This window comes from Rhamphochromis longiceps, linkage group LG12 (assembly GCF_057381845.1).
Source record: "Rhamphochromis longiceps isolate RC_006_pf linkage group LG12, R_longiceps_female_GT1.1, whole genome shotgun sequence".
Lineage (NCBI taxonomy): Eukaryota > Metazoa > Chordata > Actinopteri > Cichliformes > Cichlidae > Rhamphochromis > Rhamphochromis longiceps.
The window spans coordinates 7,557,608-7,845,965 of NC_140568.1; the positions used below are offsets into that span (position 1 = coordinate 7,557,608).

General features: G+C 40.4%; 13 protein-coding genes and 1 pseudogene across 20 annotated transcripts; 10 read left to right on the forward strand and 4 right to left on the reverse strand.

Annotated features, from left to right (window-relative positions):
- Nucleotides 1-3,838: 3,838 nt before the first annotated feature.
- LOC146656768 (inositol polyphosphate-5-phosphatase A-like) lies at nucleotides 3,839-38,590 on the forward strand. Its single transcript, XM_085427059.1, has 8 exons — nucleotides 3,839-3,898; nucleotides 26,730-26,771; nucleotides 27,480-27,580; nucleotides 27,834-27,918; nucleotides 37,110-37,183; nucleotides 37,269-37,380; nucleotides 38,128-38,196; nucleotides 38,276-38,590. The coding sequence occupies exons 1-8, from the start codon at nucleotides 3,839-3,841 to the stop codon at nucleotides 38,318-38,320; spliced, it is 588 nt and encodes a 195-aa protein (XP_085283185.1). The 3' UTR covers nucleotides 38,321-38,590.
- LOC146656769 (uncharacterized) lies at nucleotides 11,947-13,867 on the forward strand. The gene is made up of 3 exons (XM_085425039.1): nucleotides 11,947-12,653; nucleotides 12,794-13,022; nucleotides 13,667-13,867. The coding sequence occupies exons 1-3, from the start codon at nucleotides 11,953-11,955 to the stop codon at nucleotides 13,865-13,867; spliced, it is 1,131 nt and encodes a 376-aa protein (XP_085281165.1). The 5' UTR covers nucleotides 11,947-11,952.
- LOC146656770 (uncharacterized) lies at nucleotides 15,157-18,037 on the forward strand. The gene is made up of 8 exons (XM_085425040.1): nucleotides 15,157-15,321; nucleotides 15,478-15,606; nucleotides 15,724-15,792; nucleotides 15,881-15,975; nucleotides 16,332-16,458; nucleotides 17,399-17,516; nucleotides 17,758-17,834; nucleotides 17,927-18,037. Exons 1-8 carry the CDS (start codon nucleotides 15,157-15,159, stop codon nucleotides 18,035-18,037), a joined length of 891 nt encoding a protein of 296 aa, XP_085281166.1.
- A 19,400-nt stretch (nucleotides 38,591-57,990) lies between the features above and the next one.
- LOC146656771 (E3 ubiquitin-protein ligase NEURL3-like) lies at nucleotides 57,991-60,323 on the forward strand. The gene is made up of 4 exons (XM_085426874.1): nucleotides 57,991-58,078; nucleotides 58,894-59,403; nucleotides 59,555-59,716; nucleotides 59,860-60,323. Exons 1-4 carry the CDS (start codon nucleotides 58,045-58,047, stop codon nucleotides 60,036-60,038), a joined length of 885 nt encoding a protein of 294 aa, XP_085283000.1. The 5' UTR covers nucleotides 57,991-58,044; the 3' UTR covers nucleotides 60,039-60,323.
- Nucleotides 60,324-66,727: 6,404 nt separating this feature from the next.
- On the forward strand, nucleotides 66,728-69,060 carry LOC146656772 (E3 ubiquitin-protein ligase NEURL3-like). The gene is made up of 4 exons (XM_085426885.1): nucleotides 66,728-66,815; nucleotides 67,631-68,140; nucleotides 68,292-68,453; nucleotides 68,597-69,060. Exons 1-4 carry the CDS (start codon nucleotides 66,782-66,784, stop codon nucleotides 68,773-68,775), a joined length of 885 nt encoding a protein of 294 aa, XP_085283011.1. The 5' UTR covers nucleotides 66,728-66,781; the 3' UTR covers nucleotides 68,776-69,060.
- Nucleotides 69,061-73,682: 4,622 nt separating this feature from the next.
- On the reverse strand, nucleotides 73,683-83,308 carry LOC146656773 (uncharacterized; annotated as a pseudogene).
- LOC146656774 (E3 ubiquitin-protein ligase NEURL3-like) lies at nucleotides 75,489-78,106 on the forward strand. Its single transcript, XM_085426841.1, has 4 exons — nucleotides 75,489-75,576; nucleotides 76,392-76,901; nucleotides 77,053-77,214; nucleotides 77,358-78,106. Exons 1-4 carry the CDS (start codon nucleotides 75,543-75,545, stop codon nucleotides 77,534-77,536), a joined length of 885 nt encoding a protein of 294 aa, XP_085282967.1. The 5' UTR covers nucleotides 75,489-75,542; the 3' UTR covers nucleotides 77,537-78,106.
- Nucleotides 83,309-94,823: 11,515 nt separating the features above from the next.
- On the forward strand, nucleotides 94,824-115,024 carry LOC146656775 (vinexin-like). Of its 6 annotated transcripts, none has more exons than XM_085424548.1 (21): nucleotides 94,824-94,931; nucleotides 102,665-102,737; nucleotides 103,442-103,630; nucleotides 103,817-103,889; nucleotides 104,219-104,352; nucleotides 104,465-104,528; nucleotides 105,308-105,346; nucleotides 105,434-105,521; nucleotides 106,569-106,677; nucleotides 108,286-108,339; nucleotides 108,487-108,594; nucleotides 109,192-109,247; nucleotides 110,445-110,515; nucleotides 111,088-111,149; nucleotides 111,286-111,332; nucleotides 111,445-111,559; nucleotides 111,642-111,767; nucleotides 111,915-112,016; nucleotides 112,600-112,694; nucleotides 112,797-112,903; nucleotides 113,421-115,024. In XM_085424548.1, the coding sequence occupies exons 2-21, from the start codon at nucleotides 102,726-102,728 to the stop codon at nucleotides 113,480-113,482; spliced, it is 1,713 nt and encodes a 570-aa protein (XP_085280674.1). In that variant the 5' UTR covers nucleotides 94,824-94,931; nucleotides 102,665-102,725; the 3' UTR covers nucleotides 113,483-115,024. The 6 variants fall into 6 exon arrangements, with proteins under 6 accessions (XP_085280674.1, XP_085280671.1, XP_085280669.1 ...); XM_085424545.1 differs by having other exon boundaries at nucleotides 111,091-111,149; nucleotides 111,915-112,466; nucleotides 113,421-115,023; XM_085424543.1 differs by having other exon boundaries at nucleotides 94,825-94,931; nucleotides 111,915-112,466; nucleotides 113,421-115,021.
- Nucleotides 115,025-116,594: 1,570 nt separating this feature from the next.
- Nucleotides 116,595-148,765, forward strand: LOC146656776 (PDZ and LIM domain protein 2-like). Of its 3 annotated transcripts, XM_085424551.1 has the most exons (12): nucleotides 116,595-116,903; nucleotides 121,986-122,049; nucleotides 122,470-122,543; nucleotides 123,501-123,632; nucleotides 125,489-125,640; nucleotides 128,202-128,265; nucleotides 128,698-128,849; nucleotides 129,927-129,990; nucleotides 140,497-140,609; nucleotides 145,630-145,778; nucleotides 146,432-146,543; nucleotides 147,538-148,765. In XM_085424551.1, exons 4-12 carry the CDS (start codon nucleotides 123,540-123,542, stop codon nucleotides 147,728-147,730), a joined length of 1,092 nt encoding a protein of 363 aa, XP_085280677.1. In that variant the 5' UTR covers nucleotides 116,595-116,903; nucleotides 121,986-122,049; nucleotides 122,470-122,543; nucleotides 123,501-123,539; the 3' UTR covers nucleotides 147,731-148,765. The 3 variants fall into 3 exon arrangements, with proteins under 3 accessions (XP_085280677.1, XP_085280678.1, XP_085280676.1); XM_085424552.1 differs by lacking the exon at nucleotides 122,470-122,543; XM_085424550.1 differs by lacking the exons at nucleotides 121,986-122,049; nucleotides 122,470-122,543.
- A 3,160-nt stretch (nucleotides 148,766-151,925) lies between these two features.
- Nucleotides 151,926-191,685, forward strand: LOC146656777 (adhesion G protein-coupled receptor A2-like). The gene is made up of 19 exons (XM_085424553.1): nucleotides 151,926-153,000; nucleotides 170,958-171,029; nucleotides 181,794-181,865; nucleotides 182,809-182,880; nucleotides 182,980-183,051; nucleotides 183,697-183,860; nucleotides 184,264-184,477; nucleotides 184,649-184,813; nucleotides 184,916-185,114; nucleotides 185,219-185,368; nucleotides 185,451-185,612; nucleotides 185,868-186,068; nucleotides 186,230-186,419; nucleotides 187,055-187,263; nucleotides 187,341-187,465; nucleotides 187,549-187,672; nucleotides 187,752-187,900; nucleotides 188,479-188,568; nucleotides 188,705-191,685. The coding sequence occupies exons 1-19, from the start codon at nucleotides 152,711-152,713 to the stop codon at nucleotides 190,116-190,118; spliced, it is 4,134 nt and encodes a 1,377-aa protein (XP_085280679.1). The 5' UTR covers nucleotides 151,926-152,710; the 3' UTR covers nucleotides 190,119-191,685.
- A 636-nt stretch (nucleotides 191,686-192,321) lies between these two features.
- On the forward strand, nucleotides 192,322-206,367 carry LOC146656778 (uncharacterized). Its single transcript, XM_085424554.1, has 6 exons — nucleotides 192,322-193,066; nucleotides 200,197-200,633; nucleotides 200,744-201,644; nucleotides 202,575-204,227; nucleotides 204,610-204,706; nucleotides 205,143-206,367. Exons 1-6 carry the CDS (start codon nucleotides 192,717-192,719, stop codon nucleotides 205,344-205,346), a joined length of 3,642 nt encoding a protein of 1,213 aa, XP_085280680.1. The 5' UTR covers nucleotides 192,322-192,716; the 3' UTR covers nucleotides 205,347-206,367.
- A 2,038-nt stretch (nucleotides 206,368-208,405) lies between these two features.
- LOC146656779 (prolactin-releasing peptide receptor-like) lies at nucleotides 208,406-211,227 on the reverse strand. The gene is made up of 2 exons (XM_085426843.1): nucleotides 210,755-211,227; nucleotides 208,406-209,042 (listed from the first exon to the last, which is right to left on the reverse strand). The coding sequence occupies exons 1-2, from the start codon at nucleotides 211,213-211,215 to the stop codon at nucleotides 208,406-208,408; spliced, it is 1,098 nt and encodes a 365-aa protein (XP_085282969.1). The 5' UTR covers nucleotides 211,216-211,227.
- An 11,532-nt stretch (nucleotides 211,228-222,759) lies between these two features.
- On the reverse strand, nucleotides 222,760-229,494 carry LOC146656780 (aspartate aminotransferase, cytoplasmic-like). The gene is made up of 8 exons (XM_085426844.1): nucleotides 229,159-229,494; nucleotides 227,624-227,805; nucleotides 227,278-227,401; nucleotides 225,920-226,137; nucleotides 225,654-225,804; nucleotides 224,331-224,496; nucleotides 224,007-224,149; nucleotides 222,760-223,496 (listed from the first exon to the last, which is right to left on the reverse strand). The coding sequence occupies exons 1-8, from the start codon at nucleotides 229,331-229,333 to the stop codon at nucleotides 223,357-223,359; spliced, it is 1,299 nt and encodes a 432-aa protein (XP_085282970.1). The 5' UTR covers nucleotides 229,334-229,494; the 3' UTR covers nucleotides 222,760-223,356.
- A 2,594-nt stretch (nucleotides 229,495-232,088) lies between these two features.
- On the reverse strand, nucleotides 232,089-242,716 carry LOC146656781 (beta-1 adrenergic receptor-like). The gene is made up of 2 exons (XM_085424555.1): nucleotides 240,870-242,716; nucleotides 232,089-233,130 (listed from the first exon to the last, which is right to left on the reverse strand). Exons 1-2 carry the CDS (start codon nucleotides 242,162-242,164, stop codon nucleotides 233,103-233,105), a joined length of 1,323 nt encoding a protein of 440 aa, XP_085280681.1. The 5' UTR covers nucleotides 242,165-242,716; the 3' UTR covers nucleotides 232,089-233,102.
- Nucleotides 242,717-288,358: the final 45,642 nt, after the last annotated feature.

A 288,358-nucleotide genomic window follows, 5' to 3' on the forward strand; every position in this document is an offset into this window, starting at 1 on the left:
TGTTTTCCGTTTACATGGCATTCCCCAAGACATTGTGTCGGACCGAGGGCCCCAGTTTACTTCCCGGGTGTGGAAGGAGTTTTGTGCGGAACTGGGGGCCCAGGTCAGTTTGTCTTCTGGCTTTCACCCGCAGACAAATGGTCAGGCTGAGAGGGCAAATCAGGAACTGGAGGCTATGCTCCGCTGTGTCATCTCATCTAACCAGTCCACTTGGAGCGAGCAGTTGGCCTGGATTGAATATGCCCACAACGCCAGTACGTCAACCGCAACAGGAGTGTCACCTTTTGAAGCCTCCCTGGGTTATCTACCTCCGCTCCTGTCTATCATTGAGGGTGAGCTTGCCGTGCCATCTGTCCAACATCATATTCGTCGATGTCGGCGCGCCTGGAAGGCAACTAGGGCAGCCTTGCTTAGGACGGTGGAACGGAACAAGCATTTGGCGGACCGCCGCCACACCCTGGCGCCCGCTTACCAGGTTGGCCAGAGGGTATGGCTCTCAACCAGGTACATTCCCCTTCAGACTGAGTCCAAAAAGCTGGGTCCCCGCTTCGTCGGGCCTTTCCTTGTTCAGTCGGTCCTCAATCCGGTGACATTGAGGCTGTCTTTGCCCCGCAATATGCGGATTCATGATGTGTTTCATGTTTCTCAGATGAAACCAGTCCAGACCAGCCCGTTGTGCCCACCTGCTGGGTCCCCACCACCTGCCCGGATTATTGATGGCGCACCTGCATATTCCATAACGCGGATTATGGACGCTAGGTGCCGCGGTAGGGGCTTCCAATACTTGGTGGACTGGGAGGGGTATGGTCCGGAAGAGCGGACAACAAGCCTGTGGTACGTTGATTTGTCAGTTTCAAATCCTTGCAAACAACTTTATGTGGTGTATAAATTACATGTTATGTTATGACACCTCACATTATTGGAATAATGTAATGCTCAGTGTGGTTATGGAGGAGCTGCATTTGGTAAAAGATAGCTGTTTTGATTTGTTCTGTAAGGCGCATATAAAGGTTTCTGTGACATTCATATGTTGTTAGATCACCTCCAAATGATCTTGTTATTGAGTGATGGTTGGTTTATCACTGGTAAACCTATGAGCATCTGCTACATATTATTACTATAGAAGCTACATATGCTGCCACCGAGATCTCTTCTAGCAAGACAAAATAACAAGATTTTGCAATTGATAGCAGCAACGCTGTTGATCATTTATGACCACCTGCTTACCAGAATCACATTTATGTTGGTCCTCCCAATAGGAGGGAGACGATGCAGTACAGTTTCCCAATCGCAACCATAGGCGATCGCTTGAGGTAAGATAACACTCTACCAACCTGACACATTGAGTGTCTATGTGAAAATGGTAAAGGCCAACCTGAGACATTATGTAGAATACAGTGCTTTTATTTACAGTGAACAAATGACAACACGCAAATAATTCCCAGTGCGTGATCTCTTTGAGTGAGATTTTGTTTACTCAGTTTTAACTACATCCATTAATGTTTCTATGTGATGAATTGAGCAAACTGATGAAACCTCATAACATTGTTGTCCTGAGATGAAAAATCCAATTTTCCTTTGGTATATATATTTGCTATAGCTTTTTAAAAAGCAGTTAAGATGGCAGCCTATCTGCTTGTTACATGATGATGGACCTCCTGCTTTCATGCCCAAGCTCCTATGGTGTTCATTGAGACTCTTGTCTTTTTAAAGTGTTGTATTATTTTGTATCTGTTTTATTTAACATAAACAAGCCACTAAGAATAACCAGTGGTTGTTGTCAGTCTTCTTTTTCTTTGTTAGCATTGTTCATGTGCAGAATGCCTCTAAGATCAGTTTTTAAAACCTTATCATACATCTACCACCTATGGGCTCAAGGTTTGCCAGGCACCAAACATTTTAACCCATCAGAAAAGAATAACTCCCAGGCTGACTAAGATTTCAGTGGGGAGATGAAGATTAGGATCAGAAATTCATCCAAACCACACAGCAGCATATTAATGACTTGTGTTGTAGATAATCTGAGATGTTCTCTTTATTGAAGTTCAGTTGGTTTTCCACATCTTCTTTCTGCCATGTTTTTGCCTTTGCCATCAGAGACCCTCACATTTTGTTTGATAGTTTCATCTTTTGTTTTTAAGATTTTATAGTCATGTTTTTATGTTATGTTTCAGACTTGATTGCAGGATGTATCAGAGAGATATTGTAGATGAAAACTAAATTGTTCTAAAGCTAAAGAATGATTTGAATGATTGGTGATGAGAATACCTGAGAATCTTTTGCGTGACCTTTCATGCTTTCACACCCTCCACTGTGGTTTAATTAAAACAAATACGCAAAGGGGAGTGGGCCAAAATTCCTTCACAGTGATTTGAAAGAGACTACTAATCACAAACATGCAATTTATGCTCTGAAGAGTGGCACAACCAGTTATTAGGTTTAGTAAGCAATCAGTTTGTCACACAGAGACAGATAGGTTTGGGTAGCGTTTATCCCATCATTTATTAAATCACCATTTTAAAACTGCATTGTGTGTTTTGTCGTTATCCTTGTCCAATATTAAATATTTTTTGACAATCTGACACATGTAAGTGTGACAATTATGCAAAGAATAAACCAGGAAGGGGGCAAATATTTGCTGAGTTTCAGCACACAGTCAGATGTCATAAGCTCACTTTTAGTCTGATACCTGCTCATGATATGCGTCCAAATGACTAAAGCATTTATTCTTAAAAGTGTTGATAATTTTTATAGTGTATAGGGGGGAAAACAAAAGACAGACCTGTTTTAAAGTAGTTTGAATAAGAATTTTGAACGCATAAAAATATCAAAACATCTTGATCTTGTTGGTGTGTCAACTGATGAAAAAACAATCAAACAGAATTAGTTTTGAGATTATTGAAACCAATTGAAAAAAATGTGGAAAACTTGACAGCTCAATTTTATTTATATAACGCCAAATCACAACAACAGTGACTTCAAGGAACATCTATCGACTCCAAATAAGTCTTTTATAGCTTCTGGCTCCACTGGAAACTACGGATGGGGAAATGTTGTTATGCTGCTGTGGTGATGAAAAGATACTGGAGAAGGCGGGTTTTCTAAAGAAAAATGACTAAAGTGGAAGTCATGCATCTGTTGGCACAGGACTGCACATTACAGTGTAGTTAATGGTGATAGCAGCAGGGTATAATCACTGATCATACAGCTAAGGGGAAGTGAGATTAAGGCAAGATATACCTGTTATATAATTTTAATACACCCTGAAGAAAAGCAACCTGCCCCAAGTGAAAAGAAGTGCTACACAGGGAGAAGATGATTAAGTTCCTCTTTTGTGTCTTTTTGTGGTGCATAAATTACATGCTGCTTCTAACACCTCCCAAATCATTGTTGTAAAAATATAATGTTCAGTGTGGTTATGGAAGGGTTGCAGTTAGTAAAAGATAGCTGATTTGACATGTACATTAAGGCAAATATAAAAGTTCCTGGGACGCTCAAATGTTTTGAGATTATCTCCAAATTATCTTATTATTTAGTGATGGTTGGTTTATCACTGATAAACATATTCTATGGAAATAGAAAGAAAAAAGCTGCGATCTGACCAAATGGATAGAAGAGCATGTGGTCAGCCCATTAGAACACCGCCCACTTGCAGAAGGTTTCCCAGGGTTTGTCAGCAGCAGATGCCCAGTCCTGGCTGCTTATAAAGCTCTCTCTTTCTCAGACACACACCTTGATAAGCTCCTGCAGAGTTTCGTATCGCAGGGCTGCATGAACGTCAGTGGTGACGCTGCTGCTGCTACTACGAAGTTTCCTTGAAACTGCTTGCGTTGTTAACATGGAAACAGACACGGATGTGCTTCTTGTCACTGCAAACGTCGGCTCACTCTTTAATAATGTAAGTAGAATGGCATCACAATTAAAGTCACACTATAATGATGGTATAGTCACAGGATTATGTAAAAACTCTAATAGGCTCATGCATAAATAAGTAAGGCAGGGTATAGGGTATGAGGAAAGCTGGGGGGGGGGGTTAACATTGAATGGGCTCCATTGCATGGAAGAGGATTAAGGCCACTGGACGTCTTTTTGTTTGTTTTTCCAGAATTCCGAGGAAAAAGTTTAGAATCCTGAAAAAGTCTTCTCTTGTCTTATTCTGAAATCTTAGCAATGCCTTTCTTGCTGCAACTCTTCCAGTCAAACCTTCAACTCGAAGTCTTCTAATCACAGTTGAAACTAAGACTTGCTTACTCCGACCGCTATTAAGCTGCGCTTGAAGCTGTTGTCCTGTGAACCGCCTATCACGCAAGCTGGTAACTATCAGAAACATCCTCTGATTAAGCTGTGGCTTTTGATCAGCCAGACCTCTTCCTGTTAGAGTTTGTTTCTGAGTGCCTTTTGACGGTGAAGGAAACTGTACTGACACCTTGACTTTCTTTGTAATTTTTCTGTAGGTTTAGAATGTTATGATGGTCTGTCTCTCTTCCACACACTACATTCTGCAGTGCAGTACTGTTCAACTGATGGTCACGAGGGTGTGGTGCTCTGTGTTCTCTGCTCCCGTGTGTCCTCACACCCCGTGCTCTCTGTCTTCTTGTTTTCCCACGCTCCTTCTGGGGGAAATAACAGAGGCATCTGTCAGGACACTCAACTACAGAAAGCATACACTCACTAGCCGCAGCTCACTAGGAAAATTGACTTGGAGTCTCACGCAATGATCCAGCATCGGTGAGAGCTCAATCACACTCTTAAATAGCTCCCCTGACAAGGCTGATCAGCTGCAGGTGCGTGGCAATATCTTCAGGTGTGGCCAGTCATGCAAGCATGAAAACACAGGAACAGCAACACAGTGCAGCAAAAACGCATATTAATATTATATTTTAAAATTATTTTATAAAAATAATTTCATAATTATAATTTTATAATTTATAATTATTTTATAAAATAAATTAATTCCTTCTAACAGAACGCACACACACAGATATAGTCTTGTGAAAAAGAAAAGGCATTCTCTTTCAGTTCTAAGGTTTAATGTACTGAGTTATACATGTACATGTTATACATGTACATGTAAAACAACATGTTATTATTATGGGAAAATGTAAAAACAGTGTATCTAAAATTAAGTACACCCATATTGTAGGGGTGCAACGATATTCGTATCGATATTGAACCGTTCAATACAGTGCTTTCGGTTCGGTACGCATATGTATCGAACAATACAACATTTGTAATTTATTTTATCAACTTTCCTTCTGACGATGCTGTCTGTGTTGAGCGCTCAGTGAATCTGCGTTCGACTACTCCGCCTAGGCTGCACTGTCGAGCGCAGATCCACTGAGCGCTCAACACAGACAGCATCGTCAGAAGGAAGAGCGCAGGGCAAGCTAGCAAGACAGAAGTTAAGCTCTCCTTGCAACATGGCACTCCCCCACCCTCATTCAGATCTGGCGTTTGGAATTATTTTGGTTTTCATGTGACGTATGACCCTGAAGGTAAGCGAGTCATGGACTAAAGTAAAACAGTATGTTGGATGTGCCATGCAATGCTCAATTACATGGGTGGGAACTAGTGTGTTAGCGCAGTTAGCTCGTTAACGTGTTGGCCGTCTAGCCCCATGCACGGAGCGATTGGCGGTAGCTCATTAACGGAGATTTGCCGTGTTGTGGCATTAAGGTCATTTCAACGAGATTAACCTGAAAGCACTAGTGGGAACACAACGAATATGACTGCACATTTACGCCTACATCATCCTAGTGCAAAGACAAAAACAACAAGCATGCTACTAACTTTAGCCGAGTCATTTAGACAGCTGTTAGCACATGATTCTCCTTATGCTGCTGAGAATATAGCCCAGAAGAAGCGGATAGTATCGCTTTTATTTTGGAAAGAGACATTTCTCTGTAATAAACTCTCTTTTCCTAAGATGAGTGATTCCTCAATCAGATACAGGGCTCGCAATATCGCTAGCCCGACGTCCCACTGGTGTCAAGCCAGCCTCCAATTCGAGACTTGCAGTCAAGCCAGCCTCCAGTTGATTTTACGTTCCCTGTGTATTCAAAGTATTACGGGAATGGATGTGGAAACCAGATTTCAAAATAAAAGCCAACTTCGAGTGAATTAACAGATATGTTAAGAACATAATAACATATAATTTAGGCTTTTTTTTTTTTTTTTAGAAACTCTAATGTTACATCTACATGACACAGCCTTGTACCCTAATTGTGCCCTGTCAAGGCCATCTTATTTTGGATTTCAAAGTAAAAGCCCTGTGAATCTTCATTTTTGAACTACTCTTTCAATGAATTCATAATGCTCTTAAAAGCAAAAGTCGTATTTCCAAATACTATTTGAACTTTGTATCAACACTTTCCAACCGCAGTCTTTTTCACAGTAATACCATATCAAATAAATTCTTTCTGATTTTGCTTTTCATAGTAATGGCCCTTTGAAATTGCCGATATTTGACTTAATCTTCTAACGATTCAAAATGCTCTAAAATGGAAAATTCCTGTTTCCACAGGGTAATTCCACCTTAGATCAACAGTATACAACCCCACAGTGATACCATATCAATATCAAGTCATTCTGATTTTGCTTTCAAAAATAAAAGCCCTTTCAAATTGTCCATAATTGACCTAACTTTCAGTGATTTCAAAATGCTCTTAAATAGAATTTTGCTGTTTCCACAGGGTAATTCCACTCTGTATTTACAGTATACAGCCCCACAGTGATACCATATCAATATCAAGTCATTCTGATTTTGCTTTCCAAAATAAAAGCCTTTTCAAATTGTCCATAATTGACCTAACTTTCAGTGATTTCAAAATGCTCTAAAATGAAAAATTCTTGTTTCCACAGGGTAATTCCACCTTAGATCAACAGTATACAACCCCACAGTGACACCATATCAATATCAAGTCATTCTGATTATGCCTTCCAAAATAAAAGACTTTTCAAATTGTCCATAGTTGACCTACCTTTCAGTGATTTCAAAATGCTCTAAAATGGAAAATTCCTGTTTCCACAGGGTAATTCCACTTTAGATCAACAGTATACAACCCCACGGTGATACCATATCAATATCAAGTCATTCTGATTTTGTTTTCAAAAATAAAAGCCCTTTCAAATTGTCCACAATTGACCTAACTTTCAGTGATTTCAAAATGCTCTAAAATGGAAAATTCCTGTTTCCACAGGATAATTCCACTCTGTATTTACAGTATACAGCCCCACAGTGATACCATATCAATATCAAGTCATTCTGATTTTGCTTTCAAAAATAAAAGCCTTTTCAAATTGTCCATAATTGACCTAACTTTCAGTGATTTCAAAATGCTCTAAAATGAAAAATTCTTGTTTCCACAGGGTAATTCCACCTTAGATCAACAGTATACAACCCCACAGTGACACCATATCAATATCAAGTCATTCTGATTATGCCTTCCAAAATAAAAGACTTTTCAAATTGTCCATAATTGACCTAACTTTCAGTGATTTCAAAATGCTCTAAAATGAAAAATTCTTGTTTCCACAGGGTAATTCCACTTTAGATCAATGGTATACAACCTCACAGTGATACCATATCAATATCAAGTCATTCTGATTTTGCTTTCAAAAATAAAAGCCTTTTCAAATTGTCCATAATTGACCTAACTTTCAGTGATTTCAAAATGCTCTTAAATAGAATTTTGCTGTTTCCACAGGGTAATTCCACCTTATAATTATTCTGAAATGGTTTTTTTTTATTCTTTCTGTTACTCACATGTATGTTTTGATGTGCAATGGTGTTAGTTTGAATGACATCTCCAAGGCCCTTTAATTTATAATTCTCTTTTTGGTTTTTTCTTTTTACTTTGTTTGTCAAGTATTAACCACATTTAAAACACACAAAAAAAAGCCAGTAGTTAACTTTAAAATTAGTACAGAGGTGGACAATAAACTCAGCCGTGGTGTCTTTTGTCTTATGCAGTCAGAGAGATTATTGAATGTTTGGGTGGATGTAGTTTCCTCTGTGGTGGGTTACGATGTGCGCCCACCACCCAAGGCTCCGTGGGGCTTGGTGGTGGTGCTAATGTAGGCCCCCGTCCGGATGGGCCTCTGTGGCTTCCAGGGGTGACTACTTGGGTAAGCGGGGGACCTGGCCCCACGAGAGAGTACTTTGCCTTCACTTTCCTCCCCTCCTCATCCCCACTCCATCACACCGTCACACATGCAGGGCTTTGGCGTACAGTTGTTTCACTGAGGTGGGTGTGAGACATTCCTGCTGTGTCCCCTTCTGACCACCTGTACCTCAATTTTATTCCACAATCTATACATCAACATCACTTGTGCTGGGCATGCTGAATGGCGTCCAAGGGATGGTCTGTGTATTCAACCTCTCCTAAGTTGCCGGTGCCCACGTCTCAATTTTAAATACATGTAGATGGTAATGTTTGTTGGCAGGGGCTGTGCTGACACCAATATTTATTATCTACTGTTACTTATACTTATCTAGGTTGTGGATGTGATACTTGCTGTTGTGTACTGTGTTATATTTTTGCTTGTTTTCTTTTCTGCATTTTTCTTCCAGTAGGTAATCCAATGGAATTTACTGTCTTGTGTCACCGTCCCACATCCCCTCTGTTTTTTCCCGTCTTTTGAACGTCTCTTGTCTAACTCTTAATATTTCCTATCAACCAATTATGTTTATTCCTTTGATTTTTACTGCAAATTTAAATTTTACAATAAAATGTTTGATTAAATAGAGATATTTTAAATTTTTAATCAAGTGGAGCAATATTGCAAAGCCATAATGGTCCACTTGAAAAAAAACAAAATCTGTTGGAGAGCCTATACCGCACACTACTGGACATGCGAGCTTTGAGTGTCTGACTCTGTCGACATTCCAAAAACTAGAGGTGAAAACATGTCATTTTGAACATAACAGTCTTGTGCAGAAAAAATGCCGAAGAAGGAGAAGGGGTGAGTTCGTTTTTTACGTATAAACTTTAAATATTAACTTTTAAAATTTGCTAACTAAGTAGTTCATCTCCAATTACATGTAATTGAGTGATCAAGTCTTGTAGCCTAGCCTAAGATATTAGCTAGTTTATTTCTGATTGTAAAAATGTCTTTTTTCTTATGTGTAACACTTAATCTTACATTTATTTCACCATATTATTACTGGGGTTTTTTTCGATAACAGGCTTCGCTATGAGCAAAAACAAAAAAAGATTTGCGCACAGGACTCAGGGAAAGTTGTTAAATTAATTAACACGTGTTCTATAACAGGCACATCTGTTGCTAACAGGCTATGGCTTATAAAAAACCCTGCCTTCTTGGGACCTTTTTGTGCCACTTTTATGTTTTAAATGGCTGCCATTTCCACTGTGTTCAGTGGAATATAACCGAACTTGCCAAAAGATAGTTTTTTACTGTCAATTTTAATATTTCAGGGTGAATATCTTAAATCAATCTAAAATGGCTGAGCAGCAAAAATCCCCACACCCTCCTTCCTAGGGACCGTTTTGTGCCAATTTACTTCCATTATAAACGCTATTTTTCACGGCAAAATAATTACCGTTCAAGTGATCGTCATGATTTCATTTTAGGTTTCGTTTGGGACTAGGGGCCTTGAGTTGTAAATTTTTTATTTGTCCACCAAGTGGCGCCCTTGTTTCACATTTGACGTTTCACATTATATATGAATATATAAATTTTTTATAGCATTTTTTGGGGTGTGGCACTAAACGGTCCCCAGGGTGAAGGGTGTGAATTGAATTAAAAGAAGGCAGGAGGGAATTTTTTAACATCAAGTGCTGCACATTTTCTTCAGGGGCATTGCATTTCACAAAAACATGTTCAAATAGTACTTGAATAGAAACAAAGTTGATAGTTTTGTAATTAGTGGCACTGATTTAAAATTGTTCTCAATTCATTGAGAATATCATACATATTATTTATAAAATGTTATGATTTCATATTCATCAATGATATAAATGACAATGTAATGTTTTCTTTTTTACACTTAGAGTCTACTGCTTCAGCTTATTTGGGGTATGTGTTTTTTTCTTCTTTACTTTCATATACATTTTCCATGAAAAATAAAACTGAAAATGCTATATCTTCTGTTTTAGAACAAAAATAAACTGATCACAATCAATGAAATTATTGAAACTGTGGAACAGCTGAAAAAACATGGCATGCAACTGGAGGACCATGCACTTCATAAAGAAGGCCCCTGGGGTCAAGTTTGCCTGACACTTGGTATTCAGAATAATAAAAATAACCGCTACAGAATTTGTGATGCATTTCGTCAGGTTAGTTCTTTTCACTTATTTTTAAAAAAAATATATTGTATATATTACATATTCTATATTATTATATATATATATTATTTAGTTAAAATCAAATTTATTAAAAATGTATGCCTGTTCTCTACAGAACTTGTCTATACCAGTCGAAGGGGATTCAGATAATGGACAAAAGCCACCAGAGCAGGTTCCATACATAAAATTCTATGTGTTTGATATCAAATATGTTGGTATACCAAATTTTAGTCAATGTGTTACTGTTGAAATTATCCCTAAAATTAATATTGTTACGGGTAATGTCATTTTCAACAGGAAGAACTATCAGCTGCCGCTTCTCTGTCACCGGTCTTCTCCTTGCAGGAGGATGGACAGCTGTCTCCTGAGCAGGTCAGTCTGTCTGTACTATCATAAATTCTCTTCAACGCTTCCATGTCATTACACTAAAGTTACACCTCTCCACTCATGTAATAGCAACCAGAAGAACTATCAGCTGCCGCTTCTCTGTCACCGGTCTTCTCCTTGCAGGAGGATGGACAGCTGTCTCCTGAGCAGGTCAGTCTGTCTGTACTATCATAAATTCTCTTCAACGCTTCCTTGTCATTACACTAAAGTTACACCTCTCCACTCATGTAATAGCAACCAGAAGAACTATCAGCTGCCGCTTCTCTGTCACCGGTCTTCTCCTTGCAGGAGGATGGACAGCTGTCTCCTGAGCAGGTCAGTCTGTCTGTACTATCATAAATTCTCTTCAACGCTTCCTTGTCATTACACTAAAGTTACACCTCTCCACTCATGTAATAGCAACCAGAAGAACTATCAGCTGCCGCTTCTCTGTCACCGGTCTTCTCCTTGCAGGAGGATGGACAGCTGTCTCCTGAGCAGGTAAGTCATTAAAAATGCTTTCACATAAGTTATGATTGGTACTAGGATCATTGTTTAAATGACCACTTTATATTACATAAAAAATATTTTTTTTAAAAAAAATAAACAATTAAATAAAGAATTTTATCAAATGTTGTAACATTGAATGAAATTTATATTTCATGACACTTCTCAACATTAATGTTTGCTATATATTATGACATTACAAACACTGGTTGTTAATATACTTAAAATACACAAGTATTTCAAGTATATTTACTGATATTATAGTAGTTATGTAACATGGACAAAATGTTTTCTCACAAAATAATTTTTTCCTCTTTTTTAGCCTAACAGCAACTCATCTGATGATGGATTCATAAGAGTCAGGGTCCCACTTGCAACAAAAATTTTTTTCCTGAAAAGGAAAGAATGGACTAATATAAAAAATAAGAGATCCCAAAGAGGATACAAGGGACTACAGTGGACAAATCTGATTTCAGACGGAATACGGACTGTGTTTCCATATTGTTCCTTTGCCTTCAAAAGGCACAGAGTCAAGGCTTTGGACTCAGTAAGAAAGGGCCCTTTCTTCTGGTGTCTGGGTTACTGCAGTTTTGAGGATTGTCCAGTCACTGTCACTGTCACTGTAGATAATGAAGAAGATCTAAAGGCAAAAGTCAATTTTCAAGGTTTCGAGTGTGTGCACAACCACTATGAACTAAGAAGAAGACCTGTAAGAGCTCATAAGAGAGATAAAATTGGCCATGAATTGGAAAAACAATTACCTAGAGCCATGTATCTGGAAACAATGAGCAAAATGGATGATGATGTTGTGCAATCGGGGTGTAGAGATGAAGTTCCAACTCCTCAAGTGTTGAGAAACATAGCCTTGGAAATCAGAAAGAAAAGTCGTCTTCATCATAATGAGATTATGAGTCTCCAGTTAATGGTGGCAAACAAGAAGAACAACCCAGAGGATGTATTGCAGAAAGTAATGTTACATCCAAAAGGTGTTTTTTTATGGTCTTCCAGGAGTATTGAGATCTTCCAGAGCCGCTGTCGGGAGGACATCGTGTATTTGGATGCTACAGGAAGTATCATGAAAAAAAGAAAGGGTTCGCCTCCTTTCTATGTTTACGAACTTGTAGTAAGAAATCCACGGAAAACATCCTCCCCCCTACCAGTGGCTACATATTTAACCTGTGACCATACCACTGCCTCAGTCAAATATTTTTTGGAAGCATTTCTGACTGATGTTGCAAGGGCCTTTGGGCGCAAAGCCATGTGTTCACCTTTAATGCTTATGTGTGATGGATCTATGGTCCTAATGCAAGCTATCTGTTTAGCTTTTGCAAAAAAAAATCTCTCTGACACAATGAATCATTATTATAACATCGCTTCGGGGAAAGGAAACAAGGAAGACTTCGAGGTTCCAATTCTTCACAGATGCCTTAGTCATGTTATGAAGAATGCTAAGGAGATCTGTAAAAAGTAGTAAGTGTAGTCCTTTTAATACGGTATTCACTTGTTTGTTTTTTTATTATGACATGTGACATGGCATTTCATTTTTCAATTTGGGAAAACATTATTACTGTTTTGGAAACACTTAAAGACAATTTTTTCTTTAACTGCAGTGCACCAAAGAACTACCATCTTGCAATGCACACTTTTGGAGTGTTCACTACTGCGACTTCATTAAAAGACCTCACTGACATGGTGCAAAGTGCTGCAGTTGTTTTTGGGAGTCCATATAGTGGTGAGAATGTCGAAAAACATTTTCACAACCTTCAGTTGTTCATGCAGAAAGCCAATGTTGATGTTGATGGCAATGACAGAAACTCAAAAGCTGATGAGGACCTGAAGGTAAACCAAAGTCAATTTTTATTAAAACTAAAGGCTAAACTTTTGCCTCTTATATATCTTTTTAAATACTTTGGAATAGCATAATAATCACAAGTCACAAGTAATTTTAAATGTTTTATACAACATAATGTTGGGTTTTTAGATTATAGATATGAAAGATGAGTGTACACAATGTTCAAATCACATAATTATTCTGTTTTGTCTGTTGGCTAGGGAGTCAAGGGAAACAACCTCTTTGGGAGACATTTTAAGAAGCTCATTTCCAGCAAATATCTTCTTCCTTTTTCTGGATTATGGTCTGCAATAATGTTAGGTAAGCCATTTTAAAGTAAAAAAGTAATTAGTTTATAAAATGAAATTACACACATCAATATTATTCGAATCTTCAAAATCCAAAGGTGACCTTGGAAGACATGGCACTGGGAAAATGTATGAGCAGTACCACAACAAATACAATGCCTTAAGAAAGATCAAGAGACAAGTAAGACACCTGATTTTTAGTATATATACATATTTGTGTGGTGTGATTGAGAAACAGCGGGTCCAGAGGAGTCATCTGTATTGCAGATCATACAACATTGCACACAACAATGTGTATCTTTAAAAGAAATCACAATTAATGATTTCTTAATTTGATTTTTCAGAATATCACTGAGAATAATAAAACGCAGGGGATAATGGAGAAGAGCCAGTGGGATCTGAAACATATCCGTCTACGTTCGGGAAGGCTCACCAGGCTTGATGACTTTGTTGTCCAGTATCAAATCAGTCACACAGCGCTGCTGAAGGAGTACGAAGACTCAAAAAGAATGCTTCAAAGAAAGGTTTGCAAAATGACTGGCTGATGTCCATCAATGCTTTGCCGTTTCAAAATGGAACATTACAAAAAAGTGTTCTTGATGTGGTGGGATATTGAGGTGCCCCACATTGTGATGTTATAGCTTGTTTGCACCTGTGTGTCTTACTGGACATTTTTGTGTGTTTTGGTTTATTGTAAATTAAGGAAAATGTTGTCACAGCATTTCACTTGTAATTCCTAAACAATGTTCAATGACTCATATTTTTGGTTCAGAAATTTCGAGTGGACGAAGAAAAATGGAAGGAACGTCGCCAAAAAAAGAAGGGGAGATATGTAACAGTACTCCGCAAGCCATTTCCTTTCAAGAGATCTTCAAAGATGGTATAAAATGTTGCGCAAATTTATCTTTCATATATAAAGACCAATATTTTGCATAACATTTTTTGTATTTCTTGTACACAATATTTATATAGGTTGCTTCCTCTATGGCCCCGAGTTCCCCTGTGCAGACTGCTAAAGTTGAGGATGTTACCTTAGAAAATCCAGAATTACAGGTAGGTTTGACAACTGCTAACATAAAGGATTCATCAAAGTAATAGTTATGCCTTCTTTTTCCATAGAAGATCCTTTCCATGACACAGTAATCAGTCATGGACACGTGTATGAAGGTCAAATCTTATGTAGTTACATGTTGATATTCATGTTCAACTCATTCGATGTGAATATCCAGGATTTTGGTTGACTAGTTGTAACCTTAACTTAAGTGGGAGGCACCAAAATTAAAAATGAATGCAGTGATCACATGGTAAATTTTGGGAATAACTAAATAAATAAATATTTTTTCCTCAGTAGAAACTGAATGGGAAAAAGCATTCGGGAACATAGTTAGAGTATGGGAAAATTAACTTTGCAAGTGTTGCCATTACAGCTTTGAGTTTATATAGTTACCAATGCTCAAGGGTGGCTGTAGCTCAGGTGGTAGAGCAGGTCATCTACTGATTTGAAGTTTGTTGGTTTGATTACTGGCTTCTCCTAGTCTGCATACCAAAAATCCAAGATACTAACCATAAATTGCTCTCCAGTGCATCCATCGATTGTGTGTGAATGTTACTTAGAACACACTTAGAAAAATCTGCTTGGGTGAATGCACAAGTTGTGTAAATCGCTTTGAATGCTCAGAAGAGTAGAAAAGTGCTTTATAAGAACCAGTTCATTTACCATTCAAGACTTGGAGTGATACATTTTGAATGAATTTTACAAAGACATATTGTTAATAACAGTCCATAAACTTTTGTTAGAAATAACAAAATCATGTTCAATAGCTGGTAAGATCGTATGTTAAGTGTGTTTTTCTTGAATGAGGAGGTCCTGTCTTTGTGGAAGAAAAGAGACACAGAGTTTGTGGTTTCTGTGCTTCCCTCAACAAACCATGGTACGTCCATAATTATCCGGCACAGTGATCTGCGAACCCTTCGACCACACCTGTGGCTAACAGGCGAGGTATATCAATGATTAATTTAAGCACTCATAACCACAATAATTCGACTGTGTAATGTAATTAAATTAAAAGGACATTATCATGTAATTATTTATCATTAACACAATTTAAAGTATATAAATTACATAGCTTTGTGTTTATGAAAATTCTTTACGTAGGTAATTGAAGGGCTTTTTCATTGTCTGGCAAAAAAGGAGCAAAAAGGGATCTACATTATGAACCATTACACAGCGGGATTGATTCTGTTTGGTGATCGGACACAGCTTTCTCGCCAAAGCTTGCGGAACGTAAGATGACTGTCCAATGTCCATATAATTATGTCCAAATACATTTAGAAAGAATTACTGATTGAATGCTAATAGAATTCCACAAACTGTAAGAAATACATAAATGTTTTCTGACAGGTAAACTTCGATCAGTACCAGGCCATTGTCACGTTTGTTAACATTAAAAATGTACACTGGAAGTTTCTGGTAAGCAACAATATTATAACTTTAAAGTCTGTGTATTTTTTTAATGACGATATATTAATATTGTTTTAATGATTTATCTTTGCTACAGTTCATCAATGCAGTGAATCACACTGTTTATCTCCTTGATCCTTCCCCAAGTTCATCAGAGGAGGAAGACTCTAAACTCGCTGCACGTAAATTCAGGTACTTAGGCTTCAACACATTTTGTTATATGCAAATAGGCTTTACAAGTTAGTTTACTACAACTGCATTTTTGTAGAAGCTTTTTGTACCTGGCCCCACAATACGTGTTTCTCTGTTGGCATCCTCTTGGCCAGGTCTCATTTGCAAAATAAATCAGTACGGTTAAATAAAAATTATCAGGTGAACAAATTATTAAGACAATAATTCTGATGGCAAAAGAGCCAAAAGAGACAGGCCAAAAAATAAATCAATAAAAAATAAATAAAATTCTCTTTAATTCTGTAAAATATGTTTTTTTTTTAAATTAGGAAATATGACATATACCAAATTGTATAATGCTTTGTAATAATGTGCAGTGATTACTTAAAAATGAGGAGAACCTGCCACGCAAAAACAGAATGGGTGGACATTAAATGGAAGGGAGGTGTCTTGACCCATCCAGTGCAGAAGGATGGCTTCAGCTGTGGAGTATTGGTGGTGATGGTAAGTGATGATAATATACATTTGTATATAATTTCTTACTTGTTTGCCATACCATCATGCCATGTTCAGAAGAATATCCACATCCATAACAGTAGCTGTAATATATATGAATACATCTAATTCTAAATTTCACATGATACTGCACAAATTAAGTATATGGTTAATACTTTGGTGCCCTAAGTCATGCAGATTTTGGGACATACTCTTTTTAGGATTTGCAAATATTAAGGCTGCACAGCGATTGCAGATAGTACTTATACTTTAAAGAGAGCAAGTCACCGTCTGGAATTATTTCCTGTGTCATAATGGTGCATTATCAGTAATCTCATTCTCTCACTGAGCACGCTCTGGTGAATGGCTAGCACATCATGATGCAGGTGGTATGTATTGTCCAGCATTGTGGTTAACTTGGAAAACATCCACATCTCTGACAGCACCTTACGAGACTTATGGGACACCCTGTGGACTCACTTTATTGAGTCTCTGTGGCACTAGCATAACACAGGTTGCGACTCTCCACACCATTTTTATAGAATATACTGAGTATTGCCCAACAGATGTTAAAAGAAGTCAGCTGCCCACACATTGGAAGCAGACTATATCTAATAACTAGTAACTAGAGATGTTCCCTATTTCAGTTATTCATCAGCATCTAAGAATATACTGGCCCTCTGGCCCTTACTGTAGAGTGGAGTGTTATTTTTAACCCTGTCCATTTTGTTCTCTATGTTTACAAGGTATATCACATAGTTATTCATCCACGATGTCCATTTCAACAACTGAGTGTTAGAAGTTACCTGGTGTTCATAAAGACTTAAATCTATTTATTGCTCTTTGTTTTTCATACTGTTTATGCAAGATTATAAACATCAGAAATTTTATATTGAGCAGAATTGTGGGGTTTTTTTTCACAATTAAAATTTTGAGTATTTCTCGGTAGATGGCACGGGCAGTGATGAAAGTATTTCCAGATTTGCCCGTCATGAAATTTAAAACATCAAAAGAGAAAATGGCAGAGGAAAGAAAATTGATGGCTGTGGAGATACTACAAGCATCAGGTTGGTTTGGGGGTGAATAAGAGAGAAAATGTGTGTGTGTATATATATATATGTATTTGAATGTATATGTGTGTGTGTGTAGATTGAAATGTATTATTCTGTTAGTAGTATTATTATAGTGCACAATGGCACTTTATGCTGTGGTCTAATCGATAGAAATTTTTAAGTACACTGTTTAACATATGCATAAATTGGCCTTCAAACGAATGTCTATATAATGTGTTTTGATCCTGTATTTTAGTTTTTGACACTAACAGCAACTGTGCCATGTGTTCGCTGACCAAGCCACCTGGATCAGGACCTTCAATGATGAACTGGGTGAGTTGGAGGGAATTTGAATTTCTCAAAAATGTGTAAAAGACTTTGACTATAAATGGGTTTTTTTGCTTTGTCTGTTTAACTTTAAATAGATACAATGTGACGCCTGTCAAAGATGGTACCATGAACAGTGCCTTGACATGACCAACAATGACTTTCAAAAAGCAAAGGAAGAAGCGTGGAATTGTCTCCTGTGCTGTTAAACCACAGACTTATTGGATGCTTGTGTCAAAATATTTGAAGACGTACTCTGTTGTCTCCACCAAAGTGATAATTTGAGCAACATAATACGGTGAAACGTTTTCATACATATTTCATTCACATTTCCGTGATGTTCTCATTTACATTTAAAGCACATTTAATGTTATCATGACTGCACCTTTTGTAATTTACAATTTATTCTCCTTGTATCGAGCTGTTCCCTTTTTCTGGGTTTTGTTTTCCAAGATAAACAGATTTACCTATGTTACTTTTATGAAAATAGTTATATTTCATAACATTACAAATACAAAGAAAAGTTTGTGTCATTAATATGTAAAGAAAAGAAATCCACTTCAGTAAATTTTAATAAATAAAATCAGAATGACTTGATATTGATATGGTGTCACTGTGGGGTTGTATACTGTTGATCTAAGGTGGAATTACCCTGTGGAAACAAGAATTTTCCATTTTAGAGCATTTTGAATCGTTAGAAGATTAAGTCAAATATCGGCAATTTCAAAGGGCCATTACTATGAAAAGCAAAATCAGAATGACTTGATATTGATATGGTATCACCGTGGGGTTGTATACTGTTGATCTAAAGTGGAATTACCCTGTGGAAACAGGAATTTTCCATTTTAGAGCATTTTGAAATCACTGAAAGTTAGGTCAATTATGGACAATTTGAAAAGGCTTTTATTTTTGAAAGCAAAATCAGAATGACTTGATATTGATATGGTGTCACTGTGGGGTTGTATACTGTTGATCTAAAGTGGAATTACCCTGTGGAAACAAGAATTTTCCATTTTAGAGCATTTTGAATCGTTAGAAGATTAAGTCAAATATCGGCAATTTCAAAGGGCCATTACTATGAAAAGCAAAATCAGAATGACTTGATATTGATATGGTATCACCGTGGGGTTGTATACTGTTGATCTAAAGTGGAATTACCCTGTGGAAACAAGAATTTTTCATTTTAGAGCATTTTGAAATCACTGAAAGTTAGGTCAATTATGGACAATTTGAAAAGGCTTTTATTTTTGAAAGCAAAATCAGAATGACTTGATATTGATATGGTATCACTGTGGGGCTGTATACTGTAAATACAGAGTGGAATTATCCTGTGGAAACAGGAATTTTCCATTTTAGAGCATTTTGAAATCACTGAAAGTTAGGTCAATTGTGGACAATTTGAAAGGGCTTTTATTTTTGAAAACAAAATCAGAATGACTTGATATTGATATGGTATCACTGTGGGGTTGTATACTGTTGATCTAAGGTGGAATTACCCTGTGGAAACAAGAATTTTTCATTTTAGAGCATTTTGAATCGTTAGAAGATTAAGTCAAATATCGGCAATTTCAAAGGGCCATTACTATGAAAAGCAAAATCAGAATGACTTGATATTGATATGGTATCACCGTGGGGTTGTATACTGTTGATCTAAAGTGGAATTACCCTGTGGAAACAGGAATTTTCCATTTTAGAGCATTTTGAAATCACTGAAAGTTAGGTCAATTATGGACAATTTGAAAAGGCTTTTATTTTTGAAAGCAAAATCAGAATGACTTGATATTGATATGGTATCACCGTGGGGTTGTATACTGTTGATCTAAAGTGGAATTACCCTGTGGAAACAGGAATTTTCCATTTTAGAGCATTTTGAAATCACTGAAAGGTAGGTCAACTATGGACAATTTGAAAAGTCTTTTATTTTGGAAGGCATAATCAGAATGACTTGATATTGATATTGTGTCACTGTGGGGTTGTATACTGTTGATCTAAAGTGGAATTACCCTGTGGAAACAAGAATTTTCCATTTTAGAGCATTTTGAATCGTTAGAAGATTAAGTCAAATATCGGCAATTTCAAAGGGCCATTACTATGAAAAGCAAAATCAGAATGACTTGATATTGATATGGTATCACTGTGAGGTTGTATACTGTTGATCTAAAGTGGAATTACCCTGTGGAAACAGCAAAATTCTATTTAAGAGCATTTTGAAATCACTGAAAGTTAGGTCAATTATGGACAATTTGAAAGGGCTTTTATTTTTGAAAGCAAAATCAGAATGACTTGATATTGATATGGTATCACTGTGGGGTTGTATACTGTTGATCTAAGGTGGAATTACCCTGTGGAAACAGGAATTTTCCATTTTAGAGCATTTTGAATCGTTAGAAGATTAAGTCAAATATCGGCAATTTCAAAGGGCCATTACTATGAAAAGCAAAATCAGAAAGAATTTATTTGATATGGTATTACTGTGAAAAAGACTGCGGTTGGAAAGTGTTGATACAAAGTTCAAATAGTATTTGGAAATACGACTTTTGCTTTTAAGAGCATTATGAATTCATTGAAAGAGTAGTTCAAAAATGAAGATTCACAGGGCTTTTACTTTGAAATCCAAAATAAGATGGCCTTGATAGTGACAGGGCACAATTAGGGTACAAGGCTGTGTCATATAGATCTAACATTATTGTTTGTAAAAAAAAAAAAAAAAAGCCTAAATTATATGTTATTATGTTCTTAACATATCTGTTAATTCACTCGAAGTTGGCTTTTATTTTGAAATCCGGTTTCCACATCCATTCCCGTAATACTTTGAATACACAGGGAACGTAAAATCAACTGGAGGCTGGCTTGACTGCAAGTCTCGAATTGGAGGCTGGCTTGACACAAGTGACGTACTGGGGCTAGAGATTTTTTCAGTCGGGCTACCAGAATCTATCTCTTCCCTGCCCGTCGGGCTATTGTAGGAAGGAAAAATATATGTCAATGCTTTTGCATTCTTTCAGAAATGTAGCTGGGTAATTATGTCATTGGCATCGGTGAGCCACTCTCAATATGTGACATATTGAAATCGCGTTTGAATTTGCGCTTGTTTTTTGCTTTCACTTTGCAATCACGCGAACTGTGTATAGAGAGCGACAGCACTGATCTGTGAGTGATGATAATTTGTGCACCAATTCCTCTGACATCGTCTTATTAATCGTTAGCTTACTATGCAAACATGACAAGTGAAATCTCCCGCAGCAAGCTTAAACATGTGAGAGGTTGATCGCGCAGAGAATCGCTGAGCTTATGTGAGTGCGTGTGTAAAAGCAGCAGGATTTATATTTTAGTTCTGCTGAGCCAAATAAGACAGGTCAGGGTGAAGAAGTGACAGCCAAAGAAAAGCTTACCACAAAACGGAGAAGTTATGACAAATCAGACTATAAGGCAAAAAGAAAGTGCAGCTTTATGGTTTCATGGACAAAATAATTTCTATGGCTGCAATATGACGAGCTAAATAACCAGGGCTGCACATAAGTGGTCCGCAGGTGCGCATTCGCTGTCAAAATAAAAAACACGCACAAGGGTTAGGGTTAAATTTAAAAACTGTACTTTTGAGTTAAAATATATATTTATAATTTTAATAAATGACAAATTAAAAAGGCATGAACCTTTTTTTTGTATCGAAAAAATATCGAACCGTGACACCAAAGTATCGAACCGAACTGAACCGTGAATTTTGTGTATCGTTGCACCCCTACCATATTGCTTCCATACCAGGTAAGTAGCCGCCAGGTGCTGCTAATTAAGTGGGCGTGATTAACTGATCATCAGCAAGTGTGAGCACCTTTATGAAAAAGAAGTTTTTCTAGCATATGTTAACAAAGACAGAAAGACACCAGCCATGATCTTGAAATGAAACGCAATGAAATTGCAAATAAAAACCTAAGAACTACACATCAGATTCTACAAGTCTCAGTTAGAATGTTAAATGTTACAACTCATGACAGTATTTTGGCCAAAATAACATCTCTGATAGGCAGAGTCTCCCACCCCATGCATGTAAATGTTGGTGAACTGCAGAGCTCCTTCAGTGACGGACTGCTGGATCCTCGATGCATGAAGGAGCGTTTCCGCAGGTCCTTCCTCCCTGCAGCTGTCAGACTGTACAATCAGAACTGCTCCCAACAATCACAGATTTTACATCAGCGCTGTAACTTGCACTATTTTATCAACCGATTCACACTATAACCAGGGTTTTTCATTATTATTATTAGTCCTTTTACCTCCAGGTAAAAAATCTCATTGAGATTAAAAATCTCATTTTCAAGAGAGACCTGGCATCATGGCAAAAAAAGTCAAAATACACATACCACATAAGTATATAACAAGCCTCTTATCTGCATTTAATTTTATTTAATTTAACTTGGCAGCACAGCTTTGGTTTGCAAATTTGCATCTCATCAAATCACAAGATTTCTCAACCAATGTCCTTAAGAAAGACGAGACTAAGATGAAGATGTTTCACCATAATCCATAGTATCACATTTGACAATAACCAAACACAGCGTATCAGCAAAGACCTCATACAAGCCGTCAAGCACAGCACAGCAGCCAGAGGTTGTGGGGGCCTTGCAGTGATTGAGCCATGAACTCTACTGTATGCAAAAGTATTATACAGTCAAATATAAGGCCATCTGTCTGACAGCCCAGATTGTGTCGTGCTGCAGGGCAATGACCCCAAGCAAAGCAGCTCCACATTGATTTGAGAGAGTGATAAAGTCATATAGATAATGATTACTGCTAAGTTACTCCTGCATACTCCTACAAGACATCAGATCATTTAGTCTACTTAGTTTACCACACACTAGATCTGCATTTTGCTTTAGTTTTTGTTAAATAAATAATTCCACAGTGTAATATGTAATGTGCAGTTGTTTATGTGGGACGGTATTTAATAATTTTTGAACCTGCTAGGGGCAAGATAAACTATTTTTTATTATGTCCTAGTAAGTAAAAGCTTAAAACGGAGAGAGGGTGTTATTTATTTTACCATGACTGCAATATTTTTAGTCCTTTAGCTTTGAACATTTTAAATAGTTGAAGATTGGCTAACCTTTTTTCTTTAATTTGGTGTAGTTATGATATAAAGTGAGATGTTATAACTTTAAAATGTATTAATAAGTGGGCATGGAAATCATGGAGCAATGTAAAAAAACTGTGATATCAAAATACATTGTCCACAATAATACTGCTATCATGGCACTGTGACTCTGTGATAATTGAGACATTGCAATAGCAGTGATATATGATTATATCTGTGCAAGTGAGGGAGAAAATACCATTTGAAAGGAAAAAACATGAATTAAATATCTATTGTGTTGTCAAATTCAAATTTTATTTGTCACACACACACAACCATACACAGTATGACATGGGGGTGAAATGCTTGTAGCTGTACAATGCCCGACCATTAAATGACAGAAGAAAAGTTTTACAATATTTACAATTTACTACAAAAATTTACAAATTAACTTAGGAATTTACAGTAAAGAATGTGCAAATAGCAGAAGAGATTATAAAGATAAGGATTATAAATTATAGGAACTATAGGATTATAGGAAATGTGTGGTGGTGCGTGTGGTGACGTGTGTGAGAGTCCAGTCTTATAGTGACGTGTTTGGGAGAGTCCAGTCCTACACCTGGTTCAGGGCCCGAATAGCCTGGGGGAAGAAGCTCCTCCTCATTCTCTCTGTTTTGGCCTTAAGGGAGCGGAAGCGCTTCCCAGACCTCAACAGTGAGAAGAGTCCATTGTTGGGATGGGAGAGGTCCATCATAATCTTCCTAGCTTTGGACTTGCACCGCTTGGTGTAGATGGACAGCAGGTCAGGGAGCTCTGATTGAATGATGCGTTCTGCCGAGTGCACCACCCTTTGCAGATCTCGTCTGTCCTGCTTGGTGCTGTTCCCAAACCAGGTGCAGATGTTTGACGTCAGGACGCTCTCGATGGTGCAGGAGTAGAAGTTCTTGAGCACCTTCAGTGGCAGATGGAAGTCTCTAAGTCTTCTGAGGAAGAAGAGACGCTGACGGGCTTTCTTAACCAGGGTGTTGATGTGACAGGACCATGACAGGTCCTGAGTGATGTGGACACCCAGGTATCGGAAACTGTCCACTCTCTCCACTGGCGTGCCACTGATGATGAGGGGTTTGTAATTCCTCGCCTGCTTTGTAGTGAAGTCCACGATCAGCTCCTTAGTCTTGCTGATGTTTAGGAGGAGGTTATTCTCCTGGCACCAGGTCTCCAGGTTCCTAATCTCCTCCAGGTAGGCCGTCTCGATGTTGTCGGAGATCAGGCCCACAACAGCAGTGTCGTCAGCAAACTTGACAATGGAGGTGGTGTCGGATGTGGCTACACAATCATAAGTGTACAGTGAGTACAGCAGGGGGCTTAAAACACAGCCCTGAGGCACTCCAGTGCTGAGTGAGATGGAGGGGGAGACTTGTTTTCCTACCCTCACTGATTGGGGTCTGTCTGTGAGGAAGTTGAGGATCCACTGACACAGTGATGAGCTGAGTCCTAGATCCGTCAACTTGGTGAAAAGCTTAGAGGGAATTATTGTGTTGAATGCTGAACTGTAGTCCACGAACAGCATCCTAACATAATTCCCTCTGCCAGTGTCCAGGTGACTCAGGGATGTGTGGAGCAGGTGAGATATGGCATCGTCTGTGGAACGATTAGTCCGGTAAGCAAACTGAAGTGAGTCGATGGTGGGAGGAAGTGAAGAAGTGATGTGATCTCTCATCAGTCTTTCAAAACACTTCATCACAATTGAAGTCAGTGCTACTGGACGGTAGTCATTGTGGCAAGCGGGCTGTTGTTTCTTTGGAACAGGGATAATAATGGACCGTTTGAAGCACGTGGGAACCACAGCTTGGGCCAGGGAGAGGTTGAAGATCTCCGTGAACACCGGTGCTAGTTGATCAGCGCAGGCTCTAAGGACCCGGCCAGGGATTGCATCTGGTCCTGCTGCCTTCCTGGTGTTCACCCTCCTGAAGGTGTTCCTCACGGCATGCTCTGTGATGACGAATGCATTTTCTTCACTGGTGCACTCCGAGCGCGGGCAGCCGTTTGTTGTTTTAATTGCTGCGGCGTCGAAGCGAGCATAAAACGTGTTCAGCTCATCAGCCAGTGAAGCATCGGCATTCATCATTGAAGAAGCTGGTCGTTTATAGTCCGTTATAGTCCGCAGTCCTTTCCACAGGCTCCTAGAGTCGCACTGTCGTAGCTGTGACTCTAGTTTTTCCCCGTAGCTCCGCTTTGCCTTTCGGACCGCGCTGCGCACGTTGTAGGACGCAGCCTTGTATAGGTCCATATTACCGGAGACAAGCCCTTCATTGTAGGCAGCGGTGCGTGATCTCAGAGCGTCGCGGATGTTTTTATCCACCCACGGCTTCTGGTTGGGAAACGTTCGGATGATAGTTCTTTCTGCTGTGTCGTCCGCTAGTTTCCCGATAAATCCCACAACCACTTCCGTAAACATGTTGATGTCATCAGAGCTGCGCCGAAACATGTCCCAGTCTGCGTCATCCAGTGCGTCCTGCAGCGCGGCCACCGATTGGTCCGTCCAGCGAGCGACCTCCCTCCTGATTGGTGGTTGCTGCTTTAGCCTTTGTTTGTAAGCAGGTATGAGGAAGATGGCGGAATGGTCCGATTTTCCAAATGCTGGCAGGGGTTGAGCCTTGTAACAGTTCTTGAACGGGGTGTAGCAGTGGTCTAATGTCCTCGTGCCCCGGGTGGGGCAGTTGATGTGCTGGTGAAGGTTGTGAAATGTCCGTTTGAGATTCACTCTGTTAAAATCTCCCATAACAATGAGTGCGGCATCTCGGTGAAGTGTTTGTTGATGTGTGAGAGCCTCATGTAGCTCACATAAGGCAGTGTCCGAGTCCGCGTGAGGCGGAATGTAAACAGTGCAGGCAATGACCGCAGTGAATTCCCGAGGGAGATAGAAAGGGCGACACTTAACGATCAAAAGCTCCAGATTGGGCGAGCAAGAGCGTGTGAGTGGGGAGATGTTTGTGCTGTCGCACCATCTGTTGTTCACCATCAAACACACTCCACCACCTCTTTTCTTCCCCGACTCCATTGTCCTGTCCATGCGGTAAACCGAAAAGAACCCCGTCGGCTGTACGGCGTGGTCTGGTATCGCTGGGTTCAGCCAAGTCTCGGTAAAGCAGAGGAGGTTGCAGTCCCGAATGTCTCTCTGGAACTTGATTCTGGCTCTGAGGTCATCAAGCTTGTTCTCGATGGATTGAACATTGGCTAGCAGGATACTGGGCATGGGTGCGCGGTGTGCGCGAGCCCGTAGCCTGTTCCTGATGCCGGCTCTTTTACCTCGAGGCCGTCGCTTAGGGTCGCATCCTTTGTTCTCTCTCAGGATCTCCTTTGGCCAGGTTGGGTCCGGAGTTAAACATGGTGAAATGTTCGTGTACTGCAGACCAATAGAAACCAAAGTGTCTCTACTGTAGCGGATTTGTGTGTTTTGCATGATGCCCATGCAAGATTATCGCAGATATAGCAAAAAGTGACGAAAAACTGCAAAAAGTGGAGAAGTTAGGGCAGAGCATCCAGCACGGCAGCCGACCTCACCGGCGCCATTTTGTTATGAGTTTCTTTTTCTTCACTGCAAATTGGTTAACCTCTGCTGCCTTTAGCCTCACGATCTGTGAAATTTAAATAGGGACATCATGTTATCATAGATTAAAACGGGAAAGTAAATATTATCCATTTTTGACACCTACAAATAAATAATCTATGAAAAAAATTCTGATTTCCAGATGTACTGAAAAAAATGTGTGGATCTGAGCCCAAATTATCTGAGCCCATATATATATATGTTTGTTTGTTTTTACATTTCATAGGTCGGTGAAATTCAAAGTGAATGGTTAAAACAACTGTACAAGGTAAGCTTGAGCTTCTGCATGTTGCAATAATAATATTACAGTTTTCAGAATGTGATATTTCATGTTTTGTTTTGTTTTGTTTTGTTTTGTGGAGAGTATGGCCACTTCTAGGAAGCGAAACCTGTGTTGGTTCTGGCCACTGTTCTATTATACAGTTGTAATTACTGATAGCATATCTGCATTCAAACATCACTAAAGCATATGCTTTTTAAAAAGACCACTCGAGACAAGCTGAAAGGTCAAATATTTAAGATGTGGACATACTTCAACATACAAGAAAACATTCCACTTTAAAATTGAGAGAAAGTGGCCTCTTTTTGTACAAATGGTGTTCTTTACTAGTGAGGATAAAAAGGCAGGATGATTTCCTTTATTTTATCAAATAATCAGTAAGCAAAGCTAACTACAATGTTGCTGTTTTTATTTATTAACAGGAATGATATGTGATTACCTTTTTTATACTTTAACTGCTTAAGATAACTGAACCTCTCTTTTTTAAGTATAATTTGGGATATTTTAGTACGTTTGAGCTGCTCCTGCTCTATTTAACTTGGGCGGCATTGCAAACACAAAATTTCTTGTATCTGACGTTACAAATTAAAAGGCTTCCCTGGAGACGATCATCATTATTGACCTTCTACACCGCTCAGTGCTCTTTAGTGTAAGCATGTACGTTGCACTGAGACTTTTTGCTTTGCTGTATAACAGACTATCCAGAGCTACAAGCCACACTTCATTGCCCTGCACTTGCAGGAGGTGGGAGGAAAGGACTACATGTTAAACATGGGCCATGCAGAAAACTTGTTCTGGTAGGATTAATATGCTGATTATAATGCATTTTGCCATTTCCATTGATTCGTTGTTGTCAATTAAACAGTTCGTTATAATGTGTCAAAAAAATGAAAACCATCTACAGTTACAGTATATGTCATTTGAGAAGCGAGAACCAGTCAAGTCATTACATCTTTATTTAAAATCATAACATTAATTGATGGCTTTTAGATATGTATACAAAGAAACCTCCATTGCAGTGATCATACTTTTTTGCTCTGCTGTTACCAGGACCCTCGGTTCCAGTGAAGAAATGAAAGACTTTGACAGGTCTTGCATTTATGTGGACAACCAGTTCAAAGGAGATAGCTTCACGGTAAGAAAAACAAAAATGTCTCATACAGAGCAGTTGCTGTGTGATAACTGGATGCAGTCAATGTATTCTGCTGGGGAAAATCAGACGTTTCTGAGAGTGACGTCCCAGGGATCCCAGGGGCTATGTTGTCTGGGGGCTTTTGCCCCCTGGTAGGGTCTCCCATGGCAAATTGGTCCTGGGTGAGGGACCAGACAAAGAGCGATTCAGAAGATCCTTATGAAAAGAACATCGAGGGAACAGTTTACCCTGCCCGGGATAGGGTTACCGGGGCCCCGCCCTGGAGCCAGGCCCGGGGAGGGTGCCCGAGGGCGAGCGTCTGGTGGCCGGGCCTTAGTCCATGGGGCCCGGCCGGGCACAGCCCGAAGAGGTGACATGGGCCCATCCTCCCGCAGGCCCACCACCCGCAGGAGGCGCCATAGGGGTCGGGTGCATTGTGTGCCGGGTGGCGGCCAGGAGCGGAGGCCCTGGCGGACTGACCCCCGGCTGCCAAGACTGGCAATAGGGACATGGAATGTCACCTCTCCGGTGGGGAAGAAGTCTGAGTTAGTGCGTGAGGTTGAGAGGTACCGGCTAGATATAGTCGGGCTCACCTCTACGCATGGCTTGGGCTCTGGAACCAGTCTCCTGGAGAGGGGCTGGACTCTGTCTCAGTCTGGAGTTGCCCCTGGTGAGAGGCGGCGGGCTGGGGTGGGTATTCTAATATCCCCTCGGCTTGCTGCCGGTACGTTGGGGTTTATTTGACTGTTATTGGCCATAACGAACACCTTGTTCGAACATAAGAGTGTCCATAAGTGCACGTGGCACCAGGACGCTCTAGGCCATAGGTCGATGATCGATTTTGTAATCGTATCATCAGACCTGTGACCATATGTTCTGGACACTCGGGTAAAGAGAGGGGCTGAGCTGTCAACTGATCACCACCTGGTGGTGAGTTGGATCAGGTGGCGGGGGAGGACGCTGGACAGAGCTGGTGCACCTAAACGCGTAGTGAGGGTGTGCTGGGAACGTCTAGCAGAGGCCCCAGTCCGCGAGATCTTCAACACACACCTCCGGCAGAGCTTCAGCAGCATTCCGAGGGAGACTGGGGACATTGAGTCCGAATGGACCATGTTCAGCGTCTCCATTGCCGGAGCTGCTGCATTGAGCTGCGGCCGCAAGGTGGTTGGTGCCTGCCGTGGTGGTAATCCCCGAACCAAATGGTGGACACCAGAGGTGAAGGGAGCCACCAGGCTGAAGAAGGAGTACTATCGGGCTTGGTTAGCCTGTGGGACTCCGGAGGCAGCCGAGGTATCGACAGGCCAAGCGGAATGCGGCTCGGGCAGTGGCTGAAGCAAAAACTCGGGTGTGGGAGGAGTTCGGAGAGGCCATGGAAAAAGACTTTCGGACTGCCTCGAAGAGATTCTGGCAAACCGTCAGGCGTCTCAGGAGGGGAAAGCGGTGCTCTACCTGCACTGTGTATAGTGCTGGCGGAGCGCTGCTGACCTCGACTGAGAAAATTGTCAGGCGGTGGAAGGAATACTTCGAGGATCTCCTTAATCCCACTGACACGTCTTCCGAGGAGGAAGCAGAGTCTGGGGATGAGGGGAATGACCCGCCAATTTCCGGGGGCGAGGTCACTGAGGCAGTTAAACAACTCCTTGGTGGCAGAGCCCCGGGTGTTGGTGAGGTCCGCCCCGAGTTCCTGAAGGCTCTGGACGTTGTAGGGCTGTCCTGGTTGACACGCCTCTGCAATGTTACGTGGAGATCAGGGGCAGTACCTGTGGACTGGCAGACCGGGGTGGTGGTCCCCATCTTTAAGAAGGGGGACCGGAGGGTGTGTTCCAACTACAGGGGGATCACACTCCTCAGCCTCCCTGGGAAAGTCTATGCCAGGGTGCTGGAAAGGAGAGTTCGTCTGCTAGTCGAACCTCGGATACAGGAGGAACAATGCGGTTTTCGTCCTGGTCGTGGAACACTGGACCAGCTCTTTATCCTCTCGAGGATACTTGAGGGTGCATGGGAGTTTGCCCAACCAGTCTACATGTGTTTTGTGGACTTGGAGAAGGCATTTGACCGTGTCCCTCGGGGTGTCCTGTGGGAGGTGTTGCAGGAGTATGGGGTGTCTGGCCCATTGCTACGGGCCATTCGATCCCTATACATCTGTTCCAAGAGCTTGGTTCGCATTGCCGGCAATAAGTCGGACTCGTTCCCGGTGGGTGATGGGCTCCGTCAGGGCTTTGTCTCCGGTTCTGTTCATAATTTTTATGGACAGGATTTCTAGGCGCAGCCAAGTGGCGGAGGACTTTCACTTTGGTGGCCTCAGAATCTCATCTCTGATTTTTGCGGATGATGTGGTTCTATTGGCTTCATCGGGTGAGGGCCTCCAGCTCGCACTGGAACGGTTCGCAGCCGAGTGTGAAGCAGCGGGAATGAGGATCAGCACCTCCAAATCTGAGGCCATGGTTCTCAGCCGGAAAAGGGTGGAGTGCCCACTCTGGGTCGGGGATGAGTTCCTGCCCCAAGTGGAGGAGTTCAAGTATCTCGGGGTTTTGTTCGCGAGTGATGGGAGAAGGGAGCCGGAGATCGACAGACGGATTGGGGCTGCAGCTGCAGTAATGCAGACGCTGCACCGGTCCGTCGTGGTGAAGAGGGAGCTGAGTGTAAAAGCGAAGCTCTCAATTTACCGGTCGATCTACGTCCCTACCCTCACCTATGGCCACGAGCTGTGGGTAGTGACCAAAAGAACGAGATCGCGGATACAAGCGGCATCCGTTCGGCCATCCGGGAGGGGCTCAGAGTAGAGCCGCTGCTGCTCCACATCGAAAGGAGCCAGCTGAGGTGGTTCGGGCATCTGACAAGGATGCCCCCTGGGCGCCTCCTGGGTGAGGTGTTCCAGGCATGTCCCACCGGGAGGAGGCCCCGGGGCAGACCCAGGACACGCTGGAGAGATTATATCTCTCGGCTGGCCTGGGAAAGCCTTGGTGTTCCCCCGGATAAGCTGGAGGAGGTGGCTGGGGAGAGGGAGGTCTGGGCCTCTTTGCTTAGGCTGCTGCCCCCGCGGCCCGGCCTCGGATAAAGCGGATGAGGATGGATGGATAGATGTTTTTGGAATGACTTTCCCACCTTCCTAGCAAAAGAGAAAGAAAGGAAAAGCAACTCAAGACTTTTGCACAGTAGTGTTTTTTGGTTTTGTTTTTTTAAGTATTTTTAAGTTCGGCCTAATTATTTTATTAATAATAATCAAGTTGTTAAAGATAAGACCGAAGTAGCAAACGAATTCAATTCTTTTTTTGTAAATGTTGGACCTACCTTAGCAAATCTAATCAGGAAAAATGATGATCCAGGAGATGAGGAAGCCTGGATAGGTGATAATAGAATGGTTAATTCCATATTCTTAGCCGATACTACCATAAAAGAAATAGTAGCAATCGTAAAAAATTGTAAAAATAAAAAATCTACTGATTGTGAAGGTATAGACATGGTCATAATTAAAAAGACAATAGATTGTATAAGTACTCCTCTTTGTTATATTTTTAATCTTTCGCTACAGTCAGGAGTATTCCCTGACAGAATGAAAGTGGCAAAAGTAATACCATTATATAAATCAGGAGATAAGCATAGTTTTAACAATTATAGGCCAGTGTCTCTTTTATCACAGTTTTCAAAATTGCTAGAAAAACTCTTTGCACAAAGACTTGATAGTTTTATTGAAAAATATCAACTAATACATGAAAACCAATTTGGATTTCGTAAAAATAGGTCAACGGCATTAGCGTTGTTGACTTTTATTGAAGATATTTCATCTGCAACACATAATAATAAATACACAGTGGGAGTATTTGTTGATTTAAAAAAAGCTTTTGATACGATACAACATTCTATTTTGATTTCTAAATTGTATAACCATGGAGTGAGAGGAGTAGCATTGAATTGGTTAATGAGTTATTTAGAGAATAGGTTGCAATATGTTTATTATTTTGGCAATACTTCTGAAAGACTGAAGATTGTATGTGGTGTTCCTCAAGGTTCTATTTTGGGACCTAAACTCTTTAATTTATATATTAATGATATTTGTGACGTATCTAAAAGGTTAAATTCGATTTTATTTGCAGATGACACAAATTTTTATTGCTCTGGAGAGAATTTGAAAGACTTGGTTGAAATTATGACTTCTGAGATGTTAAGAATAAAAAAATGGTTTGATGTAAATAAATTATCTTTGAATCTGAAAAAAACGAAATATATGATATTTGGCAATCGTGTAAAGGAGGATAAAGTCATTATGTTTATAGAGGAAGAATTGATTGAAAGAGTTACTGAATTTCGTTTTTTGGGTGTAATAGTGGATGAGAATTTGACATGGAAATCTCATATTGAACATATTAGAAAGAAAATGGTCAAAAGTATTTATATTTTGGGTAGTATAAGAGATTTATTAAATTATAAAACAATGCGTATTTTATATTTTTCTTTGTTTTTTTCATATATCAACTATTGTGTTGAAGTTTGGGGGAATACATATGAGAATACCATAAAACCTTTAAACCTATTACAGAAGAAAGTTATACGAATAATTCATAATGTTAAATATAGAGAACATACAAACAAATTATTTATAGAATCAAAATTATTAAAATTAGGAGATTTAGTGAAATTACGGACATTATTAATTATGTTTAAGGCTAAAAATAATATTTTGCCTTTTAAGTTACAAAGAGTATTTTTGATGTGTTCAAGGGGAGAAGAGAATAGAAGGAAATTTTATTTTAAACATCAGTTAGCCAGGACTACACAAAGATTAATGAGCACAACGGTTAGGGGTATAAGACTGTGGAATTCACTTCATTATAATTTAAAGAATTGTATAAATCTACAATGTTTTAAAAAGTGTTATATGTTTAAAACGATAACTCAGTATGAAGAATGCGAATGAATGTGATGTTGGTTTGGGATTCGACCGGAGAGAAATGTCAATATTAGTTTGTTCCTGATTTTTGGTGCCCATCGGTGATATAAGTTCGATGGTAGATAGGGGGCAGGGTTTAATAAGAATATTTTCTTCTTCCTGCTCCTTTTCACACATGGTTGTTGTGTTTTGTTGATAGAAGATGTGGTTGTTTTGTTTGATTTGTAGTACCAAGTGTGAAATAAATAAAAAAAAATGAAATGAAATGAAAGTATTAACCCACACTCCTCCCAGGTGATACCCTCACACTGAACATTTGACAGTAGGGGTCAATGGCTGCATCTGCAGATTGAAGCTGTGTGAAGTCAAAAAAGGGGATACTCAGTGGCCAGGTGAGAGTAGAGACAGGACAAAGTCAATACATTTAAGTCTAGATTAAAACTAGGGCAGCTGTCTTCTAAGGCAGAAGACAGAATCTAGCTAAATCCAGTGGAGTGGTTTGGTTTAAACTAGATTAAAACCAACAATTATATATTTTAAAATAAAATAATTAAACATACTCACCGAAAATGGATTTAGCTACATTCTGGGCCGCGTTTCCGAATGCAGTAGGTAGCGAGCTGACTGGAGACCGTAACAGCCAATCAGAATTTTTGCATCAAGTCTGTGATTGGCAGGTTTTGTGGCACACTTACAGTATAACGGTGTACAGTGGTCCCTCGCGGTCCTGATTGGCTGTAGACCATTGTCAATCAATCTCGTGCCTCCTGTCTCCTGAATAGTACAGAATGCGTTCAGTTGTCCAATTTATATAAATATTCGATCGTTAGCGGTGTGACTCTGAAATGCTGTACTGTATGTTTGTACGTTTTCTCCCCAACAAACACCACAATGTCGACGAAACGTTTTGCACCGTCGTCAAAGGCACCTGCGGGTATCTTTGGTTTCATTCTGTGATACTGGACTTATTTTTCTACGAAGGTTTGAACTTTGAGAGTGTTTAAACAAGAGAGAAAAGTGTGAAAATGTTCATGCCTGTCTGAGAAAAATGTATTAAGTGTGTAGTCCGGGGTTTTACAGCCTTAAAACATCTATAATAACTGTAAAAAATAAAGTTGGCTACTTCGAGGATTTCATCTATTTCATAACTCCCGCGATAAACGAGGCACCACTCTATAGAGAGTTGAGCGCGCACGAAGCAGAGATGTGAGCATGAAGACCTAGGGCAGGTCCGCAGGTATCTGTCAGCACACAGCAGAGATCTGAACAAGAGCAAATGCCAACAACTGAGCGAGAGGGGCTGTTATTGTGTGTGCAATAATAACAAATAATAGCAAACACTGAAATACATTTCTTGCATGCAGAAATTAATTTTGTCCCCTCAAATTAAACTTTTCTTCGCTCAAAATAACCTTCTTCTCAAAATGCAACATTTGCGCATGCATTTCTTTTAACGTGCGATCAGAGAAGAGGCACAGAAATAAACAATACTTTGGGCTGATGTTAGCAAGTGTGCGTTCATAGAACCAGTAAGTCACGTTGGGAACCTATTTTTATTTCTGTTGCAGTTAATTTACCCATGTAGACACCCATTACTACTGCCTGTGTGACAGCTATGCTGTAGAAGTAAAGTAGATAGTAGCCTGACTTCACAGGGTATTTCTAAGTTGTTTTCTGTTGTTGTGGAGAGTAATTGTTCAGAAAGGTTTTACCTGATGCAGTTACTGTGCTAACATACGAACCTGTTCTTGCTAATAACCCCTGTGTAAACATAGCGGCATTTGATTGAGCAATTGTGTCCACTAGAGGGTGGTGTTGATTTAATCTAAATTGGCTATAAGCCATCCTGTCATGTCTTTATGATAATCTTTTCATGGTGTCTGTTTCTGTCCACGCTTAAATGGTGTTCTCTGTAGTGCTTAATGTGAGAGATGCTGAACCAGTGAAAGATGTTTATGTTATTGTACTAATTTAAGAACCACATCCGTACCAGCTAGAGCGTGTGTTCGATGCGGGCCAGTTTTAAATAAAGTTCTTCAGCACTGTGACATAATTCCCCGTCTCTGACCGGACCTTATTAACAGGGAACAGTACAGAATCACGTTTCAGAGATAGTGGACTAGTGTGTTCACATTCTGTTGTAACCCATAAACTGAACGGTAATGTAACGGCATCCATCTTTCACTTTCACAAAAGTAAAACATCACCACTTCCACCTATAGTTGGTTGTAATGGAGGTGGAGTAAAATGGATCCACTCTCCCTGCCCAGCGCGTACTCCCCATGCAAGGGAAGCAAATTCTGTCGGGGATACCTGCCTTGGCACAACACGTCCTTGCACAACAACCTTGTGTTGCAGCCAATGAAACAGACTCTTCCTCCTTTGCCCAGGTGTGCTGGGGCACAAGCGGTTAATACCTTTTAAATGGTTTTAATTTTCTGTCTTTATTGATTTTACATTGCACGATTAATCAGATAAGAGGAGCAGGGAGTTAGTACATTTAAAATTGTTAGCCCCACGTCAGGGATGATTGGGTACAAAAACAGACACGCACACTTCAGGGCCCTTTTGGAAATATTTTAGTATTATTATTGTTGTTGTTGTTGTTGTTATTTGCCTGTGCCATTTGTCACTTTAGCAATCAGAATTGTTTTCTTAAGGCCAGCCAAGAAAAACAGGGGAACGGGGGACAGTAAGAGAAGACACTGAGAGAATCCGTTGGATCACCTGTTAAAACAAGAAAAAAGAAAACAAACAAGAGAACAACACAATACAGAGATCAAAGCAACAACTAGATATGTATAAGTAACAGTAAATACTAAATATTGAATGTTATTGAGCAGCACGCAAGGCCAACAGCGCACAATATGCTTTAAGATAGCATACAAGGAAGATATAGTTTGTGTCTGTGAGCACCCGTGTGTACACCTGTGTGCATGAGCGCGTTTGCGTTCAAAAGGTTTCTCCATGTAACAATCTGCTAGAGGGTGTGGGAAGCCATAGCCCTGGCCCCAGAGCATGAAGCAGCCATGGAGAAGACCCAGGCCCCAGACATCCACAGGCCCTCCAGAGTGTGAAAGCCCAAGGAGGACCACTGGAGAGGCAAATGCACCACATTCCCAGAAAGAGCTGAGGAGAGCACCAGATGTGGGGTCACCCAGCAGCCACGGTGCAGATGCCACAGGTGGCTGCGGTGATGAGCCCACAGGCCATGCCGGCAGACAGTCATGCCAGAGCGGATCGAGCCCCAGTCCCTGAGGTCCGAGGGAACCCCACCCCCCAGATAGGGTCCGACCTGGCCAGGGGCGCCAGGCCTCACCAAGCAGCCAGTGGGAGTATGCGGGGTACATACCTGAGCGCTCAGCCCCAGACACTGAGAACCACCAAAGGTTCTGAGGGCTGAGGGCATCAGTTTGACATAGACAAACTGGCACACACAGACACAAGCATACATTCCCACCCTCATGCACATAAATACAAATACTCAGCACTCGCGCAACGTGGAGACAAACAGAAATGAACACTATACACCCTTTCACACTTCCCAAACATACTTTACACTCCGAGGTTCAGGTACCACCGCCCCCAGGGGGGCAATGAGCCCCCAGAGCCAGGAGATGTTACCCTTTTCCCTGGGGTGGAGGGACGGACTGCCCCCGGCCCGGCAGCTGCAGGGATGGCCCAGCGTCCCAGACCCCGACCAGACTGCCAACTCCTCCCAACCCCCTGCCCCGATCGTGTACAGAGAATGGGGGTGTGAAGACCCCACACCTTACTCAGCCCGCTCATATGTCTTGTTGATGTGTAATGTTCTAAAGTGCATTTAAAACACAGGAGTGGCATGGTGCTTCCTGCCAGGAAGCAGTAGGTGTCAGCAAAGCCCCTCCTGCCCCTCCTGGGGCATCGGCCCCAGGAAAGACTATTATTTAAAGTTTGCTGTGTTTTCGGAGAGTAACAATGCACTGTGTCATACATTCAAACTACAAAGCATACCAAATGTTCTTACTTTCTTTGAAGAAAGTACTGCCCCTGCCCCAGTCTAAGAACTGAGACTGAAGGAGTCACTTGGATGAGTGACGAAATGTTTCTCCCACAAAACGCTACGTCCAGATGAACAGAATCAACTTTTGGAGATCAGCAGGAATACTTCAAAGAAATGACAGCACAGTAAACACAAAAAGGGAGAAACATTAGTAGCAGTAACCCAAATTATCCCCAATGTTAAATCTGCACTCATCAATCATGCTTGTTTTTCATGTGTTGATGTTTGTAGTCATTTGTAACCATAGTGGCTTCTTTCCCTCAGCTTTTGAAGTATGACAAAGAAGTTGCAGCCTTCCATGTTGTTATTAGGGAAGAGGGTATCAAGTTTCCACCAAGGTCTGTAACTCTGCTACTTGCTGCAAATTTCTGCCATTTACTTTTCATGCTTTAAGAATTTGTTCCCCTCTTGTCTTGTGCTCAGCTACCCATACAGTGAAGAGCATGCTAAACCAACCCAGTACATGAACACTCGCTGTCCTGCCTGGTGTGATCGCATCCTTATGTCACATACAGCCCAAGATTTAATCCACAGGGTGAGTCTTTGCACAATCACATCATTTCATGATGACAAGAACACAATTTGATATAATACGTGAGTTAGCATGACGTGTTAAGGAAGCACTTTGGCAAGCTAGCCAGCCAACATTTCTAGTCAATGTGTTTTAGCAGTAGCATTAGTTAGCAACATTTTAAGGTTAACCAATTATGCTGCATGACTCTGACTCTGGTTAGTTCGTAAACCTTTGCTGATAGTGACGGGTTAATTTATCAGCCAGAGCAGTTCTAGGGGTTTAAAAAAATTAGCTAGCATTATCTATTTAAGATAGTGTTTCGCTACAATATGTAGCTTGCAGTTTGTCTGTTTTTGCAGGAAAGCTAATGTTAGCTAACAGATGGTGATACCTGTGTTTGCAAAAAGACTTCTTTTCCTGTAGAAGTCTGTGAGCCAAAGTCTGTAAAAGTCCTCCTGAGTTTTTGGGATTGTTCTGGATCATATTTTGAAATTGAGGATTAACTTTGGTGTAAAACTACATCTTCATTGCATAAGAAGTTGTTAATCACAAGTCATTAGACAACGGGCTTCGCATACTTTGGTACACGGTTTTACATTCGTGCACACATACTGTATAACCTTTAATATATAATGTGATGTAAATCCACTATGAACATAATCCAGCCCACACAAATGTGATACTCAAAATTTAACTTAATATAATTTAAGAAGAATCTGTTTGTTATGTTTACATATAAATGATCTTCAAGTTCATTCTTCTTTTCAGAGAGACGATGGTGAGAAGAGTGTTGTTTACAACACAATGGGTCCTAATGTCTGTATGGGAGATCATAAGGTAACAGATTACATAAGCAGTGTGTTGTGCACATCAGCCATGTGGACTGACTCTGATGTTTTTTGTTTTTCTTCTGTAGCCTGTGTTCTTGTCCTTCTCACTGAAGACAAATGACCACATCTGATACTTCTAAATGGTAAGAAGTTTCACTGAGTGTGTGTGTTCTGTACTGCATGTGCAAGTGCAGCTGAGTCGATGTGGTAATTCCAGTGAATGGATTCAGTGTGAGAGAGTGAGCGCAGTAATCTTTCTCTGGTCCCTGGAGAGCCATAACCCTACTGGCCCAGTGGAGTCGGGATATGAACTAAGAGTAATGCGTGCGGGACATAAGAGATCCTTTGTGCACATCGTAGTTGGAGTGCAGGCGATCTGCACTCTCGCTGATCTATGTCTATTGAATCCTCCTCACTGTCACTGTGGCTACACATTAGGTTTAATGCTGGCCTGCTTTTCATTAATTACCACATGGATGGCTGGCTGGAGACACATTCACATTGTGCGGGGCATTTTTACGGCCATTTTTATGGCCATGATTTTGTTTTGCTGCCATTTCAATTTATTTTTTTAAGGAAGAACTGCCTTTTCATGATTGTCCTTCTTCACAATGGGAGTGCTTGAAGAGGCTACAACTATCTTCTTTTGTGTTTTTGACATTTCAAGGCATATGAAAGGTTTGGCCTACTGCTATTATTTTTAGGCTACATTTTAGCTCTTGCAAGGTGTGTTCATAAACATGTTGTTTATGTAACCGTTGTTTTTTTGTGAAGTAATGCCTTGTGTCTTGTCTAGGCTTTGCTGCCTCCGTCCTGATTGGGTGCTGCTGCCTAAATCAAGTCGATCAGCAAAGCCCTGTATGTCTGGGGAGCTGTACTTCTGGCCATTTTGACTGCTCATACTCACTCATTGGGTTTTAGAGGCTTAAATGCCTTTGAGTTGTATTTTTAGCCACATGTGATTTTGTTTAGACTGTGTTTGTAGGGTAGAGCTGCCTTTAATTTGTTATCCCTAATTTTCTCCTGTTTATGTGGTGATTAGGTAGGTTATTTTTGTAGGGTGTATATTTTGTTTTATTTGGAATTAAGCAAGTTAACTTTTAATTTCTTTTTAGGGATGTTGTATTTGTAATATTGGCCTTAGCTTTCCTTAAACTTAAATGTCAATCTGAACCAAACCGAGATTTAAACTAGCAGAAAATAAACATTTAACAAAATCTTATTAAAAATTATTTTCTTGATATTTAATCTGTGTATTAATAAATATACTATAAACAATGTTAATGTAACTAAAATAGTTGGTGAAATGAAGGAATAAAAAACTAAAACTCACTTTTGAGAAGTACATGAAGTTTGATCCATGCTTAATAAACTTGAGCTTAAAGTGAACTCTCCAAGTTGCCTCATCAGAGAGTTGCAGTCAGCTTTGTTTGCTAAGCAGCTTCAAAAACTTATCTTGCAGGTGTGACTGACACAGTTATTGTGTATGCTCTTCATCAGTAACAAGCAGCTCATTTGCTGTGAAACATAAACTTTCTATTCTCCCTCTCTTATCTCCAGTGGTGCCACAGCCATAAAATATTTCTTAATGAACCGTTTAGAAAATCTTTCCCCCGACACACACACAAAGAGAAACAAAAACCCAAATGCTTCTAAAATGTGAAATTTTATTTGTATAGCCATTTCATTTAGTAAAATCAACTGCAAAAAAACAAAACAACTTTTTCTTGTTGCTTTTTATGCATCAAATGCTCTATAAAGACTTACCAGAGTTCTTGTTGTTGCTCTGCTTCACCATCTTGAAGAAATAAGTAATACTTCTCATATGCGTCTGGATAGAAGATGTGCTTGCGTCTGTTTGTTGGTATGAATGTCATGAAGTGACAAAATGGACTGGTTCCTATGTAGCGCTTTTATACTCTGAGCACTCAAAGTGCTTTACACAACTTGTACATTCACTTATTTGCATTAGCATCTGTTTCTATGCTTTTTCTAAGTGCTTTCTATCTAACATTCACATGCATTCATACTCTCCTGAATGCACCGGAGAGCAACATGGGATTTGGCAGACTGGAGCAGACTAGGATCAAACCACCAACCTTCCAGTTAGTAGGTGACCTGCTCTTCCACCTGAGCTACAGCCACCCCATTTCTTCTGTGCAGTGCGGAAGAGCATCAGTCAAGGTGGTGAGATGGACTCGTGCCCTTTGTGACTCTGGTAGTTCTTCTGAGGATACACTGCCATCTTGCCACACCTTCACCATCTGTGAGCACAAACTGCTGCTCTGCCAGCATGTAGAAAAATCACAGAAGTGAAAACCATTACTACTATTAGAGCTCAAGTTTGGATAGTTTAGCTCTAAACATGTCACACTAGCTCTTAATTTCAACAATCCATTGAACAGACAGGAGATTAGTGGACAGCTTGGCATTATATTTCACAATTATGGCCAATGAATTGTTGCATGATAGAGCATCTCTTAATTCTGAATGAATACAGTAAGGTATCACTTTCAATTCAGGTGTCAGAGTAATTTTTCAAAACTACATTTTTTTTCCTTTTCCCTTAACAAAAATACCCCACACTGTAAATATATAAAACTATTAATAATATATAAACTTTTTTTTTTTTTTGGATTTGTATATTTGTACATTTTATATTTTTTCTTAATACTCTTCATGTGTATAAAGTGCTGTAGAAACTGTGCACCTCACCTCCTTTCTTTTCCCACATGTTTGCACTGAGTAGGAGATTCTCTGTATCTCATTGTACATGTGTATAGTGACAACAAAAGGCATTCTATTCTCTATTCTATTACTGCCTGGCTAATAGTGACGAACTTCAGGGGAATTCATGATGACAGAAAGGTCGAAACACTGAAGTCTTTTCTTGTTTTTGTGACTTCAGCATGCTGGCAGACTTAAAGATTTGTAAGTGATACTTACAGGGTAGAAACTTCTTTTTCATCCATTTAATCAAATATTTTATGCCTAAGCTGTCTCAGTCCCTCTGTAGCATTCTGCAACTATGACTAACCTGAGGAGGCTTGGTTTTGGCTGCAGGTATCCCTGTACATCCTTCTCAACAGTACACATATAACGACTCAGTCACACTTCCTCAGCGTTGCTGTTATATCTTCACTCCGGGTTACTAGTATAACAATGATACTCGGACCACGACGTAACTTGCGGTATTTATTATAACGGAGCAACTTAACATGGAGCTAGCCCGAGCAACAGCCGAAAAGCATCATTTCCCATAATGCATCGGGGCAAGCCCACTACGGATCCTGTTATAACCCAAAATACACAACATCTCCTCCCCTCTTACAAAGGATGTACTATGAAATAAACAGGTGATCTACTCACAAACTTCAGTCTTCACTGGCACATGACAGTAATAGCCTCACAAACATTTCACCTCTTATTAACTGTAAGGTTACAACACCAACTCTTTTAATTGCTATCTTGGGGAGTGAGGGTGGACTACCTCAACCTCCCCCATGACCCATGGGGATTATTCTGCCCCGTTCATTTGGGTCAGGTGCCATCTAATAACTCAGACGAACAGGAGGCCGCCGCTCTCTATTGGGGTATCGGCGGTCTGTGGTAACGTCAGTCTGTGTGCTCTCTTGTGGAGCCTTTGTTCCTGACACCGAAGATGTCTCAGTCTCTCTTACAGTCTCCTTTACAGGTGGAACCACTGTTCCTGATGTGGTGGAGTTCTCTACTTGTGTGTGTGAAGGGGCTGACGAGTCGATGAGTGCATTTTCAAGATCTCCGCAAGACCCTTCTGCAGACACTGGTGCGGACCGGAGTAGCTGATCCACGTGTCTTCTCCAGACTCCATCGGCCACCTGAACTGTATATGAAACTGGACCAGTTTGAGCAATGACAGTTGCAGGAACCCACTTGTGTACTCCTCGGTAGTTCCTGGCCTGCACTGACTCGCCGGTGCTGAAGACTCTGCCCTTGACCTTTTGACCCCTGTACATGATTTGTTTCTCTTGTTGTTTTTGTACAGTGTCTTTCACAGTTGAGGGTTTCAAAAGATCAAAGGTAGTGCGCAGATCTCTTTTGAACATTGCGTTGGCAGGAGATGTCCTTGTGGTCGCATGTGGACTATTCCGGTAGTTAAGCAGAAACTTGTGCAGTCTCTGATGCAGTGTTCCTTGGCCTTGTGATGTTTTCAGTGCATGTTTCATTGTCTGAACAAACCTTTCTGCAAGACCATTCGTTGCAGGATGGTATGGAGCTGACGTAATGTGCTGCACTCCATTAGCCTGTAGGAAAGCCTCCATTTCCTGTGAAACCAGTTGAGGTCCATTGTCAGAGACTATCTGAGTAGGAGATCCAAACCTACTGCACATTTCTCCTAGAGCTTCTATGGTCTTTTCAGTGGTGGCTGATTTCATGATGGTCACTTCAGGCCATTTACTGTGTGCATCAACAGCTACAAGAAACATTTTGTCCTCGTATGGACCTGCAAAGTCAATGTGTACCCGATGCCATGGCTCCTGTGGGAACTCCCAGGGATGAAGAGGAGCAAGTGGTGGGTTGTTCCGGACCATCTGACACGAAGAGCAGTTCTTAGCAATCTCCTCGATCTGTTTGTCCATATTTGGCCACCAAAAATAGCTTCTCGCTATTTCCTTCATTCTCACTATTCCACTATGTCCTGCATGCAGTTGCTTCAACAGTTTTGGTCGCAGTGACATGGGAATGATGACTCTCCTCCCCCACAGCAAACATCCCGCCTGAACAGAAAGCTCCGCCCGCTTTCCCAGGAAAGCCTTCAGGTCTACACCCTTACTTGCAGGCAGACCCTTAATGATCCAGTCCAGCACTGCTGCCAACACAGGGTCATTTCTGGACGCCTTTTTCACCTGCACATCCGAAACAGGTGCTGTCTCTACCTCCCTGAAGTAGAGGATCTCAACTGTGTCAGAGACGGGTTTTTTAACAGGAAGGGGTAACCTGGACAACCCATCTGCATTGCAATGAGACTCCGATTTGCGATACTTGATGTCATAAGAATGTCCTGACAATATCAACGCCCACCTCTGGAGACGTGAAGCAGCAAGAGATGGAATCCCTGTATATGGGTCCCAGGATGGTTGTGAGAGGCCTATGGTCAGTAAACAGTGTAAACTTCCTACCGTACAGGTACTGGTGGAATTTCCGAACACCGAATACAATGCTCAGCGCCTTTCGTTCCAGCTGAGCATAGTTGGACTCTGCTGTGTTTAATGTCCTTGATGCGAATGCAATTGGCCTTTCTTCGCCATTTGGGAGAATGTGGGAAATCACTGCCCCCACCCCATAGGGAGAAGCATCACAAGCAAGCTGAACTGGGAACTTGGGATTGAAGTGGGTTAGCACCTCAGATGCAGTCAGTGAATCCTTTGCCTTTTGAAAGGCGTCTTGGCAGCTTGCTGTCCACTCCCATGCTTCTTCCTTGTGTAGCAGGTTGTGCAGTGGTTTCAGGAGAATCAGAATCAGAATCAGAATACTTTATTGATCCCTGGGGGAAATTATTTTTTGTTACAGTGCTCCATTTTAAACCAACATTAAGACAAGACAGACAATACGCTAACTAAGAATAGTACAATATATACATATATATACATACATACATACATAAGTCACTTATAAATAAATAGTTGGAAAAGAAACATGTGTAGTTGTAGCAGCAAACAGTGTGTTAAGTGGATGCGTTGTACAGGGAGATGGCCACAGGCAGGAATGATTTCCTGTGTCGTTCAGTGGTGCTTTTCAGTAATCTCAGTCTCTCACTGAACGTGCTCCTGTGACTGACCAACATGTCATGGAGTGGGTGGGAGGTGTTATCCAACATTGTCTTTATCTTGGACAGCATCCGCCTCTCCGACACCACCTTGAGGGAGTCCAGCTCCATCCCCACAACATTGCTGGCCTTACGGATCAGTTTATTAAGTCTGTTGGCATCTGCGACCCTCAGCCTGCTCCCCCAGCATGCAACAGCATAGAGGATCGCACTGGCCACAACAGACTCATAGAAAATCCTCAGCATTTTCTGGCAGATGTTGAAGGACCTCAGTCGCCTCAAAAAATAGAGACGACTCTGGCCCTTCCTGTAAAGTGCTGTGGTGTTTTTAGCCCAGTCCAGTTTATTGTCAATGTGAACTCCAAGGTATTTATAGTCCTCCACAATGTCAACACTGACCCCCTGGATTGAAACAGGGGTCAAGTGTTTCCTGGTCTTCCTGAAGTCCACGATCAGTTCCTTGGTCTTTGCCACGTTGAGCTGCAGATGATTCTGCTCACACCACGTGACAAAGGAGTCGACCACAGCCCGGTACTCTGTCTCATCATCCCTGCTGATGCATCCAACCACCGCAGAGTCATCAGAAAACTTCTGAAGATGGCAGGTCTCTGTGCAGTGGCTGAAGTCTGTGGTGTAGAGGGTGAAGAGGAAGGGGGAGAGGACAGTCCCCTGTGGTGCCCCTGTGTTGCTGATCACCTTGTCAGACACACACTGTGGAGTGATGCCAAGTTGGGTATGAACCGTCCGTAGTAGTTCAACAGCCCTAAGAAAGACTTTAACTGACTGACATTTCGTGGTGGGGGTGCATCCACGATTGCTGTGATCTTCGAAGGTGCAGTGTGAAGTCCATTTGCATCAATCACGTGCCCTAGATATTCCACAGATGACTGGAAAAAGTCACATTTCTCCTTACGGACTCTCAATCCGTATTCCTTCAGCCTCTGAAGGGTCGCATCCAAGTTGCGCAGATGCTCTTCATCATCTGCTCCTGTACACAGGATATCATCCAGATAGCATTGCACACCAGGTAATCCGCTCAGGATTTGATCAATCGCTCGTTGAAACAATGCTGGAGCTGATGTGATGCCAAAAGGCAACCTGCAAAATCTGAAAAGTCCCTTATGTGTGTTAATAGTCAACATGTCACGTGACTGCTCTTCAACATGCATTTGCAGGTAAGCTTGGTTGAGATCTATTTTGCTGAACTTTTGTCCTCCACTCAGACCAGCAAATAAGTCATCAATCAGTGGAAGGGGATACTGCTCTGCTGTTAATACAGGATTCACGGATACCTTGAAGTCTCCGCAGATCCGGATTCCGCCGTCCTTTTTGGGAACTGGAACGATGGGCGTGGCCCACTCGCTGGTCGTAACCGGCTCCAGAACACCATTCTTGACCAATGCGTCTAAATTAGACTCCACCTTGGGCCGAATGGCGTACGGCACAGGTCTAGCCTTCATAAAGACTGGCTTGGAGTCAGGCTTGAGATGCAGCTTCACTGTAATTTTTTTCATGCTGCCCAGCTCCTCACGAAAAACCTCCTGGTGTTTTCCCAGTATGGCCTGTAGCTGAGAGGAACCATGCGACAGCTTTCTCACCTCTTGCCAGTTGAGTCTGATTGTTTTGAGCCACACACGTCCCATTATAGCAGGGCAGTTCTTCTGCGTAACATACACAGGCAGCTTAGCAGTTTGGCCATTGTATTGAACAGTCACCTCTGCCATTCCTTTCATAGGCACTCGATGTCCAGTATATCCTTTAAATACTGTGTCGGAGGGTTTGAGTGGAAGGTGCTTCAGACATGTCCTATAGACATTATATGACACTAGTGATGCTTTTGACCCAGTGTCAATCTGCATTTTTACAACATGTCCCTCCAGTTTGGGCGTGACCCAAAAGCCGTCTGAGGTTTCGTCCACCTTCAGTATTCGCACAGTATTTATTGCAGACAACACTTCTTCATCTGAGGAGTCATTTGCTCTATCCTCATGAAGCTTAACTGTGTGAACATGTCTTTCTTTTTTGAATCTTGCAGTGCCTCTTTTATTCCCAGGCTTTGAGCCCTTATCCTTGCACCTTTTGTTCCTGCATGCCCGTGCTACATGACCTTTTTTTCCACAGTTGTTGCAATCCATTTCTTTGCACCAGCAATCACTAGCAAGGTGTCCTAACTTGCCACAGCGGAAGCATGGTCCCTGTGCATTTGCTTTACCATTGTCTAGTTTGTGTACTCTGTCTGTAGCATGTAGCGCATGGGCTTCTTTTGATGCCATTTCCATGGTCACACTGATATTAATTGCCTTCTCAAGAGTCAAATCACTTTCCGTGAGCAATTTCTTCTGTGCAGCTTCATTTCTTAAACCACACACGAGTCTGTCTCTTAATGTGTCATTTAAAACATCTTTAAACTCACAGTGTTCAGCTAATTTGCGTAACGATGCAACGAACATTGTGACAGACTCACCCTCTTCTTGGTTTCGCTTGTGAAACTTGAACCGTTCAGCGATCACGAGGGGCTTGGGCGAGAAGTGTTTGGTCAGTGTGTCCACGATCTCTGTGAAACTTTTACTGCCTGGCTTTGCTGGCTGTAGCAGGCTCCTTAGCAGGGTAAAAGTCTTTGGGCCTATCACACTCAGTGTACTGTACCACTGCACATGATTGAAATGACAATAAAGCAACTTGACTTGACTTCTTTTCCTGCAAAAAGACAGATCAGCGAAGCCCAGAGAACACAAGACACACAAGGTGCAACACTCAGACTCAAACAGCCTTCAGAAATGAAGGCACAGTGTTCGTCCAGTCATACTAGAAATGATTATGTATTAGAATAATAACTAAGAAACAAACTTTGAAGAAGAAAGAAGATGTGGATGGGCTGGTGTTCGCTGACTGGTCATTTCTGGTAGTCCGCTATCATTTCTGTAGTTTTGCTGATGTTGAGAGACAGGTTATTTTCCAGGCACCACTCGTACAGTGCCATCACCTCTTCTCTATAGGCCCTCTCATCGTTGTCTGCGATGAGGCCTATGATGGTTGTGTCATCTGAAAACTTGATAATGGTGTTGGACTTATGCTTAGCAACGCAGTCGTGTGTAAACAGGGAATAAAGGAGGGGGCTAAGCACACAAGCCTGTGGCGTTCCTGTGTTTAGGATGAGTGATGAGGTGGTGTGCTTACCAATTCTCACCATCACCAGCTTTTCTTTGCTCAAAATAAATTTCTCCTCAAAATGCAACACTTGCACCTGCATTTTTATTTTTTTATTTTTTTTTTTACGTGCGCTCAAAAGATTTTTTTAAGTGCACTCAGAATAGTGACACAAAAATAACGCTATAAATGGGGAACAGGTGGGAACACAGATGAGACAAATCAGACCTAACGAGACAAGGGCAAACAAAACCAGACGCACAGCACATAGGACAGGACTTTCACAATAAAACGGGAAACAGCATGGAACGCAGACATGACAACGCAAACTTGACAACATGGACAAGACGAAACTGAAAATGTTACGTCCAGATGAACAGAATCAACCTTTTGGGATTTTCTAACCCGGATGGTTAAGCATGTATAAGGATAAATACTCATATATAACTATTTCAGGGATCATCTAAACTCCAAGACATCAGGAATTATCACCCAATAAAAACTGCTGGCTGACTAACCGACAAACACAATGAATAGAACCTGATGTAAAGCTTTATATATGAATTATTTTCTTTTTGTTAAACATGTAAATGTGCAGAGTCTTTGACATCAAAGGTTGATGTAAATTTACTGATTTGATAAAAATAAAAGGTTCACTCTATTGTAATGTGTATGACTTAAACACTGAGTGCAAAATGTGCTGTTTAAAGCAGTTTTCTGTGAAAGTGTTTGATGGTTAAACTATGGCAACATTAATAAAATGTATTTTGTTGCTCTTAATATTATGAAACTTACTGCAAATAGCACTATTATTAAATCGATAATGGTAAAGAAAAGAAATACGTGACCTTCAAATATAAAAAGATTGTGTAGCTGAAAACAGACACTTGCAGAAGACTGAAAATGATAAAATCTGCAGCAGCTGCAAATGTGCAGCAGTTAAATATTAATCGTAGATGAAGGTCAAATCTTCATGTGGTTCTCAAAAGTGAAAGCAGAGTTTGCGGGTTTCAATATGACTTGTTTACAACTTTATCTACATTTATAGTTATATTGAATGCTTTATCTGAAATACTTTGTCATTAATATTAAAAAAAATAACAGACAAACACAATGAATAGCACCTGATGTAAAATTTTGTATATGAATTATTTTCTTTTTGTTAAACTTGTAAATCTGCAGAGTCTTTGAGATGAAAAGTTGATGTAAATTTACTGAACTGCATTTCTATATTATTAAAATATACTCAACCTGTTCTTGTTTCATAAAAATAAAAGATTCACTCTGTTGTAATGTGTATGTATCACGTCTGGTGTGGCAGACGTGTGGAGTTGTAGAAAGGACCCAAAAGGCGGCAGCTCTGGTGCAGGTGAGTATTTATTTACAGGAGTGGGTACAAACAGCAATGGTGGGTGAACATGAAACCGGAAACCTAAACTGGGTAAAACTAACAAAACAACCCAGAAACGAAGATGTAGGGAGGTCCAGGGAAATACATACAGAGAGACGCAGGGAGATCGAGGGGAAACAACACAGACGAACCAGCAACGAGGACGAGGTAACACACACTATAAACACACACGCCAGGAATCAGGAGAAGGGAAACAGGAGGGGAACACACCTGGAAGACATCACAGCTGACGAGGCAGGGGAAACGTAACCAGAACACACTGACATAAGACACAGACCTTCACAATAAAACAGGAACTTACAAAGCAAGGACACAGACTAAGAAACGCGGACTTAACACAGGAATACATGAGCAGAACCGAATAAACACTAAACAGAGGAAGAACAGAACCAAAATCGCAATAAGAGAAAACACAAAATGCTGGGTCAAAAGGACCCAGGATCATGACAGTATGAGTTAAATATTAATTGTAGATGAAGGTCAAACCTTCACGTGGTTCTCAAAAGTGAAAGAAGAGTTTGGTGGTTTCAATATGACTTGTTTACAACTTTATCTACATTTATAGTTATATTGAAATATTTATCTGAAAGACGTTATCATTTATATTAAAAAACAACCCTATGCCTTTTTTTCCCATTGTTAATGTGTAACTAAAGTAAGTCATTTGATGAGAGGGAGAGAGTCTCTCCAAACCTCTGCAGCCAGCAAACCCAGCTTAACTCTGATGGTCTCCCTCACTCATTTTCCCCCAGGATGAATGTGTCTGTTGATGATAATTTTGACTCTTGGTGGTGTGGTTAAATGAAAAGAACAAATTGGAACTAAAGGTTTAAATCTTTAGTTTAATATTATTCCCAGTCTTATGTTTAAATTAAAGGACAATGTTGACTAATTGTCTCCCAGTCAACCATACATGCATGATTTTTAGATATCATCTCCCAGTCAGCTATAAATCAGTGACTTTTCAATAGTGGACAGATGGGCTCTACCACTTTAATCTCCCAGTCAACTATAAAGCCACATTTCTTCAACTATATAAATCAATGGCATTTCTGTAGCACCTTATAACACGACGCAAGTAAGGGACGAGTACACTGTACTTACGTGTGTTTTGCAGCCAACAAGTCAGGTTTTTGCCAGAAACAATGAAACAAGTACACTTTAAGTACCCTTTACTTGCATACAAATTGCACACACAAGTAACCTTTACTTACATGCAATTTGCAAGAAACAAGTATCACTTTTTGCAAGAAATAATTAAACAAGTACTCTGTAAGTACCCTGTATTGGCATGCAATTTGCAGGCAACAAGGTGGAAGTACCCTGTACTTACATACAAGGTAGGGCTAGGTTTCACAATGAGCTCACCCGAAACCTCAGCTGATTTTGACATACACCTGTTTTCACACCTTGGCTCGTGTGATTAGGTAGAGGATCATTAGAGTGTCCATGTCCCTCTTGGGGGGACACTCCTACAGGGCTTAAGAATTTCAGAGTGATCTGTTATTATTAAGTAAAACATCACTGATGATAAATAAAATAAAATAAATAAAACAGAGAAAGTACTTTAAGGATTAGAGAATGACTGCCATGATAACGTTTATGTTTTAGAGGAAATGCTCAGCTTCCTATAAGATAAAGTGCACACGTAGTAATTGTGTGAGAGTCACACCTAAACAATGAGTCATCACAAGCCACCTAGTGGACATTGACCTTGAGAGTTTGCTTCAACTGATAAGGATGAAGTGCAAAGCTTCACATGTTTCTCAAAGGTGGAAGCATATAAGTTTGCTGATTATATTATGACTTTTTTACAAGTTTATCCGGGTTTACTGGTGTCTTTGTTACTACAGGTAAAGAAATAGTATATAAGTGGTTAATCAAACTTCAACAGCTTTATGGTGCAAAAGAAGCACAAGTGATCTCCAATCAGAAAACTTTGTCACATGTTTCTGAATTTTGTTCTCTGATTTTATATTGTTAACATGAAGAGAACTTTGAATATATTGTGACAATTTAAGTTTATGCAATGTGCAAAAAATGTTTTAGAGTTAGAACTGCATTTAATTACATTGTTTTATCAAATGTGTATGTATTCACTAATATCCCAAAAGGTTGATTCTCTTCATCTGGACATAGTGACGAAACGTTTCTCCCACTGAAAACGTTACGTCTATATGAACAGAATCAACCTTTTGGGATTTTCTTAGCTGGATGACTGAGCATGTATCAGGATCACTAATATATAACTATTTCAGGGATCATCTAAGCTCCAAGACATCAGCCAGGAATCATCACCAAATAAAAACTGCTGACTATTTAAAAATAAAAGATTCACTCTGTTGTAATGTGTATGAGTTAAATATTAATCGTAGATGAAGGTCAAACCTTCACGTGGTTCTCAAAAGTGAAAGCAGAGTTTGCGGGTTTCAATATGACTTGTTTACAACTTTATCTACATTTATAGTTATATTGAAATATTTATCTGAAAGACTTTATCATTTATATTAAAAAACAACCCTATGCCTTTTTTTCTATTGTTAATGTGTAACTAAAGTAACTTGTAATGTATAAACAAGTGCAAGAGAAATCTGCCAGAGATATAAAGATGCTGAATGCTTCAGGTCTAAACTTGTAAGTTTGTCTAACATACACAAAGCAAAGGTCACTATCACACTGTTCATAAAGTGCTGGGTTTGTCCATCTTCTACGGTGGAGGTCTGAAGATTTCCCTCTGAGGGAGCTGCTGGTGAAGATTCTGAGTCCTGCTTGATCCTTGCAATGAGCTTCAATCTCTCTGATCTTTCTGACAAGATGGGTGCTTCAGTGAGTAACAGAACACTTAAAACAGGACATGTTTGATGAAACCTCTGCAGCCAGCAAACCCAGCTTAACTCTGATGGTCTCCCTCACTCATTTTCCCCCAGGATGAATGTGTCTGTTGATGATAATTTTGACTCTGGGTGGTGTTGTTAAATGAAAAGAACAAATTGGAACTAAAGGTTTAAATCTTTAGTTTAATATTATTCCCAGTCTTATGTTTAAATCTCAAAGGACAACATTTAATGTTGACTAATACAGGATTGTCTCCCAGTCAACCATACATGCATGATTTTTAGATATCATCTCCCAGTCAGCTATAAATCAATGACTTTTCATTAGTGGACAGAGGGGCTCTATCACTTTAATCTCCCAATCAACTATAAAGCCACATTTCTTCAACTATATAAATCAATGGCATTTCTGTAGCACCTTATAACACGACACAAGTAAGGCACAAGTACAATGTACTTACGTGTGTTTTGCAGCCAACAAGTCAGGTTTTTGCCAGAAACAATGAAACAAGTACACTTTAAGTACCCTTTACTTGCATACAAATTGCAGGCAACAAGGTGGAAGCAATGTGTACTTACATACAATTTGCAAGAAACAATTCAGGTTTTTGCAAGAAATAATTAAACAAGTACACTATAAGTACCCTCTACTTGTATGCAATTTGAGGGCAACAAGACGCAAGTACCCTTTACTTGCATGCAAATCGCAGGCAACAAGGTTGAAATACCCTGTATTTGCATGCAATTTGGGGGCAACAACACACAAGTAACCTATACTTGCATACAAATTGCAGGCAACAAGGTGGAAGTACCCTGTACTTACATACAAGGTGATGCTGAGGGTTATGGAACAAAAAAGTTAAACCAGCAAAATAATTTCACCAGCACGAACCAATTGGCTGTCCTTTAAGACATTGGACGATCCAAATTAAGGCTTTTACTGGTGCGAACTGCAGCCCCATAACCATCAAGCGGCATACTCAAGGGCTTCAAAAAAAAAGGGCTTCAAAGGCCTTGTTTCCTTGAATGCCACAGAACACTGAAAAGTGGAAGAAAGTTTTATTCTCAGATGAAAAAAAAATTAACTGTGATTGTCCTGATGGTTTCCAACGTTACATGATGTTCCCAGAGATGTAAACATGCAGAACACTTTAGATCTACAACAGATAAAACTAAATTCTTTCAATAAGGCCACGTGGCACTATAAGATTAAAATGCCAGTTAATAACCCCCCCCCCACAAAAAAAAAAAAAAAGGATTACGTGCATTAATCTACTTTAATTATCAAAATTGTTTGTCTGCTCTCAAAGAAACAGGGGTTACACAGTACATAAGGAAACTGGTCACAACCAAACTCTCAAAATAATTCTGGGAAATCTCCTACATTGGGTTCGTTCCTCCGTCCCTGCCCTTTCATTTTTCCTGCGATTCTGGAAGTGTTTGTGTTTTCAAACCATATGCACTCCATGTCTTCAAGCACCCAGCAGTTCCCATGTCACACTCAAAAGTGGAACTCATTCAACAAGTATTAGTTACGTCTTTAAGATGGCAACGCAAACTAAGGAGAAGAGCTCTGGTAAATCTTAACAGAGAACTTGATATATAAGTTAAAATACTGCTTTATCTATCAGTCTGGTAAATCATTTATTATGCTAAAATCAACACATAACAGCTTTTTCAGTCTTTTTACAAGAATAAACAGTAATTTAGATTTTGTACATGTAGACAAGAATATTGATTATTTTTAAGGAATTTATAGCATATCATTATGAGACAGCTGTATTTTCTCTCAAAGGTTCAATTTTCTTAAGAATTTCAGAGTGATCTGTTGTTATTAAGTAAAACATCACTGATGATAAATAAAATAAAATAAATAAAACAGAGAAAGTACTTTAAGGATTAGCGAATGACCGCCACGATAAAGTTTATGTTTTAGAGGAAATGCTCAGCTTCCTATAAGATAAAGTGCACACATATTGTGTGAGAGTCACACCTAAACAATGAGTCATCACAAGCCACCTAGTGGACATTGATCTAGAGAGTTTTGTTGTGGATTTTTTATGATATTTGACATATATACCTGTATACACTGGACATATACTCGCAAATATACTATATATACCTACACTGGAGTGTTTTATATAATGTAATCATTATGATAATCCTCTAACATACATGTTCAAATCACAAGACCCACATATTTAGGTCAAATATTATCTATAGTTATATTAATGAAGTTTGTGCCACTTCTTGTATGAACACATGTTGATCAATGCTGTTTGAAAATGTAATAATTAGGATTGATTGTGTTATGGCCAATGGTGACAAGTCCAAACATAGAGTTATTTCAACTTGGCACTGCTAAATGTGCACCTGGGACTCTCTGCTCGTCTTCATTCTGTATCCAGCCCTTCCACAGCCTATATGGTAAACAAACCTGGCCCTGCCTAGGATGCACCTAGGATTCTGTTTTCTTGCCTCAGCCACCATAGGTGAAAAGTACCCTTTCTTATCATGGATAGTCGTGTACTTCTGACAAGCGAACCCGACAAAATTGCCAAAATGATTAACTGTTATCTGCCTTTTTGCAAACCTTCGAACTCACTTTGGCCATTAAACTGACAAAGTGACCCAATTATAAATGATGGATGCCAGGACTGGCACTCGAAAAGTTATGGTGCCAGAAAGTTGTGTAACCAAGTTTAAGATTAAACAAAAGAAACATGTATGATTAAAAACTGATTGGGGGAAAATATTGATAAACATATAATGATTGGGGTAATATGACATTTGTACAGTTGAAAGAATAAAATAAAAACTTAAGACTCACCAAGAAAGAACAAAGGATGAAAGGGTACCCAACAGCAGGAGGAGGGGTTCAGGACTGCTGTGTGTACTCAGAAGCTCTACACCCCGGGGTTTGCGTTGCTTCACATTGGTTCAATTTTTATTGGTCACTAACATATAACTATTTCAGGGACCATCTAACCTCCAAGACATCAGCCAGGAATCATCACCAAATAAAAACTGCTGACTATTTAAAAATAAAAGATTCACTCTGTTGTAATGTGTATGAGTTAAATATTAATCGTAGATGAAGGTCAAACCTTCACGTGGTTCTCAAAAGTGAAAGCAGAGTTTGCGGGTTTCAATATGACTTGTTTACAACTTTATCTACATCTATAGTTATATTGAAAGCTTTATCTGAAAGACTTTATCATTTATATAAAAAAAAAAACAACCCTAAGCAGTTTCTATTGTTAATGTGTAACTAAAGTAAACTGTACTGGTACAAATCATCAATTCAGGTTTGGGTTACTGATAGGTTTGTAGCTTGAACCTATTCGCTGGAACGTTGAAGACAATATAATTACACAGCAAGCAAGACACGAAGTAGGCAAAGTTCTTCATGTTTCTCGTGCATGGGAGAGAACCGGACAAACGCCGTTCCTTCGCTTGACCCCAGTTGCTCTCGTCCGCTCCCCCGTAACACTGGTCTTTTATTGAGGTTAAATGAATATGCATAGGTTCATTAACATATGACGTCTTCATACAAACAAAGAGTACCTTGCCTGCGTGTGTGTCTGTGTGTGTGTCTGTGTGTGTGTGTGTGTGTGGGGTGGGGGGGGGGGGGGGGGGGGGGGGCAGAGTGTGGCCCCATAAACAACTTCCCTAAACCTGCTGGTCTGGAAAATCCAACAGTTCATCTATATGTAAAAAAGCACTTAGACTAAAACAGATATAGCCACGTTTATCCTACCAAAAAATTCCAGGAATGCACACCAAGCCTTTGCAGCCTGCTAAAGATCACACATCCTATCACTACACAATTGATTATACACCTCTAAGCATATATGGTTGAATATTTCTAAGCATAAATGACAATCAACAATACAAAACCTAACAGTTACCAAAAAAAAGATGTTTGATGCTTCTTCAAACGTCCAATTCAGTCCATTTAGTTTTATTATTATTTATTTACATTGTTGTATTGTTTGCAGTTGTAAATGTCATAAACTGCATGCAGCAGGCAGGAAGGGAGGACCCAAATGCATTTGGGTGCATTAATGCAGACTCCAGGATGTGAAACATAAACTCAAAAAACAGCTTTATTGCTGAACAAGGAAAAACTAACTTAACTGAAGATACAAAATAAACTAGCAGTTTTAGCAGACAGAACACACAGTGTGGACTGAGGGAGACCGTGACGGTGGACAGAAGAAAATAAAGCTAAATATAACAGATCAGACAAGGTACCTTCACAATAGCAGAAGCAAAGCAAAACATGGCACACACAGATAGGAAACTACCAAAATAAAACAGGAAGCAATGGGAACACACGCACAGAGGTGCAGACAGACACAGAGACGTGACTGACTGGGGAAACATGGATAAACATGGCAGGCAGGTGAAAACAGAATGAAACACGAGGAGGAAACAAGACACAAGACAACGCAGACACAGAGAGAGACATCACAGACACAAGGGGAAAATACTAAACAGGGAATATAACTCACAATGGAAAACTAAAGACCACTAATGAACCAGAACATAATCTAATAATACAAACTACCACAGGAATACAAGAAAACACAAAATGCTGGCCTAAAAGGACCCAGAACCATGACAGTAAAATCTCAGTGAAATTAAAAACCTTATTCTCTATTGTCAGACTGTGACAAATTAATAACACTGGTGGTCAAAATAAAACAAAAATAGTTTGTAGTTTGATTTTGAAGGCCCAAATTTCCATCCTCAGCCCCACGGAGCTTTCCTATTGTTTGTTTGTTCGTTATTTCAAATAGTTTATTAAAGAGCTGGAAGACTGATTGGCTGTGACATGAAAATTAATGAAGATCAAGGCTAACTTTTGTATTCGGCTCTCGTGGTTTGATCTTCCTGATAGGTGTAGCACCTTTTCTTTAGTATGCAATGTTACCCCATATTTGTATAAAAAAACGTATTCTTTAACTTAGAGTTCAGTGAACAAACAACATGCAACAACAAATCAGCAGGTTTTAAACTTAGTCTTGTTCTGTGAGTAACTATTTGTATTTATAAAGAGGTGTGATTCATTTATTGGACATTTTTCAGATCCTAAAGGTTTTTTGTTTCTTGTGTTGTTCTTCTCATTTTGGATTATATATGACAAAAGCCTTACAGCCAGAGTGTCCAACCTTCCAGGCCTCGGGGGCCGTTGTCCTGCAGGTTTTAGATATCACCTTATGTCCACACACCTAAATCAAATGATGAGTTCATTAACTGTTGAGGAGGTCATTTAGCCATTTAAATCAGCTGTGTTGTGGATCAAGGACACGTCTAAGACCTGCAGGACACCGGCCCTCGAGGCCTGGAGTTGGACAATCCTGCCTTACGGTCATAAACTCTTTCCAAATTCACTTCTTCTCCTTAAGTTTATGATTATGTTTATGCTTTTTGCCATGGTTGTCCTGTTTTCACTCAGCTGATGTTTACTGCAGCACATTGAACTTACATCAACAGAAATCTAAACATAAAAAATTTTTTCATCCCACCCACTGCAGCAATGACAAAAGAAAGAAAACTAACCCTGAATTTTAAATCAAAGCTCATCTAGTGAACTGTTTCTGTCGGTAACTCATCTGACTAAGGCCAAACTTTAACCTGGTCTGCAAAAGTAAAAGCAAAAGAGTTTGGTACTTTCATTATGACTTGTGTACAGGTTAACTTAAAAGCTTTATCTGAGTCACTTTATAGTATAAAAAAAAGCTGCGCTGTTTTTCCTTTGTTAATGTGTAAAGGATTTCCTAATGCATGAACGAGTGTAACAAAGTTCTCAAAAATGCAGATAGATGCAGAGATTTACAACCGATAAAAGTCACTCCCAGAAAAGGTCAGGTTAACAAAGATTAAACTGACGGCAAAACAACAAAGAAGCCATCTCCTAAACCTTCAGCGTCATTAACTATTACACTACTGTTAATGTTCTAATATCTATCTAGATTGTGCATGAAAAGTGCATCACTCTTCTACAGTTCAATGTGTTTCGGTTTTATAGCCGTAAAATATCCATCAAAATAAAAACTAAAACCAAAGTAGAAGACTGACAAAGATACTCCAAAGCAAACCAAAAAACAGCAATATTTTTAATTAGCACCATCATCATCCAGTTCTTTTGTTTTTTCTTTGTTTTGTTATTCAAACAGAAAGTCTTTATTATGTCCCTGGAAGACTGTCTGGCTATTTTGAAGCATGCAGGTTGGTTTGGATTTAATTCCTGACAAGTGTAAAAAAAAAAAAAAAAAAAAAAAAAAAGCATTTTGGGCTGATATTTCACATGTATAAACAAAGCCTAACAATAGTACATATATGTACTATTGTTAGGCTTCTGTGCACAGATTCTATACTATAGTATAGAATCTGTGCACAGAAGATTAAAGCTCAATAAGACTGTTACTGTGAGTGTCCTGATGTCCTCACTCAGCTCAGACATTGAACTGTGAATGGAGGTTAATGACATCATCAGAATGTACAGTCACTTCCCCAGCCCCTCCTCTTTTCCTTTCCTGGTTATGCTGGGAGTGTTTGTGTTTTCAACCCACATGTGGAAACTATAAAGGAGCACACACACTATCATCCATCAGGACTCAGCTGACAAGTATTATTTACAACTTCAAAATGCCATGGTCACGCTCTATGAGGATTTTTAAATGTAAGTTACAGAGCTGCTTTATATATCAGTTTGGTAAATCAATAACTATTATACCCAAATCAACAAATGTCAGCTGTTTCTATATTGTTACTAGACTAAACAGTTATTTATATTATATGAAAACAAGCAACATAATTGACTTTGGAAATTATAGTGCATAAATATGAGAAACAGATGTTTTTCACTTGCAATTTTGAAGAATGTAAAATCTGCTGTTATCTATTGAAATAAATCCATGAAAACTGAATGAAAACAATAAAGAATATATGAAAAATGGCAAAGTACTGTAAGGATTAGCAAACGACTGCAAAAAAAATTCTTAATTATAAGCTGTGAATTAAATGCAAAAATCTTTAAAGATAAAGTTTATATTTTAGAGGAAATGCTTATTGCCAAAGATAAAGTGCAAACACAATAACTGTGTGAGACATAAACAATGAATAATCACAGGCCACCTAGTGGACATTGAATGCAACTTAGTTCACTTTATTTAATGATCAGGATGAAGTCCAAAGTGTCACATCATTCTCAAAAGTGAAAGCACAGGAGTTTGCAAATTTTATTACGACTTGTTTACAAGTTTATTAGCTTTTATTATTGCACTAAAATCTTTTTCAGAAACATCTTAAAGGTGTAAAATAAGCTCATGACAGAAAACCTTGTCACATTATTTTCAGTTATCTTTTATTAATAGTAAGTCAGACTACTAATTTTCCATTAAACCATTAAATGTATGCATGATATTTAAGCATCTCATCACATGCAAAGAAATATTTTTATATCAGCACTAATACGTTTTATTTAATTCTGTGTAGTTGGCAAGTCAGAGGTGTCACACAGATGCAGCTCACGCTGTGTCAGTCCTCTGTCCTTCGACAGTCAGGCTGTGGGAGAAAAGGTCCGCTTGAGTCATGGAGGTCGACTCGCAGAGAAGACTGATAACACCTTCAAGAATGGGCTGGTGTTCAGCAACCGTCCAGTGAAGATCCAGGAGAAGATTTGTCTGAGAATAGAGAAGGATTCATCCATCTGGGACGGGGCTCTGCGTGTGGGCTTTACCACTGTGCCACCCTCAACCAGATCTCTGCCTCTGCCCAGCATGTCCATCCCCAACCTCACTGACAAGTCCGGACACTGGGCTGTTCCATTGGATGAATCTGTCTGCCAAGCAGGTTCAGAGCTGGAGTTTTGGGTTTCTTCTCATGGCAGCATATACATAGGTGTCAACAACGAGGAGTACGAGCGACTACCAGGAGTGGACACTAAACAGCCGCTGTGGGCCATGATAGACATCTACGGGCAGACGCGCTCCATTTTGCTGCTGGGTAAGTTCACTAGAACCACGGTTATATTTGACCTACAGAATGTTTTTCCTGTTCTGTGAATGCAGAGCAATTCACATGCTCTGAGAGTTATAAATGTTGTCTGATTCATAGACTGAATGACTATTCAAATACTCCTTTCTCTTTGCTGAAGACTCCAAGAAAAACAAAAAGCTGCTTTACCGTAGAAGATCCTGTCCTGCACCTGAACCGCTCGCCTCACCTGATCCTGACAGTCACTTTCGTTCAGTTCCTGATGTTTCAGACTTCAGACGTGAGGACTGCATCTCCTGTCTTGACACAAAAATGCCAGAAGGTAAAGAGTCATTTCAAACATTTTTGGCTGTTTTCAGTTGCACATTTCTGACCAGAGAAGATAAAAGTGAAATCAGCTGTGATAGTGTGGTCTCATTTCCTGATGTCACATATGTAATTTGGATCTCTCTCTTTTTACAACAGATAACGTCTGTGTGGTGTGCATGGCGAAAGAGGCCAGAATCACACTGCCTTGTGGCCACCGATGTTTATGTAAAGACTGCAACTTCAGAGTCTGTGAGCAGTTTGGCACCTGTCCGCTGTGTCGACACACGATCAGCGCTCCATCAGTGGGGGAGCGGTGGTTTATAGAGGTCAGCTGATCTCTGAGACAACAGCCTGGAATTGTGACAGAAGAATAGCAGCAAGAGTGAAAAGGAACGTTTACAAGATGCTAGTGAAGGTCTGCTGATGTGGAGATGGTGGCACAGACAAACAGACAGGAGATGAAGGTCAAACCTTCACGTGGTTCTCAAAAGTGAAAGCAGAGTTTGCGGGTTTCAATATGACTTGTTTACAACTTTATCTACATTTATAGTTATATTGAAATATTTATCTGAAAGACTTTATCATTTATATTAAAAAAACAACCCTATGCCTTTTTTTCTATTGTTAATGTGTAACTAAAGTAACTTGTAATGTATAAACAAGTGCAAGAGAAATCTGCCAGAGATATAAAGATGCTGAATGCTTCAGGTCTAAACTTGTAAGTTTGTCTAACATACACAAAGCAAAGGTCACTATCACACTGTTCATAAAGTGCTGGGTTTGTCCATCTTCTACGGTGGAGGTCTGAAGATTTCCCTCTGAGGGAGCTGCTGGTGAAGATTCTGAGTCCTGCTTGATCCTTGCAATGAGCTTCAATCTCTCTGATCTTTCTGACAAGATGGGTGCTTCAGTGAGTAACAGAACACTTAAAACAGGACATGTTTGATGAAACCTCTGCAGCCAGCAAACCCAGCTTAACTCTGATGGTCTCCCTCACTCATTTTTCCCCAGGATGAATGTGTCTGTTGATGATAATTTTGACTCTGGGTGGTGTTGTTAAATGAAAAGAACAAATTGGAACTAAAGGTTTAAATCTTTAGTTTAATATTATTCCCAGTCTTATGTTTAAATCTCAAAGGACAACATTTAATGTTGACTAATACAGGATTGTCTCCCAGTCAACCATACATGCATGATTTTTAGATATCATCTCCCAGTCAGCTATAAATCAGTGACTTTTCAATAGTGGACAGAGGGGCTCTATCACTTTAATCTCCATTTGTTATGGAACAAAAAAGTTAAACCAGCAAAATAATTTCACCAGCACGAACCAATTGGCTGTCCTTTAAGACATTGGACGATCCAAATTAAGGCTTTTACTGGTGCGAACTGCAGCCCCATAACCATCAAGCGGCATACTCAAGGGCTTAAAAAAAAAAAAGGGCTTCAAAGGCCTTGTTTCCTTGAATGCCACAGAACACTGAAAAGTGGAAGAAAGTTTTATTCTCAGATGAAAAAAAAATTAACCGTGATTGTCCTGATGGTTTCCAACGTTACATGATGTTCCCAGAGATGTAAACATGCAGAACACTTTAGATCTACAACAGATAAAACTAAATTCTTTCAATAAGGCCACGTGGCACTATAAGATTAAAATGCCAGTTAATAACCCCCCCCCACAAAAAAAAAAAAAGGATTACGTGCATTAATCTACTTTAATTATCAAAATTGTTTGTCTGCTCTCAAAGAAACAGGGGTTACACAGTAAATAAGGAAACTGGTCACAACCAAACTCTCAAAATAATTCTGGGAAATCTCCTACATTGGGTTCGTTCCTCCGTCCCTGCCCTTTCATTTTTCCTGCGATTCTGGAAGTGTTTGTGTTTTCAAACCATATGCACTCCATGTCTTCAAGCACCCAGCAGTTCCCATGTCACACTCAAAAGTGGAACTCATTCAACAAGTATTAGTTACGTCTTTAAGATGGCAACGCAAACTAAGGAGAAGAGCTCTGGTAAATCTTAACAGAGAACTTGATATATAAGTTAAAATACTGCTTTATCTATCAGTCTGGTAAATCATTTATTATGCTAAAATCAACACATAACAGCTTTTTCAGTCTTTTTACAAGAATAAACAGTAATTTAGATTTTGTACATGTAGACAAGAATATTGATTATTTTTAAGGAATTTATAGCATATCATTATGAGACAGCTGTATTTTCTCTCAAAGGTTCAATTTTCTTAAGAATTTCAGAGTGATCTGTTGTTATTAAGTAAAACATCACTGATGATAAATAAAATAAAATAAATAAAACAGAGAAAGTACTTTAAGGATTAGCGAATGACCGCCACGATAAAGTTTATGTTTTAGAGGAAATGCTCAGCTTCCTATAAGATAAAGTGCACACATATTGTGTGAGAGTCACACCTAAACAATGAGTCATCACAAGCCACCTAGTGGACATTGATCTAGAGAGTTTTGTTGTGGATTTTTTATGATATTTGACATATATACCTGTATACACTGGACATATACTCGCAAATATACTATATATACCTACACTGGAGTGTTTTATATAATGTAATCATTATGATAATCCTCTAACATACATGTTCAAATCACAAGACCCACATATTTAGGTCAAATATTATCTATAGTTATATTAATGAAGTTTGTGCCACTTCTTGTATGAACACATGTTGATCAATGCTGTTTGAAAATGTAATAATTAGGATTGATTGTGTTATGGCCAATGGTGACAAGTCCAAACATAGAGTTATTTCAACTTGGCACTGCTAAATGTGCACCTGGGACTCTCTGCTCGTCTTCATTCTGTATCCAGCCCTTCCACAGCCTATATGGTAAACAAACCTGGCCCTGCCTAGGATGCACCTAGGATTCTGTTTTCTTGCCTCAGCCACCATAGGTGAAAAGTACCCTTTCTTATCATGGATAGTCGTGTACTTCTGACAAGCGAACCCGACAAAATTGCCAAAATGATTAACTGTTATCTGCCTTTTTGCAAACCTTCGAACTCACTTTGGCCATTAAACTGACAAAGTGACCCAATTATAAATGATGGATGCCAGGACTGGCACTCGAAAAGTTATGGTGCCAGAAAGTTGTGTAACCAAGTTTAAGATTAAACAAAAGAAACATGTATGATTAAAAACTGATTGGGGGAAAATATTGATAAACATATAATGATTGGGGTAATATGACATTTGTACAGTTGAAAGAATAAAATAAAAACTTAAGACTCACCAAGAAAGAACAAAGGATGAAAGGGTACCCAACAGCAGGAGGAGGGGTTCAGGACTGCTGTGTGTACTCAGAAGCTCTACACCCCGGGGTTTGCGTTGCTTCACATTGGTTCAATTTTTATTGGTCACTAACATATAACTATTTCAGGGACCATCTAACCTCCAAGACATCAGCCAGGAATCATCACCAAATAAAAACTGCTGACTATTTAAAAATAAAAGATTCACTCTGTTGTAATGTGTATGAGTTAAATATTAATCGTAGATGAAGGTCAAACCTTCACGTGGTTCTCAAAAGTGAAAGCAGAGTTTGCGGGTTTCAATATGACTTGTTTACAACTTTATCTACATTTATAGTTATATTGAAAGCTTTATCTGAAAGACTTTATCATTTATATAAAAAAAAAAACAACCCTAAGCAGTTTCTATTGTTAATGTGTAACTAAAGTAAACTGTACTGGTACAAATCATCAATTCAGGTTTGGGTTACTGATAGGTTTGTAGCTTGAACCTATTCGCTGGAACGTTGAAGACAATATAATTACACAGCAAGCAAGACACGAAGTAGGCAAAGTTCTTCATGTTTCTCGTGCATGGGAGAGAACCGGACAAACGCCGTTCCTTCGCTTGACCCCAGTTGCTCTCGTCCGCTCCCCCGTAACACTGGTCTTTTATTGAGGTTAAATGAATATGCATAGGTTCATTAACATATGACGTCTTCATACAAACAAAGAGTACCTTGCCTGCGTGTGTGTGTGTGTGTGTGTCTGTGTGTGTGTGTGTGTGTGTGTGTGGGGGGGGGGGCAGAGTGTGGCCCCATAAACAACTTCCCTAAACCTGCTGGTCTGGAAAATCCAACAGTTCATCTATATGTAAAAAAGCACTTAGACTAAAACAGATATAGCCACGTTTATCCTACCAAAAAATTCCAGGAATGCACACCAAGCCTTTGCAGCCTGCTAAAGATCACACATCCTATCACTACACAATTGATTATACACCTCTAAGCATATATGGTTGAATATTTCTAAGCATAAATGACAATCAACAATACAAAACCTAACAGTTACCAAAAAAAAGATGTTTGATGCTTCTTCAAACGTCCAATTCAGTCCATTTAGTTTTATTATTATTTATTTACATTGTTGTATTGTTTGCAGTTGTAAATGTCATAAACTGCATGCAGCAGGCAGGAAGGGAGGACCCAAATGCATTTGGGTGCATTAATGCAGACTCCAGGATGTGAAACATAAACTCAAAAAACAGCTTTATTGCTGAACAAGGAAAAACTAACTTAACTGAAGATACAAAATTAACTAGCAGTTTTAGCAGACAGAACACACAGTGTGGACTGAGGGAGACCGTGACGGTGGACAGAAGAAAATAAAGCTAAATATAACAGATCAGACAAGGTACCTTCACAATAGCAGAAGCAAAGCAAAACATGGCGCACACAGATAGGAAACTACCAAAATAAAACAGGAAGCAATGGGAACACACGCACAGAGGTGCAGACAGACACAGAGACGTGACTGACTGGGGAAACATGGATAAACATGGCAGGCAGGTGAAAACAGAATGAAACACGAGGAGGAAACAAGACACAAGACAACGCAGACACAGAGAGAGACATCACAGACACAAGGGGAAAATACTAAACAGGGAATATAACTCACAATGGAAAACTAAAGACCACTAATGAACCAGAACATAATCTAATAATACAAACTACCACAGGAATACAAGAAAACACAAAATGCTGGCCTAAAAGGACCCAGAACCATGACAGTAAAATCTCAGTGAAATTAAAAACCTTATTCTCTATTGTCAGACTGTGACAAATTAATAACACTGGTGGTCAAAATAAAACAAAAATAGTTTGTAGTTTGATTTTGAAGGCCCAAATTTCCATCCTCAGCCCCACGGAGCTTTCCTATTGTTTGTTTGTTCGTTATTTCAAATAGTTTATTAAAGAGCTGGAAGACTGATTGGCTGTGACATGAAAATTAATGAAGATCAAGGCTAACTTTTGTATTCGGCTCTCGTGGTTTGATCTTCCTGATAGGTGTAGCACCTTTTCTTTAGTATGCAATGTTACCCCATATTTGTATAAAAAAACGTATTCTTTAACTTAGAGTTCAGTGAACAAACAACATGCAACAACAAATCAGCAGGTTTTAAACTTAGTCTTGTTCTGTGAGTAACTATTTGTATTTATAAAGAGGTGTGATTCATTTATTGGACATTTTTCAGATCCTAAAGGTTTTTTGTTTCTTGTGTTGTTCTTCTCATTTTGGATTATATATGACAAAAGCCTTACAGCCAGAGTGTCCAACCTTCCAGGCCTCGGGGGCCGTTGTCCTGCAGGTTTTAGATATCACCTTATGTCCACACACCTAAATCAAATGATGAGTTCATTAACTGTTGAGGAGGTCATTTAGCCATTTAAATCAGCTGTGTTGTGGATCAAGGACACGTCTAAGACCTGCAGGACACCGGCCCTCGAGGCCTGGAGTTGGACAATCCTGCCTTACGGTCATAAACTCTTTCCAAATTCACTTCTTCTCCTTAAGTTTATGATTATGTTTATGCTTTTTGCCATGGTTGTCCTGTTTTCACTCAGCTGATGTTTACTGCAGCACATTGAACTTACATCAACAGAAATCTAAACATAAAAATTTTTTTCATCCCACCCACTGCAGCAATGACAAAAGAAAGAAAACTAACCCTGAATTTTAAATCAAAGCTCATCTAGTGAACTGTTTCTGTCGGTAACTCATCTGACTAAGGCCAAACTTTAACCTGGTCTGCAAAAGTAAAAGCAAAAGAGTTTGGTACTTTCATTATGACTTGTGTACAGGTTAACTTAAAAGCTTTATCTGAGTCACTTTATAGTATAAAAAAAAGCTGCGCTGTTTTTCCTTTGTTAATGTGTAAAGGATTTCCTAATGCATGAACGAGTGTAACAAAGTTCTCAAAAATGCAGATAGATGCAGAGATTTACAACCGATAAAAGTCACTCCCAGAAAAGGTCAGGTTAACAAAGATTAAACTGACAGCAAAACAACAAAGAAGCCATCTCCTAAACCTTCAGCGTCATTAACTATTACACTACTGTTAATGTTCTAATATCTATCTAGATTGTGCATGAAAAGTGCATCACTCTTCTACAGTTCAATGTGTTTCGGTTTTATAGCCGTAAAATATCCATCAAAATAAAAACTAAAACCAAAGTAGAAGACTGACAAAGATACTCCAAAGCAAACCAAAAAACAGCAATATTTTTAATTAGCACCATCATCATCCAGTTCTTTTGTTTTTTCTTTGTTTTGTTATTCAAACAGAAAGTCTTTATTATGTCCCTGGAAGACTGTCTGGCTATTTTGAAGCATGCAGGTTGGTTTGGATTTAATTCCTGACAAGTGTAAAAAAAAAAAAAAAAAAAAAAGCATTTTGGGCTGATATTTCACATGTATAAACAAAGCCTAACAATAGTACATATATGTACTATTGTTAGGCTTCTGTGCACAGATTCTATACTATAGTATAGAATCTGTGCACAGAAGATTAAAGCTCAATAAGACTGTTACTGTGAGTGTCCTGATGTCCTCACTCAGCTCAGACATTGAACTGTGAATGGAGGTTAATGACATCATCAGAATGTACAGTCACTTCCCCAGCCCCTCCTCTTTTCCTTTCCTGGTTATGCTGGGAGTGTTTGTGTTTTCAACCCACATGTGGAAACTATAAAGGAGCACACACACTATCATCCATCAGGACTCAGCTGACAAGTATTATTTACAACTTCAAAATGCCATGGTCACGCTCTATGAGGATTTTTAAATGTAAGTTACAGAGCTGCTTTATATATCAGTTTGGTAAATCAATAACTATTATACCCAAATCAACAAATGTCAGCTGTTTCTATATTGTTACTAGACTAAACAGTTATTTATATTATATGAAAACAAGCAACATAATTGACTTTGGAAATTATAGTGCATAAATATGAGAAACAGATGTTTTTCACTTGCAATTTTGAAGAATGTAAAATCTGCTGTTATCTATTGAAATAAATCCATGAAAACTGAATGAAAACAATAAAGAATATATGAAAAATGGCAAAGTACTGTAAGGATTAGCAAACGACTGCAAAAAAAATTCTTAATTATAAGCTGTGAATTAAATGCAAAAATCTTTAAAGATAAAGTTTATATTTTAGAGGAAATGCTTATTGCCAAAGATAAAGTGCAAACACAATAACTGTGTGAGACATAAACAATGAATAATCACAGGCCACCTAGTGGACATTGAATGCAACTTAGTTCACTTTATTTAATGATCAGGATGAAGTCCAAAGTGTCACATCATTCTCAAAAGTGAAAGCACAGGAGTTTGCAAATTTTATTACGACTTGTTTACAAGTTTATTAGCTTTTATTATTGCACTAAAATCTTTTTCAGAAACATCTTAAAGGTGTAAAATAAGCTCATGACAGAAAACCTTGTCACATTATTTTCAGTTATCTTTTATTAATAGTAAGTCAGACTACTAATTTTCCATTAAACCATTAAATGTATGCATGATATTTAAGCATCTGATCACATGCAAAGAAATATTTTTATATCAGCACTAATACGTTTTATTTAATTCTGTGTAGTTGGCAAGTCAGAGGTGTCACACAGATGCAGCTCACGCTGTGTCAGTCCTCTGTCCTTCGACAGTCAGGCTGTGGGAGAAAAGGTCCGCTTGAGTCATGGAGGTCGACTCGCAGAGAAGACTGATAACACCTTCAAGAATGGGCTGGTGTTCAGCAACCGTCCAGTGAAGATCCAGGAGAAGATTTGTCTGAGAATAGAGAAGGATTCATCCATCTGGGACGGGGCTCTGCGTGTGGGCTTTACCACTGTGCCACCCTCAACCAGATCTCTGCCTCTGCCCAGCATGTCCATCCCCAACCTCACTGACAAGTCCGGACACTGGGCTGTTCCATTGGATGAATCTGTCTGCCAAGCAGGTTCAGAGCTGGAGTTTTGGGTTTCTTCTCATGGCAGCATATACATAGGTGTCAACAACGAGGAGTACGAGCGACTACCAGGAGTGGACACTAAACAGCCGCTGTGGGCCATGATAGACATCTACGGGCAGACGCGCTCCATTTTGCTGCTGGGTAAGTTCACTAGAACCACGGTTATATTTGACCTACAGAATGTTTTTCCTGTTCTGTGAATGCAGAGCAATTCACATGCTCTGAGAGTTATAAATGTTGTCTGATTCATAGACTGAATGACTATTCAAATACTCCTTTCTCTTTGCTGAAGACTCCAAGAAAAACAAAAAGCTGCTTTACCGTAGAAGATCCTGTCCTGCACCTGAACCGCTCGCCTCACCTGATCCTGACAGTCACTTTCGTTCAGTTCCTGATGTTTCAGACTTCAGACGTGAGGACTGCATCTCCTGTCTTGACACAAAAATGCCAGAAGGTAAAGAGTCATTTCAAACATTTTTGGCTGTTTTCAGTTGCACATTTCTGACCAGAGAAGATAAAAGTGAAATCAGCTGTGATAGTGTGGTCTCATTTCCTGATGTCACATATGTAATTTGGATCTCTCTCTTTTTACAACAGATAACGTCTGTGTGGTGTGCATGGCGAAAGAGGCCAGAATCACACTGCCTTGTGGCCACCGATGTTTATGTAAAGACTGCAACTTCAGAGTCTGTGAGCAGTTTGGCACCTGTCCGCTGTGTCGACACACGATCAGCGCTCCATCAGTGGGGGAGCGGTGGTTTATAGAGGTCAGCTGATCTCTGAGACAACAGCCTGGAATTGTGACAGAAGAATAGCAGCAAGAGTGAAAAGGAACGTTTACAAGATGCTAGTGAAGGTCTGCTGATGTGGAGATGGTGGCACAGACAAACAGACAGGAGATGAAGGTCAAACCTTCACGTGGTTCTCAAAAGTGAAAGCAGAGTTTGCGGGTTTCAATATGACTTGTTTACAACTTTATCTACATTTATAGTTATATTGAAATATTTATCTGAAAGACTTTATCATTTATATTAAAAAAACAACCCTATGCCTTTTTTTCTATTGTTAATGTGTAACTAAAGTAACTTGTAATGTATAAACAAGTGCAAGAGAAATCTGCCAGAGATATAAAGATGCTGAATGCTTCAGGTCTAAACTTGTAAGTTTGTCTAACATACACAAAGCAAAGGTCACTATCACACTGTTCATAAAGTGCTGGGTTTGTCCATCTTCTACGGTGGAGGTCTGAAGATTTCCCTCTGAGGGAGCTGCTGGTGAAGATTCTGAGTCCTGCTTGATCCTTGCAATGAGCTTCAATCTCTCTGATCTTTCTGACAAGATGGGTGCTTCAGTGAGTAACAGAACACTTAAAACAGGACATGTTTGATGAAACCTCTGCAGCCAGCAAACCCAGCTTAACTCTGATGGTCTCCCTCACTCATTTTTCCCCAGGATGAATGTGTCTGTTGATGATAATTTTGACTCTGGGTGGTGTTGTTAAATGAAAAGAACAAATTGGAACTAAAGGTTTAAATCTTTAGTTTAATATTATTCCCAGTCTTATGTTTAAATCTCAAAGGACAACATTTAATGTTGACTAATACAGGATTGTCTCCCAGTCAACCATACATGCATGATTTTTAGATATCATCTCCCAGTCAGCTATAAATCAGTGACTTTTCAATAGTGGACAGAGGGGCTCTATCACTTTAATCTCCATTTGTTATGGAACAAAAAAGTTAAACCAGCAAAATAATTTCACCAGCACGAACCAATTGGCTGTCCTTTAAGACATTGGACGATCCAAATTAAGGCTTTTACTGGTGCGAACTGCAGCCCCATAACCATCAAGCGGCATACTCAAGGGCTTAAAAAAAAAAAAGGGCTTCAAAGGCCTTGTTTCCTTGAATGCCACAGAACACTGAAAAGTGGAAGAAAGTTTTATTCTCAGATGAAAAAAAAATTAACCGTGATTGTCCTGATGGTTTCCAACGTTACATGATGTTCCCAGAGATGTAAACATGCAGAACACTTTAGATCTACAACAGATAAAACTAAATTCTTTCAATAAGGCCACGTGGCACTATAAGATTAAAATGCCAGTTAATAACCCCCCCCCACAAAAAAAAAAAAAGGATTACGTGCATTAATCTACTTTAATTATCAAAATTGTTTGTCTGCTCTCAAAGAAACAGGGGTTACACAGTAAATAAGGAAACTGGTCACAACCAAACTCTCAAAATAATTCTGGGAAATCTCCTACATTGGGTTCGTTCCTCCGTCCCTGCCCTTTCATTTTTCCTGCGATTCTGGAAGTGTTTGTGTTTTCAAACCATATGCACTCCATGTCTTCAAGCACCCAGCAGTTCCCATGTCACACTCAAAAGTGGAACTCATTCAACAAGTATTAGTTACGTCTTTAAGATGGCAACGCAAACTAAGGAGAAGAGCTCTGGTAAATCTTAACAGAGAACTTGATATATAAGTTAAAATACTGCTTTATCTATCAGTCTGGTAAATCATTTATTATGCTAAAATCAACACATAACAGCTTTTTCAGTCTTTTTACAAGAATAAACAGTAATTTAGATTTTGTACATGTAGACAAGAATATTGATTATTTTTAAGGAATTTATAGCATATCATTATGAGACAGCTGTATTTTCTCTCAAAGGTTCAATTTTCTTAAGAATTTCAGAGTGATCTGTTGTTATTAAGTAAAACATCACTGATGATAAATAAAATAAAATAAATAAAACAGAGAAAGTACTTTAAGGATTAGCGAATGACCGCCACGATAAAGTTTATGTTTTAGAGGAAATGCTCAGCTTCCTATAAGATAAAGTGCACACATATTGTGTGAGAGTCACACCTAAACAATGAGTCATCACAAGCCACCTAGTGGACATTGATCTAGAGAGTTTTGTTGTGGATTTTTTATGATATTTGACATATATACCTGTATACACTGGACATATACTCGCAAATATACTATATATACCTACACTGGAGTGTTTTATATAATGTAATCATTATGATAATCCTCTAACATACATGTTCAAATCACAAGACCCACATATTTAGGTCAAATATTATCTATAGTTATATTAATGAAGTTTGTGCCACTTCTTGTATGAACACATGTTGATCAATGCTGTTTGAAAATGTAATAATTAGGATTGATTGTGTTATGGCCAATGGTGACAAGTCCAAACATAGAGTTATTTCAACTTGGCACTGCTAAATGTGCACCTGGGACTCTCTGCTCGTCTTCATTCTGTATCCAGCCCTTCCACAGCCTATATGGTAAACAAACCTGGCCCTGCCTAGGATGCACCTAGGATTCTGTTTTCTTGCCTCAGCCACCATAGGTGAAAAGTACCCTTTCTTATCATGGATAGTCGTGTACTTCTGACAAGCGAACCCGACAAAATTGCCAAAATGATTAACTGTTATCTGCCTTTTTGCAAACCTTCGAACTCACTTTGGCCATTAAACTGACAAAGTGACCCAATTATAAATGATGGATGCCAGGACTGGCACTCGAAAAGTTATGGTGCCAGAAAGTTGTGTAACCAAGTTTAAGATTAAACAAAAGAAACATGTATGATTAAAAACTGATTGGGGGAAAATATTGATAAACATATAATGATTGGGGTAATATGACATTTGTACAGTTGAAAGAATAAAATAAAAACTTAAGACTCACCAAGAAAGAACAAAGGATGAAAGGGTACCCAACAGCAGGAGGAGGGGTTCAGGACTGCTGTGTGTACTCAGAAGCTCTACACCCCGGGGTTTGCGTTGCTTCACATTGGTTCAATTTTTATTGGTCACTAACATATAACTATTTCAGGGACCATCTAACCTCCAAGACATCAGCCAGGAATCATCACCAAATAAAAACTGCTGACTATTTAAAAATAAAAGATTCACTCTGTTGTAATGTGTATGAGTTAAATATTAATCGTAGATGAAGGTCAAACCTTCACGTGGTTCTCAAAAGTGAAAGCAGAGTTTGCGGGTTTCAATATGACTTGTTTACAACTTTATCTACATTTATAGTTATATTGAAAGCTTTATCTGAAAGACTTTATCATTTATATAAAAAAAAAAACAACCCTAAGCAGTTTCTATTGTTAATGTGTAACTAAAGTAAACTGTACTGGTACAAATCATCAATTCAGGTTTGGGTTACTGATAGGTTTGTAGCTTGAACCTATTCGCTGGAACGTTGAAGACAATATAATTACACAGCAAGCAAGACACGAAGTAGGCAAAGTTCTTCATGTTTCTCGTGCATGGGAGAGAACCGGACAAACGCCGTTCCTTCGCTTGACCCCAGTTGCTCTCGTCCGCTCCCCCGTAACACTGGTCTTTTATTGAGGTTAAATGAATATGCATAGGTTCATTAACATATGACGTCTTCATACAAACAAAGAGTACCTTGCCTGCGTGTGTGTGTGTGTGTGTGTCTGTGTGTGTGTGTGTGTGTGTGTGTGTGGGGGGGGGGGGGGGGGGGGGGGGGGGGGGGGGCAGAGTGTGGCCCCATAAACAACTTCCCTAAACCTGCTGGTCTGGAAAATCCAACAGTTCATCTATATGTAAAAAAGCACTTAGACTAAAACAGATATAGCCACGTTTATCCTACCAAAAAATTCCAGGAATGCACACCAAGCCTTTGCAGCCTGCTAAAGATCACACATCCTATCACTACACAATTGATTATACACCTCTAAGCATATATGGTTGAATATTTCTAAGCATAAATGACAATCAACAATACAAAACCTAACAGTTACCAAAAAAAAGATGTTTGATGCTTCTTCAAACGTCCAATTCAGTCCATTTAGTTTTATTATTATTTATTTACATTGTTGTATTGTTTGCAGTTGTAAATGTCATAAACTGCATGCAGCAGGCAGGAAGGGAGGACCCAAATGCATTTGGGTGCATTAATGCAGACTCCAGGATGTGAAACATAAACTCAAAAAACAGCTTTATTGCTGAACAAGGAAAAACTAACTTAACTGAAGATACAAAATTAACTAGCAGTTTTAGCAGACAGAACACACAGTGTGGACTGAGGGAGACCGTGACGGTGGACAGAAGAAAATAAAGCTAAATATAACAGATCAGACAAGGTACCTTCACAATAGCAGAAGCAAAGCAAAACATGGCGCACACAGATAGGAAACTACCAAAATAAAACAGGAAGCAATGGGAACACACGCACAGAGGTGCAGACAGACACAGAGACGTGACTGACTGGGGAAACATGGATAAACATGGCAGGCAGGTGAAAACAGAATGAAACACGAGGAGGAAACAAGACACAAGACAACGCAGACACAGAGAGAGACATCACAGACACAAGGGGAAAATACTAAACAGGGAATATAACTCACAATGGAAAACTAAAGACCACTAATGAACCAGAACATAATCTAATAATACAAACTACCACAGGAATACAAGAAAACACAAAATGCTGGCCTAAAAGGACCCAGAACCATGACAGTAAAATCTCAGTGAAATTAAAAACCTTATTCTCTATTGTCAGACTGTGACAAATTAATAACACTGGTGGTCAAAATAAAACAAAAATAGTTTGTAGTTTGATTTTGAAGGCCCAAATTTCCATCCTCAGCCCCACGGAGCTTTCCTATTGTTTGTTTGTTCGTTATTTCAAATAGTTTATTAAAGAGCTGGAAGACTGATTGGCTGTGACATGAAAATTAATGAAGATCAAGGCTAACTTTTGTATTCGGCTCTCGTGGTTTGATCTTCCTGATAGGTGTAGCACCTTTTCTTTAGTATGCAATGTTACCCCATATTTGTATAAAAAAACGTATTCTTTAACTTAGAGTTCAGTGAACAAACAACATGCAACAACAAATCAGCAGGTTTTAAACTTAGTCTTGTTCTGTGAGTAACTATTTGTATTTATAAAGAGGTGTGATTCATTTATTGGACATTTTTCAGATCCTAAAGGTTTTTTGTTTCTTGTGTTGTTCTTCTCATTTTGGATTATATATGACAAAAGCCTTACAGCCAGAGTGTCCAACCTTCCAGGCCTCGGGGGCCGTTGTCCTGCAGGTTTTAGATATCACCTTATGTCCACACACCTAAATCAAATGATGAGTTCATTAACTGTTGAGGAGGTCATTTAGCCATTTAAATCAGCTGTGTTGTGGATCAAGGACACGTCTAAGACCTGCAGGACACCGGCCCTCGAGGCCTGGAGTTGGACAATCCTGCCTTACGGTCATAAACTCTTTCCAAATTCACTTCTTCTCCTTAAGTTTATGATTATGTTTATGCTTTTTGCCATGGTTGTCCTGTTTTCACTCAGCTGATGTTTACTGCAGCACATTGAACTTACATCAACAGAAATCTAAACATAAAAATTTTTTTCATCCCACCCACTGCAGCAATGACAAAAGAAAGAAAACTAACCCTGAATTTTAAATCAAAGCTCATCTAGTGAACTGTTTCTGTCGGTAACTCATCTGACTAAGGCCAAACTTTAACCTGGTCTGCAAAAGTAAAAGCAAAAGAGTTTGGTACTTTCATTATGACTTGTGTACAGGTTAACTTAAAAGCTTTATCTGAGTCACTTTATAGTATAAAAAAAAGCTGCGCTGTTTTTCCTTTGTTAATGTGTAAAGGATTTCCTAATGCATGAACGAGTGTAACAAAGTTCTCAAAAATGCAGATAGATGCAGAGATTTACAACCGATAAAAGTCACTCCCAGAAAAGGTCAGGTTAACAAAGATTAAACTGACAGCAAAACAACAAAGAAGCCATCTCCTAAACCTTCAGCGTCATTAACTATTACACTACTGTTAATGTTCTAATATCTATCTAGATTGTGCATGAAAAGTGCATCACTCTTCTACAGTTCAATGTGTTTCGGTTTTATAGCCGTAAAATATCCATCAAAATAAAAACTAAAACCAAAGTAGAAGACTGACAAAGATACTCCAAAGCAAACCAAAAAACAGCAATATTTTTAATTAGCACCATCATCATCCAGTTCTTTTGTTTTTTCTTTGTTTTGTTATTCAAACAGAAAGTCTTTATTATGTCCCTGGAAGACTGTCTGGCTATTTTGAAGCATGCAGGTTGGTTTGGATTTAATTCCTGACAAGTGTAAAAAAAAAAAAAAAAAAAAAAGCATTTTGGGCTGATATTTCACATGTATAAACAAAGCCTAACAATAGTACATATATGTACTATTGTTAGGCTTCTGTGCACAGATTCTATACTATAGTATAGAATCTGTGCACAGAAGATTAAAGCTCAATAAGACTGTTACTGTGAGTGTCCTGATGTCCTCACTCAGCTCAGACATTGAACTGTGAATGGAGGTTAATGACATCATCAGAATGTACAGTCACTTCCCCAGCCCCTCCTCTTTTCCTTTCCTGGTTATGCTGGGAGTGTTTGTGTTTTCAACCCACATGTGGAAACTATAAAGGAGCACACACACTATCATCCATCAGGACTCAGCTGACAAGTATTATTTACAACTTCAAAATGCCATGGTCACGCTCTATGAGGATTTTTAAATGTAAGTTACAGAGCTGCTTTATATATCAGTTTGGTAAATCAATAACTATTATACCCAAATCAACAAATGTCAGCTGTTTCTATATTGTTACTAGACTAAACAGTTATTTATATTATATGAAAACAAGCAACATAATTGACTTTGGAAATTATAGTGCATAAATATGAGAAACAGATGTTTTTCACTTGCAATTTTGAAGAATGTAAAATCTGCTGTTATCTATTGAAATAAATCCATGAAAACTGAATGAAAACAATAAAGAATATATGAAAAATGGCAAAGTACTGTAAGGATTAGCAAACGACTGCAAAAAAAATTCTTAATTATAAGCTGTGAATTAAATGCAAAAATCTTTAAAGATAAAGTTTATATTTTAGAGGAAATGCTTATTGCCAAAGATAAAGTGCAAACACAATAACTGTGTGAGACATAAACAATGAATAATCACAGGCCACCTAGTGGACATTGAATGCAACTTAGTTCACTTTATTTAATGATCAGGATGAAGTCCAAAGTGTCACATCATTCTCAAAAGTGAAAGCACAGGAGTTTGCAAATTTTATTACGACTTGTTTACAAGTTTATTAGCTTTTATTATTGCACTAAAATCTTTTTCAGAAACATCTTAAAGGTGTAAAATAAGCTCATGACAGAAAACCTTGTCACATTATTTTCAGTTATCTTTTATTAATAGTAAGTCAGACTACTAATTTTCCATTAAACCATTAAATGTATGCATGATATTTAAGCATCTGATCACATGCAAAGAAATATTTTTATATCAGCACTAATACGTTTTATTTAATTCTGTGTAGTTGGCAAGTCAGAGGTGTCACACAGATGCAGCTCACGCTGTGTCAGTCCTCTGTCCTTCGACAGTCAGGCTGTGGGAGAAAAGGTCCGCTTGAGTCATGGAGGTCGACTCGCAGAGAAGACTGATAACACCTTCAAGAATGGGCTGGTGTTCAGCAACCGTCCAGTGAAGATCCAGGAGAAGATTTGTCTGAGAATAGAGAAGGATTCATCCATCTGGGACGGGGCTCTGCGTGTGGGCTTTACCACTGTGCCACCCTCAACCAGATCTCTGCCTCTGCCCAGCATGTCCATCCCCAACCTCACTGACAAGTCCGGACACTGGGCTGTTCCATTGGATGAATCTGTCTGCCAAGCAGGTTCAGAGCTGGAGTTTTGGGTTTCTTCTCATGGCAGCATATACATAGGTGTCAACAACGAGGAGTACGAGCGACTACCAGGAGTGGACACTAAACAGCCGCTGTGGGCCATGATAGACATCTACGGGCAGACGCGCTCCATTTTGCTGCTGGGTAAGTTCACTAGAACCACGGTTATATTTGACCTACAGAATGTTTTTCCTGTTCTGTGAATGCAGAGCAATTCACATGCTCTGAGAGTTATAAATGTTGTCTGATTCATAGACTGAATGACTATTCAAATACTCCTTTCTCTTTGCTGAAGACTCCAAGAAAAACAAAAAGCTGCTTTACCGTAGAAGATCCTGTCCTGCACCTGAACCGCTCGCCTCACCTGATCCTGACAGTCACTTTCGTTCAGTTCCTGATGTTTCAGACTTCAGACGTGAGGACTGCATCTCCTGTCTTGACACAAAAATGCCAGAAGGTAAAGAGTCATTTCAAACATTTTTGGCTGTTTTCAGTTGCACATTTCTGACCAGAGAAGATAAAAGTGAAATCAGCTGTGATAGTGTGGTCTCATTTCCTGATGTCACATATGTAATTGGGATCTCTCTCTTTTTACAACAGATAACGTCTGTGTGGTGTGCATGGCGAAAGAGGCCAGAATCACACTGCCTTGTGGCCACCGATGTTTATGTAAAGACTGCAACTTCAGAGTCTGTGAGCAGTTTGGCACCTGTCCGCTGTGTCGACACACGATCAGCGCTCCATCAGTGGGGGAGCGGTGGTTTATAGAGGTCAGCTGATCTCTGAGACAACAGCCTGGAATTGTGACAGAAGAATAGCAGCAAGAGTGAAAAGGAACGTTTACAAGATGCTAGTGAAGGTCTGCTGATGTGGAGATGGTGGCACAGACAAACAGACAGGAGGCCAAGTGTTGGCAGTATTGAAGATGCTAAGAATGTCTCCGTTAGTGACCATACGGGATAGGACTAGAAATGAGTACATTTAGAGGACAGCTCAGATTGAGTGGTTTGGAGACAACGTTAAAAAAGCAAGGCTAAGATGGTTTGTACTTATGCAGAAGAGTGATGGTGAATAAACTGGCCAAAGGATGTTGAAGATGGAGCTGTTAGACAGGAGGAAGAAAGCAAGACAGAAAAGGATGATAGGATGATCCACTGTGCCGACCCTGGAAGGGAACAACCAGAAGAAGAAGAAGAGGAAGAAAGAAACTTTACTAAAAGGTTGATGACACTGAACTGAAATATTTCTAAATTGAAATAATTGAAATAGTACATCTCTTTTTGTTTTATAAACAAAATGTATTTTTGTAATTTTTAAGTCATTGTGTGACTTAAACACTTAAACACAAAATGTGCTGTATGGTTTATTTTTCATTGTTATTGTAAATTGTAAAGCAATGTTGAATTTTTAAAAAAATACAAAATTCAACTGTGCCAGTATAAATAATCTGTAATATGTCATAATAAGCGCTTTTCTGTTATTTAACTGTATGTGTTTTTATGGAACTTACTGTAAACAAGAGTGATATTAAATGGACTGTGATGAAAGGGAACCTGTCGAGACCATGTTTGATTAAAGATGTCTCTACAATCAGGTATTTACTGATTATGGAGATATTAAGTGAAAAATCAAAGCAGGAGTTCAGGTAAGAACAGACTGTATTGCCAACCCAGGCCAGCCCACATACGTGTTGATGAAGCGGCCCCGATGGTCACAAACTGCCTGGAAGATGACTGATGGGATCAGTTTCCTGTTTCTGTAGCACTGACCATCAGGGCTGCTTGGAGACTTGATGCAGATGTGGCAGCTGTCGATTGCACCAACGGCTCTCAGAAAGTCTCTATGGCGTGCCAGCCATGCAAACCCACAGGACAATACCTCCAGCTCCTTGAGGGTCTTTGGGAGCAACATGATCTAGTGGCGAATGGCCACCACCCCCTCTGTGAGTCTATCAACAATGTAGTGAACAGTAGAATGAGGCATCCCGAACACTCTTGAGACCACCTGTAGGATGCTCCTCTTGCCAACCAGAAAAGAAACATCAGGGTCTCAATTGTGGCATCCAGGAGATTTAGCAACACTGCCATAGACTCCCTGCTTAGCCGAAAATCAAGCCTGGGATCCTCCTGGTTAAAAAAACGGTCCAGGACTGGTACACTCAGATTAATCCTGCAGTACAAGACTCTGGTCTGGTTAAGCAAAAGGTGGAGAACAACATAATCAGTTTTAGTAATAAGTTATGATTTAATTTATTTTAAGAGATCAAAGTATTATTTTCAATATTATCTCATCACTTTTGACGCAGAGAATGTATTTTATTGACTAATATTAGTAGTGTTAAGGTTCACAATTGAGGAGGGAGAGTACAAACCACTCTTGGTCCAGAAGCTCTTTGGTCAAACAATGATTTTAATGAACACACGTGTGGGAAGACACTCTGTACGCAGACAGCCAGTAGTCCTCGACTTAATCAAAGCATGAACAGATATTTTATAGCATCAGGGTTTGATTTACTGACGCCCCTTCATGCGTCACAGATACATTTTATACATAGATCAGATCAACACCAGAATGACTTTTCACCTAGAAGATCATCTTCTATTTTCATGGCTGGTACTTTCCGTTATCTTAAAGTGAATTGTTCCTCTTTCTTGTCGAGACATAACTAATCTCTCCTCTAAATAAGTCTACCTAATATGTGTATGTGTTGACCTCACATGCTCTTTGTGTCACCTCTTAACTGTCTGTGTCTCGTCCTCAAATGCTCTTTCTCAATTCACCTGTTGCACTTCTGACCTTTCACTAGACCAGAAGCTCACTGAGACTATGTGTATGTCTTCTACTAAATAAATGTTTTAACCAAGAACCTCTACTTAAAAGCTTAATATAAAATGATCTGATATATAAGTGTTTTGTAAGCATGTATTGCAATTCCTTCTATGGCTCCAAGTCACTTGCACAATAGATTGTCCGAACATCGCGCCGAACAAAGCTTCCGACCCCCAATTAATTGACCGAGCTCCAACTCTTTAATAAGCACAGATATGCATTGTGTATAAAATAGTCATAACTGCTTAAGGCCTTCTTAAAGCTATCTGTTCCTCTGTTACAGCAATGATCATTTTGAATAACCTAGTAATTCAAATGGCCTCGTCTGGCCTGCTCCTCAAAATAACTATCTGCTTTCACTTCTGCATACAACTTCCTGTCAGCCTGCAACTCAGTCTTTCTGAAAGAGACACTGTTCAACCCCTGAATGCAATATAAACTCCAGATTATATTATTAATGCAATGGTAATAATGATGATTATTTAACAATAGCAGTAAAATAATTTCCCTGCTCCACACTCCCTCTCTCGACCTCTGGAACACCAGAGGTCGCAATACATTGTGTCCTCGCTCAGACCCTCTCTGGTGGTTCAGCATGCCTCGAGTTCTCCAGGATCCTCGCCCCTCCTGTGGTCGCCGAGATCTTCTGCAAAGGAAACAAAACACCTTTTCCTGCATCTCCCTAACTTATCCTTTTTGGGACTCTGTAATCAAAAGCCTGATCCTAATTATGTTCTTAACTTATTGACTTGTATCTATGTATATTCTTCAACGTTACTCATCACTTTAAAACTCTTTAAGCCCTGCTTTTAGGTCCGGTTGCTCGCTCTATTTTTCCCTTATCTGATCATCAACATCCTGTGCACAAATTGTCGCTGCTGCAAGTTCCTCTACTCTAAAAGATCCAAAAGAAAACAACCACTTTAATCAATTAAGTTTAAGCATATAAGCAATTACTCCTGTATACATTTCATCATAGCTGAATGCTGCCTTGAAACAACTCCTATGTGTTAACACTAACTTCATTTTAAAACCTCCCATTTCCTATGTTATCACCTGTTTTTGGTATAGCCTTTTTATTTCATTTTGCTCCTTTTAATGTAACAATACCTCCTAATTCTAGTTTATCAGACTTAACCAAAATATATGCTTTCCTTCCTCTTTGGTCCTTCTTTAAGTTCAGTTAAAAGCTAAATGAATTTAAGGCCTTTTGCCTGGAATCAATACTGTCATGTGTGTTTCTTAACTCTGTGTTACCCCCTTGTGCCCCTCTGTCTATTTATGAGCTCTCGTCTCTCTTTGTGTTTATTCCATGTTTCCCCCAGCCTGTTATGTCTGTGTTCTCCCCGTGCTTTCTCTCCTCCTGTCTGAACCTCTGTGTACTTCCTGTTTTACTTTGACAGTCTCTCGTCAGTATGCGTAATGTTGTGTTCACTCCTGCCCTGTCTCGTTATGTTTATCAGTATCCCCTGTGTTCCCCACCTGTGTGTAATCTCCCTGTGTTCTCTGGGTGTATTTAAGTTGTGTCTTCTGTTATGGTAGTTACTGGTTCGTCTGTGTTGTTTCCCCTCGGTCTCCCTGCGTCTCTTGTGTATTTCCCCGGACCTCCCTGCATCCTCGTTTCTGGTTTGTGTTATTAGCTTACCCAGTTTAGGTTTCCGGTTTCTTGTTTTTCCACCAGTGCTGTTTTGTGCCCACCGTTGTAAATAAATATTCACCTGCACCAGAGCTGCCGCCTTTTGGGTCCTTTTCTACAACTCCACACGGCTTGGCCCGCAAACCGTGACAAGTTCACTTTAATCCTTTAACCTTAACTTAAAAATAACAGTTTCAGTTTTACCATATCCAAATGATCAAAAACCCAAAAGGTCCTGAAATGATCCTAAATTATTAAACAATTAAATTATTAAACCCTAAACCCCCCTTTATCTTGATACATTTCATGTGTCAAGATACTATACAAAACTTAAAAATGCTCAGTTTTCCCCACTCATGATCCAATCTATGTCATAAAAATAAACTTAAAACAGAACAGTTATCAGTCATGTGTTTCTTCAATTAATGGTAACTGAGTTACATCAAAAAAATATTTCCCCTTTAGCACTTGGCATTCTCCCAACAATATACTATAATCCCATAATCTAACCCCACTTAATAAAACAAAACAGAAATTTTCTCTGGTAAAAACAAATTATTTGTCCACATTTATTCATCCTCACATTCATTCACACATTCACTCCATATTTTTGCTAATAGTGGAGCTTCCCGCACGATCAGATACTCCACCCTCAGCAAAATGAGCTCAGTCATTTTTTATTTTCCATAGGAAAATATTTCTTTATGCTTTTGGACTGGATTGACTCGCATAAAATCCTTTTTACAGGGACTTACGACCTTGATCAGTCCCCACAGGTAGCTCTCCTCAGCCAATTGTAATCTGGAAAGCCCCCCCTTGTATTTGCTCTCCCCGAGAATTTTCAGCGCTGTTGCAGGCCTGCTTAAAACAGAAATGGAAAAAATAGAGCTGATTGTTAGCTCATAAAAACAAAACAAAATCACCCGACAGGTTTTCTTTAAGTGCACTGTTACAAAATAATGGGCCCAATTTTTAGACATGTCCATGTTTCCTAAAACTCCCTCTATTAAAAACAAAAACAACAACCCAAACCTAACTGACAAAATCAACCCATCACCACAACAACCTCAACAACCTTAAACGCACAAAAGTTTTGCCACCACATAATTTCGCCTCCTCAATACACCGAAAGTCTCATTAAAACCACACAATTTGCACACAAAAATCACCCCCTTATGCTCTTAAATTCAGCATAAGACCCCTTACGACATCATATAATCACTAAACTATAAATTCCCTACCCCAATCTGCACTTCTCGTCTGCCATGCTTCCTCTTCTGAAAGTCACTTCCTCAGTCACACACATACAGGAAGCTCCTATGTCACCACTCACTCCAGCTAATGTGCATACTGAGTCATCTCTCAAAAAGCTGTAACAACAGAAACATATGTTTAAACATTACCAACTCATTAAATTATTTTATTTCTTTCTACAGTGATCACTGGTTTTGATCACTTAGTACGAGAGAGCACTCCTAAGTCACTCTTTTTTAAAACTACTTTAATCACTTTTATTTTCATAACTCCCTTTGTCATATGCCTTCTTTTGAGTTATTCCTCAGCTTCAAACTCAAATGTATTTTATTAAACATTCACACCATTGTATCATTCATACAAAATAGCAAGCTGTTCTTCATTGCATATGTTTGTGTTCTTAGCCAGGTTTAATCAGTGTCTATGCATTAAACTCCATGAGCTTGTCTTGTCTTTATAAGGTTAATGCATTTTCTGTTTGTGTATGTGAATTTGCATATGTTGCTTTTGCAGTGTGTCAGACTCCTGCACAATTCTCCACTTAAGCCGTCAGTTTCTTTCCCAAATTTACAAACCCAAATTCTGATTTCCTACCTTAAATAGCAGCATTCCTTGTCCTCAGCCAGAAGGTAGGGCTCCACTTGCCACTTACCCCCTCTGCCTCAGCCCAGCGGCTTTACCCTTGAGGTCCCGTCTTCTTCACTTCATCTCACCCGTGAGTCTGAGCTCACCGGGACTGAGTGAGGCCGAGTAATCGTGGCTGTGCCTGCCTTAGGTTGTCCCAGGGTTTCGAGGTGGGATCTTACCCGTCATGGGCTATCCAGCCTTCCATACTCGCCTGATACGGGGCCCAAGTGGGCAGGGGAGGGAACACACTGGCTCTGGAAATTAAAGGAGTGTAAGCTGCTTCCTTCATTGCATCTTATATTAAACTATCTCACTTCTGACTCCTTCCTAGAATAATTTCACATATGGCACTTTGTGTATGTGTGTTTTCTATTCATTAATGTAATTGTCAGTTATTTTCTCTCTTCATTTTACTTTTTATCTGTTTGTTTGTAACGTTCTACTTTAGTTCTACTAAATCTTGACGTAAAAACAATACACCCTTATTTCACGCACACACTCTGCATTTTCACACTCACACACACACCGTCTAAAATAGCAGCAAGCAGTCAGTGCATTGCTGACTCGACACACAGAGATCTCTCACACCAAATTTTCTTATTCTATATTACAACGACGTCTTATATTTACAACCACTGTCAGATCTGTCAGCTTTAGCGCCTACACAATTTCGACAAATTTAAAATAACCGCCCAGCGGATAAACTCCCTGAGTTTTTTGCGACCAATTAACCAGTATCAAGACTTTAACTGTTTCTGGCCTCATCTCTAAAATCCCTAACTCAATTTAAAAGCGTCAACCAACCCAAACTTTGCCTGAAGCTCTATTTTTTGGCGTTTCCCAGCCAAGGCTTACCCTGAAGTTTTAAGTTAAAGTTACACGCCCGAAGTCCAACTTCTCCTGTCCAAAAAAGCCTTTTACTTCTACTTACTTCTGATTGGCTTTTACTATATATTAATATGCTTTTTTAAGGATCAAGACGTGGGTGTGTTTTTCCAGCTTTATTAACAGTTGTTTTTTCAGAGATCAGATGTCCTCACATCTTCAGCAGTAACGTTAATCTATATTGCACAGAGTGCATGTTTTGTATGATAAATTTTACCCATACCCTGCAGAATGAGAGACAGAGCAGCTGGGCTATGTAAAAAGTGTAAGGGGGCGTGTTCACGGTCACGTCCAGCGGGTGTGTGGGCAGAGACGCTCCACCACGAGTTACTACTGAGCAGACTCTGGCTCCAAAAGTGGAACATGGCAGCTCCCACAAGCGGGATATTTTGGCTTCATTTTTGCACAATGGGAGGAAGTGCTGTCGTGTCGTTCATCTTTTATACAGTAATTGGTTAGGACCAATCAGCAATCTTCTCCTTAAGAAATTTCAAAAATATACAAAACAATATATATAACTTCATAAGTCGACAAAAATAAAATCCAGAAAAATCATGTAGCTTTTCAGATTCATGATTCTTTCGGTTGCATCATAAAGATGTTTCAAGTTTATACACTTAACCTTAAGTTGAGGTCTTTCATGTCTCTTTAACAAAAAACAGAAACAAAATCCCTATTCAGAAATCTCTCTTCTATATGATGGTTTGTGTGTGTAAACGTGTATGCGTGTCTGTGTGTCCACACACAGCAAGCATTTGTTTGGCCAGCTGATATGGCGCCTCGAGCAAAAATCCTGGCCACGCCCCATCCCTTAAGATCCCGCTCCAAAGTCCTATTAATTTAGAAAGAAGACGCTGCATTGTTAAGTCAGAGGGAGATGGAGAATGAGCCTATTTCCAAAAAAAAGTGGAGTGTGTTCCTTTAAATACTATATATTGTTAAAAACTAAAACACACACACACAGACCTTTTGAAATGTATTTTGGTCTGAAACTAATAAAGATCACACTAAAGTGATGGTTCATCATAGAAAGGAAGGCCTTCTCTGAATGAGACAAACTCAGAATCTGTGTCTTTCTTTTCTTGTTTAGAGACTTCAGGAACTTCATTTTTTCCATATATGATGATGATGAATTATGATCACAGCTGGCTCACAGCTCAGTGGACATTTAGATGAGAAAATATACACTCAACAAAAATATAAACGCAACACCTTTGTTACTGCTCCCATTCCCCATGGGATGGACGTAGAGACCTAAAATTCATTCCAGATACACAATATAACCATCCCTCCCAAACAGTGGTCACAAATCAGTCCAAATGTGTGGTAGTGGGCACATCTGCTATATTGAGATAATCCATCCCACCTCACAGGTGTGCCACATCAGGATGCTGATCTGACATCATGAGTAGTGCACAGGTGTACCTCAGACTGCCCACAACAAAAGGCCACCCTGGAATGTGCAGTTTTGTCTCACAGCAAAATGCCACAGATGCCACAAGCAATGAGGGAGCGTGCAATTGGTATGCTGACAGCAGGAATGTCAACCAGATCTGTCGCCCGTGCATTGAATGTTCATTTCTCAACCATAAGCCGTCTCCACAGGCGTTTCAGAGACACAGAAGTTCAACTTAAAGCGCAGCTTTATTGCTGGAAACCCTCTTACTAACTAAAGGCATCAAAGACAAACAAAAATGCTGGTGGACTAAAACACTGAAGCAGAAAACACTGAACTGGAAACAAAACACTGAACTGGAACTGGAAACAAAACACTGGCAACACGGAGGCAAAACACACACAGCTTGTTGAGGGTACGACGCAACACTGACTCAGAGAAACACAGGGTCTAAATACACTGGGAAGTAACGAGGAGAATGAGACACAGAAGGAGAGCACAGCTGGGGGAAATTAGAACTGACAAGACAAGCAAAGCAGGACACATTCACATAAGTCACGGACCTTCAAAGTAAAACAGGAAGGATCACACAGAGACGCGAACTTGACACCGTGGAGACAGCAACTAAGAAACACAGAGACATAAACCATAAGGCAGAGGACTCTAAGAACCGATAGACACGGAGGGGAACTCAAACATGCAGACACAGACTTACAGAACAGAGGGGACACAGAGAAACGAGAAGGGCAAGGGATCGAAACTAGAAACCATCGAATAACTCACACCAAGTACAATAATACAAAAATCACAAAGAACTAAAACGCTGGGTCAGGAGACCCAGGACCCTGACACATTCATCTTAGCCAAACCCGTTCTCATTCCCGACGCGTAAAATACTGACGATTTGTCACGTCCCTTAACTTCTCATGCTGACGCTAAAGGTACCCTTCCACGTTTTTATGCGACGCTGTGGGTTGTCAATTCATTCCAATATGAACCCGCTCGCGGCGATCAGAGACGCTTCGAGCAGAGGCTCCAGCCATCCATTTACTCCAATAATAACCCCGTCACAGCGAAACATGAGGCTGTGAAGCACAATCTAACTGGAGAACCGGGGACCCTCTCCGCGAACGGGTTCCCCCCCCCCTAATTTAATGCTTTCTTTTAATGACATCAACATTTCTCAACAAAAACACATGAAAGTATCACTGATAATTCAACAATAAAATCGCTTCATGTTGTGGCCATCACACAGTGTTTTCCAGTGATTCACGAGCTGAAAGTGCGCAGATTTAACGTACATAATCCTTTGTTAGGTTTATTACTTTCATTTCACACGTAAAACACATTTATAGATTCATCCACCACTCCTGTTAGTTTTGGATGCGCTCGGCTCCAACCAATCAGACCAATTTATGCAGACGGCGCACTAATCCCGTAACTGCACACTACCCATAATCCTCAACCGCCGTTGCTATGGAAATGAAGATAACAACAGCTTGGTGCTACCCGTTATTCCTTTATTTACTCTAAAATAATAACCAGCGATAATACGAAAATAAACTGGCCCAGTGTTTAATTATGTAATTACAAATTGCAAATTTTATTCTTTTATTTTATTTTTTTACAAATTGCAATATTTATCTACAGCGCGCCTTTAGCGACATGTCAACAGATCTTAAGCAAGGCGATTGGATGGTTTTTTACTGCAATGCATCTTGGGAGTCATAGTAAATGTATCTTTCAACTCACGGTCCTGCAGCGAATTTTTCAACTCGACACGAGGCAGATCCTAGCTAAGTAAGTTGTGATAAACTGTGGGTAATTTGCATGTTAAACTGATATTAAACTTGAAATGTTTTCACAGAGCAGTCTGTGTACCAAGAGAACTACTTCTGCAAAAGTTTATTTAATTTTTTTTTGGTGATGTATTCTCATGTGTAAGACACTTGCTTGGCCACCCAGCTAATGTTAGTACTGCTCTATTTTAGCAATGTATCTTTTCTGTAATCAATTGAGTTTTTTTTAACCCTATTCACGTAATTAACTCAATATTAACGACTTTAATCTCGTAATTGATTTTTTTTCTAAATATGGTGTAATACTGCCTCGTAATATAAGTTATTTCTTTGGTCATGAATTATTTTTGTAGTCATTTAACCAAAACAGACCTGAAATGATCCCTACATGTTCCATTTTCATTTGCAGAAATGACAAAGCCAAAAACCAAACCATGCTCTTCCTGTCAGGCTCCAAACACCTGCAACAGGAAGACATGCAGTGGATGCCTGGGCAGCCTGAACGTAAAGGAGTGATTGAAAAAAAACAAGAACAGTTTAAAAACAGTAACTGGGCTGCCTCTGTTAAAAACAACAGAAATGCGAGCAGGATGGTTAATTCAGCCCAGTTGTCAGTAAGTTTAAAAGTTCTGATCTAATAAGTGGTTGGTCTGCTAGACAATTCTTTATTAATCACAGTTGTCAATGTTTTCTTGTATATCATGAAGTAAGAAACTAACAAGACATGTATATACACATAAAATATTAATTTATAAAAGAGCATAAATAAAAAAGTTATTCACATCAGAATAACACCATCGCACTAAAGACATCAAACTAGAAAAAACTTGTTAAAAACAATTTTTATTTAAGCTACTTCTGATTTTTAATTTAATCGGCTATTAACTTAGAGACAAAACAATTCAAGATGGATTTTATCATACATTTACAGGTTTGGTCACCATAAATACTTTTTAACTATCTACAACAATAAAACAACAAAGATGTGAAACTTAAAGGTTTGTTATACATCAATTTGCTTACATGAAAGACTGGCTGCATGTTTTTCTTTGTTGTTCTTGCAGGTTTCAAAACTACATGCCCTGGGCTACCAGCCAATTCTGTTTCTTGGACAGTTTGACCGTAAGTGCCGTATAGTAGGGGACGTGATCACTCAGATCTAACCAGCAGAAGGTGCTGCACGTGACATCCTCATGAAGATGAGGAAGCTTTATGAACACCTTCTGAGAAGTAAGATATGCTTTGTCCATTATCTGTAACCAGGTGTCCTTATCAGGTAGCCTATCCTAGCTGTCTTTGGGTGATACTCATGGTACACCCTAGATAAGAAGGCAGATCACCACGGGGTACACAGAGACAAACAAGATGGTGAGGATGAGGATAGTTAACAGTCACCAGCTATTCTATTCTATTCTACTCTACTCTGTTCTGTTCTATTCTATTATTCAGCCAAGGCTCAGACCAGTAACCTTCTTGCTGTGAGGTGACAGCTGCCCTACATGTCCTGTTGCTAATAGAGCAGGGCGATATGGCCAAAAATATTTATCACGATATATATTTGAAAATTTGCCATAACGATATAACTGACGATATAATTGATGCGAGACAAAATACAACTCCACAACATTACTAGCGCAAAAAGACAACCTTCCATTTATTTTCACTTAAACAAGAAGCTGGTTTTTATGTACATTAAAGCTTTATAAAAATGTAACAGTGCAAATGCAAATTCCTTGCTGAAAGTTTAACCAAAAGGCATTTCCAGTAGAAATGGGCTGACATATCCTGAGCATAACCATGTATAATATCCACTGAAGTTAAAAAGAGGTGCTTTGCAACATTAAACTGCAGTGTGCAGTGCGTATTTTTCGGACCATAAGGTGCACGGGATTATAAGGCACATTAAGCGAAACAAAGCAGTCAGATAAATCAAACTTTATTAAACTCATTCTTCTTGCTTCCTCCACTTCTGTACCATTGATTCATTAATGTTGAATTCTTTGGCAGCGGCTCTATTCCCATGTTGTTGCAGTATATTAATGACTAACCTTGTATTGTGGATGGATTATCTCAGTTGTTCTCCTAACTGAAGTTTGGTCCGTTTACAGCATCCTGCCATGCGATTGCATTTGTCTCTAACTATCAGGAACCTTCACGTTAACTTTTATAAGTGGAAAAGTGTTAGTGTTCGTCCTCCAGCTTCACTGTTTATGTTATGCTAACATAGCTGTGTCGCTAGCGATCACGTAGCACATCATTATATACCAGCTAGCTCAACTTCAGTAACCCTACAAACGTCACTGCTGTTTAGTTTCCTGTCTTCATTTATGTTGGAAGTGATAGCAGAGCTGTACGTTTGAATTTTTTCAGAAATCTCTCAGTCAGAACATGCTATATCATGCTTAGGTAACTAGCGAAACTAGCGAGCTAACTTCCGCTAGCTTCCTGCTAACTTCTAACTCCGTTAAATATAATAACTTTTGTTTTCATGGAGTTAAACTTTATAGTTACACCTGGTAAAGCAGCAATGCTGATCGTTTTATTAAAGATGAAAGAATTTAGACAGTTTTTAACTCTCAGTGATGCTGCAGTGTTGTTTGACCTGAAGCATACAGAGTTTAGGACCCAGATTACTCCCAGATTTAAGAGCATCTTAGTCTGACAAATACGACAATGCATGTTCTGCAAAAAAATGTGCTTTGTTGTGTATCTGACGGACAAACACCAAACCAGTTCCACATCACGGAAGTTGCACCATTTTTACAAACCAATTCTGGTTCATCTGTTTCACTCAACAATCGGCCATGTGCGTATGAAAACAAAGGCACTGTGCGTTTTACTCCCATTCTATCGCGATATTTCATTTTCCTATCGTTGCCTAACATTATACCGGTATTACCGTGAACGGTATAATATGGCCCAGCCCTAATAGCTAAACTAATTAGCCGGTTTCCATTAATACACCCGTCTCAAAACGCGCACTGCTGGTTTTACAAGGCTCTTTTCAGCCTAATGTAGCTAACGCTAATGCTAGAAACGAGCTAAAGCTAACATAAATTTATCATATGCGCCTTCACTGCCTGCAACACAATGCTGTCGATAAATAAACCAAGTTGGATTATTTTCTTACCGTAGTAACTGAAGACGAGCTGTGGCAGACGTTAAATTAAAAAAATGAGAAACAAGTCCACGAAAATGAAGATAGTGTGCTGCCGTAGTCCAAAGCAAAACTTGTGTGGAGCTGTACAGACGTTATCAGCGGTGGAGCCTGATGCAGTGCACTGATTGGCCCGTTTGAAATCAGGCGCCTTGATGTGAAACGGTGCTCTAAACTTCAGGGGAAAACGCCTGGTTTGGGGAGGAGGTTCTTTTAAAATCTTTTTTCTTCATATGATAATTAACTATGAATATGTCTGTGAAGGTTCTCAGTCATCCAGGTCATCGTAGTCAAAGGAGCTTGCAAAGAAAAGCGTCTGGACTTCTTTAAGTTGCTTGAAGAAGTGGATAAAAACATCAAGTTCACCAGGGAAGACACAAAGGACAACTGTCTGCCTTTCCTGGACTGCGCTGTGCACATTGAAGAGAACGGCAAACTCAACATCGAAGTTTACCGGAAGCCCACACACACGGACCAGTACCTCCTCTTTGACTCCCATCACCCTTTGGAACACAAACTTGGAGTAATTAGGACCCTACACCACCGGGCAGAACATGTTCCCTCTAAGCCTGAAGGGAAAAAGAAGGAACACACACATGTAAAGGAAGCACTCAAAACGTGCGGCTATCCTAAATGGGCGTTCTTAAAGTCAGCAAAGAGGCACAGAAAAGAAGACCAGACACCAGCGAGGGAGGATAAGAAGGACAGACGCAACAACATTGTCATCCCCTATGTAGCCGGTGTATCAGAGAAACTCAGGAGAGTTTTCTCCAAGCATGACATCCCAGTGTATTTCAGACCCAGCAACACGCTCAGACAGAAACTGGTTCACCCGAAAGACAAAACGCCAAAACACAAACTTAACAATGTGGTGTATGCTGTACAGTGCAGCGAGGAATGCTCAGACCTCTACATTGGAGAGACCAAACAGCCACTTCACAAGCGCATGGCACAACACAGAAGAGCCACCTCCACAGGACAAGACTCAGCAGTCCATCTGCATCTTAAGGATAAAGGACACTCTTTCGAGGATGCCAATGTTCACATTTTGGACAGAGAGGACAGATGGTTTGAAAGAGGAGTGAAAGAAGCCATCTATGTCCACTGTGAGCGACCATCTTTGAACAGAGGCGGGGGTTTACGACACCAACTCTCTGCCATCTATAATCCAGTTTTGAGATCTCTTCCCAGACGCCTTAACGCCCACTCACATCCTGGGCTATCTGACCTCAGGAATTCGCATGATAAGGTGGGGCCAGGTTTCACAATGAACTCACCCGAAACTCTGGCTGATTGGGACCCACGCCCAGTTTCCCACCTTGGCTCAGGCGATTAGAGGATCATCAGGGGGTCCTTTTGTCCCTCTGTGGGGGGTCACTCCCACTAGGTTTATATCTGGGACTCTCCACCATTTGACCTTAGAACTGAAGAAGCTTCTCGGATGAGAGGTGAAACGTCTTCAAGCAACTTAAAGAAGTCCAGACGCTTTTCTTTGCAAGCTCCTTTAAATAACTATGAATAAATAGAACAGACAACAGATTATTATTTTAACACTTTTGGGATTATATGAATTCACTAAATAATATAGTATGTCTATCAGAGATGGGCAGTAACGCGTTAACGCGTTACTGTAATCTGATTACTTTTTTCAAGTAACGAGTAAAGTAAGGGATTACTATTGCAAAATCGGTAATTAGATTACCGTTACTTTCCCGTAGGAACGCTGCGTTACTGCGTTACTAAAACCGTGATTTTTTTTTGCGAGAATGTCTCATGACAGTGACGTAAGCAAGTGCGACGTTGGTGACAGCAGCTGTGTGCAGATCAACAATGGATAATATATCGAGTGCGGGAGAGAGTATGAGCGTGCAGCGTTTAAAGTGTGGAAGTACTGACCTTACTTTGAGTTTGATTCCATAAAAAGTGACAAAAACATTAGCGTCCATCGTGCGTGGGAAGAAAACTTCTTTTTACAGCGAAAAAAACCCCTAAACTTCCGAGCAAGCACCGAGTAGCTACGACGTGATGGGAAACTCACAGAGACACTCGCGCGGATTCTTCAACTGACCGCAGCACACCTACACCAGGGTAACCCTCCGCCTACCCTGCTCCTGCTTTACAGGTGAAAATAGAGCAAAAGGACCGCTGAGTCTTTGACTTTATTTATTTTCTGCTGTGTTTTACTTGCATCTGTTTGAAAGAGTGAGTGAAAACACAAAAAATATTTTATTTTATGTGCTGGAATGTGTAGAAAATAGGTTTAAATGTTAAACTAATTTATTCAAGTCAGAGAATGTTGCATATAATTAAATGTTTTGCTTGATGCATAAAGTTAAAAGATTAAAACTGATAAAACAAGTTAAAAAAAGAGACTTTTCCATTTGATTACATTTTGTATGATGGATTATGTAGAAAAAGTAGAATTGGGCTGAAAGATCTATCACTTTATCACCTCTTCAGGTTGTAAATCGTGTTTTTAAAAAGTAACTAAGTAACTAAGTAACTAAGTAATTAATTACTTTTGAAAATAAGTAATCAGTAAAGTAACGGGATTACTTTTTGGGGGGAGTAATCAGTAATTAGTTACTGATTACTTTTTTCAAGTAACTTGACCAACACTGATGTCTATCATTAGCTGTAGGTCTCTCAAGTTGTTGTTAGCGTTTACATTTTAAACTCATGGTTTATTAGGTTCAACAGAATGTAGATTTAACAGCTACATCCCATATTCTTTACAAAAACTACATCCAAAAATTGCCCTAATACATTTCTAGTATAAAGATCTTGGGACATATGTACCTGTTATATTACAATTTGAGGAGGAATATGCTGTATTAAATATGCTATGAATCAAGAATGGATTTAATGTAAAGTGCTTTGGGCTTCTTGAAAACCGCTATCTAATCCATTATTATTATTATTATTATGTGAAATTAATGCAAAAATCACAAAGTCATATTACAGCATGTATCCATTACCAGCACAACCATGCTTACATTCAGCAATTAAAACCTGTATTTTTTTCAATAAATAAATGTAAAAAAAATTGTGTTTGCCTGTTCTAAACTTTATTGGAATCTTCTGTTAAAAAAACTATGCAAGAGTGATTTACAGTAGGTTTATGTATTTTTTTCAGAGAAAAAATGTACATTTACAGTTTTTCCACATTTCTTTATTTACGGCAATTTCACATCAAATCAACAGTTTTAAACTGTTTTATAGTTAACAGTTTTTTCCTGTCGTATTTTTACTGTCTTTCACTGTTAAATATACGGATCTTTTTTACAGTGTACGACGAATCCTGTAATAGACCCAACAGTTCCCCTCAGAGCCACAGAGGGACAGTGTGGTACTATCTTTCATGTTAAGGTGCTTTCCAATGCAAAGTCTGTCACAGTGACATTTTGGGGTGTTGCTTTTCAGACTGCAAAGAGGATCCAACAGAGAAGAGGGCATACATCATTTGACCACTGATGGAAAAAATAGCTTGCAAACTTGTACTAGTGTGTCTGGTGTTTCAGAGATGAACTTTATTAATCAAAAATGAGTTTTTCCTCTGTGAATAATAACCTGAAAACTTGGTTCTAGAAGAATAATTAATGGTCCCTGTGCAGCTGTTTGGTAACATGCTTGTCTTTTGTCTCTAACACAAGGGCAGACTCACAGAGGTGCGACCTTTGATTCCTGGTCTCACAGCCAGACTGTTAAATATTTATCTTGGATGGCAGGGCTGCGCTGCTTCTGGACTCAGGGTGAAAGAATCTAACAGATAAAACCCTCAAGAACTTAACAGAAGCTTAACATTTGTCCAGAAATGCAGCTGATCTTCATGATTACACTGTGGACTTTACAAGAATACAGCTTGAATACAAAGTCTTTCTCATATTGGGTGGCTGCATAGGGCCTGATACCGAGGATGGAAAAACTGACACTTATTTTGGGATTAGTCTTTGTGTCCTAGTCTGGGGCAAGTGTTTGCATATTTGGGGTTGTTAACGGGTATGAGTTCATGTGAAAGAAAAAAAGAAATACACTTTCCTGGATCCTATCTGCTATCTGGATGTCATAGAAAGTGCTAAAGACTGTCCTTTTTCTCTTTTTTAGATTGATATGAATGTGACACACACTAAAGGCTTAAGACAGTGAATAGACCAACGCCATTATAACACTAAGGCCTATTATTGAGATTGCTATAGAAATCCTCTTTCTTGGCATGTGCTGTCAAACACCGGAAGGTGGTTCTGCTGCGCCTGTATGGGAATTTCTATTATTTCCAGCTGTGGATGGAAACTATTACCAAGCCCCTTTTCCCCTGATGAGCGTTAAAGAGCATGCTCACACAAACACAAGAAACATGCACACACACACATATTACATGCGCACGCCTATGGACACCCAGTCAAACATTCAGACTCAGGCTGAATCATTCACAGAAGATAAAAGACACCCTGTTGGCTTTACAAAGAGAAAGAGGGAGGGAGAGTTTGAGAGAAAGAGCAGCAGCAGTAGTGCCCTCCTTCTTTTTCATTCACTTCCTCTCTCTCCTTGTGTGCTGCAGAGACTTCACCGCTCAGCCTGCACTCTACAGCCTGTAAGTACTGTACAACTTGTGCCTTGGCGTCTCACAGTGACGAGCGCAAAGGTTAGAGCTACAAGGATTTAAACGCTCAGAAAGAAGACTTAAGTTTTTTTTAGCCTCTGTCAGTTTTGACTTCAATTTTCATTTGAGACTCTAGCACAGATGTGATATTTGCTTCTTCTCGTCACTACTCAGTTCATCACTGGCACTGACAAACAACACAAAGCATTATTTTTTTCACTGGTCTGTTACTGCTGTGGGTTTATTTTCAGAATGTGTTTAAGTGACCTTAAGCAGCTGTCTGTGGTTCAAAAGATGGTTATCATCTGACCTTTATCCACACACCGACTACTATGGTGACTTTACATGTGTGGATATTTCAGTGTTTTCATGCTTGAAGTGCACTCTATCACTCTTTTGGAAACAGGCATTAAGACCTGCAAGGATTTATTTCTATACAAGACATGTTTAAAGTGTGATCCAGAGTCCTGGGACATGTACAGCTCAGAAAAAAAAATGTTGTTTACCGCTAAAATAAACTCTGATGCATTTTTGTTTGTTCTCAGTGACATTCCACATGGGCTACCTCAGCGCATAACCTGTTGTATGGCCGTCGTCCCTTATCAGTTGTCTATCATGGTGGCAATGTTTTTCTAAGCATCTTTCATTTGATTACAACAGTATCTGCTGTCTCCTGTCTCCTCAGAGGACAGAGAAGTTGATGCTTAAAAAAAAGGCTTGGGCCGTAGCCACCAAGTATTTTAAGGTTTTTAGATGATTAACTTCCTGAGATCTTTAGCTGTCATTGTTTTAATTAGCTTGTGCGGTAAAAGTCTGCTTGATTTCATCAGTAACAACGAAGGGCTGAAGTACAAGATCATCTGTGATCCTTCCTATGGTGATTATCTGGTTAAAAAATAAATAAAACAAAAACAAAAACATGGAGCTGACAATGAGTAAACCTTCATGTTTGCTTGGCAATAAGAGAGTAAGACAAACTGAGCAAGGATTTTAACTCAGAGACGTGCTGAGCACCACCGCGCCAAACCTGCTATTGCCTCTTGCGTGATTACCTCGTTTAGGGGCAGAGTGACAAAGTACCAGATTTGGTCACAGCAGGGTTAAAGTCTGTGCCAGCAGGACACAGATTATGAAGGAAGGCTCCTCTAGATCGCCCTGCACTGTCCGTTTAGGTTCAGCAGCTCAACTGGTTGGCGAAAACAACCCTGTGAAGCGTACAAGCTCAGTAAGTGGATATCTGCACCGAGCTTTGGTGTACCAAGCCAGACCGCTGAATTATTGAAAGAGCTGAGTGCTTCGATTTCAAGTTGAAACTGGCGAGCACATGCACAAAAACATACACTTTTAAACAAATGGGCAGACCGTTGGGTAGGCTCTGATAAATTTCCTTCTTTGTCCTGCTGGCTTTCAGTTTATTGCTGGAATAAAACATGGATTTAAAAGGAGGGATTGCATCTGTCAGCAGGTGATCGGATCACTCACCTGCAACACGGACATTGTAAATCAGTCTTCCTGCTGCATAATATGTGCCAAAGCCAGCCTGCCAGCACATTGGATTTCAGGTTTTACACCGTTTGTCTTTTTTGGCGAGAACTGTGGGCAAACTGGAAATCCTGGTTTCATTTGGGCAAGAACTGTGTGTTTATGTGTGTGTGTGGGTGTGAAAGACAGCGGGATTTAAGAATGTGTTTGTTCCTGTTTGACTGATCCCCTTCTTGCCTTTAAAAGGGCAAAACATATTTCAGTCTCTTGTTGTTTCATTTTTATCTTCACATCCAATAAAGTATCGCTATTGTGTGCGATCATGGGAGAAAAGTCAGCAGGACTTGTGCTGTCAGTGGTTGCCTATGTGGCATAGAGTAATGACTCTGAAACACTTCCAGAGCTACAGGAACAGAAAGAGCTCTTATTCTCCCTTCATGCCTTTGGCTAGCCAAAGACCTGGACTGTGTACACACACACGTTCACATAACACACACACACACAGACACACAAAAGGAGAGGAAGCCATGGGATAGATAAAGTTAGGAGGGGACATGATGGAGTCACTGGGTAGTGTCTGGGAGGTGGAGGTGATGAACTATTTTGGTTCTCCTTTGGTTAACCCTGTGCTGTGAAATATCACCTTATGACAACAATAGAGCTGCTTCACTGAAGGAGGTGCCCCAAACTGACAAGTCAAGTACGAGGGGGGCACTTTTTGAATATGGGGGGGTCAAAATGGGTTGCTATGGCAATGCCTGTCAACCGGAGAAGTCTTCAGTGGAGGCAGGGAGAGAGAGGACTGGAAAAGAGAGAGAGAGAGAGAGAGAGAGAGAGAGAGATTGTGTGTCCTGGCTAGTTTCATGAGTCAGAGAAAGTGGAGGGAAGGTCTGCAAGTGTGGTTTTCATGCACAGCTCATGCAGACAGAAAGAGGTGTGAGTGGGTAAGTACACCAAATGGGAGCACAAATATATGAAAACCAAATGCAGGGATTGACCTTAAGCATTGTGGCTGTCTGGAAACATGTGTAAGTTTTAAAACTGTGTTTTGTTTAAGGTTGAGTAACCTGTCTGACTGCTCAGGGATTACGTGCTGCTCTACAGGATTAATGTTGAGGTTTACAGTGTCTTAAAGCATGTTAACTCATGTAGTTAGTGTTGATACGGACAACAGGAGTGGGCTCCACTTGCATCTGAGCAAGTGGAGAAGAGAGCAGCTGGAGTCACAGCTGGAGCACTGAGGGAGAGAGGGAGAGTAAGAGAGAGCTCTGGCTGTGCGTATAGCAGAGAGAGAGAGACCTGGCATTGGGGATAGTGTTTCCCAACATGTCATCCCTTGTTGCTTTGCCCAGTGGGTAAGTGTACACTGGCAACTGTCAGGTGAGCTGAGAGGAAATAATTAGTTCTGTCAGGATTACTTTCCCATCTTGCAGCAGATATCAGGCCTAATGGCCCCAGGACCGTCCAGGCATCACTGTCGGGGTAATTTCCACAGTTGGCTTTGACTCCCTTTGTAATATTACTGAGGGTCTAGCTGCCAGCACTCATAACCACTGGCTGCACTCAGCTTTGAAGATGCAAGATGACAGGCATGAGGATTTGTGACATTTTTCTGCAGTTACTCTGCTCTGAGCTTTGTATTTTCTCATGCTTTGTCTGGTGTATCGAACACAAGCTCAAATAAGGAATCACTTTAAATGATGTGAAGCATGCTTTTTTTTTGTAAGAGCAAATCTGATAAAACGGAACCTACTCTGGCTGTGATTTACTGCCTTTGGGCTTCTCCTGGGAACGCATCGCCTCTCCATTGACAAGAAGTACACAGACTCCTCCTGCTGCTCAGACTGGACGAGCACCATACAAGGAGGTGAAATACTTCCCTCCTGATAAATGTGTGTATCCCCTCAATAACTGCATATCATAAACTTGCGGCCGCAGGACCTTGTATGGGCTGCGTCGGCACATCTGCGATGCTGCACACGGGAAGCAATGTTGTGCCATTGACCTCGCAGAGCTGACCTCTCGCATAGCTGCAGAGTGACTCACTTTATGTGTTTGGAAATAAAAGCCTGTTTTATTTACTCGACAAATGTGCTTGTAATTACCATCTCACCACTTTTTAAGGCAGCATTCTGTTGGTTTTTACGGCGCTCTTATGTAATTTACTGGGCAGCAGTAACACTGTGTACGTGCAGATGAGGTGATAAGACTTTACCCTTCAGAGCAGGTTAAAACAATATCCACACTCCTATACATGATTAGAATCTTTTTGCACATTTTAAGGATTTTATGGCATTCTAAGAGTGTTTAAGTCGACACGTTGTAGCCGGTTTTCTTACACAGCTTTTAGAACTTTTAATCAGACTCTTTGCAGCAGTTCACTCTTAAGGAGTAAATGATTAACTCTTTTGCTTCTGCTTACCGTGCTGCACAAAAGACTTGGGGGCTCATAAATGGTGATCAATTCACATGGCACTGTTTTGCTTTCTTTTAAGACCATCTTTCCTAATTTGCAAAAAAACAAAACAACCATCAAATCACGACTTTCCCAGTCGCAATCGCACAAGTTCATGGGTCAGCACTGCCGCAGTTATTCATCAGAGTATGTGCGGCCACCTTGACAGACTTGCTCCCACTGAGAACAATATAGGACGTGCTCTCTCTTTGTGCAGTGCAGATGGAGGTCATCATAGGTCAGAGTGTTCGCAAAAAGACCTGGCTGCAGCTCTCTATGGAAGATAGAGAGATTTAGGAAAAGGTTGACTTCTTGCCATCAGCTGGTGTGATTAGTGAGAGCTATGTGATCTTTGAAATGGGTTTACATTTTTTTTGTAGTCTGCAAAACTGCTACTATATTAGAAATGTTATTAACAGCTGTGGAAACCTCCTTTTGTGACTCAGAGGAATCACAGGGGTGTGGTGAAGTTCACTGACCTCGTAGCTGCTGACTGGTTCTGCTCTGCCTCAACAACTTCTGATAATAGCTTGGTTTGTCATCAACTCCCTTTGGACTAAAAGGAGAAGTAATCTTACAGCTTCACTAAAGTCACTTTTTAAAGTTAATTGTGATACAAATGTTTAATTTGATATTGCTGATAAAACTAAGTTGACGTCAGTTTTTTCAATCGAATATGTGGCTCAATTCTTTGAGACACCGGATGAGTGTCCTTGGGATCGATTCAGAGAATTTCATATGAAAATCCCCCGATTCTAATTCAGCCTGTCCTCAGTTACCCTCTTCTTTACTGAATGGAAAGCAAGAGAAAATAAGAAGTATTTTCAGCAAGCTGGAAGTATAAAATTCTGGTGTTGTGAAATCATGTCTAGAGCGGGGCATCCTCCTTTCATCTCAAGTGCACATGGGCCTTTTATGGCTCTGTTTTTCTTCCACCCCCAACCTGATCTAGGGGTGATAAAGGACCTCTCACCTAGCAGGGGGCTTTACTTGTAAATACGTCTGCTATGGCACTGATGCAATTTCACCATGACAGCATCACAGGTCTGCCTTTGAAAGCTTGTAGCAGCCTCCTATGTTGTGTCTCAGTAATTACATAAGAATGAACTGGGCGTTCAGATTAAATGTAGCCAGACTTCTGAACAGCGGTTTTCTTGCTACATATCAACTCAGAGTTTTCCTTATTAGGTAGGATTGTGTTTGGTGCTGTCAAACAGGGAATGCATGCAGTGCTGGAGAATTACTGGGTTGGATTTTGCTCTCCAGAGGAATGAGAGTCACTATTATGACATGAGCTTACTCATCAGGAAGCTACTTCGCTGAAGTAGGATATTTTAGCTCTTAGGCTTCTGAACAGAGGGAGACCTTATTATGCCTCTCTACTAGTATAGCACTGCTTGATTCAGTTCAGAATATTCCATATTTGTGTTATACTGGCCATTTAAGTGTACCCACCCAACGGTTCAGAGCCACCCTCCCTTTGAGGCCACCCTTGAAAGTTAGTTTGCTGCTATACTGACAGCCAGAGCTGTATGCCTCAAGACCATGTTAAAGATAACCACTCTCATTCACATGAAAGTGTGAATGAGAAAATGCAGTCTGAAGCCTGAGCCTTTGGCTAACAGGGATAGGTACATACACTGAGCTGGTTTGATCCCTTAAGGAGACACAAACGCCTTTAGGGGCTGTGTCAGCAAGGGTATCCAGAGTAAAGCCCTACCAAATAAAACATGCAGAGTTGCCTGCTGTTATGACCCCTTGTGAATAAGGAAGCAGCCAAAAGTAGCTACACTGGCCTAATTATTAGAGAATTTGGCAACAACAAGTACTCTTTAAAATGAGTTACAACTGTAAGAGTGTAACGTCTTCAGGGAATTCTTTGATGTTTGCAGATATTTGGAGGCTAGAAGAGATAATGCTGAGCTATCTTAAGGAGACTACAAAGACATATGACAAAATGCAGCTGTCACTGACTACTTTATGTGGAAACTGAAATGGCAGCAGTGACAGGAAAACTGTTTCGTCTTCCCAAGTTCTGCTGAAAATTACTCATCTATTATTCATCAGTGGCACAGCCCCTTACAGTGAGAGGCTTTATAGAGCCAGGGAGACCAGATGTAAACACAGAGCAGCGTGTCAAACACGCTGTAAATGAGACTTCATGTACGGAGCTTGTTTGCAGTGTTTCCTGCCGTAGGATGGATAATAATTTTGTTGTGATTGCTTTGGGTAATGATAGGTCATCGGTCATGCTTGAGCATTAATGGTATTGTTGAAGGCACAAACCTCGGGTTCCCATCTATTTTGTGTTATGTAACTGGGGTAATTGAGGGATGATGACTCAAATGAGTGACATTGTTGTCTGGAAACGGGAACATTTGCTATATCAGAGCACGGACTCTGTGCTGTCTCTTTCCCTTGTGCACAGAGACGCAGAGTGCTTATATTTCTTGGTCTTTACCACAATGATTATAGACTAATGTTCAGCTGCAAACGACACATGGAAAACTCATTAGTGCAAATTGTGCTGGGCAGCTTTCAGCCTGTAGTAGCCTGGTTTGTGCTTGGTCACGACTTTCTTGGCATGCTTCAAAGACATAGCTTTGGACTGCAAACTATCCTTAAATTAGCCTTATTGTTTCCTTCAAAAGTTACTACTATTTTCTGTGTTTTCATGGGTGTAGGGGGCGGTTTTCAAACTGCCTTTGTAATAGTTTGGGTTTCAGGAATTAGTGCTGAAGAGAAGGTGTGGTATGCATACGTACATGATGCGGACCATTTAATCTCTATAGGAGTCTGTCTCATTCAGGAGCAGAAATAGCCTTCCTCTTATTCTCAGCCTGCCTCTGATGTTGAGACAGCAGGCACAATCTGTTAGTCTGAGGTGCAGCTGATTTGAAACTGGTGTCTGCTTTCAGTAGCTGGCCCTTTCCCATCATCTAGCTGCTTCAAGTCCAGCTTATTACGACACTGGGAAGAGTGAGGCAGACGTGTGAGTCACACTCATTGTGTTTGGGTGGGTTTTTCCTTAGTAGTGGGAAAAAGTGGGTGACGTTCATTTTCCCTTTTTGGAAAGCTAGTGGGATGGGATAATGGAACAGCTGGACAGTCTGCCTAGATGTAAAATATGAACTTATGACTGGGGAGCTTTGTGCTACACCACACAAGACATGACCAACAAGGAGATAATTGGGGGACATCACCTGAAATAAAAAAGTAAACAATAATATCCTTCGATCTATGGATTCTCACAGATACACTGATGGGACACTTCTAGCAAAAACAGAAATATGATCCATGAAGGATATGAAAACCAAATCTATTTAAAGTTAGTTTTTAAAAGAAAGAAATCACAATTTTTGGCATACAGCAGAACTGTTGTTATGAGCCATTTCTGTGAAGATGAATCAGAATTTAACGTTACTTCTTATTTAACACTTTACCTTACACAGAAACATTAAAAGTCACATTTGAATAAAAAGAAGGCAGCTGGATAGGTGCTGTCAGGGGCGTGTCAGGAGGGGGCATTTGTCATTGGACAAAAATACTGTTACTCTTACAACACAAGGATGAGTTGAGAGCATGGATAGGATAAGTAGGAACACAATTTAGGAAGTACTTTACTAAAGTACAGGTTTAATGTACTTGTACTTTAAGTATTCCTGTGTTATGCTATTTTCTCCTTTAATTCCATTTTAATCCGGATACAATTACTATACTTTGTACTCCAGAGAATTTTAAAGCTTTACTTTCTTATTGATTTTTTTATGAATTTGTGTCTCTGCAGATGCTTTTGATGCCGTGCACAAGAACTTGATATCTGTCACACAAGAACCACAACAGATCTAATGCAGTCGCAGGTAAAGTCAATTGCAGCTATGCTAAATATTGACATTTTCAACTGTTTAGCAAATGCAGCTGTCTTGAATAAGCAAATATGAACAGGCGGGAGAAACACTCATTAGTGTGACGCAGATCAGTCCAGTGTAGTGTCACAGTCACCATGCCATTGGTGCAGATAAGAGTTCAACCATGAGGCAAAGGGGATTTCCCATGACCCCTAGGATGAAGGACCAAAGCACCTGATAAACAGGGTTGGAACAGAGGATCCAGCATGGTCTGGGGTATCACTATGGAGACCGTAAGACAATTGCTGCCACTGCTGGAGTTTTGGTTGACATCCTCGACCCCTTCCCAACCTCTCTGCCCTGACTCCACCCCCGGCTCAAGAACAGGGAGACCTGGTGAATGGGGAGTTAATGGGCTCATAATGACCCTCTCCTGTTTCAGTGCTGCCTTTCTGCAGCTGGAGCAAGAGAGACGACAAAGTGGGTGCAATACGACTTTTCCGCTGCTGGTGCTTTAAATAAATTTGGGGTCTTTTCATCAGAAGCTCTTCTGCTCAGGCCAGTTATTCGCTAGAGAATAGCTTGACCGCCAACAAGTTCACATGACCTTATATAAGCGAGTGCTGTTTACTCAGCGTCAATAGGAGAACATGACAGGAGCAAAGTTCACACACTGTTTTCGTTCATCCATATTTTTCATTTCCTCTCTGTTTTAGCAAAGCGTGGAAGTGGTTGCTGATCCAGATGGCACCCGGATAATCTACTCCGGGAAACCTGGAGTTTCTTCAGATCAGCAACTAATAACTTCTCCGGATCTGACCCTCAAAGTGATCATCTCTCCTGGACTACCCACTCCTCCCCTGAGCCCCTTCCATTCTGCAAGGCTGCCGTCTGGAGAAATGAAGGTATCTAACAATGCTGAGGCTGAGGGAGCGGTATTCAGGATGCAAGTGCTCCTCCTTGTGGAAAAACAAAGCATCACACGCTATATATACATCAATGTTTCGAAATCATCACTCCTGCAGGTTTGAGCTACATAACGCTCTGACGTTTGGCACAGGGCTGATTTCTACATCTCTGTCCTTTTCAAGGTGTCAGAACTAAATGGGGGGAGCCCAGCAACTCTCAGCTTTGGATCATACTATGGACCCTCGCAGTCAAATAGTAAGATTACAAAATTAAAGTAAAGAAGTTGTAGTTTGAAAAGGGAAGAATTTGTAACCTGGAAGGATTTAAAATGTGAATAACAAGAAAAAGAGTTACCACATGTGCTGAAAACAAAGATGAATCAAGTCACTGTGATTTATATGGTAATAAATGAAAGCAGGTGAAGAATAAAATGTTAAATTTGGTTGAAAAATCAGCCGGTGTGTAATACCCTTAACTTGATCTATGGGTTTCATATGATGTAGGAGGATTTATAAGCAGACAAATTCCTGTGTAATTAAGTGAAACAGCACAATAAAGGAAATGTTGTTACTGTGACAACTTAGGCGGACTGTCCAACGGCCTTCGGGGTTCTGCCACGTTACCACGCAGCACGGGCCCCACCAGGGAGGAAAGGCTCATCAAGTTCTCAGGAATTGGCCCAGTGGATGAGACTGGGATGCCCATTGCTTCAAGATCAGTAAGCCAGAGCTAGCACTGCTTTAATTCTACAATGCTAGTTACATAAGAAGTGTTGTTGTTTTTAGCCAAATCCTTTGACTTTCTGCGCCTCCTCTTTCTTTCAATACCAGAGTGTGAACAAACCCAAAGACTGGTACAAGAGCATGTTCAGGCAGATTCACAAGAAGCCAGAAGGTAAGGACACTCCCCCCTCTCCCTCACATACCCAGCTCCAGTGTGAATTCCTCTCGGTGTCCGTGTCAGGTACTGCTGAGGTGATCCAGCAAACAGATTACTGCGGGGGCAGAAAAAGGCATGATGAAAGAGCCCTAAGGTCTTATGTCTGTTCTGTTTATTAGCTTTGACAATAATCCAGCTTCTTATCTCAGCCCCTCCTAGATCAGGCTGGTTATTTGCAGTCTATTAAAGGTTTCATAATAGAAAAACATTCCCTGTGCGCACAGTAAAAAGTTCCCTCACAGCACTCGAGTGGATCCTTGCAAGTATTTTGGTTTAGACAAGCAGGTGCTTTGCTTTATCTAACAGTATTACAAAATGAAACCACTGAGTCCCAGCTATCAGTATCTCATCCGTATCTCAACGCATGAGATATAGTTTAAGAATGAAAACACTGGAACATCTGCATCCTTTACTTTATGCTTATTGACTCTTTTCTATTAAAGCCTTCCACTTCTATAATTGGACAGCTGCTTGTGTAGATTAAAGCTTTATGTACAGAACATATACAGCACATAATGGACTCTTTAGTACACTAGTACAATGTTTAGTTGCTTTAATTTAAATGAGATCTACTTTTTATGTGTGAAACATTTACTTATAAGTCTTAAATTAGTAAAGAACAACAAAACACTGCAAGTGAGCTGCAAGTAATTCTTAAACAAGCACATAAAAGAAATATGTTGGTGTGACATTCCTAATCACTTAGTCTAAGAAATAATTTCCTTGTTCACCAGAACCTGAGCTGGAGCCTTCAGAGAAGTGGTCAGCTGAAAGTAAGGAAATTCCCCAAATTCCACATTGTTGACTTGTTCGGTTATGTAATCAGTTTTTACTTAAGGCTGATGTGCACTGATCTGCAGGGATGCAGTTGTCTGCCAACACAGAAGAAGGTAATGAAGCAGACAAGAACCTCTTCAGACTAACACCTCATGGAGCTCTACCAGACTGGTGAGATTTGAGATAACTCCTTTGTGGTCACGGGATGACTTTTCATATCCCAACATGAAAAAAGACAGGAGCACCGAGAATAACAAACGTTTGCAACTTTGAGAAATTTAATCAAGCTTTTATATTCAGTGTAAGATGGATGTTTTAGACCTAAGAGTATGAACTTAGACAGAAGAGGGTCGAAAGCAGGATATCCAACACAGGTGCTTGCTGATTAGTGTTAACAATTAAATACAATAATACTAGAAATGCACTCATTTCCAGAACTCAACATTGTTACAATCAACCACACAGAAAGTCACATTATGCCAGATGCGTTCACTTAAAATGTTCTAAAAAGGCACAAACACTGCAAACAGGTCAAGAGGTCAAGTAAACTGACTCAGACCGTCCGAGTAATGATGAGCAGTAGATGGCTTATTGCCATCCACCTTTTTCTGAAAGCAGGCAATCCACTAAAGTGCTCATTCCTACCTATGAAGTTGGAAAGAAATTAGCTATAGAGATGAAAAACTTTTCAAATTTTTGAGACTTATGGATAGCAAAAAAGAAATGTTTTTAAGTGGCGGAAAAGAGCTTTCATAGAGGGGCTTCACATTATGCTGACAGGAAATGGAAAAAATGTGTATAAAAAAAAAAGTCAAATTCTCATTTTGAACTTATGCTTGAGATTAATGTTACTGTGCTTCTGCACCACATCCAGATCTATAACAGGTTAAAGTTTTAGATCAGATCAGTTTTAACATATTTTTATTGCATGAAGCACATCTAAGTTCCATATACTTATTTATAAATTAGTATTTGTTTATATCTTAATTAATAAATACTCATTTACAGCAATTTTCACATGAGATACAGACTGCTGCTGATGTCTTATGTGAATAGCTGTACCATCAAAAACTACAAAGCCAAGAGCGTATGGGAAAAAATGTGTGGGACGGACAAGTTTGGATTTGTTGTTACAGGCGCTTACAATGAAGTCACCATTAAACTGCTGTCCATGGTGTGTGTCTGTGTGTGTGTGTGGGTGTGGGTGTTATATTTCAGGAGCGAGGATGTAGATAGACTGTCAGACCCAGGAAAGCAGCACGCTCAACCAAAGAGCATATTCGACTTTGAGCCTGGAAAGAGCACCACCTCAGAAAGCCACAGTCAGGTACAAACTCACATGCTCTCATAGTTTAAAAGCAGGCTCTGATTCCTGCATTAAAAATGTTCCTTCATGATTCTCTAAGCTCCAGGTTGTTGTTTGTTCTTACGAATCGCATTCTTTCTACAGTCTTGCACTGTTTTCCCAGTGCAGAGCTCAAGAAGAGGTTGCTTACCTTTTCTGTAAGGATTACAGTCTAAGTCTTTGTATTCCATCTTCTCACGTGAGGTGTTTAAATAACTTGAGAGTGTGGTCAGTGTACGGTACCTACCACTTACCACCAGATGTACTCACTCCTTTTATTCAGAGGATCCAGTAGGCTCCCAGCATTCATTCATTTATCTTTTCAGTCAAAAAAAGACACTACCTATGTATTTATGTTGAGCCTTGAGGGGTTTTACACCTTAAGTCAGTGATTTACAGGCTGGTGAGGCTGACACTCTGAACTAAGAGCCATTGTAACTGAGTGTGCAGTGAGTACTAGACCGGTGTCTCTTTAGAGTTTCTATTTTGAATGCGTCTTGCAACAATGTCCCAGATCTGGTGCATATTGTGCCTTGTGTCTACACTTGTGAAGAAAAGAAATCTTTGTTTCCACTCCCCCACCGGAGCTGTGGGGTCTTGTGATGCGTATTATGGTCCTAACCTCTTGTGGTGTATAATGGCTCACAGCATGGAGACTTATTTCATTTCCTCTTTATGACACTGGCCAATGTTGAATCCCCTGGATAGTATTTACAAAACCAGCTCACAGACCATATCAGGTGTTGTGCTGCTTCACAGTGACATTACAGTTTGTGACTGTAGTGAGGATGACCGCCCCCCCAAAAGGAGGGGAGGACTTGGCATTCAGAAGGACATATTAAGCCAAGGTGCTACAAAAAAATAGAGCATTAGTCTGTGTTTCATACCAGCAGAGCCTTTTAAAGTAATGTTTCATAGAATCAGGGATGAAGGCAAAGAGGCATTAAAAGAGGGATTTCTGTGCTAGTTAAACCAAAAATGCAGATTTATGTCTCTTGGCAGCCAGCCTATTTCTGAAGAAGCTACAAGTGTTAGATTGTACACAACCTGGGCCTCAAAATCCAATAAAGAACAATATAAATTAGTGAAATATTTTACAACTAAGCAACCACAGAACTGAGACATCTCTGGGAATTACATGGGGCGTCTATATAGCTAGAGCCCAATCGATTTATCTGGGGCCGATATTATCAGCTGATATTAGTGGTTTGTCGGTTTATTGGTGTTGGCATTTATAACAGCCTGTAAATGAACATTTAAAAAGTAAAGAAATGCTGGGTGAAACGCCCGTCAGCCACGTTATAAGTGTTGATGTTGCATAGTTTGTCCACTGGAGGGCGCTCCTACTTGTTCTAACGGCACAAACACCGACAAGCTGATCCTGGCAGAGCAGAACGACTAAATAAATAATTACATATTATAGGGAAATCTGTTTATGCTTGGTGTGTGTGACAGAAAAAAATAACTGATATTGGAATATTGGATTTTTAAATCACCAAATATCAATATTGGTATTCCAGTATCAGTAAGGCTCTATTCATTAATATCATTTCATTTCAATTGTTTTCTTTTTTGTTTTTTTGTCCATAGTCACATCTATATGCACAGAAGCTACAAGAGAAACCCAAGTCTCCTTCAATAGAGGTGAGCTTCTTTTACAGTATTTATTTCTCTGTTCTAAGATGTCATCTGTTTAAAATGCGTAACAGGGGACATCATCAGCTCCAAACTTCAGACTCTGTATTAGTGTTTTAATCCTGCTATTCCACCTCCATAACTGTTCGGACTCAGGCCAGTCTGGTGTCTGAGCTGAGTCGATTTGAGGCTGAGCTGGACTCGGATATTCAAGGCCTGGAGCGGAGACTTTCCCAGAAGAAGCAGCATCGAGGCTGGGGTGAGGTACTGAGCCCCCTTCCTGACTCTCTCTGCTGAAGCATCCCACCCCCCGACACCACCAATTTAGTAGAATTGCCACTTCCCTACACTTCCAATGAAGGCTGTGCGCCAGTGAGATCCCTCTGCTTCCTTATCTGACATGTTTTCCTATGCGACCTGGATGATATAGTCTGCCTGTCTGCCTTTGCATTCGGATCAGTCTGCTTTGTAAATCGCCTGCTTGCAAGTTCCTCCACAGCGAATGTAGACCTGCCTGCTGAAAAAGAATTACAAAATCAAATTCTTCAGTACTCTTTGATTATTTTCTTCTGAACTCTCCTTGCAGTATCACAGCCAAGAATTGTCATGCTTTTTCCTGATTCCTGTGTGATTGAATCAGCCTCATAGTCTGCAATTTAACTGAAATCACAGGCGGCTCAGACAGATCATGAGAGGTGCTGCTTGTAGCCTAAGGAGGATAGGACCCAGGGGAATTCTTGCTCCTTTGGGAGTGGTCAGCACCTCGACTTTGTCTGAGTTGTTGTGAGATTTCCTCTGAGCTGTGAGATACAGAAGGCTTTAGGGGAAAATAACTGTGTTTACTGTTCACTCTGCTTGCAGGAGGCTAGAGGGAGGGATCCAGTAACTGCTCCAAAGAGTGGCGCTACTAGTTACAGGTCAGTCACTGGCATTGTTACACTTATAATATGTAGACAGAGTAAGGGATGTAATAATGATTACTCTGTATGATATGCAGCTGGATTTAAATTATATCTTTTTTGCTTTCTTACGAGCGATTCTCTATTTTTCCTTACTTTATATGTACCCATATTAACTGGCATAACCACGTATTATTATCCGTAGTTTTTAAGTAATTTAGATCATTTCTACCTCTGTCTGTATGCATTTCAGGTTGTTTGAGGAATTCTTATTTTGTGGCAATGTTTAAAAGTTTTCAAAGTGATTTTCATCTCCTGTGCACATTGTATCATAGTGGCATATGCAGGACAGGTTAATAGAAAATCCAGGGTCACTACATAACAGACCTCCTCTGAGAGCAACTCCCTGCCTCTTAATCCACTTTAATATTGCGTCATCTCTTAGTAGTAACAGCTCCTTTCTTCCTGCTGTATTAAGAAAACCAGCACTGTGATTTGACAGAAAAACCATTAACTTCGCATGGAACCTGCTGGTTTTTCAGGTGACTTTCTGTTAATTGAACAAGTCCAAGTACAGTATTTACCTTAAACAGCTGACGACATTCCACATTTCTTCCCGTGTGTGTAATGCATTCTTGGAGGATTCTCTCTGTTGTTTGCTAAGTTGAGTTCATTGGTTGTGAACTTTTTCAGTCTCAGGGGATTTGGCTTAGGACATAGGAAATTTAAAACACACAGCAGGGAAACTCTGTCAGCTCCTCACTGCTTCCTGTTATCTGGACACTTTGTTTAGCTGTGCGAGTCCAGCTGCAACCACTAAGATACAAGAACTGTGCTGTCTGCATATGCAAATCAGCTCATGAGGAATCCAAGCTGGAATCTTTCGGGTTTCGGATTCATTCCCAACCCAAATGCAAATTCAAATGCAAACACTCAGGATTGGGATTAATAAATGGTGTATAGGGGCTGTAAAGACAACTAAAGCCTCATACTTTACTGGAAGCAGATTTTCAAGTCAAGGAGTCTGCAAGCCCTTCCAGCCTTTCAGTTATATACAGGAAATGTGCAGGAAACTCACACACTCTCTCACACTCATACACACTCACACTCCCAGCTTTAACTTTGTGCCTTTTCTAAATGTTTGATATTAGAACTGAAAAGAGACATAAACTTTTCAGATTTAAATCAAGGTCACTATGTTCTCCACTTTTTCAGCAATTCATCAGCATCAAAGCAGCCTGTCCATCACTTTGTTGGCCCATCATCACCCTCTGTGCCCACATATGGTAAACACGGAGCAACACACATGCACACTGAGGCCTTCCCAGCATCTCTGCAATGTCGTCGATAGTGATTTATTACAAAACTCTCCTTAAGTTGATAACAATCAGCTTTTCCTCATTCGTTAATCCACTCTCACTCAAAGACACATGTGCTTTTAGAGAACAGGCCTCTCATTTAATCAATCCGCATGTAGTTGATGAAAGCCCTGAGTAATCTAATATTTGCTGTTAGTCTCATGGCTGTCTTTCATTGCTAACGTTGTCTCCTGCTATTTTACTTGTTAGCTGAAGCTAACAAGTTACCACAGAAAGTCTTTGTAGTTTTTTTTTCCTCATAAAGAAACAGCTGTGGATGGGTGGGGAGGAAGCCCTTAAAAGTAGGAAGTGAAACCCGGAAGACCTGATTAAAGATTAGCGCTATCCAATTGTTTTTCCTGGAAATTCAAAATCCCTTTTAACCCCATGTAGCTGTTATGATTATAATTGCTTTTACACAGCAACACATTCAAAAACAACAAGGGAACAAAGAAGTGCATGTATCAGACTTCACTTGCTTTCCCTACTTTGCTCCACAGTAGAACGTCTTTCGCCTGCAAATGAAACCATGGAGGTCCCACCTAAAAAAGAGGAGAAAAAGGTATGTTTCTACCACTTTATTGCTACGTAAAAAAGAAGACCGTAATAAATATATTTGCATTTTGATTTTATTTTGAAGGCTGGATTGTTTGCATGTGACAACTGCATTGTTCCCAAAACACTATTTGTTTCTCCAGATGAAAGCAGCACGAGCCAAGTTTGATTTCCAGGCTCAGTCACCCAAGTAAGTTACAGAAGGAACTGATATAATAAAGTTGTAATTTCTTCTCTGAATCTAAAGTTATAGGTGTATCAGAAACTGAGACGTTCCTTACTATCTTTTTTTCTTCCTTCAGGGAGCTCCCACTGCAGAAAGGCGACATTGTTTACATCCACAGGAAGGTAGATGCCAACTGGTTTGAAGGAGAGCATCATGGAAGAGCTGGTATTTTCCCCACAACATATGTGGAGGTAAACTTCTTCTTCTTCTGTGATGTGCTGATATTATGTATAATGGCATGAATTTGGCTAAAAACTCCAATGTCTTTCACAGGTTTTGCCTCCTACAGAAAAACCGACACCTATAAAGTCTCCCACTCTGCAGGTGCTGGAGTATGGGGAAGCTGTGGCTCTATTTAACTTCAATGCGGACCTACCTGTTGAACTTTCTTTCCGTAAAGTAAGTGGCTCATAATGCATCGCTTGTTTGAACTAAAGGTTAGAGCAGAAACAGAGCAAAAACATATTTCCATTTAGGTTTTCCGAATCAGTTCTTACTGTTTATGTCACCATTTAAAGCTTTTTTAACCTCGATTCTCTATTTTAGGGTGAGGTGATCAGCATAACCAGGCGAGTTGATGATCAGTGGTTGGAGGGCAGGATTCCAGGAACAAGTCGCAGCGGCATCTTCCCAGCCAATTACGTTCAGGTCAACAAGATGCCCCGCACCAAATACTCCATGGATGACTACTCACCGGGACCCATGTCACCAGTCTCTCCTGGACCCCAGAGTCCAGGACGTCCACTGCACTCACCTTCCCCACGGTCACCGCTGTCCCCTTTCACCTACACTTCCCTGAGCCCCAAACCTGACCACTCCCCCGTGAAACCGTCTTCACCTTCACTGCTCGGCAGCCCAGCTTCACAGTCACGCTCTCCCACTCAGACACCCGTGCCCAAAGAAATGGCTAATCGCTTGCACCACATCATTTCCAAACCGGTTTCACCCACCAACCACAACAATCACTGGGCTGGGACACCCTCAGCTAACCAGAGTGCCGCCGTTAAAACCATTTCACCCTCCACTCATTCATCAACGTCAGCACACAGAGCGGGAGCTCCCACAGCGAACACTCCCCGATACTCTGACCACTCGCAGGTCTGCTCTCACTGCCTTTCTGATAAAGTGACACATTGTACACACCCACAGTGTTATTGTTTGTGCTGACAGGAATGTTGTTCATTATTTGCCATTTCATAATGATGACATGAGGTTTTTTGTTTTTTCCTAGGGTGCAATACCTAATCAGGCTGCTCCACATGCCAACTCCCTGCCGCAAACGCAAGCACCAAACAGCCCCGGTTCACTGATGGTGCAACACCAACCGTACGTCATCAGATGTTTTTGTTTGTTCACATTGTTACAGTACAGAACAAGTGTTGCAGCTTTGGTGACTTTGTGGTTAAGGCTGCTTGCTCTCAATTTTAGGTATAAAGCTGTTTACAACTACAAACCACAGAATTCAGATGAGTTGGAGCTCAGAGAAGGAGACATTGTACAAGTGGTGGAGAAATGTGATGATGGCTGGTTTGTAGGTATGTGGTTTATATCTTTATATATAAGTGCTATTTTGAGTGCATCATACTGTGTATTGTAGAAACAAGACACTGAAGCAAGGCTTTATATAAAAATGGATGGAATAAAAAAAAGAAAGAAAAGGAATGTTTTGGATTTGGGCGACAACTTGAATGCATATCTTTATTCATGTATTCACAATGTAATACTTGTCAAACTAGTCAAGCGTCTACAATAGTTTTTGTCACCAGGAAACAAAAACACATTCTTTTAATTCAAGTTTGCCATTTGACATGTCACCCTTATTTAGATTGTCTGGGAATCACTACAGATATGTCTACAGTGTTAAAATGTACATAAGCAGACACGAGGATCCTTTTTTGTTAGCAATTTCAAAACATTCTGCAGTGTCAGTGCCCCATCTAGTGGACAAAATGATGTATTGCATATGTAACAGGCACAGTTAAACAGCAGAAGATCCCACAGATTCACAGTTTCTGTTTCATGAACACACCATATGTTCTGCCCCCTTTCTAGGTACGTCAGAACGGACTCGTGCTTTTGGGACTTTTCCTGGGAATTACGTGGCACCGGTTTGACTTCCTCACTTACTGCTTGCCCACATCCATCAGGGGTCATTAGAGGCCAACTAATAGTGCCAATATCCACCACACTCCCCAAGTGTTGATTAGTACAGCCTGCATGTTCATGATCTGAAAGGGAAATGATGTGATTTCTCACCTCACCTCCCTGCATGTTTCCATGTGTGTTGCACAGAGATTCAATGAGCATATTTTCAAGCACATCACTTCAGAAGATTGAATGAATGCAGATGACACTGTTTCAGATTGAAAGAATGGATTCTATTGTTCCGCGACTCTTTGCAGCTGCAGGACATTTGCATTTCTCCCCACTGAACAGCACTGTTTCTCCAGAGGTCCTCACAGTACGATACTGCATTCAGCTTTTCATCACCACAGTGCCATCACAAACCACTGAAGTTTCAGTGAAGACCAGAACCTTTTCTAGCTTTCATGGAATATTAATATTTCCTTCAAATATTTTCCCCAGATTTTCTTTCAGATCTCTGAACAGACCCGACGCAGTTTTGAGGAAACAACACGATAATCTGTAAATGGTGCTCAAAGTAAAGTGCAGTGAGGGCTCAGACATATCAACCTATTAATGCTGAAAAGTATAAAATGCATGTATTGGTCGCCTAAGCAAGTTATTGATTGTATAATGGATGGTATTTCTCATTTATAAGAAACAAAGTTAAACGGAAAATTTGAAAGTAAGGAGATGGAATGTGTTTGATGCTGTAAGAGAAGTATTTGCTTTGAAATTGAATGTACAAGATGAGCTGTGTCTGTAAGTCAAGACTAGACGATGGCTTCACAGCGATTGGCTGAATGATCTTTTAAGGTATCTGAATTTATTCTGAATGTGCCAAAGCTAACCTTTATTCACACGCCTGTGTTAACCTGCACATTCCCAGCTCACTTTATTCTTGCTACATTGTTCTACTACTGCTTCTACAGTGTTTTCCCAGCTTATGGGGGTAATTTTGATAACAGTATTCAGAAAATCACATATATTTGTGCCCATCCAACCTCAGAGTTTGTAATCCTAACTAAAACATCTTTATTCTAAAGTTATTTTGCAATTTTATAAGATACATTCATGATTTCACTGTAAAAAAAAATGTATATTTAGCACACACAAAATATGATTGTACAGACTGTAACCTGTTATCAAATGGAAAGCATAATATATATTTGTTTTTAAAAAAATATATTGCATATGTATGGTACGCAATTTTTAAAATAAATCTATTAAACATTACAGAGTGATAATGAAAGAAGCTTTTGTTCATGTGTTAATTTTGTGGAACAGTAATATTATTAGATATTATTAGAATAGCTAAACTAGATTACATATAAGGTGACCGGGACTGTGTTTTTAAATGTTTATGCAGGTTTTAATGACCCAATAACACAAACACATACATGGTTATCTTTCTCCATATGTGCAGCAGGAAGTGAACAAGCCCACGTGAAATGAACAGATATTAAACATATTAAATGTATTAAATAAGCTAAATAAATGGAATGATATCCTACTGACAAATTGATTGGTAGTTGTGTTGTTTCTCTTGTGTTGTTTCTCTTGTGTTTTACCTGCTATATTTCTGCAGGTATGTTTGAATTGTGTTTGTCAAAAAATATTATATCCTTTTTAACGATGTCTGAGTTGTAGACTGGGTACAGTAGTTCTTTGTTGGTACCATAAAGTGTTGTGCAAAAGTCTTTATCCAGCCCTCATTTCTTTATTTTGCTAGCAGAAAAGCAGAAATAGGTTCACTGCAATGAGCTGTGTTTGGCATCAATGTCATGCTAAAACATGAAGCTGCTGCCAATCAGATGCTTTCCATATGCTAGTGTATGGTGGATCAAAATCTGTCTGCATATTTCCAAATACATCATTGTATTAATTTTAACAAGATTTCCAACACAACTGGCTGGAATGCAGTCACGAACTATGACAGAGCCTCCACTATGTTTTACAGATGGCCGTAGAACCAGAAACTTCCAATTTGGATTCATAACTCCATAACACCTGTTGCAAATGATTTTCAGTCCAGTTCTTGTGTAATCAGTCCTCCACCCCCCCCCCCCCCCCCCGTTTCCATTAAGAATAGCTTCTTGACAGCCACTTATCCACTGAGACTATTTCTGATGAGTCTTCAGTGCACAGCAGATGGATCAACTGAAGTGCCAAATACATCTCACCGTGTCAGATCTTCACTTGGTTTTTTCCTTATTTCTAACATGACTTACAGATACTGTTCATCTGCTGTAGTGGTTTTTTTAGGCTGCCACCTGTCCAGTTTCCTCAGATTTTATTAAGGACATTGCACACCATGCTCAGATTTGCTAGGTTTTTGGCTATTAGCCCTTTCAGAATTGACCCATTAGTGCAAAAGTACAAATTTATGCCTGTCAAACTGTGTTATGTTTGGCAGTTTTCAAAGATTGGGCTAAAGAAATGGGAACGATGTGTTATTGCAACAAGTTGCCAGTAAAGTAAAACATACAGTTTAAAACTTTGCTAACTTGTCTGTTATGTGAAAAACGCAACACTCATCCCTTAAGGCAGGTGGGATTTTTTTTAATCCTTGGGTAAATCATAGGTCCGTTTTAAGTGCCTTAGATAAGTAAATTAAAAACAACTTTTTTCTTTAAAGTGGTCAGATACAAGGTATGGACTTAAAAACGTTAAAAAAAAAAAAAAAAACAATGTCCAATGAAAAAAACTGAAAAACTCTCAGAAAGCCTGGAGAACTAGTCAAAGTCTGGCTGCTTAGAAACAATGTATTAGGGGGGGGAAAGGATGGCTCGCGACTTTTGCACAGCGTGTCCCTCAACATTAAAGCAGTCCAAAGAAGCTGCTTGTGATTCTAAGTTTAACCGAAGCGACAGCCTCACCGCTAACGTGAACCAGCGACCTGTTCAGTCTCAGGTGAAAGCCATGACACTCAACTAGCTGCTTCGAGTGGGGGCGCGTGCCGTTGTGCTCTGCTCCGTCAGCAGGTGGCGCGTGAACACACACAGCGCAACCACCGTGTTTTGTTTCGGGTTTTTTTTTTTAAACAAATGATTCAATTATCATTGCGGTACACTCCTCTCGCCTGCTCCTCCTTGATGTGACACGCCCTGGGCCGGTAACCATGTCATCGTTTTTATTTTGGGAACGGCACATGGCTTCTCGAGCTCATACCATCACTGTTACAACTACGCGCGTCGTCACAAGTGGTGTTCACGCGTGCCATCCTCTCATCTGACTCAACACTCCAGAGACACAGACTCGGCGGGAGTAGCAGTGGAGCTTTTCTGTTTCATGTTTGCGATTTGGTGACTGGAGTGAGCTGTGACCTGTCTTGTTTTTTTTTTTTTTTCAATTTATTTTTTTTTCCAAACAGGTGGGAAAAGAACCTTAAAGCCCACTACATTCAGTTTGGTAAGTTGCTACAGCGACCTGAACAATTTAAACGGCTCTCAAGCCTTGTAGCTAATTAATTTCATTCACGCAGCTTAATTGTGACTCTCAATACTCCTATTTTTCGGAGGGGTGGTGGTGCAGTTTTTTCCCCTTCTGTTGCAGTGTTTGATTTATAAAACGTGACTCATTATGAGTCTAAATTTGTCATTAGGTATCTGTTGTATGGAAATATTAGAAAATATGAGGTAGAGCAACACACAGGGTTTATATGCAAAAGTATATTAAAGTTAAAAGTGCACGGTACCAACGTGTGAGCTGTTGTAAGTAATGATGCATGATCCGAGTGGAAATCAGTCTAACACAATAGATGAGCCTAAAGCCACAATGTGCATGTTTCCAGCACCTACTGTAGATTTTCCATCCCTCCTGAGTTCAGAGAAGCAGATTTTTTTTTTTTCTTTTCTTTTTTTCTTTTTCGCACATTAAGCAGTCATGCTGATTTGTGGAGAGGCTGAACCAGGTGCAACCTCAGGAAGCTCTAAGTCAGTATTTATGTCACATTAGCCGGCTGCTGGTGCTATTATCTTCCCTCTCACTTCACTTAAAGTGGTTTTAAAATGACCTGGCTGTGTGAGCGGATGAGAGGGTGAAACTGCTGAGGAGTGCAATCCAGAACAGTCACAGTGAAACAATCGTGTTTTCAAATCTCCATTGCCTGCTGTCTGTATACTTTAGCCTTTCTGATTGTGTCTGCTTGCCTTTCATGTGCCTGCTCTTTATACTTTTCCTCTCACTGTTTGTTTCCCGATGGTTTTGCTTTATTTGAGAGAACTCTCTGACAGGATAAAGCCATTCAGAAACCCAGAAACGGTCCACTGTAATTTTGTACCAAAGCAGCAGCTTTTTAAGAAAACACACAGAAAGGGCCAGGTCATTACTTCTAACTCGGAAAGATATGTTGTTTGTTTTTACGATCGCACTGAGGTTTTAACTGAGCCGAAGTAACGTTTTCTTCTTTTTTTCGCCTACTTTTAGTTTTAATCCTCCTGCCTTGCTGTAACTTTGATTTTTGTTCAACTCAGATGAACATGCATGCAGGAAGTCGTTTTTATCTTTGGTCTGAAAGATAAGTGTGGGTTGTTTTTTGTTGCAGAAGTTTGTTTTTCAGTTTTAACTGAGCCAGAGCCAGAGTGGTGGTTTAGACTGTTATTTATTTCACTTTACACCAAGATTTATGAGCCGCAGGATGTTCAGCTTTCTCAAAGGTTCTCAGTTGCCTCGGTACCTTTGGCATGCAAAGAGCACCACAGTTGTTGGTGTGAGGAGCCAGAAGGTGAAAGCAAAGGATGTGGTGAACCCGTTTGATTGCTGAAAATCTGCAAGTGAAAATGTAAAAATGCAAAGAGCAATAATGAAAAGGGACAAGTACAGCCAGTGTCACAGTATTCGTTTCAATTCTGTCAGCTGTATCAGTGCTGCCACAAAGTGATGAATGCACTTTGGTAAGTGGTGGATGTTATTAGATGCTACATTGCATTAAGCAACACTTTTAAGACCATAATAATGTGAGATCAAATCCACTAGCAGCATCCACCCTTGAAAGTTTTCTTATTGAAAAGGGAGTAAGGCATTTTTCAGGTGTGTTTCATTCCACAACTATTTTGGTGACACATCGTAGCCATATGCAACAATGCAGAAATTCACCAACCAACACCCCATTTGACATCACATGTTATTGTTTGATATTCTCTTCATCTCCTTAGTGATTGCTGGTATATATCTGACCATGATGTGCAGAATGTGCTGAATGCTACTGCTTTCGACTTATTGGAGGGAGAGGCTTGCCACTGCATTCTTTTCCTTTTTATTCAGTGGGTGTGTGTGTCCAGGTAGGTGCCAACCTGTCAGTGTACTTTGTGACACAGGTTGCAGACTGCATCGCTGACATGAGATTGTGGAAAGTTCACATTGGTGCACGGCGACCTGTGAGAGTTTTGACAAGTGTGTGATTCATACCAGGAATATTTCCCTGAAGCCACAGGAGTTCTTTTAAGAGAAAGCGTTCCTTCACATTAAAGAGCTTTCAGTTGAATGTGTGTGTCTGCTATGTTCATCAGCCATTGTTCATTTCACTCCAGTGGATTTTGGCACAGCTTTGACAGAAGAAAAACTGTCTCACTTAAGCACTCTAGTGATAAAAGAAAGTTATAGAGCCAAAGTAGGTGCTCAGTTTTGGCTGTCAGACATTTTACTGTACAGGGCTTTTAAGTTGGATCACCTAGTGGCATATAGTTTACACGAATATTCGATTTCCAGTGCTGTACATATGGTAACAACTTGTTTTTCCAAAATATTCATTCCTTGAAATAAATGAGGTGTTAGTTCTCAGCTTTGTTATGCAAAATGATGGTAACGGTTTCCTGTTTTGGTGTTCACAGTTTGCTCTGTCTGCTTTGATTTAATGAATATCAATGCATCTGTAAATATGACTACTGGTTCCCATGCCAGTGTCAAAATGGTGATCAAAGTTAATGACTCACCCTTGATGAGTCATTGTAATACCACACTAAGACACATGATTTCAGGCCTGTGTCAGCAGGTTTCATTCAGCCTAACTGCCCATAGCAACTTGTTGCTTACTAAATAGATTGCATATCAGTTGATGTTAATGTCTTTACACTGAAACCTGCATGTGCCTGATTTATCATCAGACACTGATAAAGAAAGCTACAGTCCTGCAAGACTTTGCTCTCAGAACATAAGCTCAGTGTGGCAAACATAAGCTACGTGTAACAGATTAGTTTCATGATGTATGTCATACAGTAACTAATATTTTATTTTTATAATGTAAAAAGCAGCTGTATCTATTGGTAATATCAGAAATGTTTTATACAAATGATACATTTTAAAACTACTTTACATTAAACCCTGAAGGCATTGCACAGGTACAGCCAATGAATCTTGACTCTGACATTATGAAAGGCCTATTCTGCCCCTTTGTACTGCTTGTAACCGTGTTTGCCTGTAGAGAGCACCACTCAGAGATTGCAAGTACCCAGAAGCCTTTAACATATAACTCCTAACATCAGTTTCCTAAAGTGCTACCTGATGATAGCCAGTTTTCTTGTTTTGTCTTAAACAACAATGTAAAACCTCAAGATGTCTGGTTTATTGCTGGATAGTGCAGCAATGTTTAGTAGCAGTTGTTAGACAAACTTTAAAGTACTTCTTGGGGGTAAGAACTGATCCTCTACACACTTTCAAATTCTTTTTCTTTTCATGTAATAATCTTAACCAAAACTTAAGTTAATGAACAAATCATTTAAGTGCTAAAAAAGTAGCAGAAATGATGACGGCTGCATTTAGGAATGTGAGGCAGAAAGAATTATGTGACCACACCATGTGGTTTGTTAATGTGAGGGGAAAAAGAAAAGGAATGTGAAGCATTCAGTAGGATATGGACAATACTTTGTGTTGCTACCTGTTTGCAGTGACAGAATGTGATTAATAAAACTTTGGGTTGTCGTTTATGTTGATGACTATGCTTGTTATCTACGAGTGGGACAGAATCCCACCAGTAACAGGCATCAATTTGTCAAACACCTGTTTAACAAAAAAGCTGTGATGAACATTTTAAACTGCTCTGAATACCCCTGGTCCACTCGATGATGCTGGTGTGCTCCATATGGAGCCTATAATGCTAAGTGGAAAATTGGTCTAAATGGCCAGTAATTTCATGAAACTAATCAGTTGTTAGCTGTATTGTTGCAGACTTTGAAGTGCCCTTCTTAAAACATAATTTTTACCAACATTGACTGTGACATTTGATAAAGTAGTGTTGTACTGGAATACAGTAATTCTTGCTGGGTGTATGCTGTGCAGTTTGAGTTTGTTCAGAAAATTATGTAGCCTGTAGTAAAAAGTAATCTGACTTGACGTCTCACTGCTTGTTGTAGCAACAGGCCGTACGCAGTTAAGTTGTAAACCTGTCTATTGTATTAATTGGAGGTGAGAGGGATCGCTTTCTATTCTCATGCACACTTCCAGCTCTTTGTGGCCGGTGCTGAACTACAAGCTATAGAAATAGCTTCATAACTAGAATTCTTTTCATTGTGTTGGGCGTATTGAATTGTGCTGCAAAAACTGGCCTGGCAGCAATAGCAGTGAGATGTCACCAGAAGAGAACTTACCTTTATGTGTGCTGGCACCTTCCCAGCAGTAATTTCATGGACTAGAGACATTTCATTAAACTGTGTTCAGCAACACAGCCTATTTAAAGCTCATCAGTCACCAATTAAACGCAGCACATGACGAGCGTGCCACTTATCTTCACCGCCACAATGTGTTGTCGTCCATCTCCACTGCCCCCAGACTTTCACCATACTTTCCCTTTCCACCACAAGCATTTTTATGATGCAAACAGTGAATGTTTACACAGAGAATTAGCAGGTTTCTCGGACGATAATGGCCTCTCTATAGGAGTAGTTGTAGAGACTTATGGAACTAATTGACACCCCCGGAGGCTGGGAAAGTTTTGGACAGCAGCTCTCTGTCATTATCACTACTGCACTTATTTCTGGCCACAGCAATTAAGAGATACTAATGATGGAGAGCCCGCTAATTGGCCCAGACTGTTAATGAGTAACTGGGTCTGCATTGCTTGTTCCAAACTCTTGTGGAATGTGCGTACCATGAAGTGGGCCAGTGTTTGGAGGGATTCAGGGGAGTAGCATGGCTGCTGTCCTAGATCCACTTTACTTGGTCTGTGATTTATGTTATTGTATTTTGCACAACTCTGTTGCTTGTGAAGCTCGCACACAAGAATTTCACTCGCATGTGCTGTACCAATGTACCTGCACATGTGATGTGACAATAAAAGTGATTTGATTTGATTTCTCATTGTCCTGCCTGTTTGTCATATTTTCACGATCTGTGATAAGTGCATTATGCAATCACTAGCAGTATTTGTTTACTTTTTTTTTTTATGGGGACCTTGAGTAACATCGCTTAAGATGAAAATTGACGTTGTTGGAAAATGTACGTCACAGGGTGTACAGTGTATAACGTACTATAGTTGGCTCATATCTGTTTTTTTTTTAGACCTTATCAGAAGATTTGCTGATACAGTCACAGTGTGCAATCAGAGGTGCTACAGACTGTGCAGGTCAGCATATTTCACACTCTGTCACTGAAAAGAATTACTGTGGTTAAAGAGTAAAAACATCCATAGTGTTATTATAGAAAAATGACAGTCAACAATAAAGTGTAATTTCTGTGTTTATTTCCAGAAGCTTTCTCTTAGACTGAGCCTTGTGTTATGAGTTGAGTAGCAGAGAATAGAAAAGAGATGCTACTTGGTGTTTATTTTTTCTGTTTGATCGCAGCGGTCTATACTTAAAATAGCTTATGTCATGAGCTGCGTGTAGAACTATATATTACTTGTTGCGCTAATGTCTTCACCGCTTTTTCTCTGTGAGATGAGTTTCAATGAGAAGCTGCAGCTGTGTGTGTGTTTTAGCAGTACGGGTGTTGATGCGTATATGACTGTAAGGGCTTATCTTTTCATCACATTATCACACTGCAGAGCTCTTTGTCTCCAGGTGAAGTCGTACTACAGACAGGCTTCAGTCCATTAGCAGAGCCTGAGAAAACCTGCAGGTGAATCACGTCTTACCAGTAACATCAGCACAAGAATTTTAATGCTTTAAAAGATATTCTGGGTTTATGCTCATGAATATTTCAGAAGTTGTGTAACTGATGATTAGTTAGTGCCAGGTTTTAATTACATTAGTGGAATCTACCCCAGTGTTTACTGAGATACATATTCACATATAAAAACTGTTGGTTTTACCTGCAATAACCAATTAACCAATAGTTGCTATTAGTTACCCTTTAATACTTTGCTGTTATCGTCTTGTCTCTTTGTCAAAGTACACAGAGATACAATGAGAAGAATTTTTGATAATGTGTTTATTGGGAAAAGTAAAGCAGTAAAAGCATTTTTTAAGATGTTCTTAGTTTCAGCAGACACTATTTAATCATGCTAATGGCTTTCTTTTGTTTAATACATAATATCACAAAACCAAAATAACTTCTGCATTAGAGTCCGTTATACAAGATTTTACTTTTATTTATATATATATATATATATATATATATATATATATATATATATATATATATATATAAATTAATTATACACACACTCTACTGTACTCTAGAAAATAGTCAGTAACAGTTAACTATGTACTCTTAGCACATTCCACTGTACACTGTGTTTCCTTAGTCTTCAAAGAGCACTTGGATTTAATGAAACTATTTAACTTAACAAACGCTTTAGAAATGTTGGTCATGTGAATTTGGTCTCAGATTCTTTCCATTCTTATTTGATGTGGTTGGATAATCTATGTCAGAGAGGACTTAGGCCAGTGAAAGAAGCTGTGCTGGAGATAAAGGCCATCTTGTGCAAATGATCGCTGTCCTCTCCTGTTGATTGTATTTTGAACCTGTCTCAGGCATGTGACTTGAGATCATTAAGGCATGCACATGTTTAGGTCTGACATTTCTTATACCTGATGTTGTTTCTTTTATTTGTTTTTGATTTTTTTCTCCCAGAGTTTGGACAAGAGTGAAAAAGAAAGATCCGATCTCGCCATGGCACTAACAGTGAACCTGATTGGCCCTTCACCATGGGGCTTCAGAATATATGGAGGACGAGATTTCAAGAAGGCCATAACTGTATCAAAGGTATTTGTTGACAGCAGTCCTGACGCTGAACCCTGTCACACCTTATAATACCATACCCATTTTTTTTTCAAAACACAGACTGGAATGCCATGTCATGCAGTCAACTTCCTACTTGCTACGCCTCTTTTCTTGTCTTTGTTTATGTCCGCTGCAACAGCATACCTATTTCCTTGACAACTGAACCCATTAGAATAGAATGGAAGTAGATTGCATTAGAAGGAAATCGCTGATTACAGTAGAAATGGAAGCTGAGGTGGGAGGTGAGAGGTTCCTGAGTTACAGCGACGTGTAAATGTGTGAGAATATGGATTGCCCTGTGAATCTGTGCACTTTAGCATGTGTGTTTTATTTTTACTGACAATATTTTCCCAGTTGGATGAAGTAGAAGAAGTGGAAACATTACTACTGTAAGCAGACATTCTGCAGTAAACACATCCAGGAAACTTGCTCAGACTAACTACATGCCAGAGACACCCTGTTCACCCGCACATCCTGGTGCTATATCACCATCTCAGCGTTTTTTTTTTTTTTTTTTTTTTTTTTTTTTTTTTTTGGTTTGTTTTTTGGCCCTGTTCACTGAGCCTCCCCGCAGTCCATAAAGGATAAGTTATGGCAGTGCCATGAAGAGGCATCCATGCTTCAAACAGCTGGAGTTTTAAGCTCCTTAAACTTCAAAAGCACTTTGTTTGGCCCCACTCAACAGCTTATGCTAGAAAAACTAGTCTTCTCATGAATAATGGGTCTGATTTTGTTAGTGCTATCCAGTAAACAACACCAGTGTTTACTTGTCTCAAATATCAAACGTATCCTGTGAAGTGACAAGAATTCCTTCTCAAACAACAACTTAATTACTGAAATTGGTTTGTAAAGTGTGTGTGAAACAGTTGGTCCCAAATCCCCAAGCAGAGATGTAGGTTTAACCCTCTGTAGTGGTTTGTGCTTGGCACAGAAATACCACGGATGCACTCTTTTTATTTCTGTTGGCCTGAAAGATAACGTGCCCTTGTTTTTCTTAAGCACAGATTTGGGAAAAGATCCCCCAGCTGATCTTAGTTTATGTGAAACCAGGCATGTCCTGATCAGAGAAGGCATGCAAAACTGTGGGTCACCACAGCAACCCTTAATTGCCTCTCAAGTTGGCCCACAGACATGGTACCTCTGCCTGGCTAAGTGGGCAAATGGCCTGTGACTGGCATTTACTCCACATACATTTGCCTCTAAAGAGGCAGCAGAGAGTGATAGGCTCTTTATTCATTTTGCTTTGCATTCTTTGTTTTATTGCCTCTCTCTGTTTTTAATTGTGAGGCAACACAGTTTGTGGCAAATGACATACTTTCTACTAAAGTTTAAGCTTCAGATTAAGTATGCCTGTGTGCTGGGTCACAGGGACCAAGCTGAGCGAGATCGTTTGGACCTTATATTTTGGCCCATTAGTGTGGAATTCCCTCTGATGTGGGGGCATGGTACTGACTCTGACACGTGGAGAGGCTGGTTGCAAAGGTCAGAGCAGTCAACCCATCGAGTACAGTCACACTAATGACTTCTCCCCAAGGGTGTCATGAATTCATCTGCTTGTGACCACTATTGGGAAATCCTGTGGTGTTTGTCGGCATTTACCGAGGGCTGACTTTTAGGAGAAGACATTTGGGTTAATTATGCAACAAAGTATGAAACAACTCTTCAGTGTCTTTTCTCGTTTATTCATTTGTTGTGCTGGAGGTCAGTCGATGTCAGGGTATACACACACTCATGGGATAAGTCAGAGATGTCTATGCTTGTTAGATAGCTTCCTAAAAAGTGTTGTTTTTAAGACCTGGGGCTAGGACTAAACTGGAGCTCATGCCTTTGTTCAACAGGTCAATGAGGGCGGCAAGGCAGAGCAGGCAGCCCTACAAGCCGGTGACATTATTTTGGAGATCAATGGAGAAAACACGGCTGATATGCTGAATGCAGAGGCCCAGACCAAGATCAAGAACTCCAAGACCTCTCTGCAGCTGGTGGTGGAGAGGTATGCTGACATGCAGATCTGAAGTAGGACTAACATTTGAGCTACAATGTCATTTTTTTTTTTGTGAATATGTCTTATAGACATAAAATAAACAAATACAGTGCCATGCAATGCAACAACATGCAGGCTGCATAGTCCCACATAGAGTATCTTTTACGTCTCTAATTTTCTCTGTTTGTGCCAAGACCACAGTCTCCCTAGCTTCCATCTTTCTTTACACCATTTTTAAGCACTGTACAAACAAAACAAGTGATTATAATCAGGGGAAATGCCAGCATGTATGAGAGCCACCCTACTCCCTTCCCTGGTCCTTCTTAATAAACTTTACTTTGAGATTTTCCTTGTTTGGATGACGGGAGTTGGGAACTAAGAAAAATCTTTCCCTTCAGTCGGAATTGCTCTTGGCTTGATTAAAGGTCCTCCCTGAGGTATTATTTGTTGTCACAGTTGCCTTCCAATCATTTTTTTTTTTTCATCTCTGTTATTACACGCACGCGCACGGGCGCGCTCGCACACACATCCTTTCTGGATGTCCTACGTCCATGTGAGTGAATTTTTCCCGTCTGACCTCATGTCTCCTGCCAAGCCAGAAACAACAGTAATTCTCCTTCGCTGCCCAAGACAGTGCCACTCTGTCTGTTAGCTGTCAGTGGTTACACCGAAGCTTCTGTTTTTAATTTTACTCATTTAGCACTTCAGATCTTTGACTTATGTTCAGATGAGCTCTCTTGAGGATGGTAATTGAGTGGCACAAGTCTTTAATGTTTAATGAGTTCTTTTCTTAGCTGAGAGCACTCTCCTTCCAGCAGTGATGTGGGTGCCCACTGAAGGAAGCTGGCATCAGTCTGTACTCAGAAGTTTTGTTTTTAGCTGTGCCTGATGTTTTAAACTGAGATAGTGGTTTATTGTTGGTCAGTTCAACATCAGATTAATCCCAGACATAGCTAACTGAATATGTTTTCAACTGAAGGAGTAGCTACCACATTTCAAATTTGATCCTTAAAACGTTATACATTGCTTTTTTTTCTTTTCTTTTTTTTCCTGCTGGATGATGTTGACCCTTTTCTTCATGGAGCTAGCTTTTAGCGCACCTTTTGCTTTATTGTGCAGTAGTTTTCTTCTAATTTCCTGCCTTTTTAAAGTAAAAATGATAAATAAGTAAATCCAGGTTGTATGCCGGATTTATATATTTATTAATTTTTTTTATAGAGAAAAGGGTAATGTGATATCAACAAACAAAAATCAGCTCTTGTTTATTGCCGGTTTCAATCCTTTTCAAATCTAGTTGTAGATGAAGTGTTTTTGGTTCATTTTCTCAGAGTGGTATTCCAAAAATTCACATTTTGAATTTCCAGATGTGAAGGCTATTATCAGTACGGGGTTTCAGATGCTGCTTTTGGGTCAGTTTTACATCTCTGTGGTTCAGAATCACACATTGTTACCACTAATAATTCTTCTGTAAATGAGACCTGTTAACCAAGAGCATTGGTTACAGCCTAAATACTCATCTGACTTCTTACCGTCCGTAGGCCACAGCTTCCTCTGATGTTTGATATACATGCTACAAAGTGGAAGTAATGAGTTTTTCAGGCGTACAATATTAATATCCTTCCTATGGGAAGAAATGTCTTACAGGGACTGGATCAGTTTTTGTCTTCTTGCCATCTCTTCTCCACACAGTATGTGGAGCCAGAGCCACTAGAGGTGTGTTTCTGGGTGATTTACCACAGGCATCCAGGCCTTCCTGTGTGCCTCATTAGCTCAAGCTCAAGCAAGAGGCAGGCAGCTTCTGGTCCTGCAGCCAGGGGGGCATTGTGTGTTTGCATTGGCGCTTCCACTACCCACATTTTCCCCTCCAGCTTCAGTGATAGACTTGCTCATAATGTATCTTCTGTTCAAGAAAGAAAAACAACAGTTGAAAAGCTGCAGAGAGATCAAGAGAATATTTTGTAAAGAAGGCTCTGCAGTAATCTTAAAGATTCATGACAACATAATGGTGGACACTTGGCAGGGCACTGACACTATTATTATTATTATTATTATTATTATTATTATTATTATTATTGTTATTTTTTAATAACTGATTATTTCGCATTGCTTTGGCTCTTTCTCGATCGAAATTGATTTTTTCTTTTCTCCATGTTTGTTAGAGAAAAGTCGGCAGTCCTATATAAAGTTGCATGATATCCCGTGTTGATGCTGTTCCTGTATCATTATAATAAAATTAGTCCGGGTCAGCATTGCAACAGACCATGGATGTCAATGCATTCGGTTAACAGGTAACCGATCAGGTGGCTGATGCTACAAACATGAGTAATCATAAAATAGTTATTATACTGGATAAATTAATCAAGAAAACACTGGAAACGTTTACATTTTGTAAGGGGGTTTTATGTAAACAAAGACATCTTTTCTTTTTTCCCCACTTTACAAAGTTAAGGCATCACAGTGTGTTTTTGGTCACTTGCAGTAAACCAGTATTATTATTATGATGCAGGAATGCAAGAGTTGATCAGATACACCTATAAAGTCATTTGATCTGCTGTTCTCTCTCTTTCAAGACCTGAAACTCCCGGCGTTGGACAAACCAACGGCACTCCTGAACAGCTCATTGGACGTTTCAAGGTCAGTGCTGAAGCTACGGAGTACTTCAACATATTTGATGTCCCGCACTGGACAGAATAATATCCATAATTGTCATGTTTTCTTTTTTTTCTGTATATTCAAGTCATGTTGGTTTGTTTGTAAAAATGTAAACGAATCTTGACAGTATACATGCATTACACATCTGTTTACAAGTCTGTTTTTCTGTCCACAAATAGCCGTAAAACCTTAAATCATTTTCAGTACTTGTATTTTACTGAGCTCACACCGGGTGTAAGAGTTCATCAAACAATATGTAGTGATAGATGACATGTTTTTGTGGTGACATTTCTCACAAGTACCTCTGTTGATCCTTTTACAGCTTGCATGGCCAAAACACAGGATTAAAGATCAAGTCATGTTCAGCTGAGTCTAATGTAGTAACATTTCTCTGATGTGATGTATTTTTTTTAGGAAACAGTAAAACTGAATCAAGATGAGAATCAAAACTATAGAGAGTACACCATCTCCAGCCCTGTGTCACGATCTCCAGGACCGTACTCAACAGATCGTCCTGCCAGCCCCGATACAAGGATGGAGATGGTGACACCAACCATCAACAAGAGGTAGTGCACTCATGCTTTTCAAATCACTGTGATACTTTATGTTTAAGCAAGTCCACTTTTCATACTTTTTGACATGCAAAGTTGTGTAGTTTAAAGAATTCTCTGCAGAGAAACATGAGTTACAGTTTTCTCCTGTAACATTAGAGACACAAAAAAGCATTTCCCTAAGCGTTAGCGGTCTAAAAAAGGAGATTTTTAGAGCTCCACATTTCAGGTGTATGTTTTTTTTTTGGGGTTTTTTTTTTTTTTTTTTTTTTGTTACTGTTTCTTTTTCTTTTTTTCTTTCCAAAAATCCAACCGTTCACTTCCTAAATAGGCTTGTATCTGGACAAAAAGTCTGCAGCAAGTGGTCTCTTGACCAAACAACAGGCAAGCCAATAGGTATGGGAATAACAGACAGAAAGTGGAGCCATGGGATTGTGCTGTAGTAACAAAGGATATGCACAGGATATCACATTCCTCCGTTTGCATTCACGTTAACAAAAGGCAGAATGTGGAACATTCACCGCGGTTTTGTCTGCACTCGGACGTTTGTTGAACAACCTTTAATAGGCCATATTTCAAACTAGATTTCCTCCCTTGCATGCACTGGTAAAGTTTCCTGCCCAGGACTTGATTTAAGTATTAATATAATTTTTTGTTTTTGTTTGTTTTGGGGGGGGTTGCCTCATAACCTATTAAATCTGTATTTTGTAATGCAGTCCTATTGATTTATTAAATAGAATAAACTCTTTGGCACAGTAACTTGTAATGTGTATAAGGAAATAAAGTGCATAGATCATTCACAACAGTCATAAAAAAAACCAATATAACCAGGGTGAGTTGATCATAGAGTTTGTGTTATTATTATGATATTATTAGCCTTTTTGAGGCAGCAGGAACTATGAAGCCACAATAATATCACAATAGTGTAATACATACTGAGATAATAAAGGTGCCACGTGCTACAGTAAAATATATGCAGTACAGAAGAATCTCTGACGACTGACGCGTGTCTCTGTGTGAATTGTGGCCAACCTAAAAGCATAAGTTCTTATGACTGATATCTTTTTTTCTTTTCTTGTCCATATGTTACAGTTTTCAGCTGCACTCAAGGTCACCAGAGGAGAGAAATACGAGATTGTCAGGACTCGTGTCACAGGTTGGTTGAAGTGTTTTTGTTGAAGGTTTTCAGCAGTCTGCCTTACACGTAGGAGTTATTGACTTTTGTTCAGTCATTCTTTTTTCTACCTTGCAAATAATGAAGCACAATTTCTGTAATAAAGAGCACTTAATTAGATGGAGACAGTGGTTGCTAAGTAACTTAAAATTACTGTCTTCAAAACACAGTTTGTGGGTGTCCTTTTTTGTTTTACGGTATTTGTGAGTCAGAATCATTATTTGCGTGTCCAGGCTTGAAAGCCATAGATTTTCCTGGACTGTCGTTCATCTGTAGCTGCAGTTTTAGGCTGCAGTTCACACAGACAGTACAGCTGAAGATTTTTGTCCACTGTGTATTACTGTGTGGAGAGTATTTATTTTGACTGGGCTAGTCCAGTCCGCTAGAATGACTTATCTGAAGCCTCAGCCTTCCCATTTGAATTGTTTGTTTCTGATGCCACAGAAGGTGCCCTTGAATAGGTTTGCGGACAGTGTACTGACTGTGCACTTAACAGTAAAGGCAGGAAACTGATAAGGTTTGGCATTTTTATAGCAGGGTGTGTACAAACTACAAAGGTCAGCGTTCAAAATATCTGGCATTAAGATGAACAACCGTCTGGAGCTGCTTCATTCAAAGCCTGGGCCAAGAAAAAAAGCTATTGCTTTCCTTCAGAACAATGGCCATAACCTTTAGTTGTCAAAAATGGAGACTTATTAATCTCAATAGGCTGCAAGATATGGAGAGACGTAAAACACAGACTTATCTGTAAGTATGCTGTGTCCATTCCCCGTTCCAGCAACAGAACCAAAACCGGGGGACTAGAGCGTCTGGAAAGACTTCCATGAAGTAAAGAGAGAAAATGTTGTGGGAAAGTTCATCATAAGCTATTTCAGCTATGCCTCCATACTTAGTTACATGCATGGGTCCCACTGAAGACGAAACATGTGAAATGACAGAACAGGAAAAAACATTCAAGACCTTTTGTAGTGCCACAAGGAATTCCATCCATTTTTATAACTCTGGACATTACATAACGTTAGATAAATATGCAGAGGTTTGAACTTCAAAACATTGGAGCATTCCTCCTGAGAGGCAGCTGCGTAAGGCAGTCCAGTTTAAAGGTTTTCCTTCAAGTTTTAGATTCTTTGTCACGTCCTTGAAGGCCGGTGGCTCATGTTGGGGTACTCTTGGTTGTTTAGACACCACGAGAACCACTCTAACTAATATTTAGCTAATATCAATTTAGTGTAACTAATTTTGACAACTGAATTCCACAGTTTGCTACAGTTAACTGATACGAGGTTAAAGCTTTATTAATTCCTAAAAAACACTGTAGGCCACTTTGACATATCAGTTCACTTTATTTTTAGGGGGGGCATTTACAACCATGTTCTGAAACTGACTGTGGAGTTCCACTGTGGTGACCTGAAAACCATGGTGCAGTAAACTGGAAGTTGGCTTGCCCAAAACACATTAGGAGCTGTATTGTGGCTCAAAGCTCCATTGGCAAGCTCTTAGGAATGAACACACGCCTGTTGGGACAGCCTCACATGTTTGTGGTATTCATGGAGTCGCCCGTTCTTCCATTCTTCTTAACATTTTTAAAAATCATAATTCCTCTTATTTTTCTTCATTTGGACTCTGTATTGTCTGACTTCCTCTTGGAGCCTTTTCTTGGTTATTTTTAACCATTTGTTGAGTATCTTTGAATTAAATCAGTCTCAGGAAAGAGTTTTGGGTTTTGGCTGACCCCAAGAGATTTCTATCCCGGTTTTAAAGTAGTGATGAGCCTCCCACTGCAGCGCTGAGATTAGTGAGTGGAGTTCTTTCAGAGTGCTCGATGGGGAGATGGCTTGGAAGAGTTCTGCCATGGGTACATTGTGCATTATGTTGCTTGCGCTGGCAGGAACTCAGCATCCCATTGAGCGCTGAGATGTGGAGCGTCTGTGCCAAGGGCCTCTGTCCTGACTGAGAGGTGCAGAGTGCTTCTGTATCAGGTGATCAACTTCACTGAAAAGCTCCTAAAAGGCTTTTCCACCCCTGATTTGGCTCCCTGAGTGCAGAGAGAGTGGGGTGCGCAACAGGATCCGCCATTTTCCAGGGTGTTGGATATCCTGAGAAAAAGCCTGTATACAATAGTGGCTGTGATGGCCTGGTGTTGCTTTTTCCCTTGTGTCACAAGGCATGCTGTTGTGTGATGAAACTCAAATGGATGGGGGCTGGGGTATGGGGTGGAGTTCAGTGGACACCAGAGAGCCTGCTGACACTCGCAGACTGTACTTAAGCCATGTCACTCTAAGGAGAAACTTTTCAACACACAGCCATGTCTTTTGATTGGAGTTTAGACCACCTGCGATACCAGACCGACCACATGTATGACAGAATCGAAAGATTTAAATGAATGTTTAACCCAGTAATACCAATTCTACCACATATCATACAGAAGTATTTGAGACCTCTACACAAGTGGGGATATATTTTTTTCCTGATACACTAGAATTATCTGCAAATTATTTCATGCTTCAGTCTTTATAAGGTTAAAAACAGACATTTTAGTATATTTATATTTACTATAGTGCTGTTTCTACCTCTACTTTTATACCAACTTGCCTTGTGGTGAATATGAACTATAGAGTTTATTTATCAGTGGCTCATATTTATCAATCAAGAATACTTCAGGACGTGGAGGGACTGGGAATTGAACTCTCAAATCATTGGCTATATTACAAACTGCTTTTGAAGTCACAGTCGTGACAAAAGAGCTAAATGCATGGTGCATCCTAGATTACTGGAATCTGGACATAAGCTTGTTTCTGAACTGCTCGGCCACTGTCATGATTCAGAGCATCTGTTTATATCATCATGAAGTGACCACAATGGGATCTCTGTTGCACTGAGCAGAGCCAAAACCAAACTGCTCTTCATGAGACATGACCCGTCGCTCGACCATTAAGACTAGGCTCCGTGTCTGGGTTTGCAGTTTCTGCACTTTGAGGTTCCTGAGGGTTGCCTTAGTGGGCTGTCCGATCCTGTGCTGGGACAGTGAGGTTGCTTTACAAATATCCTCAGTAGTGTAAGATCTCCAGCTACAGCCGGGCAACACAACATTTTGTGCCAGCGCTGGCCAAACTTTTCCTCTCGATTCTAAATTTGGTGCAGTGGCCTTGGCTGTATGACATGTCAAGGAGTTCTTTATCTAAAGAAGTAGCTGTCAATCCCCACATCCTCTATTTCATGCATTACTGTCCATTGTTCTCTTCACAGGAGGATAGCCGTCACAGAAGGAAGGCGGCCTTGTGCTTCGTTATTCTAAATTGAGGCCAAAACTGTGCTCATCAAATTGGAGCAGGAAAAATGACTTGGCATTCAAGAATGGAGTTTATTTTTAATGGTGTCAAAATATAAACCTTTATAGACACAGTTGGATGAAAATTGAAGTAATTAAAGTATCAAAGAGGCTGGGAACTTAAGGAAAATTCAGCTCAACAGAAATGGCCACTCCTTTTTACTAAATAGAAATATACATATTATATAGATGATGATGGCTTGGAATGATGCACTTTCTCAGATCTGATGTGAGTGGGCCTCTTGTTTGGTTTGGCATGCTGGTGCTGTGCTAAGCCAAGCCAGTGTCTGGGGAGCAGTGCTGGCTGCACGGTCATGGTGGAGGGATGTTTTCTTCTCTGCACAGTGAGCTCTGTGACTGGGCAGTGTGAGGCCCTTTCACGTGGACTCGTAGCCGTTAAGCTCGGGGTCCATTGTGGCCTCTCCGTGGGCAGCATGCCTCTCGTCATCCCCTCTGATTGATCAGCACAGCTGTTTTTCTTTCCCCTGGAATGGAAAAGCAAACTGGGACACTTTTGATTCCCTGAGCTTTGCAGGCCTCTGGGTGCACTCATGGGGATAGATGGCCCTGAAAGTTTTATGGAGAACTGTTGGCTGAGAGAGATGGACCTTTTTACAAGTTGTTGGTGTTTACGAAGGTGGTTGAGCATAATGTCAACATTCCTAAAGTTGTTGTCAAGGGAATGACATGAATAACTGCCCCTTGATATGTTCGTGCCAACAAAAATAGACATGTTAGCATATATTTTTGGAGTTTTACACAGTACAACACCCACATTTTAGTGTAGTGATTACCAGGGGTGGATTGGGTGATCGTGAATCATAACTGTTAGGCTGCAGAAATGACATGTGGAGAGTAACTCTTCTGCACTGACATACCATAAATGCTGACATGTTAGATTTATGGTCTATAGTCATTTGTGGACATTCCTGTTGAAATATATGTGGCAGTTTTCCATCGCTATACAGAGTACCGTACTCCAGTATTCAGTACAGTTGGTTTAAATCTGTGTGAAATGTGAGAGTGGAACATATTGTTGTGATGCTGTGAGACTACTTACAGTTAGAGCTCTGTTATCTTTGTGGGAGGAACTGTAAAAACACCAAAAAAACTACAAAAATGTCTTTATAAAAATTTGATCGTCAGTCTTGTTTACATTCAGCTCGTCTTGACTCTTACTGTAACCCCACCACACATTTTTTTTCTTTTTTGGCGCATGTGAAGAGAGTCATCTCGCCAACCATGAATTGGAAGTCCAGTGATTTTTAGTCCAACCATAATGAACTCCAGATGTCTAATGAGCTTGATATGCTGATTCAGTCAGAGCCTTGTGGGGAATTTTATAGGGATAAAAATGTGTTGCTCAAAGCACCCTTTGTGTATAAAACACTATGCAGACATATTATTGACCTATTCAGTTTTGGTAGCAGTGAGTCTCTCTCTCAGGCCACCTACACTAGAGATCTTACTTCATTACTTTTAGCTTCAGGAATCATTTGTTTATTAAACTAAAACTGCAGCACTTAATAACTGTTTCACGATCTGTTTCTGTCAAGCATGTTTTGCAGCACCCAGTATGCTCATCCATTCAGAGGTGTATCAGAATGCTGCTCATTCGATATCCAATGTTTCTTGGCAGTACTGTATGTTTAGAATCATCCTCTTATCTTGTTTTCTATGTTCTTCATTTAATCTTGTACAGTTTGATTGTGTGTGGCCATGGTAAAGGAGTAGAGAGTAGAGGAGCTATTAGGACCAAAGTCACAAAAATCTATTCCTTTGTTCAGTGTCACTGCTCTATATAAGCCTATTTTACAAATGTCTATGTATAAACCCTGAGAAAAATGAGCTTGACTTGTAAAGAATTGCATGCTGCAGCATAGACTGGAGTCCCGTAAGACTTTTGCATCAGTATTTTGGAAAAACAAAACAGAACACGAAGTTAGCATGCATTTAGATTAAAAAGAAAATTACCTTTAAGTCTTAATTGTCTTAGATTATATGCACAGGTATAGTCTCAGCACATTGTTTTAGTCATATCATTATTGGAACCAGGACTGTAGTCGGAGATGTAAGACCTTTCATAACGCAGGGGCAGTCGGACATGAGCCAATAAAAAAGGTAAAGAATGTTAATTACATGATTTTTTTTTTTTTTTTTTTGTTCCAAAAAGATGTCCTGTGTTTAACCATGTATTGTGTTTTATTTGTAACAGAATGTGTACACAGTAATGCACCATTGCTCAGACATAATTACAAGGCAGGGATCTATCAGTAACAGTGGATAACGAGTAGGTTACTCTTCGCCTCAGGCCTTTGCTCAGGACCTCCACCAGTGCCCACTGCTGGATAGGAAAAAACCTACACAGCTCTGATTATTACCAAGCCCAGAATGTCTGGTGTCCCCCGCCTCATTGTAGTGCAGCACTCATGTCTGAGGTGGAGACAGTGAATTAGCAGTTACAGCACTTTCTTACAGCAGCAACTGTCTTCCCAAAAGTAGCTCCTCTAGGCATCACTCCTATGTGCTGCTGGCCAGTGCCCTGTAATTGAAGCTGCAGGGTGGTAATGATGATGCACAGTGGCTTGGTTGGAGCCAGACTGAAGACTCCTCTGCTGGCACTGTCCCCAGTGTTTCCCATGGGTCTTTATCTGAAACAGCTGCCTTCACTTTATTTTGGCATTTTATGCTTGTTGTGTCTAAAATGGATAAACTCTTGATTGTGTTTAGAATGATTTTTTTTTCTTTTGTAACAGTTTTTATAATGCACTAAGGCTTTATCTCTAATATTGGTAAATTAATAAGTCCCATTTATAGTTGCCCACAGTTTTGTTTTGCAGAGATCAGCCACAACAGTAAAATCACCTGCCTTCTAGTGGGTTGATTACTGTTATGTGCCAAAGCAACGCTGATCACATATTAGGAGTATATAAAAGTCTTTCAAAGGTGTGTGTAGCCACTGCAGTGTCTCAGGCGTTTTTGGATTCTGCATTCTGAATCTTCAATTAGTGTTTTGGCTGCTGCTGTGTTTTTTGTTTTGTTTTCTTTTTTGGAGACAGACATTACCACCACACAGGCCAGGCCAAGGCCAACATACCAGTTGCCAACCATCTTGCCAGAGAAAAATATTTATTTTCTAGCTGGTGGGTTGCTGTAGGTTATTGGTAGTTACTGTGAAATGGATTTGTAAAGGCCTAGAGATCAGTCAGCGGCTAGAGAGAATTTTGTGTTCTTTGACCGGTTGGCAAGTCATTGTGGGAGGTTGCTGGCAAATGTTACAAACACCCACAAATTATTTGCCGATCAGTAAAACTGGTCAGTTAAAGTTGCGACTTTTGAAGTGTGGTGGTTGGGAAGAGGGAAAGAACAGTGTCCATTTCTGGTTTGCACCAAACTTCTTGTAGTTTCACTACAGCAAAAAACTACAGGCGGCCACAACATTTATTTTACCTGGTGACAGCCAGCAACCTATGTAGTGACATGAGGGTCATCAAGCCTGTGTGACTGAGGCCCAAGCTCTTAGCTAGTGCTATTAAGCTGGTTTAACTTTGGATGGGTACAATCCACAGATAGGAATAATCAGCATACATTTATAACTAACATTACTAATAAATATTTGCCAATGCACCCAGAAGTGTCTTTAAAAAAACACAATCGTGGATGCTGGCAGCAGATCTTTTGGGTCTTGTAGGTTGCCAGTTTGGCCCTTCATAGACTGGGTTGGATCAGGTGCACCTGTCAGAAGGGGACCAACAGATCTCCATCTGACCAAGGCTGGAGAACTTTTTTGTGTTGTGCATGTTCTGGTTGAGACCACTTGTGTCACTTAATAGTGTGTGGTTATGCTTTATGTGAAAGAACATTAAGGTGAATGGTACTTGCCAAGGTAACATCTACATGAATGTCAAGACTAAAGAATGTAGGTTTTAATACAATGTATACTTTGTAATATGTGAGTTTCTGGGGCACCAGTGTTTGTATTTTCACATGTTAAAATCAAGCTGAATCCCATAAATGTCGGGTCAGTTTTTGCTGACGCACAAGGGTCTTCTCTGTTTCTTTCCCCAAGCATGCTGGGATAGGCTCCAGCCCCCTCTCCCCTGCCATGGAAGATGTGAGTGTATAAAATGGATGAACGATGAAAATAAACAGCAGGTTTCAGCACAACCTTAAGTTGCCATGTTTTCCACAGTAAGACAGATGTGGCCCTCCGTCTTACTGCTGCAAAGGGCCTCATACATAAAGTTAGAGATTTTAAAATTAAGACATTTTAAATGCTGGAGTTTATTTTGTTTTGTGTTGGTATTGGCTGTTTGGGCATTATATTAAATATCATAGAACTTCAAGCATGAAAAATGGTTAACACTGAAATGGAAAAAGCACATAGAAAAACCCAAATTCTGAAACCTTGCATGTTACTTTGGCAAAAAACATTGTTTGTGTTGGACCAATGGGACGTGGATATCCAATCTGTTCTCCAGGCAGATTTTGTCTCTGTGCATTTGTATGTACAAACACACCATAATAAGCTAAACAGTATACCTAAAGAGGATATATAGTGCTCAATAGCTTGATATGTTATTTTAAATGCAGTACAGCATTCCAGCAACTTGCCCTAATGATCTTGGGATTGTTGACTATGAACTCCTGATTACAGTTCAGCGCAGCTTTAATCAGAGCTTCCTCTTCTTGCCAGCCACTGGAACCACAAAAAAATTGGCTGATGATATTCTCCGCTGGTCTCTTCCATCTGTGACCATTCTCTCATCCAAGAAAGAAAATAGGCTTTCCTCAGCTCACCCGTATTTCTTCTTGAGTTTTCTAGTACATGAAACATGGGGGTATTGTTGGCACTGTCATGATGCAGTTCCCCAAATGCACTGTAGAACTGAGATCACTGTGTGTAATGGTTCAAAGGCTTAAAATGCAACAGTGATGATCTGGAACAAAGTATATGCAGGAAGCATTGGTTAAGGCTTTGCTAGTCATGTAGCAGTTACCGCTATAAAATTCTGGCACTGGATTTCGCAGAATGGATTGTGGTGATGGGAGAGCTGCTCTGGTTGTGCAGACAAAGTTTTTTTTGAACTTTCTAAGGTCAAGCTCAGTCACAGCTGCATACTCCCTGTCACAGTGGAGCACATGTGTTTTTTCTTTATCCCTTTTGTTTTTCTTTACTTCATTGCATTCCTCTTGAGTCTCCGAGCCGAGCTGTGATTTTTATCCCTAAATTCTTATGATGTTGGAATGCATGAAGATCCACATTCAGTAGCTGGACACTTATGTAACATATATTTGGTTTGTATTAGAATAGATTCATCAGTACATACTGCTTGGCTTCACTAGGTCTTTAAGAAAGAATCTATACATATCCCTCCAGTACATTCCCTAAAGATTTGCTCAAATAAAGACAGCATGGATGTCTCTATTCGTGCATAGTGATAGTACGAAATATATGATGTTCTGAGCCTCTGCCTTTTGTGGTGGGTTTATCCTGGGAGGAATCATGGGGAGCCATCCCAGTGATCATTTCTGGTAAAGGCTTCCTGGCATCCGCCACTAATCTACCCACTCACTAAGGAAAAAGAGCAGGAAAATTGGACTCGATTGAGAACAGAGACATTGTTCAAAGAGTTTCTGAATTGGAAGCGGGTGCTGGCATTGGGCACACAAATCTTTGACTCCATCCATGCTATTTGTTCAGTACTGAGCTCTTGCATCAGCTCCAGCTTGACTTTCAGATGTGTGCTGGTTCAAAAGGTTGGGTGGAGACACTTTGCTGTGAAGCCCATGTAACACTTGTGCCAGCTGGTGACATTTGAGGGAGGAGAAAAAAAAAATCGGTGAGCTTTATTGCAAAAGCTGTACTCTTGGGTTGTCTGTGGGCTTTGCGATTTCTAGCACAAGATCTCCTGCACTGTGTGCACTGTGTGCAGGAGATGAAATGAAGTAACAGCTTTATTTCACAAGTAAACTTCAGTAGGAATATTGCAGCATATGTGATCAACAAGTATGACTGCTAATTATTCTGAGCTGTGCCAAGTAGTCATGAGGACTTAAAATACCAGTTTTGAAAAGACAGCAGTGAAATAACTGCCAGGTTTCTTTTTGCCACAGGTTGGCTAGTCCATTATCCTTGTTGAATGATATTCACCAGGAAATAGTCAGACCACATGTAACACATGTACTGCTCTAAATCATAATCAAGCTTTCAGCTTCCAAGTTCAGGATTGGGAAATATAATATGGCATTTTGATGATTCTGTCTTAACTCTGTACTGCATATTTCTTTTCCTGAGCTAAACTAACACGCTGAGGAATGAATTTCAGGAGTTTTTTTTCAACCCATACTGTTAGAGTAAAGATGGAAAAAATCTACCTTTAACTTAATGGTGGAACTGCTGGATCACCTGTAGGTACTTAGCGCCCTCTTCTGTCAAAAGTCAAATATTTTTCACTTGACTAAGATTTCTCAATTTCAGTATTTGTACTGTAAGTGTTCATTTTGACTGATTTGTGTGATGCTGCTGTTTAACTACAGTAACTACAGATGAATAATCATCAGGTTTGTAGAGCATCTGGAACCTATTACAGTACAAGCTGGCTCTGAGTTTCTCTTCAAACCAATTTTCCAGTTAGTACCAAACACCTGTTGCTACACCATCAGTCATCTATCAGCTGTGGGAGTGGAGCACACCTAAGACTGTGCATGATTATCAAGATGAAACAATGTTAATTCAGCTTGCTGAGATTGAAATGGATCAGCAGGAACAACCAGTAAAAGGAATGTCGGTGTGACTCAAGCTGTCAAAACCTTGACAGCACAGTGAATCACATTAAACAATGCAAGCATGTAGCTTATTTGGTACTTGAAGTTGAAACATTTGTCTAAAATCCGATGAAGGTTTCAATCGGATCTCGCCTGGTTTGATCTTGACTGAATGTGTCTTTCAAAAGATATAATTTTATTTCAGGTTTTCATATTTAGAGTTTCTGGAAATATGGACGAACTGCCTTCAATACCAAAACACTCCTTGGTGGAGAAGCTCTTCAGAATCTCACCCACTGAATTCCTGTCTCTGAATGGAGCAAAACACTTGGTGTGTCTCTTATGTTTAAATTGCATCATTTCATACATTTTTGCTCTCTCCTTCTCCACAGGACTTCTCGCCTTCAGACTACAGAAACAACTCTGTGTCCAACACAACTCCACAAGGACGCTTCTCACCCCAAAGTCCCACTGAGCGTGACGTACCAGTGTCGCCTCATCGCAGGTAAATGTTACACTTTTACTCCAACATAATTAAAACCTACTTTTGACTCCTATACACACACAGGATTACCACACCAAATGGATTGTTCTCTTTTTCTGAGAGCAAACCGGGACTCTTTCACTTCTTTAGGCTTAAAATTTAGGTGCACGCTCAAAGGAAAAACCCGACTTGGTTTACAGTGGCTGTGTTAAGCCGTGGTTGGCATTTTGTGGCCATAGTTGGGAGTTAACTTGGTCAACTTTGTGGGAACATTCTGTCTTTAAGTATGAAAATTATGTTAATCATGTGTTATGGCCTTCACAGTTCCCAACTTTTAATGCAGCTGGGAATCTCCTGGTTTTGTGTAAACAGTGCTTCCACCACATCCATAACCAAGATGTTCTGGAGGAACATGGAGGCAAAATATTTTACAACAGCAGTTGGTTGACGATGGCTTTTCCTTTGATTTGATTCTCTGGTTTTTCTTTCACATGATAGCTTGATATCCAACTACTCGAGGGCCCCTTTAGAGGACAATGCACAACAGAACCTAAAGCTTTAACATGTACTACAGCGTAAGTTTTTTTCCTGTCTAATTGGAGTATACACAGTTTCAATGCAGTAATTTAGTGCCACCTATAGGCCTGTAGAGGCTGCACCTGCACATTCCACCATCACCTGGTACCTCATTTATAACTGTAAAGCTGCAAATATGGCATGAAAGTGGGTACTTACAGACCATGCACACATGTATTTTGAAATTTTGGAAAACTACTAAAACGGGTGGTAATCATCGAACTTCTTTTATTATTAGATTTTTATAGAGAGATTTGTATTTACATTTGTGATCCTTCTCAAATTTTGTACTTTATCAAAGAAATAATTACACCCAAATTATAATAACAATTAAGGCTATTTGCATTACACTGTGTTAGTAGTAAGACACTTATTATTACCTCTACAGAAGTGAAAATAGTTTTATCTGGTTGCATCAGTGATCTCATCTTGAAAAATTCTTTCAGTTTCTCAGTTGTTTCCTCATTTTTAAAATCTCTGTCAAAATGCAGATTAGCTGAGAAATCTGCCAAACCAGTTCCTTCATTTAGAGTAAAACAGCCAGCTTGTGAATCTACTGATATTGTCCAGGTGGTTCTCGATGTTTACTGCTTTTTGCAGAAACATTTGGAGTCAAATGAACCTTTGGGAAACGGCTCATCACCTCCCTCAGCAACACTTTAGTTTCTTGTTTCCTGCCTCACCCTCTCTGATTAGGTGATGTAGCTGTAATTTGATTCTGTTCCCACTGTGCAGGTGCTGCCCTCCTAAGCATTGTTTGGAATATTTGTTGTCCCAGAAGAAATTGGTGTTTTCACTTCAGTCTCTCACACAATCCTTTCTGTCAGCACGCTCACGGTGGCTGTTTTTTCTTTCCCCTCCTCAGTGCACGATAGTTGACTTTGGACTTTAGACCCAAGTCCAGCTGGGCTAACCATAGCTAGTGATGTGTCAGCAGCTGTAGTCAGACCCTTCCCAAAAAAGATTGATTTTTGCTTCTCCCCCTAATTGGCCCCCAGTCTAGAGCTAGCACAGAAAGTCTCTCCCTGTTCTTTCCAGCCAATCACAGACTCTGTAACACCCATTTTCCCACCCCTTCATGATGCATGGCCAATGAGTTTCAGCTAAAGGCACACCTTTCAGTCACTCTTGCATTTTCTGTGCCGTCTGGTTTAGATAGAGGTGTGTGCTCTTCATCTGCTTGTGTGTCAATATTGTTTGTTCTTTTGTATGTTGGTATGTTTGCCGAGTTGCTCTAGCACTGTTAAAAGGACAAGGACTTTAGCTGGAGTTGTTCTTCCCCACTTTTTTCACTCTCTTTCTCTCTTTTTTTCTTTTTGAGGTGAGTCTCGTCATCTTATGTTTTGCTGTTTTTAATTCCTTCTCTCCATATGTTTTGACTTTGGTTTAGATGTTGTACTTCAAGGAAACCAGTTCATAAATATGGCTGGAATTTAGCTTTGTGATCTTAGATGTTTCGACTACATGCAGCTATGCCTTGGGTCTCATTGTTGCTCGCATGAGCCAAGTCTGGATACAGAAACCAGCAGCACATTTGTCTTGGCCACTGATATATACATGTGAGAACATTGGAAAGCGCAATTCCCAAGAGTTTTGTGGAATTAGATTTAAAAGTGATAGTTGTTTTAATGTGCTTGCACTAATAATCTGTGTGCTTGACTGCTTGTTCAGATGCATGTTATTTTCTCTGACCATAAGTCCTGTTATTTCTATTCTTTTACCTAGAATTTCCATTTGTTTTGAGATAGCATGTCATGAGGGATGGTGAGGGAAAGGAAAAGGGGAAATGGCTTGCTTAGGGTGGAGCTGAGCATGTGGAAAACTTGGAGAGGTCTGAGAGGTCTGTTTTCAATTTGAACCATGTTCAGTGATGCAGAAGAAAGGGTCTGAGCATTTGTTTCATTCACATACTTGTTGCTATGTCTGTTTGCCCTTGTTTGTTGCAGCCATGTTCACTAAGGGGGAAATGGGCTTTGCATACACAGAAATATATCTTATGAAAATTCTCTGAACATGTTCATTTAAAACCATTACTCATCTTTGCAGCTGGACAGTGAACCTGAACCTAAAACCCAAGAAACCAGGGCTGTTTCCTTTTTCAATGGCCACGTCTGTCTCTTTGCCTCAGCCCAATTCCAGTTTAACAAAGTTGTCTAGTCTCATAATTTGAATTATCAGTCACGCAAACTGATTTGTTTTTTAAAAGCAACACAGTCACAGATTTCTCATCTTGAATCTGCTTTAAACTCATAATAATTGAATGTATAGAGCCAGGCTACATGAAGTTAAAAATTGTTACAAATCTGCCAAAACCCAGCAACACGCTAACTGTAATGTTGTTGTACAAAAAAAATAAATAAAAAGGCTTTATAGGTTCACATCTGTATGTTAAATCACAACAGTGTTGAATGAAGTTGAGGGCTTTGTCTTCACACCACAGGTGTCAGTTAAAGCATAAATATCTCTGCAGTAGGTGACAACAGGTGGGACAGTCAGTCAGGTTGGGTTATTCTAGCTGACAAAACGGCTCCTATTTGAAGTAATCAAATCGCACCTAGTCTGAACAGTGTGTACCTGGCCGACTGGTTCCACATGACTGAAAACACTCCCTCCAGACAAACACACATACAGGAACAAAATTTTGTGTCTTACCAATGTTCTGCCAATCTACATTTTAGTACATGGGTTTCCTCAGCTCGGGTTGCTTGGAAGACGGAGCTTTTATCTGTTAAGTAATAATCATTCAGCTCACAGTGTCTAATACCCTTTGATGGAAGCTTCTTCTCCCCTCCTGCCCTTAACCTGAAGCTGAAATTGCAAAAATGCAGAGTTTGAAGTAATTTTCTATGGCTGTGTACCAGCGACAACAGTGGCTGGAGGCGTCATGTGTTTGAGTTGTCAGTCTGCATGTACGTGCAGGGATTCTCATGAACATGTGTCAGGTCACCTCGAGGGATTTTATAAAAATTTGGCACAGATTTGCAGTTGACCTCAGGGCCAGTGCAGCTTGTCGAAACACGTTTTTCACCACAACTCAAGAACTCATGGGCTAATTTCACAAGTTTCTAATGGGATAAAATGATGTGATGACATTTCATTTTGAAAAGGCCAAAGGTCACACCTTCACAAAAAGAGACACGCAACTGCGGGATCTCATGTTTCTTGGCTGTTGGAGAGGCTTTTGAATCAATTTTGTACTTGGTGATGTTATTTTGTGCTATAGATTATGTAATGCACAAGCCTCTCTTATTACTACTTTGTTAACCGGTTTTAACTAATCAGAAGTTTTCTAAAAAAAACAAAAAAACAAAGCCGCTTTTCGTTAAGCTCTTTATTTTATTTTATTTTTTCTTTAAGGATTTTAGATTTGAGATGTGGCTCTCTCAGTTAGCCTTTTGCCCTCCTTGTTTCTTCCTTGTAGCTGTTTGCTGAGTTAACAGCAAGACAGCAAAGTATGGTGTTACTGATGGAGCAGGTTGAGCATTAGTTTGATATTGTTTGAATTCTTGTACAGAGTTGCTATTAATGTAGAAATAAACATGCCATTTCATATAGAAATCATACCAGATCATACTTGTATGGCTTTTCTTGGCATCAACTAGTTATTTCCCAAGAACCTTCCTGAAATAACAGTAATCCCCTGATCAATAAATTCAACAGTTCCCACTGTAATATCATATTTTAAATTTTGATGAGAGGGGAGAATTCTCTGGTTTGGTCTGGGTGTTGTCTCTGCTATTGTACAATGTTGGAGCTGTTGAAGCAGTCATTGGAAGTACCTGCCAATATAGATTGATTTAGGAACAAATATGGCAGAAATCTCATAAATCAGATAAGTTGTTTTACCATTTTAGATTAGATAAAAGCGCTGTTCTGAGCAACAGCTAAAGAAGTTCAAACTTAGATGGGCCTCTTAGTTGGCTCTTTACAAACACACTTCTGGTGAATCTGCAAATGCATGTGATGAGTTGCAAATATGTGTGTGGAGAGAGTTACCCTTAACTCAAAGCTTTGATTTGCCCTGAGCTTATACTCACAGGCTCATGCGTCCTGCTCTGCCTGCACTCTGTCAGAGTGTAATACAGCAGACATTCATAATGAGCAGCACTCAGTTTCAGTTACTATTTAAAAAAAAAAAAAACAACAAAAAAACTTTTACATCTACATAGAGGAACCAACTGATATCCGATAAAGTTTGCCTTCTGCCTGCAAAACTGCAGCCAAAACACTCAACACAAACTTGTGCAAATTGCAACACGCCAAAGTGCAGCAAAAATCAAATGTACAAAAGAGAGCCGGAGAGGCCTGCTTTAAGTTATTATTGGTGACTTGGTTTTATGTCTATCTATTCAGTCATAATACAAACTTTAATGCTTTAATATCACCGTATCATACACATTTATATATTTTAAATCATATATAAATGAATAGATCCTATACTGATTATTATTGGTTTGTTTTACAGCAGTCCCAGTTCTGACTTTGCCATGCAGAGGTTCGACACAGACTCAGAGGTGTACAAGATGATCCAGGAGAACAGGGAGTCCCGCAATCCACCTCGTCAGTCCAACACCTTTAAAATGCTGCAAGAGGTCCTGGAGGCTGACGAAAAAGGTGAGACGCTCATTCATCCAAAGAGCATCCTTTATAGACAAAAGTGCACATTGTTTCATAAATATAAAAGTGTGTGTGTGTATGTTAGAACACACAAGAAAGTGGCAGTAGGTATTAGTTGAGCACAAAAGGGCTTTGTGACTGCAGAGATTTTATCCATGTGGACTGGCTGCTTTGAGACTTATTTTCTGCATCTGTCAGCTATATCAAGTACTTTATAATTCACTTCCTCTCTTGTTTCTGTTTGCTGCCCACATCTCCACCTTGAAACCATCCTTGACAAATGTGCATCATTCAGAACCATATGCACTTCCATATGTTTGTCATGAGGAGCACAACTCTGCAGTGTGTGGGTCATAAAAATGTTATCATGGAATACATCTGTCTGATTCCCCTTTGGCTTTGATCTTTGGCAGTGAAAATAAATCCAGATAGTGATAACATTCTTTCATGACGTGATAATGGCCAGTATTTGGAAATTTCATATAGCGTGTCCCATAGGCGACGACCTTGTGATGACAGTTACCGGAAACATAAACAAGCTGCACTGACAGAGGACAGTGAAGACAAACAGAGTGCTGATGTGTTGAGCAGTGAGACGCAGCGTGTCAAAACTTCATCATGAGCAACTCTGTGTGTGTGTTTTTCTCCAGAGGCAGCTCTGAGGTTTCCAGGAAATCTTTCACCAAATGCCCCCAAAGCAACCACATCAGTGGGAGGAACCAGCAAATACCACACCTGCGAGAGGTGTGGTACCAAAATTGTGTAAGTCTGTGGTCGCCTGCAGTTACATGCTTAATTGGATAACATAGCCGTTGATATAATAATATATTTGTGTCTCAGACTCAGAAGATTTGATGCTGGTTTGTTTTACTTATAAATCTGCAAATGATGCTACACAATTACAAAACCTTCACACTTGAGCTGTGGTACATGAGACTTCTAGACCTGCCAGCCCAACCAGATTGAGCTATTATGGACAAAAGGTGTTTGCCTTGGTGACGAGAGTCAGACTTCCGCTCCCCTCTTATGCGCACCACTCAGCCATTTATGGTAGAGTGACCGAAGAGAACGGGTTCCTCAACAAAAGACAGAAGACACTGTGCTTATAGTTCAAAAGCAAAATACTTGGGTCTTAATGAACAAAGATTTAAGTATTTGGCTGCAAATGGTAATATTTATCTGGAACTGGAAGACTAGTCAGGATAGAGAAGTGTGTACATGACAAATACAAAATCCTTTTCTGGAGGGAATTCTTATTTATTTTTATTTTTTTATTTATTTGAGGCTTCACGTGTTTATAGAATATAATACTATATATATAATATACTACTTAATCGTTATCAGATTATCATAAAGATGTATATGAGATCAGGATATGAGTTGCCGTGAAACTCGCACATCAAATCACTGATTTTAAATTATCTGACCTCCAATTTGAGTCATACTCTGAAGGCCATGAGCCTCTTAACATGACCAGAATAAACTGGTGAAACTGAAATATGTGAACGAATGCTTCTGGTTTACCTGGTGCACAACACTGCCATTGTGGTCTGCTGTGTAACGATTTGTGGGGGAAAAATAATAGACAAAATTTCAAATGGAGTCTGAAACATCAATTGTAGACAGTTCAAGCGGGTCTATTAACTGTTTTGTTTTAGCATGGTGATTATTTGTGCTGATTGTTGAAACTCATCATTTCACCGTTCGATCATCTAGTCTGTTTTCTTGGTGCCTGATTGCGCTCATCTCTCCGCAGCTCACAGGCCGTGCGCATCAACGACGATCGATTCCGCCACCCCGAGTGCTACACGTGCACAGATTGCGGTCTTAACCTGAGTATGCGAGGGCACTTTTGGATTGGAGATGTGATGTACTGTGAGAAGCACGCCAAAGAAAGGTACCAGGGCCCGGGCAGCTCCCCCCCAGCCACCGTGTCCCCTCACCACTGAGTCTGCCACTCCACCCCTGCCTCACTGTGGACACAGAGGGCTGCCTGTTTGGCTTAAATATCCACCTCATCTGACTGAGTTTTAGATCTTGGGAAGATACACGGAGGTGGAGATGAATCAACAATATGGTCGAGGATGCTCTTTTCTGATCACATTTAACCATACTTTGCAGTAATATAATACACTTTGTTGCCTTCTTTGTAAATGTATGAGAAATGGGGCTTTGTTTGTCTTTTCTTTTTCTTTTCTTTTTTTTTTAAATTAACCAGCCTCCGTGCCATCTTTAGGTTATTCTTAGGCCTAATGATTCACAGCTGCCATGGACTCAAGCCACATGACATTATGCTAAGGCCAGATTTACAAATCACCACTGCTTTGGACAAACTCAACAGGGCTGACTCTGAGGATCAGGATCTTCATTTAAATTTTCTGCTGACACAGTGGGATCAAAAGAAAACTTACACTGCATGCCTTTTTAAAAAATGTAATGTACACAGATAGTGCTGTGTGGGTGTGTATGTGTGCATACTTTCTCATGCAGGGGTGTGGCGGCTTCTTCAGGCGTTCCCTTCATCTGTGGGTGTGTGTGCACATGTGAGAGTGAGAGGCAGAAAGGAAGAAGGGAAAGGGTGTTCACACTGTTACAAACACAGGAGTTGCAAATTTAGTATCAGGCCAAAAACCCCTGAGTTTTTCTGTATTTCTTTTGTAATCTGAATTTATAAATAATGAGGGGATTTTTTTTTGTGGCTGTTTTTGTTACCTTTTGAGGGACTAGAGTTTCATTTAATATGCAAATATTTTTGATGTTTGTGATTGAAATGTATTCTATAATGTAGATCACTTAAAATGCATAATGTATGCACAGGACATATAGTGTGAAAAGAATCGATGATGCTACACTTACAGCAGTACTCAGAGATGCACTATAATGTTCACATTTCATGTGGCACTTAATAAATTCGCACAACCTGAAGCTTCCTCAGCGATAATAACTGTTTTGCAGTTGTGTGTACCAAAATGTGTATGTGTGTATGCAGTGTTTTCCTGATGTGTTATTGTTTCTTTAATGTAACTATGTCTGCCAACTTGAAACATTTATTCTTCCCATATTAACACCAGAAAGAGTTTCGCCAAAAGTAGCACAGAAAAGAGTTTAACTGCTGCTGTAAGCTGGTTCTTTACTGCACATTTTTGAATGTAGAACAAGGTCTGTGACATACACAAACTGCAAACATCTCTTTGTAGTAGAAGTTGTACAGATAGGTAGACAGTTTATTTAAATGCATTTTTGCATATTTATTATTCCACATATTATATCGCACACAATCTAGGGATTATGTTTGTCATTATATTTAATTGTTTTACTAGTGGCTCCATAGTGCAGTGCCAGTAAAAGCTCTGCAGTTCATCCCAGGAGGAGACACAAATCCCTTGGGGTGGTTTGTGTCAGAAGAGGCATCCAGATTAAAAATCTGCCAACATGCTTTGTGAATAGCAGACCAGGCAAAAAGGAAACTAGAACGGTAGTTTGGATGCTTTTATTTTCCCACAAGCTTATCTGCCATCCAGGTCTTGTAACTGAATGAGCATTACAAAGTTGTTGGGAGACCCACGTCTATGACAAGAGATGTCTGATATAATTATGCAGCACATGAGGAGGGAGAGTTATGACGTGCGTTGCCTTTGAGGCTGTGTAACAGCTATGTAATTCACGTTCCTGACCAAAAGACGGCAGTATTACTGCAGTTTCAGACTTGTTCTTTATGAACTTATGAAAGCGATAAAACTCAAATTACACATGGATTAAGATTTTTAAACTCAGTTATAAAATCTTTGCGCAGGATTAGAAACAAAATATGGACATGAGCTGATTCATTTCGTGGAGAAATCTGATGGTATGTTTATATAAACAAGTGGGGGGAAGCATAGGCGAGTGTACTATGATTTCGGTTACTAGGCAATTATAGAATTGATTTCTGCATTATTTGTGGATCATTATACAATGACTACAAAGATAAACCTCCTTTGCAGCATTATATTGGATTAAATTCTAAATTTACTTGAAAGACTTCGGATAAATGAGTGTTGACAGTACAGCACCACATCGTTTGATAACCCCTCAAAAATGTAGAAGTAAAGAGCTTAATGTTCTCATAAAGTGTTAAATAAAACCATTCACCCAGGAAATGTGCAGAAGTGGAGGAGTGACGAGTGCGCTGCGGATCTCACCACTAGATGTCACGAGCTCCTCGAGAAACACTCGGCAGCAGGTCGCCTGACGTCTGTTTCCCGGCTGGAAGTTTTCTTTTGTTCATCCATTGGCAGAAATCCGGACTTTTTGCCTGAAACTCAGCAGTCAGTGGGTCTGGTTTCTCTAATTGTGCTGAAAACCCCATTGTTTTACATGTTTATCTACCAGTGTGGGATTTGTAGAAGACGACCGACATACAAAACCATCTCTCAGCCTTTGTCACACATCCCCAAAAAGCTTGTATAACATCAGCCAAAATCGACACTGAGGCACAATCTCAACCCTATACGTTTTTTGGCTTTTTTAGCCTCCAACCTTCTCTGTTTTCCACCTTCGTGATGTTCTCCCCCTTTCTCAATAACTCCACCTGGAATGGAGTCCAGATGTGGAACAGGGAAGAAGGAGAGACTTGCTTGCTAAGCTATAAGGAGCAGGGGGAGAGCGTGTGGAGTACATGGAGAGAAAATGTTGGACCGACATTAAAGTTTGTCTGGATGCCATTAAGTACAATTTGATGTAATGTGCAGTTTGGGACGTGACATTTTAAAATGGAAACTGTGCTCTCCAGATGAGAGAGATCTGGGCCTTGTGGAGCTGGACGGGGGTGTTGTACTTGAAGCCTTATTTAACGGCTTGGATAAACAGCCCTCTGTTTCATTGCTGAACAGGCGCCCATCTACTCCTTGTGCTTTCTTTCAATAATTGCACCGGCTTTTTCAGCCCATTCCCGACGTAAAGTATCATATACAGGAATAACACACCAGGGGTCCACTGTGTGGTTCAGAGCACAGTGCGCTTTTATACTGCCAGGCTGCTTGCATGACTGAGGTGCCTGCAGTTTGGATATGTCGGTGAATAGTTGTCAAGCCCAATTGCATAAAATCCCGTTTCAAAAGCTTTCCTGCTTCACCTTCTCATATTTTGAAATGCTCTCCAGATTTGAATCGCCACGGTTTCCATCCTACTGAGCTTCTCGTATATCAAAAGGTATTTTTAAAACTGAAATATTGTATTTTGGGAAGTTTCCATACACGCAGGGAGAAAAAAAGAGCAGCAGAGCCAGAGGAAGGATTCTTTTACTTTTAGGGGAGAAATGTAATGTTTCTGTAAAATAAATAAATATATATATATTTCTATATATATATATATAGTTCTTTCAACAAAATATTTAATGTTTTTTATTATCTCAGAATAATTGAGGAAGAACATTCAGTGAAAATTTGATAGAATAGGACTGAAAAAAGCTTATCTGTATTGGAGCCCTGACAGCTTCTTTGTGCCAGCCACTCCAGTTTCAGCATTTATGAGAAGCCACGGAAACAAAAGAAAACATGCCATTAATCTAGAAGTTATCATCTACAATATGACACCCCATTCTCTACGTCTACATTTTAAAGATCAATAACTCTAATCATAACTCTTTCTGCAGCAACAATATCACATTTGCCGTAGCGTATCTGTAAAAGTCTTTGCTTCCTCTGCTTCCCGTCGATTGAATGAAAACTCTTTGATCTGCTCCAAAGGCACAATACAATGAAGGCTTTCCACATTCATTCATAATTTTAGTTTTAGGCTCCCGGTGCAGGCAGGCACTGAAATCAAGGCCTTTCAGACTTTTACACCCAGGCCGATCAACATTTTCAAAAGCAGTTTCCCTTTCTGATGAATTTATCATTGAACGTATTATTGTTGTAATGGGATAAAAGCCAAAAGTTGAGTTAATAACTAGGCCTAATTATTTCGATAATTATTTCAGTTTTGCTTATAGGGGAAATATTTGTGGGTTTTAGGCAAACTCATATCCATAATATTAAACCTAATGGGCCGTATGTTTTTTTTTCTTTTCTTTTTTTTTTGTGAAGGCGTGTAACGTGAGTCGTCGTTGCCCTGACCCCCTCCCCGGTCACATGTGGAACCTCCTCTCTGTCTCGCTCTGTGCAGATCCGGATGCGCTAGGACCGCGGGGACCAGGGCGCAGACGAAGACGGAATGGGCGCACTTGGGGTAGTAACCAAGTGATTTTTGAGTGTGACAGAGGCAAGCAAGCAAAACCGCTAGATTCTGGGAATTACACCGCAGCTCCGAGCTCACTTCTAAACGAACTAAAAGTTGCTGTTTTTTGTTTGTTTCTTTTTTCCAACAAGTTCAAACTGAATTCAAGTTGCGCATGAGAGTAAGCAACGGTGAGCTTAGGGATTGGAGGAAAACACTGAGGGAAACTTTCAAGAGATGCGAGCAAGTGAAAAAGAGAATTAATTTTTGTTCATATAAACGACAGCGTGGCTGTGGATGTGACTGCTCAGCCGTCAATCTCACCAACCCCTGGATTAAGTTCGCAGAAGGCGAGATAACGGTAATCTGGACACTCCCACTTCTCTAAAGGTAATTAACACAGCCATCAACTTTTTAGAGACATATTGGATCGCTTTTTTTCTAACTGTTGTGGACGTTTGGAGGGTGACACATCTCTTGGATTTATTAAAAGCGTTTGGACCAGAGGGAGTTGTGCGCCCGGGCTGCCATGACATAACGGGACACTTGGGGAAAAAATCAACGGCGCTGAATATTTCTGGAATGACCGGATGACGAGTGTCCATTGTTGAGCGGATCCTTTAACCTTGCCATTCATTCAAGGCCTGAAAGCTGATTTTATTATTGTTGTTGTTATTACAACTTTCTTCTCGCCCACATTACACCCACTGAAAGCTCCATGCTGCAGATATGGGATGATTGGAGGCTGGGGTGCAGCTGAGGTGAGATCCAGCCGAAGGACAATGTTTGCGCCCGGCGTTGGCATCCCTCTGCTGCCGGGGCGTCTGGTACTGATGCTGCTCCTGTTGCCGAGGCTCTACCAGGCTTGCCCGGGGCTGCTCGCCTCCACCAGTGGCTGCAGCTGCGCGGAAGAGCGCCCCAAACTGCACAGCGTCCAGGCTGTGGGGATCAGGGTCAGCTGCAGCAAGGGGGAGCTGACTGAACTTCCGGATCCCGGCTTGCTGCCCAACAGAACCGTCACTCTGTGAGTTGGAACACTTTGAGCATCACTGTAACATTCAAACTGACGAATTAACAGTGTATTATTATCATAAGGCTGGATTTTTGAAGGCTGGGCCTGACATACTGGTGTCACTGGTACAATTAGGCCTCATTTCTGTTCTCTGGTGTCACTCAGCTTTCATAATAGTATTTCTGAATGTCCCCTAAACATTTTGGAGGGGAAATATTATCCAATCTTTTTAAACAACTTGTTTCCATAGTTAAATTAAGTTGAAGTCACAGGATGTCCATGTTATAGGATTAGGGAAGTCACCTTTAGTTGTTCATTCTTAAAAAGTACTCCCAATGTGATTATCATCTAAGGCTTAAGTATTCTGGGAGCCACACACCGATGACCCCTTGACCTTAGTTTTACCTACATTAATGGCTTTCTGAGTTAATAAGACTTGTCAGGTTAGGCGCTTACATCTTGATTTACTTTAACTGCTGGGCTGAACGCTGCCATGCTGCAAACCATTAAAACAAACGTTGAGAGGGCATAGGGCTGACTGTAGCCATCATCTGGCCCTGCCTCTCTGACACAACTCTGTCGCTTTAAATTAGACTCAGCTAGACGCCCTGTCTTCAGCTCGCTCCTTCTTCTTCCACCGCCGCCGCCGCTCGTGCACATGGCCCAGCTGACTTGGCCTCGCAGAACTAGAATAAACAGAAACAAATTATAAGTATTTTATGTCTGAGTCTTTGCTTTACTGGTGGGCGGCTCCTTAAATGCCGCAACACCCTGCCTCACTATCTCCTTCTGTTGAAAAGGGAGGAAGAAAAAAAACATCTGGCGAGAGCTGGACAGCACTAATCCTGACCCAGAATAGTTGCATATTTGTAATTATAAAGCAGTTATTTGTGTGGTCTGTTTTGGACCAAACTTGAAAGCACTACCATCACTGGCCAAAGTACACTATTGCCCATGACTGATGGCCTACCGATCTATTAGTGACACATTTCTTTGGACAGTAACACACCACTTTCTTCACAGCTGCTCAGTCTTTTGAAGACATTGCTCATTCCCACAGTGTGTTAGTGTCTCTGTACTCTGACCCAGCGGGAGAAATGCTAAGTGCACATCGTCACAGGGGGAAAAACATGTTCAACTGCCCCACTGGAGAAAGCATATGAGGTAAAGTGAGGGGATTTATGCCCAGGAGAGCTAAAGCCAGCCAGCAGTCCATTTATAGGGCTTTATGTTTCTTGCTTATTAAAGGCAGGATAAACATCTGGGGAACACATTGCTGAAAAGCTGGAGGAGGTGAAATGGCTCGGGTGGCAGTGGTTGAGGTGACTTAAGATAATCTCCTATACCCACACCTAACTTTGGTTAAGATGTTTTGTGCATGCGCTTTGCATTCTGTGACACTTTTTTGATTAAGCTCTCTGCCAGGCGAAAACAATTCCGCTTGCAATCCACCATTTTCTCTATATCCCGGGAACGACGGTGTCTAGAAAGTTTGTTTTCCTGAGGATTCGGTGAGTCTTTTCAAGCGCCTGCGTTCCCACTGTTGCTCGTGACATTAGCTCCAGATGTGGAATGCGAGAAGTTGTGTGGGTATTCGTGTTATTCCTGACATTCCACAGACGCTCTGAAACTGCAGACAGTATCCCAGGTGCGGCATAGGAGCTTTTTCCATGCCCTACATCACTTTTCCTCCTCTCCAGAATCGGAGGGCTTGAGAGCCAGGCCCTGCTGCCCTCTCTCTGGGGCAGCCTGGAGGAATGCTCTCCTCCATGCTGAGCAGGCAAAGGCTGGAGGACACCAGGCCTTGGGCTTCCGGGGCTGGCTGCTACGTGTAATTCACAACAGCTGGCCCCTGTGAACATTCCAGCTGAGGCCCCTGAGCCTCATGGGAAAACCCGACGGCGATTTGTTTATTAAAACTATTAGCTGGCTGTTTGTTGCTCCTGCCATCCATAAAGGAGCAGCAAACAGTCCACCCCCCTGACCCCCCCAATATTATCACCTCCTCCTATGGCTCGTCAGTATCTCTGTTTGGAGTTTGTTTACACTGCAGTGTGTGTCACGTTTACACATCGCCGTTTCTTTAAACTTATGCTTATCAGTAGTTTAATGGTGTATAAATTTATTCTCAGCCTTCTCCATCGAGCTCCAGTCGTTTGTCCCACTTTCATTCGTTTCTCTTTATCTCCATCCCCCCTCCCCCCGCTCTCTATCATGAGTTCATCCACATGCAGTAACTCTCAACCTAAATATTTAGTCGTCTTGGTAGGAAACTGCCATGTCCAAACTTCTTCCAGATGTGAGCTTGAGCAGGCTTGTGTTTAGGCCTAATTATGCACGGCTGCAGAGGAGGTGGATCGCTGAGAGAGAGGAAGAGGAGTGGAAAGGGAAGAGAGGGTAAAACAGATAAGGGTGTGAAAGTGAAAAGTTCTGTTGAGGAGAAAGTGGGAAAAGACGGTGTAGGTTAAAAAGAGGCCGGAGCGAGGGAAGAAGGTCGAATACGAGGAGTAGAAGAAGTGGGACGAGGAAATCAAAGGGGAAAGAAAGAAAGCTGAGCAAGAAAAATGATGGAGAGAGGAGAAGTTTGGCAGGCAGTTCAGAGGGATGTGCCCCTGGAGACTGAAAACTCCCCATCCCCTGACTAACAGATCTTTAGCTCCAAGTTGAGACACAAGAGGAGGAGGCAGGGCTCCTAAATGCATCAACATAGCTTCACTTTTAATACATTACTTCGTGTCTCTAATATTTTGGATGTTACATTTGTCTTTGCCTGTTAGCGGAATTATGCAAAACTACAATTTTGGGTAACACCACTGCCGCTGAAGCAGCTGGTTGGAGCTGGAGTTAATTTTTAAACAATATGCCCAATATTCATAAGATCTATGATAAATCCATATGATATCAATTTTTTTGGTTTGTGTTTTAAGTTTGCTAAAATTTCACAGGCTCCGTTGTTTCCGATCTTCATCAGAACTGGACCAGATCATCTTCATACCAAGATATTATATGGATTTCTCATTTTCAAAAGCTTTTATTCATCATGGCAATGAAACTGTTGAAAAGGAAGTTAGGTCATATCTTGGCAACGCATTCAAGGACATACATGGACGCGGGACTTTGTTTTGACGAAGTGCAAACAGTCTTTCTTCATTTGCTGCAAAATCGAATAACTTTTGGTTACTTAAAAGAAATAATTCTCGTCTGTGATAATGCCAAGGGAGGTTCAAATCTGAGACATTTTCTAATGCAACTGGCATATTGTTTTTTATCAAGAGCAGATTGGATGTTTCTGTCATAATAATTCAGCTGGATGAACTGAGAGAACTCATCTGTGTCAAAAAAGACTGCAGATCTCTACAGCTTAGACACTGAAGGCACCAGCTTCTCTACACAGTCTTCTCCATGCCCCAAGCTTAGGTTATTTAGTTGTGCTTCACACCTGGCCAGTCAGAATGGTACAGGCCTTACTAGTACTGGTAAAAGTCAGAAAAGCTGTTTGGAAAATGGATTTAAAGGTGATGCATAAAAGTGAGGAGTGGAATACATTAGGGTAGCGCTAGACCCAGTGAGAGTGTTAATGCCAGGTCTGAACCTATTCAAGTACCAGTCATCAGTCATTATTGGACATGTTTGAATTAATAGGGCAGGACTGAGTCATTCAAACATCTGCTGGGGATGCCACATTGAACAAGGTGACATTGTTCACATGTCTGTTCCAGCCTAACGACCCCGACAGTAATTCATAGAAAGACGTAGGGACAACATGGGCACCAATGTTGGTATATCCCCAGTTTTATGCATCCCAAATAGCCTAAAAGAAAATGAGTGAATTGGCAGGAGGAAGGCTCAGTGACACAGGACGCTCCCAGTAAAGCTAAGAAGACTATACTGAGGCTATTGACAGAGGGAGGAACATCTGTACCTACTCTAAACGGCTTACATCTCTAACAGAAGCTGTCTCTTATGCCTCTATAGCAAAAGTTCATAGTTTCCATTCTCTCAACTGGTTTGGAGTGTAAACACACTTTTCTTACATACCTGTCAATACCAGGGACTAAACAGAACTGTTTCTGTCAGACTTCAGCCTGACAGCTATAGTATGTTTTTTAAGACTAATGTCGATATTTGATGATTTAAAAATCCAATATATCGGCCGATATTTTTTTTCTTTCAGACACCTGAAACGCAAAAAAACTTCCATTTGTTATGTGTAGGTATTTAGTGATTCTGCCTGACTCTGTTTTGTTTGTAGTTCCAAACACTTGTTGGCAAAAGGGATGTTGCAGAGTGCCCCCTGGTGGGCAAACTATGCAACTTCCTGGCTGAAGGGTGTTTCTGTTGTCTCTTCTTTACTTGTTTCATTTTCTGTCATTTGCTGTTATAAATGGCAATATCAATAGATCAGAAAATATTTAATAGTGGCCTAAAATTTTGGCCCGTTGATAAATTGGTCCAGCTGTAGAGTTCGAAATTCCAGTTAGCTAACTGTTTATGTATGCGATTGGAATAACAAATCTGGCATTTTTGTTAACCCCCCCTCCAAAAAAACCCATCCAGGTTGTTATTCCAATAATAATGTAATTTGATCTGAAAAGTGTGGATGCCAACTGTTGCATAATGAGCCCATTAATCACAATGATTGATGGGCTCATTACTAACAAGTTATTATAATTTTAATGGAATATCCACATACGCATAATTTCATCAACCCCTGTGTCCCAAAGCCAAATGTTGTTTATTATGTTGAAAGTTTAGCTCTGCTGACTAAAGAAGCTGTAATCTTTCGGTATCGGCTATTTCAGTGTTTTCAGCATCTTCAGACTTTCTTCGTAAACTGATCACAGAATTCTTGTTGTATGAAGTGAAGGCTGTTTCAGAAGATTTCATACTGTAGGTTCTACTACTGCATTAGGGAACAGGACAAAAATGGCTTTAATAATAATGAAAATGTGGGAGGCTGTGAAGCACAACTTAGCAGAAGGAAGAGTTCATTCAATCTTTCATCTGAAAAAGGATGTTTCACAGACAACCAGCTGGCAGACATATGCAAATATGCCAGTTTGGGGTATCTGTGTTGAAGCAAGCAATATATATGTATCATTAGCTAACTGGTATATGTATCCTACAGATTCATGCTATAGCCCTGAAACACCCAAAGAAAAATGAGTGCAGCGTGGGGGCAGCTGTCTTTGTTTTAGCGTTTTAATGAATAACAGACAAATGAAGAGAACGTACAGTGGCAGCTCATGTGCAAATGTGCTGGTGCTTCATAACTTGTGGTTTGTACCCAAGTCAAAGCTGTGCTCCTCCTTTGGCGTATTTTCTTGTCATCATTGTCAGTGACTGATGGCTGTGGCTCAGTGGATGCCAGCCTGAGCGAGTGGGCTCAGATACTCAGAGTGAGGGTCAGCAGCATGCCCATCCTTGGCGTGATCGTCCCCCCTCCCTCCCCATCCAAGACAGCTGCAGTTGCTCTCTCTGCGTGCTTGAACTTGAGCCCAGTATGTCAGTGTGGCTAAATGGCAGTCAAGGGTTTCAGATGAAAGTATTTCAGCCACGGCAACAATATTTTTTATCAGTGAGGATCATGGAAGTGAATGTCTGCCCATTTACTTCCTTCAGACAGTATGTTTTTGCATGATTTTTGCATTAAAACCAGCATCACTTGAGATGCAAACTTTATGTTCACATATACAGAGATAAACTAGTTTTTGCTCTTTAGTGTCACATTTTTTTTGTGTGACCTAGGTCACTTTGACATTATTTTTGTCCAGTGTCCTGCACAAACTTACGTTAGGTCATTCTTGCACAGCTAACAGACAACACATCAGCATAAAACAGTTGGCTCTCCCTTCCAACTTTTACCAGTTCAACTCTTAGCAAGAAAGCAGATAAAAGCTTGATTTTTGAGCTACTCCTACAACCACATTTTGTCTTCATCTCATGTAGATGGTGTGCTTGAGTGGCACTGCCAGCAAACACACCATCGACATGACCAACTCAGCTTATTCATTTGTTTTTTAAATTATTCATGAGAAAAAAAGAGAAAATGTCTAAAAGGTAGCTATTTGATGCTGATCATGACTCTGTCATGTTGAGAAACACAGTACCCGATTACAGCTTTCTAAAGCTTAATGACTCAAAGAGATTATTAATTCAATTTATTCAGATTTACAGTTTGAATACTGAATTGGCTCCAAGTGTGTGCTGATTATTATTATTAAAAAAACATCCACTTGTAGTACAAAACACTGCTGTCTGTGTGTTCTTTTCACCATGTTTGTTTAACTAACTTACGTATAGTTTCTCTATCAAATGTCCTCATGAGCAGTCTCTTAGTTTGTTCACAGCTGCTAGCAAAATGTACGGCACACGCCCTGTTACACTGTTGTGGTTGCTCCTTCTCCATTTGAACCAGCATAATTATTAGAATTTTACAGGATTTATATATTAAAATTCTTTCTATAATATTACTAGTGTTAGCAGTGGCTGAACTAATCCTGCATAATCTACACCTACAAGAATATGCTACACCAGCATCTAAGCAGTCTGCCTCTAAAAAGGAGTGATGGAGAAGCCTTTTTGTTAACCCCACATTCATCTGGTTTGAGTCTTTTCATTTTTGGCTCTGTTTATCTGCCCATCATGAAGCCCGATATCATTTGCTACATCTGCTACGCCCTCTGAGTGTCTATTTTTTCAAAGCCAGCTCACCTCAGTAGTATAATTGGCTGCCTACAGTATTAATCTGTGTGCCTTTAATCGCTGTGCTATCTTCTGAGTCACATCATCAGCCTCTCACTTGTGGCAAATGGGAGGCTGGATACCCAAGGGCCAGCAGATGTGTCGGTGGTTTATGATTGCTCTGTGAGTCAGTGTTTGTCAGATAGGAGCGTGACTACGAGACATCCCGAATGACATCTTATCATCAGGGAAAGTTCACGGAGAGAGAGAGAGAGAGGGAAAGAGAGAGCGTGCTGGCTGGGCATTCCTGAAGAGTTTATTTATGTGGGGAAAGGTGTTGAGACGAGGGGGAGCAGACTCCCCTCCACACATGTTAGGTGTGGCCGTGGTCAGCAATAAATCAAAAAAGCAAACAACGGCCTGACACTGGATACTCCGAGTTTTCTACTGCAGCTGCAGCACCTGCCAGTGCCACACAAGCCTTGTATTTTATTAAGTCCTTGCAGTTCAAGGTAACATAAGCAGAGAGGGAGTCTTCGCCGTCATACTGTGTGTACTGCAGCTGCCCGCCCGTTTGCTTGATGAATGTGCATTTCACTTATCACCTTGTTGTGTTTGTTGATTAAATGGCCCCGGTGTTCCAAAACTTGGCAAAAACAGCGGTGTGTTGTCATAGTAATCTCATACCCCCAAGTGGCTTTTTGTTATTTTAGTTTTTCCTTTCTCGCTGCTCTCTTCTTATCTTACTCCAAAAATGCCTGACTTTGGCTTTTCTTTGCCAGCGCTAACTTCCCGCTCCCTGTGTCTGACCACAGCGGCCCCCAAAGTTCCTGCTCCGGGTCGACAACACATGGGACGGAGATAATGGGTGTCTGTAGTGGGAATGCCTGTGGCTTGCGTGAGTGTATGTGTGTGTGTGCATGCATGTGTGTGTCTTTGAACTAATCTATGGCAATGCAGTGCAATCATCTTCTGAATTTCATATACTTTTATATTACTTAGAGTATACTAAGTAACTGTATCCATCAGTATGAATAATGTGCTTACACTTTCAGTTTTAGAGGGTGGGTTGACCAGGACAATTATACAGCAACTACAGAAAGTATCGAATGTGCAAGAACAGTAACGTGTCGAGCAAAGAGGCTGAACTTAGTGCTTCATGGCTTTGGACATGGCTAGTGCCATTTTATCACCAATCTGGATTTAAGCACAACAATTAAGAGCTAAAAGTCTGCATTAGTCTGTGTACTAACACTAAATGAACATATGGCAGAATTTAAAGTCAAGGAAAGCTTTTGGGTTTCCTTTTGTCAGTCATGTCAGTGTGCTTGAATGGAAACACATGCAGATAGGTTGCTCCTCTGAAAATGTTTTTAAATGCCACATTGTCACAAACAAATAAGCAGTTCAATCAGCAGCTTATCCACCGCTCTCTTACTGTGAATGAACTGCATATGGTAATCCTTCCTCTGGATAATTGTAGGGGTCTTTTATAAGCGCCTGTTGTTGTGATTTGGTGCCATATAAATACAATGAAATTGAATTAAACTGAATTTCAAAGTTCATCAGGTTGGAGGCTCTCATTAGCTTGCAGAAGCTCTCCATAGCAGAGTAAAGACTGCTGTCGACAGATGTTGGAGTTCACCAGACTGTATGATGATAGATGACAGATTGTAAATTTATAAATTACATGGCAAGTATAGGTGTAAACCTTTGCCAATCTGTCCTAGAGTGATTGCAGTCGATCTGAGTTGTATGGCAATTGTTGGGAGACAGCTTGCCTTCCACTGGGCGACCTGTGCAATCGCCATGTGGTAGAAGTGGATCACCCAGAAGTTGAGGGTGTTGCACGCACAAACTATGATTACCGATACAACCAGAGCTTATATTGTTCACTTGCACTCCCCTATCAGCAGCACAGGGATGGAAAACAAATAAATTGCTTTATATGTGGAAGGGGCTTTAGATGGAAAGATAAATACTGCAAGTAGTGGGAAATAACAACCCCAGCTTTGTCCCCGAGGTAACGTCATGTGACCACATTTTTTTTTCCTAAGAAACAAATTGTTAAATAAAAAAGAGATACTGATAGTGTGTTTTTGTATCTTTATCAACGGTACTCATGTATATAAAACCAACCAGCAGCTCATCTTCATCGTTACTCAAAACCATTGTATTATTGAGTAAGCTGTTACACGGAGCCACAACAAACTAAACATCTGTTGCTTGGATTGTTTTATCCTTTACACTGTCTATGAATACGATCTGGTTTAGAGCTACATTTAAAGTGACTGAACAAGTTGTGACATAAAGCAATAACCCTTGATTAAAATCTTCTTGATGGCTTAACCGCTGTTTAAAGATACAGTATGAATGTGTGTTCCTTCGGAAAGAATGGTGGTCTACCAGTTTTTATTACAGATGCCTTTTGATTATTTAATACACTGTGGTATCCTCTGGTGTTGAAACGTTGGTAAATCTGAATTGAGCCCTGACTGTCATTCGAGAAAGCATTACTGCTGCACAGAAATGAAAAAAGAAAAACAACCTTCTCACAGATTCCTCTAAAGGCACTCAGTATCTGGGGCAAAAAGATTTTAGCCAAGCCTTTGTAAACGCGGCCTGATTTCCCAGCAGTCTTTGCTGGGAATCAGAAAACAGAGGCTGGTTATGAAACAGAACAATGAGACAATGTTAACAGGCATACACCACATTCCACTCACTGTCTCAAATGGCTAAATTCACTAAATTGCCTCATTAAAAGTGTAAAAACACTTTAGACAGTGATTAAACTGACTATTGTGTTCCTGCACTCCAGCCATAAACTTTCCAGTTTGGTTTGTCTTGACGTGTCTTTGACTATAAATATTGCACTAATTTATTGCAGCCTCACAGTAAGGCGGTTTTATTTTAGCTTGTGTTCCCTGATTGTTAATATTTGTGGCAGCTACTTGTTTATGTCTTTGGAGTTCACTGGTTTCTCAGCTTTAATAAATTGTATATTGAAGCGCTTTTGGTAGACAGTTCCTGATAGCAGAACTCGATGAATTGTCTAATAAGACCAACTTGAAGTGGAGACCTTCCTCTCCAAATCGTGTATTGTGTGTGTGTGTGTGTGTGTGTGTGTGTGTGTGTGTGTGTGTGTGTGTGTGTGTGTGTGTGTGTGTGTGTGTGTGTCAGCCTGTGCGCACACATATGGGAAGGGCGTGCATGGCCACATCTCTCAAAATAGGCTCCAGTCCTCCCCTCTCTAATTAGAGACATTTAAAAAACCCAGATTTTAATTTTAGACTAGTAGTTTTTGGACCACTTATGCGCGCGCACACACACACATACCCATCGAGTTAAACATACACACTTTCCATATAAATAAATCTTATAGGTCACACACTAGTACATATAAATCTGTGCGCACGCACACAGACACACACACACACACACACACACACACACACACACACACACACACACACACACACACACACACACACACACACACACACACCACAAACCACAAAGCCTAACTGCTTGGCCCTGCATGTTAACCCAAGCACAATGCAGTACACTCTATAATAAGCGGTTCAGCATATCAGATGCAGGAGCACACTCCCCACGCTAGGCCTTGAGGGACATAAATATGATAACAAAACTGAGTAATGCAAGAAAATTATTGGCATAAATCATTAAATTCATCTATTTTGTCATATACACGAATGACAGGAATCTGTACCACTCCTTCATGTGGCTGCTCTCACCCTCTTCTCCCTGTTTGATGACTAAATTACTCAATGTGGGTCTGCAAAATGATTTCATAAAAAATATTTTTCATGCAATTACATGCAAGTGCCTTTCCATGACAGGCGGTAAATGGGGCTTGTAGCTTGGCAGCGTTCCCTGGTGGCTGCTGCGAGCCCACTGGTGGGTCAGGCACAATGGGCACATTCACATCTTGACATGCATTTGCTGTTTAAGTGCCTGTTGGGCTCAGGGGCATTTAGTCTTTCTGTTATATCTGGTGCCGCGACTTGCCTAGGACAGGCTCAGGGTGCAAGGGGCTCCCAGGACTGCTGGCTTAGGTGACTCTCTGTCTGAAAGGGTTAAGCTATTAGGAATAACCCATGTGCTGAATAGTCGGTGCGATCTGGAAGCCTCTTTTAAAGCACTTATTGTAACAAGGATGACACAACTGGCCTCCCACTCTGAGAGATCTCTCTGCTCTTATTCCTCCTCCCTCCACTTTCCTCCTCTGCTTTCTACAAAATGTGTCTGTTAGTAAGGAAGAGACTTAGAGGAGAGAGCTGGACTGCAATGGATTGCTGTAAAAAAAAAATACACAATTTTAGAGTAAGCAGGCTGTATTTCAAAAATACAGTAAAAAAAAATGTAAAAAGAATTACAGTATGGTCACTTTAAATTTTACAATAAAGTGCTGCCAACCCTGCTGCCAGTATTTTACTGTAAAATTTACAGGATTTTTCTTAAAGTTAGAGTTCTGATGCAGGCTGTGAACCATAACCACACATACTGTCAGCAGTCCTACAAATGAAAATGTGAATATTTTCACAGCATAGAATAAATAATTCCCTCAGAAAAAAATAATGCAGTTCACACATACTGATGCATTTCAATATCCCCTGAATTAACATTTACATCTCCTTAAACTGACACTAAACAAATAATCTACATTTACTTTAATACTTAATACTTATATAATTCCTCGCTGTTAACACACCTCATGAAATGTCATTACCCACAATTCTCAGCTGCTAATGAATGTCTTCACAGCTTATGTGTATATGTACAGGTGTATAAATGCTTATTATTGTCTGTCACTGCAGGTTTATTTTTTTTAAAAATCAATTCAAATAATTAATAATGACTGCTGTTTTTAATTGTATTGCCTACATTGTGTTCCACTTAAACAAACATCAGCAGTACTTCATGGCAATTCATTCATTTAGCAAATAGCTTTTTTATAGACGCACTCTTGCATTCTGCATGCAAGACTGGAAGATTAATTGCTGCTGTTAGTAAAAGTTTTCCAGATTGGCTTTCTCACATATCACAGCGCTGAATGTATAAATGGCAGCCCGCTTTAATTACGGCTCTAAGTTTGTCCAGACAGGAATCTCAGCTTAGCAAGTTGTGTATGTTTTTCTGTGGGTGTAAAAGTATCACAGTCATCACAGTCTGTCACTGAAACATTTTCTAAAAGTTTACAGCTCATCTCTTATGACACATCCGATGATGTTATCCTTTCTCGCTGGCGTGCCCGCAGCTGAAGGGTTCATTTTGATTCTCCTGGTTTGGGAGCTTAAATTGCAGTGTAATCCACTGCATGCTTCCATCATTTTTTTAAACCACTTATTTGGTTCAGGGTTGTGAGGGTGCTGGAGCATATCCCAGCTGACAGCGGGCGAGAGGTGGGGTACAACTTCCACAAGTTGCCAGCCCGTCATAGTAGCAGTGTAATGTAGATGGGTAATGGCGTCTGATTCATTAGAGCCCGTGTTTGGATGGAGTAAGTGGGATTGGGAAGCTAAATTAGGTAATGCACTTTCTAATCCATCTTTTGGTGTAACCGCAGTATTTTGTTGATCCACCCCGTCTGTCTGCATTACTCTGAGGGATATGTGTGTGATGTATATATGAAGAGAAGTGCTGCCATGTCCACTTAGTTCTCCTCTGTGAATGGCACATATTCTTGAAATGCACCTTTGGCTAGAAAAAGCTGCTCAAATGGAAAGCTAAAGGGGAAAATGCAGTAAAATAAATCAGCACTGGTTTTGCAGCTCAGCTATAAGACACAAATGAAAGAGCTCACACAAAGCTGGCCTCTTGTAATCTAAAAGTGGGTAATTGCACCACTTTCAGCAGAGTTCAGCTCCCTCACGGTTAAATTCTTATTAAATTTTATTTATGTGAAACAGACCAGCATGTGCATTATCAAATCGGCTAATTAAACCAGACTTAATTCAGTAACGATGCTCTGAGACTCTCATTTACAGTTAGTCTCATTATCTGGCTCCCATTGGTCTCTGAATTACGACCGGAGTTTTGCCATGTTACCAATCTCTTTCAAGGGTTCTTGTCTCTCACCCCGCGTGTGGTCCTCGAGCGTAAGAGACCAATCCAAAGTTAATTGATGTTTACACAGTGGTGCTTTGGGTTGTTTTTACTCTTTATTACGCTGAACCTGAGCACCTCCGTCTCTTTTGGCCTCGGAGTGCTAGATCGATCGCATCTTTCAAGCGCTCCCGTTGTTTCATCATTGGTGAGACTGCTGCAGCTTCAGGTGTTGTAAAGACTGGATCTGCTGAAGAAGAATGAATCTGTAGTCAGTATGAAAGAAAACCATACTATTATTCACAGAACGTGAAGTGTACTACATACATAATGAGCTCTAGGAGCTTAGCCTGGAGATGAATTCTTATTAAATATAAATCCTTGCTTAAGACTCTTTTTCTGCTTGTGGTTTGCTGTAGAAGCCTGCAGCTACACAGAGCTCACTGTCTGAGTCCAGCATGCCTAAATATTTAGGAGCCAATTGAAATCGGGGCTTTTTACTTAAGTACTGCTCATTTATGTTCGGGACTACATGCCAAACCAGGCTAGAGCATTTCCTGTGTATCCTTCCCCACCCAAAAAAATAAAGAAAAAGTTTAAAGTGCATTTGGCAAAGAAGCAGGATGAGAGGATGAAGGTGGGATGATACTGACACCAAAAAGCAAACAGGACATCCTGTTGTGTTTGAGTTTACAGCATTCTTGCTGTGGTTAGGACAGATAATAGAGGGATGTATCTTTTTTTTATCGCCTGTGTTCAACCAAACGACGGCCCAAAATCAGCTTTAGAAAGTATACAGAATACAGAAGACAAAGGTGCGTAAGCACCCGCACAGATCAGGCCTTATCCTCCAGGCTCAGGGCAGCGTGTTACCAATGAGACAGCTATGTAGTTAAGAGTTGGGGGGTGGGGAGTGGAAGTAAATCAAATACGATTTGTGACGTGCTGTCATTGCTTCCGTGTGGCCCTCAAAGGCTTTGTGGGTTTAGTAAGCAAATTGAGCAAACCAACAAAGTGAGTGGCATGATGCAGGGAGGAGCTGCTGTGGTCTGCTAGACAAGATGCTTTGTATAGTTCTACTTTTTTTACACACCATCATGCAGCATAAGAAGCCTGATCTAACACGGAGCTGTGGCAATGGAAGCTAAAAAGTCAAGTGTGATTCGATGCGTAAATTTACACATTTTTTGCCACTGAACTTCTGGAGAGAAGGTTTTTGCAGGTAGGGGATTTTTTGTTTTTGCATGATGTCAAAGATTTAAATAATACATAATTTGGCATTTTTAAAGATGTAATGTTTACAGAAATTTACTTGAGAATCGAGCTCACTTATTAAAAGGTTTTTTTTCTTAAGAATATTAGTTTACTTGATCTCTTTGGGGATAAGTTTGTGAAAAACCAAGAATACATCCATATGTGTTTTTATGTTTTATATTAAAGAAAACCGTGACGTCAAGTTGTTGCTATACATGTGGTGTTTAACCCTTCTGCTGAGTGAGAACTGCTAGAAGAGAAGCTGGTAACTCGGTTTGACCTGGTGCTTTTCATATGACCTCTTTCTTTTTGATCCTAATGTAAATGAATTATGCGAAATGGTTAAACAAGATCCCTGGGGCCTGACATGTGGCCCTGCTTTCCCTCTCTTTCTCTTTTTCCTTTGGTTGCATGAATTAGATGGATTCAATTAGCCCATCTAATTTAGGCCTCTGTGCTCTGAAAGGGTTAAGTGAATGAAAGATACCATACCGTAGTCTGGACTGAGTTAGCGCACTGACGTGCCATGCGAATAGGTCTTGAAAACAGAAGAAGATTAAATCAATCTGCCATCTGATCTGTCACTTACAGACAGATCTGGCAGAAATGTGCAGTTAAGCCTCAGTAGCAATACTGTGTACTGAGCAGACATTAGGCCTCCTAGTAGAAGCTGCTTATCTTCTTTGTTTGTAAAGCTCTGTTAACCTACAGTGATGAAGCGATGGACCCTCGTTTGCCTCAGCTGTCACCTGTGTCCGGACCCTGCTCCATCTGTCTGATGACTTTCCAGGAAGTGCTCTCTCTGCAACCCCTGACCTCTCAAACCGGGTTCTGAATAAACAGCTAATTGGCTGGGTTTCCTGTTTAGCCTGATGGGAGCGCTGACTATTTCTGTCTGTTTACAGAGTTCTGCTTCTCTCTCTTTCTCAGAGTTGTACTCTTTGTATTGTTTATAAAAGAACAATGCCCTCCACTACAACTGTGCTCCAAACATCAGGCTTTAGGGATTATACAGCAGTGTCTAGGCCACACAACTCCCCTGCGTTCCTGGAAATCTGCGCCTTTTGTTGCTTATGGGAGGAATTCGGTTAGCTCATTTTGTGTGCGCTGTTTATTTGCGAAAGTCAGCTTTCAAGTTTTAGCGAGATAATTGAAATACCGTGTGTGGAATGTGTGCTGGGTTTAGACCTGAATGCAACACACAAATAAATAAATCTGTGCAGGTTTGGAGAATGCATATTAACTCAGTGTGTGATTATATGAAAGGAGGTGTTTTGTTCCTGTAGGCTTGCAGCGATGTGCACATGTGGGCCTTCGGAGCACACCAGAAACAAATGTGCATTATTCCCTGACTAATAGTTTTCTGCTTAATAAGCAAAGTCCAAAAGGAACTATCTGTATCTCAGCTGTCTGTGTTGAATTAAATGGCTTGTTTCTTTGCCAGATGTGACTTTCTCCTCTCCTATCTGCACTGAATTATTCAGGCAGTTCCGGATCTTCTGTAACTTTCATCCTGGGCCTGCATCCATTTATAGGAGAGATTTTGTGCCCAAAAGTCGAGCAAGAGACCTCAAGGCCCAGGAGTCACGGGTTCAAATCCAGGCTACACCACAAGAGGATTGCTCTCGTCTAACATCCTCTCTCTGCCTTAATAATAATGATTTATTTTGAGGAGTTCAGTGGGAATTTGTGAACATGACATGTTTGTATTTTTTCCAAATCTTGGAAAGGGTTGGGGGGGGGGAGCTCAGATTTGGGATGACGTCAAAAATGGTGGGAGAGGCTTTACTTTCAGTATTCCAGTCGTTATCATTTTTAGTGTCTTGATTGCAGCACAGCTTGAAAATGTGTTTTCTTTGCTTTTGAAATTTTGCTGATAATTGTCGCAAGATATTGGCTGAAGAGTCCACGATGTAGCTGTAGCAAAAGATGATTTACTCCCTACGTTTCCATTTTGCAATGCTGGCTTTCGACACTTTTAACTGTTACAGGAGGGAAGAAGTGAGTCGGGCCAGCTCATGCTTGTATACTGAGATTGGACGATTAAATCCGGTCATTAAGCGGGCTGGAAGGCGCGGAGCTGAAGGCAGTGTTTTTATTGATGTGGCAGGAAACGGGGGGCTGTGCACTGCTGCTGTAAATCTAACGGACGCTTCACAGTGAGCTCCCTCTCTTAAAGCCGCACACACACAACTTCACTCTCTCAATTAAGAACACACTTAATGTCACAAACAGCCCATTAAAAGCTGTGTGGCAGGGGCAATAATGACGTGAGACTAAAGGGTGTGTTAATGATGGCAGCCTGTCTCCAGGGCAGGGTCCTGGCTGTACCCTGAGCCCACGCTGAGAAGGATATAGACAGGTGTCTGAATCCGAGTGATTATGGTTGTGTATTTTCTTGTTTAAGTTTAGTTTCTATTGTTTGAAAGTGTTATGATTTCATTAGTTTCAGTGTTTATTGTCGTCTTTTTAATTATAGTTGTTATACGGAGGGCATATATCAGAGGCAGTATTCAGGAAAATCAGTACAGGTAGTCCTCATTAGCTGTAATACATTTTTTACTAACAGATACTTAAACAAACAATATGTTCTCTAGATTTCTCTAATTTTAGTTAGTCTTAATTTTATTTTCAAAATTCTACTTTTTAGTTAATTTTTAGTTAACTATAACAACCTTGGTTAGCCGGGATAGGACCCCCCCCCCCCCCGGCGATCCTGATAAGGATAAGCAGAAGAGGATAGATGGATAGATGGATGGTGTAGCTCCATCATAATTGTGATTATGGTGACAGTAATGTGCTGCGTATGGAGAATAAAGTGCTATCAGTCTTGACCACTGGTGTTTTTGTGCACCAGTTCTCCACCCAGACCTCCTCTTGAACTTTTTGTGCACTATAAAAATGTCATTCTTCCTGAATTGGAAAAAATGGCGCTGTGACTGTAATTCAATACAGTAGCAGATTTGTTTCAACCCTTATCTGCTACAAAACTTTCATGGTGTTTTAAGTTAATAAATTCTCATGATGCGTTTCTCTTCCTTTCTCTGGCTAACACTCATTTATACAGGTTAGCTTTTCCTTAATTGCCTCTTTATTAATTGTCCTCTTTATTTTTGGACATAGTTTGCAACTATTTGCATGTATGTGTGTGATGAATGATCGTATGGTTGATTATGTGTCTGTATCTTCAGACATTATCTTTAATGTGTGGCTTTTATTCAAACTGTGAAGGACTCTGTGTTTTGACAAATGTCATACAAATAAAGTTGTTTTTATTAAAAAGTAACTATTTTGTTGTAGCTTTTTTTTCTCTATAAAGAAGACAATTAACTTGCTGCACTTTCCATGATCCATGCCTCAGACTAGAAATTTTCCCTATCATGCTTCTACTGTTGTGAATAAGCTAAGCCAACAGGCTTCTGCATGTAGTGTCCTATTTACTTAACTCTCACAAGTATATTGTCACTGAAACTAGGGGCAGAGTATAAGTCTATGCAACTTCTAAAGCAGCCTTGGCCTATTGCCTTATATTTTTGCATTTCCCTGTCAAACCGAGAGATCTCAGCCTCACTTCCACTCTGCCCTCTAGCATTTTGCTCTGTGCACTGATAAGAACTCCAAAGGCCAAGTGATTTGCCAGCGGGGAAAGAGCTAATTACCGTGGCATGTGCCGCCATTTGTTTGATATGGAAAGACATCCCTTTGATCTTAAAAAACAATAACTTATAAATGATTATCAAGATTGCAACCTCTGTCTTGATGCCCTTCTGTCTTATCATTTATTTGAAACATCTTTAGGTAATGCTAATGCTAATCTCTCATGTGACTGCAGCACTGAATGGACATTTTCTTTGGCTTTTTTCCTCCTCCTAATTTATGTTTCTATTCTATTTCTATTCCTCATGTTTTTTTTTCAACCTATTTTTAACAACCGTGTGATTTGTTTCCATTTTTTTTATTTACAGGATACTGAGCCACAACAAAATCCGAGTTCTGCGAAACGGATCCTTCCTTGGACTTTATGCCTTGGATAAATTGTGAGTATCCTTTTCTCATCGTCCTTTATTAAATACTGTGCTTCTGCGGGTGCTCTAATGTCATGTGTATTGTTTCCACTGGATTTATGTGTGAGCTGATTTCTGGCTTGTCTCTGGCCTGGGCCTTGTGGAGACATACAGACAAGGTATCAGAGAGATCTGAGCAGATCTGAGCAGCTATGGCCCATCTATCCGATCACGGGCTTCATTCCAGAAGGGAGGATGATACACTCAGACTGGCTATCACAGACTTATGTTGAAAACTTCACATAATTACACTTCACTCCTCCATTATCAGTAAAGCCCCACTCCACATGACAAGATAAGGGAGATCTCTGGCAGGAGCTGCATGTTGGCAGCTTTGCCTGTGGCTTGCAGACAGTCTGGCCCTCCTTAGCGGCATCGTAATCTCTCTATGAATGGGGTGTGAGACAAGTGAGAGATGAAATATTTTCTTACGAATTTGAGGCGATGCACAGCGCCACTGGTGACAAACGGGAAAGGAACTATAGTTGGAACTGCCAGTGGTGACACATGGCTATAATTGCACGGCCTGTAAGACGATCCACCACCTTGGTCCAGACCACGATATTACGAAAACAAATACAACCCTGTTTTCAAAAGAGCTGGGTTGCTTTGTGTATTGTAAATAAAAACAGACTGTAATCATTTCAAATAATTGAAATGACATATTCAATTGATAAAAGTACAAAGGCCAAACATATAATGTGTTTTTTGCTTTTTGGAAAAAATGTATATATTCATTTCAAACTTGTTGCCAGTAACATATTTGGAAAAACAAAAAGAAAGAAAAAGTTTGGCCATCGGTATGTTTACAGCTGTGCTGGCTTGAATCTTCTTTTAATCGTGTTTTATAAGCGTTTAGGAAACTGAGGAGGCCAACTGTTGTACATTAAGAAGCTAAATGTTTTCCCATACTTGCTTGACATGCAGGGCCTCCTTAGCTGTATGTTTCATTTCACAGTGTACCAAATGTTTCCAGAGGTTGACGGGCCTGGACTGCAGGCGGGCCAGTTAAAGCCCTGAGACTTGTCCTACACAGCCATGTTGTTGTAACACTCTCTGTCATATTTAGGTGGGAATATAAATTGATCAAAACCTGCATGCATCATTCAGAGCAAGTTATCCAGGCTGTGCACACTAATGCACAACAGCCATGCTTTCACACATGCTGGCTTTCCTTCTTCAAATTTCCAAATTTTGACTTTTCATACCACAGGGCAGAGTTTGAATGAGCTTGGGTCTACAGACGTTGACAGTGTTTCTGGTTCTTATACAAAAAATAAATCTTATAAATCATGTTGCCCAATGAATGAAATTAATTAGCACCTACACTCTACTATGCCAATCTCCCTGAATACTCTGATATTCTCACACTGTCCTTGAATCTAGTGTACGTTTCACAACAGATTCATTTTGGGTTTTTTTTTTACAGTGTGCTGTTTCACAGGGCATCCCAGTAAAGCTTTATGGCAACAACACATATGTTGCAGCTTCACTTCGCAAACTTGGATGCTGTAGTCTGGCAGACAGGCTTATATTGTTGGCGAGGGGGCTGGTGGGTATGTTGCAGAGATATTAGTTCCACATGGCACTTCGAGCTGCCACCCATGAAGCTAACGAGTTTCTCAAAAATGTTGAAAGAAAGAAAAATATGGTAATTTGTTGCAGTTGTTAGCTTGTTAGTACCTACCACTGAAGTTCAGAGCAGATGTGCCAGTCGAGAACAAAAGCTATATTTGCTCAAATTTATGTTTTTTTTTCTAAAGTCTGACACGAGAACACCATTGGTGAATAGTTTCAAGGCCAAGTTGTCAGTTCTCACCTCAGCAGTCTTGCACCGAGGACGCTGATAAAGCTGTTGACAGGAAGATCCTGAGGCTAATGCTACTTGGGCAGTAATGTATAGTAAATTAAAGCCTGATCTGTGGCTCAGAATGAGCTGATGTTGCATATTTTTGTTAGTGTGGAAAAGCCTTCCTGTAGCGCCATAGGGTCGGTGGGTCGGGTAATCTGAGCTCTCCCATGTACCTGGAGCAGTGATAAAAAACTAGCAGGAGGCAGCAGAGTGGAGGTTTAACTAAAAGAGGTTGGGAGAAAGACAAAAAACAGGCAGATAAACCCCTGGCTGTGCTCCACAGTGGGAGATGCAGGCGTCTGGCTGAGCACGAAATGTAAATCACACAGGCCTCATTTCACTCCTCCGCCTCCACCTCTGCTGGCTTGCTGACACACAGTGGTGGAGGTCCACTCACTCACTCTGACATCTTCAACCTTTAATTGAGCCTCGGGCAGCTTATAATCACATCTGAGCTCATGGGAAATTTGCTGTCTGTTGTGAAAAATGCCACACTGATGGAAGGGTTTGCAGGGATGAATTCAGATATGAGCTTAGAGTGTGAGTTTTGTCTGCGCTTGTGAGATTTTGGTTTTGTTTTGTCTCCTCGGTCCACCACGGCTCTTCGAGTCTTCTCATTGTTTCCAGTATGGCGTCAACATGTGCTTGTCATTTGGAGCAGTAGTGAGCAGTTACTCATATTATGTGACCAGCGGTGTAATCAAAGGCCAGCCCACTGGGGCTGAGTAAACACACATCAGGGAATTACACTGCATCTCTTCCCCTACGTGACAAGGATAAACACAGTCTGCGCCCCCTAACTGCACGCACACACACACACACACACACACACATTGGGACACATGTTGTTGTGAAACATACACACAGGGACACACACACACACACATTCTCGTTTTGATATCTTAGTGAGGACATCAAATTGATAGTGCTTTCACTAGCCCAGAGGTTTTAGATATCACCCTGGATCAACACAGCTGAATCAAATAATTAGTTCATTACCAAGCTTGAGAACTGTTGAGGAGGACATGTTGAGGAGGTACTTTAGACATTTAAATCGGCTGTGTTGGATCAAGGACACATCTAAAACTTGCAGGACACCGGCCCTTAAGGCCCAGAGTTGGAAACCTCTGCCCTAGCCGCTTACCCTAACCCTAACTAATCAAAATGAATACCTAACCCTAAGCCATAGCCTAAACCTAACCATAATCTAATTGTAACCCTGACACTAAATCCACATTTTAAGTCTCAAAAAGTCTTCAGTCTCGCAAGGACAGCCGCTTTTGTCCTCATAAGTGACTGTTGGTCCCCACAAGTATAGTAACATTCCAATTTTTGGTCCCCACAAAGATGTCTAAACAGGTACACACACACTCGCGCACACACTCTCACTCTTGGCTCATCGCTGCTGTGACTTCAGTGTATACAGTAACCCTTGAGTGTGCTTCCTAGTATGGGCACCCTCTCTTCTGGCCCAGTCTAACAGGTCTCAGCAGACACACACTCACTTCCACACGCTCACAGCATACTTCTATTCAGAGCTGAATGCAGTCTGATCTGCTGTTATTAAACGGAGAATTCAGCTCCAGAGTAGAACACCCTCCTCCAGGCCTGGACAAGGCCGTGCAGCAATCTACACAGTTAGCCCTTTCATTGGGACAAACCTCCTCAAAGCCACTATTGCCTTCATAACCTGCCAAGCCACCCAAGTGCAGAGGAGCAATTTAGGATTGTTTGTTTTTTGCCCTCTTACTAGACTACTGTGTTTTTGTAGGTCTTTTAAACAGGCTTGCCATCCAATGGCTACATTTGGATCTTGGAATACTTCATTTCTTTCCAGCTCTTTGGATGAACACACTGGTTAAATCATGCCTCGCCTCTGTGGCGGTGGTTGCTATGCGCAAAATAAGTCACTTTCATACACACCGTCAGACCTCTGCTCGTGTACTTGCGCACCTTTTGAGTACCTCTACCGCTATGCACACCCTTTCTGATGGAAGTTTTCACTGGCAACCCCACTAATGAGCCGGGACCTTTATGAGTTGTGGACAGATCCCAGCAGCCTGTCCTGCACTGATTTGAGGCAATGTAATGAGAATAATGAGCAACGAGGGCCGAGGCAGTCTGGCTCCTTTCCAAATGGGCCCCACTGCACCATGGGACACAGGACAGGCAGGCAGGGCACAAGGGGCCCTCATTACTAAGGCTTGTTACCCTACAGCGAGAGAGGGAGCAGGGAGGGAGAGCAGAGGGCAACGATGATGATGGATGAGGGAGCAGCAGGGTGTTTGTAGTGGACAGGTCTGAAAGGCAGGAGTGAGGCTTGTGGTTAGGAGGCTCTAGGTGTTGGCAGCGTGACCGTTTTTGTCAACAAGAGAGGCTGAGATGATCTCTACAGTGGGAATCTTTTAAACACTGCGCTTCTTTGGACTCATTGGAGTAAGCACATAAAACATCACATAAGACAACCAAACACTTCTTGTAGACTCAACTTAGTTTAAGTGTAGAAAATAAGGAGGTGCTTGAGATTTATGCTGATAATGCAACAAAATTAAGGGAAGCCTGAAATTAAACCTTGGGCTGGAACACTGTTTCTTAAAAATGTCTGCATGAGAAAACATGCACAGTTATAGTGTTATGATTATGTGCAGGCCTAGGCCAATTCATATATGTTTGGCTTGATAGTATCTGTTCCGCAAAAGCAGAGGCAGACCATTCATTCACTCTTTGCCTGAAATCTCTCTGAAACCAACCTTGAAATCGCCTCTGCCATTCTGAGCGGTAGGGGTTAGGACGGAGTCCAACTTAAACAACTTTACCATCTGACATGAGGGACGCGGAGCCAAGATGGCTAAAGATGGTATGGTGGTGAGAGAGAGGGAAAGGGTAGATGAAGAAGGGAGAGGGAGGGAGCGAGGGTGAGAAAGAAAGCACACTCCTGCAGTTTGTCTTGTATAAATCTGAGGCCGTTTTCCTTAGCAGGAGATTTCCACACAAGCTGAGCAAATTACCTTGATGAGTGGGAACAAAGAAGAGGTGTGCCACACTGTAACACTTAAAAACAGTGGCCAACGTGTAGGCATGGCGAAATGCCAAGGAGCCCCTCTGTCTAGACTGGCCTGACTAAAAGAAAGGCTCAGATTGTACCAGCCCACTCTGGAGAGCGCTAAGGACAGCTGCTGTGATTGCACAGGGGAGTCTTGTTTCCCCCTTCACGGAAAAATGAACATTTGTTTTGGTGCATTTTTCCCGCACATGCCACCGGGTGGCTCCCGGTTAGGCAACAGTCACCTAATGAGAGTGCATGACCCATTAAGGGGTGGAGTGGGTGAGGAAGGGGTTAAGCGTGGTGGAGAGTGGAAACACAAAGGGGGTGCTGCAGGAGTTGATAGACTCCAGATGTGTCTTTCAGATAAACTGGAGGAACGGGTGTGTTTGTATTGCAAGCTTAGCCCAGTCATGGCTCTGGGAGTTTATTGAAACAGCGAGTAAACCCCCTCATAAGCCCATTACCAAATCATATGCTTTATATGCCAGTAACTCACTCTCACACACTCTTTCGGCAAACTCGATATGGTTTCAAGGGCATTTTCCTCAGGAGGAACTTGAGCTTTCTCTAGACCTTCTTCCCCCCCCCCCCAGCTTCCTTTTCTGCTTTATTTTTGCATCTCCCTTCTCCGAGCCCACTCGGGCTCTTGCTGTTCCTCACCTTTTACACTCTCTGCATGCTGCAGTCCACCTACTGGCTGAAAATTCACTCGCGGACACGAGCCACTCTTTTCATTGACAACCTGAACAAAAGGCACTTGTCCCTGCTGATTTCTCAGCTGCAAATTGTTACAACTATATTTTTACTTAACTTTCTAATAAAGACTGAATGACCCAGATGAAATGAAAATAAAATGTTCTTAGCATTTTTTTCACTGTATGTTCAAATCTATCTGATCTGATCTGACTTTTATTGTTTTTGATTATTTGCATTCTGGTAGGTCTCGTGAAAATCTGCCAAAAATGGGCATGCCGCTCCTAAAGCCAGACCTGGAGTCAATCACGATCCGTGGTTTCAGAGTTTTCCTTGGCAGAATAATCTTCATCTCTTCTTGCTGCAGATTATAGGAACATATAACCAAGCTAGGAAATTTTACACTTCAAATAAAAGTGTGTTGCTATTTCTGCACATCCCACTAACAACAGTGCAGTTGGACCCACGGTTTATGTTATGGTCAGTCATGGGCAGAGCTGCGGGCCTCGTGTTTTTGAACCATAGTACGGTCCTGATGCTTGTTGTCCGAAATTGCAAGGAAATATTTTAAACATGTGTCCTGCAGCAGCGCTACTGACAGAAAATCATAGAAAATGTGTATTATGTGTGTAAAGTTTCTTGGCTGTGCTAGAATAAATGCTTTCCAGATGGCAAATAGCTGATCAGGTATATCCAATCTGAGAGGAACCAGAAAAAAATTAAATAAATAATCTAGGGACGGGGCAGCAAAGCAGGAAATTAGTAGAAAAACAAGAGCTCAGCAGATCCTGGTTTCCTGTTTTAGGGGGAAAGCAAGAGCACGTTGGGGTCGGTAGTTACAGAGCCCCATTGTGAGCAAGTGTGTTGTGGAGTAGGGGGGTGGGGTGTACAGGGACCATACGCAGGGCCGTATTTTTCTTCTTATTACTGAATCCTTTAACCCACCTGCCCCTCCCGACAAAGGAAAACTACCTAGTTAAAAAAAAAGAGAGGGAGAGAGAAAGGAAACTGTAAAAATAAACGAGCAAAGGCCTCTGCTAGACCCGCCAACCAGACAGGAAATGACACGCGGCACAAAAATGGTCTCCGCTGACCTCTTTCAGGAACCAAGGTGGCAGTTAACACCCCCTCGCTTTTTTTCCATCATACCTTCAGACATGTTTGTTTCTGTCTTTTTTCCTTTATTGAGTCGTATACAGAGAAAACTGCAATTAAAGTATAGAAATCACGCCGCAACCCACTGACTTTCCATTAAAAAAAAACTTTTAAAAAAAACTCCAGCAACAGGAAATTCTTAATTCCAGTCTGGTGATAATGAGTGGCCATTCCCCCGGCTTCCGTCATTTTCCCAGCTCCCTCCAGGGCTGGAGCCTAAACAATGTCAGCACTCCAGTTGCTGCTGCTGTGCTCCTGATAATGGAGCACTCCATGTCTGGAGCGCTTTACAGACCATGTCTTCATTATTACCCTCTCGCTGCCCTACAAGCACGTCGCTCCTCTCCAGTCTGCATGGGGCCCAGGCGCTCATCCCCTGTATCCAACAGAGCAATGACTCTTCAGAATGGCAGAGGACCAGTCCCATTGATCAGGAGGAGTTTTGGGGGGGGGGGGCATTCTTAATGGCTGCCTCTGGTGTTAGGCCCAGCGGCGGCAGACAATGGCCCCTTTTGGATTTGGGAGCGAGCTTGAGTTTGTCACCGTCTAATCATACGCGCCACATGTAGCGTAGGGGATGAAGCACTGCACTCAGAAGGTTACAAAGCATAACTCAAAAAGAAAGGTCGTAGTGACTGTAACAATGTGTCGCCATCAATCAGCTCATCGAGCTTTTGGAAGAAATAGATGCTGCTCCTGAGGAGGATGTTGAAAAACTAAAATAATAGCTACAATTTAAACTTTAGACGTTAAAATTGTTGATATTTTCATGGTCTGCAAGCATGAGGCTTTGAAGCATTCATTGTCTCTGCTGTTATCCTCTTCCTTGGTGACAGCTGTTTTCATCAGTGTCGAGGTCACTGAGCTGTGAAGCTGCTGTAAGATGGGGCGCTGGCTACTCCAGAGGGCACGCACACAAGTCATCGCCTGAGTGTGAAGCCTGCTACTCTATTTTCAATCTACTGTACTGAAGGTTTTAAATAGCGCTGGAAACAAATCGGACACTGTGAGCCAGTGGTAAGAGGCGGCTCCAGACATTCAGCTGGGATTGTGCCGGCGAAGTGCTTGGACAGTGCTTCAGTTCCTGTTTTCCTTCACGTTTACCAGCCTGGTGATAAGAGAAGGGATCAGAGGCAGCGGTGTGTTAATAATCAGGTCAGAGCCTTGAGCCAGACAGGAAATGCACATTGGCTTGATGCAGTTGGGATAAGATTCCTCTTGAGAAACATGAAATCCACATTGGCACAGTCACTATATAGTTCTGGCTTCATTCATTCGCTTGAATGATACATTTTGCTCCTGTGTTTAAGATTTAAGACTTCCAAACCAGCAAATCAGAGAAAATAAAAGTACTGACTTGATAAAGGAGAACTAAATTATTTTCACAAGGGTCAATTTCATAACTTTCCCACATATAGCATCTGTGTTTGAATCGAAATTTAACTACCTATCAAAAACAGCACCCAAATATTTACATATCAGTGCACTGCAGCGACCGGCTCACCTTTAATAGCACATGTTGCAGGGACAGAAGGAAGTGGCCTCCTCCAAAAATCAACAAACGCTTCTTTGGTTTGGTTTGGTATCCAGGCACAAATTTGAACTCAGTCTAATGTCCTGTGAGAACAGCACGGCTAACATGTTTGTGTACTTGTGTAAGTCTATTTGGATTTATGTCATGTTTGTGTCATTCTAGTATCATCTGTTGATTTTTGATTTTTTTTTAGGTGTTTTTTTCCACCAGACAATATAACAGAAGATAACACACCAGAAGAAATGAGTTAATTTAGTTGTTCTGTGCAGTACATTACATTTATTAAGAAGCTAATTAAAATTAGCCATTATATTTTTCTCGAGATCTTTAGTTTGCTGATCTGAGGAGATTTAAGCAGGAGATTTTTACAATATAAAGGAAAAGAAATAATGCACTGTCTTAATAATAAATGTGTTGTGTAGATCATATGAGCAGTGTTATAGTAAACATTACCTCCATCTGCAAGAAGGAGGTGACAAAAACAAGCATTTAAAGACAAGCCTTGAAACTGACACTTCTATCTAGCAACTGAATCCCAGCTTACAGCGACTCTGTGGCACTTTTGTGTTAGCATTTTAATCCAGCTGTAAGAGCACGTTTGGTAACACAGCAAAGTGTGTGGCTGTGCGCACGTGGAGCATGTGTGTGTCAAAGGGACAGACAGGGAGGGAGCGAGACAGATCTCAGGGAGAGGAAGTAGTGGGCAGTGCCGCGTCTTTCATCGCTGCACTAATGAGCCCCGTGACACACAGACTGGAAACAGCAGTATTGTTCTTCCCCTGCCTGGGTCAACAAATTCTATAAAGCTAATGTCCCCCAGAAACACATGTATATTCAGAGTGAGACGCAGTACCACAAAGATTGCTATTTTATATTGTGACAGACTCACAATATAGTCCGGAGACACACACAAACACACACACAGATACTGAAAAGTGTAGCTGTTCTCTGTCAAACACCCAGATTGCTCTTTGATTTGATTGGTGATATGCTTTTTTTTACTGCTTATTTAGAATCACAGAGGTGGAAATATCTCCGATTTTTAAAAAGCTGTGAAATTGTTGCAAATGTTCTGACTGACAAGCTGGCACAAACTCAAAGATCTGAACCGAGCAAACTTTAGCCTGTTGGTCTGGGGCCAGTTTTTTTTTTTTTTTTGCTCCATCGTTTCAACCAGTCTCCTGTTTCGAATCTAAATATGAGTGATGGCTTAGAAGGACCAATAGCAAAACCCCCTGATCTTTTTGAGCATGTCTCAGCCACACCGCAGTGTAATTTCTTTGCTCGAAGCATTTTCTACAACAATTTTCCCGCCGTAGCTTACCCAGAAAAGTTCATCTCTTGGAAAGCAGACAAAACAGTGGTTAAGAGACGCCTGAGGTGATGTGAAGCAGCGTGGTTGACAACCGCCGTGGAAGATAATGTTTTGTGGAAAACAAAAAGGACCAAAAGGTCCTCTGAGGTCTAACATAACATCGAAGTCTTTGTTAAAAAGAGAAATCGAGAAAAACGCAGCTGCTGCACTGATGCTCCTGTAAGGAAATCTGACTCTGCGACTGCTCTGATGAGAGCAGAACTATTTCATGCTATAGGAACGTGGATAACATGTGCTGTTCATAACCATCCGTCTCCCGACCTCATTTAGCCTTGCTATTCTCACCTGGCCAAAAAAAAGGTTCAAAATCTAATCTACAGCAGCTGATGTAGATGGGAGTATCTAGCTAAAGTCTTTAAGACTGGAGTGTGGGTGTAGAAGTGGAACAGGGTGGAGAAGTGCAGCGGATAGTATGAAATTAAATCTTCAAAGAAAATTATTATTTATGGTTTGAATTGGGTAAAGCTTATTGCGGGAAGGACAGTTTTGGAAAAAAAAGAATAAATAAATAAATAAATAACAGAACTTAGTGTTAATAGTTTCAGATTCCACAAGTGTTTTATGTGGTTGAATATCTCGCTAGTCTCAAGCCCAGGAGGCAGTTCGGATAATATTTCCTATTTGTTTGCACAAATATCCTGCTGTGGCTCGCTGGACGAGCCAGGTTTAGGATGTGTGTCCCTGCTCCCATTCATTTAAACCTAACAGCGTCTTCTTTCAATGGTAAATGGTGATACCATGCTTGTGACTATTACTACACAAAATCCCTTAAAATGCTGCTGTTATTTTTAAACTTTCTTCTCTGAAAGGGTTAATTAATCAAGCTAGAGCCTTACAACTTTGTGCCCCTTGAGGACTCATTTTATTACAATGACATACCGGGTTAGCTGCTTCCCTTGATCCAAGTTTATGCTAAGCTCAGTGAATTAGCTCCAGCTACATATTGATTACAAATATATGATTGCAGTACCAATCTAAACATTGCAACTCTCAGTGAGAATACAAAAATGAAAGTTTGCAGTCCTCTTGTTAATGTGTCAGTATAGTCCTTGCGTGCACCTAACATTTTCTCTTTCCCCCAGGGACCTCAAGCACAACTTAATCAGCACCATCATGCCTGGAGCCTTCCAAAGCCTCTCTGAGCTTCGGAAACTGTAAGTAGATATTAAGATGACCCACATTTCACTCGGGTTCACAACTCAATAAACACAGAGAGTTTAATCCTAAGGTTTAGCATAAGATGGACGGAGGTTAGTTTGTTGCCCAGATTGGCAGTAGTCAGGAGAAAACCCACATATATATTTTTTTGGAAGCTCACAGATGTCATATGTCATATCAGGTTCATGGTGTTATTGTCACCATAAAAGCTTCCTTTCCTAAATGTTTCTGCAGAGGGGACACTGGGATGTCATCTGTGAGCCCCGCTTCAAACCTCAGGGCTCCTCACACGCAATTGAATGTGACAAGGCGGCTGTTTGAGGCCGCTTGCTGCTCACTCATTGTGTTTTTGGACACCGAGGTCTGGTTGCAGCGTGGGTCCAAAGAGGCTCCTCGGCGCAGCGCCGCATGACTCCCTTTCCCTCCTCCCCCTTCTTGTGTTTTCCCTGCAAGGTCTGGGGCTTCTCAAAACAAACAGATAGAGATAAACACATGCTCTGGACAGCTCTCTGCTGGGTAGTGTCAGAGGTACAACAGAGCAGATCCCTCTCTGACTGCAGATATACATCACACTCAGAGGTGGACAGCAGAACTGGGGCCCTGCTTTTACCCCAATGATGATAAACTCGTACTTGGGTCCCTTTGTGTCCTGATAAGGAGAAGTAGCCAGAACAGTTGGAACCCTTCTTTAACTTCCCAAATATTAAAATATATAATGTTCTGACTACAGTTGAATACAGCTACTTAATTTTTAAAGACATGAAAGGAGATCCTATACAAGTTATTGCATATGTTTCTTAGACAAATGACATTTCACATCAGTAAAGCAATGCGGCCACTGAAAGAGTCAAGACACCACAATCTGGTGCTGAGTGATTGAGAAAAGGCCTCTTAATTTGAAAATAACTGACCACATTCTTTTGTCTTTTACACTTTTAGTGACCTTTCCAACAACCGCATTGGCTGCCTGACTGCAGACATGTTCCAGGGGCTGACCAATCTTACTAAACTGTAAGAGGCAGATGAATTGATTTGATTAAAAAAAGTCCTCTATGAGTTACAGCAAAGCTATGAAGTTACACTGTTCATATCTAATTTGTGTTCTGTTAGGAACCTCTCTGGCAACATCATATCAACCATGAATCCAGGGGTGTTTGAAGAGTTGCCGTCCCTCAAGCTAGTGTGAGTATTAAACTCTGTCGGCCTTTCGTTCCCCCGAGGTTACCCTCACGGCATACCAGTCCATAGTTTAACAAAATATTTTTGGACATCCTAGACAAAGATAACATTTATTTTCAATTAATATTTATTTTCCCGTGTGTATGCCAACCGTGTTTCACAGTGAAGCCTGTGTCAAAGCTCAAATAATCAAAGAGGATTTATTTGACATGTATTTATTTTAATTTGGATATTTTTGTCTATACTGTGCATGCTTTTTTTTAAAAAAAACTGAAAGCATATCATTTATGCTACCGTAAAGAAACATTGAAGTTTATCTACAAACATTTCAAAACTGAACCACAGACTGTATATAAAAGATGGACATGGGCATGAGATATTTGTGAAGTGGCTGTTTTTAACCCGTGTGTTTGTTATTTTGTCATCTTGTGTTTGTGGAGTCAAAATGGACCATATTAGGAGAAGAGAGTGAACTTGCTAGCTTAGCAAGCAAAGTGCAAAACACAGATATGGATACGTGCTAATTAGTGCTAACATTCAAATTAAATAGTATTAGAATAATGTTAGAATTTAACTCATCAAAATTGGAGCACAAAGTTCTTTGATGGTCTGTTAGTACTATTTACAATACATTGGTTCTCTCTTCAGGAACTTCAACTCAGACTACCTAACATGTGACTGCGAGCTGCAATGGGTCCCGAACTTCTTTCGCGGCAGTCCAGCACGGCTAGGGGAAGAAACCCTGTGTGCCTACCCCATGAGCCTGAGGGGAAAGCCCCTGCGTGGACTAAGGGAAGGCCATCTGAGCTGTGGTAAGAGCCTGGCAGCAGTGAGGCATATGAATGAGGCGGTTCACCACTTTATTTCAGAGAATGTTGCACTGTGAATGATAGCAACAGTTCACTCATTATGAAGTTCAAGCTCATCTCAGCTATTTCAAGGATTAACCGACCAAAAAAGGGTTGAACAAAATCAATCCCCGCTGCTCTGCGGGGGACATATTTCCAAAAGGCTCAGTGAGTTGTGTTGACAGCTAATCCTGTGGGTTGAATTTACCAATTGCTGCAGTCTGCATCCAGTCTGCTCTAGAACGGCAGACTCATAATAGCTTCTGTGGAAAAATGTAGCTGAGGCTTGGTAATGAGAGAGCAGCACAAGCAGTTCCGAGCGATGTGTAACCTTCACATCTGTATCTTTTCCCACCGTGTTGCTCAGATGGTCCTCTGGAGCTGCACACCATGTCACTGCTGCCGTCTCAGCGTCAGGTGGTCTTCAAAGGCGATCGGCTGCCCTTCCACTGCGCTGCTGCCTTGGTGGACAAGATGACCACTTTACACTGGCGTCACAATGGTCAGCCGGTGACCACTGATCCAGAAATGGGTGTCCAGCTGGAGAGCAGTGTCGTGCATGACTGCACCTTTATCACCAGGTGTGGTAAATAGAGCAACGCAGACAGAGTAGTAGTAGATCAGATGAGTTGTTTTCGTTTTAGTGCAAAGACAGTCCTGAGTAAAAAAAAAAAAAGGGAGAGGCTTTATTAGTTACAATACTATGTGTTAACGATGTGTTATAATGAGCTGTCGCTATCATCTTTATCCAGTGAGCTTATTCTATACGATGTGCATGTGGAGGCCAGTGGAGAGTGGGAGTGTGTGGTTTCTACTGGGAGGGGCAACAAGTCTCTCACCGTTGAGATAGTGGTACTGGAGAACAGTGCCTCCTTCTGTCCAGAAGATAAAGTTGTCAACAACCGCGGGGAGTTCAGGTCAGTTAAAGCTTTAAATATATCCTGTATATTATAATATGGAACATACGATATTAAAAAAAAGATTCAGCGTTGCCATTATTCTCTGGCATTTATCCACAGGTGGCCAAGAACTCTGGCAGGAATTACCTCCCACCAGTACTGCCTGCAGCTGCGTTACCCTTCCCTTTCTGTTGAGGGGGGCATGGAGCAGAAAAAAGCCTCTCGCTATTGTGACCGTACTGGAAAATGGGAGGATGGCGACTACTCAGACTGTCACTACACCAACGGCATCACACGTGTCTTGCATACCTTCATCCTGGTCAGTCGCAGCACTGTTACCGCCGTAGTATGTTGGTTCAATAAACATTCGCAGCATGACGTGACTCCTTATGTCCTCACCATATTTCCGCTCTTGCTTTTCAGAGGCCCATCAATGCATCCAATGTTGTCACAGTGGCACATCAAGTTCGCACATACACCCTGGAGGCTGCTGGTTTTACTGACTCGGTCGATGTACTGTACATGGCGCAAATTATGGAGAAGTTTATGGAATATGTGACACAGATAAAAGAGGTGAGGGCACTTTAAGTAAATGTAGTAATATATTCTCTAGAGTTCCTTATTAAATCTCCTTTTAAATTTCCCTGTGCTCCAGTTGTTGGCGGTGATGGTGGAGATGGGCAGTAACCTGATGCAGGTGGATGAACAGATTCTCGCTCTGGCCCAGAGAGAGAAGAGAGCCTGTAGTTCTATAGTCAACTCCCTTGAGACATTGGCTTGGTCTCAGCTACACAGTAATGCTAAAGAATTTTCCATGGTGGGAACTATTAACTGTTTTTTATATATTTATCATGTGATTTTCAACAGAGCATGCTTGCTGTGAAACCTGTGAAATCTTTCTATAGTTCATTCATGCAGTAGGAAATGCATGTGTGTGTGATTTAGAAGAGCGGTGCATGTCTTTAATCATATTTCTGTGTGAAATTGTCTGTGTAATGCAACAAAACCCATAGTAATGTTTAAATGAAAGTGTCAGGGTGTTTACCTTGCCTGGGTGACTTCATGTTTACAGATGTCTAAGAACATTGTGATGGAAGCCCATCTAATTCAACCTGCCCACTTCACTGGGATAACTTGTACTGCGCATCAGCAGCGTGAGGTGTCAGTGGGCAACCTGGGAATGGAAACGTCAGAGTCTGGCCATGAACAGCAGCTTCGCGTCCACTGTAGCACTGGTGCCCATAACACCTCTCTCAACAATTTTTTCCTAAAGGTGAGGCTTATGTATGCCTTCTTGCATCCGCCTGTTCTGTCTACTTCATTAATAACCACATCATATAGACACGGACAGTTTAGGTTTAATGAAGGATTTTGATACAATCAACATTTGCAGTTTGGCTTCTTGTGTGACTTACACCTTTTTTAATTCTCCAGAATTCTGTAGCCTTGGCCTCGGTGACTCTTCCAGCTAATCTGTTTGCTTCGGATGCTGCAGCAGACTGTAAACTGCAGTTTGTAGCCTTTCGAACAGGCAGCTTTTTTCCTTTGACTGGGAACTCGAGCACCACTACTGAACACTCCCGCAGACGCACTGTCAACAGCCCTGTAGTCTTTGTAGGCCTAGGTAAGGAAACCTTTAGTATATTAAAGAGACTCCTTTTATTTATTTATTTATTTATTTATGCATATTTAAAGTTAATGTTTTAAAGTTAAAATCATGGGTGTTTGGATGCTCTGTATGCTTAGGCATCATAATAAAACACATTAGTGTAATTCTTCTGCTCTGTGACAGCTACAAACATCATAATTATGCTTCAGGATGAACAAAGAACGAACCACTTTGCGCTTATTTGAATTAATTAAATATGAAAAATCCCTTGCAGTCAAATGGGACAGTTGCTTTCTTCACCAAACGTAACCCGGGTATAATTTTTACAGATCCGATACTGTGTGAAACTCAGTATAATGAAAGGCTACTTTGTCTGAACCACTGCACCAGAAAAACCTTGGGACTGTTCTTTGTTCGTTGCTTGTTTTTGCCTTGGCAGGTTTTTCTCTCTCTTTGCCAAGAGTCATTTTGCAAATTGTAGCGACCAATCATGAAATATAAACAAAGCCTTCAATCCATTTTTTTGCACTTATACCCCAGTTTATGTAATTGTTTTTACAAAAACAACCAGGTGGAAAGTAGAATGCATTGGGTATTCTATTCAGTAAACAGTAGGTTTTTAGTTATTTATTAATTTCATTCTGTGACAGATGGTTGCAGCATGCAGAACAATTCAGACCCCATCTGGGTGTCACTCCGCCACTTGTCTCCTGGTACCGATGCCGTGGCAGCCCATTGGAGCCTTAAGGGACCGGAGAAGCAGGGAAGCTGGAGTCAGGAGGGCTGCCAGTTGGTCCGCAGTGACAGCAACACCTCCACCATGCGCTGCTCTCTGCTTAGCAACTATGCCGTTCTGCAGGTAGGCTCAAAAATGTAATGATTCATCCAAGATCACCGTGGCTAAATGAGAGTTAACTTGACTTCTGTGGTTTCTAGGAGGTACCTGACTTCCCTAGCTCCCCACTGACTGTGAGGGTGCTCCATCCAGTGGTCTATGCCTGCACTGCAGTTCTGCTCCTTTGCCTCTTTACTATCATCATTACACACATACTGCACCACAGGTACTGTAGTGTATTTGCAATTTCTCGCTACTATTTATTTATTTTTTGCTTCATTATCTAATTAGCTTACTCTTCTCCCATAGTTCAATATGCATATCAAGAAAAAGTTGGCACACATTGCTGAATACCTGCTTCCACATTGCAATGACAACAGCGATATACGCAGGCGGCATAAGCTTAACAAGCTATCCAGTCGTTTGCCAAGCAGTAAGTTTTGAATTTCAAGTATTGCATTTTTTTAGAGGAATTTAAGATTGATGTCTGATCTGACAACATTACATGACAGGTTGGCATTGCCTTGCATTACTCCTCGCTGTCAACCCTGCTGTGGATTGGAGTCAGCGCCAGGGTGATTTACAAAGAGGCTGTGTGGAGAATGCCCCGGCAACCAGATGGAGAATCTCCTGTTCCGCCTACGCAACGACCTATGCTCAGGTCAGTGAACAAGATTCAACTCACCTTCGCCCACTTCCTTTACTGTGAGATTATTGTTTGTTGTCAATAAGGTTTATATTTTGGGCAGATGCTGTAATTCTTGTGTGTGACCACCCAAAGTGTGCACGATCAAAGGTGGTTATTGTGCCCAATGGCTAAGGGGAGGGGGAGGGGGGAAAGGGGCATGAGACCACCATAAGAGAATGAGTGGGAGTTGTCATGAATCTGAGCATATCTATCATATCCAGTATTCCCGATTTTCTTCTCTTCCTGCTTTTCTGTTCCTGTGATCTAGAGGTTGTGCTCATACTACACTGTGCCTCTGACCTCCAGCCACCATTTGTTGCCTATTCAGCCACATTAGATGAGAACATAGATTCTGGTGTCTGTGCTGACCCATGTAACACTGTGCCTACTAAGACAGCCAAAGATCATAAAGCCCTGCACATGATAGAGAGCCAGGAATACATTAAAACACCAAAAGGAAAAGAAAAAAGATCATGGCAGCCGAAGGTCAAACATGCACAAGAATCGCTTTTTATCGCATGAGTTTGATATGTGTCTCTCTGTTATTCAAGGTTCTATTTGATAGCTGATGGTGTTCCTCTCATCATTTGTGGGATCACAGCAGCTGTCAATGTTAACGACTATGGAGACAACAGCCCTTAGTAAGTGCCTCTCTTTTTATCCTTGAGCCATTTGGCCCTTGACTTTGTGTTGTTTGGATTGCTGCTGAAGCGAATGACACACAAAGATGTCCTTGTTTTGTGCTGACTCTCCTGCAATCTTTTCTGCCTCTTGCAGCTGCTGGCTGGTCCGGCGCTCCAGCCTGGGGTCTTTCTTTGTCCCCGCTGGCCTGGTGGTGTTGGTGACCTGGATCTATTTCCTGTGCACTGTTTTTCGCTTGAGGCGCCGTGGGGCCAAAGAATGCACAGGAACCACTCTGTCTTCTCCTGTGACCGAGAGCCATCCTGCGCTCGCAGGAAGTACCAGCCTGCTCTCCACAGACTCAGTGACTGGACCTGTACACCCTGTTATGTCTCCAGAGGATCAGTATTCGCTCAAGACACAGTTCTCTGTGCTGGTGGCCACCCACTTCCTGTTTGTGGCTCTGTGGTGTTGTGCAGCCATGGCAGTGTGGCTTACAGGTCACACTAGCTTGTTGTTTAGCTGTCTCTATGGGATAGTCGCAACAGTTTTGGGGGGTTTTCTGGTGGTGCACCACTGCTTCCGGCGACAAGATGTCCAGACCTCTTGGCTGGCTTGTTGCCCAGGCTATCAACGCCCTCATCCCATGTCTACCTACACCCATACCTGCACTACTGGGAGTGGGGTCCAGACCTCTGAACAGGGATCCCAGCTTTTTATCAACTGCCATCCACCTGGTGACTCTCATAATTCCTCATCAGCTAGGTCGTCATCCACACCAAGTGGGATCAGCAGCGTGGGCCCAGGGCCTTGCAAGCTCACCAACCTGCTGCAGGCGACACAAGACAATTCAAACGGCACTTCACGTGCTCCTACGGGCAACAACACTAGCACCAGTACTGACAACATCACCAAGCCTACAAACAATGTTCTGCCCACCATTAACTCTGCAGCCCCAGGACAGCCCCAGAGAAGGAAAGCGAGCAGCAGAACTAAACAAGGCAGTAGTCAATACTATCATCGGGGCGAGGGCAGAGGTCACTATCGTCTCAAAGCTCTAAGGGCTGCTGGAGGTGGGGGCAGTCTTGGAGCTTTAGGGCCCATAGGTTTAGACCACCTCAGTTCATCGCATGCTGTTTACAAACAAGCCACAAGTGAGAATGGCAGCATTCACCACAGTCTGTCAGAGAACCAGGCCAGCGTGCTGACAAACGGGAAGCGAGTGGGAGAATCAGTAGCTACGAGCCCCTCGGAGGGAAGCGATGGAGGCAGCAGCGGGAGTCGCAAACCATTCCCCCTGCTGCCATCGATGGCCAGCCGAGTGGCCATGCAAAACGCTCAGAGGCGATGTGCCAGCAGAGACAATTTAAAAGTCGCAGCTTCTGCGGAAACAAAGCGCTGCTCCTACCCTCTGAACGGCGACACCGCCACTGTGCCGGGGGCCGCTGGCCAAAATGGCAACCTGAAAAACTCTGTGCTGGAACTAGAGCAGGACATGAGTGGCACAGACCAATCACAGAGCTCTGTTGGAATGAAGAGTGGTTTGTGGAAAAGTGAAACCACGGTGTAAATTATGCTTACATGTGAACAACTATGCATGTCCTTAATGAACTCTTGAATGACTGGGTTATGTTTCAACGGTCTCTTAATAATTATCTAATTTAAGATATAATATCATGAAGGCATCCAGGACCCTAAACTGGTACTTTTGCCTCAGTAGCGTTGAGAGAGTTTGCTGTGAAATGATTTAAAAAATAAAAAAATACTAAGGCAGGTGTTTTTATTGTCATTTTCAAAAATAAGATACACATTTATCTTATAAAAAAAATGTACAAGTCATTTCTAAAATTGGCATATGATGTTGATTTTAGATGTCTAATGAAAGCTTTAATATTTTAATTGTGATTTTTCTATGCATATCAACTATAGCATGAAATGGTTTATGAGATGGGCCATTTCCAAAGTCAAGCTATATGCATTTAATCCGTGGAAAAACTTTCACCCTTATGTGCGCTTCGAATAACTGGTTGTGTTACTCATGTATGCACTTCTATGTTGTCTGCAAGTTTATGCTTCAGTGTGTGTGTGCGTGTGTGTGTGTGTGTGTGGTTGTGTGTGTGCGCGCTCACTCAACAGAAGAGGATTTGCGTGAGTGTGGCTGTACAGAATCTCAGAGTGAAATAAAAAGGCTATGCGAAACTTTTAAATATAAAAAAATGTTTCCTTTTCATTTCTATGTACTCCTATCAGCACTGCTGGAGCTTCTCTTGTGTGATAAATTCACAATATACCCACTCAGACCTTGTCTGATCTAATACCTGAATGACTGCCCCCTCCTGGATAGCAGAGGAACCTGGATTGAGATTTCCTTTAAGCTGTATTTAGCAGGTTTTTGATTGTGGAGGTCGAGCTGTTTGTAATTTAGGGGCCACCGTAGTATTGCCTTGAGTTGACTCACAAATCCAAAGCCATACTTCTGTTTTATGAGCTTTTTAATGCACTTGCAATTCAGGAAATTACATTAACAGGAAATAGTATTTCTGCTACGCACCTCATTGCCACGTTTCTCCATTGTTCTCTGGGCACCACACCCTGTGTTGTTACACTTGTTGCTGTGTCATAATATGCTCTTTCTTTGTCATATTTTATTATATAGGAGTGGTATGATTTTGTTGATTAGAAAGATAGACTTGTCTGGTTCATTTAATATCATGGGCGATAGGTATACATATAATCTTAATGTTGCCTCTCTATCAGTAACTATGCTTTTGTTAACAATTTCCAATTTGCAAGTTGCATGCAAGACAATGTCTTTATTTAAAAGGAAAAATAATCAGGGCACTAAAATATTCTGTTTAATTTCTGATGTATTTTTCTTTGTGCCAAAGAAAAACCTTTATGTTGCTGAAGAATGGAGCCACAGCTGCTTGTTGCTTGATTTCAATAATTCAGATCTTTAATTATTTATAACTGAATGTTGCATTTTGTAAATAACCCAATCGTCTTCATTTACTGAAATATCCAGTGGAGTGTACTCTATTTTGCAATTACACAAGCCTACAAAAACCCAGTATTATTGTGGTCATATGAAATATTGTGTTCTTAATATGATGTTCATTTCATTAAAGGGACATTGCCTGAAAATAATTTGCAATGGCTTAAACTTTGTTGAAAAGGGCCTGGTAGATAAATGAATTCATAGTTACTGTATGATAGGATTTTAGATGCCCTTAGATTTATGTTGCTGTGACGTAATTTCATAAGTCTTACCTGTAACACACTGTTCCCTGTGCTCCCGCAGGCAAAGAACAATGTAAAAAACAAAGTAAGACAAAAGTACATTACATTACTGGTAGTTTTTAAATTAATGACGTAAAAACACAATATTTTTTGTAATTATTTTTTGCTTAATAATAATAGTAATTTAATTAAATTATTAAAAAACATTCGTTTTAGACTTAACAAATAAAAAAAACATTTGTAAAAATGTGTTGTAAAAATGTTTTTACGTTTTTAAAAATGGCCATTTTCTGTCCCTTACAAGCACGCAATTACCAGCACTGGACTCAGTTCGGTGGTAACTGCTGACCTCTTTCAGTCTTGCATTGCGTTTCCCAGGCTAAACTGATTCCTGGTCAGTGCTTTTCAGCCACGGTTAACGGTCTGTGAGTTATTAAAGCCCTCCTCCTCTGCGATCCAATCGCTAACTCACTTTTTACAAACGACTGAAGAATTGGCCAATCAGAGAGCGATATGTAGAGTATGGGCGGGAACTCCTTACATCAGGGAAGTAAACTATTCAACTTGGCGGAAAGAACTGTGTTTATAAAAGCCTCTTGAAGGATTTAGTTGCGCTACAGTGCCCTGGTTGGGTTACCTAGGCTAATATTACCATGCAAATGTAATGTAAATGTAAAGTAAGTGTGAACTGAACTCAAATGTTATCAGAGGCTGAGGCACAGCCTTCCAAAGAGGAGGGAGAAGTATTACGACATCATACTGAGCTTCCCGAACTGAAGTCAAGCTAGGTAACCCACACCTAGAACCGCAGAGGACGCCGAAGGTGAACAACAGAGTTCAAGAAAAGGTTAACCAGTCTTCCGTTTTATTGAGGTATTTTTCGAGACAGTTCTGAATAACTTTTAGGAAGGCTTGACGGACTTTAGCGATGTCTCTGGCCGACCAGAGCCAGCAGTCGTATCCTACGAGTGTCCAGGTAACGGTGCACCAGGCTCGGAACCTGCGTACCAAGGGAAAGAATGGCACCAACGACTCCTACGCCATCATCCAAGTGGCCAAAGACAAGTTTTCTACCTCCGTGGCTGAGAAGTCTGTCGATCCGGTGTGGAAAGAAGAGGCTTCGTTCGACCTGCCGCTCTTCCACCCGGGAAACGCTGAGCGCTGTATGCTATATATCATAGTAATGCACCGTGCCCAAGTGGGGCTGGACAAGTTCTTGGGCCAAGCTGTGATAAACCTGCTGCAGCTTTATGACAACAAGGCTCGCAAAAAGACAGAGTAAGTGTCAGCTAAGCAGTTTTGGGAGGGGTTTGGGGTCTCACAGATTCCCCCCATTAGTTCTGACTAAGTATGTTTAAGTCTTCTTTTACATTTATAATGAGTCTGGGTTTTAGTGCAGCAGCAGCCTTAGAGCACTGCACAATGAAAAATGACTATCCAAATAACTTTCGTTTCAGAGCTTCATATAGAAGAGAAGAGAATAGGGCCCTTTATTGTCATTGTACATGTACAATGAAATTCTAGGTGCTCCACACAAACCGTGCCGGAATAAACTATAAATAGTCGACAGTAGGAATAAATGGGACACAGGAGAAATGTATATACAAAACAAGAGAGAAGTATACAAAAATAAGAGAAAGGCACACAGTGGAGAGCAAACTAGTTGCAAATGTAATGTAGTCTAGACCATAAGGCTAGGTTAAATGCATTGTTTCTAGGAAGAGGTAAGTAAGCTGATATCGAGTTTGTTTCCACACAGTTCTCTAGCTGGTATCTATATTCTGCTAAAAAAAAAACCGTTTCCCACTGAAGGGAACAGACTTTGAAGAAGCAGTAATCTTAATAAATGTTACAGCCAAAGTGCCACCAGTTTTACTGTGACTGGCTTATCATGTGTCACAGTGTAATTCCAGGGCTGTATATTAACTTTCAGAATCACTGGGTAGTTGGATTAGATTTTTACCTCTCAGCTGCAGACTTGAACTTTGCTTCAGCTATTCTGAGGAGGTATTAGCATACCTATTGGGCTTTATAAGTGCCTGTCTGATGATCTAGTTTACCAGCATTTGCTTTGCCCAAAGTAAGTCTAACAATTTACCTACCATTTACCACCAGATTAGCTTTTTATTCAATTAAAAGGAATTCCAGAAGAATTTATGTCAATGTTTGTTATAAAGCGGCAGCACGGCTTATAGTCACTGAGAATTACATTATGTGAAATACTCTGGAGCATCTTTTGACTTTGTATGTGTCCACTGTGAAACACAGCAGTGAATAATGTCATAGTCATTGAGTTTATTGGTTTACTGACTTTGCAATTGCAGGGCTTATCTAGACAAGTTGAGTTTCTAGACACCCACTTGAATAATTCAGTGTTCTGATGTCATATATTTTTTTTGGTTTGCTGTTAAAGATAAACATGAACGTGGGTGGAGCCTCTGTCCTCTTCCTCTTCCTTTTTTCTTTTGTGTTTGGGTTTTAAAACTATCCACTGACTTGCTTGGAAAATGGTCTGAGATCATTCTTTCCTTTGCTTGTCTGTCGTCATTGGTCCAACCCTGCATGCTTGTGGGTTCACTTTTACTTCACAAATTATTTTAAGACAATGACAATCACTAATGCTTGATGGTGGAGGCATGCCTTAAAATCACTTAGCTTTTGTTAATCCTGAGCATTCCTCAAGACTAGCTTAAAATATGTCTGTTCACACCCAGACGCATTACATGAATGGCGCTGACATGGGTGTAACGTGGGTGTAACGTGAATCCAAACAGAGCTTTGCTTTAGAATTGTCAAATTGGGTTGGACACCCTCTTATGTAAAAGCAATGTTAAAAATAAAGGTGGTTTATTTTAGGCTACACTGGTAAAACTTTCCCAGTAACTTTGAAGTGACCTTTGGTAATGAATGAGTGAGGTAGCGCTTGCTACTTCTTAGTAATCACTCACCCCGGGGGCAGCCTAGATTATGGTGCTGGAATGACCTCATGCTCTTTGTTATTGTACCACCATATTTGAAATGTTATCTTTTGCTTGCTCAGGTTCTTTTTCCATGTTCATGCCAAAGTTCATTCCCTGCTATTTCCATTTCATAACTGAGCTCCTTCGTTCTCCTGCCTTGTCCTGCTCCTCCTGTTCTGTAAGATGCAGTATGCGTGCAGGGGTATTGGATGTTGCTGGTTTTCCCTTGAAGTATCTGGTGTTAGATTACTGCGCTGCTCCCCTGTTGTGGTGATACAGGGTGTGACACCGAAGGCTTTGTTTTCCAGTTGAAAGGGAACCTGACACTTTTCCTCTAATACAAAACAGTTTAGCGAGATGAAATTAGGTTTTAAGGCCAGACATCAGATAGATAGATATCAGTTTAACAATTTACTTGGACTTACTCATCTTTGCAGCTCCATTGGAGTGCATTTTTTTCTATGAATGCAAGTTTTACTATCTTAATATACCAGATTGTTTTAAATGTTTTGGGTTTTTTTCAAAGATTCCTCTAAACTCAGTTTTTCACAAGTAGGATATTGAGCTATACTGCATTATGAATGATCTACAAGTAATAGTTATTTTTGCACCGTATTGTCCTAAACCCAGTGTTTATTGTCTCAAAGGACAAAGCAGGAAATTCCAGCCATTTGAAAGCTTAAACTTGCAGGTGGTTGAAAGTTCTGCTGAAACACTCACTGAAATGATTCATTTAATTTATTGTCCAGTTTCCAGGTAATCCGTTTCGCCTTTAGATGTTATTTATGTAGGTTTTAAATTTTAAAAATGTCAAACAGTCCATTAATTTGTCTCTGCAGAGGCAGTAAGGACAAGATCTTGGATAGATATACTTCAACATGGAGAGCATGACAGGGCGAACACTCAAGATAAACAAATCACAAACTCAAACAGAAAAATCATTGTATTTACAAATGCCTCCTCTCAGCTTGGGGTCCTGGATACATTAGAGTAATCTACAACAGCGGTCCCCAACCCCCTGTGAAATGTATGGTTTTCAGGGTTTTTATCGGTTTTCAGTGTTATTTTGTTATCGTTTTTATCGTTAACTCTGTTTTCCTGGGACTTTTCACGTGTGTTATGAATAAATCTTCTTTTTTCAGTACCAGTACTAGTTTTATTTTGTTGTATTTATCCGCGACACCTTAAAGGCCGGTCCGTGAAAATATTGTCGGGCATAAACCGGTCCGTGGCGCAAAAAAGGTTGGAGACCGCTGATCTACAACATATTTGTGGTGGTACCGCTTTTGTTTTTGTCTTCTACCTTCCCGGTGCCTGAGACATTAAAAAGTGGTATCGACTGTTCTGTGTTTTGTTGCCTGGAGCTGAAGTCTCTCGTCTCTTATAAAGACTCAGTGGGCAGTGAGGAGGTGGTACACGCTGTGCCCAGCTGAAGTGGGTACTCTGTTTTTAGAGTTCTTGATAACTGTGCTTGTTGGTGTGATTGCAATCAAAACTGTTGCAAACAAAAAGAAACAAATAATAAGAGTCTTCTAACCTTTTCAGGAGCTCCCATCTACCACTGCTATGCAGAACCACAGCACACTTATTGGGCTAATATGAGTTGTTTAGAACATACATAAATGAACAAAGTGCTAAAATTAACATTTTAATCTAAAAAGAAAATAAAAATATAAGTAAAAGCAATAACCTTGATAAAAACATGGTAAAACAGACACTAAAAAGTATGCTTGAGAAGAAATTGAGATAAATGGTCTGGAGCTAGTCGCTGTAGTGCTCTGTATGCAGTCATGAGAATTTGAAAACAAATTCTTCAATCAACTGGGAGCCAGTGTAAAGAGTATAATATAGTGGTAATGTGAGCTTGCTTGCTGGGACATGTAAGGAGTCCTGCTGCGGTGTTTGTACATTATTTGGAGGCAATTTTTGTGGTACAGCTTGTCGCATTCACTAAGTCCAGCACGAAAGTTGAGTGAAAATAGAGTGGTCTCATTTTTTTAAAAGCATTTTACACTTTTCATTTTGCTTTACTGTGAAATGTAACAAAATGATTGTTTCACTACTGTAGTTATGACTTTACAGGACAGCTTTAATTTTCCATTTGTATATTTATTCATATTTAAACTAGAGAATATGGTCTATTTTTTTTAAGTCTCTGTTCCAAGTTACGAATCCTGATCCATTTGTAATTTGTAAAGAAAAACCAAGTGGAACATTTCAGGCTTTTATCTTTAATAGTTTTTGAGATACTCAAGCAGAAGGCTCACAGTGATTTGACATGAAATAAACCAGTGACTTTTCTACTTCTGTTTTAGTACCAGTAAGGATATTAATGAAAAAAAAAATCATTTTATTATATACATACCCATCATTTTTTGCTAACTATACAGGGAAGAAGAAGAGAGTACGCCCACAAAATATCAGATGTGCTGATCTGAACTGTATGACTAATATGCATACTTCAGTATTTGTGTATTATTTGCATGTCGTGTGATCGTGGCAGTATTGAACAATTTTATCAGCCGTTATCAATTTTCCTCGTATTGTGCAGCCCTAATGCAGAGGCAGTTCCCAGAGTAGGACTCATGTGTTCAGACATATGAGTCACAGTATTTTGCAAACAAAGCGTACAGGAGAATTTCCCATCCATGTGAAATATGACGCCCAGTAACATCAGACTTACCTAATGCTGACATCAGACTAAACTTTCCTAAAGATCATTTTTAACATGGCTGTATGTGGAACAGTAACAGCCAATTGTAGCCTATCTGTATGAGATTGTTTTTATACTTCTTTGTTTTTTATTGGCTGAATCATCCGTACTGGCTGGTGTTGGTTCACAAGATAAGGATGTTTGTTAATCATTACACATGAAAGGGAAGCTATTGACAGTTAACAGAGGGAACCTGTCCAGCAAGACCAGTGAGCTCATGCGTCAGGGAGGAGGCTTTATATGCATGTGCAAACAATACAAAAGTTGGAACAGCCTGACAGCTTGTTAGTACTCGTGTTAATTCATATTGTTTTCGTAGTCCTCTTGGTGCACGCCCTGTTGTTATTGAAGACAAGAGGACAAAGCTGTTTCTTGACTGACTTGTGAAAATGTTATCTCCGTACCCTTGTGCCTCGACTCGGCTAGCGATTGTTTGCTTTGGCATTCTTGGTTTAGAGTGGGAGATGAAGAATGTTTGAATTAGAGTCAGCTTAAATTTAATTATAACACACTTCACACACACAGGGAGGTGCCGTGAGGAATGCTGTTTCACTCCCATGCTTGTTTCCTAGCTGTTTTTCCCTACAGCAGACTATCTGCATATCTGCTGCATGACAAATAAATGTGCTGGCTGTGAACTTCCTTTAAATTGCAGTTTGGTGTCAGATTAGGACTACACAACGTTTTGGGCGGAAATAGATAGCTTCAGAGACCTCAGTTTAAGTCATGCAAGGACAGACGGAACTTTAATAAGATTCACAACATGTTGCACGAATGAAATCAAACTGTGACCTTTACCTCATGTGAAACGGTCAGAGGAATGTACTGTGAAACAAAAAGGTTAAAAAGGGGAAAGGCTTGACAAAATGGGCGCGACTGCTGAACTATTAGTACATCTAATAATAGCATGGTTTTGAGAAAAACCTTTAGAGCCCTTATAATGTCTTTGTTTTAAATTATACAAATGGAGAGCAACAGTATGCAGTGGCACTAACTGCGTGTTTTGGCTTGCTTTTAAACGGGCCTCTCCAGAACACTCTTACCTTTCCCTTACAGAAAATAAAAGCTGATCCTGTGCAACAGAGAGGACATGATGGGGGAGCCTGAACAAAGCTGCCGTTGGCATGGTACTCCTAACAGGAACTACAACAAGCTGTACAGTATAGACACCTGTCAGTCTCAGGTTAACAATCGGCAGACAAATGCCAGCAGGGCTGATGTATTAGACGTCACAGGTGTTAGGAATCTGCTCATTTTGGTTCAGTTTTTTTTTTTCAGTCAGATATTTATTCTTCAATGTCTTTCATACATAAAACGTCATTTAAGCCCTGCATTCAAATTATTGTATAAAAGAGTAATGTCATGACCAAAAGCAGGTTTTTGAAAAGCAATGCACACTCCAAAATTACACTGAAAAACTGCAGGACATTTGATAAGCCAAAATCAAAAAACATTTTCAGATTTAGCTCACGTTATAATCACAATAACAATTGTCAAATTGTTGAAACCATTAACATTTTTCATGTCTAATGCATTGTATCTGGGAATTTTGACGTGATGGATTAATGAGGCCTGTAACAACTAGAGTGTTTTCTATATGTTTAAAAATCTATTTGTATATAATAATTTTCAGTATAATTTCCATCACATTTTTTTATTGTGAGAAAAAGATTGATAGTAATTACATAAAACAAATATAGTTAACTCAATTTGCACTTTGTAGCAGTGTTTAAGAATAAGAGTGGTGACTGTGGAGGCAGCATTAAAAAATCTAAAGTAGAAATCCTGAGAATAAAGTTGCAATAGTAAATCAACCTGTGTTACAGAGTTTGGGGGATTTAAGATTTATTGTTTACATGTCTCAATTTAGGGCTGTTCGACATAATGATATATATCGGATGACGATATAAAAACGTCTATCGTTTCATTTTACGCTATCGTTTGTTTTGTGGTGTCGCAAAATAAACTGTTTATGGCAATATTTTCTCATCGTTTTGATGGTGACTGTAGTGGCTATATTAATTTCTTAAAGTTCTCTCTTTCTCTTATATTTTATGTAACCACACTACGGAAGGACAAGCGCCTGTTTTTATGCGTTGTGGTTAGCAACAACGACGATAACAACATCGCGTGTCCGCGTGTTTATATTCCAAATAAATCTTTCACAATAAAGCTCAAGATCCTGTTGAGACTTTTCAAAGTAAACTGAATCACGTGAAAGAGCAGATTATTTACGGATGAGAATTAAAAAAGAGCCACCAGGTGCTAAAAAATAAACCTTAGACTCAAACGTTAGAACAGGCTTTTCCCCACAGCACGCTGTGTAATAAATACTCACAAAGAAAACAGCGGCTGTTACAACTTATGTCTAAAAATGTGTAGTTTCATGCATCGGTTAAAACATTCGACTCCAGCTACATGACGCGCAGCTGGAAACACTTCCCGCAAGACGAGCTGCCCGAGAGTCGCAGAATTTACAGAAAATGTTACATTTTTGTGATTTATATCGTTATCGGACGATAGAATTCTTATATCAGGATATGAGATTTTGGTCATATCGCACAGCCCTATCTCAATTTTTTTTTTTTTTTAAGGTTCAGGTTTTTGTGTTTGTGTGAATCTGTGCATCCTATATAAAGATAAATCATATAAATAGTTCTGAAACAAAAGTCAAATCCTGTTATCTTCCGATAACTCAGTTTTAACACATGATTCATTATTTCTGACATTTGCAGATGGTTCAAGCTGGTGGACAAAACGGGAAAAGAGGACAAGGCACGAGGAGAAGTGCTGCTAGATATCCAGTTTATGAGAAACAATATGTCAGCCAGCATGTTTGACCTTTCCATGCAGGACAAACCACGCTCTCGCATTTCCAAGATAAAGGACAAAGTGCGAGGGAAGAAAAAGGATGGTTTCTCCGACTCGGCCTCAGCGATTGTGCCCTCTGTCAGCCAGGTCCTCACAGACAGTGAGGGCGAGGCTGACGCGCAGTCACTTAACCAATCTCCAGATGAGAAAAAGAAATCTAAGCTCAAAAAGCTCTTTGCCCCCAAATCAAACTTGCAGCGTAACATCTCACAGTCCATGTCCACACTGGGGACGCTGCCTGAGAAGAATTCATCTCTGAGTGGCAGCCGCTCATCTGGTCTCAATGTCAACTCTCCTGATGGTAATTTAACCTCTGTTCTCTGTTTATTGTTTGCTGTTGCCAGCGCAAGTTGCATAAGTTGTTTTGCATGTCAACAATGACATCATGCCTCACTGTCTCTCTCCCCGCAGTTAAGAAGAAATTCAAATTGGGACACAAACGAACCGGCAGCTCTGACAGCAAGGTGTCTTTGGGTCCTTTCTCCCTGCTGGGCCGCTCCAAGCAGAGCAACAGTGACCTGAACAACCTGTGCATTAACGGCAGCCATGTGTACACAGAGGAGACAGAACCCAAGAGTGGATCTACTCTCAGTCTAAACAGCTCTGGTCGAGGCTCTGTGGAAGATGTCCGCAAACACACTTCTGATCTCTCTGCAGATGCTTTCAGGAGTGTATCTGTCCCATCAACAGACAGAGCATCACAAGAACAACAGCACCATCAAGAGGAGGAGGAAAGAAGGCAAGCAGAAGAAAGGCTTATAGCAGAAGCAAAGAGGATTGAGGAAGAGGAGAAACACAGGGCACAGCTCAAGAGGCTGCAGGAGGAAGAGGAGCGTAGACTGCAAGAGGAACAGGAGAGGAAGAGACGCTTCCTGGAGGATGAGGCCAGGAGGAAGAAACAGATGGAGGAGGACGAGAGGCGAAAGCAAGAAGAGCAACGCAAGATGATGGAAGCAGCAGAAAATCAGCGGCTTGAGGAGGAGCGTCGTCGAGCAGAGGAGCAGAAACGTCAGGAGGAGGCGTCCATGAGTGACAGACTGTCGTCCTTGTTCGGGATGATCAAGAAGAAGGAGGAGAAAAAGGAGGAGGTACAGCTGCCCACCCCAGCCCGTACTTTGGATGCGCAAGATCCCAATCAGCCTGTCTCCCGTCATTCCACCAACCCATTTGAGGACATCACCCTCAGCTCAGATGTTTCTCTAAGCAGCAACGTCAGCCCAACCGATCATCAGAAATCCAGCAGCAAGGCACAAACCCCCTCTGCCATGGTCTTCCTTAACCGCACCGCAAAAGTGTCTGCAGTCAAACCCAGGTAGGCCTTTTTCTCACTACATTGCACAAAGCACACTTAACCATACAGTCTGCACTAAATATGTCATGATGTCACGTGCTTCTGATTGGTCAGTTTTGCTGTATATTATGCCTTTCAACACTGAACCCTGGAATTTACACAACCTTCTTATCTGATCTTGCTTTTGTCATGAGTTACTCTTAACTCCATCCTCCGATGGCTGACGAACCTGTGAAACCGGTTTGGTTTGTACCGATGACAATGAAGGTGGGGTTTAAATCTGTAAAGATGTTGTGGAACAAGTTGTAGGCTGAACAAAGTTCATAAGGAGCGACTGAGCCATAGTGCTGCTTTCTGCGTGAATGTCGTGGCTGGTTCGATTTTCTTTTCTTTTATATTGTTTTTAAGATCTTTTTTTAATATCATTGTTTGTGTTCTGGATCGGACTGGAATTCTTAGATCTGGATCATAATGGTAGGTGAATGACCTTTTTATTGCTGCTGTTGTTGCAGTAATCTTTGATTTCCAAAATGTTTTAGAGATTTAGGCCATGAAAGATGGCCTTTAAATTATGTTGCAGTGTTAGGCCTGCATGGAGTGATCGAAGTAGGATGATGTTATTGTTGTGTACAGTCATTAGAATAAAAGAGCGACCGTAAAATGTGTAAATATCAGCAGCTTCCTCTCATTGAATAGTGGACCATTTTATGGGAAAATATTTTGTTATACTAGCGGCTTGTTTCAGTACAAAGGTGGAACAGTCGATAAATCAAAGTGAAGAGTTTATTGATTAGTGTTAAACAACAGCTACATTATATGAGCCAGTACATGGGGAATGTAGTTACCTGCTTGTTGAGATGTTATCTGCTTGTTATTGGTGACGGTTTATACACTGGTGAAAGTGTGGGTGCCAGTAATGACCTGTAGGCCTTTGTTTTCACTCCTTGGCAGATTGGCTCAATCTTTGGAGCCTGAACCTGCTGACTTCCAAACCCCCAGTCAGCTGTCTCCTTCCCCAGCCAACTCTGAGTCCATCCTGTCCAGAGTCCCATCTGGGTCCCCTGATACTTTCTCCAGCCTCCACTCATCTTTAGCTCCAAGAAATAGCAATCAAAGCCCACCTAGTTCTCCCCGTGGCAACACAGAGAATTTGTCATCTGGATCTGAGGGGTCTTCACCCACCATGGCAGATCAGAACAGAAGGGCCCTCCTACCACCCACTTACAGGAACCAAACCAGAGGAAATCTTACTCCTGTCAGAGAGATTCAAAACCCGGCTTATGAAGAGCCAGAAGAACCGCAACCAGGCAAAAACTCTGTACCACTTCCAGATTATGAAACCCTCTTCCCTCAGAGGAGACACGGGGTGAAAGGGCAGCCTCGATGGGATAATATAATTGCTGAGGTCAATCAGAAACACAAGAGTGCACCTGCACTCTTGGGTCCTGAGATGAGTGTGGACGGTCCATTGGAGCATACACCAAGTCCTAGGTCTTCTGTTTCACTGGAGACTCCTAACATGAGGCTTTCCCAAGCTAAACCTCAGGAGACCAAACCTGTGTCAACAAAAAAAGCACCAGCCCCGACTCCTCCTAAACCAGTGACATCTCCACTTCCACGATCAGCAGCAGATTCCAGTCAGAAACAAAGCCCGAGTGTTTCTCAACAGTCTTCAGTGACACGTAGTCAACCTGCATCCCCAGCATCAGTAATATCGGACACTTCAAGCAGAGTTACGTCAGGAGATGGTGCAAGAAAGGTGCTGCAACCTTCACCCACACCTTCACCCAGAACACCAAGCCAGATGGACTTGAATACACCACCTTCAAGTGATCAAAGCAAAGAACAGGCCACCATGAACAAAGAAGCACCCACAGCTAAACCCAGACAAAGGGTCAGTGTCAACGAGCTAACAAAGGAACCACAATCTGCTGTGAACGGTAACATCCCAAAAGTATCTAATTCAAGTATGAGCAGCACGGACAAAAAGTTAAAAGACGGCTTTGCAGAGGAGGACCCATTCCCCAGTACTCAGCTTCTTTCCAGAGACCCATGGACGCTGCAGAAGGAAAACGGTGATTCACTTTTTACTGGCGATGCTAGTAGGAAGGAGGCGACACCTCGAGATTGGGGAATGACAGCAAGTGACTTTGATAAAGTTTTTGGTCAAGAAAAAACACCAGATCCTTTCACCAGTTTTAATGGCAGTGATCTGAAGAAACAGAGTGAATACAGGAAAACGGATGATGAGTCAAAACTAGACAGTCCTGCTTTCCAAAGAAAGAATTCACAAAAAGGAAAGAAGAGCCTTCCATCCACAACTCCCACACAGCAGATAATACCCACTGCCACTCAAGGTTTCAGAGATATCCCACTGCTGCTTCCCAATGATGGGAAAACACAGAGCAGTTTCAGTGAAGGAGAGGATCTTTTTGGAGACCGATCTTTTTTTCAAGCTTCAGAGCCCCTTCAAGTAGTTATGGAGGAACCAGAAATCTTGTCTGGGGGGAAGGAAACTTTGCGAGCGATGGTGTCACCATCTGAGGTTCAGCCTGTCAGTACTCAGAATAGCAATGGAAGCGGGCTAGCGATAAATTCACGCAGGTGAGATTGACCAGGCTATTTTCAGAGTTAGCCTTTGATGAGGGTTGAGCTTGATTCAGTTATGGTGGATCACACGTGGTGCTGTTATACTGGGAGGCGAATAAGTCGCTGGGATTTATCTTGTGGTGTGGCTGTTTTCCAGGCTGTGATTTCTTGGAAACTTTCCTCACACTTGATTTCAATCTGAATGTTGAATATTGCACTTCAAATGCACTTTGAATACGATAGAAATGATTATGGAAGATGATAAAACACATCATTTAATTGTTTTTCTCCTACACAAAATATTTCTTAATCATTTTCTGTGGGGTTTCTGTACCTCTTCTTCTATTTACTTAGTAAACTATCAGGCCTTACAGTAACGTAATGCCTTTATTTACAGGCCTCATCCCGTGAAGCCTATGAGCACATCAGAGAGCCAGAGCGTCCACGCTATGAAAGAGATAAAGGTCCGGGACAGCACACCAGCGAAGATAAAGGTACTGTCATACTGGTATAATGTACTGGCACGTAAACACCGTTAACCTGACCGGCTTTTGCTGCAGGAACAATTCGTGCCTGGATAACCTAAAATCTCTTTTCCACTGTGCAACATGGTCTGCACTGTGCTCTTATTTACAAGGAGTAGCATGGAAAAAAATGCCAGGTGGTGCTATGAGACGATTGGATTTTACACATCTAAGATCGTCTGGCAGTCTGCTCTCAAAGTGCTTTTAGAAACTTTCTCAAAAGTTCTTCTTGTCTCTCTTTTCTTTAACTTGGCAGATGGTGATGATATTAATTATTTTGTCAGAAAAGTAATGGAACTTTTATATTCCAATTTCTTTGATTTGTTTTTCTTTGTGTGCTTAAATGAATTCCTCAATATGTCCTAATTTAAAAAGCATTCACCAAATTATCTTTTTTTTCATTCAGATGATGGACTCTGTGGAAAGTGGACCGTACACTCAGCTGACTCAGGAGGAGCTGATCACAATGGTGGTGAAGCAGCAGGCTGACCTTACCAAGAAGGACGCCAAGATCGTTGAGCTTGAGGAATACATAGACAACCTGTTGGTCCGTGTCATTGAGGAGAAGCCGAGTATCCTGTATGCCCTCAATGCTGCCAAGCCAGTGTAAAGGAATGTAAACAGGACTTAATTCTGCTTCCTGTTTGTGTTTGTACTGTATTATAAGACAGTGTCTTAGAGCATATGCACTTTTTTAACTTTCAAACAAATAGATGCTGGAGTGTAAAAAGCAAGCAGAAAATCTTTATATTAAAAATAAGAAAAAAAAAATGTTGTCCCGACACTAAGGTACTGCAACTTATTGCAAAATATACTAATCATTATAAATAATGAAAACTGGATTCAACTTTTATTTAATAAAGTAGTTTTTTTAAGTCTACACTGGGCAGTCTCTAAGTTTTGCTGTGTAGTGAATAATCACTGAAATCATTCATGTATGTTGTCTTCCTCCACTAAAGTCTTTATTTTTGTTTTCTTTGCCTCATCTTTTTGAAAGCATGTATTCTTTTAACCACTTAACAGCAGTCATTATATTGTACTCACCACATATGAATGTCACCTGGATATCCAGTCCTTAAAGACACTGTGCCTATTGTTGCTTCAGAGAGGTCTTACATAGAAAACCAGCATCGACTAAAATAGAGCAGCTGCTATGTTCTCAGCAGATTTTGAATCGTATACCGAGTTAAGCAATTTTGTCTCCATTGTGCTCATAGTTCAAATATTATGCAAGTTATACTACAGTTTCCTGTTCTCCTTAAATTAATTAGAATCTTTGAGCACTATGATGTGTTTTGTTGTCTTTTGTGAAGTAATTTAAAAATCAAGATCAGAGTAAAAGACTTGTTTTAGTAAGTCGCCTTGTCTCTGTTTGATCTTCACTAATGATGCCTTTACAAACTAAAACTGTTTGATGATAGCATGGCAGTAATGATAGCAATATTAATCAGTATGTCTGTCCAGACTTGTGCCTTCCAGACCTTCTTTTCATGTATGATCTGTTGTTTTTCTGGAGTGAGAGCTCACTGCATGTACAGTCTGATCTATCCAGTGTTTGTAATATTACAGCTGATGTAAATGCCTGAAAACGCTGTGTTTATTTTCAAATAAAGACACTAATTATGCCTCTGGACTGTGCATGTGGTTGTTTACCACCATTGTGTGTTTGCAAGTAATATACAACACAACTAAATGAAATATTTACATAATAATTATTTAGCTCTCAGCGAAGGTTCTAATTGCACTAACAATTCCAGATGTTCGGTGTCTTCCAATTTCTGGCAGGTTTATTTTTATGCTTCTTATCTCCATACCTACGAGGATGAAAAAGCAATGTAGCCATGGTAACATACATAGCATGTTTTATTGTACACGCTGCCTGACTTTTATCCAGAACAATAACATTGCATTTGAGCGTGTTTACTTTTTCACAATATTCTCAGTCTTTTGCGTTGTTCTCGGCAGTTACAGCATTGTAAATGTAAATGGGTAGGAAGTGTACATATATTTCGAGCCTTTACAGTTTAAATGGCAGAAAATCACCTCAAGCTGTAGCGATCAGAGTTCAGGCATATGGTAGCACTCAAACAATCAGCAGCTGTTGATAAATAATAAGCACTTGAACACGTACGAATTGCTGTGAATATGCCAAGTAAGAGTTGGGCACGTGGGGATTCAAAACAGACGGTGGGGAAAGCTGGGATGCCACGAAAGCTGAGGGCAAAGCCATCACGCGCAAAACTGGAGAATATATATATATTTATATGAAATATCTTCAAATGTATTTGCACGCCATTGCAAGCAATCATACTCACTTTTAAGGAACTGACTGTTATGACCCTAGATCACACGAACTGCAGCCAATTGAACTTTTCACATACGTGGCGCCCTCTAGAGGTGAAGCACTCTTATTAAGCATTAAGCGCTCTTAAATATGTTTCAAATCCTTCATAACTTATTGGAAACGTGATCTATTTGACATTATTTCATTAAAGACTTTAGATGTTCCTCACCCAGTACCAAGTCTAGTAACTTTACGTTTCATACTTTCCATTTTATTTACATATGATGCTGAACAACAATAATCTTATGTTTACAGCCTCTTCTCTTGCATGAATGATAAATAAATGAGTTGGGACTGAGCTCCTTAAAATTCATATCTATAATATTTGCATTTTACTGTATTTTTGTGAAGAGGACATGTTTTCATAAAATCCTAGATTTTAAAAAGATGCCAAAAGTAAATCTTACTCTTCTTCTTTTGGATGCTCCCTTTAGGGGTCGCCACAGCAGATCTCCCTCCATCTCATCCCCAGCATCCTCTGTCACGGTTGATCTGATCTTGTCTCTTTCCTCCTGTCTTACAGCTCCATCTTTAATATCCTTTGTCCAATATATCCACCATCTCTTTTTTGCACATGTCAAACCCTCTCAAGCCCTCTCGAGCTTGTCTCTCTCTAACTCTGTCTGCTCATTTCTAATCCTGTCCCTCCTGGTAATTCTTTTCTTAGCATCTTCAATTCTACCACCAGCTCAGCCTCCTGTCTTTTTGTCACCAGCACGTCTTCAAACCACACATCATAGCAGGTCTCACTGCCATCTTGCAAACTTTCCTTTTCACTCTTGCTGTTATCCTTCTGTCACGAACCAGGGACAACACAAAGCAAACATCACATCTGTAGTGCTCTTTACTCTACATGAAGTCATGTTGCTGCTCACTTATCATCACCTTTTTTTCTCAGCCTAGCCTCAACCAGTCTTTCCCATCTCTTCATGGTGTGGCTCATGAGTTTTATTCCTCTACAGCTCTGCACATCACCCTTGTTCTTGAAAATCAGTACCAGTAAACTTATTTCCTGTTCCTAAAGCATCGTATTGTGTTAAACAATCCTGGAGAGTTTGAAAAGAGGAGTGATGGAGCATATCTCTGGATTGTAATGCTATATCTCTGTCTGATCAACAACACAGGGACATGTTTGACAGTATCCTACTAATTTAGTTTGTATATCATATGGATGCCGGCTAAGAGCTGGATCATCATACATTAGACTCCTACCCTATCCCATCTATGCCTAGGCTGCTCTAATTCTGACTGTTTTAAATATTATCACTGCTTTACCAAAATGAGATGAGTGTGGGTACCCAGTTTCAGCTTAAAACACAAAAGCTTCACAATACCACACTGGCTGTGGCGCAGTTGTTGGCTGAGATGCCAATGCGACGGCGGCACGTGAACATTTTGCGAAGCTCAGCTCGAAAGCGGTCGTGCAGCCAGGCGTAGAGGAAAGGGTTACAGCAGGATGAGCTCATTGCGCACAGATGGCAAAGCAGCTGAATGAGTAGAAAGTACTGCTTGTCGATCAGATCGATGTCAATGTCACGCAGGACATTGAACACGCTGATGGGCATCCAGCAGATGCCAAATGCCGCCACCACCAGGGACACCAGACGGAAGGTCTTGCGTTTGCGAACGCGCTGAGCCTCTGCCTGGCTCTCTGTGTGGTGGCCGGGTATGACGCAGTTCCGCAGTTTGACGGAGATGCACAGGTAAGAGATGCAGAGGGCCGACAGAGGCAGGACATAGGTGATGAAGAGAGTGCTGTAGGCGTAGGCCAACCGCTGCCTCTCCTGGCCCATCCAGAACTCCTCACAGATGGTGAAGCCTTCATTTTTAAATTCCACGTGGTAGGTGTGAGCCACAGCCGGGGCCACCAGACAACAGGACAACAGCCAGATCCCAGACAGGAGGTAGGTGCACGCCAAGACCGAGATCCGCTTTTTCAAAGGGTGCACCGTGGCATAGTATCTGCGGAGTCCATGAGTAAAAAGGAGCAAAGGAAATGTGGATAGAAAATGATGGAATCAGTAATTGGCAGGGGCAAAGACAAACAACATTTACCAGTCAATATGAGCGACAGTAATCAGCGCACAAATTACCATATGCTGTTAAGGACAACGGATAATACAGGCTGAAAAATGGCAGCAGCACAACATCAATACTAAATTGTCTGTTACCAGGAAAGTAACATGTTTTAAGCTTCACAAATAATAAATCTAATTCAGCTCTGTCACTGCAACCAAGGTGAATGGATAAGCCTAGATGTGTGCTGGGTTACTGAAACAGACACACGAGTCCGACAGAGCTTCACTTAACAATAATGTCCTCATTCAGACAGACTTACATTTAGGTAGCACTAAACTGATTGAATTAGTGCAGAATATTTAGACTAGTAGAGTAGCTTCAAATGTCTTTCCTTATTTTCTGTCATATGTGCAACAACAGCAGATGTTGACAATAAATAAACAAGCTCAAAGCTCAAGCTTGGATCCCTCAGTTTTACACAGAGTTATATTCAGTTTTTCTACTCTTGCTCTGTAAGACATTAGTGAAAGTACAGTCATCGTAGGCAGACAGCTCTGTCTGTGAGCACAGAAGCCCCGCCCACCTGCCTTTCAAATCTGGTGTTTAAGAGCCAGATCAGAAGTTCCACAGTTGCACCTCAATGTAGTCGTTTTTTGTGTTAGCTGTAAAATCAATAAAGATTGTTTTTCTCCTTGATTGTGAATACGACCCAGTTTTGAGGGCAGATGACTCAAAACGAATACAGGTTGAAACAAGGTGTGGTATAGGGTAATTAAGGATTATTTTGAACTGTGAATCATGCAGAGCTGCTTAAGAGCATGATAGGTCTACTTTACAAAGCAGTGAAGTTGTACATCAATAGTAGGTGATGCGCACTTTAGCTAAAACCAAATAATTTAATACTGTATTGCATTTAGGGAGATACCACTGTGTTCTTTGTAAGTTCTTGTCATGAATGACCTTCACCTGTTTTAGATTTGAGGGTCTGCCTTTTTGTCGCAGTGACCACCTGCTTGATTTAAAGTCTCAGGTTTTGGACTTTCACCCTTCTCTGGTGTTTCTGGTCCTCTGTCTTTTGAGCCATTATGCACATTCATGTCATGTTTGCACTTAAGAAAAAAAAACAATCTTTGTTGGTTTTACAGATGACATAAAAACTCACCACATCAAGGTGAATTTGCATCTGAAGCCGGAAACTTGTTCACTAGGTCCTTCACACAGCAGCTAGACTGATGCGTGGTGTAGCATGGCAAGGTAGACACAGGTGTTATTGATAACAATCAGTTAGGGTGCCATGCTATTTAGTGTTTCACAGTCATTCAAGCAAACAAGCAAGTAGCAGGGGGTCCTGAACCATCAAAATAGTAATTACAATTACCGTTTATCCTGCCACTGCATGTCAAAACAGCGGCTGCTGAAAGTGTCTATTTTCTTTGAGACAACAGTCATTGTTAGGTGTTGTGTGCAAAATGAATGCTATATTTAGCTTTGTTTTTGAGGGATAACTAGAGCTGGTTTACAAACGCTTCATGATGAAAAGTTTTTTGTCCTTGTTTGTACATTGTTTCTCACAGACACAGCATGCTGCATGCCAGCGAGATGCTGGAGGTTTACTTACAGTTTTTCCCACTGCATTCTGACTCATTGTGACTTACCTGTCTACACCAATGGCAGTGAGGGTGAACACTGACACGTACACCGTCACCGGCTGTATGAGGTACACCAGGTAGCACATGAAGCGACCAAACACCCAACCGTGTGGGTTGAAGGCATAGGCCAGCGTGAAGGGGACACACGTAGCACACATCAGCATGTCAGAGAAAGCCAGGTTTCCAATGAAAAAGTTGGTGACGTTGTGCATCTTGCGAGTGCGGCAGATGACATAGAGGAGCAGGTAGTTGCCAAAGACGCCCACCAGAGCCACGAGGGTGTAGCAGGGAATGATAAGCAGCTTGAAGGACTGCAGCAGCTCCACGCCCGCAAACTGGGGGCTGCGCTTGGAGGAGCTGTTCTGCAGCGCCACCTCAAACACCTGACCAGAGTCGTTTCCATTTGCAGCTTGTGTCACACACGGAGGGGTGAGCTCAGCTGCCCACCCACTGCCCGAAACCTCCATCCTGAAAGGATGGTGTGAGCCTACAGAGATGACATCATAAACAGAGTCAAGTACAGTTCAACATGCACAGTGAAATGTCAAATTTGGCCAAGGGAGACATGTGCAAACAAGAACAGGCAAAGTGATTGAGAACGCTTTTCCTTTTATTACAGGCCTGCAGACAGGCTGAGCAGCTTCATGAGCCTTTGTCCAATTATTTTTCTTGTCCTTGAAGTAAATGATTTTTTTCCTCCTGTGTAGCTACAAAAAACAAAAAACCCACTATGCTGAAAGCAAATTCCTTTTATTAGACTACGGTGACAATTTACTGACTAACTACATGCAGAAACCAAAATGAACTGGGGTTATTACTTCAGTGTAACTCAGACGAGTAGGGCCTAGTCATTTCCCAGTCAGTTCCACAAAACTTCCATGCAAACACTCAATATCAAAGCAAATGCTGCTGGATGACTCACGCCATTATCTCCCCATGCACCATGTATGTGCAGTGTTTATGTGGTCAGCACAAGAGGTGTTGGTCCCTGTTAAATCAGTTCAGCATATATACTCAAGTGAGGGAATTTAAATGATTCATGCCAAACAAAAAAACAAAAAAAAAAAAAAAACGCAGGATAATATAAGCACTATAATAAACTCACCCAGCAAGGACACATTTGGCCAAGACTGTGTAAGAAATTTATGTTGATGAAGAAAAAACCAGCAGTGGAGGCTGAATATTTGAACTGCCAGGAAATATTACAGGGGGGAAAATGGCCAGAAGGTGCAGTGTAAGGACGGCAGTCCATCACAATATCTCAAGTAACCAGTACACAACCCCACACTGTTGTGTCTCTAAGAAAGATTAAAAATTTGGGTTGGTCTTTCTCGATTTTAGAGAATTTGCCCGATATTTTTGCCTCTGTGCTTGCTTTTGTGATCCTTAGTTAATTGTTTATATATCTGAACACCGTAGATTGCAGCAATTTATGTCCTGAAGTTACGCCACACTGTGAACAGTGGACAGAGAAAACTCACATATGAGTCGCTGTTCATCAATGGACGAGAGTGAGAGTAAATGAATGTAACACGTTTGTCCACAGGAAAAATGTTACAGGAAAAATAGGTCAGAGATTTTTGGCACAAAGCTCGTTTCCTGCGCCAAAAAGACCCGATATTTCTTTTTTATTAGTTTGTTTTAACACTCCCGTATTCCTTATGCCAAGAAAAAAAGGAGAGAAAATAATAATAACGCACGCTGGTACCAGTAGCGTGATCTCATACATTTTAAAGAACATATCACCATTTAAAAGCATTGGAAATATTTACAGTTTCAGGGTCAGCTCTGGAATACCTCGACGCAGATAAAGCGAGTGGACTGACAGCTATAAAACTGTCGGACATACCGATGACAAAACGCAAGTAATTAAAAATCCTCTAAATAACTTTCAAATGTCTCCAAGGAGAAAAAGCACGTTGCATCGTGCCTGCATCATTTCCGCTCTTCTCACACTCGACGTGCTGACTTTAGATGCAGTTAGACTTTGTCAATTTAAATTTGCACAACATTACAAGCCAAAGCAGCACACCTACCGTCTACAGATGTCTCAGTGTTCCAGCGCACGGAATATCCAGCTCGGAGCTTCTGTGCGTCTGTGGAGAGATGCGCGCTTCTCACACAAATCCACGCTTATAGGTTTACGGACACCAAGCACAGCCATGCATTCCGAATCCTTCATTAACGTGCACTGTAACAACTTCAGTTGTTTTAATTAATCAAGTGTGTGTGTGTGAGTGTGGGTGTGTGTGGTGATCAGCAGGTGCAGTCCGGCTGACTGGGGGAGGAAGTCTCGCTTATATATCTGCCCCAAACTTGAGTGACAGCTGTGATGACTGGACGGCGTTTCCGACGCGTCTCCTTGGAAGATGGTGTGGCCTGAAAAGCCCGAATAAAACCCTGCAGACTGTACACCTGATTTCAAAAGCAAGGACAGAGCAGGTGGTTAAAGAGACTTTGCAGCTCCATTCCTGCATGTTCTCCTGCTCCTGTAGTTTCAAGTTGCTGTGGCAGATTCTATAGCAAACATTCTCCACGGTATTTGTTGATCATTTCTATTAATGGATAATTTAAAAAATGAATAACGGTTTTATTTCCATACAATCTGTTGCATTAAGTCAAGAATGATTTATGCCCACGCCAAGACGGCTCAATATTCTGTGGAATAAGAGAAGGTTACTGCTATTATGGCGCTTGTGCTTGAACTATCCTCCTTTGTTATAAATATTTGTAAAAGGAACAGAGGGGCAGACTGATAAAGAGGTGGCGTAATGTGATGTCTCAGTTTTTCGTGGCCCTTGTGTGGAGAACAGTCAGAGGTGGAGGTTCTGCAAGCACGATGTTTGATTTGTGCAAACTAACTCTCGGGGGCAGAGGCGAAACGATCCGAGCTTTTTTGTTGTCATTAGCAAATTGATTGAGAATCAACAACCTGAAGCCAGCTGATCAGGGGGATCCTGGTGTGACGTCCACGGCAGATGCTGTGCTCAGTGTGTCTGGGGTTTCAAACCGTCCATTTAAAGCTAGAGAGTTTCGAGTGAGTGCGATCAATTCAGGTTAACTCTCCTCACTTTTCATTCTGCATGGAAAAATCACCATGCAGTTCCCACTCAGCCACCAGTGAGTAGTATCTGCAAAGTCAGCGTTAAGCTAGGATTTATCCTTGAGGGTCCTCAAAGTAGTCAAAACACAGCACTGAGGAATTGTGGAACTAAAGTGGAATCATCTTCAATTCTTGGTGGCATGGATTTAACAAGATGCTGGAAACATTCTTCACAGATTTGAAATAGTCAGCATCAGCACTCAGACAGGCTGTGACATTTAAACAATCCTCATTTGCTACAAAAGGGGCCCAAAGTGTGCCAAGAAAGCAGCAGCCTGAACTGTTGTTGAAGTCATTAACTGGCAAAGTACCACTGCAGGAAAATAACAAGTTGTTTTTTGGCCTTTAAAACTAAATAGGGAGGACAGGGGATAGTTGTAACATTTTTGACATTTCTGTCTGTAAATTAGAGCTCTTTTAAGGTAGTGGATTCAAAATGTAATGCAAAGTATTTACATGTCGTCGCTATTAAATAGTGCAGCTATTTTCTCTGCAGCACAATTACCCATTGCATGGTATGATCTCAAACACAAAGAGTGAAATGTTACAATTAACCCCACAGTCTGGGTTAGTTGTAACATATCCTGGGGTAAAATGTAACACAATGAAAGCTGTATATGTGTGTGTGTGTGTGTGTGTGTGTGTGTGTGTGTGTGTGTGTGTGTGTGTGTGTGTGTGTGTGTGTGTGTGTGTGTGTGTGTGTGTGTGAGTGACAGAATGCAGAAATCAAGGTTTTGAACATATACCAACCCCCCAAAAAAGACAAATTATGGAATTTTCTGCAACTGAATATTTCATTAATTTTGGTTGGTCTTCCTTGAGTTTGGCCTCATTGGCTCAGTGGGCATTATAACCTACAACTCTTGCACCAACCTTTGAACATAACAATGAAGCTGAAAAAATGTAGTTGTGCACCAGCACCGCAATTCCATTACTTTTTATCATGGCTTACCTTGGTGTGGTTTGCAAAGTGCTTCAGAAAGATGAGGAAATCTGTTTCTTGCACCCATCCTGATTTATTTCCACTACCAGTACTTCCTACTGGTCCATCTCTGACACAGTGGTCTGCATAATGTATGTGTTGGAACACAAACAGTGGAGGAATTGTGTTGCCAATGGCATTAACCGCATATACAAATGCGACCAGTGAACCTCTCTCTGCTGATGTCATTGCCCCAACTTGTTTAATATAAGTTAAAGTAATAGTGTGGTTAGTTGTAACATCTGCGTTATTGTTACAACTAACCCAGACTGTTGCTGTTACAACTGACCCAGACTCCTATAGCCATGAACTAGCTAACATTACAGCCAACGGCTAAAACATTAGCACTAAAGACCTACACAGAATATATCCCCAACATAATTTAAGTTTGATGAGTTTAACTGCAAAGCAGATAATGCTATTAGAAATTGAAATAAAGTAGAAATACTTACTTTTTGGCATACAAATTACTTTTTTTTCATGTTAAATTGTCTGTGTTTGACAAAATGTGCTAATTTTTCACATGTGATAGCAGAACTGAATTGGGCATGTACAGGATGAGTCACATCATTTGAAACTTAGCCCTGATTGGAGAAATTGGAAGTGTTACAACTGACCCACGTTACAACTATCCCCGGTCTCTCCTACCTCTTTAGGAAACTATAGGGCAGCCTTTTTTTTGGTTCGGGATAGGAAAATACTATAAGCTAAAGGAGAATATTGCAGCCATCTTTGCCATCGTTTAACAATAACGGAGACTTTCAGAGCTGTTCAGACTGAACACTGCTTTAGTTTGATCATGTCAGATTCTAACACTTGCCTGGATTTATTAAAAGGCTTTACTGTGTCTTTTCATTGAATCAATAATGAACAGATGCTGTTTAGTCAAGCGCTATAGAGTGCACCATCCCAGAAGATTGTTTCTTGTGAGAGAAGAACAACTTAACATGCATGAATTTCTTTTCTTTCTTTAATTTTTTTTCTGTCATATACTAAAACTTGCTGATGAGTGACAACCATGTGACCTTTTTTGCACTAGCAGGAATGAACAGCATTAGAATCTGTCACTGTGTTCTGAGCTTCATGGGGACTGTGTAATTTTTAGACTACTTGTCTCCACGGCCACTGCCGGTGTGAAGAAATCAAAACTTCAGACCCTGAGCAATGAATAAGAAGAAGGTATGATGAGTCACTGTGGTGTTTCACCTACCTGCAGAATTATCAAATACTTCAACCTTCAAGTTCTTTGAAGGCTGAAGGACATTTGAAATGCAATTGCAGTTTGCATGCACTCATCATGGGCACGAATGTGATGGTAATTTGGGGCTTTTACGGATTTCTGTTCATTTTCCAGGTTGGAATGATTGTTCAGTAGACATCTTTAATGAATTTATTTTGGATTTTTACTTTTGACCCTGTGCGGGTCAAAAGTTTACATACAGGCTCAAATTTATACAGACATCCCCACTAACGTAGTTAAATGTCTTTTGGCAAGTTGCACCTCGCCCAGGCATTTTTGGAAGTCAACAAAATTCTAGTATAATTCTGGCTTGTTGGCAGAATTAATAGAGTCCATGTAAACTGGCTGGTTTCCTGGCACACACCTGGCTTTTAAGTATAGTCCACAAATCTTCAGTAGAGTCGAGGTTGGGGCTTTGGAGAGGCAATTCCAGACACTAAATTGTCTTAATGGGTTTTATAAACAGCTTCCCAGATCCTCGGTTTAAACAATTGCACTTAACTGCAGTTTATTCAGATTTGACATCATTTGGCCAAAGTTTGGAAAACACAAAACAAATTGTCACCCTGAAATAAGAAGAAATTGGTTAGGATGTTCAGGAACACCCGGGAACCACCAAGGCGCAAGCCAGCCACTAACCGGAAACTGCTGGAACACCGATGTCACTGTCCACAGTGAAGTGAGATAAAGCACGCACAAAAATAACGTTTCTGGAATAGCTCAACCCTTTTGAGAATTTGTGGACTATGCTTAAAGGCTTATATTAAACAATACAATTTCACAAATACCAGCTTGAAACTTAATTAATAATAAACTTTGAAAGAAAATGATAGCATCTGGCACCTGGCAGCTTTCATCTTAGATGAATCTAGTTCATAGGCAGTGGTTTTTGTCTGTGAATTAAGGTGATCTGACCTCAATGAGTTTCAGTTGTCTTATGCAAGCAGGCTGCATGATGAGTGTTTTTTACTGATAGACTCACTGATGCAGACACAATGAGGCTTTTACAGATCAGGTCACAACTAAACAGTAACACATGAGTCGGTGCTCAGTGATGATGTTTTTTAATTTACTGCAGCCCATTGAATGTTTTAGAGCGACACTGTTAAAATATTTCTGATAACATGCTAAAAACCTCCAGTTCACCTTTACAAATATCATCGTCTGACATTTCCTGATTTTAAAAAGCACCCAAATTAGATAATAATAAATATATAATGAACTGAAGAATACCAAAATTGAAAAGAAGCAAAAAGAGCAGGAAGGAAAACTAGAACAAGATGCATGACAAAACTAAACTTTAAAAAGCACAACAACAAAGTAGCAAACTACCGTACATGAAAGCAGAGACAGAGGAACACGAGCACAGAAGGCACAAGAAAATCAAGATGCTGAAAGCACTAAGAACACAACAAAACGAGCAAAACAACAGGACCATGACCAAAGTCCTCGGTTAAATTCTATAATTTGGACACTGGAGGTGTTAACAAATGCTTTTTCAGATAAACAATGAGGCTGTATTAGTAGTTACGCACTGATATGCATTAGTATGCACAGCAATTGAGTTTCAAACAACTCCTCTGCAAAATCAGGAGACTGATCTTTGTTTTTATCACCAACTTTTTTGACTCTTTGGAGTCACCTGTCTTTAAACAGGCCATACCCCCATCGTTACCTTTAAAAAATGATGTCAACTAATGCCAAGATTTTAAATGCTCACAATCTGCAGTTCATGGCTGTATTCACAATTTTTACTGTCAGGGACAATCACACATTTCAGATAATTTCTGTGTGATTCATTCTCCACTTGAAATTATTATTATTACTGCTTGACAGTTTGACAGTAACTGTCAGGCATTTATGTTTCAATTGTGTTTTGCTCTGGTTTTGTTTGATTTTGTTCATATTTGTTCAGTGTTCATGGGTCATAACTGATCAGTGATCATCCATACGTACACATTCAAGTGGACCTGAAGACCAGGTCAGCTGAAATTATTTAACCTGGAGGTCATGAAAGACTCTCCTGGGTCTGCTCAGTGATGACTTAAAGTTACTACTAATACAAAAGTCCAAGACTTTTCTATTTGACATGATTATCTTCACTAGATAATGGCAATTTTCTCTATTTTATGTCTCACCCAGAGAAACCCACAAGGATAATAATCAGTGTAATGTGCCAGCTCAGTAATCAGGCTTATCCTGGTGCAACAATATTGTTTGATAATACATATCAGGCCCATAATGAGTTCCTTTTGTAATACAAATGAACTGCACGTGTCTATAAAACAAAGCACAAACAGTGTAAGAGGGATTTACAGATGAATTTTTATATATAAATCTCCACTGTGACTCTGAATTGGATAAGGAAAAGATGGATGGTTGGATGAATCTGCATTCATAAATCACTTTGCAAACCTTTCATAAAGGTTGTCTTTCTATAAAGAAGCACCAATTAATGTTTTTTACTCTCTTAGACAAAAGGCAGGGCTGTCCAGGACAAACAATTAATAAATCCTGAAGTTCCACCTGTTAAAAACCTGAGTGATTTCTATTAAAAATTAGATGGAAGGAAAAAATACCTTCTTCTGTTTACTCTGTGCAACTGTCAGATTTACAGTAATGCTCTTTATTCAGGATTGTCTGGATAACTGCAAGCATACTATAACGATGCCTGTAACCTATTACTAACAAAAACCTGAAACCCCTGATAGGAGTAAATATCTGCAACACTGTGTACATGCAAAAATGGTCAGATACAACTCAAAGAGGTCTAGATAGGATTTAATGGCTCAGACTCTGTGATGGTGGTGCATGTTGATTATCCTCGCTGTTCTCTCAGGGTCACCGAAATGAAAAGAGCTAGCACACTGCCTCCATTAAATACCTTGTTGTAACCTGTTACTCAGAACTGAACAACACGCACAATAATGGCATATCTCACAAATGAAAATAGGGCCCCTGAGGATATAAAGTTAGTTGGATAAAAGCCATGTGTTTTCCTAAAAAAAGAGAAAAGAAAGAAAGAAAAAAAGACATGTTTTTCATAACCAAAGAAGAAAATACCACTCATTTCTAAGTGGAAATGTTTCTTAATTGAAGAAAAAGGAGATGCTTAAAAAAAAATCGAACCATGCCAGGTAGAGGACCCGAATGATCCAACATAAACACAGACACAATACAGAAAAATTCTCTTACCTGTAGCATTGAGAAAAGTAGTTGATATTTTACATTTCAATTTCACAAATGACAACAGCGCTTCTCAGAACACGATGTTAGTTGGATAAAAGCTCCTCATTTGTCTAATCTTATCTTTCTTGTTAGCAGTCGGATATCAATTCAGTTCTTAATCGCGCAGTCGTGTCCTGAGAGCAGTGGCCAAACAACCTTCAAGGTTGTTTGTGGTGCACAATGGTACATCAGAACCTATTGAGTGAAGTGCAGATGCTTGTCACAGCAGTCAGGGTTGTTCAGCCTTGGTGAATAATAAAGGCAGCTGAAATCTGCTGAGTCTACAGCATGTTTATCAGCACAATTCAGAGTATTTTGTCTGAATGATGTTCATAGTAGCTGCAGTGAATTCACGAAGCAGGAGTGCTTTCAGTAAATATGAAAGGTTAACCGTTAATCCACAAGCTCTCAATTAAGCCCTGCTGAGTGACTGGTGATCATATTATAGAACATAGTGTTGTTACTTACAGCATAAATTAAGCCACAGTAAAACATTGTACCATGTATGTTATAAAAACTAGAGTTTATAGATAAGTTAAAAGACCTTAAAAGAGATCTTAATTGTCCTTTATTAAAAAAAAAAGTAACCAAAAATGTATGTTTGGGTGAAAAAAAGTGCCACAACAATTCAACTGTAAGTCACATATGATACCAAAATGATGGTCTTACAGCATAAGAATTACTTAATTGATTAGAATTATAGAGGCACTTTAATGTTATGGGGAAAACACTTCTGTGCTAACACAATAATAATTTCATTTTTAAGGATATGATAACATAATGAATGCCCATCTTGAAAAATTAGGTCTAAGGATGTGACATTATGACAGTTCGGGGATTTAGTGGGATATAGACTCGCACCACTACACATGCTTGAAGTTCATAAATAGATAAATATTCATAATTACCATTATGTTTAGTACCACTGTTGATACTGACAACTATAATGTAGCGAATGTTGCCAGACCATCTAGAATTTATTGTCTAGGGACTAAGTCTACATTGGAATTTGGGATCCTGGACAGATAAAAGTACAATCTCCAGTTATTTGTAAATAAAAAATGCCCTGGGGGAGAAGAAAAAAGGAAGAAGGAGAAAACAAAGTTGGTAAAACAGGGAGGGGGGTGTCAGGAAAGTTTCAAGCTGACTTAATTATTCACAAGGGGTCAAGCCTGCAGGTTGTTGTATGTTGCTGCGTGTTTGATTTGGCAGATTTACTTTATATCAGATGATCTTCCTGACACAGACCTGAAGGGAATTATGTGTCACCCAAGGCTTCAACTGGAGATCTTTCACTTTATGATTTTTGATTTTTAAACCCTAGCTCCAGCTCCCATGTTGCAGTATGATAAATATTTGTAAAATATCCTACCTTTTTATGCAGATGATACGCAGTAATATTTTCCTCTGATGATCAAAACCCCTGTTCACAAATTAATAAGCAGCATTGATTGACTGCTGGATATCTAGAAGCCTTTTAGAACTGGACAGAGACAAGGACATAGTCCAAAAAGTCTGCAAAAGTAAATTTGTTCATACTTACTATTCCTTCATCTGAAAACAGTGGATAAGGCAGGAAACCTGGCATTTTGTTTGACAAATTAATAAAGTCAACAAGCAAAGTAATCCTGTCCTTAGACAGCACAGCTTCTCATCTGCAATGAATATATGTATCCATCCTTCACATTATTGCCATCTTGTGGCCATGCTGTCGCTGAAAGCTGTGCTTGTTTCAATCTCACAGAAAACTGCAGCTATTTTGAGGGCGTGGCCATGTGCTGTTAACTAGTGGTGTGGGATACTGCATATTTTGGTATCGATCCGATACCAAGTAAATACGAGTCAGTGTCGCTGATACCGATACTTTTCAATAAACAAGCTGGATGCGTCATTGAACTGCTAAATCTCAATTAATTTTCATGACCTTAAGTGTTTTTGTGATGTTTCCTTTTTCAATATTAGCATTATTATTACTATGGCTGGCAGCGGGAGAGCTGCAGCCGTTGAATGTGGTGTTACAGCAACTGTGTGACTATTGTAAGAATAAATGATGCTGCGATGCATGAAAATGCCATCGGGTCTGCCGTGGTGGTTTACAGTTATCAATTTTTTATTTATTTATTTTTTAGAAAAATCTTTTTAAAAAAACCCCAGTAAACTAATTAAAACAAACAAGTACTGTTGAGAAACCATAATACAAAAGTTATAATTAAAATTCTCAACAGCAAAAACAACTGGTGAAAATATAATTGATATGTAAACAACTTAACAACCCCGAAAGTGTCTAAATCACGTCAGGTGACGGCATAACATCTAAACACGGGGGGGAGTGTGCCTAAACTGCAGGTATATGAATGTAAACTAATGGGAGATCAGCATGTGAGGCAAGCTGCTGCCAGTCTGCTTTGACTGCTCTGGGATCAGTTACAATCTACGCTTCATACAGAAACACAGCTAGCATTAGCAAGTAAAACATCTTCAGTGATTCAGCATCGTTAGCTCTTGCTAACCACCTTGGCCAACAACAACTAACAATTTCTTTAGTACATTAGCACGGAAACCATGATGGGGAGAACAGCTCGGATCCTTTTCGGTCTAATAAAACTGATTAAAACAGTACATCTGTAACTTGCTCAGTGTCTATAATCCAATTAGACCTCTCAGGTCATCAGATGCACATCTTTTAACTATCCCAGAATTAGATCTCAGTGTGCTGAGGATGCTTAAAGTTGCTGTGTTCCTGTTCTTTGGAACGAGCTGTCTGCTGATCTGAGGTCAATGACAACCGTCTCACAGGTCTGTGTGTCAGCATTGATTTGTATTTCTCTGTAACATTTTATTATTATTGCCTTTACGTCATTGTAGACCTACGCAGGTTTTTAAGTGTACATGTAAAAACCTTTTAAACGTACATAAATAAAAGTGACACTGACATTGACGCTACACTATGGAGCCACTACTAAACAAAAAAAAAACATAATGATGACAAAAATGATCACCAGATTTTGTGTGATCTATTCTGTGGATTCACCCATTCAAGCACAGAAACATACAAAACCTGCTCAAACTAACGATACCTACACTGTATAATGGGGTTGTGTAAATTTTACCTCTTGGCCACATGTGATATGTACGCCTCAAATGGTGATGATGAGTTTCTGAGTGACTTAATTTATCAAAGAGTGCATTTTATCAAAAGTAAATCGATATATTTCATATTACCTGACTTATGATAATTGTAAAACTATGTTGGTTCTGTGCACCAGTGTATTCACATTTACCTTTGTCATGCAACTGTTAAGTAAGTAAGTAAGTAAGTAAGTAAGGCAATATTAGCCAAATTGTATGAGCTTGAGCTCCTAATATGTGTGAGAACAATTTTTTAAAGCCAAAAATCACAAATTATGATGGGGCACCATTAGGGTCCAAGGTTAGCAGTACATTGACTTTGAGGGTTAACAAAAATTTTATTTATCAATAACATTAGGTAAACACTTCATATCCAGACACTTTCATAATCATGTTCAGTTGAGAAGGCTATAAATCTAATATTTTTTCATTAAAGATGAACTGCTGCCAGCTGTCAGCTAGTAATTATGATTGAACTAAAGGCAAAAAGCTACCCTAGAAGTCCAAAACACACAAAGTCTGTCTAGCAGCTCTCGGTGACTAACTCTTTTTTATTTGTTTATCAATCTATTTTTTACTGAGGTGTAGAAACAATTTCTGCAAACATCTTCCATAAAAAGGAAAAAAAGTAATTTGTTTTCTACACTACCTTCTGTTCACATTCCGTATATGTAAAGTGAGAATATATAAATATACACCTCAATCAACTCTTAATGTAAACAGACTGAACAGGAAAATCACTCCACAGCTTCCAGCAGATCTCCTGATATGGCTGACCCAACAGAGCACTGGAAACATAAACATCCCTTTTTTAAGTAACATCATAATTACACTTAACTTAAAAAGGAACATTTTAATGAAACACTTGAAAGGTCCAAACTCATTGTGAAGCCCACAGAATTTGGATGCTGATAAAAGCTGCGTGGTCAGAGTGAAGAGGTCAGAGCCAAATGGATGGACTCGGCTATATAGTCCAGGTTGCGGCAGTTGATTGCGCTCACGTTTAGACATCCGCCGGGAAGCAGGTACACCCGTCTCCTGTTTGACAGAAATTCTACTTGCTCACCTAAAAAGGCCAAAAAACAGTCACAAAAAAGCAAAATCATGAAAGCTCATCAGTGTATCAACCTATGTTATTGTCATGTGAAGAAAAGCTCTGTTTAAAACATGAATGCTACATAAAATATATCTTCAGCAGTTAAGTTTTCAAGTTATATTTTTTGAACCAAACTAAAATCACAAACAGCAATTCAATGTAGACTGATCAGGGTTATGGCCTTCGTATAAGCCATATGTGTGCATAATGTGTGCGATTGAATAAGTGCATCAGACACTGATAAACTTTATGAATACATTAAAAAATTGTGTTGCAAATGCCAATTAGCTGTTTCAAAGGATCTTCCAGAGAATCGCGGCAAAGCAAGAGCTGAGAAAACTAATTATGAACATCAGACAGCATTTATGTTGTCCTTGTTCGAGGCTGATGCAGTGAATCATTTGTCCTTCTAGATTGTGAGAAACATAATTCTAAAAAAAAATTGAGAGGAGGGCTGAAACAGTGCTTTTCAGTTTTTACCATTTAACCCTGTGCAGCAAAAGAGTCCACCTTGTTGAGTCAGATGGTCCCAGCGACCAGGAGTTCCCAAAAGCCTCAGCTTCTCTCTTAAAATGGCTCTGATCAGCATACACCTTTCAACAATGTGCTTAACCTCTCCCTGCCTGGGGAACACAGTGAGAAAAATATATATATAATTCAATATCTGCACTATGAAAAATGAGGGTGGAAAGGGGCGTGTATGCATAACATCAAGAGACATACAACACATGTACTGATAAAACAGCAACAGCTAATGTCCGGGCCAAATTCTTCAAATGCCAGATCATTTGCAGCATGTCTCACCACTCAACAAGATGGGCTGAGTTACTGAGCACTGTGGTGACAACATGTGCTCCTCCTACGGATGGCCTGGCCCACAGTGATCTCACTATTTTGTCAGCCTGAGACCGCACGGGCAGCAGGACGGAGTTCTGCTTTAAGACGCACAGGAGGTGTCCAACAGCTTCACCTGGTGAAGGAAACAATATGAGCTCAACGTGAAGAAATCTACAGAATGTCCCAGCAGCAGTGAAGTAACGTTATGCTCTGCTGAAAAGAAATGCTTTGCATCAGTATACACCGCAAGCCTGTCAGGTTTTTCCATTTTTTCTGGTAAATATTCACTGGGTCACAAATGAAAGATTGCAAAGATGCTTTTGGATGCACATGAAGCAGGTTTAGTTGCCACTTTTTTGATTCTTTCTAACTTGTGTTTAAAAGATGAGCGCAGAAAAACAGCACATTTCATTTTCGACATTTCATCCCAGAGCCAATTACGAAGATCAGAGGAGCCCTTTCTAAAAACATGAACTCCCCTGGAAACATGATTTGCAAAAGACTCTAATGAGGACATATGCATTTTTATTTTTCACAGGTACTTTCAGCTGCTCCCTTATTTCCCAAGGGGTCGCCGCAGCAGATGGATCTGCAAGTTTGATTTAGCACAGATTTGAAACCGGATGCAACCCTCCCATTTATCTGAGCGTGGGACCGGCACAAGGAGTACACTAGCTTGTGACCCCCTGCGGCTGTTTTGTTTTTCTCCTCCCTCCTTCACATGTAAGCAAATGTGTTAACCTCTGCATTTTTATGTTTTAGTCAAATTATATTAAAACCAGAAATAAAGTTTAATGTTGCAAACAAGCGCCAACTCTCTCCAAGTGTGAAGGCTGCAAGTCCAACAACAGCAATTTTTTCCCTTTTTTGTTTCTTATTTATTTATATTCTTACTCACTTCTTCAACTCACACAACACGGAGAGGGTGCTCTTCTGACAGGTTAGGTGAAGAAAAAGTCAGGGAATGCAGCAACAATCCACAGTCCCTGGAGCACACTGGATAAATTTGATCTCATGCACTCAGCATAGTAAAGCTTGGCCTTTAAATATTTTTCCTCTCTATGGCTACTGAAGTCTGCCTTTTTCTGATGACGATTATGGTTCAAAGATAAGTAAAGAGGTGCTCTTGTCAATTACCTTGAGTCGGTTCATTCAGAAAAGAAAGAGTTCAAACTGACTTGTATCAGCTCCAGGCAGCGCAGTTGTTTTCTCACCGCAGAGTGCAGTGTTCGTTTGTGCAATAAGCACATTTTGATAGGTGTGGCCCCTTCAGTGCACATACGTTCTCACCATATAGTCCAAAGCAATGGGAAAATGACTGAGCGCAGAGAAGCTCCATTCCCAGCGATGCACAGTGCTGCACAGGCCAAGCATCACGCTCCATGTCTCCACAGCAGAGTGCCTGTGTAGGCAGCAAGAGGAAGGGGAAAAGTCTACGGCTCTGTTGAAAAACAGTGCCAGGAGAGCAAATTAAATTAAGTATGAGTGAAAAGCTGCTTGTCTGATAAAAATAATTTCAGCTTCTGTCGGAGAGCATAAATGCACAAGTTAGTTACCGTAATGAGCCGTGTAATCACAGCCCATTGACTCTGAGAGAGGTCTGCTCCGGTCGGGTAGTGGGCAGACGCTGACAGAACAACAACACTGTGCTCAGGAGCACTCTCCAAATCCTCCAGAAGCCTCTCCAAACAAATGCCCCGCTGCTTGTCATCCCAGTAATAATACTCACGGATCTCTTGGATCCCTGCTGCCTGGAAGATACCAGCCAATGAGTCTGCAGGGAGGATCAAGACAAAACATTATACTGGCTTATTAGATATAAAAGCAGTACCAACCCCTAAAGATCAATGACACTTTTGTCCGCAGCATGTACACTCACAAGAAAAGTATGTGAACCAGGATTTATGAATTAATTACTCAAAAAATGTGGTCTGATCTTCATCTAAGTAATAACTAGTGACCGATGGAGCCTAACTTAATCAGTGTAATACAAGGCAAGCAGTTTCATATCTTTATTAAACACAATGAGTAATCACTCACAGCTCAGACTGAAAAAAGTAAGGCTCGGTTCAGTAACTCGTGGACTCACTTATGGCAGCAAAAGTCGGGGGATTGCTGTAGAGGAATTTGGAACCAATTATCCTTACAAAAAGGTTTCAGGCCATGACACAGCCATTAAGTTGAATGAATTTTATGTCCTTTATTTATGCATCTGCTTTCAATCATTCTCCTGTAAAATTTGACCAGATTCCATTAAAGCTTACATTTTCAATTCTACTTCTGTGACAAAATTACACGGAAAATAATCAAATAACTTAAAAGTCAGCATTTTGGGAAGTAGTGTTTTATGAGTCTATGCTTAACGGCTGGGATGAGGTTTTGGTGTTGGAGTGTTCCTCCAAAGACAGCATATTTTGGCTCATCTGTCCATTGAACATTGTCGCAAGTGTTGTGGATCATCTTAGATGACTGTGGTTTTATGTTACCACCATTATTATTCACTATTTTTCTTATTTTTCACAATTAAATAAAGATATAAGTCACAGAGCTCCATGCGGGCATTTTTCTGTGACAGATATTTATCTAATGATGTGGAATCCTTGACATTTTGTCTCCTTTATGTATTCATTTTCAAAATCTTGTGTTGCTATGGAAACAGCGCTGATTGTTTACAAGACATACTCTTTTGTAATTATTGGTGTGTGTATATATATATATATATATATATATATATATATATATATATAAAATAAAGCCCTACACCCCGGCCCAGAAGAAGATACATAAGATTTGTTTTGAACTGTGTATTATGCAAGGCAACTTTAGAAGAGTCCAAAAATACAATTATGTAACTGGAAATGGGCATAATTGTTCCACTTTAAATGTTGTTCAGTAGAAGCGGTTTTTTATTTACCATCACAGGGGGAAGAGAGGTAAACCGGGCCACACCAGTCAGCACTGAGATCGTACCAGCACCTCAAGAGTTCAGCTCCAAGACGAACAGCAGCAGTAAAACCAGGAGTTTGGACACCTAACACCTGCAGCGAAAGCCAGGAAATACCAGCAGCAGAGTTTTTTGATATAAATGATGTTTGCTTGCTGATCTTCTATTGATTTATTCTGCAGTTACTTATAGTAACTGCAAATAACGTCTTTCCGAGTAATGACGGTGCTGACTGACTGCATGATCAGTCCTAGTTTTTGTTTTGTGCAAAACGAGGTTCAAATGAATTGAGCTGTCTGTGTGTAGCTGACATTACCTGGTTCTCCACTATAGCCCTAGAATGCTTCCCAAGGGCAACTTCTGTGGCTTTCCTGGTGAATTCTCTCAGTCCAAGAGAAGAGGGATACTCAGGATGAAGAGTGGGATCAGTGCTCAACTGCTGCTTTATTTTTCCAACCAGACGCAATTCAAAGGGTTTTCCCTCCTCGCTGTAATACTCTGCAAAAACATGTATTGCAAAGAACAGAATATATTTAATCTGACACAAAAATACAACGCACCCTCAGAGCCGAAAAACTGAAATTAAAATCCCTTTAATAATTGTGTTGCCTTCTAACAAGTGGCAACAAAGAGTTAAAATGTTTAAACAAGTGCAGTAGTATCTTAAGGTACAGATCATTTACTTGCAACATGCTCACGTAATTGTGGCCTTAGCAGCTATTGCACTGTATGCGTCAGCAAAGGCTGAGAAAATGAGGTACAAAGCGAGGCAAGAACTGAGTTTCTAGCAGCTATTTCAAGAAGGCTCACGCAGAGCTTCAGCTGCTCTCTATTAGGCTCAAAGTAGCTGATTAAAGTGGGAGCAAATGCAACCTCCAGGCTTTAAAAAGCCCCTTCAAACACCCACTGGTACAATCTCATGAATGCTTCCTGTTTTTAGCATTGACACAAAATATAAATGTTAAAGGCCATGACTGGCAATTAATGATTTTACTGAAAATCTTAATGTACTGCTCACCGGGCTTTCTATAAAGATATGAGTATACAGTGTCTGATGCACTGAATATCTTCTTCGGTGTATCTTATTACATTGAATAAGATACTGACTGGTGACCGGCGAACCAGTCCTCTGCTCAGATTAGAATCTGAGGAGGCTACACGGTGTATATAGCAGTATTTTTCTTTCTGCTCACATATTGCCTGCCATAATGCGGCTCACGTATTTCCAGCTACATTGCAGAACTGTGGAGGCACATTACATTATATGTGCAATAAAGCAAGCCTGTAACAAAAAACAAAACAAAAACAACAAAAATAATAATAATAAAAGCACCTATATTAGCATATGTTGTCTGTGTTAAATTATAACAGATGTACTTCACTAAATTCACATTTAAAAATCAAACTGCACTTTGTGGATAAAAGTTATATATCTAAGTTTATTTATTTAAAAAGTAAGTATAAGTAAGTAAATATGTCATACAATGTCTGCATCTTTGATCTTCACATCTGTCGATAGCTGTTGTCTATATTAATGTAAGTTTGCTAAGTTTGGATCTGACTCATGAGATCATCAGTGCATTTGAGTAAAGTGTACGTTTGTAGTTAATGTAGTTACCACTAGAATAGTGGTTTAAAAAAACCTGCGGTATTTTTTTTAGGGGGGGGGGGAGGAGAGATTACTAACTACATAGAGATGACATAAGCATTTTTTAAAATTACATTAAAATTAAATTTGAAGTTGCACAACATTGTTTCTGTTTGAGTTATATCTATCTATCTATCTATCTATCTATCTATCTATCTATCTATCTATCTATCTATCTATCTATATAACGTGATAAGACTCACCTCTGCCTGCCAGATCAACTTTCCTGGCCTGGGTATCTCTGGCGAAGGCGGATAACAACCTTGTTTCGGGACTCACTGGTGCGTTGAGCGTATTGGTAAACAGTGGGCATTGACCTCCTGGGTCTCCATTTTGGCTGACCCCTTTTTCATCAGGGCTGCTGCCGGGTCGGCTCATCTCGGAGGCGGTCAGACAACTCAGACCGGCGGGAGCTGCGAACCTTTTGTTTGGGCACTGTTGCCAAGCTACAGCACATATTTGGATTCTGTGGCCCAGGCAACGGGGATGGATGAGTTTTGTCGCTCCCTAATGTGTGGCTCCGGTGAGTTTACTTTTGCCCTGACGGTAAGCCATCAAAGCCACTGGAAAAAGAAAGGATGAGCTATTATCAGTGAAGACCCAGATGCATCTTTAGCTTCTAACACCGACAACACGCTAGTCTAAAGCTCAGCTTTGTGTCCTTATTAAGGCTTGTTTGGGAGCTTGGCCCGTAGCCGCCATAAATTAGCCCTATTGCAATACACAAAAAAAAAAAAAAAAAACACGAAGAAGTAAGCAAGAGGCTTGCTCATTAATTGTACAAGAGTGTTCTGTGTCGGTCATATATATCTGCAGATGAGGCTATTTCCTGCATCCATGGCTTCCACTCGTCCATTTCTTATATGTTTACTCAAATGCATTCATTTGATGACATTTATCCCACTATCATTTTCACAGATCAGACTAGTCTTAATGGTGGAGTTCATGTGTAATGTGAATTCATGAGAAATTAAAGTTCCATGTACAATTTTCCTCCTTGGAAACCAACTGAAATCCAGCGTGCAGTGTAAATCTCTTCAGGCTATTACTGTGCTCCTGCATAATACTGCTGGGAAATAGTGGTTTCCTTCCAGGCAGCGAACTAAGGAAAGAAAGCCATTTCCAGGGGATAAAGAGGTAGCAGTGAATATTGCATTAAATGAAATTGCAGAATCAAAGTAAACATCTGATGGAGGTGATAAGTGAGCCTGGCTTTGTAGTTCACTTTATGAAGCTGGAAATCACAGATAACTGCACTAGATGGCAGTAGATGGCCAAATCAGCCATCAACTCTTGTCAACTGGTTGACTTGGAGTTAAAGATGCTCTTGTCCAGCCTGTCCAGTCCTGGTTTTTATAGATTACATGACAACAACTTTCTTTTTTTTCCAGGAAAGAAATAGAAAAAGATTCCAAAAATGTAAGCTTTAGGTGGGGAATTGGATTCTGGTCTTTTCACACGGCTGTTAAATATTTTTATCCTTGCCCCGTTTTTTAAAAAACTCATTTATCTTTGTGTGGTTCTCACACAAAACACATCGGTACAGTCATTTTATCCCAGGGAATGACAACAAAAATTCTACCTTTGACTTTGTCATTTGCTGGATATTTGAGCCTCCGGGTGTTATTGTTGAAGTTGGAATATTTCTGTGAAGTCAAATTGTTTCTGAATGCCGAGTTGGCCTCTGAAGCAAAAACGAACACACAGATAAAAGAAAGAAAATGTGACAGAGAAAGACATTTAGAAAGAAAGAAAACCCGACAACACTGTTGACTCCAACTCTGGGAAAAATATCTGGATTCTTAAATCTACTCCCGTCAAGAGGCTGTTAGTGAGAAAGGAAACGACACGTTAGAAGAAGCTCGGCTTGTGCCTTGATCACGCTCCCACGTTGTCAGGAAGAGTTCACGATAGTTTATTAAATTAAAGATGCAGCAGACACAATTAGATTTAAGAAACCTTATCTGGTGACTATTGATGTCCAAGCTTAGTGTCAAAGGTTTTTATTTTGTTTTGTTTTTTCATTTATCTGAAGCAGGTTCTAAAAATATCCTGAAGAAAACTGAGCTACACGTCTCAGACACTGGCTGTGGACTTACATGTGTAATTGAGAGTGAAAGTCATTTAAACTTCCAAGCAGATCCAAGACTGCCTCAGTCACATTTAATAGTAAAAGCAGAAGAAAAAAGAGGATTTTATTGAATTCATTTTCTTATGTAGAATATTTTCCTAATCAGATGTTCCGCCTCTGTTTTTATAGTCTTTTTGTTTCCTGTACTTGTATCTTATCAAACCCTCCCAGTCGTACTTTAAGTGGTGGCTTTTCCTTGAAAACTTTAGGATTGATTTCGGTCTGATACCACTCATGGAAAACATTGGAACAGGAATCAGCTGATAGGAATGTGGCTTCAGACAGGGCCATTATTTCCATTCTGAGTTGTTGTGTGGTTTTTTTTTTCTCTCTCCGAATGATATTTTTGGTAGTCACACTGCCCGTCTGGCAGGGCTAATGTCAGTTTCGGCTTATTTTCAAATGTCTTACATTCTGCTCTTGGTTTATTTTTAAAGTCCCAAATCTTGTAAATTCCTCTCATAACACGGAGATATTGCCCGCTCAAACAGTAGCCAAAGCCAGAGATGACAGTGGTTTAGATAGTGGGAGGATTACTTAAAATAACATTTCAATAATGCATTGTTTAGATTTGTGTCTTGAGCTCACATCAACAGTAGTTTTACTTGCTCAGTGTTGTGGAACATGGAGTGAAGGTCGGGACCCTCAGGGCCTCCCAAGATAAATCCGAGGGGCCATAAGTAGATCAAAGGGTTAGGAAAAGGGGAACAAATATTCCTGTTCACAAAGCTGTTTATTTTTTCTGACTTTTTTTCCCTTTTTTTCTTGTGAAAGTACTTAAAGTACTACACTTTCACATCTACAGCATCCCAAAAAAACCCACTTCAAATGAAGCCACCTATGAAGGACAAAAATAATTAAATCCCTCTTAAGTCATTGTCTGTGACGGTTACATACAGCAAAAGTTAATAATAATAATTATTATATTGTTACAGTCATTTGTTGTTTGCTTCCAGAATGGTGAGTTTGCACACACAGCACGCATGACCAATGTTACACAGTTTTAAAATACTTTATTTTTCAATGCAACAGATGATGTTATGTAAAATCACACCACAAGGTGCCTTATGACAATGAAGTAATACATAATGTGGGCAGAAGGTTTTCTGTGCGTGTGGACATTTCAGGGGACGGTGTTGGGCTTATACTGTGGCCACAAGCCAAAGAAAATAAACTAGCAGCACGGCATGTTGCATATGCTGCTGTGTTTACCTGCAGTTCGTAATACTGTACCTTGTACAAGGACATACCCACAAAAAGATTCTAGACAGCGTGATGTTTGAGGCATCCAGACGTAAGGTTCTGTCATCCATTATTCGTAGCCATGGCACAACTTAACATAGACATGGGCTTTTAAATCCCAGTTTCACTGTTGTGTGCATACAGACTCAAAATAGAAACATTAAGACTTTAAACCGAGACAAAAATGGAGTATTTCTATTCATAGTTCTTTGGTTAAGCTGATATTAAACTGAAAGGTTTTTGTAAAGAAAATGTTCCTACAGTGGAGACAGGCTTGCCAGAATGATTGCTTAGTCGAGTTTGCTACAGATTCAGTGTATCGTCATTACATAACTTACCAGATAATATACTGTACAAAAATTAGTTTATACTGACATTTTTGAAACCACAAGCCACGTGACACTGTGTCCATGTACTGGAATGCATTTCAGTGTTGATGTCAAACACTGTCAGTCTGGAGCAGAGAGCCTTTTTCCAAACAACACGTAGAGGACTCTGGGAGGTTCATCCGTGATGCCACCTAATCTCGGCTGTACGCCAACAAACAAACAACAACAACAACAACAACAACAACAACAACAAAAACAGTCACAGTGTTCCCATTCAGACTGAATCATCTGTTTCTCCACAGTCAATCCAGTCATGTCTTTGGGGCTAGCTTCATTCTGCTGTGCTTTTCAGGGTTTGGGATTGAACTTTTCTGTAGCTTTTCTTTGCTGTTTGGTCTCAGACTTTGCAGAAATCACAGTAACAGCTGGAAACGCATTTCACTCTTCATCTGTCCTGTTCCTGCAACGTGAATCTGAAAACAGATGGATATATTAGCATCCAGCGTTTCCGTGACAAAATCCATACCTATTGGTAAAATAGCATCGCATGGCATTTTGTTGTTTTAGGCTGTCTCTTAGTAATGAGAATAAAATGTCTAAATATGCCGCACCTGGGATTATGTCACTTGCATATTTTCGATTTTCATTTTGTTTGCTTTAAATAGAAGCCTTATCTGTATTGAAAAGTACCTGATATTCGAGACCAGATTACTATCGTGTCGTGAATCGCCTCATATTTTTGACTTGTGCAGCCATGTGTTATGTGACCGTGCAAACTGAGCTTTTCTCTGTGTGTTTCTGTATGACTTGTTGGTTTGTGTTGGTCTCGCCCTGCACACCATTTTAGTTTTGATCAGATAAAGAAGGACTTGGAGACAGCAGCCGCTGTTTGTTGTCTTACAGGTTATTTGTAAGTATCTCGGTGTTTTCGTGTTCATTGATATCATCGCTGCACCTCTTCCCTTTTATTTATTTTTTCTTCCTAATTACAGAAAGTTACTGCATAGTTGCCCTCATCATTCTGTCCTTTGTGAAACTTCTTTTCCCTTAAACAAGACAGGAATTCTGATGCTATCACTTCAGCTGTACATGTCTCCACAGGAAGACATAATCTACCTTCCACTGGAAGCTGCACAGAAATACGAATGCTTATAGGGAAGAAAACAGCTACCATACAGTTTACAATGTGGTTTCATCAGAACTCCTTTCTTACATTATGTACTGCTGGAAAGTGACATCACTGTTGTCTACTTTGTGTCTTGTGGCTTCAGTGTGCGGTATTTGGATGGTTTAACCCCTTGAGCCTCAGTTGATTATTTGACACTTCTACATTTAAAAAACATCTGCACTGTAGTCGGCATCAGCTGCAAAATCGTAAAGCCAAGATAAGCAGTCTTGCGCTTTATGGATAAGAGACGCTTAGAAGAATTTTGAATGCAATAGGTCTCCTTTTTCCTTATCACCAGTCCAGATTGAACTTGAGAAACCTTCATGGTTTTTAAGCTTTTTTTTTTTTTTTCGTCTTTATGCATCTTTCCACCTGGAACCTGGTACACAGGACTCTGGGGTCAAAAGGAGTTAATGGGAAGAAACTCCAAGAATAATAGAGCCAAAGAGCTATACTTAAGTCAGTTATTTTGAATTACAAAACCACAGATATGTGTGCAGATATTGTGTAGCCTCCATTAAAGCTAAAGTAGCCTCTGCTCATCATTAGTTAGGAAAAATCCATTCATCATATCTGACGTGTGTGTTTGCCGAATCTGAAGCTGTCTTTATATAGCAGGATGCGATTCACTGTTAAATGCAAATAGAAAGTCCTTAGTTAGTTGTGCAGTTTATGACTTTCAGTTTCTACTAAATGTAACAATGACAGTTTTGTTACGGACTATTTTGTCTTGTTAAAATAGTTTTCAAAGCAGCCAAAGCAAAGAAAAGAAAATCCCTCCATCCATTCTCTCCTGCTTATCCACTTTTAGGATCACAGGGGACCAGAGCCTATCCCAGCTATCATAGGGCAAGAGGTGGGGTACAGTCTGGACAGGTCGGCAGCCTTTCACAGGGCAAACACACAGAGACAGACAACTATTCACACCTATGGGCGATTTGCAATCACCAGTTAACCTCACTAATTCCACGTCATCGGACTGTGGGGGGGAAACCAGAGTTCTCAGAGAGAGGCACACAAACACAGGGAGAACATGCAAACTCCACACAGAAAGGCCCCAGCCAGATGGTGGATTCAAACCACCATGCTGCCCACAAGAAATCACATTTACAGTAACTATCTTTTTTTTTTTTTTAAATCATATATGTATCTATCCTGGGTTTTTGTTTGTTTGTTTTAAATGGATAAATACAAAGACTGAATCATGTAGTAAAATTAAATACAGCTAACGCAAGTTTCAACTGGTCACACTGGGATTCATTCTGACAAAGAGATACACAAGCACGCATTAAAGACGCAATAATGTATTTAAAATATAGATCTATCTGTGCAGCCATTATAGTACATGTCAGCCAAGCAGTTTCACTAACCTTGGGCACAATAAGCAGAAATAAATATACAGTGGAGAGTATCTCTCTCTCTCTCTCTCTCCATATATATATATATATATATATATATATATATATATATATATATATATATATATATATATACACACATACATATATACACACACACACACACACACACACACACACACACACACACACACACACACACGTGTATATATATATATGTATGTATGTATGTATGTATATGTTTGTGTGTGTATATATGTTGTCAAGTATCCCAGATGCCTCCATTTAAAGATCATATTGCAGTGTTATTGTTTGTGATATCAGCCAGGGTATTGGAGGTTTCCCACAGGTCAGTACCACCATGTTTTGTGTTTCCCTACTCCATGCTTCATGCTCTCTTAGGCCTGAGCTTACTCTGAGCTATCTAAGTGCATATTATGGAACAGACCCAATTAGCAAAGCGCAGGGAGGCCTTTGCATTACAGGGTTCACGGCACTGAAAACAAAACCAAGCATTTGTGCATGTTGCTCCCGAAGCACCTTCAAAACTCTAAGTGGCTTCAACACGTTCCACTGCAGTCTGTCAATGTGCAACACCATTTTTAGGCCATTGTAATGTCACATGACACTTGAGTCACCACACATTGGCTGCCCAGAGAGGTAAAAAGCTTGTTTCTAACAGGCTGCAGAGTATGTTGCATTAAGCCTCACGCTTCGACACGCTTAACTAGTAAACACAACACAGCCGAAATATGTGTTTACACAGTTTTTAAATTGTCTACAATTACCGTGTACTATATTTTACACTAACAACACGTCCATTAATAAAAATCGGGCGCTCTTGGAGAATACAGCATACATGTGTGGGTAATTATGTACATTTTTAGCTGGCATAACGATACAGTTTGTTCTAGTAAGACACACTCAGTCACTTATAGTAGGAACCTGAAATGTCAGACGTATATACAAAATGTCCTTTTAGATTTGCTAAACTCTAAGTTGTTAACTTTTATATGTCAGAGATATTTACAAGATCCTGTGGAGCTTCTTGTATGGACTTCAGTAAGCTGGCGTTAGTACTGGAAATGGAATTCGTCATCTATGTTCGTCATTGTTGTTCTTTTGAAGGTTCACAAGTTAAAAATATGAGCATATATTCAAATATGCACTGCATAGGTGTAAGCACTGCTGGTACTTAAATACTGCCATTAAACTCAGTGCAGTCATCTTTTTAGTTGACTTGCTCTACTCCCCATGTTGCCTGCATGCTTGTTTCGTTTAATATGCACTTGAGTTTGCTGATTGCGGATAGTTCCTCTCAGCTTAGTGCTAAGGCTTGTGGGACTGTTAATCTTTAATTTCACATCACTCAGCTGTGTTATGACTGTTAGGACTTTGATTGCTGTGTATGTTTGATGTGGTTTCTGATGTTTGCATACCCACTCAGAACATTGTTAAGCTTTAGCTAGGAGATGGGCCGTCGTGACCTAGACTCTTAGTGATTAATGACTTCCGCTCGGCGTTCATGTTGAGGGGCAGTTACTATCAAAGCAACACTCCACTACCTCTGTGGAGAATATGGATTTTGAAATGTGATAAAAAATGAAATTATATACAATCAGCTTTCTCTGCTATACTAAAAAAGTTCATGTGGCATATCTGTTTACATAAGATCAGGTGTTACATCAGGTGTACTACTTGATTTAAGTGTTGTACACTTGTAATATTATCCTAACTTGTGATTAAGTTCCTACAGAAATGAGTTTGAACACTTTCAGTTTCCTACATTTTAAGTGTACTATATTTTTAATGTTATGAAATTTGTGTATTAATTTTACTTTTCTTGCATCACTTTATTTCATATTTAACCTGATGCAGTTTTATTAAATCCAATACATTTGAGACTTTAATAAAGTGGTGTCAAATATATGGCCTGGGGGGGGGCAGAATCGGCCCACCAAATGCTCCAATCTAGCCCACAGGACACTTTTTAAAAAAAAAAGTAAAGGGTGTGTTTATAAACGTTTAAATAACACAAAGTTTCAGGGTTTTTTTTTACCATCTACAACAGAAATGACTATTTATGTTCTGGTGGGTAAGCAGTAAAAAGCTAAATAAATAAGATTTAAAAAATGAGGAAAATATTTGTTTTATTATCACAGAAGAGTCTCGAGAGTGAGCCCGCAGAATCTTTTCTGTAATTTTGCACGTTTATTTCTTACACCTTAAACCCAAAGAGTCATGCTGACAGATTATTTCTATTGACGACGACAGTATTTATCATGCTGTTTAAATACACTTGATTTTTTCTTATGCCAAGACATCTTAATGATGCAATGTGTAGTTAAACTTTTTTACTCGTTCCGCCCAGTTAAGGTCAAAGTGCCCCACAGTGTAAAATGAGTTCCACATCCCTCCTTTTGTACATCTCTTGAAACTTCATCTGTGTTGCCCGAGCAGCGTGGACTTTTTTAGATGGCAGCACATGGTTGTGTGGCTTTTGTAAACCTCAGGTATATTAGACCTGCACAGCAGAGCTCTATGTTTCTGAATCAGTCTATCAGTCATCTAACAGACGCCGTAATTTCTGCTCCACATACGTAAAGTATTTTAGTCCACAACCTAGTTGGCTGCTGCTCTTTGAAATCAAATGTTCCACTCTCTGTTAACTTAATTTTAATGTTCTCAGTGATGGATAAACTGTGCTAACAAACTCGCTCTGCTTGTAATACACAGCATTGCCTTTCAGATACACGAAGACTCACCTCTCGTATGCATATTAGGGCTAATGTTAAGAGAAACAAGGCAGATAAAAACAAAGGGAGACACGGAAAAACTAAACCCTTAACCCTTAGTCATGTAGCAAACATGACTAAAGGAGAGATGTTTTGAAGAGAATCCTTGCAGAAGTGGTCTCGTCATACGCCACAGCATTATGTGACAGAAGCTGATGGTTGGTCTGGATGTTGATGAGGGCATCACTGATATGCCAGCATGTATTTCTATGAAAACAAAGTAACTATTGATAATCTCTGTTCTGTGAAGTACAGCCTAGTAACCATTCGTATCAGTGGTTGGGCTTTGCTTTTTTTCCACTCTGGGTTACATCAGCTCCTGACTTAACTAACTTTGTTGTCCCAGGGTGAAAAGGAAACATGCTGCTCTACTGCTCTTTTGTATTCTTTGAAAGAGGTGGAGAAACTGACAGGGATTACTGTGTGGAGGTCCACAGTCGCTTATGATGGCGACTGAAGCAACAAATTCGGCAGTGAACAGACTGTATCTGAAACGGTTTGTCATATTCCTTCATTAAGGCGGTCTTTGAGCCTTGGACCTGTCGAAGTCATTCTTGAACGGCTGGTCTCACTTACATTTGTAATCCTGCTGAAAGCGTGCAGTGAGTCTGCTGAGCCTTCCCCTTGGGGTGATTTACTACAGAACACACCAGGCTCCTTTTATGGATGGCTTTTATATGCTGCTAAATGTCTCCTGTTTTGTAGCCCCATTGATTATGTCTGTAAAATTCCACTGAGGGGATGCCATTAAAGGGGAAGAGAAAAATAATTTATAGTGTTCAGGGTAAATATTTAAAATCAGAAGCACGGCCCTTCCATAAAAGTGGATCAGTCATGGGAATTCATATGCGGCATAGAGTTGTGCAACTTATTAAATAAAATGTATCAACATAAAGACTTTTTTTTTCACTGTTTGATCCAATTTGAAGTCATATAAATGCACTGTAACCTGAAACACTGCATTTATAAAAAAATAAATGTACATGCAAAAGTTAATTCCATTCATGCAAGAGCTCGCAATAAAATTTAGTAATCATAAATATTGGCGACAGAAACTAAACACAGCGATGAGATATTTAACGATCATTGTAGTGCAGGTGTAATTGTAAGTGAGTTACGGCCTTTGTCTTGTCTGCCTTTAAGACGGTACGGCTCTGAAAATAACTTTATTTCAGCTGTAAATTCACTAAGAAATATTCTGAATATTCAAGTGGGTTTTTTTAAATTCTTTTGTTAAAATGATAATTGATCAGTTATTTCATAATTCAAATTCATTAAAAAATGTAATTAAATTATGTGAGAGGTATAATTCTTACATAAACACTACATAGATGATGCCATAACTTATAATTTCGCCTACTATTTTTATCTGTGAAAGACCTGGTTTCATCTCGGGGTTGTGCATTAGGGTAGTAATGAATTGAATATTGGGCTGTCCGCCTACAGTTAGAGTGTGTTAAGGAGAGCGTTCTCATTGGCTGTCACTCTTGTAAACAGTCTCTCGAGTTTTGAGGGAAGTCTTGTGCATAAGTGATAAAGATTTATCTGCTGCAGGGGTTGTTGGGCTGGGCACACTGAGGCCCACTGACAGGCACACACACTAAAATGTTCTCAAATGTACCATGCAGTTCTCCGAATCAGACCTTTGCACAACGCCCACTGAGTTTCCAAAGCCTCTTTACACACATTTTTGGCGTAACCAAAGTATTTTGGGTTGACATTTTTTACAAATAAAAATTTACAATTATGACACTTTCTAGAAAATACTATTTTAATTAATTCAATAATTGCATTGTTTTTTAATCTCTATGACCTACAAACCTAGTAGCCACATGCGCATACTACCAGGAACTGTGCTGTGCACATCTGTTTGTTATTTTTGCCACACTGACATCAGCTGAGTTGAAAGATTGATTATAGGTAGCGTGGCGCAATAAGCAATACAGGTACAGTCCTCAAAGGTTTATTTAATCATGCATGAAAAACAAATATAAAGTTTCACTTGAATGTTTGAACTCTTACAGTAACACTTTAAGAGCCTAACAGCTGCCAATACTTCTGAAATTGTTTATTATTCTGCACTGTTATTTTACTTCTGGACTATAGCACAACGGTGTAGTAGAACATGTCTAAATATGGATTTCTGCTTTTATTACATTTCTTTCATTGTCAAACTGCAAAGAAAAAAAATCAAAAAGCATTTTGTTTGTGGTCCTGGGATTATTTTAAATGGCTTTAAACTGGGCGTATCAACCATAATACAAAAAGAAAAAAAGCGAGAAATGATTTTTAATTACAATATTGTAATTAATGTCATGAAACACAGCCTAAAGGGGAGTTTGGTAGCAAGTGATGAGTGTTTCAAACATTAAGGTATATTTTTAAAATGTCATATTTCATTAATTATAACACTGTTTTTAATGTAAGTAACTGTCACAGTTCCCAATTGCTAGAGATAAATTTTGCCTTTTCATTCAAATTAGTATGATTTTTATTTTCAAATATATATTAATTTATATATATATTAATATATATTGAATCTCTGGTTTACCTCACTGTCCTTTAAATGCAGAAAAACAGAGAACCATAAGTGTCCTCGCATAAACTAAACTGGAGTTTTATGAATAAGAGAACCTAATTCTATATTGAGGTGATTGCCCCTCTACATGACAGCATTAAATATTGCTAGGTGTTATTGTTCTTTAACCCTGACTTGAGGAGGTGGAATTCTATAAGTATTAGTATATACTTATTACTTAGTATTATATTTAAGTATTATAATATAAGTATTAGTAGTAAACTATATGCCTTTAAGTTCACATATGTGAGCTTTTACCATTGTTTTAAGAAATGACTGCTTTGTGAAGTCATAACAAGATAAATGAACTTACAACGTGGTTTCTGGCTCCGAATAGTCACTGTACTGTGTGCAGCCGTTGGACTGTGGAGGACCAGGGGAAGTCTCTTCACTTCTGCTGCTTGCCTGTGTACTGGCCAGGCTGTCACTACCCTCAGTCCTACTGGTTGAAGTCCTCTGAAAAGGGCTTGCTGTGCCTGACTCAGCTTCCCATAGAAAGCAGGGGCAGCGAGTCCGCAGTTCTTTATAAAAAGAATTGATCCACAGAGTGGACATCCATGGGCAGCCCATCAGATTCTTGAACGCAGTGCGAAACTCTGGAGTCCTGCAGTAGATGATGGGATTGAGGCCAGAGTTGATATAACCAAGCCAGTTTAATAGTCGAAAGAGTTTTTTATCAGGAACTTCTTTGTTAAAAGAATTTATGATATTGGCGACAAAGAAAGGAAGCCAGCAAACAGTGAAGACCCCCATGATAATGCCCAAAGTCTTGAGGGCCTTGTGCTCTTTGACAAGTATTAGCCGTGACGGCCTGCGTTTGGTACTCTTGCTCCTCGCTGCACTGTTGCAGTTGCTGGACGATGACGGCGTATTGTTGAGCTGGGGGCCAACTTGTGTCTGTGATGTTGGATATTCATTTTGGAAGCGCATCCGACTCTTATCTATTTGCTGGACCTGCCGGGATGCTATTAAATAGACTTTTGCGTAAACAAATATCATTATGAGCAGTGGAATGTAAAAAGAGATTATAGAGGATATTATAGCATAGGTCTTGTTGGTCACGAAGTCACAGCATGCGGGATCTTCATAGCACTCCCTCGCCAAAACATCATTTTCGTCTCTCCATAACAAAGTCATTATTGGTACAAAGGAAATCAGGGCTGACACAACCCACACTATACAAACTATTATTCTGGCACGCCACTTACTGAGCAGAACTTTATGCCGTAGCGGTCTGGTAATGGCTATATACCGATCCACTGCTATGACACAAAGTGTCTCACAGCTCGCCGTCACACAGAGGACATCGATAGAAGTCCAAAGGTCACATAATGTTTCAGTAAGTTGCCACTTATCTGTCACCACAACAGTGGCCCCAGGAGGCACGACGAGGACCCCCATGATGAGGTCCGCACATGCTAGGGACATAATGAAGATGTTTGTCGTCGTTTGAAGCTGCGGAGTTCGTGCTATTGCAATGATGACCAGCAGGTTTCCCACCACTATGATGAGTATGATGAAGACAAGAATAACGATGATCTCTTTTCCCATGGGTGCGTATATGGCGCCTGTCGTGTTCAGTGAGGATGATGTGTTCAAATTGTTCATCTTTGCTTAGTCAGGGAACTTAGTCACAAGAGGTGGAAAGTGTTAGATTTTCACATCAAAGTCAGCACAACTGAGGGACTGTAGGAGCCTCATGCAAGCATCATACAAACGATTTTACAAAAATCTGAGGTAGTTTGTCTCACTGGACAGTGTCTTTTCTGTGCAGTTAGTGATCACATTTCACACCTTGCGAGTCTTGTTTGGCAGTGCTCAGAAGGGAGTAGCAGTGGCTCGTCATCACCTCCGAAGATGTTGTTGTTTCTGGAAGTTTGTGCAGGCAACAAAAACACGTTCTCCAGAGAAAAGATGAATCCAAACTGTCCGCGAAGCCAAAACAATACTGGTTCACACAGTTTCAGCCCTTTCATAAATCCAAGGAAAATATCAAAATATCAAGTAAAAAAATAAAAAAATAAAAAGTTTGGGAGAAGAAAAGCCAGCCTTTTCCATTTAAATACGTCCACTGGAATTAGTTTTGTCGCAGGATCATGCATGAGCCTCAGTGCCACACTTGGACTGTTTGGAGATCAAGCAAACAGTGACGCTGTTACAAGAACCACCAGAGTGCACCAGAGCAGCTGGCCGATCTTTCTTTTGCTCTCTCTCTCTCTCTCTCTCTCAGTGCAGGTTGCCCAAGATTGTATTGGCTGTAATCACACCCTGGCTGAAGGCAGAGGGGAGGAGTTAAAAAGTGTGCCTGTGTGTCAAAGCCATACAGGGATCTGTACCCTGATACAGCCACACACATGTGAACAATCACACACGCAGACATAAAAACGGGAGTGACAAATTAAAGGAAAAACCAGCATAGAGCATCTTAAGGTGTTGAGGCGAACCTCATGCAGCTTAAATACTTCTTGGAACCGATTTTCCAAATATCTGAAGCTCTGCTGGAGAGATGCACTCCATTCACATAAAGATATTTCCCCTCATTTGGTATTTTGATGGTAGGTTTTGGAAAGAGCTTTCTAACTTGTCAAATTTTCACTTAGTTTTAGTTTATGCTACTCAGTGAGCCTTGGTGCCCTGTGAATTGAGGGATCATCATGCTAAAAGAGATGACATAACTAACTTGAGGATAGAAGTGTTTCATCACAGCATAAAGAACAACTCTGAACAACTTTTTTGGTTTGTCAATGTAACCTAGACGAGAGTAGGACCAAACTACTCAGAGAGCCACCAGATCCTCTCACTTAGGCAGTCAAAGGTTCAGGTTTTCCTTTTATGTGTCATGCATCTGTATAAGCCGGAGCAACAAAGTACTCCTGTGTGACAGCAGATAAAATGTGTAACAACACATCAGGTTAATACTACAAAATTGTAGGGTTAAAGGTGAACGATGACGAATGGCTCTTTAATGCCACTTTTGTTGTGTTGAATGTAACAGCTATGCTAAGCTTGTTAACACATTAATATCTGTCACCTGACTGTGTCAACAACGTAACAGCTGCCGCTGGCTCCTGTTCTGATTGTCACATGCTGGGTAATGTCAAACACACACCTCCGGGCAGTCGAACACCAGCTTTGCACTAAACATCAAAATATATGTAGCTCACAAGTTTAGCCGCTTTCTAATTACGATCGTCCCCTCATTATCTCAGTTTTAACAGTACGGCTCTAATGGGCTCCAAAGATTTATTTGTAATGCAGTTTGTGGTCAGCTTCTCAGACCACAAGGCACGAGACATTACCAGCTGCAGAGAACAGGAAACAAGTGCCCTCTCTTTGACTCGGAGCAGTAAAGAAAATAATAGATTGCTATCTCGCTGTTGCTCAAGCCGGTGCACTGAAGAAGAACAATCGGGCGAATGCCTTTCATGCGATTCACTTCAGATATTCAGCGCTCTACTGCAGTGTCTTGTCGCCGAGCAGCTCCTTCTTTGGTCTGAGTGACGCTTCGGGTGCAACTGTGATTGTTCTCTGATTATTCCCGCCTTGTGTTTTACTTCTGCTTAATGAGGATAAACAGGAAAGTACTCACATTCAAACTGACACTTTTTAGCACTTTGGTAATTCCAGAGAGTTTTGATTCATTCATATTTTGCAGTTCCTTCTCCGAAGATGTTAATAATTATTATTTTTCTAACAACAGCTGTATTAAACTGAATGCACACTGAAAAGCTCGTTTTTTAGCTAGCTCACGACAGTTCCCTGTTTTAGTTTATTCTCATTGCTGTAAGCTTGTTTGACTTTGTATTTTCTGCACATTAAAGAAATGGAGCATAATATTAAAACTGAATTTTATTTCTTAATGACAGAGCCAAGCAAGCTGGTTCCCATCTTTCCAGTCTACATTTTAAACTTAAGCTTGCCAGATCACCTTACCTGGCTACTTTTTTTGTTACCATCATACACTTTTTATCCACTATTAGGCACTGTTTACTGGTTGAACTACTTACATTTTTTTTGGCATAGATTCAGTGAGGTGCTGGAAACATTCCTCAGACACTTGAAATAGTCAGCAACAGTACTCAGCTAGGGTGTGGCATTTAAACAATGCTCATTTGCTAATAAGGAGTCCAAGGCATGACAAGAATATTATTTTTATATATGGTGAGTCCTGTGTACACTTTTGTGTAGAATCTGTGTATTACAGCTCATTACATTTCATATCAAATCTGTTGTCCAGCACGCATCCGAGTGTACTTCATAATGTGATTTCTTGGCCTTCAATAAGTTTAAGGTGACAACCGCACAGATATATTTTTATGTGCAAAGCCATCTTTAGCTGCGTAAACTCTTAATACCTGCAAACAGTTACTATGACTGGCGACCTCAGGATTTTTTCTTATTTTGCAACTTGGTCATGGACTACTCTTCAGAGCAAGTTAAATGCTTCTGGGAGAACTCAGCACTCACATGGAGACTTACGCAACTGAAGAATGTAACTGCTATTCATAAGATGGACCTTGTGTTTTGATGTTTTATTAATTTTTTGACTCGTAACACTGTATTGTTGTACCTTCTTGGGCATTTTAGAAAGAGATATCAAGAGACTTCCTGCTTAAAAAAAGTTTGAATAGATAAATAGAATAAAGGAAATGACATCCAATGTGATCTTCTGCTGCTGTACCCCATCCTTTAAGGTTTAACGTGTTCAGAGATGCTGTTCTGCATACCTTAATTGCAACAAATGGTTATTTGAGTTTATGTTGCCTTCGTGTTAGTTCAAAGCAGTCTGGCCAATCTCCTCCGATGCATTTTCTCACAGAAGACTGCCACTCGCTGGATGTTTTCTCTTTGTTTGGGCTGTTCTCTGTAGACTCTAGAGATGGTTGTGTGGGAAAGTCCCAGTAGATCAGCAGTTTCTGTAGTACTCAGACCAGCCTGTCTGGCACCAACAACCATGCCTCTTTCAAAATCAATTAAATCACCTCTTTTCCCCATTTTGATGCTCGGTTTGAACTTCAGCAGGTCATCTTGACCTTTTCTACATGCCTAAATGCACTGGATTAGTGCTATTGTATTAAATAAGCAGTGCACCTAAGGAAATGGCCAGTGATAATAAAGTCTCTGCAGCAGCACTTTTGGCAAAATGCAAACAAAGAAAAAAAAAACCCCACACATTTTCCAAATTGTCAGACTGTTCCTTTAAGGGTTTATTATAAATATAGCAGTGTCATTTAAAACAAGTTGTTATAAGAGGGATATAAGAGGGGCGTGCTTTGTTATTCGGTCATATACACGCCTGCTTTGCTGCCCAATTTAGGTTTAGATAGGCTGGGTCACTTTGTCACTCATCTGACAGGAAGCTAAAGAGTTGCAAGTGCATTCACAAAAGGAAACAGCGGGCAAAAGCAAAACACTGGTGCCTTTCTAAACTTGATGACCAAGAGGCCCCATCTGACAGCATTTCTGCAGATGAAGGTCATCACTGTGGAGCTGACAGCTTGACAGCTGCTCATTTGTCTTTGCGTGAGAAGATGCCATTGGTCGATCTGGAGCTGGTCCTAGTGTAGTCAAGCACAGCGGCTGGCACGAGCTCAGTTGTTGATAGTGGATTCAGCCGTGACAGCTTTCTCACCATGTATACAGACAGGCCTGTAGCTGAAGCATTAGGGTGCTCTGCACACAGTCACTTATACTGCATAATTAATCGCTTGCAAGCAAAAAAAATTGCATTTTCATTCACGTCACACAACTGACAAGGTTAATACAGTTTGTTGAGGATTCTGAGATGACAGTGATATGCATGCAGTGGTTTGACATTGTACAGCATGGAAAAATATGCCACTAAAATGTAACACTTTCACCTGTTGTCTGCTCTGGAGTTAAATCTAACACACTTCCTAGAGAGAAAATAATTTACAGTGAGCGTAGCAGTCAAGGATTTGCTCAGCTCACAGTGGCAGTGTGTAAATCATCAGAACTCTCATAAAGCTTTAGGAAGCCTGTTTATAACACACTCACACCCCATATATACTATATCCTGGGAATGTTTCTCTCCTCACCATGGAAACCTCAAAAGCGATATGCTTCAGTCCTCTTACATTCAAAACACTGCTTTGTTAAAGCTTGCAGCATGTAGCACAGCAGGCCTGATCTGTGGCAGCCGCCTGGACTTTACAAACTCACATTTCAATCCGCGGTACCATCCATCTTCTCTTTGCCAACGCTGCCATTCTTGGAAACATCCGTGCAGTTGCTCTCCTGCTCACTTTTAATAGCACAATCCCCAGGAAATATAAAGTTATCGACGTCAGAGCTCGCTCACGTTCAGTAGGGCTCATTTGTTGATCATTTGCTCAATACGAGATGTGACTCTTCAAGTTGTTTGGATGTGCTGGAAATGTCGCCCATTGCTTTTCCATAAGTAGACAAGAGAGAAGTGTAATGGCTACATCTTGTCAAACAAAAGGGGAAGAGGAGCCAGCAGTACGAGGGAGTTCACAAAAGGGTACATTTACCTCCACTTTTCATTTGATTTTTAATCCCTGTCACACTTGTCATCCTACAAATTCATGGACTGCGATGAGGAGTTTTGCATCGGATAATGGTTTCAGTTTTTTATTTTCACACCACAGCTCCACAGTGCTTTGGATTGTTGTGACTTTTCTTTAAATCAGATATTTAGATTGCTGAAGGCTTCCTGCGAGTTTGTTTGGTTTGTGTCTGTGTGTGTGCGTCCATGCATGTGTGTGTGGAAGCACAGGAAACTCTCCATTAGCTTGAGAAGCTAATCAAGGCTAGAAGGAGTGGCTCCGAGAGCAAAACACAACTCGGGGAACTAATGATGGGTCGGCTGTATCTTGATTTAAAAAAAAAAAAAAAAAAAGCAAAAAAGAATCTGATGTGCTGTAGTTTATATTAATGACCATAAAACATATCATACACCAGGAATTACAGGCAAGTGAATGACAGATATGTAACCAGGAACATTTGTTCCTTGTGTTTGCATCCTGTGGGGTACAAAGCCCCAGAGCAGTTCCTCTGCCAGCAGATATATAGTGTGAAACCATGTGTTGAGGTGAAGGGAGAGCGGTTTGGAGACCGCCTTGTACAGCCTTCCGTAACTATCATGGTATGTTTAAATCACGCTCATTAAATTCTGAGCGGAACCACATGCTGAGGTTTTCTGGGGGATTCATACAGGGAATACTGAGGGCTTGAGACCTCTGTCCTCTCATACAAAGCATTGGGATGTCCAAGAACAATGTCAGGCTATTTTTTGAGTGTGCAGCTTTTTTGTTCTGGTCACCCCCCCGGATGCAGACAGATGCTTTCAATCTCAAGCTTATGTTCATACAACAACAAAAAAAACATGATTGCACGATCTACCTCCCAGTATCTGTCTTAGGCTTGTACGATTGCCCTATCAGTTTCTTTCACTCTTTAGATCCTGTACTACAAACCTGCATAGCGACTGGGTTAACTCTAAATGCTTCCTGTGTTTAATTAAAGCCCTGATTGGCTATGACTCACTGCTTACATATATTAACATAATAAAAGAAACCTGCTTGTTTATTTTAAAGACACCACAAAATCTAGATTGCAATTGTTAATGCCTTCCAAGCATGAAATGTGAGAAGAAACATAACCCACATAAGCGTCTGTAATCCAGAATTATTTTTAAGTGGAGTATGTTTTTTTTTTCCAGTGGCATCTCCAGGCTCCATGAAGCATGTCCATCTGTTTGTTTTTTAAACCACTCTTCCTGCTGAGGGCTGTAGGGGATCCCAGAGAAGTGATCTTGCTGATGTGTGGTTTATTTACTTTACTTGGCCACAGCGGTTGCTTAGTTAATTTACCCTTTGGTTTTTCTGTTGTGTTTTATAGGTTTTGTCTTGCGTGTGTGCGGAGCTTAATTACTCGCTGTCGCTCACTCGTCCACCAACAGAAATCCTCCTGTAAGCAGCCTGTCACTACTTTATCATTTGTTCGTTAACATGGAGGAAGCTTTGCTTGTTTTCTTTGAAAGTACCCATACAGGACACCGCTTCGAAATACAAAACAGGATACAGGCTGCAGACAACAGGCTGCATAATTGAGTGTCTTGTTTGGCTAGTTTTGAAAGCAAGGCACTGTCACGACACATTATGAGTAAAAACCATGCCGGTGTTTCCATTTAGTAAACACTGAAGCAAAAATAAATGTGACCTCCTTTGTTCTGCTGCTTGTGATCAAACCGCCAAAACCTTTGTCAGCAGGAGCGGGTCAATACGAGGTTGTAAATCTGCAAAGACTGTTGACGATGGCCATTACAACATGCTGTAAAAAAATACAGCTACAAGGTCTGCCATTACTGCTGAAAGGCAAACAATAAATTAGAGGCCAAGGTTGACAGCAGCTCTGCATCTTAATAAAAGGAGTGGTTTGCTTCTGATCATCATCTGAATCAGTGTCAGAGTGGGGAAGGCAGGAGTGCAGGGTGCTGGCGCCACAGATAAAGACACGCAGACACAGAAAGGGAAGAGCTCTGTTTCAGCTATCATCTGGGCCTGTGGGGATCAGCGACTGCAGCCGGTGTCAGCAGCATGTTAACCCCGTGCACTGAGATTCAGTTTAGTTGACATTAATCACCATAAAATCCCATTCATGCCTGTGATCTCACTGGATTAGTGATGGAGGTCCAGGTGAGATCCTCCGCTGGGTGAAATCTTTTAGGTAAATATTTCAGATGCAGATTATCCACTTTGGAAATTTGATGTCTTGTGCGATGACAGTCTTGTCAGTACAAAAGAAGAATGTGAGCCAAAACAACAGACAGGTAATTGAGCATAAAAAAGTGAAATAGGGGCACAAGAATAGAAGTGCAGATATATGTGGGAGCATACATGAGGAATACAGAGGACACACAAAGTGCATTATGTCAGGCTGCATTATGTGACTTACATGTAATTGTGTAGCGATTTTTTGTAAATTTGATATGCGTTCATTTAAGTAAGATGATTTGAAGATTTGAGCAAAACCTTTATTCGAGGTAAACTGAGCAAGCTGAGCAACACAGATAATAAGATGAGAACATAGACATAGAATTGAGCCTTCATTTTCTTCACTTAAGTCCTACATTGGCACGATCACAGTGTGTGTGTGTGTGTGTGTGTGTGTGTGTGTGTGTGTGTGTGTGTGTGTGTGTGTGTGTGTGTGTGTGTGTGACCTTTGAGATTTGACGACAGAACTCTTCTTTTTGTTATTTATCACTTGGGACGTGTTTGCAAAAAACAACAACAAAAACGAGACAGGTTTCAACAGATTGCAGTTCATGAATGTGTTCAAGATTGTAAGATACGAGTGGTTCTTGGAATCGACTTGTCAGTCAGTCGTCCTTATCCACCAAATCATCTTGAGAGGCGAGAGACTTCATGTTGCTGCACCCCTCGTAAACCTAGATTTGCACAGTTGCGTTTCTTCTATTTATGGCACATTCGTGTCTAGTGTTTAGTTACAGCCGAAGCTTTTGTGTCTCTCTGCCTGGCTCCAGTTCTCTACACGTTAATGAAAAATTAGACATCGCAGATGTCAACTCCACTGATGTTTTGACCTGCTCCAGTGTGCAATAGGTACAGCCACAGCTAATGTCAAAGCCCTGCCCAGTCTGAGTGAGCACTTTGGGCCTTACTTATAAACAAGGTGCACCACCCATTTTCTGTGGCTGCATGAAGCCCAGTGTGTAATGCTTAAGATATGAGGATCCCGTCAATCAGCCTTTTTGGGGGGGTAATAGAGAAATAAACAGTCCTTATTTGGGCCCACAGAACCCCTTTTCACCAGCCTGCATCCTCTGGAGTGGTACTTCAGTAAATACATACAAATAAAGTAAATGTTTCCACCAACTTGTCATGTACACATGCGAGAAAAGTGCTCTAGCCGCAGCAGATCAAGGCGAGTCATTGTATGCTGAATTACACTACACCGCCCACATGCAATGTTCTTAATACAGACCAAGTCGTTTATTGTACTGTGAGAGTCAAAAAAAGCTCCCTCATCACTTCTTCTGCTGTTTGCAGTCTTGCTGTGGTGCACTTGGTGAGACCGCAAATCATTTGCGCTGTAATCAGATCATTCTCGTTTACAGTTTGTACATAGAGTCACCCGATAAAAAAGATGAAACAAACACACCCATGCTGCCATATTACACATACTTCCTTGTTCTGGTAAAATTGTGGGGACATTACACTGACTCCTATTCATCCTATAATCTCGGTCTATGAAACCTTAGTATGAACCGACTGCACTTAATACTTGCTCCAGAACAAACCCCTATGTGCTGCATTCCTCCATTTTTTAAAATCCCACAAACATGCACTTTAGTACATCCACACAAAAGCTATATGTATCGAGTAAACATCATTCCCAGCATGCGTGCTGGGCGACTGAGAATCTTAGAAACCTCGACACAAAGATGGCAGAAGATAATGTCCGGCGTGTGGGCAGAGAGCAGGTACTAAGGACAAACCTGCAGAAATATTTTGGTCTTTAAATGTATCCAGCGTTTTACTGTGATAGCTCATCACACTGTGAAACGTGTCTGACTGAAACAAGCTACAGTTTGCACAAAAATAAAACATGAATTCATCACTGCCAGGTATTTGCTGTCATTGTGTGACTCAAACCTGTAGACACCTACTCCACAACAAAGGGTCAGGTCAGAGCCAGCTGATAGGTGTCTTTCTGCCTGCCTGCATCACAGCCATGGAGGATGCAGTCAGAAAACTGTCCGTGTGTGTATTTGACATCAAAACAAAGGCTTGGTTCAAAGGTGGACACTAGCTGATGCGTGATTACAGAAAACATGTAGGTCATTGTTGTGTTTACATACACTGCTAAGATGGTGAAGGGTTGCTTACAAGGGGGACTGAATATGAACATATACTCAGTTACCAGTAGGGGGCTCTGTGACTAAGGATGATGGAAGGAGAGAAGAAGTGAAGTGTATGGAGAGATGTAAAATGGCGAACTACTGCTGAATATATACGTTCCATTACAAACCAAGCCGTCTCCGTTCTTCTGTCGAAACACCACAAATTGGCGACGAGGATGAGTGCATCAGTTCCGAGTCCACCATCTTTTCTTCCACATGTAGGTGAGCCGCCGATTCCATTTACTACATGGCGGAAAGTATTCGACAATTACATGCTAGTAATCAATGCCACGGGAGAGGCATGGCCGGATGCTAGGAAACGCGCTGTTTTGCTACACTGCTTGGGCCCGGAGGGACAGCGGTTATTCTACACGTTACCGGAGCAAGGTGATACATATGCTGACGCCATGAGCACACTGGAGAAGCACTTTGTGCCGAAAGTGAATGTCGTGGCGTGCCGTCATACATTCAGACAGCGTATGCAACGAGCGGATGAGACTGTTTCTCAGTATGTGGTGGCTCTGAGAGCATTAGCTTCATCTTGTAACTTTGGACAAATGGAAAGTGAAATGATAAGAGATCAGTTGATCTCCAATGCTCATCTCAGCGCTGTGAAAGACAAACTGTTACTGGAGGATGAACTCACACTGGATAAGGCTCTAACTATTGCGAGCCAGGTAGAAGCAGCAGTCAAAAACGCTACTCTACTCTCCACACCCGGCTCGTGTCCGACCGCGCCTGTTCAGACAGTCGACGCGGCAAATTCCCACTCTCACCAGAGGAGAGGACCTCGCCCCGCTAAAGGCTGCACTCCAGACCAACGCAAACGGGGAGGTTCAAAGCAGCAGCAGCGGAAGTGCTTCAGGTGTGGTTCTCACAAGCACTTAGCTAATGATAAAAACTGCCCGGCTGCTTCTTCAAAATGCAATAACTGCGGGAAAAAAGGACATTTTGCCAAGGTATGTAAGTCGTCAGTCAGTGAAGTGAGAGAAGTAGTGGTTCCAGAATTGGCAGTACTGTGCGTGCAAGATGCTAAAATGATGGCAGCTATTCAAGATAAGCTTACCTGCACTGTCGACATTGAAACTGTATAAGGTGGCTCTAAGACAGTAGAGCTGATAGTAGACACTGGAGCTTCTGTGTCTATTCTGCCAGAAACTATCTACAGACAGTATTTTGCAGACTGTTCACTGGTGCGACCTAAAGTCAAACTAGTTACTTATGCTAAAGATGAGTTGGCTGTGATGGGTTGTCTGCCTGCATCAGTTGCACTGCATGCACAGAATGAGAAAGTTCCTGCTTCCTTCTACATTGTCAAAGCTGGTTCCCCACTATTAGGCCTCGACCTCATTAGAGCACTGAACGTCTGCATCGTCGGAGGCAAAGTGGACCGTATTCAGGATGAAACTGCAGATGAGCCGGATTCGTCTAACCAGAAGTCTGCTGTGTACAATGTTGATCCTATTCCACCAGCTCAACTTGGATGTGTTAAAGGGTTCATCCATAAAGTACAGGTAAACAACAATGTGCGGCCTGTACGCCAAAAGCTGAGACGCCTGCCATTAAGTGTACGTACAGAGGTGTCAGCAGAACTCTCTCGCTTACTCAAAGCTGGCATAATTGAAAGGATCGATGCAGCTGAGTGGGTGAGTCCTTTGGTCGTGGCCAGAAAGCGAAAAAAGGAGTTGAGACTGTGTGTTGACCTTCGTGAACCCAATAAGAGCATTATTGCTGACTGCCATCCTCTTCCTCATATGGAGGATCTGTTTTCTGACTTGGCAGGTGCCACTCACTACAGCCAGATTGACCTCAGCTCAGCATACCACCAATTACCTTTGCATCCGGAGAGCCGCAAGCTGACTGCTTTCATCACTCATGAGGGACTGTTCCAGTTCACACGTGTCCCATTTGGCCTAGCATCAGCACCTTCGGCGTTCCAGAAAATGATGCAAACGGTCCTGAAAGATCTGCCTGGTGTTCGCAACTACTTGGATGACATCATCGTCTACGGAACATCAAAGGAGGTGCATGATACACGCCTGCAAGCTGTTCTCCAACGTCTCAGAGATGTCGGCCTGCAGATTAATGCTGGGAAAAGTTCCTTCTGCCAGTCACACATCACATTCCTGGGCCATGTAATCTCAAAGGAAGGCCTACGTCCAAGCCAACATCACCTTACTGCTATTGCCGAGGCTCCTGCTCCAAAGGATATGGCTGCATTGCGCTCGTTCCTGGGTTTGTCATCCTGGTTCAGTAAATTTATTCCAGATTATGCTACACTGGTGGAACCACTGCGACAGTTGCTGAAAACAGACATGAAAGTCGAACTCCAGTGGAACGAGGCAGCGCGTGAGAGCTTCAGTGACCTGAAAAAACTCCTTCTGGAAAGTCCCGCACTTGCCGTCTATGACCCTGACTTACCTGCTTTTATCACCACAGACGCATCAGACTATGGGCTAGGCGCTGTGTTGACACAGTTACACCCAGATCAAGTGGAGCGGGTTGTGGCGTTCGCCTCCCGAACACTGTCTCCTGCTGAAAGAAAGTACTCCACCACAGAAAAGGAGGCGTTAGCCTGTGTCTGGGCGGTGGAAAGGTGGCGTACATATGTATGGGGCCGCAGATTCACGCTTCGTACTGACCACCAAGCTCTTACTACCCTTCTCAGCACCAAAGGTATGAACAGAGCGGGCATGAGAATCGCACGATGGTCTGCAAGGCTGATGTGTTTTCAGTATGATGTGCAGTACCGTCCTGGTGTTCAGAATGTCATCGCAGACTGCCTCTCACGGGTTCCCCTGATGTACTCCAGCACTGACATTGATGCTGAAAAAGACCTTCTCTTGGAGATAGCTGAAGTTTCTCCTCTCTTGACAGCGACACCGTTGACGGATTTTAAAGCTGAATGTGAGGACTGCCCTGACCTTTCTCTGCTGCAACAGGTTATCCGCTCAGGCTGGCCTAAGGTGAAAAGGTCTCTCCCACCTGAGATACAGCCGTATTTCCTGGTGCGACATGAACTTGCTGTGGAATCACCGTTGGTTTTCCGGGGGACACGTCTGGTGGTCCCAAGGTCCCTGCGGGAAAAGGTGATATGCCTCGCACACGAAGGTCACCAGGGCATAGTTCGCACAAAGCAGCGGCTCAGAGAGCTTTACTGGTGGCCATGCATGGATACTCAAGTCCATGCGATTCTGTCATCGTGCTCAGTCTGTCAATTGTGTGACAAAACGGCCAAAACTGCTCCTACTCCCTTACAGCCGGTTCAGTTTCCAGATGGTCCCTTTCAGCATGTGGCCGTTGACATTGTTGGACCTTTTGACCGCGGGTCGCAGGACTGCAGGTTTGCCATCACACTGGTCGATTACTTCAGCAAATGGCCAGAAGTAGCCTTTACTTCATCAGCTACTACAGACACTGTGATTAGGTTCTTGTCTTCAGTTTTTGCACGGGAGGGAAACCCTTGTGAGCTTACCACAGATAATGGACCACAATTCACTTCTTCTGCCTTTGCTGATTTCCTGAAGGAAAGGGGCATCAAGCACATCAGAACAAGTGTGTATCACCCTCAAGCGAACGGGTGTGTTGAAAGATTCAACAGAGTGCTGAAGGACTGTGTTCAGGCTGCACAGGTGTCCCAGAAGCTGTGGAAGCCCGCCGTGACAGAGATGCTACAGAATTACCGTGCTACAGCTCATGCAACGACTGGAACAGCTCCGTTCCAGCTTCTCAGAGGGAGACCCATGAGAACAAAGCTAAATGTCCTGCCGTTTCCCAAAGACACAGGACAGTATGACCAATGCAGGGCCAGAGTCTCTCACCAGCAACGTAAGAGTAAACGCTACACTGATGCAAAGAGGGGGGCAAAACCTCCCCAGCTTGTGGTCGGTGACAGGGTGCGGATACGTAAACCTTTCCGAGTGGGGAAGGGAGAGAGACAGTTCACTGATCCACTGTCAGTGCAGCAACAGACTGGACTGAGCACCTTCATCTTGAGTGATGGAAAGAGATGGAATGCAGCCCGTCTCTCACTCTGCCGCGCAGAGAATGCTGAGCCGTTGCAGGCTGGTGACGAGGTTGAAAATAACACAAGAGAAACTTCTAAAAGACCTTCTGTTCCTAACAGACCGAGACAGTTACCAGCTTGGACCAAGGATTATGTTATGAAATGAGTTAAAAAAAAAAAAAAAAAATGAAAAGAAAAAAAAGTGAAAAAAACACGCTTGAGCTGTTGGGTGCTAATGTTAAGTTCCATACTGCTAGTTCTGAGGTCCAAGTATAATAGAGGATTGATTTACTGTGATTTATTTGTGAGTTTTGTGACTTAAGGTTGTTAAGTTACTACAGTAACCTTAACGGTACAAGTATTCATTATAAAGGACGATTTAGGCACCATAACAAGATTGTATGTTAAGATCACGGGTATAGTTCAAACACCCAGTAATGTTATAAGTGAAATAGGTATTGAAAATGCTGTCTGGTTGCAAAGTTTACTACTGATAATGTTCTGTGCAAATAGTAATGTTGCCATACTAAGTAAGTAATACTGAGGTAGTAGAATTCTGTGAGAATGAGGAGAGATGTTGTGTTTACATACACTGCTAAGATGGTGAAGGGTTGCTTACAAGGGGGACTGAATATGAACATATACTCAGTTACCAGTAGGGGGCTCTGTGACTAAGGATGATGGAAGGAGAGAAGAAGTTAAGTGTATGGAGAGATGTAAAATGGCGAACTACTGCTGAATATATACGTTCCATTACAAACCAAGCCGTCTCCGTTCTTCCAGAGGTGTGGACTCGAGTCACATGACTTGGACTCGAGTCAGACTCGAGTCATTAATTTTATGACTTTAGACTTGACTTGAAAAAATGTTCTAAGACTTGTGACTTGACTTGGACTTTTACACCAATGACTTGGGACTTGAATTGGACTTGAACCGGTTTACTTGAAAAGACTTGATATTTTACCCCAAATATAAAATTTAACATGCATATTATATAGAGATTGAAAATGTGACGTCATTCACGGGTAGAACCGCAAAGGATTCTGGGAACTCGTGGCAAGCGGTACTAGCGCACGCAGGCTTTCAATTAAAATCAGTTATACAGCGATAAAAAGAAACACAAAAATGTCAAGAAGCCGTTGTATTATTAACTGCAATAGCCGGTCGCATGACAGCCACGGGAAGCCGACGGGTAAAGAGATCGGTTGTTATCGGATTACGTCGTTGAAGAGAAATTGTTCAAGCCATGTTTCCGAAGTAACAAAGATGCGACGGATGGCCTGGATTGCAGCCATTCAAAGATCAAATATAACGTCCCAGAACACTCCAGCTCACAGGTTAGTCTGCTCCAAGCATTTACACGAAGGTCAGTGTTTTTTAGTAGTTAATACGTCATTTCCATAACATAATTGGTGATATAGGTTACAAGCAAGTCTGGCGCTGAACAGAAATTGTCGCGCTATGCTCCTTTATTTATTGTGCATGAATAGTGAATTGTCCTGACACAATATTGCGTTTCGCTTCTGTTATTATGGTACATTGACAAAAACATATGCTTTTATTCACAGGATAAAACAGGTTTTTTGTATCACTAATTGCCCAGTACGATTACAGCATACAATATTGTTGTCACTGCTACATTTCTGTGATGCTACCAGAAATTATTTCCACTACTAATTAATTACCGTTGAGCTCAAAGGTCCTATTAATAAACGGTTAAGGAATGTATATTTATGACGACGATTTGTGAGACTGGTAAACTTATGATACGTACGATGGTCTTTACTTTCTACACGGTGCATTTCAAGGTCCTGTACCCATCTGTCGGTAAACTGTACCTGGGCTTGTTGCAGTGACCGGAAGTTACTAAACTTCATGAGTGTGTGCACTCACTCCAAGAACCGTATGATTATAAATATGCATATAAATATGCTACGATGAGATAGCTGACTTCATCTAACTAGCAAATGTTGTCCAGGCTACGTTGGTGATACAGTTTTTTTTAATGTGTATGATATTTTTGTCATGCGATTTTAAAGCTGGTCCTACAACCGCATCCAAGAATAACATGCAGCTTATCTCAGAACTGTCGGTGAAAATTATTCTTGGAGCTAGGTTTAATTGAGCTGCATTTTAAAGAGGTGCAATTTCACAATTTGTGTATATTTTCTAAGTTCACTATTTTGTCATGTGTTGAGAAAAACACAGATTTTAAAATTACATGGTCTAATATTTACATTTAGCATATAACTGCAACATTATTTTTTCGTTTTGTTTTTTTTTAAAGACTCGAAAGGACTTGAAATTCAAAGTTTCAGACTTGTGACTTGACTCGGACTTTTACACCAGTGACTTGAGACTCGACTCTGACTTGCCTGACATTACTTGAGACTTGACTTGAGACTTGAGGATAAAGACTTGAGACTTACTTGAGACTGGCAAAACAATGACTTGGTCCCACCTCTGCGTTCTTCTGTCGAAACACCACAGTCATGCACTGTGCAACAATACAAATGTATTCATTTGGATGTAAATGATGCAGAACGAGAATAAGTCTGACATAATGAAATACTTTTCCAGATTTAACTCAATAAAATGGTGCTTTTTTTTTTACTACCTGAATTAATTTCTGCCACTGGAGGAAGGAACAATCCAGCTTTTACTGTTGAACTTACCCAATGCAAATTAGTAATAGCCTACTTTGTGCACTCAGTCGGCATTTATTTGTTGATCGCAGTTACTTGTTTATTTAAATACATCCAGGAAATTGCTCGTCTTCATATTATTTGCTGGCTTTCTGCGTCTCTGTTTATCTGGGTGTAAATGCAAAACTGTGTATGGATGCAAGACTGTGGAAAACAGCTAAATTATTATCACATACTGTCGCTAAATTACGGTTTTACTGCCACTGAACAGAAGATATGTGATGCTTTTAATGAATACTTTATTTTTATAAGGTCACATTTAAAAATGTCTTTTATCATAATTACCCTGCTATCATTACAAATTAATCATCCAGTACTTATTAAAGCATCCTCGTGCGAGATACTGAACCTCGAGTTGCCCTTGATGCATCCACTGGAGTGTCAATGTTAGGCAAAGTGTCCAGGCACAGAACAAAGCACTTGTGTGGAGGAGGCTTGTAGTAAGAAAGCACTTTGAAAAGAAGAGTGAAGTCCATTTACTGTTTCAAATCTCAGCAATCAGATTTTTCTTTTTAACATACAGTCTACATGTCATTGTGAGTACAGTTTGTCCTAAGTGCGTTTTCCTGTTTAAACAAATGAATGAAAATAGCACTTAAACACATGTTTTTTAGAGACATACGTAAATGACCACCACACCTTACACATAAGTTCATAATGAAAAATGATCATGTTGTCATTTTTTTGATAATTATGAACACTAACATATACATACACATACACTAACATACTTGCTATAAGCCAAGTGCTTTAGAGACAAGCTTCCTAATGTTCAAATGAGAAACTCGACGTCTTATCTAACTCCATTATGCCTATAGGAACAATAAATCTAAAGTCAAATAGCAGCGATAAGGGAGCGGAGGTGAAACGATATTTCACAATGCAAAGTGTCCAAGTAAAGGAGAGTTGTTGGTCAGCTCATTCAGCCCCAGTTCCTGAAGGTTTATCGAGACTCTATTTTAGAAAGTGTCCTTTCATTTTCAGGACCAAAACACTAAGCTCGAGCAAATCATATTCCTTCCAGTCAAAGGGTGTTTTGTAAATAGAGTCCTAGATGTGCTCTTTTAACCTCCTAGGACCTGGCATCCACATATGTGGACATCACATTTTGGGTTATTTAGACCAAAATACTCAGTTTTGGCCTGATATCCACTTACGAGGACATTATACTGCTACTGTTCTATCAAAATTTTAAACGAATATCCTCATATGTGGCTCTCATTTTTCTTAAAAACAAAAATAAGGTTAAAAAAAATCAGGTAATTCTTTGTTTTTACTTTCATCAGGCCCCAATGTGACCAAATATCAAAGAGAAATTAAAAATGCATGCCGTGGAAGAGTTCGGGTCTTGGGAGTAAACCAAAAATATGAAGTCTGCGAGCCGTCACATCACATTTTTAACAGCTTACAGGTGACAGCGTACTGGGGTATAACAAACAACGCTGTGCAAAGATTTTGACAGGTTCAGCTGAGCAGTGTATGCACGCTACTGCCAACTCGCCTTGATGCCAGTGTAAATGTGCCGAGTTCAGTTTGAACTACACTACCAGCCTTGTCTTCATACTCACCAACAATGTGATCAGTTACGTTGACATAAGAAAAAAAAATTATATTTATATATATTTAAAATCAAGATAGCGATTGAGAAAACAAGCCAACAGAAGTGGTTTTGGCAGTCATACAACACTGTGCCATGCTGATTGTTTTGCAAATATAGCTACTAGATAAAGTCATAAGAGTTGTGCCAAAGGCTTTTTTTTTAACCCAAGCAGAAAAACTAAGAAGAACACGGCAAACTTTGACGAACATTTTCTGCCGCCTGTGTCCCAAATATTGTAGACATGCAAGACATGTCAATCAATTCAAATTAAAACTAATTGCTCTTAGCACAAGGTTTTATTGGCAAATGTAACCTCTGTTGTGAAATGATTATCATATATGATTTTTTTTTATGAATTAGAAACCAAGGCAAGGATGCCCCAAACGTTCTCACTGTAGGCTGTCATCATATGTGAATTAAGATTACCAAAGAACTTATTTACTTTAATCATTCTCTACTTTTACCTTATTTATTTACCTTATTACCTTAAGTTTATATGCAGATGTCTGAGGCAATAACTATAAAAATACATTACAGTCACTTTTAATTGCATCATTCACAGTGCAGGTACTAGAAGATCATCAAAATTAATTATTCTTTTTAGCTTGAAATGTTGCAATTTCAGATCTAGAGTAATTTTCAAACAAATTCTGTTCAGAGAAAAAAAAATCAACTACCAGGCATTTTGTTTGAAAGAAGGTATTTATTGTTTAAGCATTTTTTTCTAGCTTTAAAACTGTGAATGTGCATACTGTTAGGAAATGTTTCTGTGTTGTTTGTGTTTATTGTTATTACATTTTTCCAGGGAAAGTTTCTGCAGTCAGTCTGGTTTGAATCATTTTAACATTGACTACTGGAAAAACTAAAGTGCAACCTTTCTCCTGGTTATGATTAACATAATAATAAAATGTTCCTGTAAGATGATGCTTCTTGATGCTTCTTGTCTGTTTAAACAATTTAAAACAGTGTTTTATTTCTGAACACTCAATTAGTTCTGTCTTCCAGCATCTTCACTGGCTCCTTGGTACAGAATCAATTTCGAAGCACGGCTCAACAATTTCTGCCCAAAACATATATGAAATCTCTTTAAAGAATATAAACCCCAAAGAACTCTTTGATCTTTGGGAATAAGTAGGCTGGAGTCCAGTCCAAACAGGGTGAGGTTAAATTCAGCTCCAATGCTGCACACAGATGGAAAAAGCTTACAAATGTTCTCCACTCCTGCTCTGTCTCTGTAAAACATTTTGAAATGTTCGGTACATTGTGTTGCTTATATAGATCCAGCTGAGCTATCATGCAGAATAAAAGCTGGAAAGTAGTAAAAAAAAAAAAATTGAATAGTAGATGAATGGCTCATTTGTGTTTTGTAAGGGGCTGTGAGAAAAGGATTATGGGAGTTTGGGGGGAATACTTCATGCTTTCTCTTTTGGTTAAAAGGAGAGACTTTTGAGCTTTTATGATTTTATTCTCATTTTGGATTTTTTTCTCCACCTTCTGTTTCACGATGAATGAATGTAAGAAAAGAATAAACAAATATGGATTTTTTTTTGTGGTAGGAAAAAGTCCAGTCTCTGTTCTGGGCTTAAATTCACACTGCAATTGCTTGGTGGGTCCTACAAAAAGCAGTGTCAGACATTGTTGTCACTATTTTGATAGCTAGGTAACATAAACCTGCACAGAAATCAAAGTAAAAGTGTTTGCATACCAAAAAATATTCAGTAATACCAATGCCTGGTATACATGTCCAATGCAGTGAAGTGTTTCCTTAGCTGCGGTCACTTAGAGGTCACTTACTAGAGCTGCTCACTGTTAGCTTCGTATCGTAGCATCGTCTAAGAATGTAAAGACTCAGCGTCTTCCTGAGACACAAGAAGGGCCTACAGAGTTTCTCTTTGCTCCTTCAAGAGAAAGACCTTACATAGTTAACATGCCTTTTCCTCTTTTAAGGCCTGCTACATACCGTACGTAATGTCTTGCTTGCGGTGAGTGACGTATGGGGAGGAATTCACAGGACACGCTGTTATCAGAGTGGATGTAGGATTTACATGTGTTAACCTGTACTGCTGCTGCTCTCTGTTCTCCTCAGCGCTCGCTGTAATAACTGTTTCTGCACAAGACAGCTGAGCGTCCTTCATGTAATCCAGCACATGAAAACATTTTTTATTCTTCTCCTAAATGAAACCTGCTTGGGAGCTGTTTGGGAGTACTTTAACTACAGTTTGCAGTAGGACTCTGCTAATTCACATTCAGTGTTGGGAAGGTTACTTTTAAAATGTATTCAACTACAGATTACAGATTACATGCCCCAAAATGTATTTTGTAACATATTCCATTACGTTACTCAGTGAATTGGTCAGCTGTATTTTCCTGTTTCATATGTTCGGCTATGCCCTCTCTATTTTTGGTAATTCCACGCCGGTGGAAACCCAAACAAAACACGCATTAAGACCTCAAATGCCTGTATCTCGATCTCGCATCTCATAATGATGTGAAGAAATATTTTTTTTAAATGATTTAATATGAAGGCAATAGGCAGAGTGTTACAGGCATCGCCCTAAAGAATGTAACCTCACGGGTAGTGTAGTCCGTGCTGCAGGGAGAATGGACTGCCATACCCGTTACGTGTCTGTGAGCCAGTCATTGGTTTGCGTTTTTGTAGCTAAATGACATTTGTCACGACATTGACTACTAAAAGTCCAAAGAGAGGATATTTTGGGACATCATTTAATCATTTTTATTTTGCTGTTGCTTCTCTACAATAATAGAACCTTCTTTTGACAAACTCTCCCTTTTCTGCCATCATCCTCGCCGCTGTGAAGGCATATTCGGTGTACTCATCAGGCAGTCACCACCACTCAGCGTGGAGATGGAAGCGTTTTACTCAGTGTTCACACATCAACAGCATGGATAAAACCAAAGCTGACATTCCTGCACTTTTTCGTGCACACAGTTTTTTTACATGTGACTTTTTTTCTTTTTTAGAATTCTACAATTATAACATTGTTTTGTTTTAATTAATATTCAGGCAGAGGTTGCATGCACAGCATCACTTACACAGCATCTTATTACATAGTTGTCAGTAGTTATGTATATGTTTGAATAGAAATGTCACACATGTGTATTACTACACTGTATGATGATACTTTAAGAGTGTAAATCTCATATTTCCACTGTACTTTTGAACACTTATCTCTCAGCTTCTGTTTTACTTTGACTGCAACACCACAGGAAGAGTTGAAGTGAAGATTTTGTAAGTGGCCTGCTCCTTTGGTCTATCTCTATTTGTCATTATTATTCAGACTGTAATTTGAGGATTCAATTTTGTAAGCAGGATTATAGAGCAAGAAAAGTCCAATTTCATGAAACTTCCTGGAGTTGTGAAACATTGGCAAAGGAAGAACCTATTACATTTTGGTCCTGTATCACTCGACACAGGGTGTGATGAAGTACGAGCTCTCCAAAATGCCCCAGAGTGCAACTGTGCCCAAGCTGGTGAGCATATTTTTGTGAGTCCCTGCAGGAATGACTGTGGCTCTCAGGGCTCTTATCTCATATCATGTAACGGCTAATTTTTCAGGACTGTTGGACTCCAATTTTATCAGCATTGAAAATTTCTGTTCTGGTCACAATTCAGTGCCACCTAAAGTGTGGATAGCCTTGAAAACAGTAGTTATACATTATACACAGGCAACAGAGTAGTTACAGTCATTTGACTCGTGGCAAACGGAGAGTGTAATAACATGTAGATTCAGGATTTGTTTTTCTTTTCTATTTTTTTCTTTTGGTATTCTCACAGAAATGAATCAATACGATAAATTTGTTTAGCCTTTCACTTTTTTAAATATAATTACAAAGAACTACATTTCCTTTTAAGGCATTTTTTTTCTTTAACTCTTAACTGAACTCTTAACCTCTCTTACCCTATGCCTATCACCACCCCATCAAACAGCATAAGAATACTGCAAAAGCGTGATATTTATCAGCAACGCTGAGAACCCACTGGCATGTTTGCACAATCAGGTCCAAGAGTATTTTGTGCAGGAGACAAAGGAAGCTGAAAGTGGGAACGCTGCGCTTTCCTGTTTATTGTAAAATTCTTCATTTTTTTAAAATAAGATTTTGCCTTTTCCCACTACAAAGTTCTTCTATAAAACACAAAATAGAAAAAAAACATAATTAATGGTTGACCTGTTTTAAAAGCCCTAGATGAGACTTGCCCTTTGCATTAGGGTCCCTTGTTTCTCCTTTAATGCTGTAACTCAAAGGGTGGCCACAGCAGGTTATGTCCACTTTGCTATTTTTAAATATCACTGAAAACAACAAACCCATTTTGTACGAGGCAGTGAACCGGACAAGTTGTAGTAATGTACCCAGAGAGAACAGAGAAATGTCTTTAAGTTCATTATTTGTTTTTTCTAGCATGCATCATTAGTGCTTCTGCACTCAGCACTTCAGCTCATGTCTGACAAGCACAGTAGATGCTGCTGAATCATATTCTAACAAGTTGTTAGAAAAGATTAATGCTGTAATTACAATCACCATAAGCTCACTTAATAATGTGCTTGTATGATAAATACGGGATATTTCTCCATTAAGCCGATTATTTGTCACTGTTGTGTTTACAGAACGTCTCAGCTTCCAACAAGAGGCCAAAAACAAAAATTCCTGTAAGTTAAATAATGTGTAACAGCCATTTCTGTGTATCTATCTGGCATATAGCCTCTCATAGTTTGCTGATGCGAGCAAAACAATCATGCTTATGCCATTTCATTTTTTCTTAGGAGGCTGTTGTATCGTTGTGTCACCGTCGTCAGTGACTGGCTTTGTAAATTTAAAGGTACTCACATGAGCTCTGCCAGAACAGAGTGGAAGAAAAATACTTTGCAGGTTTTGCAGCATATTTCATTTAAATGTTAAGGTAATGAGAAGTGAAGTGAATATTCATTAGTTCCCAGCATAAGTGCACCTTTGAGACTTTGTCAGAGGGCTCAGCCCCTGGCGCCATGTAAAGCATATTGTAATAAGGCTTAACGTGCTGATTGAAGATAAAGCTGAGAAAAGGAAATGTAGAGGAAGGGGAACTGGGTTGTGTAATCTACTACTGAGTGATCCCTCATTGAAAAGTACAACGTGCTAGAGCATTATAAGTCTATTTTTTGAATTATGCTTCACGAAATAAACTAGTAGACTGTGATATTACCTAAGCTTCATTCTCTGATTGCTCTGGTGGTGATCCCAAGGGACTTTAGAGATGAACTGACAAGCGAGCAGGAGGGGAAGGCGGCATCTGCCTTCCTTTGTTCTGAAATTCCTGTGCTGCACGCAAATCCCTTGACATGCTCACCTCCTCACTGCCAGTTAGATTAAGATTTTGAAAGGCACACCTCAACATTGCTTTCTGGTGCAACAACAGTGCCAGTTTACCCATACATTTGCAAGAATCTCGACCAGCCAGTTTACGCTTGAATTGTATCGGGGAGACAGAGCGACAGAGAGCGAGCAAAATGATAGATGTGAATGTCAGAATGTGTGTGGGTGGAGGAGGGATAAGCATGAAGTAGAAGATAGGTAGGAGAGGTTTAAGGCTTCAGATTGAGACAGCTGAGGGACATGAATGGCATGAAAACATGACTGTGTGCCCAGCGATAGCATCTCTTCAGCCAGCTTCCTTTTGCTTTGGAACATTACTCAAATAGCTAATGGTATATGTAGGCACTCGACAAGCTTAAACCTGTTCCTCTGACTTTTAAATAGAACAGCCAGCCCCTGTGTTTGGTTCTTCCTTTGCGGCAAGGGCAGCTTAGTACCAGCCCAAAAATGCAAACAGGACATCTCATTGCTCAGGGGAAACTTATCCTCATTATGTGGGGGAAAAAAACCCAACATAGTTTGAGAAACATTCCTTGTTATCCCGAAGTCATTAGAGGTAGTTCCTTACTGCCGAACCAGAATAATAGGCAGCAAATGCTGCCTTTTACAGACAAACAGGCATAAAATGCTCAACCTTTGCTTTCTAAACTACACGGACCAGCAGACGATGCATTAGACACCACAATAAAACCATGAATTGAATGTCAGGCAGGCTATATTGTTGTCCACCTTCTCTTATAAATCTCTTGCAAAGATTTATAAGTGTTTGTGGAGCTCATTTTCTTATCTTATTTCCAGTTTGTCAAGATGGGTTTCAAGCAGTGTCAGTGAGGTCAGCCAAAGGGTAGAGAAGTGGGAAAGAAAACCAAAATTACACGGTGCTGATAACAGTTTACGGCAGCAAGACAGATTTCTAATGGAATTACATGATACTGAGACTTTTATTGCTCCTATAATTACAGCTTGTCAGCCACAGATAAATGAGAATGCAATCAGGTGGGAAGGACTACCACTCTGCCCACAGTGTTTCTACGTAGGTCATTAGGAACCGATCAGATATTAATTGATGAGACTGGGCGGGCCAGAGAGAGAAATATGATCCCTCTGAATTGTCAGATATCAACATCAGCTTTCACTGGAGCATATTTTCCTCCTGCCTAATGGATTTAAATCACAGATTCACTCTTTATTGCATCCCTGATTCAGTTGGCACCAAATAACTTATCCTACAGTCACTTTAAATAAAAATAAATACCACTACAAAATGTCCCTTTCTCGTCTCATGAGCTGTGCTTTTATGATAGGCGGGGCAGTTTTGGACCAAAAAGATAAAATTAGCATAGACAGAAACATAGAACCAAGTCAGTTTATGTTGGTTTACATACACACATAGTCATTTCATGTATATTTTAAATATATTCATTTTAAAGATACGATGACTTATAACTTATGGCTGTTTTATTATTTTTTCCAGCTGACTTAAAAGCAATGAGTGTGCGAGGTTGCCAAAATCTGATATTCAAGTTAGATGTTGAAACAGTGATGGTGAAATTTGAATTTTGAGGTTTGTGTTGTGATAGTGAACACAGCCTTCAGTGGCTTCGTGGTTGTGTTTCTCTGACTGTAACTCTGCTTTCTAAAGCAGGCTGGTAGATTAAAGCATGATTTTCTAGAAGAACTGTGTTCTTATAAACTTTACTTCAACTTGAAAATTAAATTCTGTTCAGCAAAATCACATTTTCTAAGCTTTTGCGTTCGTGACATACATTTTAGTTATGACTTTTCCTTTGTTAGTATGCACAGATCTATAAATGTGTTATGAATGCAATTACTCCCCCTTCTGTGGCCTGGCCCACTCTACTGTTGTAAGCTTGGAGGAGATGCAGCACTGGTCCACACTGCTGAAGCACTTTCAAGCAAGAGAGGAAAACCGAGTGTCAGTTTTGTAAATAAAGATGTTCTTGCTTTCTTGTGATTCACGAGAATCACAAGAAAGCAACATGGGGTTAGTATCTTGTCGAAGGATATTTGGCTTGTAGCCTGAAGCAGAGAAGGATCAAACCACCAACTTCTGGTGAGTAGGTGACCCAGCACATAAGCTACAGCCACCCCATGTATGATGTCTGTTAGTGGTATCATATTTGAATCATCTCTGAAGAATCTTTCAAAGATGTATTGGAGCTTCACCATTGCACTGTTGTTCTTTTGTGTAATAAAAATAAAAATAATATCTGTATAGCCAGTCCTCACAAGTTATAGACTGCTCCATCATTTTCCTCCTCTTTGCACATGAACTTAAATCAGCTGATTGTTGCTCAAGTGCACAGAAAGTCTCTGCACTTCAAAAACTCGTCTATCTGCCCATTGTGCAAATAACTAAACCTTACAAGTAATGACAAAATTGTAACTGTGATTGTGCTACTGAATTTAGTACATTAATGCTATGCATTATTGCTTTATGTAATGTGATTACAGTAACGCGTTACACTCGGTGTGATAATAATGAATTAACATGGGCAGTTTTACTGTTGTTCTTGCTCTTTTTTTTCCTCACTCTAAGTCTTGAGCAGGCACTTTCTGGTCAAATATTAAGCTGAACAGCGGACCATGATTCCATCCGCATCCATGCACAGAAGTTTTGTCCATTACTTCATGCGCTCTGTGTGTGTGTGTGTGTGTGTGTGTGTGTGTGTGTGTGTGTGTGTGTGTGTGTGTGTGTGTGTGTGTGTGTGTGTGTGTGTGTGTGTGTGTGTGTGTGTGTGTGTGCGAGATTAATCATACTGGTGTAAAGAAACCCAGACATTTCCAAGTTCAAAATGGTCTCATATAGGCACACCCTTCAGTCCTCGGTTCTCTATCCGAGCCCGTGTGTGTGTGCCTCAAACTCGTAAGTGTGTGTACGTGTCTAATGTTCAAAAAGCCAACTGCATAAACCATTTTGTAATGATTGGCCTCTCCCCACATCCCAACGCACACGCACCACCACCACCCCAACAGTGTGCCAAGTGAGACATGTCTGCGGAGGCAGCAAAATGAAGGATGCAAGCCGCTAAAGTGAAAACAAATATTTGTTCATAGACTATTTTTCCATGCTATGTTGAAATGATGGCCAGTTTTCCAAGCGAGGAACCAGAAATGTGGACACACAGGAGGTTAAGCTCACTGACTAATCTTGAGATTGTGTGTGATTTTAAACAGAGGCCCTTCCCACCAAGAGAGAGATGTGCTATACTGCCAAGAGTATGTAGTGGTTAAAATCAAATAAAGTGATCTGATTATCCTGTCTATTGTCATGACCCACTTAGCCTTAATAGAAGGAATGATGAAGTCTGTGCGCACTGTTTTCATAGGACTGCACTGGAAAAGATGAGTTCAGTTGGAGTTAACGCCACAAATAAAAAGTCAATTAAATATGCTTCAGTGATTTCTCATGCGTTTTTTCGAACGCCTACTTTTCCTGTAGCATGGAAAGAGTTAATGCTGTTACCTACAGCGAGCCATGGGAAACCAAGACAGTTGGTCTTTGATGCAGCACAGTGTCTGGATTGGAGTGGATTGGATTAGTGTTGGTCTATTTTCGACTGTTGAATCAGCAGTTTAACTGTTAGTTTATAGCCATATTGTAGTCAGAGTAGTTTGTGTGTGTTGACAGTTTTATACTGTATATAAAGGTAGAGCTGACATAGCAAATCTCCAGTATTTCATGTCTTTCTTCATCTGTCTCTCTCTCTACTGTCTTTTTCTTCCTTACTATTTTCTGATGCCTCACAGATGTCTTCTAATTGAATTCCTCATTTATCTGACAGTAAAATCATGCTTCCTTCTTGAGTTAGAGCTTCCTGGGTTGCTGCCTGGTTGGTTGACTCCAGCATTCCCCTGTCCTCCTCCACTGTGATGGATCCCTGATGCCACGGGGACAGGACCAAGCTTAGGCCAAAGACTATTTGCTCCTTGAGAGGTAGGCTGACTGTCACCTAGGGATGGGTATCGTTTAGGTTTTATCCGATACCAGTACCAAACCGGTACTTTTGAAACGGTGCCGGTGCTTAAACGGTGCTCAAACCGGTGCTTAAAGAATGAATAACACAAACTTTGTCCAAAAACCTCTCATGTTTAGCTGCTTTTTTGTAAAAAGATAACAATGTTAGCCTTTTCTGCAGCTATAGGGGATTTATGGCATCACTCTTGGCTGGAAGCAGTGCTTAATCAATGAGGGGAAAAAAACCCACCAACCTTGTCCAAAAACCTCTCATGTTTAGCTGTTTCCCACTTTTTCTTTGGTCATTTTAGCCTTTTTGGCCAAGGTGAAGGGAGCATCTGCCATCAAACAAGAAGACAGCCACATGTAACTACGACGGTGTTTGCTAGTTCACCTTACATGCGTTAATGTAATAATGTGGTTAGCCTACTCAGCGTAAATTACACACGAACAACATGAAGCTACTCACGCAGAGAAGAACGGCTGCTGCTGCATCATCATCCATCATCATTTCTGCTACACTGGCAGGGCTAGGGGCCAAGACTCTACTCTTCGGGTTCTTGGGGGATGTTGCTAACTCCAGGACCGATAACAGGCACCACACCCGCAGTAGATGTGCTCGGTGTGAGGTCCTGCAGCAAGCTATCAAATACGGTGCATTTCTCCGCTATGCGTCGCCAGGTGTTTCATCAAATTTGAGGTGTTACCTCCTTTGACAGTATCACAGTATCAGCTTAAAGCACTTGTTGCAGGCTGCTGAGTTTGCATCTTTTGCTGTGAAGTACAGCCAGACTTTTGACCGCTTCGCCTTGGGCATTTTAATCTGTAGCTCTGCTCTAAAAAAACGTACGCACCTGGGCCCGCCTGCTACGCTTGCAAAGGTAAAATGATTGGCTGGAATCCAAAGTGTATGACATCTCAGGGAAATAAAGCACTGAAATGTGCGCTGCTTTTCGGTCTGGTTACTACCGTTTATGTCAGAACCGGTGCCATAATGGCACCGGATACCAGTACCCATCCCTACTGTCACCTTGTACAACAATGCCAGCACGTTCCAGTTTTCTTAATATCACTGCTAAAAATTAATAATTTTGACTGCTTGTGTATCAGTTGTGCAACAATATGATGTCTATCTGTAGTGCAGGTTGAGGCTGAGCTCTTATATTTACTGAGTGTCAGGAATCAGGTGACCTCATACTTTCCTAAGCTGATGACGATGATGGGGGAGTTCACTACTTAATGACACCTACATTTTTCACATTCTTCAGCAAGTTTGGGACAAATTTTATCTTTCTCTCAATGACTCACTCCCTCGACCTTTAATCGCATATCGTAATGCACAAAAACCGAGTCAATGAACTTTCCTAAATGTTGTCTGTAAGGGAGTCAAATGACATTAGAGTTGTGGTCAGAACTTTACATCCACTCATCATTGGCGCAAATGTCGTTTTGGTAGCCATCAACAAGCTTCTGGCACAATTATGACGGGATTTTCTCAAGACAATCAATAGAGTTTGTTTAAATTAGATAATTTCCTGGCACGGACTGAGCTTTTTAACTTTTTAGCCTGTTTTATCCATTTCAAAACCACCATTGTTCTGCTGGAACACCCAGTTGTTTTCAGAGTTTCAACCGCCCAGCTGTTGATTTGAGGTGAGGATGAAAACTCTGGACATAGTCCTTCTTGATCATTATTCCATCCACTTTGTCAAATGTACTGGTACCACTGGCAGCAAAGCAGAGCACAATGCTACCACCACCATCATGCATGCACTTGTGTAGTGTTCCTAGGTTTGAAAGCCTCCCCTTTGTCTCTTCTGATCATAAAACTTAGCTTGTCCATGTGAGCAGCTGCAAATTTCAATTGAGTTTGAAAGTGTCGGTTTTGGAGAGGCTTTCTTACTTGGTCGGAGCCTTTCAGTCCACGTGGATGTAAAACTCACTTCACTGGACAGTGACACTTTGTTCTAGCAGTTTCCACTTCATGGCAGACTTGAGTCTTGGGGGTTCCTGGTTTGTTCTCAAACATCTTAAAGAATTTCCTCTCATCTGAGTGTGACAGTTTGGTTCTTCTTCCAGACCCCAGCAAAGTGATGATACAACTTGCATGTAGTTCAGTTCTTTGAACTGACTATATATATGCAGTTCAAAGAACTGTACATACTGTTGTTTAGAAATGGATCAAAGCAACCGTTCCAACTTGTGTAAATTCTCCTTCTTAGACCTTCACTGAACTGCTTGGGCTGTCCCATTGTCTTGAGTATTGGTCAATACAATGAGTGCTGTCAAACAAATCTTTTTTATGCTGGCAAAGACAAACAGTTGTAGTCAATTATGATTACTAACAAGAAGTTAATTGGCCTTGGTCTTGTCAAGTTAAATGACATTGTAGAACTTCCAGCACCACTTGTTACCAAGTTTAAGAGTGTTTGTATGTATCTGAGCCTGTGTGTATATTGTGGTGATCATATGTGGAATAAAAAAAAATGATTGTAAACATTGTAAACTAGTAAACTGCACTGGAATGATTGTAAACGTCTGACCACCATTAACTAGTTTCAGAATTGTAACTATAGTACATCAATGTAACACTAATACATGAAAACACAGTGGGTAAAACCTATGTGTTAATTCACAACAGGTGTGTACTCTTTGGCATGTCATTGACAATTTCCATAACCACGGTGAATCAAGTTTCCTCACTGAGCTTTTTTTTAACACTTGATGTGATCACAGTACAAAGGAAATTTCCAGTGCTGCATGTCGGTGTGTTGAATGAATGGCTTTGCTGTGTGTGCTGTGTAAACTCGACCTCCATCTGTGGTTCCTAAAACAGGTAGAGCGCAGATGGCAGTATTGCATCTGACCGTGTTTTGACCCTGAAGATTAAAAAAATAAAACAAAGAAACACACACACATCATAAATCCAGGAAATAAGAAAGCATTTCATTGTCTATGAAAGCCAAATTAATGGGCAGAGACTGATTTGTTTTGTGTTGCGCTTTTCTTGGCCATGCAGATAAGGAGGCAGATGAGTGATTAGGTTGGCGAGCTGTTCAGCAGCTGCCCTCCAACTATCAAATCTAACAGTACATCATTATACGAGGATTGCTTTTACAAGAGTGACTCAAAGCCTTACATCCATTTTAGATTAGATGATTAGATAATGCTTCTTAGATGGTTACAGACTCACTGATGGGATATTAATGCTAAGTTTAACTTCAGATCTGAATGACCTGTAATAGCATGTCTTTGATCAGGCGACACAGTACCTGCTTTAAAAAAAAACAGCTAAGTTTAAGTATATGGTCTGACCACGAGCCACAGAATGGCATGTCACTTCAGATAGGCGCCACTTGTAAGTCCAGACATATTACATCTGATGATCAGATCTCTTGTAGTTTCCACTCCAGATCAGATAAACCTGCATTTCACCTTTTACCTGGTGCCCTGAACCTGACGTCCGTCTGCAATGTGTTTGTTTAAAAGAGGAAAAAAACATTAGAACTAGTGATGTTGTGAACTCATTTAGACATCACAGCATACCACGTTGACTGCTTATCAGTACATAAATTATGCAACATGGAATACATGATGAAACTTTGATGTTAATGATTAAGAAGGTCTAGTTTGAGCACGCAAGGAGCAGCCTCACCCTAGCTGGCCCAGATGGATGTCTTGGAGAACAGGTCTGTTTTTAGACTTGTGTAATAAGTTTAACTCCGATTGTGGCTGCAAAGTACAGACACTTTTTTTTCTAGTGCATTTAGTCCATAATGGCTGAACAAACAGTGTTGCATTTACAATACTAGCATTATCAGCTATCCAGGAGATAACGCGGGGTGTTTTTACTGGAGGAGACAATGGGAAAGGAGGGCTCGGATAGAGAACCGAGGACTGAAGGGTGTGCCTATATGAGACCATTTTGAACTTGGAAATGTCTGGGTTTCTTTACACCAGTATGATTAATCTCGCACACACACATGCACACACACACATGCACACACACACATGGCCAATGGGAGTGTGTGGGAACATTTCTGAGACCAATAGGAACCTTCAGTTCAATTACATTCTTCAAAGGCTTGCTCCCTTGAGACACAAGGTATATGTTCTTAATAGCAAAAAAAGAGATAGCTGCATAAACCTATATCTTTATTTAATATACCCCCGGGGTTTGTTCCAGACCCAGTAATGCAGTTTACAGTTGCTTGTGAATTGGTACATTGACATTCCAGTTCTTGTTCTCAGGCCCTTACGCTGGTCTCCACATGGCCATCCCCTGGGTCAGCCCCCTGCCACAGCGCAGCCATAATTGAATCCAGTTCAAGTTTTTTTTACTCGAGGGCTGAGAGAGGACTGAAACGTCCTAAACTTGTAATCTTATTTGGAACTGAGGAGATCTATACATAAAATCACAAAATATTACTTTAGGTTTGAGTTCAAAATCTGGTGAGAATGGTTTGGGGTGGGGCTGGTGGGCGTTTGCTTTCACTGATTTAAGTTAAATTATTACAATGCAGTTACCAAAACAGAGAGAGTCACTGGGTTATTTTTTTGTTTTACACTAAATTACATTTATAAATAATATTTGTTTGGTTTCTTTTATCGTTTTTCTCAGCTGCCTTTGCTTATTTCTTGAATGGTCTCTCAAAGTTTTCAGAAGAACATTTAACATATAAATCTTTTGTTTCACTTTGTATATCAGACAGAACATCTCTCATTCTTTCTTATCATTTGCAACTGTTTTAGGGCATTATGGCAAATGACTCAGAACAGCCATCTGCAGTTGAACAACAATGTCTTTGTGATCAAAATAGATTATGTCTGTACCAGCTGAATTGTTTTACTGTCCAAAATATGATAGAACTGCCTATCTAATTATCAAAATCTCTGGAGCCCGTATGTGAGTCATGAGTGTGAGTATTAAAAAATATATTTTAGACCTAGAGAGCCAAAGAATTACAGTAGTCTGTGAATGCAGACAAGCCTGCTGATATAGACATTTTACTGCTACCAATGGAAGAGGAGGAAAGGAAGGATGCGTGGCAGTGCAGCAAGACAACAGAAGATAGTGCAGAGGATGGACGCAGTGTAGCAACGGTTTATTCCTGTTACAGGCAAGGCAAGGCATTAGGCTCAGATCGATGAGAATATATGGTCACAGGGACCAGGAGCAACAGGTTGTCCAGTGATTTCCAGCATTGATGCACACAATATATTGTGCATGCATTCTTTGTTCCATGGTGTACTGATGCGAAATTTAAGGCTGTTTTTCTGTTACTGCTGGTGTAGTTTGCTGTATTTTCTTTACCGGAGGACAAATATTATCGTATCATCCAAATTAGAATCGAAAACCTCATGCTCTTAAAATCATATCATATGTGTCTGTGGAAAGAAAAAGTGTAGCAAGACTTTTAGGTGATTGGAAGATGAGGAACACAATAATTTTCACTGTCATACTGACTAAATAGATAAACATTTTGAACAGCTGCGTTTAGACAATGCCAAAAGACTTTGTACTTTTAGTGTCAATTATTTATTTTAAAATGTAATTAATTTTGACGCATGAAAAATTGAGTTGAGATCTTTTGGAAATATTGTGAGGTGTGTGACGAAGCAATTGAGGAAAACTATAATAACACCAACATATTTTCATCTTGGTCAAAACATCTGCAGTGGAAATATATCTTTAAATAACTGTGGAAATAGCCCTTCATGGAAGAAAGCATTATGGCTAATTAGCTGTTGTGGACCAAGTCATTAAATTAAATTAAAAATGTATTTATATAGCGCCAACAACAGCCACTTCAAGGTACTTTAAACTGTAAGGTAAAGACCCTACAATAATACAGAGAAACCCTCTGTGAGAAAGTCAAAGGAGCTTGCAAAGTGAGAAAGCACTTGGGGTCTGTGGGAAGGAAAAACTCCCTTCTAAGAGGAAAGAAGAAGCAGGCTCGGGGATGGTCAGTGGTGACCAGTTGGGGTGGTCTTATTTCAACATTGTCCTACATTGTTATTGCAAGCAACAGCATGCATACATGTGGAAAATACCAAAGTTGCCAGTAAGTCTGAGCATTTGTCACAGAGATTCAAGTTAATTGCTTGGTTTCCACTCTGGGTTTGTTTATTGGCCAGACTGTCATTAGGTTCTTTTATCTTTGGCCTGACCATGTTAGTCCACATTTTTTGGCAAATACCATGACAATAGCTGGCTGCATGTGTTTATTTTTCACACAGACACAACAGAGTATAGGGGGTATTTTAATAAGCTAGCTGCCATGTTAGCAATGCTAAACGACAGTTCGCGTTAAACTTTAGCCAAGAAAAAAAGAAAAAGGGTGTACTTACTGCAATTTTCAGTGCAAGGATTAGCACTCTGCAATTCTAAAACAGCTGATCCAAAAATATTGGTCCTTGGTTTTGTTGAGGAAAGCATATTTTTTAACTTTTCCAATTCTTTGCACATTCATTCATACATCCATTCCAGTAGTTTCAACCATCTCCTGCCAGAAATTTGCTGACATATATGACTCCTTACTTATATTGAGGTAACTATTATTACTCTCACACTTATAACTCACAAAAACACTGTGAAAATGTAGCCAGAAATGTTACTGAAACTGGCACTGAAAAGGCTAATCACAATAGCTGTGGGCTACATCAAAATTTAGCTACATTTCCAGGCAGGTGCATGGCGGGTTACAGTGCAGATTATCTCATGGGGTTTCAGAGGGATTTGTAGTTATGATATACCGTACTGTGGTTTAGATTTAACATAGAAGTATAAATTATCTGTGTGAGTTCAATAATAGTGCTATTATGATATTCATATAGTAAAAGTGACCAGAGCTGGGAAGAAACAAAGTACAAATACTTTGTTTTTGTACTTAAGAATACATTTTTAGGTATCTGTAATTTACTTGAGTAGTTTTTTTTCTGACAGTTTTTAAATTTTGCTCCCTAGATTTTTAAACAAATATCTGTAATTTCTACTCCTTACATTTTCAAAACAGGATCGCTACTTTAGGCTTAACGGTTAAGAGGGGAGGTATTATTTTACATCAATGCAAGCCTTTAAAGGGAACATGAACATGTGTTATATATAAATGCTCATTTAAATCATGAAGCCCTGCTCTCAAAAACTGACATAGCTGTAACATTGTCTGTGAAGCTGGATTTGGAAAGTTTTAAAAACATATTAAGTACCATCTTCTGTCAATACACAAGGTGACATCATCTGCTTGATTGGCGAGTGGCGGGTAATGGACTTAGATTAGTTGAAGTTAGCTAACTAGCGACAGAATCGAGAACTCAAAGGAAAATAAGGACACTAAAACAAAAAATACGTTTAAGGGGAGCACTTGTGGCTGTCCCTGGCGGCAACAATGGGTTTGATGTTAAGGAACCAAAGATATACTGTCCACTTTCTCTGTCTCTGTTCACTGTTTCACTAGCTGCACTCAAACGGGAAAATCCACCTGTTAGTCATAATGTTCAGGTTTGTAAAGCACTAAATAAGAACAGTGTGGAGGAGAGCCTAGTTGAGTCAGGTGACGAGTTGTTCACCAGACCAACAAGCTGGAGTCAGATTTAAATATAAGGACTCTCAGTGGTATTTGATAAACTGGACATTTGAAGTTTACATGTAAGTCCTCGTGTTTTTAATTCAGATAGCCACCCCCAGACTACATGTCTGGGTGGCTGTAGCTCAGGAGGTAGAGCATACTGATCGGAAGGTTGGTGGTTCGATCTCTGGCTCCTCCAGTCTGCATGGCAAGATACTAACCCCAAGTTGCTCTCCGATGCATCCATCGGAGTATGAATGTGTTTGAATGTTGTTAGAAAAGCCTTCAGTTTAGAGTCAGTGCTTGAGAGAATGGGTGTGATTGGGTGAATGTGACATGTTGTATACAGTGCTTTGAGTACTCTGGGAGAGTAGAAAAGCGCTGAATCAGTCCATTTACCACGTAACATTATGTTTTTTCATATTGCAAAACCTTCTGCAAAAGACAGACTGAGGTAGAGTAACTGAGTTATTTAAAGATTGCATGAAAATACTCTACAGGTTAGTGCAGAATAAACGGGTTAGTATGCTGTACCATGATGGATTTAGATCAGCTGATCACAGCCTGTACATTAAGAAAATCTACTGAAGCTCTCAATGGAAATTATTGTGCATTATGATTCTTCTCCCCATGCTGAGCCATTTCATTTAGGCATCCCCCACGTGCTGAACCCCTACTCGTTTTCTGTTTAGAGACAAAGTCACCCTCTACAATGTAGGCAACTGGAAACTGAGCTCTTTTTTGTTTACTCTCCTTCTTTTTCTCTGCTCATGTTCTGGTTATCTGATTCAAGCTGAGAATATTTATTAGACGACATTCATTACTGTGTGTCTCCTTTTTGGGTATTTGTGTGAGTGTTTGTATATGTTAGTGTGTAAGGTCAGGTCTTAGACTCCACCTCTCTGTTAGAACATCTCAGGCTCCCCCAGGTGTGGGGGCCTATTTCCCATTGCCACACTCCCTCCCAGGTACTGATGCCCCACCCTCTGTCGGGCCCCTGCTTGGGGGTGGGGTGCTTCTGGGTCTCGGGTTTCTAGCCCCAGACCTCAGTCTGCTCTGGTGTAGCCAGCTGCTGGCAGAGCCTCCAGGCTGGTCGCCACAGCCCCCTGGGGCTTCTGCACTCTGGCTGCTGGATGACCTCCCCCAAGACTCTCTTCTGCTCTTCTCTATCTGGAGGCTGCAGTTGTCCCTGTAGTGATAATCCTGGGGCTCTCATGCTCTGGGGGGCCTAGGAAAATCTGGGGCCCAGGTCTCCTCCATGCCTGCTTCAGGTCTTGTGGGGCTGTAGCCTCCCACACCCACTATTAGACACTTACATGGAGAAACCTACACAAGCGTGCTCACGCACACACAGGTGTGCACACAGGTACTCGCAGACACACACTATCTTGGGCAGCTGCTGCCTCTAAAAATATCTTGTATTATTAGTACTGTGCGCTGTTCAGTAGTATTGTCATTGTTATTAATGTATATGATAGTTGTTGCTGTGGTCTGTCTGCTGGTTTTTTTCCTCTCAGCAGGTGTTGAAGCAGATTCACATTGTTTGTACTCTCTCTCCCCTTCTCTCTCTCTCTCTCCCCCTTTTCTTCTATTTTTCTCTCCTTCTGTTAACTTTCTCCCCAAATTTAGACTAAAATAAAGTTTTTATTTCCATCAACTAATATGATTTTATGATTACATTAACATAACAAGTTTCAGTTAGCTTTGCATAAAACTAGCTGGTAGAAACGACCTCCAAAGAAGAACTTAAAGAAATCCAGGGGCTTTTCTTTCCAAGCTTCTTAGACCTCCAAAGAGCGACTTTCTTACTTTGAGTACATTTCAGAGCCTGTACCTTTTCACTTTTACTTGAGTAAAGAAGTTGAATCAGTACTTAAGCTTTTACTGGAGTATTTTTTTTAACACTAGTATCTTTACCTCTACTTAATTACAGAATGTCTGAACTTTCGCCACCTCTGACAGTGATTTTGCCTGAATTGTATATGAGGCAAAACGAATATTACAGTTAATCAGATGCACATTTTGTTTGTAGACTCCTCTTTTGGGAGTCTACACACAAAACGAAAGCTGGAATTGGACAACGGCACTGAGCAGAAGTGACTTTAAGCCAAATGATCTGTCTGCAGCTGACATTTTAGCTCAAACTTTGAAAGAACTGAACAGACAACTGTTTTAAACAAGGGAATTATCCTGCCAGCTTCACCTTTTACAGTCAGTTGATGCATTCAGCTGACTGTAATTGTAGTATGGTTTCTGCATGTTTAAATTGCAATTGAAAACAAATGTATATATGTATATTTTGTTTTGTAAATATGTAAAAATATAACCATTCCTACTAGAAATGCATTTAGATCATGATACTCTTACCTAATTTGAAAGAATTTGCTCAAGAAAAGCAAACATTAAAAAAAGTACTTTCAGCCTGAGTCATATTATGAGAACTAATGACACTCTTGCACAAGTGTAGCTCTGCAAGCAGCTGTGTTGTCACAGATAATCAGTGTTTCACTTTCCCCAGATCGGTTATGACTCTCAAACCATAACACACATTTGAAGACTGCTGTGTTTGTGATTAAAACTACAGCTAAGTCAAACGCTTCCATCTGACAGTTACGGGTCTCAACTATCTCTCTATCTTTCTATCTACTGTTAAAGGTGTGTATAACATGTGCGAAAGTAATAAATTATACCTTAGACAGTGTGCCTTGCACCTTTGGGTCTGTTATGGTTATTTATTTAAGTATGATCACATCTCTGGAGAGAAGCTGATAGCTCCTCGGGATTACATCACGCTAATGGCTGTGATGACATTGACACTGACATAGTGGCACACAGCCACAGTGCAGCTCACTCCGAGTCTCCTCAGTCATGATAATTGGAAGGATTACAGGACATATTAGATGTTCCTGATTAGATTTGTAAATGGTGTTTTGAGGATATTTAATTGACCTATATAGGAGCTATTGTCATAGCAGAGAAGCTTTGGAAGAAGTAATGCTGACTGTGTACTTAATGCTGTCAGCAACCAAAGGCTGACCATTTTTGGTTTTATGCTGGCAAATAACATTAATGAAGTGATGGTGTTCTTTTCTCCCTTAGGTCAGAGGCCAGCACATACAGTGGGCTAAATTATGTCTTTGAGGTGAAGTGAACTTTCTTTTGCTTCCACTTTTGCGGTGACTCGACTTCGTGCAGGGCACTGAGCCCAATCTCATACTTCATTAATCCTTTCCCAGCCCGATGCTGGCTACTACCAGCGATCTATTGGAACAGAGGTTATTTCAAATTGTCACCACTTTACCCGGCCTTCTGGCACTATGATTTATAATCCACCACAGCCCAGGAAAAACACGAGAAAATTGCTTCTATGTGGTTTACTTTGACAACGTCTGTTGACTTCTAAAGGAGACAAACACATCCCTCTTTCATACAGTAGTTAATAGCTGGAGTCAATGATTTATTGAACTGGGTCAGCTGAGAGAAACAAAATCCTTTAAGTTTCCAGAATCCTTTTATTTAAAGCCAGAGAGTATTCCTCCATATTTCCTCTGGATCAATCTTATCTGTCCTCTTGATGAAAATGAGTTTAAAACATGGAGACAAACACTGGCTTCCAGAGACTCAGGTTCACACAGCAGTGCCAGGGGTTGAGGTAATCGGGTTCCCACAATACCCACAATAACATACGCCAAGTTATTTGTTATTCAAACATAGTCGATTACCTATGTTTAGTAAGTGATTATACTGGATATACAACCTCAGTAAATACCACAGGTCACCACCTCCCTGTGCTGCCTTTAGTGAACAAGGCGGCATTTAATCAACTTTGACACTTGCAAGACATTATGACAACTTTACTAATGGGTACTTGTTCCTCGTGGATGAAACTCAAAGTATAATAGCAGTTTATTAAAACTTTAGCCCTGTTTGGTTGTGTTGGCCAACATTTCTATCGGTCGCATCAGCAAAGCAGTTGCGGAGATCTGAAAATGGGGTTTAATTAGAAGAAAAAAACACAATCAGTTTGTTAGACAGTTTCGGTAGATAATCTAAACCACTTTGTCTGAAGGCACAAAAATTTCTCTTAAAATGCCGCAATCTCTATGCTGAGTAATGAAGGTCCAAGCTGGATGGATTTCACTGTTAAATCAGGGAATCTCTGTCTGTCTGTCTGTCTGTCTGTCTGTCTGTCTGTCCTCCCTATCTTGGGAACTGTTAATCTTATTCATGTCAAACTTGGCACTTGTACTCATGGGAAACTGAGTGCAGTACTTAGTTTAAGGTTGTTTGGATGAGAGTTGGTCCCTTTTTGGGGCCTTGCTCCCTGTTCACTCATCATCCCTATTGCTTGGCAAAAATATGATGTCATATAACGATATTATGGTTCCGACGGTATTATAGGCACATATGCTAGATTTGTGACCTGACAGATATGATTGTACTCCTCGGTGATCTCATAATGTCACCAATTCAGGGGGGAAATTGTTTATAAATAATCCTTCCTTGCCTAGGACTTCCTCCATTTGCTGGCACTACCATGCCAGTGACAGTAGACACGCACTTAAAGTTGTTTTATGATATTACTGTGACCCTGTGACTGCTCTGTCTGACCTCCTTTTATTAATGTGTTCAGTTTAAGAGTAATGTCATCAATCTTACTAAAAGATGTCCAAATAAAATCTATGAGGTGCAGTAAGAAAGTTGCTTGATTCCACCCAGAAAAAGTGAACACCTGCCTAATTTACATTCAACAGATCTCCCCAATAAGGTCATCTCCTTTTGAAGAGTGCTCATGCTATGTGTGCATCGCTCCTTTGGAAGTCCTGTTTTGGCTAACTGTATGTTTGCAGGGCTGAATGACTTAAACGGAGAGTGGATGGTGGATTGAAGTATGCCAAATTACCGAACTGAATTGAAAATCAGTTTAAATAGATTTAATGGTGTGACGAATTTTAAATTTTTGGTTCAAATTGGCATCAATTTTTACAAAGGAGGTCAGGAGAGAGGTACGACAGCGAGCTTCACCAGCTGACGCTGCCATTCATTCAATCGTTTTGGAGATCTTGTCAAAATGAATTCATTTAACGAATACAGTAAAGTACTGTCCAATTATAATCCACCCTACAATACCATATGGAAAGCATCACATTTAACTGACCTCCCCAGACCTCAACATTACTGAAGCAGTGCAAGATCATCTTTATAGAGAACAAAACAAAAGGCAGCCAACATCCAAAGAAGAAGAGCTTTAAATGTCATTAAGAAGCCTGGAGAACTATTCCTGAAGACTACTGCTGTCTATGAGAGTGCAGGCTGTGCTGAAATGGAAAGGTGGCCATATCAAATATTGATTGTCAAGCTCATTTTTGCCTTATATACTGTATTTGAATGTATGTTTGTATGTATTTGCACAACTACTTGTCATTTTCCTAACAAAATATAAAGAAACAAGAAGTGGCTCAAAACTTTTGCTGTATATTGTAAAGACCCAGAACTACTGACGTGGCTAATCAAAAGGAAACCTTGCATTGCTCTCCTGCTCTCATTTTCTTTCTGCAATGTAACAAAACAAGGCAACTCTGAAACGTCAGGCTAAACTCAGGACTTAATGCTGTAATCTAAACAGCACTGACAGTGCCAGTCTTGAATAACATTAAACATCATCATCATCTCATTGGCATATGAGGTAATATATCATTGCAGCAGTTTTTTTCATATTATTTTGTCAGTTTTCCCAAAGTAACAGCTGTAATAATTAATTTATTCAGCAGAACTCTCGGTTCTATTTTAATAGTTAAAGCCCAACACTCGTGTTGGTTATGAAAATACTTTACCTTCCAACTTTGACTAATTTTTTGATGTCTGGAATTGCAGAAGTAGAACGGAGTCCAGCTGGGTAAGCAACAGGAGCATTTCTAAAACTGCCACAAAGACGTTGGTGAGTAAAAGTCTGATTATAAATGTATTCACTTTAATGGTGGTATTGGTATGGTTTTATTTGATTTGGAAAATCTAAAAATATATCATATATCTTTACTTTTTTTTAATCTACAATTTCTGAGTTCCCTTGAAAAATGTCCAGGAGCGCAGATAAAAAAAAAACTAGACTTTAAGCAGGAGAAAGCATTATCCTCCTACTCGCTCTCAGTTGTTATTTCAGTCTGGACGGCTTCGCCTGCCAGAAAGCTGTGTGTTATTTTGGAGGCCAGAGATGAGATGGCAGGCTCAGGAAACATTGCTAATGCATATGACAACCCGCTCAATACCTGCTTCATTTCACACCATCCATCTCATTTTACAGTGACTGGTCATTTGTCTTATGTTTGTCAACCTTTCCCTTCATCCAGGCATAAAGTGGGCTTCGACTGAGCCTCCTTTTGAGAGAACTATGATCTGCACGTACGCTAAGAGTGTCCGGTGAGAGATGACTTGAACCCGGTTCATGACTCAGCGCCGTTTCAAAGATGAGAAACTTTCACATGTGTATTTTGATCACTTAAACAAATACAGACTGAATGAGGAAAATGTGTTTGCAATTAATGGGATTAAATGGTTGGACCAGGTGGCTTTCATTAATATAGTTTTTAACATTAACAAGCTATGAAAGCACTTATTAATCCCAATCATGCTTTATTTGGTTATTTATTATGCAATTAGTTAGAGGTTAGGGTAATTGGTTTGCTGTCTTAACAGGATTTTGTTGGTCCTGTGACTGAAGGTACAAGTCAACACAATAAATGACTTGATTTTGGGGAAGTTACTAGCATTTAACAGAAGAGAAGAAATCTGACTCAAAGTAAAATTAGCATATCTGTACACTGTGTACTTGTAGCTTTGCTGTTTAAAGATTTACTGCATAAACTCCCGGATTACCTCATGATAGCATTTATCTCTCTAATGATGGTTAGTAAATCAATCAGCAGGCAGCTTGAGAAACTTTAATGTTAAGTAGAAGTGATTTACATTTTCTCTGAGTAAATCTCAATTCAGTTACATTCAGTTACATACTGCTCTCTGATGGGTTTAGGTGTTTTACTTAATTTAATGATATACTCCTCTGATATTGCAGCGGGTTGCTAATTGGATGGTATAATTATTGCTTTTCATTAGTGCGGGTGGTTTATGAACAATTGTTAAAGTAAAAATTAAAAATAGGCTCCGTCAGACATTTATTTGTTTTGCAGTGAAGTGTGATAATTGCTTATAGAGTAGTACACATCAGTTATAATTGATGCATATAAAGATTAATATAAGGTAATTATAGCAAGTCCATGTCAGTTGGTCAGAAGAAAGTGGGCTATTGCTGCCTCTCAGCTCAAAACCAACAAACAACAACACACTTGCCAGTTCCTCCTGACCTCACGGCAGTTTCAGTCCTGGAGATGACGCATTTTGTTACTCTTGCTCCTGTGGGTTATTCATTTCCATTTGATTGTTTTTCATTACTTTTGCAAATGGTTTTGTCCACTCTTTACAAGCAGCAAAAAAGTTTACACAAAAGGAGATTTGAAACTACAGAAAAAAATCCCTAAAAACCAAAAAACATGTAATCTTCCTCCTGCAGTGAATTTCATGTATTAGAAACTTGCAGTTATAGATAACCTGAGTAGCAAACTGATTGGTGTTAAGATTACTTTAATCACCGAGTGCCATCATAGCCCAACTAGAAGTCCACTTAGGCGGCTCTCGTGTTCTCATGAGCTGTTTTAGGACACTTTTCCATTTAGCTTATCAGACGATCCTACCACGGGATTCAGTAAATGAGCAAGTTTGTGCAAGCGTATACATGTATGGAAACTGGGCGAGATAGGACATTAAATTAGAGCCAAAGAGGCGGAGATTTTGTAATTTTTTCAACAGAATTCTTTTTTGATTGCCTTGACGATCTCTATTTTGCAGTAGCTTTTTTGTCAGTTGATAAATCGGACCATGAAAGCATTGCGTACAGTTGTAAGGCAACAATATAAAAAAATCACCTAAAACTTAAACAGCACTTAGAAATGTAGCAGTATTTTTATGCACAGCTTGAAATGACACAAACCAAACCCCCGCTGTCTCATGTATCAGTGCTTTCATATCCATTTCGCTGTTGTTAGTCCCGCTCGGTGTCCCCCATGGGGCTCCGAGGTCAGGCACAAGGACTCTGCTGACCTCCTCATTAGTGTGAAACTACAAACCACCAGAGGTTTGTAGTACATCTGACGAATGCAGCCCGCTGTGCCAGAGTTAGTTTAAAAGTGGGGAGGATATCATATTCATTCCCTCTAGGGAACGAGCAACTTTATTTTCTACTACAGAAAGTGGAGTCTAAATCCAGTGTGAACTTTCCACACAAAAAATAATTACATCGGAGCTCCACACTGCCAAAGGTTTCAGTTATAAGCAGCACTGCTGACGTTAAAGGTTTGTTTCGGTGCTTTTGTTTTTCCTTATTTTGGTCATCGAATAAAAAACAATAGCAACGCTTGCATTTAAACAGCAGCTGGAATTCACTTAAGCAGATAGCTCGCATATTTTGATGATAAAGCCAAAGAAATTCAATCAGGAGCATTTCAAATATTGATAAAGTGGTAATAAAAATGCATTTTTCCCCCAAAGCCACTGATGACTCAGTGTTGCTGAGCTTATAATAATAACAATGATAATATCAATAAAGGTGAATTAAGACAAACTTATGAGTAGTGAGGAAACACTGAAAGGTGACATATGACATCACATACCATGCTACTACAGTGCTGTGCATAAAACAGGGCCTGGGACAAAGGCAACATAAAGGATAAAGTGATGAAGAGAAAGAATAAGAAGGGTTAAAAAAAAACACTTCCTCAAACCTATATATATAATATATATAATATTAGACCTGAAAATATATTTTTTTTAAAATTACAATCATAAAAAAAAAGAAAAAGAAGACTTGTTGGATTTTAAGCAGTGATGAGTTTCAGACTCTTTTTCTTTTTTTAAAGACGAATTCTTCTGGGATGAACATTAACAAACACACAGAGGCACACATTAATATATGAGAAAGTTGCCTCAGCTAAGATTGAAGAGACTTTGTTTCCCCCACAGGGATGCTGATCTCAGGGTCATCTCCTTATACTCTGAATCTGTTATCACTGAGATGGTCAGCAGCTTCTAAATCTGAGTATCTGTTTTCAGTAATTCCCAATGATAAGACAATATAAATGGAAATAATAAAAAAAAACAATTATATAAAATTGATATAAGACTAGAGAATGTCCCTGATTGTATTTTGAGCAGAGAAACAGCTAAAGACATACAATAAACATTCACAATCTTTTTTCCTGCTTAAATCAATAATATGAAGTTTATAGATTTTTGGGTGTTTCTGCCTCTGGTCATGTCACGTATCAGTAATAACTGGATAAAGTAACACACACAAAAGAGCAGGAAATCTTGAAGAGGAAGTAAGAAAACAAGAAGCCCTTCTATAAGTATCACAAAATTAATAGCGTACTCCTACGTATAGTGCCGTGGATCTTAATGTGAGCATTTGTGGAAGAATTGGGATTTAAAGCTTAGCTTAAGCTATGCCCAGATCTGCTGCTTCAGCCCACTCTGACTGAAGACTATTTTAAATACTTGATGAAATACGTCATTTGAAACAAATCACCTGGCCTGACAGCCAACTCGTGACTGCTACAAATGACTTAAATGCTATCTGTTTCACTCAGGGCTTTGACATACCACGACCATTTCCTCAGCCCTGAAAAAAAGCCTTATCTTTTGAAACGACTGTCTCTGTTTACTAACACAGGGAAGTATTCTTGCTTAGTGTTCTGTGACCACAATTTTTTTTTTTAAATAAAAGGGTTAATGCTCCCCTCTCCTGTCTGTAAGAAGCACTCCACCCTTCGCTATAGAAAAGACTGCATTCCACAGGAAGTTTACCCATGGCCTCTTCCTTTCATCCCTGATTCTTCCTGCCTTAACTGATCGGTACTGATTGCTGTTGGCTGGGTGGGCTGATAAGAGATGCTAATGAGTAGAGAGGAGTCCCTGAGCCATTTAATGGTGCAAAACTTTTTTCACACACACATAACTTGCAAGATAATCACTCAAAACACTACAGTTACATTATCAACTATACTGAGAACAGAACAATAAGTCACCAGACCAATTCAAACCTAACACACACACACATAATACACATCCAAATTCTATCCAAGGGTCAGAGATGTGATTTGATTTTTTCGCCTCTCTTTCCCTTGCACTGTTGCACCAGCTGCCACGAGTTCCATCAGATAGCACGGCTGCTCCAGGTAGACTGGCTGTTTGTCACCACGGCCATCAGCACCATCCACTCTCCGTCGGCGCACCTGCCGCCTTTGCAAACAGAAGACTAATCCAAAAGCCGCTGCTGCTGCACGGTGTGAGCGTGACAGATTACCTGCCTGTCATCGCGTCCAGTCAGGAGACGCACGTCCCTGTGCCACAGACATAAAACGTGCATTCAGCAGTTTGTGATAGAGCAGGTGATACACAAACGTGCCGTAATTCAGGAGAACACGGCCATCATCACAGTGGCTCAGGGGTATGTGCTGTTTTCCTCACGACAAGGTGTGTGCATCGCCTGGCCCTCTGAATCTAAATCCACGCGTGTCGTTGTGGATGTTAAACAAAGTGTGATTATCTGTCTGTGTTGGTGTTAACATACTGTTTTTCTGCCTGTTGACTGCCGTGGCTCAAGCAGGGCTGTAGCCAGGATTTAAAAAAAATACTGGAGTTAATACCGCAGACTTGCCTGTGATTATTGTGAATTTATCAGACCATTATGGCAACTTATAATAGCCTCCTCGCCCCAGTATATCTGTAATGCAAAGATTCAGCTGCAGGATTTCTGAGGGTAGCATCTCATTCAGACTCTGAATACAACCAACGTAGTGGTCCTTTTTTTTATGATCATGCACTTTGTAAATTTTGGTACTGACAGCTGAAAAGATGTCTCTATCCTTTGAGGCTTTAAAATATGCTTTCTATTGAATTAGCACTTCAAGGGGAATGAAAATGAAATTAGTTTGTGTTGGCTGGCGATGAGGCGTTACACATAGCAGCCAAACTTAAAATCCAAAAAGGAAGTCTGTCCTTAATTTTCTGCACTATTACTTACTGTGTGTGTTTCCCTTTCCCTAAACAGTACAGGTGAAAATGGGTGGCAAATCAAGTGAAGGAGAAGTTGTGAAAATTCTGTTAGGAAAAAAAAAGCACACAGGCCTGATCCATGAATCATGAGGCTGGAATATTTTAAAGGGAAACAGAGTTCTCCTTCCTGTGCCTGCACTACCAGCAAGGATTTAAAGTGAATGTGCAGCTCTGGTGAAGATTAGAGGGCAATGCAGAGAGTGTTGGGACTGTGGGGGTTTTTGTTTTGCTTTTTTAAAAGCAATGGGCTATGATATTAACCATGACCCGGACCAAGCTACAGTAGAAAGGAAGTGATCAACATGTTCCCCTAAAAATTTCCATTTGATACTCAACTGCACAGTGTCAGAATTTTTAAAGAGAGCCAGACTTCTTTCAGAAATGTACCTGCTTGGCTTCCAGAGTCCAGGATATTATATATTATATAATGTCAGAGTTTGGACCGTACCTATGGAAAGCTTTACGCTGCTGACAAATGGAGGCAATAATTAAAGCTCCGAGC

Bases quoted from the DNA above. Each gene is read 5' to 3' on its own strand.
- LOC146656768 (XM_085427059.1), top strand. From the start codon at position 3,839: ATGGAAACAGACACGGATGTGCTTCTTGTCACTGCAAACGTCGGCTCA. The intron at 37,184-37,268 runs GTCTGTAACTCT...TCTTGTGCTCAG, and splicing joins GGTATCAAGTTTCCACCAAG to CTACCCATACAGTGAAGAGC. The intron at 38,197-38,275 runs GTAACAGATTAC...TTTCTTCTGTAG, and splicing joins TCTGTATGGGAGATCATAAG to CCTGTGTTCTTGTCCTTCTC.
- LOC146656769 (XM_085425039.1), top strand. From the start codon at position 11,953: ATGTATCTGGAAACAATGAGCAAAATGGATGATGATGTTGTGCAATCG. The intron at 12,654-12,793 runs GTAAGTGTAGTC...CTTTAACTGCAG, and splicing joins AAGGAGATCTGTAAAAAGTA to TGCACCAAAGAACTACCATC. The intron at 13,023-13,666 runs GTAAACCAAAGT...TTGATTTTTCAG, and splicing joins AAGCTGATGAGGACCTGAAG to AATATCACTGAGAATAATAA.
- LOC146656770 (XM_085425040.1), top strand. From the start codon at position 15,157: ATGTTAAGTGTGTTTTTCTTGAATGAGGAGGTCCTGTCTTTGTGGAAG. The intron at 17,517-17,757 runs GTTGGTTTGGGG...CCTGTATTTTAG, and splicing joins GGAGATACTACAAGCATCAG to TTTTTGACACTAACAGCAAC. The intron at 17,835-17,926 runs GTGAGTTGGAGG...AACTTTAAATAG, and splicing joins GACCTTCAATGATGAACTGG to ATACAATGTGACGCCTGTCA.
- LOC146656771 (XM_085426874.1), top strand. From the start codon at position 58,045: ATGCCATGGTCACGCTCTATGAGGATTTTTAAAT. The intron at 59,404-59,554 runs GTAAGTTCACTA...TCTTTGCTGAAG, and splicing joins GCGCTCCATTTTGCTGCTGG to ACTCCAAGAAAAACAAAAAG. The intron at 59,717-59,859 runs GTAAAGAGTCAT...TTTTTACAACAG, and splicing joins TGACACAAAAATGCCAGAAG to ATAACGTCTGTGTGGTGTGC.
- LOC146656772 (XM_085426885.1), top strand. From the start codon at position 66,782: ATGCCATGGTCACGCTCTATGAGGATTTTTAAAT. The intron at 68,141-68,291 runs GTAAGTTCACTA...TCTTTGCTGAAG, and splicing joins GCGCTCCATTTTGCTGCTGG to ACTCCAAGAAAAACAAAAAG. The intron at 68,454-68,596 runs GTAAAGAGTCAT...TTTTTACAACAG, and splicing joins TGACACAAAAATGCCAGAAG to ATAACGTCTGTGTGGTGTGC.
- LOC146656774 (XM_085426841.1), top strand. From the start codon at position 75,543: ATGCCATGGTCACGCTCTATGAGGATTTTTAAAT. The intron at 75,577-76,391 runs GTAAGTTACAGA...AATTCTGTGTAG, and splicing joins CTCTATGAGGATTTTTAAAT to TTGGCAAGTCAGAGGTGTCA. The intron at 76,902-77,052 runs GTAAGTTCACTA...TCTTTGCTGAAG, and splicing joins GCGCTCCATTTTGCTGCTGG to ACTCCAAGAAAAACAAAAAG.
- LOC146656775 (XM_085424543.1), top strand. The intron at 104,529-105,307 runs GTAAGGACACTC...CTTGTTCACCAG, and splicing joins GATTCACAAGAAGCCAGAAG to AACCTGAGCTGGAGCCTTCA. The intron at 106,678-108,285 runs GTACAAACTCAC...TTTTGTCCATAG, and splicing joins CCTCAGAAAGCCACAGTCAG to TCACATCTATATGCACAGAA.
- LOC146656776 (XM_085424551.1), top strand. From the start codon at position 123,540: ATGGCACTAACAGTGAACCTGATTGGCCCTTCACCATGGGGCTTCAGA. The intron at 123,633-125,488 runs GTATTTGTTGAC...TTTGTTCAACAG, and splicing joins AGGCCATAACTGTATCAAAG to GTCAATGAGGGCGGCAAGGC. The intron at 125,641-128,201 runs GTATGCTGACAT...CTCTCTTTCAAG, and splicing joins CTGCAGCTGGTGGTGGAGAG to ACCTGAAACTCCCGGCGTTG.
- LOC146656777 (XM_085424553.1), top strand. From the start codon at position 152,711: ATGATTGGAGGCTGGGGTGCAGCTGAGGTGAGATCCAGCCGAAGGACA. The intron at 184,814-184,915 runs GTCAGTTAAAGC...ATTTATCCACAG, and splicing joins AACAACCGCGGGGAGTTCAG to GTGGCCAAGAACTCTGGCAG. The intron at 187,264-187,340 runs GTAGGCTCAAAA...TGTGGTTTCTAG, and splicing joins GCAACTATGCCGTTCTGCAG to GAGGTACCTGACTTCCCTAG.
- LOC146656778 (XM_085424554.1), top strand. From the start codon at position 192,717: ATGTCTCTGGCCGACCAGAGCCAGCAGTCGTATCCTACGAGTGTCCAG. The intron at 200,634-200,743 runs GTAATTTAACCT...CTCTCCCCGCAG, and splicing joins CAATGTCAACTCTCCTGATG to TTAAGAAGAAATTCAAATTG. The intron at 204,228-204,609 runs GTGAGATTGACC...CTTTATTTACAG, and splicing joins CTAGCGATAAATTCACGCAG to GCCTCATCCCGTGAAGCCTA.
- LOC146656779 (XM_085426843.1), bottom strand. From the start codon at position 211,215: ATGGAGGTTTCGGGCAGTGGGTGGGCAGCTGAGCTCACCCCTCCGTGT. The intron at 209,043-210,754 runs GTAAGTCACAAT...TGGACTCCGCAG, and splicing joins ACTGCCATTGGTGTAGACAG to ATACTATGCCACGGTGCACC.
- LOC146656780 (XM_085426844.1), bottom strand. From the start codon at position 229,333: ATGAGCCGACCCGGCAGCAGCCCTGATGAAAAAGGGGTCAGCCAAAAT. The intron at 227,402-227,623 runs GTAATGTCAGCT...CTTTCGCTGCAG, and splicing joins GGGCTATAGTGGAGAACCAG to GTGTTAGGTGTCCAAACTCC. The intron at 224,497-225,653 runs GTGAGAACGTAT...TTCCTTCACCAG, and splicing joins CCATTGCTTTGGACTATATG to GTGAAGCTGTTGGACACCTC.
- LOC146656781 (XM_085424555.1), bottom strand. From the start codon at position 242,164: ATGAACAATTTGAACACATCATCCTCACTGAACACGACAGGCGCCATA. The intron at 233,131-240,869 runs GTAAGTTCATTT...ATCTGTTTTCAG, and splicing joins TCGGAGCCAGAAACCACGTT to ATTCACGTTGCAGGAACAGG.